The sequence below is a fragment of the Scyliorhinus torazame genome, chromosome 9 (assembly GCF_047496885.1).
Source record: "Scyliorhinus torazame isolate Kashiwa2021f chromosome 9, sScyTor2.1, whole genome shotgun sequence".
Classification (NCBI taxonomy): Eukaryota; Metazoa; Chordata; class Chondrichthyes; order Carcharhiniformes; family Scyliorhinidae; genus Scyliorhinus; species Scyliorhinus torazame.
The window spans coordinates 58960364-59185220 of NC_092715.1; the positions used below are offsets into that span (position 1 = coordinate 58960364).

Here is a 224857-nt window from a genome sequence, read left to right on the forward strand (position 1 = left end):
TCACCCCAGTCCAACGCCGGCATCTCCACATCTTTTTAGTTCGCCCACCGACTCCTCCCCCTCTTCCCTCATCTCTCTATAAATCTCTGACACCTTGCCCTCTCCGACCCACACCCCTGAAAGCACCCTGTCCTGTATCCCCTGTGTCGGGAGCCGCGGAAATTCCCTCACCTGTTGTCTAGTAAACGCCCTCACCTGCATATATCTCAAGAAATTCCCCCGGGGTAACTTATACTTTTCCTCCAGTGCTCCCAAGCTCGCAAAAGTCCCATCTATGAATAAATCTCCCACCTTCCTAATTCCCAACTGGTACCAGCTCTGAAATCCTCCATCCATTCTTCCTGGGGCGAACCTATGGTTGTTCCTGATAGGGGACCCCACCAGGGCTCCCCGCACCCCTCTCTGTCGCCTCCACTGTCCACATATGTTCAGTGTTGCTGCCACCACCGGGTTCGTGGTGTACTTTTTCGGTGAGAACGGTAGCGGCACCGTCACCAGCGCCTCTAGACTCGTCCCTTTACAGGACCTTCTCTCCAGCCTTTTCCACGCCGCTCCCTCACCCTCCATCATCCATCTACGTATCATTGCCACATTGGCGGCCCAATAATAATCTCCCAAGTTCGGTAGTGCCAGTCCTCCTCTGTCCCTACTGCGCTGAAGGAACCCCCTCCTTACTCTCGGAACTTTCCCTGCCCACACAAAGCTCGTAATGCTCCTATCTATTTTATTTAAAAAGGTCCTGGTGATTAAAATAGGGAGACATTGAAATACAAATAAGAACCTCGGGAGGACCATCATCTTAATTGCTTGCACCCTGCCCGCCAGCGATAAAGGCTGCATGTCCCACCTCTTAAAGTCCTCCTCCATTTGTTCTACCAGCCGTGTCAGATTAAGTCTGTGCAAGGTTCCCCAGCTCCTAGCGATCTGAATCCCCAAGTATCGGAAGTTTCTTTCCACTTTCCTTAGTGGTAAGCCTTCTATCTCTCTACTCTGGTCCTCTGGATGTATCACATATAATTCACTCTTCCCCATGTTTAACCTATACCCCGAAAATTCCCCAAACCTCCTCAAGATTCGCATAACCTCTATCATCCCCCCCGCTGGGTCCGACACGTATAGCAATAGGTCATCCGCGTATAACGAGACTCGGTGTTCTTCTCCCCCTCTAGTCACCCCTCTCCATTTCCTGGAGTCTCTCAACGCCATGGCCAGAGGTTCAATTGCCAACGCAAACAACAATGGAGACAGCGGGCATCCCTGTCTTGTTCCCCTATATAATCGGAAATACTCCGATCTATGTCGACCTGTAACTACGCTTGCCGTTGGTGCCCCATAAAGTAGTCTAACCCAGCGAATAAACCCGTTCCCAAACCCAAACCTCCTTAACACTTCCCATAAATACTCCCACTCCACCCTATCAAATGCCTTCTCTGCGTCCATTGCCGCCACTATCTCTGCCTCCCCCTCCACTGAGGGCATCATTATCACCCCTAATAGCCGTCGCACGTTAACATTCAATTGTCTCCCTTTTACGAACCCTGTCTGGTCTTCGTGCACCACCCCTGGGACACAGCCTCTATCCTCGATGCCAGCACCTTTGCTAGCAGTTTGGCGTCCACGTTCAATAGTGAAATAGGTCTATAAGACCCACACTGCATCGGATCTTTGTCCCTCTTCAAAATTAGCGATATCGTCGCCTCCGACATTGTCGGGGGTAGTGTCCCCCCTTCCCTGGCCTCATTGAACGTCCTCGCCAACAACGGGGCCAACAAGTCCACATATTTTCTGTAGAATTCCACCGGGAACCCGTCCGGCCCCAGGGCCTTCCCTGCTTGCATGCTTCCCAGTCCCTTAATAACCTCGTCCACCTCAATCGGCGCCCCCAGGCCTGCCACCGCCTGCTCCTCCACTTTCGGGAACCTCAATTGGTCCAGGAACTGCCGCATCCCCTCCTCTCCCTCTGGGGGCTGAGACCTATACAGTTCTTCATAAAAGGTCTTAAACACCTCATTTATCTTTCCTGCCCTTCGCACAGTGTCTCCCCTTTCATCCCTAATTCCTCCTATCTCCCTCGCTGCTGCCCTCTTTCGCAGTTGGTGCACCAACAGGCGACTAGCCTTTTCCCCATATTCATACCTCCTCCCCTGTGCCTTCCTCCACAGTACCTCCGCCTTTCTGGTGGTCAGAAGGTCAAACTCGGTCTGGAGTCGTCTCCTCTCCCTGTACAGCTCCTCCTCCGGGGTCTCTGCAAATTCCCTGTCCACCCTTAAAATCTCCCCCAGTAATCTATCCCTTTCCTTGGCCTGTTTTCCTTTTGTGGGCCCCAATAGAAATCATCTCTCCTCTGACCACCGCTTTTAGTGCTTCCCAGACCACTCCCACAGGGACCTCGCCGTCGTCATTGACCTCCAGGTATCTCTCGATACATCCCCTCACTCTTGTACACACTCCCTCATCCGCCATCAGTCCCACATCTAATCGCCAGAGTGTTCTCTGCTCCCTGTTCTCTCCTACTTCCAGGTCCACCCAATGCGGGGCATGATCCGAAACCGCTATGGCTGAGTATTCAGCTTCTTCCACCCTAGAGATCAACGACCTTCCTAAAACAAAAAAATCTATCCGGGAGTACACTTTATGGACGTGGGAGAAGAAGGAATACTCCCTAGCCCTGGGTCTAAGAAATCGTCATGGATCCACTCCCCCCATTTGGTCCATAATCCCTTAAGTACCTTGGCCGCTGCCGGCCTTCTTCCAGTCCTTGAGCTGGATCTATCTAGCCCCGGGTCCAGCACCGTATTGAAGTCCCCTCCTAAAATCAAATTTCCTGCCTCCAGGTCCGGATTACGCCCCAGCATCCGTCTCATGAACCCCGCAACGTCCCAATTTGGGGCATACACATTAGCCAACACGACCTCCATTCCCTCCAGCCTACCACTCACCATTACATATCTACCTCCACTATCTGCTACGATGGTTTTTGCTTCAAATGCTACCTGTTTCCCCACCAAAATGGCCACCCCTCTGTTCTTTGCGTCCAGTCCTGAGTGGCACACCTGTCCCACCCATCCTTTCCTTAGCCTAACTTGGTCCGCCACCTTTAGGTGCGTCTCTTGGAGCATAACCACGTCTGCCCTTAGTCCTTTCAAATGCGCGAGCGCTCGGGCCCTTTTTATCGGTCCATCAGGCCTCTCACGTTCCACGTGATCAGCCTCACTGGGGGGCTACCTGCCCCCCTCCCGTGTCGACTAGCCATTACCTTCTCTAGGCCAGTCCCATATCCCGCCTCCGCGCTCCCGCTCGCTCCCCCAGCGTCGCATTCCGCCCCCGACCACCCTCTCTTTAGCCATTTCCTTTTGGATTTCCGCAGCAGCAACCCAGTTGTCCCCTCCCCCCCCCCCCCCCCCCCCCCCGCTAGATCCCTATCTAGCTTGATTGCTCCCCCCATATCACTTCCGTAAGTCAGCTGACTTCAACTGACCCCGGCTACTCCTGCTCGCTCCTCGACCCCCCCGGTGTGAGGGAACTCCCATCCGCCTTGCGCCTGTTTTCCCGCCTTATTCTTTCTGGCGCGGGAACATCCCTTTACCTGACCCGCCTCTTATGGCGCAGCTCCCTTTCCCCTCCCCCTCTCCTTCCCCATTCTCCGACTATGTCCCGCCTCTCCCCCCTCACCGGCACCCACATTTCCCCAGTGTCCCCCCCCCTTCCCTGTTTACTTCCCGATTAACTTTCACCCTCCCATTAACAAAAACAATAATAACAACAATAACAGTTCCCTGCAGCATCAGTCCCTCAGTTCCGGTCCAGTTTCTCTTCATTGATGAAGGACCATGCTTCCTCCGCCGTCTCGAAATAATAGTGTCTCTCCTGATGCGTGACCCATAGTCTTGCCGGCTGCAGCATCCCAAACTTCACCTTCCTTTTGTACAAAACCTCTTTGGCTCGGTTATGTTTTGCTATTTTTAAGAGCGAAACATTTATCCTGAATTCCTTATTTCGCAGAGTTCGATTGTTGTGAACATTGCAGCTATAACGGGCGGCACAGTGCCAGGGACCCAGGTTAGAATGTGGCCTTGGGTGACTGAGCGGAGTTTGCATGTCCTCTCTGTGTCTGCATGGGTTTCCTGTAGGTGCTCCGGTTTCCTCCCACAGTCTAAAGATGTGCAGATTAGGTGGCTTGGCCCTGATCAATGCACCTTACAGGAATAGGGTAGGGGAGTGGGCCTAGCTCTTTGGAGGGTTGGTGCAGACATGATGGGTGCAATGGCCTCCTGCTGCATTTTAGGGATTCTATGGAAATGGTTTCCTGTGCTTTAAAATTCTATGTTTGGTAAACAGCATGGTGAACAATGAAAGACTTGAAGAATTGCTTTTGAAAAATATTTTAATCACATTTTAATAATTAAACATATAAAACACATAGCATTTACAAAATAAAACTAACCCCAAACAAAAATACAAAACCCCAGCACCCCCGACTTTCCTCAGCACCCCCAACTTCACCACCCCCCTCCCCCACTGGCAGTTGGCAGCAACCAGCTCCTCAAAAAGCAATGCAAACAAACCCCATCCCGTGTGGAGCCCCTCACTGGCCCCTCCTCGGAGCAAATTTCACCTTCTCCAAATACAAAAATTCCATTAGGTCCCCCAGTCACACTTAGGCACAGGTGGAGAAGCTGACCTCCATCCCAGAGGACCCGCGTGAGCGATAAACGAGGCGAAGCCTAAAACATCTGCTCCCTTACCTGTCTACAACTCCGGCAAGCCCGACACCCTGAATATGGCTCCCATGGGACGAGGCTCTCAGTCCACATACAAGATTACCAACATGGTGCTGAAGAATGACCCCCAAAACGTCTCCAACTTCGAGCAGGACCAGTATGTGATTGGCTGGACCCCTCCCACACTGCTTACAAATATCCTCTACCCCATCCAACAACCGGCTTATCCTCGACTTTGTCAGGTGCGCTCTGTGTCCTATCTATAATAATCTTTATTGTCACAAGTAGGCTTACATTAACACTGAATGAAGTACTGTGAAAAGCCCCTAGTCGCCACATTCCAGCGCCTGTTCGGGTACATAGCGGGAGAATTTAGAATGCCCAGGTCACCTAACAGCGCGTCTTTCGGGACCTTGGGAGGAAACCGGAACACTCGGAGGAAACCCACGCAAACACGGAGAGAATGTGCAGATTCCACACACTGACCCAAGCGAGAATTGAACCTGGGAGCCTGGCGCTGTGAAGCAACAATGCTAACCACTGTGCTACCGTACCGCCCTTTAGCTGTATCAGTCCCAGCCTCGCGCACAAGTTTGAGGCATTCACACTCCACAGTACCTTACACCACAATCCCTCCTCCAAGTGCCATCCCCAGCTCCTCTTCCCTTGTGGCTTTAACTCCATACAGAGATGCCCTATCCGCCTCCAAAACCCTCCCTTCCAATCCCATCACCGACAACACCCCCTCCAGCAATGAAAAGGGTGGTACCACAGGAAAGGTCGGACAAACCTTTTTCATGAAATCGCGCACCTGCATGTACCTGAAACCCTCCTCTCGTGGCAACACAAGCTTTGCCCAATTTCTCCAGACTTGCTAACCGTCCTTTTAGGAACAGATCCTTTATTTCCACCACCCCTCGCTCCTCCCATCCCTGGAACCTCGCATCCATCCTCCCAGACTCAAACCCACGGTTCCCTCGAATCGGCATCAACTTCGCCCCTGTCCCCAACTTAAAGTGCTGCCGAAACTTATTCTTATTTATTATTAACTGCCTCCATATTTTCAGCGTGGCCACTACCATTGGATTCCCCGAATTCCTGCCCGGGCGAACGGAAGTGGCAGCGTTGCCAATGGCCATAACCCCGACCTCTTATAAAAAGCTGCTTCCATCTTCACCCACAAATCCGCCGTCTCCCTACTCCAGCCCCGTACCTTTAGCGTTCACCGTCCAGTAATAGTATAACAAGGTTGTTGGCGGACCCAAATTTGTGCACCTAAATGGGAAGGCCTCCTGACCGCAAACAAATAACTCCATTCCACACGATCAAACGCCTTCTCTGCATCCAGCGCCACCACCACCTCCAACTCCTTCCCTTCTGCCGGAGAAAGCACCATATTCGACAGACGTCGCACATTAGACCGACAACTGTCTGCCCTTCATGAACCCCGTCTGCTCTTCTCCAATCACCTTCAGGAGGTACTCCTACCATCTGAGCGTCAAAACCTTTGCCAGAACTTGGCATGCACATTCAATCATGATATTGGCATGTATGACCCATACTCTATGGGTCCTTATCCTTGTTCAGCAGCAGAAAATTGGATGCCTGTCCCATTGTCTCTGGCAGTACCCCCTTCATAACCGCATCCTCGAACATCTCCATCAGCAACGGCGCCAAATTATCCAGAAACTTCTTATACAATTCCACTCGGAAACCATCCGGTCCTGGTGCCTTACCCATCTGCATCTTCCCTGTCACTGACCTCACTGCCTCCACCCCCACTGGCTCCTCCAACCCTGCCCACTCCTCCTCTCCCACCTCAGGACACTCCAACCACCACAGAAACTCCCTCATGTCTGACTCATCCTCGGAGGCTTCTACTTGTACAGATTCTTATAAAACTCTTCAAACACTTTATTCACCTGCTCTGGTGTCACCACCAACTCCCCGTCCTATCAGGATCCGAACAATCTCTCTTGCAGCTGCCTGCCGGCGGAGCTGACCCACCAACAAGTGGCTGGCCTTCTCCCCAGACTCATAAACAACCCCCTTCGCCTGCCTTAATTGCCCTTTGCCGTGAACAGAAGGTCAAATCTCGCCTGCAGCTCCTTCTTCCTCACCCAAAGCTGCTTCCATCATAGCTTCGCGTATCTCCGCATATCTTACATCTACCTCCTAAATGTCCTCTACCAACCACTGTCGCTCCTCTCTTGTCTTCCTGTCCACCTGAGCCTTAAATGAGATAACCTCACCCCTCACTACTGCTTTCAACGCTTACCACCCTACTGACAACAATACTACTCCATTCCTATTAAATCTTACATAGTCCTCAATCACCCTTCCCAATTAGGTGCAAAAATTTGGGTCCGCCAACAACCCCACGTGCAACTTCCAGGCAGGCTGTGCCGGCCCCTTCTCCAGGATCATAACATGGTCCGAGATGACAATCGCAAAATATTCCGCCTTCCTCACCCCTGCCAACAGCGCCTTTCCCATAACAAGAAAGTCTATACTTGAATACACACTGTATACTGACGAAAAGAATGAATACTCCCTCTCCCACTGGTGCAGAAACCTCCATGGGTGCAGCCCAATCTCCCATCTAATGGCAACCAACACCTTCATTACCGCTCGAGGGGGTCAGCAATCGCGGCATGGACCTATCTATCTTTAGACTGTGATTGTGGGATGGTGGAATAGTGGTGAGCGCAGCTGCCTTCCAAACAGTTGACTTCGGTTTGATTCCCGGCCATTGCAGTGACGGTTTATTGAGAGATTTTCAGGGAAGTGAATTTAGTGAGTGTTAGCCAAGATATTATTAAATGGCGGAGCAGGCTTGAAGGGCTGAATTTCCAATTTCTTGTGGTCTTTTGACTTAGTTCAGTGTGTTTCTGACTGAGCTGCAGCCAAGACCTAGAGAAATAGATTTGTGACTGGTACCAGCTCCACGCTAAATGAAAAGTATGAGTGAACAACGAAGTGAATGAAACCGACAGGAGGATAAATAAAATTTGCTACGTGAGGCGGCACGATAGCACAGTGGTTAGCACTGTTGCTTGACAGCGCCAGGGACCCGGTTTGATACCCGGCTTGGGTCACTGTCTGTATGAAGTTTGCACGCTCTCTCCGTGTCTGCGTGGGTTTCCTCCCACAAGTACATAGAACATAGAAAATACAGCACAGAACAGGCCCTTCGGCCCACGATGTTGTGCCGAACCTTTGTCCTAGATTAATCATAGATTATCATTGAATTTACAGTGCAGGAGGCCATTCAGCCCTTTGAGTCTGCACCGGCTCTTGGAAAGAGCACCCTACCCAAACTCAACACCTCCACCCAACACCAAGGGCAATTTTGGACACTAAGGGCAATTTATCATGGCCAATCCACCTAACCTGTACATCTTTGGACTGTGGGAGGAAACCGGAGCACCCGGAGAAAACACACGGGGAGAACGTGCAGACTCCACACAGACAGTGACCCAAGTCAGGAGTTATTGGAAAAGCATCAGCTCCAAAAATGCTCTAATTTCCATTCTTCTTTGTGTGCTATGCTCTGCAATGCGGCAGTATGGTATCTAACTTTCATGTTTTTTGATAACAGCCAACATTTTGGTGTTCTGAAATCTTGGACTAGTTTTGCTTCTGAAGCAGTTGGTGTGTTTATTTATTTGCCTCCCAAATTTTCTAGGTTCTCACTCCTAAGTACTTCAAGGAATTGCAATTGTCTCGTGCTGATGATTTGTAGAAGTCTTTTTGTGTCTGCTTTGCTCAAAGCTGCCTCAGGTATTATACGTCTCAGAGATTTCTGTTGCCTTTTATCTTCCATTGTCTGGTTTACATTCCAACTATCGCTTCCATTCGTTAACACTGACCAGACATTGCATTTTAGTTAAGGCAGATGCTAGAGAGCAGAAATAATTCAGAGCTATAGTTTCATAAGACATAGGAGCACAATTAGGCCACTCGGCCCATTGAGTCTGCTCCACCATTCAATCATGGCTGATATTTTCTCATCCCCATTCTCCTGCCTTCTCCCATAACCCCTGATCCCCTTATTAATCAAGAACCTATCTATCTCTGTCTTAAAGAGTCAGTGATTTGTTTTATAAAAGTTGCTGTGTGTTTTAGAATTATGTAATTTCTTTCATGGTTGATATATACAAAAAAATTATTTTTGGTTCTTCAAATGCTGAACATATTTTTCTCGTTGTACCATTGTTATCACTGTGTTGTTACATCTTGAATTTTTACACATGTTAATAGTTTTTCTTGTTTTTGAAATAGGGTTGGTCAGGGAGCCTCCCACCAATAGCTATAGATGAGATTAGCGAAGGGCAGGTACGAAAGTGGGTATATTGCACCTCCTATTTGCAAATACCACGCGAGTGGGCACTTAGATTATAATTTTAATAAGTTTAGTTTTAATATTCTTGGTGGTTGGAAGGGTGGTGGGGGAGGGTGTTAAAGTTGGTTGTTTGATGTTGTCTACTATTGTGTTTGGCTGGTCTTTAGGCCTGGCCTGGCTGGTGTCCTGGCGGGATAAGACCATAAGACATAGGACCAAAATTAGGCCACTTGGCCCATCGAGTGTGCTCTGTCAGTCGATCATGGCTGATATTTTTCTCATCCCCATTCTCCTGCCTTCTCCCCGTAACCCCTGATCTCCTTATTAATCAAGAACCTATCAATCTGTCTTAAAGACACTCAGTGATTTGGCCTCCACAGCCTTCTGCGGCAAAGAGTTCCACAGATTCACCACCCTCTGACAGAAGAAATTCCTCCTCATCTCTGTTTTAAAGGGTCGTCCCTTTAGTCTGAGATGGTGTCCTCTGGTTCAAGTTTTTCCTACAAGTGGAAACATCCTCCATACGTCCACTCTATACAGGCCTCGCAGTATGCTGTAAGTTTCAATAAGATCCCCCCTCATCCTTCTAAACTCCCAACAACTACAAACCCAGATTTTCCAACTGTTCCTCATACGACACGCTCGTCATTCCAGGGATCATTCTTGTGAACCTCCTCTGGAGCCTTTCCAAGGCCAGCACATCCTTCTTTACATACGGTGCCCAAAACTGCTCACAATACTCCAAATGGGGTCTGACCAAAGCCTTATACAACCTCAGAAGTACATATCTGGTCTTGTATTCTGGCCCTCTTGACATGAATGCTAACATTGCATTTGCCTTCTTAACTGCCAGCTGAACTTGCACGTTAATCTTAAGTGAATCGTGAACAAGGACTCCCAAGCCCCTTTGTGCTTCTGATTTCCTAAGCATTTCCCCATTTAGAAAACAGTCTGTCTAAATTCCTCCTTCCAAAGTGCATAACCTCACACTTTTCCACATTGTATTTCATTTGCCACTTCATTGCCCACTCTCCTAGCCTGTCCAAATCCTTCTGCAGCCCCCTTGCTTCCTCTTTTTTTTAATTAAATATTTTATTGAAAATTTTTGGTCAACCAACACAGTACATTGTGCATCCTTTACACAATATTATAACAACACAAATAACAATGACCTATTTTATAAACAAAAAATGAATAAATAATAAATAACAAAAATGAAAACTAGCCCTAATTGGCAACTGCCTTGTCACAAGTAACACTCTCCAAAAATATAATTTAACAGTCCAATATATAATTATCTGTAGCAACGACCTATACATACTATACAGTATATATTAACAACCCTGAGAGTCCTTCTGGTTCCTCCTCCCCCCCCCCCCACCCCTCCCCCCCCCCCCCCCGATCCTGGGCTGCTGCTGCTGCCTTCTTTTTCCCATTCCGTCTATCTTTCTGCGAGGTATTCGACGAACGGTTGCCACCGCCTGGTGAACCCTTGAGCCGACCCCCTTAGGACGAACTTAATCCACTCTAGCTTTATAAACCCCGCCATGTCATTTATCCAGGTCTCCACCCCCGGGGGCTTGGCTTCTTTCCACATTAGCAATATCCTGCGCCGGGCTACTAGGGACGCAAAGGCCAAAACATCGGCCTCTCTCGCCTCCTGCACTCCCGGCTCTTGTGCAACCCCAAATATAGCTAACCCCCAGCTTGGTTCGACCCGGACTCCTACTACTTTTGAAAGCACCTTTGTCACCCCCATCCAAAACCCCTGTAGTGCCGGGCATGACCAAAACATATGGGTATGATTCGCTGGGCTTCTCGAGCACCTCGCACACCTATCCTCCACCCCAAAAAATTTACTGAGCCGTGCTCCAGTCATATGTGCCCTGTGTAATACCTTAAACTGAATCAGGCTTAGCCTGGCACACGAGGACGACGAGTTTACCCTGCTTAGGGCATCTGCCCACAGCCCCTCCTCGATCTCCTCCCCCAGCTCTTCTTCCCATTTCCCTTTTAGTTCATCTACCATAGTCTCCCCTTCGTCCCTCATTTCCCTATATATATCTGACACCTTACCATCCCCCACCCATGTCTTTGAGATCACTCTGTCCTGCACCTCTTGTGTCGGGAGCTGCGGGAATTCCCTCACATGTTGCCTCGCAAAAGCCCTCAGTTGCATATACCTGAATGCATTCCCTTGGGGCAACCCATATTTCTCGGTCAGCGCTCCCAGACTCGCGAACTTCCCATCCATAAACAGATATTTCAGTTGCGTTATTCCTGCTCTTTGCCACATTCCATATCCCCCATCCATTCCCCCCGGGGCAAACCTATGGTTGTTTCTTATCGGGGACCCCCCCAAGGCTCGTCTTTCCCCTATGCCGTCTCCACTGTCCCCAAATCTTCAGTGTAGCCACCACCACCGGGCTTGTGGTGTAGTTCCTCGGTGAGAACGGCAATGGGGCTGTCACCATAGCCTGTAGGCTAGTCCCCCTACAGGACGCCCTCTCTAATCTCTTCCACGCCGCTCCCTCCTCCTCTCCCATCCACTTACTCACCATTGAAATATTAGCGGCCCAATAATACTCACTTAGGCTCGGTAGTGCCAGCCCCCCCCTATCCCTGCTACGCTGTAAGAATCCCTTCCTCACTCTCGGGGTCTTCCCGGCCCACACAAAACCCATGATGCTCTTTTCAATCCTTTTAAAAAAAGCCTTCGTGATCACCACCGGGAGGCACTGAAACACAAAGAGGAATCTCGGGAGGACCACCATCTTAACCGCCTGCACCCTCCCTGCCATTGACAGGGATACCATATCCCATCTCTTGAAATCCTCCTCCATCTGTTCCACCAACCGCGTTAAATTTAACCTATGCAATGTGCCCCAATTCTTAGCTATCTGGATCCCCAGGTAACGAAAGTCCCTTGTTACCTTCCTCAACGGTAGGTCCTCTATTTCTCTACTCTGCTCCCCTGGATGCACCACAAACAACTCACTTTTCCCCATGTTCAATTTATACCCTGAAAAATCCCCAAACTCCCCAAGTATCCGCATTATTTCTGGCATCCCCTCCGCCGGGTCCGCCACGTATAGTAGCAAATCGTCCGCATACAAAGATACCCGGTGCTCTTCTCCTCCCCTAAGTACTCCCCTCCACTTCTTGGAACCCCTCAACGCTATCGCCAGGGGCTCAATCGCCAGTGCAAACAATAATGGGGACAGAGGGCATCCCTGCCTTGTCCCTCTATGGAGCCGAAAATATGCAGATCCCCGTCCATTCGTGACCACGCTCGCCACTGGGGCCCTATACAACAGCTGCACCCATCTAACATACCCCTCTCCAAAACCAAATCTCCTCAACACCTCCCACAAATAATCCCACTCCACTCTATCAAATGCTTTCTCGGCATCCATCGCCACTACTATCTCCGTTTCTCCCTCTGGTGGGGCCATCATCATTACCCCTAACAACCTCCGTATATTCGTGTTCAGCTGTCTCCCCTTCACAAACCCAGTTTGGTCCTCGTGGACCACCCCCGGGACACATTCCTCTATTCTCATTGCCATTACCTTGGCCAGGACCTTGGCATCTACATTTAGGAGGGAAATAGGTCTATAGGACCCGCATTGTAGCGGGTCCTTTTCCTTCTTTAAGAGAAGCGATATCGTTGCTTCAGACATAGTCGGGGGCAGTTGTCCCCTTTCCTTTGCCTCATTAAAGGTCCTCGTCAGTACCGGGGCGAGCAAGTCCACATATTTTCTATAGAATTCGACTGGGAATCCATCCGGTCCCGGGGCCTTTCCCGCCTGCATGCTCCTAATTCCTTTCACCACTTCTTCTACCTTGATCTGTGCTCCCAGTCCCACCCTTTCCTGCTCTTCCACCTTGGGAAATTCCAGCCGATCCAAGAAGCCCATCATTCTCTCCCTCCCATCCGGGGGTTGAGCTTCATATAATTTTTTATAAAATGTCTTGAACACTCCATTCACTCTCTCCGCTCCCCGCTCCATCTCTCCTTCCTCATCCCTCACTCCCCCTATTTCCCTCGCTGCTCCCCTTTTCCTCAATTGGTGTGCCAGCAACCTGCTCGCCTTCTCCCCATATTCGTACTGTACACCCTGTGCCTTCCTCCATTGTGCCTCTGCAGTGCCTGTAGTCAGCAAGTCAAATTCTACATGTAGCCTTTGCCTTTCCCTGTACAGTCCCTCCTCCGGTGCTTCCGCATATTGTCTGTCCACCCTCAAAAGTTCTTGCAGCAACCGCTCCCGTTCCTTACTCTCCTGCTTCCCTTTATGTGCCCTTATTGATATCAGCTCCCCTCTAACCACCGCCTTCAACGCCTCCCAGACCACTCCCACCTGGACCTCCCCATTATCATTGTGTTCCAAGTACTTTTAAATGCACCCCCTCACCCTTAGACACACCCCCTCATCTGCCATTAGTCCCATGTCCATTCTCCAGGGTGGGCGCCCTCCTGTTTCCTCCCCTATCTCCAAGTCCACCCAGTGTGGAGCGTGATCCGAAATGGCTATAGCCGTATACTCCGTTCCCCTCACCTTCGGGATCATTGCCCTACCCAGCACAAAAAAGTCTATTTGCGAGTAGACTTTATGGACATAGGAGAAAAACGAGAACTCCTTACTCCTAGGTCTGCTAAATCTCCACGGGTCTACACCTCCCATCTGCTCCATAAAATCTTTAAGTACCTTGGCTGCTGCCGGCCTCCTTCCAGTCCTGGACTTCGACCTATCCAGCCCTGGTTCCAACACCGTATTAAAATCTCCCCCCATTATCAGCTTTCCCATCTCTAGGTCCGGAATGCGTCCTAGCATCCGCCTCATAAAATTGGCATCATCCCAGTTCGGGGCATATACGTTTACCAAAACCACCGTCTCCCCCTGTAGTTTGCCACTCACCATCACGTATCTGCCCCCGTTATCCGCCACTATAGTCTTTGCCTCGAACATTACCCGCTTCCCCACTAATATAGCCACCCCCCTGTTTTTCGCATCTAGCCCCGAATGGAACACCTGCCCCACTCATCCTTTGCGTAGCCTAACCTGGTCTATCAGTTTCAGGTGCGTTTCCTGTAACATAACCACATCTGCCTTAAGTTTCTTAAGGTGTGCGAGTACCCGTGCCCTCTTTATCGGCCCGTTCAGCCCTCTCACATTCCACGTGATCAGCCGAGTTGGGGGGCTTCCTACCCCCCCCCCACTTGTCGATTAGCCATCACCTTTTTCCAGCTCCTCACCCGGTTCCCACGCAGCTGTATCTCCCCCAGGCGGTGCCCCCCCGCCCATCCTCTCCCATACCAGCTCCCCCCTCTCCCCAGCAGCAGCAACCCAGTAATTCCCCCCTCCCACCCCCCCCCGCTAGATCCCCCGCTAGCGTAATTACTCCCCCCATGTTGCTCCCAGAAGTCAGCAAACTCTGGCTGACCTCGGCTTCCCCCCGTGACCTCGGCTCGCACCGTGCGACGCCCCCTCCTTCCTGCTTCTCTATTCCCGCCATGATTATCATAGCGCGGGAACCAAGCCCGCCCTTCTCCCTTGGCCCCGCCCCCAATGGCCAACGCCCCATCTCCTCCACCTCCCCTCCTCCCCCCATCACCACCTGTGGGAGAGAGAAAAGTTACCACATCGCAGGATTAGTTACATAAAACCCCTCTTTGCCCCCCACATTCGCCCCACCACTTTGTTCGAACGTTCTTTTTAATAACCCGCTCATTCCAGTTTTTCTTCCACAATAAAAGTCCACGCTTCATCCGCCGTCTCAAAGTAGTGGTGCCTCCCTCGATATGTGACCCACAGTCTTGCCGGTTGCAGCATTCCAAATTTTATCTTCTTTTTATGAAGCACCGCCTTGGCCCGATTAAAGCTCGCCCTCCTTCTCGCCACCTCCGCACTCCAGTCTTGATAAACGCGGATCACCGCGTTCTCCCATTTACTGCTCCGAGTTTTCTTCGCCCATCTAAGGACCATTTCTCTATCCTTAAAACGGAGGAATCTCACCACTATGGCTCTGGGAATTTCTCCTGCTCTCGGTCCTCGCGCCATCACTCGGTATGCTCCCTCCACCTCCAACGGACCCGCCGGGGCCTCCGCTCCCATTAACGAGTGCAGCATCGTGCTCACATATGCCCCGACGTCCGCTCCCTCCACACCTTCAGGAAGACCAAGAATCCTCAGGTTGTTCCTCCTTGCGTTGTTTTCCAGTGCCTCCAACCTTTCCACACATCGTTTCTGATGTGCCTCCTGCGTCTCCGTCTTCACCACCAGGCCCTGTATATCGTCCTCATTCTCGGCTGCCTTTGCCTTCACGACCCGAAGCTCCCGCTCCTGGGTCTTTTGTTCCTCCTTTAGCCCTTCGATCGCCTGTAGTATCGGGGCCAACAGCTCTTTCTTCATTTCCTTTTTTATCTCTTCCACACAGCATTTCAAGAACTCTTGTTGTTCAGGGCCCCATGTTAAACTGCCACCTTCCGACGCCATCTTGGTTTTTGCTTGCCTTCCTTGCCGCTGTTCTAAAGGATCCACTGCAATCTGGCCACTCTCTCCTCCTTTTTCCATCCGTATCCAGGGGGGATTCCCTTCTGGTTTACCGCACAGTGTTTTTAGCCGTCAAAATTGCCGTTGGGGCTCCTATCAAGAGCCCAAAAGTCCGTTTCACAGGGAGCTGCCGAAACGTGCGACTCAGCTGGTCATCGCCGCACCCGGAAGTCCCCGCCCCCTTGCTTCCTCAATACTACCTGTCCCTCTACACATCTTTGTATCATCTGCAAACCTAGCAACAGTGTCTTCAGTTCCTTCTTCCAGATCATTAATGTATATTGTGAAAAGTTGTGGTCCCAGCATAGACCCCGGAGGCACACCACTAGTCTGGCTGCCATTCTGAAAAAGACCCCGTTATCTCCACTCTCTGCCTTCTGCCAGTCAGCAGTGATCTCTTCACCTTGACTTAAACCGGCTAGTTTAGCTCAGGGATAAATCGCTGGCTTTTATAGCAGGCCAGCAGCACAGTTCAATTCCCGTGCCAGCCTCCCGGAACAGGCGCCGGAATGTGGCGACGAGGAGCTTTTCACTAGGATAACTTCATTTGAAGCCTACTTGTGACAATAAGCAATTTTCATTTTCATTTTTTCATAAACCCCTTATTAACCAAGTCCAATATATTTCAGTCCACTATAACTTCTTCAGGACATCCACGTAGCATTTTATTCATCTAATTTCTATTGTGTGAAAGTTCTCCCCGCCCCTGTCCGCAATTTGGATGTCCTACCTCACAAGGCTGGCTGCACTGTGAAGGTGTTTAATTAGCCGCAAAACGCTTTGGGCCGGTGGAAAAAAAACTCGCCGATATGATGATTGCAAACGCCTTTTTTTGCAGGCCAAGGAGGGGACCCCGAACCTTTATGAGGTAAAAATCCAACAGTATTTGCTGACGTCATTTGTTCAGACATCACATGGTCCGCCAGGCACAGGTGGCGAAACGCTAGTGTCGAGAGGATGTGCAGATGAAGGCACTGACTGCGCTGTGACCGTTTGAGCTCGCCACACTATGACCCCACCCCTCCTCCTGATTGGACTCTTCCCAGCCTCTTAACCGCCCCGCGCACGCGCGCGCCCCTCCCCTCCCAACCGAGAAGGAACGCACGAGCCGCCGACGATTGGGCGTGCGCTCTCTTGGTGACACGCGGAACTTTGACTCGGAAGTGCATGTCTAATTAGCGTCGCCATGGGCAACTTATGGGGAAGTAAGATGGCGGCTAGCGGTCGAGTCATGCAGGTAAGAGTTGACAGCGCGGTTTCTGCCGGGGGGGCGGTCGCGGTCGCTACTTTCCGCTTCGGTCGCGTTGTACTTGTTTTACAAGGAAAGTTGATCAGGTGCCAGCTGCCGTGAGGATCCCGTGTCCTCCCCAAGGGCAGCGTTTTTATTGAGGTCGTGTCCTTGTCAGTAAAGGGACTCGCTCGTTGCCTAAGATCGCGCAGATCTTCCTGTCCGTCAGCTGTCAGGCCGTTTCCCTTACAATTCACCTAACAAGCATGTCTTTCGGGACTTGTTGGAGGAAACTGGATCACCCGGAGGAAACCCACGCAGACAGTGACCCAAGTCCCTGGTGCTGTGTAGCAACGATGCTAACCACTGTGCTACCGACCCAGGATGGTGGGTGAGGAGGTTTTCACATCCCCGCTGAAGCTAGATCGTGCCCATCGCGCACTGCGGCCGAAACCACGTACTGGGGAACCCCCATGGGCAACATCATAAGGTTCGAAAAAAGAACAGGTCCTTTGATGTGCCAGGGAATACTGGGATGCAAAATGGGGAAGTAATTTGATCCGGCTGTCCCAAGACTTCCGTGCTGACCCAAGACTACCGTGCTGACCTGGCAAAAAAAGAGTGGTTTTCAACAGGATGAATTTGGCTCTATTTAAGAAGTGTATTTGGTTCAGTTTATTGTATCCAGCTCGCCTCCAAGTTTCTGTGAGCGGGAAGAACTACTTCTTTGACTCCAGAAGATGCAAACATGTTTGTTCGGAAGCTCTGCTTAAATCTCACTCTGTTTTATAAAAGTTGCTGTGTGTTTTAGAATAATGTAATTTTTTTCATGGTTGATATATACAAAAAAATTATTTTTTGTTCTTCAAATGCTGGACATATTTTTCTCGTTGTACCATTGTTATCACTGTGTTGTTACATCTTGAATTTTTACACATGTTAATAGTTTTTCTTGTTTTTGAAATAGGGTTGGTCAGGAAGCCTCCCAGCTATAGCTATAGATGAGATTAGCGAAGGGCAGGTACGAAAGTGGGTATATTGCAACTCCTATTCGCAAATACCACGCGAGTGGGAACTTAGATTATAATTTTAATAAGTTTAGGTTCTGTACAGTTTTAATATTCTTAGTGGTTGGAGGGATGGTGGGGGAGGGTGTTAAAGTTGGTTGTTTGATGTTGTCCACTATTATGTTTGGCTGGTCTTTAGGCCTGGCCTGGCTGGTGTCCTGGTGGGATAAGACCATAAGACATAGGACCAAAATTAGGCCACTTGGCCCATCGAGTGTGCTCTGTCAGTCAATCATGGCTGATATTTTTCTCATCCCCATTCTCCTGCCTTCTCCCCATAACCCCTGATCTCCTTATTAATCAAGAACCCATCAATCTGTCTTAAAGACACTCAGTGATTTGGCCTCTACATTCTGGCCCTCTTGACATGAATGCTAACATTGCATTTGTCTTCTTAACTGCCAACTGAACCTGCACATTAATCTTAAGTGAATCGTGAACAAGGACTCCCAAGCCCCTTTGTGCTTCTGATTTCCTAAGCATTTCCCCATTTAGAAAATAGTCTGTCTAAATTTCTCCTTCCAAAGTGCATAACCTCACACTTTTCCACATTGTATTTCATTTGCCACTTCATTGCCCACTCTCCTAGCCTGTCCAAATCCTTCTGCAGCCCCCTTGCTTCCTCAATACTACCTGTCCCTCTACAGTTCTTTGTATCATCTGTAAACTTAGCAACAGTGTCTTCAGTTCCTTCTTCCAGATCATTAATGTATATTGTGAAAAGTTGTGGTCCCAGCACACCACTAGTCTGGCTGCCATCCTGAAAAAGACCCCTTTATCTCCACTCTCTGTATTCTGCCAGTCAGCCGTGATCTCTTCACCTTGACTTAATAGGATTTCTTGCTCGTTAATTCTATGATGAAATGGCTGGCCCTGGTGTGAGAGCCGGTGGGGGATCTCCTTTCCACCTTCCAACTTGGAATATGAGGTGTTTAAATGGACCATTGTAGCGGGCAAGAGTTTTGCTCATATGAAGGGCCTAAATTAGGGTGTTGTGTTCCTACAGGAAACGCGTCTATGGGTAAAGGACCAGAGAAGGCTTCACAAACATTGGGTGGGACAAGTCTTTCACTCAGGCTTTAATGGTCAGGCACAAGGCATGCAATACTAATCCATAGAAGAATACAATTTACTCCCTCCCGGATTATGGATGACCCCAGTGATCATATTATTGTCTGTGGTTCCCCGGAAAACCCACCGATTATTTTAGTAACTATTTATGCTCCCAACTGCGATGACCCGAGTTTTATAAACCCCCTGGCGAACCTCCTCCCTGACTTAGACTCACATCGGATGATCCTACGAGGTGACCTTTCCTGCGCCTTGGACTCTAAATTGAACCGTTCCATGCCAAAATCCCTGACTCAATCTAGGATGCCTAAGGCATTGGTCTTTTCATGGAATAGTCGAGGAGGGGGCGTGGGTCGACCTGTGCCATTTTCTGCATCCAAGCAATTTTTTTTTAAATTTCACACATTCACAGTGCCCACTCCCAACTTGATTTTTTAAATAGTTGACAAATCCCCCCCCCCCCCCCCCCCCGCCCGTACTTTCCATGAGTGCAGCCGAATACTTGGCAACTGTCATCTCTGATCATGCCCCTCAAAGAACATTAAGCACATTTTGGTCCACCAAGCCGGCACTGATCAAGATTCCTTATTTAGACCTACTACCTATTGCCCAAGAGACCTGTAACCCCCATTCCCTGCCATTCGTGTGTCTTATCAAGATACATCTTGAACGTTGCTATCGTGCCTGCCTCCACCACCTCCACTGGCAATGCATTCCAGGCACCTACCACCGTCTGTGTGAATAACGGTCCCGCACATCTCCCCTAAACATTCCCCCTCTTACTTGAACCTGTGCCCCATGAAATTGAGCCTTACAGCCTGGGAAAAAGCTTCTGACTATTCACCCTGTCTATGCCTCTCGTAATTTTGTAGACCTCAATCAGGTCTCCCCTCCGCCTCCGTCTTTCCAACAAAAACAATTCGAGTTTATTCAACCTTTCCCCGTAGCTAACACCCTTCAGATCAGGCAACATCCTGATAAACCTTCTTTGCACTCTCTCCAAAGCATCCACAACCTTCCGGTAGTGTGGCAACCAGAACTGCACGCAATATTCCAAATGTGGCCTTACTAAAGACCTGCCAACTCTTGTACTCAGTGCCTTGGCCGATGAAGGCAAGCACACTAGCACAGTGGTTATCACCGTTGCTTCACAGCTCCAGGGTCCCAGGTTCGATTCCCGGCTTGGGTCTCTGTCTGTGCGGAGTCTGCACGTTCTCCCCGTGTCTGCGTGGGTTTCCTCCGGGTGCTCCGGTTTCTTCCCACAGTCCAAAGATGTCGGCAGGTTATATGGATTTTCTGTGATAAATTGCCCTTGGTGTCCAAAACAGGTTGGGTGGGATTACAGGGATAGTGTGGAGGCATGGGCTTGGGTAGGGTGCTCTTTCCAAGGGCCGATGCAGGCTCGATGTGCCGAATGGCCTCCTTCTGCACTGTAGATTCTATAATTCTATGCCGTATGACTTCTTGTTCCCCTTATCCATCTGCATATCCACTTTCATGGAACTATGGATCTGAATGCCCAGATCCCTCTGTCTGTCAATGCTCCGAAGAGTTCTGCCATTTACTGTATAATTTACACCTGAATTTGATCTTCTAAAATGCACCACCTCGTATTTGTCCAGATTGAACTTCATCTGCCATTTCTCTGCCCAACTCTCCAATCTATCCATATTTTGCTGTATTCTCTTGACAGTCCCCTTCAATGTCTGCAGCTTCACCTATCTTCGTGTCATCTGCAAAGTTGCTAATCAGCCCATCTACATTTTCCTCAAGAGTATTTCTATATAATACAAATAATAGTGGTCCCAGCTCTGATTTCTGTGGAACACCACTAGTAACAGATCTCCATTCTGAAAAACTCCCTTCCACTGTTACTGTCTCCTGTTGCCAAGATAGTTCTTTATCCATCTAGCTAGCATACCCGAATCCCATGCGACTTTACCTTTTTGTACCAGTCTGCCATGAGGGACCTTGTCAAATTACTCAAGTCCATGTAGACGACATCTAGTCTTTCCCTCATCAATCAATTTTGCCGCCACCTCAAAAAAACTCTTATCAAGTTGGTAAGACATGACCTATCCCGAACAAAACCATGTTGCCTGTCACTTGAGTTCATTTGCTTCCAAATGTGAATAAATCTTATCCCTCAGTATCTTGCCAACAGCTTCTCCACCAGTGACGTCAGGCTCACTGGCTGATAAGTACCTGGATTATTCTTGCTTCCCTTCTTAAACAAAGGGACAGCATTGGCTATCCTCCAGTTCTCTGGAACCTCGCCTGTGGTTGAAGATGATGCAAAGATATCTGTTAAGGCCCCAGCTATTTTCTCTCTTGCCACCCATAGTAACCTGGGATATATCCCATCCGACCCAGGGGACTTGTCTGCCTTAATGCGTTTAAGATATCCAAAATGTCTGCCTTAATGCATTTAAGATATCCAACACTTCCTCCTTCGTTATGCTGACATGTCCTAGCGTATTCACACATCCTTCCCTAACCTCATCATCTGTCATGTCACTCTCCTTGGTGCATACTGATGCAAAATACTCATTAAGGATCTCGCCCAGTTCCTCTGACTCCACGCATAACTTCCCTGCTTTGTCCTTTCCCAAGCTACCCTCTTGGTCCTTTATATATGTATAAAAGGCTGTGGGATTTTCCATGACCTGCTTGCAAATGACATTTCATTGCCTCTTTTGACCCTCCTAACTCCCTGTTTGTTTGTTCCTACTTGCCCTATATTCTTCAAAAGCTTTGTCTGTTTCTTGTTGCCTAGACCTTGCTTTCTTTTTCTTTTTGACTAGCTCACTTTCCCCTGTCATCCATGGTTCCCTAATCCTGCCATTTCTGTCCTTCATTTTCACAGGGGCATGCCTGCCCTGCACTCTAATCAACTGGTCTGAAAAAGACTCCCACATATTAAATGTGGATTTGCCCTCAAACAGCCGCTTCTAATCCACATTCTCCATCTCTTCCGAATTCTGTTGTAGTTAGCTTTCCCCCAATTTAGCTTCCTCACTCGAGAAACACTCTTGTCCTTCCTTATCCATGAGTATTTGAAAACGTACGGAATGATGATCACTTCGCAAAATGTTTCCCTACTGAAACATTGGTCACCTGGTCAGGCTCATTCGGCAATACTCGGTCCAGTAAGGCCTAGTCCCTGTTTGGACTATCAACATACTGTTTCAAAAAACCCTCTTGGACATACTAACAAATTGCGCTCCATTCGAACCTCTGGCACTAAAGGACTCCCAGTCAATGTGGGAGAAATTAAAACCACAACAATCCTGCTATTTTCACATATTTCCAGAATCTGACTACATATTTGTTCCTCTGTGGACAATCATAGAATCATTATAAAATCCCTACAGTGCAGAAGGAGTCCATTCAGCCCATCGAGTCTGCACTGACCCTTTGAAAGAGCACCCTAACCTAGGCCCAATCCCCCTTCCCTATCCCCGTAATCCGACCTAGGGGTGATTTAGCATATCCAATCCACTTAACCTGTACATCTTTGGACTGTGGGAGAAAACCGGAGCACCCAGAGGAAACCCATGCAGACACGGGAAAATACCGGTTGGTATTTGCTTTGATTTCGAATGCCCACCCTGAAAACTAGACACCACTTCACTGTCTGATGGCAAAGTTGGTGAGCATTTGTCTGCTGCAGACTTTATCAAGCTCAACAAAACAGAGTCACTTACCTCCTACAACACTGGGAAATTCTAAAGACCATCATAAGGGGGAAGATTATCTCACATAAAGCTCACATCATAAAAAAGGAGAGCGGGGAACCACAAAAGGCTAGTGGACTCCATCTTGGAGGTTGACCGCCAATATTCATTCGCCCTGGCGCCGGGTCTACTGATACATTTTTAAAAATTGAAACCAATTCACGTTGATTTCTACGAACAGTTACGACATTCTAGGGTCATCTTCTAAGAACATGAGAAAAAGGTAGGCCATCTTCTTGCGTATCAACCCAAGAAGCAGACTCCCGAGAAATTCCTCAGATTCAATATAAGGGAGACAACTTGGTGTCAGCCCCACTCCAGGTTAATGCACCTTTCAGTTCGTATTAGCATGTGCTATATGACTCAGAGCCTCCTCCAGACACCAAGGGCATAATGACCCTTCTACATTTCTACAGGTTTATACATCCCGACCATTGAGGAAGGCAAGAAGTGGGAACTAGAGTCCCCCTTCAGCCCAGAAAAAAGGTAGAATTGTATCGGTCAGCTGCCATCTGGCAAAGCCCCCGGTCCTGATGGCTTCCAAACCAAATTGGTTCTCTGAGCTGCTAACGCCTCTATTAGTGGACATGTTCAATAATTCACTGTCTTGGGGTCACGACCCCAGACCCAAGCCACAATCTCAGTGCTCCTCAAAGAGCGTAAGGACCCAGTAGATCATACCGATTCATTTCACTCCTTAACACAGACGTTAAACTAAAGACCAGGCATCCCGAACGAAGCCCTGTCTTCTGATTATAATATTGGAAGATAAGACCGGCTTTGTTAAAGGCAGACGACTAGCAACCAATGTCTTTTTTAAAATGAATTTAGAGTACCCAATTTGTTTTTTCCAATTAAGGTGCCGTTTAGCGTGGCCAGTCCACCTACCCTGCACATTTTTGGGTTGTGGGAGTGAGACCCACGTATATATGGGGAGAATGTGCAAGCTCCACACAGACAGTGACCTGGGGCCGGGATCAGACCCGGGTCCTCAGCGCCGTAGGCAGCAGTGCTAACCAACTGTGCTGCCCTAGCGACCAATGTCTTGCGCCTCTTGAACATTGTCCTTTCCTGCTCTGCTGCTCAGGAACCTGAAGTTATATTATCTTTGGATGCAGAAAAAGCATTTGATATTGTGGAGTGGAACTACCTTTTTGAGATCTTGGGTACATTTGGATTTGGCCCTAAATTCTCCTCCTGGGTGCGTCTGATGTACAGTGCCTGAAAGCCAACATCCATACAAATATGGCTTCCTCAGAATATTTTATCCGTTGCTCTTTGCGCTGGCCATTGAGCTTCTTTCAATAGTGCGGAGGTCATCGGATGGGAAAGAGTGGAGCACCGTGTCTTGCTTTATGCTGATGACCTACTGCTGTAAATTACAGATCAGGCCTCCTCAATGGGCAATATTGGAATTTATGTTAAATGTGGGTAAAAACGAGTGTTTTCAAGTGAACCCGCTAGCCAGAGGGACTCAGCTTGTTTCGCTGCCATTTCGTCTCTCGTCCTCTAATTTCCGACACCTGGGCATCCTGCCTTGCAAATGTAAACAGCATCGTACAATATCAACCAACGTACATTTTTAAATTAGGATTTTACAAAAACAAAACTCAATTTTCATTTTTAAATAAAAAGAAAATCATAACTGGACTTTACTCCACAAACTGAACTCCTCATGCCTCATCGGTAAGTTTTAAATGGACTTGCATACAGAGATGGAATAGTCTTCCTCTGACTCTTGCAGACAGGATCCAAACTGTCAAGATGAATGTGCTCCCAAGGTTTCTATTATTTCAACGTATTCCCACAAAACCTGCTGACGGATACAGTCTGACTCGCTCCAACCTTTGTCTTTTCTTTCAAATTCAGGTTTCTCACGTAAGTTCTTCCATCCCTGCTGGAAAAGGTCTTGACCTTGGCACAACAGAAAAGAGGGTCTATCTCAAACTTGTACAACCGTATTCTATCTTTCGATCCTACCCCTTTGGATAGAATGTTTGAGAAATAGGTGGGGGAGCTAGGCTTTGTGCTTACTGAGGAGGCTTGGAGGAAAGCCCTCTATAGGGTGAATTCCACTTCATCCTGCGCCAGACGAGTTTGATTCAATTCAGAGTTCTACACGGAACACATTGGACAAATGCAAGGATAAGTGGCTTGATGTGGAGAACACGTGTGACTGCTGTTCACTTACACCAGCTCCTGTCATCCCTGTCAGCAAGTCCCTGCTCATGATAAAGAAATCTATTCGGGAATACACCTTGTGGATGTGAGAATAGAACAAAAACTCCTTTGCTGACGGCCGACTAAATCTCACACACATGCGTTTTGGTCTGGATTTCCTTTTTAACACTTTATACAAGATTTTGCAGGTACCCTAGAGCCTTGCATACTGGTTTCAATATTCGGAGTCTCAGACTCTCCATCATTCCATTCAGGAATAGTGGCAGATGCTCTTCTCTTTAAGAGTTAGGAGGTGAATACTACTTGGCTGTAGATCTCCCTCACTACCCAAAGCATCTGCGTGGGTGGAAGATATGGAAAAGATTAAGTATGCCATTAGAGGCTAGGTGCGGAGATTCGATCTGAGATGGCAGCCACTCATTCCATTTTTTAAAGACCTGGACACATTCAAGGGTTAGGGGGGTTGAGTTAGAAGGGGTTAGATTAGACTTCAGGGTTGCTTGCTTGATACATTGTATTTGTTAATCACTTTTAAATTCTTGATTCAGGTTTTATATAATACATATTAAGATGCACACAATTTATATGTTATTGTTTATATTTGATTTTATAAAAATATTGTGGTTTTTTTTTTAAAGTTCAAGACTGAGATACAGATTTTTAATCAGTAAGGGAATCAAAGGGTTACGGGATATGGCGGCAAAATAAGTAGGAGGATTATCACGTCAATCATGATCTAATTTAATGGCGGAGCTTCTGCTCTTGTGTCTTGTGCTCTTATTGTCATCATTGCATGTTTCCAATTCCACTGCCTGAACAGTATTACATACGACATGATGGGACCAATTATTTTGATGCAGCGTAAACCAATATGCAAACATGTGTAGATTAACAAACTCAGCAATTGATTTGTCAGTGGGATTTGGTATTCTTATTAGGACGTGATGTAAAAACAGAAGGTTCTGGAAAATTCAGCAGGTCTGGCACCATCATCTTTGGAAGACGATTCATTTGAGAACTTTTACAAATGGTGCCATGTCTGAGATTTTCCAGCACTTTGTTTTTTTTATTTCATATCTCCAGCATCTGCAGTGTTTTGTTTTTATTTTAATTAGAACTTGTCTGTCTCCTCTCAGCAATAGCTCTCCAGCCTCTGAGTCAGAAAGTCGTGAATTCAAACTCCGCTCCAGAGTCTTGAGGACGTAATTCAGACTGAGACTTCAATGCAGCGTTGGAGTTGCTGTCTTTAAACTGGGCCCTGTCTGCCCCCTCACGTGGATATAATCAATCCCGTGGCGCAATTCAAAAAGGGCAGTCTCCTGGGTGATTCAGCCAATATTTAGCCCGAAACCAGTATCACTAAAACAATTTATTTGGTTACAATATCTGCTGATTGTGAGCTTGCAGTATGTAAGTTGGCTACCATATTATTAGCAACATTACAACAGTGACTGCTCTAAGTACTTAATCGTCTGTAAAATGCTGGCGGTCATGAAAGCCATTTTTAAATGCAAGTTCTTTCCCTCCATTCAGCTCCTTCTACTGAGCTTCACATAAATGTATTTCATGCTGGAAAACTGAAAGTTGTTGTGGTTTTCTGATTAGCTAAGTTGAAAACCATAGCATTAGTTTCTGTGTGTAGGGATCCCGATGTGCTGTACATAACGACCTCAAGAGAAAAGTGGGCCATGTTCCACTTTTATTATGCCACATTTATTCATGAGAATTAAACTAATAATCTTTATTATTGTCACAAATAGGCTTACATTAACACTGCAGTGAAGTTACTGTGAAAATCGGCGCCTATTTGGGTACACTGAGGGAGAATTCAGCTAACAAGTACATCTTTTGGGACTTGTGGGAGGAAACCCACACAGACATGGGGAGAAGCTGCAGACTCTGCACAGCCAGTGACCTGAGCCGGGAATCAAACCCGAGACCCTGGCGCTGTGAAGCAACAGTGCTAACCACTGTGCTACCGTGCCGCCTCAGATAGCAAATTTTATTTATCCTCCTGTCGGTTTCATTCGCTTCGTTGTTCACTCATACTTTTCATTTAGCGTAGAGCTGGTACCAGTCACAAATTTATTTCTCTAGGTCTTGGCTGCAGCTCAGTCAGAAACACACTGAACTAAGTCAAAAGACCACAAGAAATTGGAAATTTAGCCCTTCAAGCCTGCTCCACCATTTAATAATATCTTGGCTAACACTCACTAAATTCACTTCCCTGCCCTATCTCTAACTCTTAAAATGTCCGACTGATTAAAATAACTATCGATCTCAGCTTGGAAATTGTTCAAGGACTCTGCCTCCACCGCTTCCTGGGTTAAAGAATTCCAAAGATTCATCACTCTTTGAGAGAAGCAATTCTTCCTACAATCAGTCTTCAATAAGCACCTCTTTATTCCTTGACTATGTCCTCTGGTACCAACTCCACACATCCTTTTTCTTTTCCCCACCACCCTTGCTCTCTTTCTTGCCCCCCCCTCCCCTCCCCCGTTTGCCGATTTGATGATCTTTCCAAATGCAAAATATTTTAAAGGTACACCAGTGAAGAAAGATGATGCAAGTTCTTAATGTCTGTAGGGACACTAATGAAGATTGAGTTACAAGATTGATCAAGTAAGATATTTTTTTTCTCTCATAATATTTTCTAGATTGTGAAACCACATCAACAATTAATTAGGTTCCCAGATAGAAATATTTCCCCTCGCCCTAATGGTAAGTTGATTTCAACTGCATTTTCAAATCTTTGTTTATTACTAATGGTTACAAAACCGTATTGACTGGTTTTACCCCAAGGAATACTGTTTTGATCTATTGTATTTGCATAACAAAGGTGTCCCAAGGAATCTCATAGGCATGTAAGTGGATATAATGTGACACTGAGCCAAACTGATTTTAAATTAAAGAGATTTTGAGCAGGGTCATAAAGATGGAGAGGTTTAGGAAGGGGATTCCAGAGCTGAGGCACATTATGAACAAAGAAAGGAACAGCACAGGAACAGGCCCTTCGGCCCTCCAAGCCCATGCCGACCATGCTGCCCGTCTAAACTAAAATCTTCTACACTTCCGGGGTCCGTATCCCTCTATTCCCATCCTATTCATTTATTTGTCAAGATGCCCCTTAAATGTCACTATCGTCCCTGCTTCCACCACCTCCTCCGGCAGCACGTTCCAGGCACCCACTACCCTCTGTGTTTAAAAAAAAAAAAAAAAAAAAAACTTGCCTCGTACATCTCTAAACCTTGCCCCTTGCACCTTAAACCTATGCCCCCTACTAATTGACCCCTCTATCCTGGGGAAAAGCCTCTGAGTATCCACTCTGTCTATGCCCCTCATAATTGTGTAGACCTCTTATCAGGTCGCCCCTCAACCTCCGTCGTTCCAGTGAGAACAAACCGAGTTTATTCAACCGCTCCTCATAGCTAATGCCCTCCATACCAGGCAACATCCTGGTACATCTCTTCTGCACCCTCTCTAAAGCCTCCACATCCTTCTGTAGTGTGGCAACCAGAATTGAACACTATACTCCACGTGTGGCCTAACTAAGGTTCTATACAGCTGCAACATGACTTGCCAATTCTTATGCTCAGTGCCCCGGCCAATGAAAGCAAGCATGCCGTATGCCTTCTTGACTACCTTCTCCACCTGTGTTGCCCCTTTCAATGACCTGTGGACCTGTACTCCTAGATCTCTTTGACTTTCAATACTCTTGAGGGTTCTACTATTCACTGTATATTCCCTACCTGCATTAGACCTTCCAAAATGCATTACCTCACATTTGTCCGGATTAAACTCCATCTGCCATCTCTCCGCCCAAGTCTCCAAACGATCTAAATCCTGCTGTATCCTCTGACAGTCCTCATCGCTATCCGCAATTCCACCAACCCAAGGCAAAGGAAGTTGTTTTTTTATTAATTCATGGGCTGGGCCAGCATTTCTTGCCCATCTCTAATTGGCCTTGAAGTGAGTGGCTCCCTAGGCCATTTCAGAGAGCAGCTAAGAGTCAACCACATTGATGTGGCTCTGGAGTCGTATGTATGCCAGACATGGTAAGGACAACAGCTTATCTTCCCTTAAGGACATTGGTGAACAAATGGGTTTTTAAGACAATCAACAATGAGTTCATGCTCATCATTAGACCTTTAATTCTAGATTTCTTATTATTTATCCCACCTTTTGCCATGGTAGGATTTGAATACATGTCCTCGGAGCGATACCCTGGGTCTCTGGATTACTTGTCCAGGGATGATGCCACTACACCATTGCCTCCACCAAGGGAGGGATGCATGAAAGGCCAAAGATTGGAAGAAGAGAGTTTTCAGATGCTTGCTAGGTTGGAGGAGATTACAGAGATGAGAGGGGCTGGGTCATGGTCAAAATGATTTGTGCATGAGGATGAGAACTCTAACCATTGGTGAAATGAGAGGCGAGGTATGTCACTAAGCACGAGTAATGGGTGAGCGAGATTATGCGGGTTAAAATGCGAAAAGCTGAGCTTTTGATGCAATCCAGTTTATGGAGGGTGTATGATGGAATGCTGGCCAAGAGAGCATAAGAATAGTTGGGTCTGGAGCTAACAATAACATGGATGAGTATTTCAGTAGTGGATAAGCTGCACAAAAGGTGGCTGCATCAAAATGGCAGAGGTTGAAGTGCTTAATTTTTGTGTTGGAATTTTACATTAAATTGAACAGTACCATTTATTTATCATTACACTTGGTCATATTCCAAATTGTAATCGAACAACTATTGATGGGAACACACCAGTCAACAAATGTAACTTCAGCAAAGTGCACTGTAGGAAGCTTTATTTGCTGCATTTTGTCATATTACTATTAATGTTTTTTAAAAGAAAAAAAAATTGTATTCTCCTTTTCCACATTTTGATCAAATACACAACAAACAAAAGGTAACCAACAATAACAAATGCAATACCTATCCCCACAACCAGCATCCCCTTCAATATACAAACCCAAACATCACCCCTACATTCCAAATACAAAACAGAAAAGACCAGAAGAGAATCAACGGTCATCCCATACACCGTAAACCATATACAATATACCCACCCCGCCCATGTTCGATAACATCCAATTCTTGAAAGTACAAGATAAATAATGCCCATGAATTGTAGAACACTTCCATCCTCTCCCTCAGCTCAAACTTCACTTCTCAGGGACGGCATGTGGCACAGTGGTTAGCACTGGGATTGCGGTACTTGAGGACCCGGGTTCGAATCCCGCCCTGGGTCACTGTCCATGTGGAGTTTGCACATTCTCCCCATGTCTGCGTGGGTTTCACCCCCACAACCCAAAGATGTGCAGGGTAGGTGGATTGGCCACGCTAAATTGCCCCTTAATTGGAAAATAAAAATCTAAATTTAAAAAAAACTTCACCTTCTCGAGCGTCAAAAATTCCGGCAGGTCCCCCGTCAAGCCGAGGCACAAGGTGGAGAAGCTGACTTCCACCCCGCAGGAACCGCCTCCGGGCAATCAGTGTGGCGAAGGCTAAACCATCTGCCCCCGCACCCGCCTGCATCCTGAGTTGGTCCAACACCCGGAAAATGGCTTCTAGGGGCCCTGGTTCGAAACTTGCATATACCACCCCCATGATAACCATACAAATCGCCCTCCAATACCCCTCCAACTTCAGGCAGAACCAAAACATGTGAACATGATTTGCGAGCTCCTCCCTTAGCGCTCCCATACATCCTCCACCCCCTCAAAGAGTTGGCTCATCCTCGGCCTCGTGAGGTGTGCCCTATCCAGAACCTTCAACTGTATCAGCCCCAACCTCGCGCACAAGACTGAGGCGTTTATCCTCTGGAGCACCTCACAGCACAGCCCGCTACCCAACTCTTTCTCCCACTTGGCTTTAATCCCCTCCAAGGATACCTTGACCTCCCCCAGAATCTTCTCAGAAATCGCCGAAACCACCCCCTTCTCCATTCCTCCTGTTGTCCATACCTCTTCCAATGATGTGGAGGCCGCCGCTATCGGGAAGCTCTGAACCTCCTTCTTGGCAAAATCCCGGAGCTGCAGATATCTAAATACTTCCCCCTTCCCCAGCCCATATTCTGCCCACCACCACTGGACTCCCAGAATATTTACCCGGGGCCATCGGGTGCAGTGCTGTGACCAACGCCCTCGGCTCCAACCCCCTGCGCAGACTCTCCTCCATTCTGACCCACTTGGACTCGTCTCCTCTCTCCCCCCAGCCCCACGCACACACCTCGGACCCAACTCTTCACCTTCTCAGCATTCGCCGCCCAGTAATAATAACAACAAAATCGGGAGGCCAAACCCTCCTGTCTGCTGTCCTTTCTGCAGAAGTACCTTCCTGATCCTAGCCACCTTCCCCCAAATAAATAAGGTAATTAACTTCTCCACCTCCTTGAAAAACACCTTTGGTAAAAAGATCAGCGGGCGCTGAAATATAAATAAAAACCGCAGAAACTCATTAATTTTAATCACCTGCACCAGACCTGCCAGCGACCGAGGAAGTCCATCTCACCTTGCCAAGTCCATATTACTATTATTGGATGTTGAACAAAACTATACATAAATATATTTTGGTTTATTATCTGTATTAATATTTGAAGCTACAAACTTATGCTTGGAAAATTGTTGAGCCCTAATCATGGCTATTAGGATGTTCCGTTATTAGGTATGAACAAGCTACTCTCTCAAGCTACACTGAGGTTCTCAATTCAAAACATAAGCCAGACAGAATGCGAAGTGGTCTGATATGATTATGAAATAAGCATCACTGGCTTATGAGGTGCTGTTGAAGAGGTTTGGTGAGTTGCTGAAGATTATAGGCGGCACACGCTGACATCCTAGCCACCACCTTAAAACATAACTCCCTCTACCACTGCTGCCCTTTGGATTTAAAAAAATTATTTTATGGGATGTTAGTTCACTGACGAGGCCAGCATTTGTTATCCACCCCTGATGGCCCTGGAGAAGGTGGAGCTGAGCTGCTTTCTTGAACTGTTGCAGTCTATCTGTGGAAGTACAGTCGCTGCTATTAGGAATGAAGTCAGTCACATGTTGATCCAGGAACACTGAAGGAACAGCGATATACTTCCAAGTCAGGATGGTGTATGGCTTAGGGAGGAACTTTCCGATGATGGTGTTCCTGTATTTTTGCTGTCCTTGTCCTATATGGTAGAGGTCACAGGTTTGGAAGTTGATGCCTAAGGAGACGTGGCAAGTTGCTATAGTGCATCTTTTATATGGTACACACTACTGCTACCCTTTTTCAGTGGTGGAGGGAGTAATTGTGTAAAGTGCTGGATGGGGTATTGATCAAGTGAGCTGTTGTAAACTGGTTTATGCCAAGCTTCCTGAGTGGTGTGAAGCCATACTCATCCAGGCAAATTGAGAGTATTCCATCATACTCCTGACTTAAGCTTTGTAGGTGACAGACGAGCTTTGGGGAGCCAGGAGTTGGGTTATTTGTGCACCTTTTCCAGTCTTTAGTCTGCTTTTACAAGCACCGTATTTATATGGCTGGACTAGTTCCTATGACGGTCAGCGGTAACCCCCAGGTGTTGATAATGGGGGAATCAGTGATGGTATTGCCATCAAATGTAATGGGAAGTTGGTTAGATTCTCTAGTTGGCGATGTCTAGCTCTTTTGCGGCATGAATGCTATTTACCATCAGTCCAAGACCGGATATTGTCCTGGTCTGGTTAGGGGCTGGTTTAGCTCACTGGGCTAAATCGCTGGCTTTTAAAGCAGACCAAGGCAGGCCAGCAGCACGGTTCAATTCCTGTACCAGCCTCCCCGAACAGGTGCCGGAATGTGGCGACTAGGGGCTTTTCACAGTAACTTCATTGAAGCCTACTCGTGACAAGCGATTTTTATTTCATTTCATTTTCTTGCTGCATTTGGATATGGACTGCTTCAGAATCTGAGGAATGTGAATGGTGCTAAATGGTGTGTAATCATCAGTGAACATCCCTACTTCTGACCTTGTGATGAAAGGAAGGTTACTGATGAAGCAATCTATGAAAGGATAATTTTTAAAAAATGTGTTTGGGCCTCAGACACTACCTGGAGACTCTCCTGCAGCACTGTCCTGGACTGAGATGATTAGCTTCTAACAACCACAACCATCCTCAACCAGCGTAGACACTTCCTTCTGATTCCCTTTCACTCCAGTTTTGCTAGGGAGCCTTGAATGACGCACATTGTCAAATGCTGCCTTGATGTCAAGGGCAGTCACTCTCACCATCCTTCTTCCCTTGCAGTTAAAACGGAGCGGATGCAAAACGGAGCAGAGAGGCTGCCACATCATTCGAAAGCAGAGCGGGTACAAAACCGCACCGGGCAAGCCAGACAGTCAAGAGCAGAGAGGTTACAAATCAGCGCACAGCGAGCTAGAAAATTGAGAACGGAGGGGGTACAAAACAGCACAGAGCGAGGTAGACCACAATTGCGAGCAAAGCGGATACAAAGCAGCATACAGCGAGAGAGACTTTCAATGTCAGCAAAGCGGATACAAAGAAGCATGGTGAGAGAGAGTCTTCCAGTGAGAGCAAGGCAGATACAAAGCAGAGACAGAGAGAATCTTCCAGTGAGAGCAAAGCAGATACAAAACATCACAGAGCGAGAAAGCCATCCAGTGAGAGCAAAGCAGATACAAAGCAGCACAGAGAGAGAGAGACGTCCAGTGAGAGGAAAACAGATACAAAGCACTGAGAGAAAGATACTTCCAGTGCAAGTAAAGCAGATCCACGGCAGCACAAAGAGAGATAGTCCTCCAGTGAGAGCAAAGCGGATACAAAGCAGCACAGAGAGAGATAGACCTCCAGCGAGAGCAAAGTGGGTACCAAGTGGCAGGAAGAGAGAGCGAGTTCCAGAGGGAGCAAAGCGCAAACAAAGTTCAGGAAGAGGGAAACTTTCATTAGGATCAGTGCACATACAAGGCAGTATCGAGAGAGTGAGGCAAGTCAATCAAGAGCCAAACAGGCGAATAAGAGCAAAGAGGGCAACACGTCAACAAAGAGCAGAGAGCACTCGCAATCTACCAAGAGCAGAGGGGAGAAAAGGCAGCAAGACGAGGGCAATGGAGCGAACAGCAGACTGGATACAAAACCACTAGTAAGTCAACAGTGTGGGTTCAGGGCCCCATTCAGAAAGAAAAATCGAGATGTAATATCTCGGGGAAGTAGGTGGGTGATTGTCTGGCGCATATTTCTTTCTTTATCTTATCTCAATGACTGAATTTCAATCAGTAAATAGAAAACTAAAAATTAATTGCAATAATAAGACCATAACCACAAGCAGGACTAGAGCCATTAACTGAAATTAACTTAAAATGCAGGTACTGTATTGTAGCTGCAGTTTGAGTGGACACCAGTGTGATCCACAACAACCATGTTTGCAGTAAGTGTCTGCAACTCAAGAAACTTTGGCTTAAAGTTGATGACCTGGGATGGAGGGCTGTAAATATTCAAGATTTGTGACATTTGGGAATGACTGGATGCTCGGAAAAGATGATGAGGTAGCTCTGTTTATTAAAGATGATAGTGCAGTAGTGAAGATTGACCGTAGAAGATCAAGGTGTAGAATCCGTTTCGGTAGCGGGCAATAAATCACTTGTGGAAGTAATTTACAGGCCCCCCTAGCAGTAGCTACAGTGTGGACAGGTAGTAATGGGGGCCTGTAGTAAAGCTCCTGCAGTTATCATGCGCGATTTTAATTTTTGTATAGATTGAACAAAGAAATTGACAAAAGTAACTGGAAAATGAGTTTGGCCATACAGTCTAATGCTGACCAAGGAATAGGCCATTTTAGACCTGGCAATGTACAATGAAAACGGATTCGTTAATGCACTCTAGGTAATGATCATGACGTTGAATTTCCCTTTCATTTTGAGGATGCTGAATCTTGTACTGATGCCATAAACTTAAGGCAATATCAAGGGTTTGAAGGCAGAGCTGGCTAAGTGAATTGGGAAACTAAGTTAAAGGGTAAGTCAATAGAGATGCAGTGGCAGACATTTAAAGAGATTTCACAACGCTAGCAAAGAAATATTCTATAGAATTCCTATAGTGCAAAAGGAGGCCATTTAGCTAATTGAGTCTGCACTGACCCTTTGTATGAGAGGGATGCACCATCTGTGGCTAACTAAAGAAGTTAAGGGTAGTATTAAGTTGAAAGAAAAAGCGTACAATAATACAAAGATTAGTGGTAGGTCAGAAGATTGGTCAGATTTTAGAAACCAGGAAAGAGTCACTTTTTTTTAAAAAAAAAGGTTGAATTTAATGAGAGAGCCACTGGGATAGGATCCAATCACCATCTGTTACCAGGCAGAGTACAACCCTTTGGGCCAATTCTTTGACCACCAACCAATCAATCAAACTGAGTCTCAACCCACCCATATGCCGACAAGTCTGTGGTCCCCTGTTGAAACCAGCACAGACTAGCCGAGAGATCTCTCCTGTAACTTCTGAATCTTGCTGCTTGTCTTGAAGACACATGTCCATTAATCCTGCTTGACTTAAAGATAGATGTTCATTAAACATCCATGGATCAAAGTACGAATGGCAAAATAAAAGGGAAAATAAGGGAATAAACAGGAAGGAGCCTTGCACATCTCTCTTCCTAAAAGAATGAAACATCAGGGCACGGACATTTTGTTATGAGGTATGCAAGACTGCAATCACAAACACTAGTCTTTTCAATGCATCCCTGTCGTGTAAATGCACTTCCCAGTCTTTACATTGGCAACGAGTCAGCCTGTAATCCTGTGATAAAGCATCCACGATCACGTTATCCTTTCTGAGAATGTGTACATAGAACATAGAAAATACAGCACAGAACAGGCCCTTCGGCCCACGATATTGTGCCGAACCTTTGTCCTAGATTAATCATAGATTATCATAGAATTTACAGTGCAGAAGGAGGCCATTCGGCCCTTTGAGTCTGCACCGGCTCTTGTAAAGAGCACCCTACCCAAACTAAACACCTCCACCCAACACCAAGGGCAATTTTGGACACTAAGGGCAATTTATCATGGCCAATCCACCTAACCTGCACATCTTTGGACTGTGGGAGAAAACCGGAGCACCCGGAGGAAACCCACGCAGACACGGGGAGGATGTGCAGACTCCGCACAGACAGTGACCCAAGCCGGAATCGAACCTGGGACCCTGGAGCTGTGAAGCAATTGTGCTATCCACAATGCTACCGTGCTGCCCTTAAGAACAAATAAATCTACACTATATCATTTTACCGTAATCCATGTACCTATCCAATAGCTGCTTGAAGGTCCCTAATGTTTCCGACTCAACTACTTCCACAGGCAGTGCATTCCATGCCCCCACTACTCTCTGGGTAAAGAACCTACCTCTGACATCCCTCCTATATCTTCCACCTTTCACCTTAAATTTATGTCCCCTTGTAATGGTTTGTTCCACCCGGGGAAAAAGTCTCTGACTGTTTACTCTATCTATTCCCCTGATCATCTTATAAACCTCTATCAAGTCGCCCCTCATCCTTCTCCGTTCTAATGAGAAAAGGCCTAGCACCCTCAACCTTTCCTCGTAAGACCTACTCCATTCCAGGCAACATCCTTGTAAATCTCCTTTGCACCTTTTCCAAAGCTTCCACATCCTTCCTAAAATGAGGCGACCAGAACTGTACACAGTACTCCAAATGTGGCCTTACCAAAGTTTTGTACAGCTGCATCATCACCTCACGGCTCTTAAATTCAATCCCTCTGTTAATGAACGCGAGCACACCATAGGCCTTCTTCACAGCTCTATCCACTTGAGTGGCAACTTTCAAAGATGTATGAACATAGACCCCAAGATCTCTCTGCTCCTCCACATTGCCAAGAGCTCTACCGTTAACCCTGTATTCCGCATTCATATTTGTCCTTCCAAAATGGATAACCTCACACTTTTCAGGGTTAAACTCCATCTGCCACTTCTCAGCCCAGCTCTGCATCCTATCTATGTCTCTTTGCAGCCGACAACAGCCCTCCTTACTATCCACAACTCCACCAATCTTCGTATTGTCTGAAAATTTACTGACCCACCCTTCACCTCCCTCATCCAAGTCATTAATGAAAATCACAAACCGCAGAGGACTCAGGACTGATCCCTACAGTACGCCACTGGTAACTGGGCTCCAGGCTGAATATTTGCCATCCACCACCACTCTCTGACTTCTATTGGTTAGCCAGTTCGTTATCCAACTGGCCAAATTTCCCACTATCCCATGCCTCCTTACTTTCTGCATAAGCCTACCATGGGGAACCTTATCAAATGCCTTACTAAAATCCATGTACACTACATTCACCGCTTTACCTTCATCCATGTGCTTGGTCACCTCATCAAAGAATTCAATAAGACTTGTTAGGCAAGACCTACCCCTCACAAATCCGTGCTGACTATCCCTAATCAAGCAGTGTCTTTCCAGATGCTCAGAAATTCTATCCCTCAGTACCCTTTCCATTACTTTGCCTACCACAGAAGTAAGACTAACTGGCCTGTAATTCCCAGGGTTATCCCTAGTCCCTTTTTTGAACAGGGGCACGACATTCGCCACTCTCCAATCCCCTGGTACCACCCCTGTTAACAGTGAGGACGAAAAGATCATTGCCTACGGCTCTGCAATTTCATCTCTTGCTTCCCATAGAATCCTTGGATATATCCCGCCAGGCCCGGGGGACTTGTCTCTCCTCAGGTTTTTCAAAATGCCCAACACATCTTCCTTCCTAACAAGTATCTCCTCGAGCTACCAGTCTGTTTCACACTGTCCTCTCCAACAATATGGACCCTCTCATTTGTAAATACAGAAGAAAAGTACTCGTTCAAGACCTCTCCTATCTCTTCAGACTCAATACACAATCTCCCGCTACTGTCCTTGATCGGACCTAACCTCGCTCTAGTCATTCTCATATTTCTCACATATGTGTAAAAGGCCTTGGGGTTTTCCTTGATCCCACCCGCCAAAGATTGTTCATGCCCTCTCTTAGCTCTCCTAATCCCTTTCTTCAGTTCCCTCCTGGCTATCTTGTATCCCTCCAATGCCCTGTCTGAACCTTGTTTCCTCAGCCTTACATAAGTCTCCTTTTTCCTCTTAACAAGACATTCAACCTCTCTTGTCAACCATGGTTCCCTCACTCGACCATCTCTTCCCTGCCTGACAGGGACATACATATCAAGGACACGTAGTACCTGTTCCTTGAACAAGTTCCACATTTCACTTGTGTCCTTCCCTGACAGCCTATGTTCCCAACTTATGCACTTCAATTCTTGTCTGACAACATCGTATTTACCCTTCCCCCAATTGTAAACCTTGCCCTGTTGCACGCACCTATCCCTCTCCATTACTAAAGTGAAAGTCACAGAATTGTGGTCACTATCTCCAAAATGCTCCCCCACTAACAAATCGATCACTTGTTCATCACCAAGTACTAAATCCAATATTGCCCCTCCTCTGGTCGGACAATCTACATACTGTGTTAGAAAAGCTTACTGGACACACTGCACAAACACCACCCCATCCAAACTATTTGATCTAAAGAGTTTCCACTCAATATTTGGGAAGTTAAAGTCACCCATGACTACTACCCTGTGACTTCTGCACCTTTCCAAAATCTGTTTCCCAATCTGTTCCTCCACATCTCTGCTACTATTGGGGGGGCCTATAGAAAACTTCTAACAAGGTGACTGCTCCTTTCCTATTTCTGACTTCAACCCATACTACCTCAGTAGGGTGATACTCCTCGAACTGCCTTTCTGCAGCTGTTATACTATCTCTAATTAACAATGCCACCCCCCCCACCTCTTTTACCACCCTCCCTAATCTTATTGAAACATCTATAACCAGGGACCTCCAACAACCATTTCTGCCCCTCTTCTATCCAAGTTTCCGTGATGGCCACCAAATCGTAGTCCCAAGTACCGATCCATGCCTTAAGTTCACCCACCTTATTCCTGATGCTTCTTGCGTTGAAGTATACACACTTCAACCCATCTCCGTGCCTGCAAGTACTCTCCTGTGTCAGTGTTCCCTTCCCCGCTGCCTCATTACACGCTTTGGCGTTCTGAATATCGGCTACCTTAGTTGCTGGACTACAAATCCGGTTCGCATTCCCCTGCTAAATTAGTTTAAACCCTCCCGAAGAGTACTAGAAAACCTCCCTCCCAGGATATTGGTGCCCCTCTGGTTCAGATGCAACCCGTCCTGCTTGTACAGGTCCCACCTTCCCCAGAATGCGCTCCAATTATCCAAATACCTGAAGCCTCCCCTCCTACACCATTCCTGCAGCCACGTGTTCAGCTGCACTCTCTCCCTATTCCTAGCCTCGCTATCACGTGGCACTGGCAACAAACCAGAGATGACAACTCTGTCTGTCCTGGCTTTTAACTTCCAGCCTAACTCCCTAAATTTGTTTATTACCTCCACACCCCTTTTTCTACCTATGTCGTTGGTACCAATGTGCACCACGACTTCTGGCTGCTCCCCCTCCCCCTTAAGGATCCCGAAGACACGATCCGAGACATCCCTGGCCCTGGCACCCGGGAGACAACATACCTTCCGGGAGTCTCGCATGCGACCACAGAATCTCCTATCTATTCCCCTAACCATTGAATCTCCTACTATTGCTTTTCTATTCACCCCCCTTCCCTTCAGAGCCCCAGAGCCAGACTCAGTGCCAGAGACCTGGCCGCTAGGGCCTTCCCCGGGTAGGCCCCCCAACAGCATCCAAAACGGTATACTTGTTTTGAAGGGGAACAGCCACGAGGGATCTCTGCACTGTCTGGCTGTTTGGTTTTTTCCCCCTGACTGTAACCCAGCTATTCTTGTCCTGTACCTTGGGTGTGATTACCTCCCTGTAACTCTTCTCAATCACCCCCTCTGCCTCCCGGATGATCCGAAGTTCATCCAGCTTCAGCTCCAGTTCCCTAACATGGTCTTTGAGGAGCTGAAGTTGGGCGCACTTCCCTCAGGTATAGTCAGCGGGGACACCGGTGGTATCCCTCACCACCCACATCCTACAGGAGGAGCATGCAACTGGCCTAGCCTCCATCCCCTCTTACCTGACAGAATATAGCTGCCCTGTGGACCAACTAGATCTCCGCCCTCCGACTCTGCTCCCAGTCAGCTATACTTTCTGTAAACTCCTGGCTCTCTTCTCACTCTTTGCGGAAATGTCGGAAACAAAATGAAAGGACAGTTTTAACGTTGAACTATTGTAATAATCAACTCCAATGAAATAACCTTGCATCTGGGTTTTAAATGTCTCTATAAATGCAGGCCGATTATGGTCTGTGTAAACTAAACTTTGTTTATTGTCATGGTTGGACATATACTTCAAAATGCTGAAGGGCTAATAGCAAGGCTAAGGATTCCTTTTCAATGAAATGGTGGAATACTTTCTCTGGCACGGACTTAGTTTTTCCCCCAAAATACCACACTGGCTCTCTATTCCTGCATCGTTGTCTTGTTGTACCACTGCTCCTACCCCCAGGTCACTGGCATCTGTGGTAATTTTAAATGGTTGGGAAAAGTCCAGGGCGGCCAGCACCGGTTCCCTTATTAAGATGGCCCTCAATTTCTCAAACGCTACTTGCCGTTCTGTGGACTGAGCGTTTTCGCTTGTTCCTGCAACATGTTCAAAATGCACTGTATTTCAGTCCCTAACGAGCCAGTCACCATGGTTTTAGTCAAGACGGATGTGCCTTTTTTGGTTCAGAGTTTCCTATGTCAACATCATGATCAGGTTAAGAGTGCCCCCTGGTGTTTCTCAACAACTCATTACATCTTCTCTCTGCTCTTCTGTTGATGGGTTTGTATCTTTGGTTTTAGAATTCCCTCTGATATCTTCAAACAGTGCCTTGTTTTCACTCTTGTCTACAAAAATCAAAGACAATGTACATTACTTTCAGGTTTCTGGCTGTCCAAATTAGAAAGGGCCCCTGAATGAATCTCTTCCGCATGCTGCCAATCTTTCCTTTTTAAAAAAAATGTTTTTATTGACATTTTTCAATTTTACAGAATGCTTTTAACAAATGGTGTAGCTAGTATTTTTTTTTGTAATAAATTTAGAGTATCCAAGTCATTTTTTCCAAATTAGAGGCAATTTAATGTGGCCAATCCACCCACCCTGCACATCTTTGTGTTGTGGGGGCGAAACTCACGCAAGCACAGGGGGAATGTGCAAACTCCAAACGGACAGTGATCCAGAGCCGTGATTGAAATTGGGACCTCAGTGCCGTGAGGCAGCAATGCTAACCACTGCACCACCGTGCTGCCCTTTGTATCTGGTATTTACATGTTGTACAGTTTCTTATTTACATACATCTTTCCTAAAGTATATTCATCTCTGTCTCCTCGTTGGTAGCCCCCTCTTCCGCACTGGCGCCCTGCTGCTGAGCTCCGCTCGTCTTTTCTGCGGCTTTTGTTGTTGACCTCATGGGTTCGGGAGAGGGTGGGGTGGCTTCCTGACCCCACCCCCTTTTCCCCCATGTTTTTCTCTGTGGCGCCCTTGGATTTCCTCATCATCTCCTCCCCCCCTTCCCCCTTCGTACCTCCTCGTTGTAGGCATTCTTGTCTGCTCCCTGTCTCTCCTTCTTTCCCTAGTCGCTGGTGTCCTTGAACAGGTCTTGGAACAGGCCAGTGAATGGCCCCTACGCTTCGTGGAAGCCCTCGCCCGACCCTCGGATGTTTTTTTAAATCTTCTCCAGGTGAAGAGCTTCTGCCAGGTCTGCTAGCCAGTCTGCAGCAGTGGGTGATGCTGTTGATCGCTTGCCAAGCAGGATTCTCCGGCATGCGATTGAGGAAGTAAAAGTAAGGGCATTGGCCCCCTTCCCCAAATGTAGCTCTGGCTGTTCTGATACCCTGAAGACTGGCATGACTTCACCCTCACCCCCACAACCTTGGACATCGTCTCGAAGGCTGTCCAGCACCCTACAAGTCTGCCCCACCCACCACCCCCCCCTCCCTTACTGACCATGTTTATCAGTTCCTCTAATGATGTGTCTCTTGGGGCCCTGGGGTATCTTGCCGTCTCTTTGCAGAGAAAGAGTTTGATTTGGAGATGTCGGAGTTCCTGTCCTGTTGGTAGTTCCAGATCTTCTGTCTGTTTTCCCAAGGTCACTAGTCTGTCCCCCTGTCCTGTCTCCATCTTTTTAAAGGTGGTGTCAAGCATGGCTGGTGGGAATTTGTTGTTTCTGCAGATGGAGGACATCTCAGTTAGACTGAAATGCTGCCTCATCTGGATCCATGTCTTTAGTATGGCTACCACCACTGTGCAGATATGTATTTCATTGGGGGGGGGGGGGCGCTGCCGTGGCAAGGGTTGTTCCCTTGCAAGAAGCTTCCTTCATCCTCACCCATTCCATATTGGGTTCACGTATCCATCCCCTGACCATCTCTGCCGTAGCAGCCCAGTGGAGTATTGTAGATTTGGCAGGGCCAGACAGTCCATATTTTTCCTCCTTTGCAGTATCGATTTAGGAATCCTTGGATTCTTACCCCACCCCAAACACACACAAACGCGGGGATCCTTGGATTCATACCCCACCTCTCACACACAAAAAAACCATGATCATTTTGCCTATGTTCTGGAAGAAGGCCTTGGGGATAAGGATCTGTATAGATCTGAACAGGAAGCAGAATCTCAGCAGTACGTTCATTTTGATCATCTGCACTCTCCGCCAGGGAGGGTGGGAGTGTATCCCATCTCTGTAGGTCCTTTTTAACATTCTCCGCCAGACTGGTCAGATTCCACTTGTGGATCCATGTCCAGTCATGGCTATCTGGATCCCCAGGTGGCAGAATTTGTTTTGGGCTAGTTTGAATGGAAGCCCCTCCAGCACGATCCCTCCCCCGTTCGGGTTCACCAGGAAAGCCTTGCTCCAGGAGCTGCATGATTCCTTTCAGGGCATTCTGTAGGTCCGAGGCGTAGAGAAGCAGGTCATCTGTATAGAGTGAAACTCTTGTGCTCCCTGCCTCCCACACAGGGCTAAATAGCTGGCTTTTAAAGCAGACCAAGGCCGGCTAGCAGCGCGGATTCAATTCCCGTACCAGCCTCCCCGAACAAGCACCGGAATGTGGCGACTAGGGGCTTTTCACAGTAACTTCATTTGAAGCTTACTTGTGACAATAAGTGATTTTCATTTCATTTCATTTCCTCTTTGGATGCCCTTCCAGCTTTTCGTGACTCGTAGAACGATCGCAGGGGTTCAATTGCTAGGCCGAACAGGAGCGGGGACTGTGGCCATCCCCGCCATGTGCAGCTGAAAGTATTTAGAGCTGGTGGTGTTAGTCTGAACGCTCGCCTTGGGGGTGTTGTACAGAAGTTTCACTCAGGCGATGAACCTGCTCCTAGCCTAAACCACTCCAGTACCTCAAAGAGGTACTTCCACTCGGCTCTGTCAAAGGCCTTTTCTGCATCCAGGGAGATTATCACGTCTGGTGTTCTCTCCCTGGGTTGGGGGTCATTATTACATTCAGTAGCCGCCTGATGTTTGCAGTTAGCTGCCTACCCTTGACAAAGCCCATCTGATCCTCTGCGATGATGTCTGGTATGCAGTTCTCCACTCTCTTGGCTAGGACTTTCTGAATGCCCAGTTAATCTCTTTTGGATTGGTTATCAGTCTGCCTCTGCTGTTCATTACCTGCGCTGCCTCCCTCGTGGCTGCCTGTTTTCTCAGCTGGTGAGCCAGTAGGCGGCAAGCCATTTCTCCATGCTCGTAGAAGGTCCCCCGGTGTCCGGCGGAGTTGATGCACTGCTTTCCTGGTGGATAGCTAGGTAAAGTCCATGTGGAGCTTTTTCCTCTTTGCCAGAAGCTCTATGGTTGGGGCCTAGAGTACATAGTTGGTGCTTGGCAACGAACCAGGCCAGGTGTCAGATATCTCGGTGGGAGAGCATTTCGGTGACCGTGACCACAACTCCTTGACATTTACCATAGTCATGGAGAGGGATAGGAACAGACAGTATGGGATGGTATTTAATTGGGGGAGGGGAAATTATACTGCTATTAGACAGGAGCTGAGGAGCATAAAGTGGGAACAGTTGTTCTTGGGGAAATGCACAACAGTAATGTGGGGGTTGTTTAAGCAGCACTTGCTGCGAGTGCTGGATAGTTTTGTCCCACTGAGATGAGGAAGGAATGGTAAGGTGAAGGAGCCTTCAATGACCAGAGAAGTGGAGCTTCTAGTCAAGAGGAAGAAGGAAGCTTATGTAAGGTTGAGGAAGCAAGGATCTGGCACGGCTCTAGAGGGTTACAAGTTAGCCAGGAAGGAACTGAAAAATGGACTGAGGAGAGTGAGAAGGCATAAAAAAGCCCTGGCGGGAAGGGTTAGGGAAAACCCCAAGGCGTTCTACACTTAGGTGAGAAATAAGAGGATGGTCAGAGTGAGAGTAGGGCCGATCAGGGATAGTGGAGGGAACTTGTGCCTAGAGACTGAGGGGATAGGGGAGGCCCTAAATGAATATTTTGCTTCAGTATTCACGAGAGAAACGGACTTTGTTGCTCATGAGAACAGCGTAAACCAGGTTAATAGACTCGAACAAGTTGATATTAAGAAGGTGGAGGTGCTGGAAATTTGGAAAAGCACCAGGATAGATAAGTCCCCTGGGCCTAACGGGATATACCCAAGGTTACTACAGGAAGCGAAGGAGGAGATTGCTGCGCCGTTGGCGATGATCTTTGAGTCCTCACTCTCCACTGGAGTAGTACCGGATGATTGGAGGGAGGCGAATGTTGTTCCCCTGTTCAAGAAAGGGAATAGGGAAATCCCTGCGAATTACAGACCAGTCAGTCTTATGTCTGTGGTGAGCAAAATATTGGAAAGGATTCTGAGAGATAGGATTTATGATTATTTTAGACAAACATAGTTTGATTAAAGATAGTCAGCATGGCTTTGTGTGGGGCAGGTCATGCCTCAAAAGCCTCATTAAATTCTTTGAGGATGTGACGAGACACATTGATGAAGGTCGGGCAGTGGATGTGGTGTATATGGATTTCAGTAAGACATTTGATAAGATTCCCCATGGTAGGCTTATTCAGAAAGTTAGGGGGCATGGGATTCAGGGAAATTTGGCTGTCCGGATACAGAATTTGCTGGCCAAAAGAAGACAGCGAGTGGTAGTGGATGGAAAGTATTCCACCTGGAGGTCGGTGACCAGTGGTGTTCTGCAGATTTCTGTTCTGGGACCTCTGCTCTTTGTGGTTTTTATAAATGACTTGGATGAGGAAGTGGAAGGGTGGGTTAGTAAGTTTGCTGATGGCACGAAGGTTGGTGGAGTTGTAGATAGTGTTGAGGGCTGTTGCAGGATACAACAGGACATTGACAGGATGCAGAGCTGGGCTGAGAAATAGCAGATGGAGTTCAACCCAGATAAATGTGAAGTGATTCATTTTGGAAGGTCAAATTTGAATTCTGAATACAGGGTTAAAGGCAGGAATCTTGGAAGTGTGGAGGAACAGAGGGATCTTGGGGTCCACGTATATAGATCCCTCAAAGTTGCTACCCAGGTTGATAGGGTTGTTAAGAAGGCGTATGGTATGTTGGCTTTCATTAACAGAGGGATTGAGTTTCAGAGCCCCGAGCTTTTGCTGCCACTTTATAAAACCCTGATTCGATCACACTTGGAATATTGTGTCCAGTTCTGGTCGCCTCATTATAGGAAGGCTGTGGATGCTTTGGAGAGGAGATTTACCAGGATGCTGCCTGGACTGGAGGGCATGTCTTATGAAGAAAGGTTGAGGGAGCTAGGGCTTTTCTCACTGGAGAGAAGAAGGAAGAGAGGTGACTTGATAGAGGTGTACAAGGTGATGAGAGGCATGGATGGAGTGGATAGCCAGAGACTATTCCCCAGGGCGAACATGGCTGTCACGAGGGGACATAATTTTAAGGTGATTGAAGGAAGATATAGGGGAGATGTCAGAGGTAGGTTCTTTACACAGCAAGTGGTGGGTGCGTGGAATGCACTGCTAGCAGAGGTGGTGGAGTCAGAGTAATTCGGGACATTTAAGCGACTCTTGGACAGGCACATGGACAGCAGTAAATTGAAGGGGTGTAGGTTAGGTTGATCTTGGATTAGGATAAATGGTCGGCACAACATCGTGGACCGAAGGGCCTGTACTGTGCTGTACTGTTCAATGTTCTACTTTCTGTCAACCACCAGGATGGAGCCTGTCAGTTGTTGCCTGTCTGCCCTCTTTTCCCTCGCTCCACTTGCCTTATAAGCTATAATATCTCCCCTAATCACACCCTTCAGTGTTACCCATAACGATGAAGGTGAGACTTCCCGGTTCTGGTTATTGTTAATTTACTTGCCTATGGCTTGTGATGTTTTTTGGCAGAAGGCCTTGTGAGGTCTGTGTCCACCCTCCGTGTGGGGCACTGGGCACAATCCGTCTCCAACCTCACATCCATGTAATGTGGAGCATGGCCGGAGGTGACTGTTGCTGAATATTCCGCCCTTGCTATTTCTGAAAGCACCAATTTCCCCCCTGCAAAGAAGTCGATCCGGGCGTCTACCTAGTGCACCAACGAGAAGAACGAGGATTCCCTCTAAGCGGGTTGCAGAAATCGCCATGGGTCCTCTGCCCCCATCTGCTCCATGACTGCTCCCAGTTCCCTAGCCGTGCCTGTCTTTTTCTCCATTCTGGGGTTTGATTGGTCCCAGAGGATCCTGTATTCAGTTGAAGTGCCCCCCCCCCACCCTGTCCCCCTCCCTGCCCCCCAATGATCAGTTGGTGTGTGTCAATGTCGGGCATTTGCACCATAGTCTTCTTTATAAAGACTGTGTCGTCCCAGTTGGGCATGTACACATTTACCAGAATCACCAGTGCCCCGCCCAGGACACTACTGACCACGTACCGTCTCCCTTGATCCGTAACCACCTTTGTCTCAGTGAACCTCGTCCTCTTGCTAATCAATATGGCTACTCCCCTAGCCCTCGTCCTGTAGCATGAATGGTATGTCTGTCCCACCCAGCCCTTTCTTACCCACAGTCGGTCCTTCTCCCTCGGGTGTGTCTCCTGCAGGAAGATTATGACCGCTTTCAGACTTCTTAAGTGAGCGAAGACACTGGACATTTTCACTGGGCCATCCCCCCCCACCCCTCCCCCAACCGTTCCTGTGGGATCAACCATATTTACCTGGTGCACGCGCCCCTGCATTCCGGAGTTTCCCTTTGTTAGGGGGCCGTCCAAATTGGACGCGGTTGCTGTTCTCACCAGGAGGTGAGGCCCTGCGCTCAGGAGTTTCCCTTTGTCCAGGGTGCATCTATCATGGCCGGCAACTCTGTGTATGCCATGTGGGTGTGTTAGCATCTGGCTGCATTTGAACACCTTTGTTTTCCTTGAACACACTCTCTACAAAACTCTTTGAAGCCAATTTGAGAACCAACTCTTTTTTTTCCCCATCCTGCTTCCTACACGTTCAACAAGACACCCCCCCCCCCCCCCCCCGGGCTTTGTTGAGAGGTGCACCTCTGCCCCCCTTACAGCCTGTCTTCCCGTGCTCGCTATCCCTGCTATTACGGTGGTCTAGCCCTTGCTTATGCCCGCTGATTGTCTGCTTTCTCTGCCTGTGCCCTCACCTGCATCTGCATTTCCCTGTCCTCGCTCTCTCCTGTGACCTGGTCTTCGAGGCAGTACAGCCCCGCACAAACATGGTAACTATTCAATAAGTCTCTGTTTCTTTAGTTATCTTCCTCCGATCCGCCTTCATCACTGTCTTGCCTGACCCTTGTCTAGGCCTTTGGCCTACACAAAAACGTTTGCCCCTGCGGGGGGTACTGAAGTAGTGCTCTTTGTTCTGGTATGTGACCCAGAGCCTGGCTGGGAATAGCATCGCAAATTGCACCCCGTTTATGTATAGGTCCGACTTTGCCTTGTTGAACTCGGCCCTCCGCCAGATCTGCCCCAATGTCCTGGTAAATACGGATTCTGTGTCCTATTGTGCTCGCTCTAGTCCAAGCATTTTCAAAGTAGGGTGGGTGTCAGGAGGGTCGCGGAGCCATCCATCATGGTGTTCCCGATCACGGGAATTCACGCCAGCAGCCGACTTTTAACAACGCTGGCTGCGAGCGGCTTTAAAAATGATGGCCGCGACCAGCTAAAAAATATGGGGGCGCACTGCTCACATGCATGGAGCCCAGCGAGAAGCACCGCCTCCTCCTGACGTCCGTCCACTGACCCAGGATAATGTTTTTTTTAAAATCCATTGCAATCTTCCTGCCTGCAGCGAGGCAGAGAGCAGGTCACGCGCCCTGAACTCTGACGTCACATGCTTTGGGCGCGATTGCGAATCCTCCATTTTGTCAACAGCAAACCAGAAAATGAGAATCAAGCCAGCTCACCTCTCGCATTAAACGAAAGAAAAAATGGTGGGTTGCAAAGGTCGGCTGGCTTGGGTCGCGAAGATAGGTCAATTGGTAAATATGGAACCCCAGAAAAATAGTTTGAAAAACACTGCTCTAAAAATACTCTGTCTGTCCCACCCAGAGTGGGATCCTCTCCCGGTTCTGATATCAGTGCAGCTTCGTGATGATCGCTCTCGGCTGCTCCCTCGCCTTGGGCTTCGGTCTGAGTGACTTGTGTGGCCTGTCAAGTTCGGGGGGGGTTTGAGGCAGCTGTCTCACCTGACTAGGTTGACCAGCATTTGGACGATGTAGCCTGTTGGGTCTCTACCCTCGATGCCTTCTGGCAGGCCCACAATCCGAACATTCTGCCGTCATGACCTGTTCTCCTGGTCCTCGACGTTCCCCTTTAAGCTCCGTTAGGCCGTTACCAACCTTTTGACTTCTGCTTCCAGATCGACAATCCTGTCGCTCTGGTCCGTCGAGGGTCTCTCCAGGTGGTGGATCGTCCTCTCCTGTGCCTCCACTTTCTTTCTCAATCCGACGATTATTTTTGTACGGTGACCATCGCCTCCTTCACCACCACCTTGACTGCCACCTAGATTTCAATTCTGATTGCCTTTCATTGCGGCCAGCTCCTTCTTGTGGAAGGCCTTCCATCCGTCTCTAGATGGCGAAGGGGAGGCTGATGCTTGGGTCGATGGTCTCCCTCTCTCTTGGGTGGCCGGGGCCCACCTCACCTCGTGGGTCTGCCGGTTCCTCCACTTGTTGTTCGTGGCCCTTTCCACCACTTCAGCCATCCCTTTGACCCTTCGAGCTTCCGTTGGCTGGCATTTCTTTTGCAGTCGCTTTCTTTCCTCCGCTGAGGTTACTTTGCTTACGAGGTACAGTGAAAAGTATTGTTCTGCGTACAGTCTAGACAGGTCATTCCATACATGAAAATACAGTGTAAATACATAGACACATGCATCGGGTGAAGCATACGGAGTGCAGTACTACTCAGTGGACAAGATGTGTGAAGAGATCAGATCAGTCCATAAGAAAGTCATTCAGTAGTCTGGTAACACTGAGAATAAGCTGTTTTTGAACCTGTTAGTGCGTGTTTCAGACATTTGTATCTCTGCCCGATGGAAGAAGTTGGAAGAGTGAATAACTCGGGTGGGAGGGGTCTTTGATTATGCTGCCCACTTTCCCAAGACAGGGGGAGGTGCAGACAGTCAATGGATGGGAGGCAGTTTCGCGTGATGGATTGGGCTGTGTTCACGACTCTCTGTAGTTTCTTACGGTCTTGGACCGGGCAGTTGCCATTCCAGACGGTGATGCAGCCAGATAGGATGCTTTCTAAGGTGCATCTGTAAAAATTGGAAAGAGTTAATGTGGACATGCTGAATTCCCTTAGGATCCTGAGAAAGTATAAGCCCTGTTGTGCTTTCTTGGTCGTAGTGTCAACGTGGGTGGACCAGGAGAGATTTGTTGGTGATGTGCACATCTTGGAATATGAAGCTGTCAACCATCTCCACCTCGGCACCATTGAAGCAGACAGGGGTGTGTACGATACTTTGCTTCCTGAAGTCAATGACCAGCTCTTTAGTTTTGCTGACATTGAAGGAGAGATTGTTGCCGTTATACCACGCCACTAGGTTCTCTATCTTCCTCCTGTACTCTGACTGATTGTTACTTGAGATCTGACCCACCATGGTCGTGTCATCAGCAAACGCGTAGAAGGAGTTGGAGCCAAAATTTGCCACAAAGTCATGTGCTTTTTGGGAGTATATTAGGGGGCTAAGTACGCAACCTTGCGGGGCCCCAGTATTGAGGACTATCTTGGAGGAGGTGGTGTTGTTTATCTTTACTGATTGTGGTTTATGGGTCAAGAAGTCGAGGATCCAGTTGCAGAGGGAGGTGCCAGGTCCTAGGTCTTGAAGCTTTGATATGAGCTTTTATATGGGTGGCACAGTGGTTAGCACTGTTGCTTCACAGCACAAGGGTCCCAGGTTAGATTTTGGCTTGGGCCACTGTCTGTGCATAATCTGCTCGTTCTCCCCTTGTCTGTGTGGGTTTCCTCCGGGTGCTCTGGTTTCCTCCCACAACTCCTGAAAGACGTGCTGTTAGGTAATTTGGACATTCTGAATTCTCCCTGCGTGTACCCGAACAGGTGCCGGAATGTGGCGACTTGGTGTTTTTCACAGTAACTTCATTGCAGTGTTAATGTATGCCTACTTGTGACAATAAAGATTTATTATTATTATTATTAAGCTTGTATGGGATTATGGTGTTGAAGGCAGAGATGTAGTCAATGAATAGGAGTCTGACGTAGGAGTCCTTGTTGCCGAGGTGCTCCAGGGATGAGTGTAGGGCCAGGGAGATGGCGTCCACTATGGACCTGTTGTGGTGGCGAATTACAGTGGATCAAGGCATTCTGGGAGTATGGAGTCGATGTGTCTCATGACCAACCTCTCGAAGCACTTCATAATGATTGATGTAATGATTACCGGATGGTAATCATTGAGGCACGTTGCTTGTTGGTTCTTTGGCACCTGTATGATGGTGATCTCCCCTTCCCCCCCCCCCAAAAAAGTCCAAGGAATCCACCCAAGACCCTGGTGAAGGAGGGCGTCGGACTCGTTTTGCCGCAGGCCGGACACCATTTGCATGAGGTGCTGGATCGGGCGGCGTGTAATGAGACGGAGAACGGTGCTTCCGTGATGAACAGCGTAACGGTTGTACATCCACGGCCTGTGGGACCGAGGGCTCCCGCTCTGAGGTGGCCTGTGTCTCCATCTCGGTGTCGGAGTCCACTGCCTCTGTCATCTCGGCGTCCCTATCTCCACGTGGTTCTGCAACGACCTGCCCAGTCTTTGAGTGCGGCGCCAGAGGAAGATAGTGAGGAATACTCTCCACTGTGTCTGGTCTCTGTGGCTGTAGACGTGAGCTCCGGGGGCAGGGAACCTTTGGAAGAAACAGTCTTCTGGACCGAACGTGGTCTACATGCTTGCGCTGGAGGCGACCCTGGGCTCGCACCTGGTAAGAGATAGAGCCCGTTCGGCGAAAGATAACGCCAGGGACCCACTGGGCACCACCAGTAAAATTTTGAACAAACACTAGGTCACCGGGTGCAAACTGCTGAATCAGCCGATGCCGAGAAAGGCCATGTCCCTGTCGTACTTGAGTGCAGCGTACGTTTGTTCAGCAGGGGCTTGGGAACCTGAATTGGAGCTCCAGTATACAGGAGGTTGAGAGCAGTGAGATCATGAGTAAGGCTTCAAAGTTGCAGGAGTGTGCAGGCAGGAAGGTGGCGGAATAAGGTGTGTGAACTTGCGGCATGGGTTGGTACATGGGACTTCGATGTTGTGGCCATTTCGGAGACATGGATGGAGCAGGGACAGGAATGGTTGTTGCAGGTGCCGGGGTTTAGATATTTCAGTAAGCTCAGGGAAGGTGGTAAAAGAGGGGGAGGGTGGCATTGTTAGTCAAGGACAGTATTACGGTGGCAGAAAGGACGTTTGATGAGGACTCATCTACTGATGTAGCATGGGCTGAGGTTAAAAACAGGAATGGAGAGGTCACCCTGTTAGGGATTTGCTATAGGCCTCCAAAAAGTTCCAGAGATGTAGAGGAAAGGATTGCAAAGATGCCTCTGGATAGGAGCGAAAGCAACAGGGTAGTTGTCATGGGGGACTTTAACTTTCCAAGTATTGACTGGCTATAGTTCGAGTACTTTAGATGGGTCCGTTTTTGTCCAATGTGTGCCTGAGTGTTTCCTGACAGTATATAGATAGGCCAACGAGAGGAGAGGCCATTTTGGATTTGGTACTGGGTAATGAACCAGGACAGGTGTTGGATTTGGAGGTAGGTGAGCACTTTGGTGATGTGACCACAATTCAATTACATTTACTTTAGTGATGGAAAGGGATGGGTATATACCGCAGGGCAAGAGTTATATCTGGGGAAAGGCAATTATGATGCGATGAGGCAAGACTTAGGATGCATCGGATGGAGAGGAAAACTGCAGGGGTTGGGCACAATGGAAATGTGGAACTTGTTCAAGGAACAGCTACTACGTGTCCTTGATAAGTATGTACCTGTCAGGCAGGGAGGAAGTGGTCAAGCAAGGGAACTGTGGTTTACTAAAGCAGTCAAAACACTTGTCAAGAGGAAGAAAGAGGCTTATGTAAAGATGAGACTTGAAGGTTCAGTTAGGGCGCTCGAGAGTTACAAGTTAGCTAGGAAGGACCTAAAGAGAGAGCTAAGAAAAGCCAGGAGGGGACATGAGAAGTCTTTGGCAGGTAGGATCAAGGATAACCCTAAAGCTTTCTATAGATATGTCAGGAATAAAAGAATGACTAGGGTAAGAGTAGGGCCAGTCAAACCTATCTATCTCTGTCTTAAAGATTTGACCTCCTCGGCTCTGTTTTAAACGATTGTCCCTTTAGTCTGAGATTATGTCCTCTGCTTCTAGTTTTTCCTACAAGTGGAAACATCCTCTCCACATCCACTTTATCCAGGCCTTCCAGTATCCTGTAAGTTTCAATAAGATCTCCCCTCATCTTTCTAAACTCCAATGAGTACAGACCCAGAATCCTCAACCATTCCTCATACGACAATGTTGGTCCCTTAAGAGGATGAGACTTAATCAAGAATGGAGAAACAAGGAAATGGAGGAATTAGTAAATAGGTATTTTGAGCTTGTCATCACTGTTGACTACGCAAAGAAATCAGCCGATGAATACTTGAAGAGGTAAAAGGGCCCTCGCCACGGCATCACTCCCATCCCCACCCAAAAAACACTCCAGCAGCCCGGTGGTGATAGCCACCTTCCAATCCTGGAACCAACTACGACAGCAATTTGGCCTGACAAAAATGTCGGACAAAGCTCCCATCTGCAACAAACAGGTTCACACCAGCACTGACTGACGCCACCTTCAAAAGGTGGGAGCAGGATGGAGGGACACTGGCAGTCGGGGACCTATATACGGACGGCAGGATCGCAACACTGGACGAACTGACAGAGAAATTCCAGCTAGCCAGGGGGAACGAGCTACGGTATCTACAGCTCCAAAACTTCCTACGAAAGGAGACAAGGTCGTACCCACAACCGCCACGACAGACATTACTGGAAGAACTACTGGATGAAAGCATTCTAGATAAAGGAAACTGTAGTGACATGTATGACCGACTGATAGAAAGGGCCGACACCGTACTGGACTCAACAAGAAAGAAATGGGAGGAGGACCTGGGGATTGAGATAGGGTGGGGACTCAGGAGCGAAGCACTGCATAGGGTCAACTCCACCTCCACGTGCGCAAGGCGCACCCTGACGCAGCTAAAAGTGGTACATAGAGCCCGCTTAACAAGAACCCCTTTGAGTAGGTTCTTCCCAGAGGAGGAGGGCAGACGCCCTTGCCTTTGCCTCCCTGGTCGCACGCCGTAGAATCCTGTTCGGCTTGCGGTCAGCAGCATTATCCAAAGCTGCAGACTGGCTGTCCGACCTCTCGGAATCTCTCCAATTTGAGAAAATCAAATTCGTCATCCGAGGGTCAGACGATGGCTTCCACAGAACGTGGGAGCCATTCACGCAATTGTTCTGGGACCTGTTCGTGATCAACGAACAAGCGGAAGAATAGCCAGGGTAAAGTAGCCAAAGCATGAGAGGGTAAGATAGACCGGGAGATTTGGGGGGGGGGGGGGGGGGGGGCGCGGACACAGCTAAAACTAAGAGGAAGGAAAGGCGAACCACAGGAGGGGGGGGGAGAAGACAGGGAACAAGAGAGGAGAACCAGGGAGGTTGGGGGGGGGGCAGGGAAATGAGAGCCGGAAGGAAGGCATGGGATACAATAAAGAACATGGCACCTCCAGGAGTAGGGAACGAGGAGAATAAATATGAAAGACTGGAGGAACGGCAGAAGCGGAAGGGAGCGCGAGATGGCAGCAAAATCCATCCGGGAGAAGCAAGCGACAACACCAAACCCATTTGAGTATTGCCCACTGTAATTGTCTCTCCGGCACCCGAATGTATATTTACCTCTCCAGTCTCCTCCACCCCCCCCCCCTCTCCCGCTGCCAAACAGTCGCCTACTTATGTGTTATAAATAATTTTGCCAGGTGTACAGAGTTGCTGCTGTTGAGCTGGTGCATAATACCCTACCCGTTATTCTATTTTATTTTTTATTGTTTTTTTAATAATTATTGTTTTCTTTTCTTGGTATGTTTGGGTGTGCCCTTCTCTTCTATATATGTGTGTGTGTATATATGTATATATATATATATATATATGTTTCTTATCCTGTGTACATAACGGTAAATATACTTTGTTCAAAAACCCAATAAAAAACATTTATTAAAAAAAAAGAGGTAAAAGGGAGGGAAAAACTTAAAACAGCCATGATCAGGGAATGGGGACTGGGGAAACTATTAGAACTAAAAGCTGACGAGTCCCCTGGACGTGATGGCCTGCATTCTAGGATCTGAAAAGAAGTGACAGCTGAGATAATAAATGAATTAGTTGTAATCGTCAAAAAATTCTCTAGATTCAGGAAAGGTGCCAGTGGATTGAAAAATGGCACATGTAGCACCAGTTCAAGAAGTTGTGCAGCACGGTAGCACAGTGGCTAGCACAGTTGTTTCACAGCTCCAGGGTCCCACGTTTGATTCCCGGCTTGGGTCACTGTCTGTGTGGAGTCGCATGTTCTCCCTGTGTCTGCGTGGGTTTCCTCCGGGTGCTCTGGTTTCCTCCCACAGTCCAAAGATGTGCAGGTTAGGTGAATTGGCCATTCTAAATTGCCTTTAGTGTCCAAAAGGTTTGGGTGGGGTTACGGGGATAGGGTGGAGGTGTGGGCTTGGGTAGGGTGTTCTTTCCAAGGGCCGGTGCAGACTTGGATGTGCCGAATGTCCTCCTTCTGCACTAGAATTTAATGGATGGAGACCGACAGCAGGAAACAACAGATGTTGGGCGAACTGGTGAGAATGAGGTCAATTAGGTTTTTCTCTCTTGGTTCCCTCACCACCTACCATAGGATCAGACTAGTAGATATGTCCTTTACACTTGGCCACCTCGGACAGTAGCGGTGTTACCGAGCTACAGTTGATGCACATTGAGATCCCCACCCAGAGCACATTCTGTACCTTGCCACCCCCTGTGCTTCATCCAAGTGGTGTTCAGCCCTGATTCATCACCTGAGCCAGGCTGGGAGGAGATGGGTGGTGGTGTAGGTGGTAATCGGCTGGAGGTTTGTTTGACCTTCAGAGTCAATGTTAAGGCCTCCCAGCGAAACTCCCTCCCAACCATTTCCCACTGTGCCACCACTCTGGTGAGTCTGTCCTGCTGGTGAAACAGGACATAACCAAGGACCGTGCAGGAGTTTTGAACAGGGGAGTGGGAACCAGAGCATTAGCTTAGAAGGTGTCATAACTGATGAGGAAATAGAGAACAAAAATAAGAGAACAACATCACCCTCAGGCAGAGCAAAAAAGGTGACAAGTGTGAGAAGGGAATTTCTGTTTTTGTTTTCAATGCCTACCAATTTTCCTGCCAAAGAGAGATTGAAGGGATGATTACCTTGTTCATATGGGGAGGGAAGGTGGCCAGAATTCAAAATGGTGCTACTACAGAGAGGAAGGCAGGCAGGGGGTTTGGTCTTCCGAACCTGATGTATTATTACTGGGCGGTGAATGTGGAGAAGGTACGGAGCTGGGTCAGAGGGGGTTGACTCCCAACGGGTCAGAATGGAGGAGAGTTGGGTAGGGGGTCGGGATTGAAGGCGCAAGCGACAGCGCCGCTCCCGATGGCCCCGGGGAGATACTCGGGGAGTCCGGTAGTAATAGCTTCGTTGAGAATTTGGAGGCAGTTTCGACAGCATTTCGGGTTGGGGTCAGGGTCAAGGGAAATGCCGATTCGGGGGAACCATAGATTTGAGCCAGGGAAGTGGGATGGAAATTTTCAGAGATGGGAGGAGAAAGGAATTGGGACACTAAAAGATTTATTTCTTGGGGGTCGTTTTGCGGGATAGAAGGAGCTGGGAGCGAAGTATTGGCTGGAGCAGGGGAATATATTTAGATACATGCAGGTTCGAGACTTTGCCAGAGAGGAGATAGAGAGCTTCCCATAGAGCCGGCTTCCGCATTGATGGAGGAGGCGTTAAAGTCGGAGCCTGGAGAAGGGGGTAGTATCAGCGGTTTACGGGGCTATTTTGGAGGAGGAGAAGGCGCCGCTAGAAAGGATCAAGGCAAAGTGGGAGGAAGAGTTGGGAGAGGGTATGGAGGAGGGATTCTGGTGTGAGGTGCTCCGGAGGGTGATCGCCTCCACCTCGTGCGAGGTTGGGGCTGATACAGCTTAAGGTGTAGAGCGCACCTTACAAGGGCGAGGATGAGCCGGCTCTTTGATGGGGTAGAAGATGTGTGTGAAGGTTGCCCGGGGGGGGGGGGCGCAAACCACGTTCATATGTTTTGGGCCTGTCCAAAGCTGGAGGATTACTGGAAGGAGGTGTTTAGGTTAATCTCTAAAGTGGTGCACGTAAAACTGGCCCCGGACCCTCTGGAGGCCATATTTGGGGTGTCGGACGAGCCGGTGTTGGAAACGGGTGCGGACGCAGATATTGTAGCCTTTGCCTCATTGATCACCCGAAGACGGATCCTGTTAGAGTGGAGAGCCTGCTGGAATTCTTGATGCTTGAAAAGGTCAAGTTTGAACTGAGGGGAAGGATGGAGGGATTCTGCAATTCACGGGCATTATTCATTATCCACTTTCGAGAATTGGATCACATTGAACATTAGGGGGTTGGGGGCTGGGAGGGTTGGGGGGGGAGGGGGACTGTATGTGTTAATGGTGACTGTGGGTGATTCCTGATTCCTCTTTGTCATTTGTTTATGTTAACATGCGGGCTAATGTTTGGTGGGAGGATGGGATTGTTGTTATTGATATGGAATTGACCTTGCTGATTATTGTTGGATGTAAATTTTGGAGAAAATGTGAAAATGGAGGAAAATTTAAAAATATTTTTAAAATAAGTATGAGAAGGGAGGGGGTCAATGCAGGACTGAGGGAATTGTACCTTAATGTGCGCAGTATATAGAACAAGGTAAATCAGCTTGTTACACATATTGAAATTGGCCGGTACAATGTTGTGGGCATCACAGAGACATGACTGTAAGGGGATCTGGGCTAGGGTCTAAATATACAAGGATATGTGTCCTATCGAAAGGACAGGCAGATGGGCAAAGGGGGCAGGGTTGCATTGTTAGTAAGGAATGAAGTTAAATCGATAGCAAGGACGATATAGGATCAGAAGGCATAGAATCTCTGTGGGTAGAGTTGAGGAATCGCAAAGGTTATAAGACCCTGATTTGAGTTATGTACAGTAGTCCGGATGTGGGGCAGAAAATAAACCAGAAGATTGAGAAAGCATGTAAAAAAGCAATATCACAACAATCATGGGGGACTTGAATATGCAGGTGGACTGGGAAAATCAGGCTGGTAGTGGATCCCAAGAAAAGGAATTTGTGGAATGTCTAAGAGATGTTGTTTGGGAGCAACTTGTGACAGAGCTTACTAGGAAACGGGCAATTCTGGATTTGGTGATTTGTAATGAGTCAAACTTGATTAGGGATCTTGAAGGTGAAGGAACCCTTGGGGAGCAGTGACCACAATATGATAGAATTTACCCTGCAGTTTGAGAGGGAGAAGCTGGAATCAGATGTAATGGTATTACAATTAAATAAGGGTAATAAAGGAGCTGGTCAGAGTTGATTGGAAAAGGAGCCTAGCAGGGAAGACAGTGGAACAGCAATGGCAGATGTTTTTGGGGGTTATTCAGGAGGCATAGCAGAAATTCATCCCAAGGCGGAGGAAACATGCTAAGGGGAGGTCAAGGCATCCATGGTTGACGAGGGAAGTCAAGGACAACATAAAATGAAAAGCATACAAAGTGGCGAGAATCAGTAGGAAGCCAGAGGATTGGGAATCCTTTAAAAGCGAGCAGAGGTCAACTAAAAAAGTAATAATCGTTATTGTCACAAGTAGGCTTGCATGAACACTGCAATGAAGTTACTGTGAAAAGCCCCTAGTCGCCACAGAGGATAGAGGATTGGCTGACTGGCAGAAGGCAGAGTGGGATAAAGGGGTCGTTTTCAGAATGACAGATAACAACAACTTTTCACAATATACATTAATAATCTGGGAGGAGGGACTGTTGCTAAGTTTGCAGATGATTCAAAGATCTGTGGAGGGGCTGGTAGTATTGGGAAGCATGAGGGCTGCAGAAAGATTTGGACAGCCTAGGAGAGTGGGCAATGAAGTGGCAGATGAAATACAATGTGGAAAAGTGTGAGGTTATGCACTTTGGAAGAAGGAATTTAGGCATTGACTATTTTCTAAATGGGGAAATGCTTAGGAAATCAGAAGCACAAAGGAGCTTGGGGGTCCTTGTTCACGATTCACTTGGCGATTAACGTGCAGGTTCAGTTGGCAGTTAAGAAGGCAAATGCAATGTTAGCATTCATGTCGAGGGCTAGAATACAAGAGCAGGGATGTACTTCTGAGGCTATATAAGGCTCTGGTCAGACCCCATTTGGAGTATCATGAGCTGCTTTGGGCCCCATATCTAAGGAAAGATGTGCTGGCCATGGAAAGGATCCAGAGGAGGTTCACAAGAATGATCCCTGGAATGAACAGCTTGTCGTATGAGGAATGGTTAAGGACTCTGGGTCTGTACTCGTTGGAGTTTAGAAGGATGAGGGAGGGATCTTATTGAAACTTACAGGATACTGCGAGGCCTGGATAGAGTGGACGTGGAGAGAATGTTTCCACTTGTAGGAAAAATTAGAACCAGAGAGCACAATCTCAGACTAAAGGGACAATCCTTTAAAACAGAAATGAGGAGGAATTTCTTCAGCCAGAGTGTGGTGAATCTGTGGAACTCTTTGTCACAGAACTATACAATTCACTGACTGTCTTTAAGACAGAGATAGATAGGTTCTTGATTAATAAAGGGATCAGGGGTTATGGGAGAAGGCAGGAGAATGGGGATGAGAAAAATATGAGCCATGATTGAATGGCGGAGCAGACTCGATGGGCTGAGTGGCCTAATTCTGCTCCTATGTCTTATGGTATTACATGACTGTAAGATACGATTTGGTGAATATGAATATGTCAAACTGTTGCTTGACTTGTCTGTGGGGCAGTTCTGCCAATTTTAGCAGAAACCTCCAAACGTTGTAAGGAGGGTTGATCGGGCCTGGTGTGCCATTGTCATTTTAGATGCCTAGGTTGGTGCTGGGTGGTTAATCTAGTTGTTATGGGCCAGGGTTTAGAGAACCCCAAAGTGGATCATGGAGTTTACCTGACCCATAACTTTTACTAGATTGTGGTGTGGGGATCACATGGCCCACTGTACAGGTGTGGTACAGCAGAAATCGAAAAGTATCTTTTAAAGCAAAACAATGTTTATTCTATGAACTCAAGTTAACCTTTTTAAACCATACAGTGAAGTCGATCAAATAACTCAATCAGATATTTTAAATGTTCTTTCCATGTCAGACTGAAAATTACCAGATCATCGATGTATACCGCACAATTGGGTAATCCTGAAATAATTTTGTTAGTTAACCGTTGAAATGTGGCTCGGGCATTTTTCATGCCAAATGGCATAACTTTGAATTGGTATATACCATCTGGAGTCCCAAAAGCTGAAATCGCCTTCACCCTTTCGGATAAAGGTACCTGCTAGTAACCTTTAAGTAAATGCAGTTTGGAAATAAAAGCTGATTGTCCACATTCTCAATGCAATCCTCCAAACGTGGGATAGGATAAGAGTCCGTTATTGTAATGCATTAACCTTTCTATAGTCCACACACAACCGTTGGGTACCATCTGGTTTAGGTACCATCACTATGGGTGAGCTCCATTGGCTGCAATCCATTTCAATTATGCCATTTTTAAGCATACTCTCATTCTCTTTGTTAACCTGTGCCAATTTTAAAGGGTTAAGTCTGTATGATGTTGTTTGATTTGAACAGCATTTTCCACATCTACATCATCTCTAGCCATTTTAGTACTTCCCAATTTATCTCTACAAACTTGCCCATGTGATATCAATAACTCTTTCAGATAAGTCCGTTTTTCCTCTAGAAGGTTAACTCAACAATTTAGCCCAATTTTTAAGAACATCCTCATTTTCCAATTTAATTTGATTCCCGGCTTGGGTCACTGTCTGTGCGGAGTCTGCACGTTCTCTCCATGTGTGCGTGGGGGTTTCCTCCCACAGTCCAAAGATGTGCAGGTTAGGTGGATTGGCCATGCTAAATTCCCCTTAGTGTCCAAAATTGCCCTTCGTGTTGGGTGGGGTTACGGGGTTATGGGGATAGGGTGGCGGTGTGGGCTTTGGTAGGGTGCTCTTTCCAAGAGCTGATGCAGACTCGATGGGCTGAATGGCCTCCTTCTGCACTGTAACTTCTATGACATCTATATCAAATTCACAGTCATCTGGATTTGGTTCGTCACTTTGAGTTAGAATCATTAAAACCTCCTTTTTCTCCTTCCCTTTCAAAGTACCTTTTAAGCATTTTCACTTGACACACTCGGTAAGTCTTCCCTCTATCTGGTGTTTTTACCACACAATTCACCTCACTTAATTTCCTTTCAATCTGATACGGTCCACAAAACCTTGCTTTTAAAGGCTCACCTACCACTGGTAACAACACTAAAACTCTATCTCCACTGGCAAAACTACGAACTTTTGATTTCTTGTCCGCTACCCGTTTCATCACATTTTGTGCAACTTTCAAATGTTGTCTAGCCAATTCACCTGCTCTATTTAATCGTTCCCTAAAATTTGACACGTAATCCAATAATGTAAGTTCTGATTTCTCACTCACCAATTTTCCTTAATCAATTTAAATGATCCTCTTACCTCGTGATCAAAAATTTGTTCAAAAGGACTGAATTTGGTTGACTCATTAGGTGCATCCCTAATTGCAAATGAAATGAAAATCGCTTATTGTCACAAGTAGGCTTCAATGTCGTTACTGTGAAAAGCCCCTAGTTGCCACATTCCGGCGCCTGTTCGGGGAGGCTGGTACGTGAATTGAACCGTGCTGCTGGCCTGCCTGGGTCTGCTTTAAAAGCCAGCTATTTAGCCCAGTGTGCTAAACCAGCCCCTAAACAGTATGAATGGAATTCTTTTATCCCAATCCTCTGGATAATCGTGACAATATGCCCTCAACATTGTTTTTCATGTCTGATGCCACCTTTCTAACGCTCCCTGCGATTCTGGATGGTACGCAGTTGATTTAAATTGTCTTATTCCTAAGCTGTCCACAACATCTTTGAATAACCTTGAGGCCAAATTTGATCCTTGATCCAATTGTATTTCTATGGGTAGTTCATATCTAGTAAAGAATTTAAGTAACTCCTCCACAATCTTTTTGCTGTAATATTACGTACTGGAATGGCCTCTGGAAACCTAGTAGATACATGCATTATAGTCAAAAGATATTGATTCCCACTTTTCGTTTTAGGAAGCGGACCTACGCAATCAATTAAGACCCTTGTAAAAGGTTCCTCAAATGCTGGAATGGGTATTAAGGGCGCTGGTTTTATCACTGCTTGAGGTTTCCCTATCACTTGACAAGTGTGACATGATCGACAAAATTTAACTACATCTTTATGTAGTCCAAGCCAATAAAAATGTTTTGTATTTTAGCTTGAGTTTTCCTTATTCCCAAATGACTTCCCACTGGTACCTCATGTGCAACTCGCAACACCTCTTTTCTATACTCTACCGGCAATACTACTTGATGAACGTCTGCCCACTTTTCATCCGCCTGCATATGTAAAGGTCTCCATTTTCTTATCAAGACATCACTTTTACAGTAATAACACTCTGGTACACTCTGATTCCTCTTCCGTATATGCTTTCTGATACATCCGTTTTATTTCTATATCTTTTTGTTGTAACTCCGCCAATTTTCCTGAACTAAAAGTATCCGCCTCATCCTCCACCTGTTCTTGTTCTTTTTCAACCATGTGGTCAAAAATAATTTCTGATAATTGCACTTCAACTTCATCTTCACTCTGATTTCTCCTCTTGTCTTAACCTGTGACTTTGTTACTACACAATCTGGAAAAACCCCAGGATATTCGTCCTTCAACTCTTCAGTTGACTGATTTTCCACTGGCTTATCAACCACAGTAGGCATCACTCCCACCTGCGATCCAGCTATAACATTACCCAAGATAAAATGTATTTCTGGACAAGATAGTTTCTCTATTTCTCCTACTACCACTTCACCACTCTTCACTGGACTTTCCAACCTTACCTTATATAATGGAACACTACTCCTCTCGACCTGAATTCCACCTATTACCACCTTTTCTGGCAACATTCTTCCCAAACTACATAACTCCTCATCTCTTACCATTAAAGATTGACTAGCTCCCGTATCTCTTAAAATAGTGACTTCTTTACCTGACACATGAGTAAAATTTTCCCACACAAGTAAATTCTTTAAAGACATCTGGCACCTTCTTATCAATCATCTCTTGATCAGGCTGTCCAATCTTTTGTACCTCCTTCGTTTCACTTGGGCTTTCCTTTACCACTTTAACAAACCCCACTGTCTTATTCTGTTTTACCACATCAGCCTTCCCAGTGCTTTTCTTCAACCACCAACACTGTGACTTTACATGGCCTAGTTTATTACAGTGAAAACATTTGAAACTTTTCATGTTTCTTCCACACGCCTGGATTTTATTTTAGTCTGAAGTACACTCCCCTTATTATCTCCCATCAAATCACCTTTACTTTTACCACTTGAGTATTTCTCACGTCCCCCAGTTTCTATCCCCCACAGGCTGAAACTGATGTCAGAAACCAAACTTTGATTTATGAACTAATTCATAATCATCTGCCATTTCTGCTGCTTACCTCGCAGTTTTAACCCTCTGCACTTCCACATGAGTTCTCACTACATCAGGAATTGAATTTTTAAACTCCTCCAAAAGTATAATTTCTCTGAGAGCTTCATACGTTTGGTCTATTTTCAAAGCCCTTATCCACCTATCAAAATTACTCTGTTTGAGCCTTTCAAACTCCATGTATGTTTGACCAAATTCTTAAATTTCTAAACCTTTGTCTGTAGGCTTCAGGCACTAGTTCATATGCACCTAAGATGGATTTTTTTCACCTCTTCATAAGTCTCAGATACCTCCTCCGGTAGTGATGCAAACACTTCACTAGCCCTACCTACCAGCTTTGTTTGAATCAGTAATACCCACATGTCCGGTGGCCATTTTATTTGTTTCGCCACCTTCTCAAATGAAATGAAAAAAGGCTTCTACCTCCTTCCCATCAAACCTTGGCAATGCTTCAACATATTTAACCACCAAGCCTTCGACTATGATGCTCTTTCTCACTATCCTCATCACTATCATCCAACTGTACATTTCCCTTTATGTCTGCCAATTTTAACTGACTGTCATGTTTCATGCTGATTTTCTGAAATTCAAACTCTCTCTCTTATCTTTTTCCCTGATCTGTATCTCACTTTCTCTTTCTTTTTGTTTTGCTAGTGCTATTCTTTCTTTTCTCCTCTCTCTATTTCTTTGCCCTCTCTATCTCTTTCTTTTCCCTCTCTCTCTCTTTCTTTTTGCTCTCTATCTCTTTCGTATTCAAGCTGCTTTAATTCTTTCACATGTTCCATTTGTTCAATTTGTAACTGAATTTCTGCCATTTCCAATGAGTCAAACTGTATCTCAGGCAATTTTAAATGCTTAGCCACCGCCATAATTACCTCACCTTTTCACATTTTGTCAGGTAATGTTAACTGCAATGTTTTTGCCAGACTCAACAGTCTGCGTTTAGTCTCTGTCCGTAAGGTACTGCGTGTGACATTCTCCACCCCCAAAAACTTCAGAGCCTCTGAAAGAGCCATTGTCCACAACACACTCCCCACTTAAAACTGGAATACCACACCTGGAAAACAACCACAATATGCTCACTGTCTTTACGTTCACTAAGCCAATCCAATAGATAGTCTTTTATCCCCCTCCAGCACCCCCAGTTTGTTATGGGCCAGGGTTTAGAGAATCCCAAAGTGTATCATGGAGTTCACCTGACACACAACTTTTAATAGATTGTGGTATGGGGAGCACACGGCTCACTCTACAGGTGTGGTACAGCAGAAATGGAAAAGTGTTATTTAAAGCAAAACAATGTTTATTCTATGAAATCCAGTTAACCTTTTTAAAACATACAGTGAACATCTTGGCAACCATTAATTCAAATATAATCCCCAAATAATACAATGCTAAGTAATCCTTACTTTCCTTTAAACATCCGTAAGATTTATAAAAAAAAAAAAAAAAACTTTTAACAGAAGTACATCAGGTTTAAATTCACTACTGAGAACAGTTATAATTCTGAATTCACCAAATGATCAAGAGATAGTCTTTACATAGCAGAGAGAACAACATTACACATTCTGTGGCTGACTGCAGCTCCAACACTGAAACGAAACCAAAAAAGCGCACACACCCAAGCTTTTCTCAGAGTGAAACTAAAAGCTGACAGACAGCCAAGATCCACCCACACTCTGACAACACTGCTGTAATAAACACCAATTTTTTAAAGGTACACCCACTACAGTTATTCTATTAAAAAAAACCATTTCTTAAAGGTACTCACATGACGGGTTTAATTCCTGTTGGCCTTTCTGTTGTGACTTGATACATCTGAGTGGTTTGCTGGACCATTGCAGAGGGCAGTCAAGAGTAAAACACATTGGGGTAGGTCTGGAGCCACAGGTCAGATGATTGGATTTTATTTATTGTCCCGTGTACCAAGGTACAGTGAGAAGTATTTTTCTGCGAGCAGCTCAGCAGATCATTAAGTACATGAAAAGAAAATTTTTAAAAATACATAATAGGGCGACACAAGGTACACAATGTAACTACATAAACACTGGCATCGGGTGAAGTATACAGGGGTGTAGTGTTAATGAGGTCAATCCATAAGAGGGTCGTTTAGGAGTCTGGTAACAGCGGGGAAGAAGCTGTTTTTGAATCTCTTCCTGCGTGTCCTCAGACTTTTGTATCTCCTGCCCGCTGGAAGAAGTTGGAAGAGTGAGTAAGCCGGGTGAGAGGGATCTTTGATTATTCTGCCTGCTTTCCCCAGGCAGGGAGGTGTAGATGGAGTCAATGGATGGGAGGCAGGTTTGTTTGATGGACTGGGCTGTGTTCACAATTCTCTGACGTTTCTTGCGGTCGCAGGCCGTGCAGTTGCTATACCAGGCTGTGGTGCAGCCAGATAGGATGATTTCTATGGTGCATCTGTAGGTAAGAGTTAATGTAGATCGGCTGAATTTCCTTTGTTTCCTGAGGAAGTGTAGGCACTGTTGTGCTTTCTGGGTGGTAGCATCGACGTGGGTGGACCAGGATAGATTTTTGTACCCCAAGGAATTTGAAACTGCTAACCGTCTCCACCTCGGCCCCGTTGATGCTGACAGGGGTATGTACAATACTTTGCTTCTGAAGTCAATGACCAGCTCTTTAGTTTTGCTGGCATTGAGGGATAGATTGTTGTTGCTGCACCACTCGACTAGGTTCTCTATCTCCCTCCTGTATTCTGACTCGTCGTTATTCACGATCCGGCCCACTATGGTCGTATCGTCAGCAATCTTGTAGATGTAGTTGGAACCAAATTTTGCCACGCAGTCGTGTATGTACATGGAGTATAGTAGGGGGCTAAGTATGCCGCCTTAGGGCAGTACAGTGGCACAGTGGTTAGCATTGCTGCCTACGGTGCTGAGGACCGGGGTTTGAATCCCGGCCCTGGGTCACTGTCCGTGAGGAGTTTGCACATTCTCCCCGTGTCTGCGTGGGTTTCACCCCCACAACCCAAAGATGTGCAGGATAAGTGGATTGGCCACGTTAAATTGCCCCTTAATTGGAAAAAATAATTGGGTACTCGAAAAAAAAAATTTTTTTAATACGCAGCCTTGCGGGGCCCCAGTATTGAGGACTATCGTGGTGTTGTTGTTTATTCTTACTGATTGTGGTCTGTGGGTCAGAAAGTCAAGAATCCAGTTGGAGTGAGGAGCCAAGTCCTAGGTTTTGGAGCTTTGATATGAGCTTGGCTGGGATTATGGTGTTGAAGGCGGAGCTGTAGTCAATAAATAGGAGTCTGATGTCGGAGTCCTTGTTGTTGAGATGCTCTAAGGATGAGTGTAGGGCCAGGGAGATGGCATCTGCTGTGGACTGGTTGCGGCGGTATGCGAATTGCAGTGGATCAAGGCGTTCTGGGAGTATGGAGGTGATGCGCTTCATGACCAACCTCTCGAAGCACTTAATTATGACTGAAGTTAGGTCCGCCGGACGGTTGTCATTGAGGCACGTTGCCTGGTTCTTTGGCACCCGTATGATGGTGGCCTTCTTGAAGCAGGTGGGGACCTCGGAGCAGAGTAGGGACAGATTAAACATGTCCGCGAACACATCTGCCAGCTGGTCCGCGCAGGCTCTGCGTGCATGACCAGAGATCCCATCCGGGCCCGTCGCCTTCCGAGGGTTCACTTTCAGTAAGGCTAATCTGACTTTGGAAGCTGTGATGGTGGGTATGGGTGTGTTATGAGCTGCTGGGGCACTCGACAGCCGATTATCGGTTTCCTGCTCGAACCGAGCATAGAATGCATTGAGGTCATCAGGGAGGGGTGCGCTGCTGCTGGAGATGCTGCTCAGCTCCACTTTGTAGCCCGTTATGTTGTTTAGGCCTTGCCACAACCGCCGAGAGTCTGTAACGCTAGTCTGAGGTCGTACCTGGATTTCTTGTATAGGTCGGGGTCGTCTGACTTGAACGCCTCAGACCTGTCCTTCAGTAGGGAGTCAATCTCGCGATTGAGCTATGGTTTGCGGTTGGGGAATGTACGTACTGCTTTCTTTGGCAGGCATTTGCTAATGGAGTTTGACGGTGGTGGCGTGCTCATTTAGGTTGGTCGCGGAGTTCTTAAATATGGCACACTTCAATGAGCCAAACAATATGGTAATTTCATGATCGTTACGGAGACAGTTTTCAATGAAAGACTTACTAATTAATTGAAAATAAATTCCACCAACTGTCGTGGTGGCATTTGAACTTGTGTCCACAGAACATTGGCCTGGCCCTCTGGTTACTAATCCATGATATTACCATTACACCATCTTCTCAACCAAGTGGGCTGGAGAGCTTATTTGGAGTGGAAGTGGAGAGTGTTTCTTTAGAGTACCCAATTCTTTTTTTCCAATTAAGGGGCAATTTAGCATGGCCAATTCTCTTACCTGCACATCTTTGAATTGTGGAAGTGTGACCCACGCAGACACTGGGAGAATGTGCAAATTCCACACGGATAGTGACCCGGGGCCAGGATCGAACCCGAGTCCTCTGTGCTGTGAGGCAGAAGTGCTAACCACTGTGCCACCATCCGCCCCTGAAGTGGAGAGTGTTCCATCACACTCCTGACCGGAGTCCCATGTGACCGGCATTGGCGATTAGTTGAGAGCAACTCATTGCAGAATGCCCAGCCTCAAACTGACTCTTCTAGTCACTGTTTACATGGCTGGTCAAGTTCCATTTCCAATTATTGAGGGAATTCAATAATGATAATCCTGTTCAGTATCAAAGGGAGGTGATTAGACATTCTCTTGTTGGTAATAGCTGTTGCCTGGCACTTGTGTGGCATGGATATTACTTGACATCAGCCCATATCTGAATGTTGTCCAGATCTTGCTATATGTAGACATGTAGACATAAGTTGTGAATGGCATACGCATGCTGTGCGGTGCGCATTTTTAAATTTATAATGTGGTTTCAGCAATTATTTTTATTCTTATATTCACTTCACAGTACACAAAGCGCTTCAGTTGATGAATCACCCGATACTACCAAATTCAATCCAGGGTCGGCAATCAACAGCACCTAGCTCCGTCTCTGTTCCTATTAGCCAACTGTCTGGTCCACGTGACACTGTAGAAATAATAAGATCGCTACCGCAGAAATACAGAAGGCAACCAATACCAGTAGACGAAATGGAATACATTCAGGTGAGTCTGCACCATTTTAATTAAATGTTTCTTTCCACTCTTGAGTATAAGCCTAGAGCAAATATAAGCCTGGAAAATGTGAGCATGGTTGGAGGAGCAGGCAGGGATTGTGGTGAGAACTAAGGAAATGCTGATGCTGTGCTTTGGACCTGACCTTTAGTAAGCTGCAAAAATACCAGGTAACTCACTGAGAAGCTATCAAAGATCAGGCTTATGCAGAAAGTGTATGACGCAAGTTTTCTGTTTTGTTTAAAAGTGCCCAATTTTTTTCCAATTAAGGGGCAATTTAGCATGGCCAATTCACCTACCCTGCACATCTTTGGGTTTTGGGGGTGAGGCCCATACAGACACGGGGAGAATGTGCAAACTTCACCGACCGGGGCCTCTGCGCCTTGAGGCAGCAGTGCCGCTGTGCCACCTGGTGTAACACAAAGTGAACATTGGTTTAAGACTCCATATTAAAAGAAGTATATAATTGCATTGGAGGCAGAACAGTGAAAGTCACTGGGTTGGTCACTTGGCCCAGAAGGTTGTTTAACGATGAGAGGCTGATTAAATCAGGCCTATGTTCTCTTGTGTTTAGCAGAATTAAAGGTGATCTAAGTGAAACATACACGATTGTCAAGGAACTTGAGAGGGTAATAATCTTTATTGTCACAAGTCGAGCTACATTAACACTGCAATGAAGTTATTGTGAAAAGCCACTAGTCGCCACATTCCAGCGCCTGTTCGGGTACACGAGGGAGAATTCCGAATGTCCAAATTACTAAACAGCGTATCTTTCGGGACTTGTGGGCGAAATCAGGAGCACCTAGAGGAAACCCACACAACACAGGGAGAATGTGCAGAGTCCGCACAGGCAGTGACCCAAACCTGCAGACTCCATACAGACAGTGACCCAAGCCAGGAATTGAACCTGGGACACTGGCACTGTGAAGCAACAGTGCTAACCACTGTGCTATGTGGGGATGCTGTTTCAGGATAAGAGGTTGATCATTTAGGATTGAGATGAGGAGAAAATTCTTCAATCAAAGGGTTGTAAATCTTTGGAATTCTTTTACCCTAGAGAGTTATGGATGCTTCATTTCAGCTTAGATCTACACTTCTTCTATCCTCTTTGCTATGTTCCCTTTATAATCATGTGCTTTAGTCTCCACTGTGCCACTGCGCCCCACCCTGCCGCATCATTAAACAATGCATGTGCTACTTTTATCTTTTCTGATTTAATCACAAGTAGTGATGCCATGAGAATTCATGGGGTTCAGGCCCAATGTTGAGCACTCCCTGGGCAACTCCCTTCCAATTATATATCCGTGTGCTGCCGCCACTTTGCTGGGTCTGTCCTGCTGGTGGGACAGGACATACGCAGGAATGAGGATGATGGTGGTGTTTGGGAGATTGTCTGTAAGGGTGTGATACCATCAGACTGTTGCTTCACTCGTCTGTGGGACAGTTCTTCCAATTCTGGCAGAAACCCCTAGATGTCAGTAAGAAGGACTTCTTACAACAGGGCGAGTTTGCTGTTGTCACCGGTACCCATGTTGATGCCGTGTGGTCTGTCCTTCTTCATCCCTTTTGTGTAGTCTACGGAGTGGTTGAATACAACTGAGTGACTTGATGAGGCATTTAAGAGTCAACTATATTGCTGTAGGTCTGGAGTCACATGTAGGCCAGACCAGGTAAGGATGACAGGATTTCTTCCCTATGGCACATTAGTGAACCAGATACGTTTTTATGACTATCAACAATGGTTTCATGGTCATTCTTTTAATTCCAGATTTTTTTAATTGAATTCAAATTCTACAATCTGCCATGGTGGGATTTGAATGCAGGTTTCCAGAGCATTATCCTTAGTCTCTGGATTGCTAGACAAGTGACAATACTCTTAAATTAACACCTTTAATTTTTTTTTAAATGTTTCAATTCGAAGAGTACCCAATTCATTTTTTCCAATTAATGGGGCAATTTAGCATGGCCAATTAACCTCGCCTGCACATCTTTGGGTTGTGGGGGCGAAACCCACGCAATCACTGTCCACACGGACAGTGATCTAGAGTCAGGATCGAACCTGGGACGTCGGCACTGAGACAGCAGTGCTAACCACTGCGCAACCATGCTGCCCTTCAAATTAACATCTTAAGCAATGCACCTTATTATTTATCCCTTGTTTTAATATTCCGTTGTCTTCCATTTTCTTGCTAACTTGTTTCTAAGTTACTATAAAAACCTATATGACGTATTTTTTATTGTTGACGCAAATCCACATATTACCTTGCTGTTGTTGCATAGAACAAAATTCAATTCACACACAGATGGAAAGAAATTAGTTTTATTGATCCCAGCACTGCTCTTGTGGAAGACCACTTCCCACTTTCTGAATAACTACCCTTTATTACCAGTCCCTGCTTTGTCTTGAAGCCAGCTAACTATCTATTATCACTTGACCCCTGATTCCACCTCCTGATCATTTCTCGTCAGTCTATTATGGGCCACCTTATCAAATACGCCTCAAATTCAGATATCTTGGATCCACTGTATTACAATTGTCTATGATTGGTGATGCAAGATTTTCCTTTTGGAATTCTTGCTGTTTGTTATATTTATCTTTTCTAAATGTTCTTCTATTCTCTAGTAAGGATCCCATTATCCCACCAATGTTAATCTGACTCGTCTATAATTCCTTGGACATGTTCTGTCGTCTTGAATTAGGAATTATATTAGCTATCCACCAGTATCATCTTTTCCTAACAAATTATTAAACATGAGTGTTATCTCGTCTCTACGTTCTATTTGAATATGTGGATACAATCCATCCAGACCAGGGGAATTTTATTCTGTGTTCAGTTTATTCAATACATCTCGTTTTTATTTTAAATGTATTTATCTAATTGAATAATATTTCTGCCATCTCTATTATTGTAACCTGTGGTATTATCTTTTCTGTGCCTTAATGGCCCTAATTCCATCACAGCCTTTCTATATTGATAAGCATGTAAAATATTTTAATATTTTGTTTAACGCACCTTGATAATTTATTTTCATAGTTCCACTTTGCTTTCCTAACTGATTTTTGACTTTTCTTCTAATCTTTCCATTTTCTCTCTCATCCTGCACCCTTGCTATCTCTTTCCCTAATCCTAAATTGCTCCCTTGTGTCTTTATTCATCCATGGTGTCTCCACCTGTGTTTAGTTTGATCTTTCCTTTTGGTGGAATATAATTTACCTACAGTCAGAGTGAATTTTATTGAAATAAATTAATTTTCATCTCAATAATGCAACCAAATGGTGGCCCACCATAACAGTTAATGGCCCTTTGTTTCATAATGGGTATCTTATCCTGCTTTAGTTGAATATATTGCTGGAGCTTTTTAACTTCACACATGTTACCAATTTTTGTTTTGCAGCGTGGAGGACCAGAGTAAAAGCAACTGCTTATTGCTGTCATCCATCACTGGCTGCTTCTACTGTCAAATTTTCAAGCTGTGGATATAATTGCAAACCTTTGTACATTTTATATTGCTGTGCCGATTACATATCCTCTGGCTGAATGGATGTACATACCACAGTTTCAATAAACATTGAAAATTTGTCACCTTTCATAAAAGACGAAACATTTTGACATATTTCCCAAACTAATGTTCATTGGTTTTCATAGGAATAATATGGTGAAATTAAACAGTATTTTATATTTTATCTCCAGCTATTTGTTCCTGAATAAGTCAGTAATGATACAATATCTTGCCCAATTATATAGCAATTTCTTCCATAAAAATCTTCCAAATTATAACTTCAGTCTGTTTGAAGTTTGAACTTCAACTGATATTTAATTACAATATGGAATATAAACCACATGAAAATGTATGGTACTATTCTGATTTTAAAACTTGTTAAAATGATTAGAAAATTCAAAATACATAGTTCCATCATTTATGTAATTCTGTTTTCAAAAAAATGCTGTCAAGTCCACTAATTTTGAGAGCCTATGGAATGATTTAATTCTGGCATATTGTCAATACTCCTTTTAAATGTAAAGTACATTGGCAGATATAGGTGCATTTTTCTGCTTTTTAAAATAAAGATGCTATCCATCTTCATTGCTAAAGATAAGGTTAAGCTGATTGTTGAATTAAGCATTGTGAATTACAGTTTAACTGCAGAATTTAAAAACTGTTTTCAGTTGGGTGCTTTTGTATTTTTAAGTTAACCGTACAGCACTACATTTACCACAAATATTTGAAGATCAGTGGTGTGGCAAATTATGTACATAAGATGCATCAATAAGTGGAATTGTTAAAACTTCCTATCAGCTGAGTGTAGGAATTTTAATGTGCAGGGGGGAACTACTATTGTACAGAATTACACGGACATAAACTGCATTTCCACTTACTGTCATATGCTTTTGTTCAAAATTATGAATAAACATTTAAATAAGGAAGTAAAGGCTTGAAGTGCAGTACTCTAATAATTAAATTTTTATTTTACACCATATTTCCATTGAATTTGGAGTTACTTCTTAACATCACTTTAGATAAATTTTAACCAAAATTTGGTTCCTTGAGTTAAGAACCGAAGAACTCCGAGGAGGCAGCCACTCGACCTGTCAAGCCCACTCCACCATTCAACATAGGCTGATCTGATTGTGGCCTTAACTCCAGTTGCCTGCCTGCCACCAACACCAACCACCTTTTATGGATGTGAAACACTTGCTGTTTCTATGTTAATAGCATTTCATCCACCTGGGGAGTTGAAATAAGTTTTCTAGCACTGGATAAATAAAACTGGCCCCCAGTGTATACAACAGCAGGTTCAGTATCTCACTGAAGGAGATTCAAGGACAGGTTACCTCCCACTCTATATGGATGCAGAGCGGTGGATAATGTCCCAGAGCAGAAAAGGATGCCAGACACTTGTAAAGGTTATCAGTAAGTCTTTAACAGGTCTTGTAACTTCTGTTGAAGTATTGTTTATACTCAGTGATGTGGACACAAATTATATCATTTATCTGGTATGAACTCTAAATTTCATATTTGATTTATGCAGTCTTGTAGTAATGCATTAGATTCTATTTATCTCACGGTCCAAAATCTGAAAAAACTGACTAAACGTTGCTGACCTTTTGTAGGCACAAATTATTTGGTTGGTCTGTTCAGTGGATGTTGATGGTGAAGTATTCAGTGATGGTGATGCTGTTGAATGTCAAAGAGAGATGGTTAGATTTGTTTTTGTTGGAGATGGCAATTGCCTGGAACTTGCATGCCATATACGTTACTGGTAACACATCCATGTTGTCCAGGTTTTGCTGCATGCAGGCGTAGACTCCTTCAGTATCTGAGAAGTCACAAATGTTATTAGACACTGCTTGTCATGACACCAACCAATGGGGAGTTTTCCCGATTACCATTGACTTTGAATTTTGGCAGGGCTTCTTCATACCACACCTGATCATTTTTTTAAAAATTCATGGAACGAGGGTGTCATTGGAAAGGCCAGCATTTGTTGCCCATCCGTAATTTCTCTTTAACTGAGTCGCTAGCTAGGTCATTTAAGGGGACAGTTACATATAGCCAGGCCAGATAAGGATGGTAGATTATCTTCCCTAAAGGACATTAGTGAACCAGATGGATTTTTACAACCATGATAGTTTCATGGTCACCTCTTTATATTCCAGATTTTATAATTGAATTTAAATTTCACCAGAGCGTTAACCTGGATCTCTGGGTTACTAGTCCAGTGGAATTGCCATTGTGCTACCTTGGTAACTATAAGCATTTTCCTTTCTCACGATTTCCATATAGGCTGATTTTCTTTGTTACCACATTCAGTCAAATGTTGGCTTATTATAGAGGGCACGTAGTCTTGCCTCTTTGATTCAACTCTCACAATCATATCTAGATCTAGGAGATACTAGAACAAAGGACTTGGTCAAAGAGATGGGTTTCAAGGGTACGAGGTTAAGGAAGGCAGTTCCACAATGAATGAAGCACCTGAAGGAAAGCAGAGATACAGAATAGTTTATATTTGCTGTAAAACTCTTCAGGAGATCCTGAAGAAGGATGCTATGTAAATACATATACTTTACTCCCCTACAAACCATTTTGAGGAACCCCATCTTTATAACCACAGTCCAATGTTTTCAGACTGGATTTTAAATCTACTGTATGGTCATAATTCTTCCTACCAAACTTTTCCATGAGTCTGGGTGTTCTGGGTCTACGTTTTCTAAACATGACTGTGAGGCAGTCTTGTGGCACAATGGTGGTGTCCCTACCGCTGGGGCAGGAGGTCCAAGTTCCAACCCACTTTAGGATTTGATGGCCATGTAAAGTGTATTCATAAATGTGGCCAAACAGGTTGATTATCAGCCTGCAAATCCTTCCCATATGCCTGATGTATGGCACTAAAGAGGGAGAAGAGAAGATTCCTGATCAGCCATACTGCAGAAGTCAATGCCAACCCATGCAAAGTTTTGCTTAATAATATTCATGGATCAACCCAATAGAGCAGTCATGTTCAAACAATGTTCTGATTGCGGGAAGAAGAGCACAACTGTGTGACCGGCTTTTAAAAACGCTGGCCCCAACTGGCTTTCAGCATACTGGCTGTTCTGCGCATGCGTGCCCCCTCAGCAGTACGCAGGCCTGGAGCCCAGCGGGGCAGAAGGACTCCTCTAGATGTCAGTGTGCTGACCCAGGAGCAGATTGTTTTTTTTTAAATTGCTGGAGTCTTCTTGCCTGGAGTGGTGGCAGGGAGCAGGTCACGTGGGTGCACACTGACGTCCCGTGTTGTGGCCGTGCGCGAGAGATTCCTCCATTTTGCAGCTGCCAGCAGTGCTGGTGTAAACTCCAAGGCCTCTGATGAACAACCCATGAAAACTAAGCTGAAAACGGACACCGCAGCATAAAGATGATTACTTGAAGTATGGGTTATCAATTGTGCCACTGCAAATCCGGATTCAAAGCTCATGGGCGCGATTCTCCGCTCCCGCGCCGGTTTGGAGAATCGCCTGGGTCGCCAAATTTTCCCGCCACGCCGGTCCGACGCCCTCCCGCCATTCACGGAAGTGGCCAGATCGGCACAATCGCGTTTTGCGCAGCACGGTCCAGTGACTCGCCCGAGACAGCCAAAATGGCGATTCACCGGACCCCCACGATTCTCAGTGCCGGATGGGCCGAGCGGCCTGGCCAAAACGGCGGGTTCCCCCCCGGCGCCGTCCACACCTGGTCGCTGCCGGCGGGAACAGCGCGGGATGCTGGAGGGGCGGCCTGTGGAGGGGGGGATCCTGCACCGGAGGGGGGGCCTCAAATGGGGTCTGGCCCGCGATCGGTGCCCACCGATCGTCGGGCCGGCATCTCTGAAGGAGGGCCTCCTTTCTTCCGCAAGATCCGTTAGACATCTTCTTGCGGGGCGGACTCGGAGAGGACGGCAACCACGCATGCGCGGGGTGACGCCAGTTATGCGGCGCTGGCCGTGTCATGTATGCGGCGCCGCCTGGCGCGCGTAAATGAAGCAGCGCTGCTCCTAGCCCATTATCAGGCCCTGAATCGGGTCAGGATAGGGGCCGTTTCGCGCCGTCGTGAACCTCAACGGCGTTCACGACGGTGCGAACACTGCCTCCATTTCGGAGAATCCCGCCCCATGTGTTTTATATGCAGGGCAGCATATTGAAATCTAAGCATGGCGAGTTCCAGGACAAACCTCTTTATTTTTTTCAATGAATGCAGATCTTAAATCATTTGCTGAAGTCTCATTAGAAAACTTTGAGATCATGAGGACCAAGCAGGCTCACCAGTGACATAAAGGTAAGTGAAAATCGTGGGTCTCGAAGGTTGATAAAAATGATCCCGGAAATTTTTTTTTTGAAAAATGCTGCAATAGAGGTCCATGGTCTCCCACAGCTTCTTTAAGGGCATGCTAACGAGAAGAGGAAGGGTGGACCGTACTGAAGAGCAGTGGTAAGAAATCAGAGATTGTCTGAATCGTTTTGAGTGGTGGGGTTTGAGTTGATTGACTGGACCCAGGTTGCTAGGTAACTATGCTGGCTCCCGGTAGCCAGAGACCGGAGGTGACGCGCATACTGCGACGGAAGTCGTGCTGCCAACTGTCTACCGTTTCCAGGAGTGATGGCGATGGACGTTCGCTCCCGGGCCAAGCGCTACGAGAAGCTCGACTTTCTGGGAGAGGGACAGGTGAGGCCTGCCCCGCATCTGCATATATTTAAGCAGTAGAGCCGCCGGGTGCAGTACAGGGCTCGGTCTGGCCGTTTGCTGCTTTTGTATTGGCTGGAGAGGCTGATTATTGTCCGTTGTTGTATTCCCCATGGCTCAGAATGGCATTTTATTTGAGTTAGTCCATCCCCTCCCCCGCCAAATCCGAGCAGAAAACTGTTTCATTCTGCTTCAATCATAGCCAGAGAACAATGCAAGCTGAAAAAGGGCAAGCAATTTTTTTTGGCGCCAGCTGGTAGCACCGTCGCCTCTAAATCGTACGATTTTTGGGTTCGAAGCCTGCACGAGGGGGAGAAAAATGAAATCTCGATAGATAATCCAGTAAATTTCTTGGGGAGGGAGAGGGGTATGGGGGGGGGGGGGGGGGGAGGGCCAACATTCTGCTTAGTTGGGTATAAACGATACCACGATGCTTTGAAGATCAGTGGAGTTGTCCTCAGTGCCCTGGCCAACGTTTGTCCCGTAATCTATATCAGAAAAGGGCTGATTACGTGCTAGCTGTCTCTTATTTGTGGGAGTTTTTCCGACTGCAAATTAGCTGCCATGCTTCCAACATTACAACGTGGACTAAACTTCAAAAAGTACTTCATTTGCTCTGGAGCACTCTGCTTGGACAAGACATTGTTTGTGAAAAGCACTGTATTTCATTACTTTTCTGTAGCCAATTTTTAAATACATAGAATGAAGCAGTTGGAGGGATTTTAAACCACCTGATTTTAAAGCCTAGCCATTGGAGTTTGAAGCATATGTCAACATTAATGTCAATGCTCATTTGGAACACGCATGTCTGCATCAGTGAACAAAGAAATGTACAGCACAGGAACAGACCCTTCGGCCCTCCAAGCCCGTGCCGACCATGCTGCCCGACTAAACTACAATCTTCTACACTTCCTGGGTCCGTATCCCTCTATTCCCATCTTATTCATGTATTTGTCAAGATGCCCCTTAAATGTCACTATTGTCCCTGCTTCCACCACCTCCTCCGGCAACGAGTTCCAGGCACCCACTACCCTCTGTGCAAAAAACTTGCCTCGTACATCTACTCTAAACCTTGCCCCTCTCACCTTAAACCTATGCCCCCTAGTAAGTGACCCCTCTACCCTGGGGAAAAGCCTCTGACTATCCACTGCGGAACACCACTGGTCACAGCCCTCCAATTAGAAAAGCATCCTTCCATTGCTACTCTCTGCCTTCTATGACCTAGCCAGTTCTGTATCCACCTTGCCAGCTCACCCCTGATCCCGTGTGACTTCACCTTTTGTACTAGTCTACCATGAGGGACCTTGTCAAAGGCCTCACTGAAGTCCATATAGACAACATCCACTGCCCTACCTGCATCAATCATCTTTGTGACCTCCTCGAAAAACTCAAGTAAGTGAGACACGACCTCCTCTTCACAAAACCATGCTGCCTCTCACTAATACGTCCATTTGCTTCCAAATGGGAGTAGATCCTGTCTCGAAGAATTCTCTCCAGTAATTTTCCTTACCACTGAAGTAATGCTCACCGGCCTGTAGTTCCCTGGATTATCCTTGCTATCCTTCTTAAACAGAGGAACAATGTTGGGACATCCCCTGAAGTCAGTGAGGATCCAAAGATTTCTGTCAAGGCCTCAGAAATTTCCTCTCCAGTCTCCTTCAGTATTCTGGGGTAGATCCCATCAGGCCCTGGGGACTTGTCTACCGTAATATTTTTTAAGACACCCAACACCTCGTCTTTTTAGATTTCGATGTGACCCAGGCTATCTACACACCCTTCTCCAGACTCAACATCTACCAATTTCTTCTCTTTGGTGAATACTGATGCAAAGTATTCATTTAGTACCTCACCCATTTCCTCTGGCTCCACACATAGGATCCCTTGCCTATCCTTCAGTGGGCTAACACTTTCCCTGGCTACCCTCTTGCTTTTTATGTACGTGTAAAAAGCCTTGGGATTTTCCTTAACCCTATTTGCCAATGACTTTTCGTGACCCCTTCTAGCCCTCCTGACTCCTTGCTTAAGTTCCTTCCTACTTTCCTTATATTCCACACAGGCTTCGTCTGTTCCCAGCCTTTTAGCCCTGACAAATGCCTCCTTTTTCTTTTTGACGAGGCCTACAATATCTCTCGTTATCCAAGGTTCCCGAAAATTGCCGTATTTATCCTTCTTCCTCACAGGAACATGCCGGTCCTGAATTCCTTTCAACTGACACTTGAAAGCCTCCCACATGTCAGATGTTGATTTGCCCTCAAACATCCGCCCCCAATCTAGGTTCTTCAGTTCCCGCCTAATGTTATAATTAGCCTTCCCCCAATTTAGCACATTCACCCTAGGACCACTCTTATCCTTGTCCACCAGCACTTTAAAACTTACTGAATTGTGGTCACTCTTCTCTAAATGCTCCCCTCACCAAGTTGAAGCCTCCCATCACCACAACCCTGTTGTTTTTACTCTTTTCCAAAATCTGTCTACCTATCTGCTCCTCTATTTCCTGCTGGCTGTTGGGAGGCCTGAAGTAAACCCCCAACATTGTGACTGCACCCTTCTTATTCCTGATCTCTACCCATATAGCTTCACTGCCCTCTGAGGTGTCCTCCCGTAGTACAGCTGAGATATCCTCCCTAACCAGTAGCGCAACTCCGCCACCCCTTTTACCTCACCCTCTATCCCGCCTGAAACATCTAAATCCTGGAACGTTTAGCTGCCAATCCTGCCCTTCCCTCAACCAGGTCTCTGTAATGGCAACAACATCATAGTTCCAAGTACTAATCCAAGCTCTAAGTTCATCTGCCTTACCCGTAATACTTCTTGCATTAAAACATATGCACTTCAGGCCACCAGACCCGCTGTGTTCAGCAACTTCTCCCCGTCTGCTCTGCCTCAGAGCCACACTGTCCCTATTCCCTAGTTCTCCCTCAATGCTCTCACTTTCTGACCTATTGCTCCCATGCCCACCCCCCTGCCATACTAGTTTAAACACTCCCGTGTGACACTAGCAAACCTTGCGGCCAGGATATTTATGCCTCTCCAGTTTAGATGCAACCCGTCCTTATCAGTCACACCTGCCCCGGAAGAGCTCCCAGTGGTCCAGATAACGGAAACCCTCCCTCCTACACCAGCTGTTTAGCCATGTGTTTAGCTGCTCAATCTTCCTATTTCTAGCCTCACTGGCACGTGGCACAGGGAGTAATCCCGAGATTACAACCCTCGAGGTCCTGTCTTTTAACTTTCTGCCTAGCTCCCCGAACTCCTGCTGCAGGACCTCATGCCCCTTCCTGCCTATGTCGTTAGTACCAACATGTACAATGACCTCTGCCTGTTTGCCCTCCCCCTTCAGGGTGCCCTCTCCCCATTCGGAGACATCCTGGACCCTGGCACCAGGGAGGCAACATACCATCCTGGAATCTTTTTCACATCCACAGAAGCGCCTATCTGTGCCCCTGACTATAGAGTCCCCTATTACTATTGCTCTTCTGCGCTTTGACCCTCCCTTCTGAACATCAGAGCCAGCCGTGGTGCCACTGCTCTGGCTGCTGCTGTTTTCTCCTGATAAGCTATCCCCCCCGACAGTATCCAAAGGGGTATACCTGTTCGAGAGGGGGACAGCCACAGGGGATTCCTGCACTGACTGCCTGCCCTTTCTGGTGGTCACCCATTTCTCTGCCTGCACCTTGGGTGTGACCACATTTATATAGCTGCTATCTGTGACACTTTCCGCCACCTGCATGCTCCTAAGTGCATCCAATTGCTGCTCCAACCGAACCACGCGGTCTGTGAGGAGCTCCAGTTGGGTGAACTTTCTGCAGATGAAGCCACCCGGGACGCTGGAAGCCTCCCGGACCTGCCACATCTCACAGTCAGAGCACTGCACCCCTCTAACTGACATCAATTAATTAGTAAATTAAAGTTAAAAGTTTTTTTTAAAAATTAAAGTTACTGTTAACTATCTGTTTCCTAGCACTAGATTTCTACTATAAATGTGAAGGCTAAATAAAGTACTCTCCGATCTCTGGCTTAGATACCCCTCTAAATTATAATTAAGTAATGATGTTTAATTCGTTACCAATGCTTAAATGTTTTAATTTAGTGTAGATTCCCACCCAGCCACTCAGGTCACAGCTTTTCTGTGATGTCACTTCAGTTTCCCCCCCCCCCCCCCAAAAAAAAAAAACCACACACACAATTTGAAAAGGTAATAAAAGTAAAAATGAGTAAAAATCACTTACTTACCTTCTGAGGGTCTCAGATGTTCTCGGGTTCTCTCCCTGCTGGTTAAAAGTTACAGGCCAGAAGAAAGAGAGAGAACAAAACAGTAGGGAAAAAGGACCTTCTCCCACTCTTCACCGAATTACCTCACTGCACCAAATCACCAAGTTTCAAATTCTCATTCAGGCTGTGTCTCTTTGACCAGTGCATCGCTGAGTGGTGCTGAGGTTGAGATGATTGACAGCTTAAAATTCCGTGGTGTTGTCCTGATGTACCCACATCGACACTACGACCAGGAAAGTCTATACTTCCTCAGGAAACTAAGGGAATTCAGCATATCCACATTGACCCATACCAATGTTTACAAATGCACCATAGAAAGCATCCTATCTGGCTGCATCACAGCCTGGCATGGCAACTGCTCAGCCCAAGACCGTAAGAAACTACAGAGTCGTGAACATAACCCAATCCATCATGCAAACCTGCCTCCTATCCATTGACTCGGTCTGCAATTCCCGCTGCCTTGGGAAAGCAGGCAGCAGAATCAAAGACCCCTCCCACCCAGGTTAATCTCTCTTCCAGCCTCCTTCCATCGGGCAGAAGATACAAAAGTCTGAGAACACGCACAAATAGATTCGAAAACAGCTTCCCTGCTGTTATCAGACTCCTGAATGACTCTCTTATGGACTAAATTGATCTCTCCACGCATATTCTCTGCTGAGTAGTACTACACTCGATATGCTTCACTCAATGTCTCTGTCTATGTATTTACATTATGTATCTATCGAATGTCCTATGAGTTTATGTATAGAACAATCTCTGGACTGTACGCAGTACAATATTTTTCACTGTACCCCAGTACACGTGACACATCCATTAATATTTGTCAACTCCCCAGCGCTGCTAGTACTTTGCATTCATTTATCAATCAACGGTGTTGGTAAGCTTGAAGTTTTATTTTCCAATTAAGGGGCAATTTAGCATGGCCAAACCACATACTCTGCACATAGAATCATAGAATTCTAGGGGGGGCGGCGGGCGGGGGGGCTTCGAGTCCCTCCACATTAATAAGATTTGTCTCCGGGATACCACAGAGGCAAAGACCAAGACGTCAGCTTCTTTCACCTCCTGAAGTCCTGGCTCTTCCAAAATGCTCCAAAGATTGCCACCTCCGGACTCGGCACCACCCGTGTTTTGAGTACTGTGGACATCGCCTTAGCGAAACCCTGCCACAACCCTCTTAAGCTCCGGACATGACCAAAACATGTGGACATGATTTGCTGGACTTCCCGCGCACCTCGCACACCTGTCCTCTACCCTGAAAAACTTGCTCATCCGGGCCACTGTCGTGTGTGCCCGGTGGTCTACCTTGAATTGTATCAGGCTAAGCCTGGTACATGATGAGGATGTGTTAATCCTGCTTAGGGTATCCGCCACAGACCCACCTCTATCTTTCAACAAAGAACAAAGAAAAGTACAGCACAGGAACATGCCTTTCGGCCCTCCAAGCCTGCACCGACCATGCTGCCCGTCTAAACTAAAATCTTCTACACTTCCGGGGTCCGTATCCCTCTATTCCCATCCTATTCATGATGTGGCGATGCCGGCGTTGGACTGGGGTGAGCACAATAAGAAGTCTTACAACACCTGGTTAAAGTCCAACAGGTTTGTTTCAAATCACTCTCTTTCGGAGCACTGCTCCTTCCTCAGGTGAATGACAAGGTAGGTTCCAGAAACTTTTATATAGACAAAGTCAAAGATGCAAGATGAGCATTTGCAGGTAATTAAGTCTTTATAGATCCAGAGAGGGGTAATCCCAGGTTAAAGAGATGTGAATTGTCTCAAGCCAGGACCGTTGGTAGGATTTCGCAAGCCCAGGCCAGATGGTGGGGGGGGGGGGGGGGTGAACGTAATGCAACATGAATCCAAGGTCCCGGTTGAGGCCATACTGATGTGTGCAGAACTTGGCTATAAGTTTCTGCTCGGCGATTCTGTGTTGTTGCGCGTCCTGAAGGCTGCCTTGAAGAACGCTTACCCGAAGATCAGAGGCTGAATTCCCTTGATTGCTGAAGTGTTCCCCGACTGTAAAAGAACATTCCTGCCTGGCGATTGTCACGCAATATCCGTTCATCTGTTGTCGCATGGTCTCGCCAATGTACCACGCTTCGGGACATGCTTTCCTGCAGCATATGAGGTAGACAACGTTGGTCGAGTCGCACAAATATGTACCGCGTACCTGGTTGGTGGTGTTCTCATGTGTAATGGTGGTACCCATGTCGATGATCTGGTACGTCTTGCACAGATTGCCATGGCAGGGTTGTGTGGTGTTGTAGTCGCTGCTCTGAAGGCTGAGTAGTTTGCTGCAAACATGGTTTGTTTGAGGTTGTGCGGTTGTTTGAAGGCAAGTAGTGGGGGGGTGGTTGATGACCGTGGCAAGATGTTCATCTTCATCAATGATGTGTTGAAGGCTGCGAAGATGTGCCGTTATCAGTGCTCCCAAATTTGTGTTTTTACATGACTCCACCTCCATTCGCTCCCACACCAACCCCTCCCCCAGTACCCACTTCCTAATCATGGTTGTATTTGCTGCCCAGTAGTAATTACAAATGTTCGGTAGTGCCAACCTACCCTCCCCCCGACTGCGCTCTAGCAACACTTTCTTCACTTGTGGGGTTTTACCCGCCCACACACAGCCCGAAAAAGGCCCTCGGGATGAAGGTGGGGAGGCACTGAAAGGCAAACCGAAATCTGCGGAGGACGGTCATTTTCACGATCTGTACCCTCCCCGCCAGTGATGGCTGGAGCATTTCCCATCTCTTAAAGTCCTCTTTCATTTGTTCTACAAGCCGGGATAGGTTTAACTTGTGCAGTGCCTCCCATTCCCAGGCCATCTGGATTCCCAGATGCTGAAAGCTCTTCCCTACCATTCTAAGCAGCAGCTCTCCCAGTCTCTTCTGCCCTCTCGCCTGGATCATGAACATCTCGTTTTCCCCATGTTCAATTTATGCCCTGAAAAATTACCAAATTCCCCTAAGATCAGCATAACTACTCCCATCCTCTCCAACGGGTCGGAGATATAAAGAGCAAGTCATCTGCGTAAAGCAGTCTCCATCTTTTGAAGGTATTGTTGCAGGGGTGAATATATGATTTTGCAGATGGGGGCCATAGTAGACATTGCACCCAGATAGAAATGGTGCTTGAGTTGATTCCACATCCTCAGAGTGGCCACCACCACAGGGCTCCTTAAGCACTTGGTTTGGGAAAAATGGGAATGGCGTTGTGGCCAGTGCTCGGAGGGATTCCCCCCCACACACGCACGCACAAACACCATGATTAGTTTGTCTATTTTGGTGAAGAAGGCCTTGGGAATGAAGTTTTTTTTAAAAAAATAATTTTTATTAAAGGTTTTCATAAAATATCAATAACAAAATGAGAAAGAAAAAAGAACCCAATAGGGTTAAGTACAAAACACAATCTAAAAAAGCAACACCCCCCCCCCCCCCCCGCACATAAATAATAAATTAACATTAACACCCCGACTTAACACAACAGGTGTATACACCCCCTCAGACCCTCCAGTGTAAATAACATAAACAAAAATAAAGTAACCCCCCCCCCCCCCCCGAGCTGCTGCTGCCGTTGACCAATGTCTATCGTTCTGCCAGAAAGTCGAAGAACGGTTACCACCGCCTAAAGAACCCTTGCACCGACCCTGTCAAGGCGAATTTCACCCTCTCCAATTTAATGAACCCTGCCATATCGCTGATCCAGGATTCCACGCTTGGGGGCCTCGCATCTTTCCACTGAAGGAGAATCCTTCGCCGGGCTACCAGGGACGCAAAGGCCAGAATTCCGGCCTCTTTCACCTCCTGCACTCCCGGCTCCTCTGCCACCCCAAATATTGCGAGCCCCCAGCCCGGTCTGACCCTGGATCCTACCACCCTCGACACCGTCCTCGCTACGCCCTTCCAAAATTCCTCCAGCGCTGGGCATGCCCAGAACATATGGGTGTGATTTGCTGGGCTCCCTGAGCACCTAACACACCTGTCCTCACCCCCAAAGAACCGGCTCATCCTTGTCCTGGTCATGTGTGCCCTGTGCAGCACCTTAAACTGTATGAGGCTGAGCCTCGCGCACGAAGAGGAAGAATTCACCCTCCCTAGGGCATCTGCCCACGTCCCCTCTTCGATCTCCTCTCCCAACTCCTCCTCCCACTTACCTTTCAACTCCACCACCGAGGCCTCCTCCTCCTCCTGCATCACCTGGTAAGTTTCCGAGATCTCCCCCCCCCCCCCCCCCCCCCCGAGAGCACCCTGTCCTGTACTGTGTGTGGCAGTAGCTGCGGGAATTCCACCACCTGCCGTCTGGCAAACGCCCGTACCTGAAGGTGTTCCCCGGGGGGAGCCCGTACTTCTCCTCCAGCTCACCCAAGCTCGCGAACTTCCCGTCCACAAACAGGTCCCCCAACTTTCGTATCCCTGCCCTGTGCCACCCCGAAAACCCTCCACCTGTTCTTCCTGGGGCGAACCGGTGGTTCCCCCGTAATGGGGTCCACGCCGAGGCCCCAACTTCCCCCCTATGCCGCCTCCACTGCCCCCAAACATTGAGGGCCGCCACCACCACCGGGCTCGTGGTATATCTCCTTGGAGGGACGCCGTCTCCAGCCTCTTCCATGCAGCCCATCCCCCTCCATCACCCACTTGCGCACCATCGTCGCATTGGCGGCCCAGTAGTGCCCACAGAGGTTGGGCAGCGCCAGCCCCCCCCCTATCTCTACTCCGCTCCAGGAACACCCTTCTCACCCTCCGAGTCCCTCGCGCCCACACAAACCCCATTATACTCCTGTTAACCCGCCTGAAAAAAGCCTTTGGGATAAACACGGGGAGGCACTGGAACAGGAACAAAAACCTTGGGAGCACCGTCATTTTGATTGACTGCACCCTACCCGCCAAGGACAGCGGCAATGCGTCCCACCTCTTGAACTCCTCCTCCATTTGCTCCACCAGCCTTGTAAAGTTAAGCCTATGCAGATCCCCACAGCTCCTGTCCACCTGGACCCCCAAATATCTGAAGCTCCTCTCCGCCCTTTTTAGTGGGAGCTCGCCAATCCCTCTCCTGGTCCCCTGGATGAACTACGAACAGCTCGCTCTTCCCCATATTGAGCTTGTACCCCGAAAAGTCCCCGAATTCCCTAAGGACCCTCATTACCTCTGGCATTCCTACCACCGGGTCCGCCATATACAGCAGCAGGTCGTCCGCATAAAGCAACACCCTATGCTCCTCCCCACCCCGCACCAACCCCCTCCAGTTCCTCTACTCTCTCAGTGCCATAGCCAGGGGTTCAATCGCCAGTGCGAAGAGCAGGGAAGGACAGGGGACACCCCTGTCTCGTCCCTCGGTGCAACCAAAAGTACTCTGACCTCCTCCTATTTGTGGCCACACTCGCCATCGGGACCTCATACAACAGCCTAACCCACCTGACAAACCCCTCCCCAAACCCGAACCTCTGCAGCACCTCCCACAGGTACCCCCACTCTACCCTATCGAAGGCTTTCTCAGCGTCCATCGCCACCACTATCTCCGCCTCCCCCTCCCTCGCCGGCATCATGATAACGTTTAAAAGCCTCCGCACATTCGCGTTCAACTGTCTCCCCTTCACAAACCCCGTCTGGTCTTCATGGATGATCTGCGGCACACAATCCTCAATCCTCGTGGCTAAGACCTTCGCCAGCACCTTGGCACCTACATTTAGCAAGGAAATCGGTCTGTAAGACCCACATTGCAGAGAATCCTTGTCCTGCTTCAGGATCAAGGAGATGAGTGTCCGGGACATCGTCGGGGGTAAAGCCCCCCCTCCCTTGCCTCATTAAAGGTCCTAACTAACAGCGGGCCCAACAGGTCCATATATTTTTTATAGAATTCGACCGGGAAACCGTCCAGCCCCGGTGCCTTCCCCGCCTGCATGCTTCCTATCCCTTTGATCAGCTCCTCCAGCCCAATCGGGGCCCCCAGTCCCGCCACCAGTCCCTCTTCCACCTTTGGAAACCTGAATTAGTCCAGGAAACGGCCCATCCCTCCCTCCCTCCCGTGGGGGCTCGGATCGGTACAATTCCTCGTAGAAGTCCCTGAAGACCCCATTGATGCCAACCCCACTCCGCACCACGCTTCCTCCCTGTCCTTAACTCCCCCGATCTCCCTAGCTGCGTACCGCTTCCGAAGCTGATGCACCTGCATCCGGCTTGCCTTTTCCCCATATACGTAGACCGCCCCCTGGGCCTTCCTCCACTGCACCTCCGCCTTCCTGGTGGTCACCAGGTCGAATTCGGACTGGAGGCTGCGCCTCTTCCTCAACAATCCTTCCTCAGGCTCTTCCGCATACCTCCTGTCTACCCTCACCATCTTCCCACCAGCCTCTCCCTCTCCCTCCTCTCCTTGTGGGCCCTAATGGAGATCAGCTCTCCCCTCACCACCGCCTTCAGTGCCTCCCATACCATCCCCACTCGGACCTCCAGGTTGTCGTTGGTCTCCAAGTACCTCTCTATACTTCCTCGGACCCGCTCACTCACCTCCTCGTCCGCCAACAACCCCACCTCCAAGCGCCACAGCGGGCGCTGGTCCCTCTCCTCCCCATCTCCAAGTCCACCCAATGCAGGGCGTGGTCCGAAATGGCTACTGCCGAATACTCGGTATCCTCTACTTTGGGAATGAAGATTAGGAGTGATCTGAATAGGAAGATTAATTTTGATTGTCTGCACTCACCCTGCCGGAAAGAGCGAGAGCAGGTCCCATCTCCGCAGGTCCCCCCCTAACTTCTTCCACTAGATTTGATAAGTTCCACTTGTTGATCAGTGTCCAGTTGTGGGCCATCTGAATCCCCAGGTATCGAAACTTGGTTTGGGCCAGCTTGAATGCCAGCTCTCCCAACTCTGATTTCCCTCCCCCCTTGGCGGGTTCACAGGGAAGATTGCGCTCTTGCTAAGGTTGAGTTTGTAACCTGAGAAAGGTCTGAACTCCCTTGGAAGTTCCATTATTCCTCCCATGCTGGCAAAGGGGGTTTGAGACATACAGAAGCAAGTCATTTGTATAGAGTCAGACTCTGTCCTCCCTATCTCTCCTCTGGATGCCTCTCCACCCCTTTGTTGCTCCAAAAGCGATAGCCAGTGACTTGATTGCCAGGGCAAATAGCAGGGACAATGGGCATCCCTGCCTTTGCAGCTGCAAGTATTCAGAGTTGGTGGCGTATATCTGTATGCTCGCCATGGGAGTGCTGTATAGTAGTTTCACTCACTAGGTGAACCCTGGCCCAAACCCAAACTGTTCCAGCACCTTCATGGGTGGGGCCATAATCCCGTTCAGCAGGCGTCTGATGTTTGCCGTTAGCTGTCTGCCCTTGACAGCCTGTCTGGTTCTCCGTGGCTATCTCCAGCATGCAACACTCCAGTCGCCTCACCAGGGCCTTCGCCAGGACTTTGACGTCCGTGTTTAGGAGTGAGAAGGGTCTGTACGACCTGCACTCTGTCAGGTCTTTGTCTTTTTCGCAGGATCAGCCATATTGAGGCCTGTACCAGTGTGGGTGGCAGGGTCCCCCTCGACAGCGAGTCATTGAACACCTCTCGCAGGTGTGGGGCCAGTGCTGCTGCAAATTTTTTATCCACTAGGAATCCGTCTGGATCCGGTGCCTTCCCTGACTGCATGGACTGGATGCTGTCCCTGACTTCCTTTGGTTCTTGTGGTGCTTCCAGTCTCTGCCTCTTTTCCTCCCCCACAGCTGGTATGTCCAGCCCATCGAGAAACCGGTTAATCTACGAGCCACCTCTGGGGGCTCAGAGGTGCACATTTCTCGGTAGAACTTCACGCAAGCCTCATTGATTCTGCTTGGCGCCCTGAGTAGTTTGCAGTTCCTGTCCTCACCTGCACCTCTCCCTCGTGGCTGCCTGCTTTCTAAGCTGGTGAACCAGTCGCAGCTGGACTTGTCTCCATGTTCATAGAAGCTGTCTGGCAGAGCTGCTTCACTGCTTTCCTAGTGGAGAGCAGGTCAAATTCTATTTGTAGCTTTTTCCTCTTTGCCAGTAGTTCCATGGTTGGGGCCGTGAAGTACCGCCGATCCACATCCAATCAGCCGTTGCTATTGTTTTCCCCCTTATCACCGCCTTCAATGCCTCCCAGAATGTGGAGGGTGAGATCTCCGCCATTCATTTAAAAGATATATATTTTTAGTAAGGCATTTATTCATATGAAACGCAACCAAAACCAAAAAGAGAACAAACAGGAAATCTCATAACCAATAAATAACACCCCACCCTCCCTGCCGTTCCCCTCCACCCACCCTGCCTCCCCCGATTTTATCCCCTATAATTCCGTGAAGTCGCTCACCCACGCCCCGGCTTCGTCGACCCCGAGTCCCTCCACTCCAGCAAAATCCGACTCCGGGCTACCAGAATGGCAAAGGCAAAAACAATGGCCTCTCTCGCTCCCTGCAATCCCGGGTCTTCCGACACTTCTAGGCTCGGGGAAACGTTCATCTTCAGTACCTCGGACATAATGTCAACGAACCCCTACCAGAATCCCTCAGCTTCTGACAAGCCCAAAACATGTGGATGTGGTTCGTGAGCCTCCCGCACACCACCCACATCTATCCTCCACCCCCTCAAAGAACCTGCTCATTCTGGCCACCGTCATATGCGCCCTGAGGCAGCACGGTAGCACAAATGGATAGCACTGTGGCTTCACAGCGCCAGGGTCCCAGGTTCGATTCACCACTGGGTCACTGTCTGTGCGTAGTCTGCACGTTCTCCCGTGTCTGCGTGGGTTTCCTCCGGGTGCTCCAGTTTCCTCCCACAGTCCAAAGACGTGCAGGTTAGGTGGATTCGCCATGATAAATTGCCCTTGGTGACCAAAAAAGGTTATATTGGGTTATGGGGATAGTACATGGAAGTGAGGGCTGAAGTGGGTTGGTGCAGATTCAATGGGCCAAATGGCCTCCTTCTGCCAATTGAATAAGGCTAAGCCTAGCACACAGAGAATGTGTTCACTCTCCTCAGAGCCTCCTCCCAGAACCTCACTTTGCTGATCTAAGAGTGCTGGCTACTTGCTCAATTGCCAGTGCAAACAGCAGCGGGGACAACAGGCAACCCTGCCTTGTGTCTCTGTGTAGCCGGAAATATTCAGAACAAAGAACAATACAACACAAGAACAGGCCTTTTGGCCCACCAAGCCTATACCGGTCATGATACAACCTTTGCCAAAACCCTGAGCACCTCCTTGTGCCGTATCCCTCGCTACCCATCCTATCCATGTATTTGTCAAGATGCCTTTTGAACACCGTTAATGTATCTGCTTCCACAACCTCCCCTAGCAACGCGCTCCAGGCACTCACTGCCCTCTGTGTAAAAACTCTGCCTCCCACATCTCCTCTAAACTTAAACCTATGCCCCCTGGTGACTGACCCCTCCACCCTGAGAAAGAGTGTCTGTCCATCCACTCTATCCATGCACCTCATAATCTTGTAGACCTCTATCAGGTCACCCCTCAACCTCCATCTTTCTAATGAAAACAGTCTGTGTCTATTCATCCTCTCCGCATAACTAACACCCTCCAGACCAGGCAACATCCTGGTAAACTTCCTCTGCACCCTCTCCAAAGCCTCCATATCCTTCTGGTAGTGTGGCGACCAGAATTGTGCGCAATATTCCAAGTGCAGCCTTACCAAGGTTCTATACAACTGTAGCATGACTTGCCAGTTTTTATACTCGATGCCCTGTCCAATGAAGGCAAGCATTCCGTATGCTTTCTTGACTACCTTGTCCACTTGTGTTGCCACCTTCAATGATCTGTGGATCTGCACGCCCAGATCTCTCTGCCTTTCTATATTCTTAAGAGTTTTACCATTTATGGTATATTTCCCCTATATGCTAGACCTACCAAAATGCATAACGTCACATTTGTCCGGATTAAACTCTACAACCTAACTATCACTATTACTGAAGCCTATACTTTGCTTCGGATGCCCACTCAGTCAGAGGAACTTTGGCCGTTGCTCGGTTCTGAGGCTGCTGGGTTGAGCTGTTTACAGGATAGCAACTAGGAGCGTCTATCTCGTAGCGTGCATTGACTTGGAACTTACTTGGTCTGGCGTAGCTGCTGGGCTGGTCTCTCTTCGCTGAGAGCCAAGGCCAAAGAAGAAAGATCCTCTCTTGGGGAATACTTTTTATACCTGAAAGGGCTTCGCGTGCTTTTGGGCGGGCCTTGAACTTGGCCTCAATTAATTGGGCCTTTCCCAATCATTCTTATCGATCTTCCTCCAATAGAGGGTGGGTTCCCTGGTTGCTGGGTGTGTCCTAGGTTGGTTTGATTTGTTTGTGTCTCCTCTGTCTGCCTTAACATTGTTTATCTAAATGTTTCCCTTTTGTCCCCGGAGATGGCTCATTGGTATGTAGATGGCTTAGCAGTTTCTGTCCTGTATGAGAGCCAAGGCTCTAATCAACAGACAGACCTTGCACCTGCTTCTTTTTCAGTATTGTCCAATTTTCCCTGCATTCTTTGCAAGTGTCCATTTTGTAATCGGGCCGTGGCCATCCCAGATGGCTACACACCCTCCTTGTGATCCTCAACGCATAAGCGTGAAGGATCACACTGCTGCGTCATCCTCATCCTCTAACCAAACGGGGCACCCATACTTAGGCTCTACACTGTCCTATCCTATGCAACACAATTTTACCTAAACCATTTTAAATACATTCATTATCATAAAAACTCTACGGGTCGCTATGACATTAATGCATGCATTACAGAAAAATAAAAACACTGGAACCTCTAACTATTCTCAATAAACTATCCTTATTCAAACAATCCAAAAATAATCTAAACATCTTAACCTGTACAAAATAGCAGCACACAAATGTCTCTGGCCTGGCAGTCAAACACAGAGGTTTACATCTCTTTATTCCACAGAATATATAAAGAAAAATGGATGTACTTTAATCCATCCCAATGGGTTCGGGGGTCTGGTAAAATCTGAAAATGGGGGACCTAAACCTGTATACCGGGGTGTGAGAGCGATATGCTCTCTTTCGCCATTTTCTAACTAAATGTTTGCACGACACTGCAAAGTATCGCCAGCACTAAGAGTGCTTTGACTACATATGAGAGTGAGTACCAGGTGATAAACTTATCACACCAGGTCTAACTAGCTATCGCGGGACTAGTTATCTTGGGTTTCCGTGTATAGCAGGGGTGGGAATCATACACGGCTTGTGTGGTAGGGGTCAGGGGGGTAGCGTCCGCGCGCAACTGAAGGGATCCCGCTAAGATCCATGTGAACACGAAGGCTGTCTTCATCGTTGTCGGTCTTCTTCTTTGTCTTCCTCCGGGGTTCCGGAGTTCTGTGAACACAAGCATAATTTCTGTTATTATCTTGCTTAAGATCTCGTCTGTTTGTCTGTCTGTCCTTTATTGCCAATTTCCCTTTATAATTGGTCACCGTCTGTGACTCCCTCATTTAAAAAAAAAAAACAAATTTTTGGGACAAGACATCCGAGAAAATTACTGACATACTGCGAACTGTTTCGCAGCCTGTGCGACCCACCATCCTAGTGTTTGAGGATGTAAATAACATATGGAAGCAACAAAACCAAACAAAAGAATTTTGACGGTAACGAGCCAAAATGGGGTGCGTATGGGCTGCGGCGGGTAAGAAATGGGTGGAATCCCCGGGTAGGACGGTGATCAATGCCGTATGTGCTCTACCCGAGCGTATCTGACCAGAAGGAGGCCCTCAGGCAGGGCGGGGACCAATGCCGTTTCTCCACTGCCTGAGCAACCGGCAAGAACGGGTAAGAATGTGATCGTCGTGGGGGCTTCCTCTCGAATCAGGAGAGTAGCTATGAGTCGTGTCTGTCGACAAACTAGTTCCTCTGAACAGTTGTCTGGCGACAAACTTGTACCTTTAACAGGCATTGGGCGTCAAAGGAGTGGTGTCCTGGGGCCGTGAAAACTTTCGAGTTTACGAACAACACTTGACGTTAACACTATTGAACAAACATGCAACAAAAATGGTGCAGGTTCCATCAGAAAGGACACCGTATCTCTCCAGCGGTTCCTTTTTTTTTCATCCTTTGGACACTTCACTGCTTAATAGCAAACAGGGTCGCAAAGGGATTTGTTTGGTGGGAGTCAGACTCTAAGTCATCATCTTCTCCCGGCTGCCAAACGCTTGACTGTAGTAACCGTGCTAAAGCTGCTTGGGGCGAATTGGGGTCCATCTCATCATTCCGGCTGAGCCAGAACGAATTGTCTCGGTGCCAGAACTGTGTGTCGAGGTTGGACCTACTATGTTTCAATTGTAATCGTCGGGCGGTGGGTCTGGGTCAGGGGCTTTGATATCTGTAATCTCGAAGGGGTCAGTGGGATCATGCTCTGATTCGCTGGGAGTGGGGCCTGGTGCAGGGGTATAGTCGTAACGTGGTGTGCTGTGGTTATCGTCATCGTGATCGCTATCACTGTCGCTGTCGTTTGAGGGAAGGGAGAGGCGGAGTCGTGCCTCTGGGGGTGGAGTTGAAGTCTTGTCTGAAGGCGGGCTGGACTGGGTGGGGAGGGTAGGAAAACGTCATCTGAGGCGGGGCGTGCTCATCTGCTGCTGCGAGCAAGATGTGTGTGTCGTTATTCTGCGAGCCATAAGCCTTGAGCTGGTTTATGTGAAACGATGTCGACTTACCATTGGGATATGTAATTTTGTATACCAAGGGGCTGACCTTGTCTGAAATGGAATACGGTCCGGAACATTTTGGGGAAAGGAATGAACTGGGGTTGTATCGGCAAAGCATGACTTGTTGCCCTACTGTAAACTGAGTGGCGTGTACTGTTTTGTCGAAACAAACCTTGCTCTGTTTCTTCCTGGTTCCAAGTCTCACAGCTGCTGCGAGCTGGGCTGCCTTTATGTTCTGGAGCAGTTGTTGAACCGTATTTTCATGCGTGAGGGCTATGACTGCAGGGCTGGCCAAATCCAGTCCTAATAAATACTCTGTGCCTTTCGTGGGGCGTCCGGTCATGAGGGTGTGGGGGGTGTATCCTGTGGACGTGGATACCGTGTTTCTTATAAACATTAAAGCAAATGAGAGAACTGAATCCCAGGTGCTGTTATTCTGCTGAACCATTTTCCTGAGGGTGGCTTTTAATGTCCTATTCATCCTCTCTACAATACCACTCGACCTGGGGGAGGGGGGGGGGGGGTATGCAATGTGGACGTTTTTCATTACAGGTCCTGGAAATGGGAGCCTTGATCGGACTCTATACTGCGTGGGAGTCCCCATCTTGTAAAGATGTGGTGTGTTAATATTTTAGCCGTTGTCATGGCCGTATTAGTTCACTTTAGGAAAAGCTTCCACCCATTTTGTGAGACCACCAACACATACTTGTAACCATTTCTGCACGAGGGTAGGGGTCCTATATAATCTATCTGGAGATTTGTCCAGGGTCCATTAATGGGGCAGGTTTGGCTAAGTTGAGCCTTTTTAGCATATCTGTCTGGATTGTTCTGTGCACAGATTAAACAATTCTCTACGTAGTGTGTGACATTGGTTTTAAATCAGGCCACCAGCAAAGCGGTCTGAGGTGGGCGAGGGTGGGTTCAATTCCTTGGTGTCCATGATTGTCATGGAACTGACAAATGATCTGGTTCCTGTCCTGGCTGGGCACTATATAAATGCCTTCCTTTAAAATCACACTGTCGTGTGTGGTGATTGCGTTTTTAAACTTGTCGTACGGGGCTGGGAAGGTTCCCTTTAAAACTTCCGTGAGTTTCTCGTCCTCTTTCTGGGCCTTCGCTAAATCCTGAATGTTGGTCTGTGAGACCTGAACTGCGTGTACTGGGGTGCTTTTGGGGGGGGTTCAAAAATAACCATGCCTGGAGCCTGCCTTTGCCAGGGCGTCTGCTTTAACGTTACCAGCGGGGGAAGAACGGTGATGACTGCGAACCTTAATTATTCCGTATTTTCTATCCTTCGCTGTCTCTAAGATATGGCGGAGTAATGGGGCTGAGGGTAGGGGTTTACCGTCCGCGGAAACAAATCCTCTTGTTTCTCACAGGGGTAGGAATTCCGTCAAACTATTACATACATACAAGCTGTCTGAATAGATGTCTGCTGGGGTCGGGAACGAGTCGGGGTGGTCTACAATATAAGCGATTGCTGCCAGTTCTGCTGCCTGCAAGCCTAAGTGTCTTGGCAACTTTAATGCAATCTCATCTAGGGCGCGTCCCTGCGTGTCCACGTAAATACCGCAACCGGTAATTCTCTTTCCATTTAACACTGGAGGAACCATCCACATAAATCTTCAGGGGTGCGCACGTGTCTGTGGGCTGGGGTCTCTGGGGTGTACTACCTGTTTTTCTGGGAGGTGTTTTAGGAATCAATGGGCCTGTGTTCTGTTTCGTGGTGATGATCTCACACTCATGAGGGCTGCCTGCATACTGCAAATTATCGGCAAGGAAGGTGTGGGTCTTGGTTCGTTTTACTGTGATGTCCCGTCCCTGTAAAAGAAGGGTCCAACGGGCTGCGCAAATTTGGCTGACTGCCATCCTTAAGTCGGCCGTCTAACAGTAGCTGTGTTGGGATTAATTCTGTGAGGATGGTGATGGGGTTGAGTCCTGTAATGTAGGCGAAGTATTGTACTGCCCAAAAAAACGAGAGCAGGTGCCTTTCACAGGCAAAACAAATCCTTGATCTACGGGGTCTAACACGCGTGAGGCGTATCTTACGGGGCGTAATTGGTCATGACGTTCCTGGAGGAGCACGGCCGAAAGGGTTCGGTCGGTGCTTGCAACTTCGATTGCATATGGGGAAAGTGGATCTGCGACCTGTAGTGCGGGGGCTGTGCTGAGTGCTCTTTTTAAAGCGTCCACGGCATCTGTATGCTGTGGAAGCCATTCCCAAGGTGCCTGCTTCTTGAGAAGTTCAGAAAAGGGGCGCTGCTTTAGTGGCGAAACTGTCAATATGGTTTCGGCAGTAGCGAACCAGTCCTAGAAATGACCGGAGGGCTGAGACATTATGGGGAAGGGGCAATTTGACGATCGAGTCAATTCTCTTTTGCTCGATCTCGCGTTTACCATGAGTGATCACTGTTCCCAAGTAAATCACTTTTTCTTTCAAAATCTGGGCCTTCTTCGGGTTGACTTTACAACCAATTTCTTTTAGGAGTGCTAGGAGTTCGGCGAGAAGCGAAATGTGCTCTCCCTTTCTGTCTGTCTGTAGTAACAAGTCGTCTACATACTGGACCAGACAATCAGGGCGGGAAAATTTTGTGAATCCATTTGCCAGCTGTCGGTGGAAAATGGAGAGGGAGTTGTGGAAGGCACGTCCACGTGTATTGTTGCCCTTGGAATGTAAAGGCGAATTTGTAATGGCACGCTTTAGCCAATGGAATGGACCAAAAGCCGTTACTAATGTCCAAAACCGAAAAACATTTTGACTGGAGTCCCTGTTTGAGCATGTTCTCGGGACTTGTGGCTACGGTGGGGGCTGCTGCTGGGGTTACTTTGTTCAGTTCCCGGTAATCAATGGTCAGTCGCCATGATCCATCCGATTTCCTGACGGGCCAAATTGGTGCGTTGTTTGTGGAGGCTACTGATCTAAGTATGCCTTGATCCAACAAACTCTCTATTACTGTGGAGATTTCTCCCTCTGCTTCCTGGGGAAATCCGTACTGCTTCTGGGGTTTAGGGTCAGGACGTGTAATGTTCACAAAGCCAGCCAATTTGCCACAGTCGTGCTCGTGCTGTGCAAATACTGCTTTATGTTCCTGCAGGACTGCCCTAACCTGTTTGTCTGCACTAATGGTTCGAGGGTTGAACCAAAAGTCTCCTACTGAGCTAATCCTGTTTACGTACTCTCCTACTGTGAACGTGGCGGGGGCTCGTGCTGCCTTTGCCATTTTCGAAACACACTTGTTAACTGGGTCAAAAGAAAGGTTATCGGAGCTCATGAAATCGATCCCAAGGATATGTTCTGCTGTCTGGGTAGATCAACCAAAACTACGGGGTGCTTAGGTTGTGATGTTCCCTATTTGTATTGCTACAGGGGCTGTGATGTGTCCCTGGTGTAAATGGCCTGTAAAACCGCTGAGTGTGATGGTGTCTGTTGTGGGCCACGTGTCTCGCTGAAACATCATGGAGGAATTGAGTGTGGTGCGGGACCCTCTTGTGTCCCAAAGAAATTCTACGGGTTGTCCCCGAACTTTGCCTGCCACTACAGGTCTACCGGACTTGTCCCAAAGGGTGTCGCAGACCCAAGTTGGGGAGCCCGAAGACCGTCAGTCGGTGCCGTTCATGTCTGCATTCTCTGAACGGGCGCTAACGCTATGAATCGGCTTTACCCTATTCCAGTTTAAGGTGCCTATATATTGGTTTCTCTGCTGCTTTTGGGTTGCACACTCGTGCAAAGTGTCCTAGCTGTCCACAATTGTAACATTCCTGAGCTTTGGGCTGGGGTGGGCTGTTCCTGCCCTCATTTACCCATGCGGGGTTCTGGTGCGCTTTAACTGGGTTCATCTCTGCCTGCTCTTCATCGGGTGTTACAAATGCGGTTTTGCCTGCAATTGATTGCTCCCAAGTGCGGGACAATCTCTTCAAACCCCAGTTTTTATTGTGGGCCTCATCTGAGGGGTCATAATTTGCGCAAGCTTTTCGTCCTGCTTCTGTGGCGTGGGAGACTAGAATTCAGGTCCATTTGGCCATATTATCTGGGGACTAATGGGTGCGGGCTATCTCTCCAAAAACTGCGGTGAAGTGTACCCACAAGCGTCCAGCAAACGCTGTGGGATGCTCTGCCTTCTTTTGCCTACACTTATTTAAGCCTTCTGCAGGGTCTCTTCTGTTAAAGCCGATCACACCAAGGATCGCCGTGTGCATCTCTTGGAGTGTGCCTCCTCCTACATTCTGTGGGTCGGAAAGGGCTGCCATGAGTGAAGGGTCGAGGCTTAAAACTGTGAGCTTCACTTGCTCCTTTTCGTCCAGGCCGTACATGGTAGCCTGCTGTTTGACTTTCGCGAAAAATTGGTGGGGGTTTGAAGTGGGGAGGAAGTGTGTAATTTTTCCACACGCGTCCCGTAATTGGGTCACGGTTAACGGGATTGTGTAAAGGAAATCTGCTTCTCCTTCTCCTGCCGCCCTGCGGTGTGTGGTTACAGGGTTCATGGGGGGGTGTTCTGCCTGTTCGGTTGGGGGTTGGGGCGCTTTCCTTTTCTGGGTTTTTCCTGCGTACATGTCCCATGTACGTATCTATGGGCAGTCTCGTTCAATTCCTGCCAGTCGGGGCCGTTTTCTTGATCTAATTGAGGTCCGAATGTACTTTGAAATCCATTTTGCATGGACAGCAGAGATTGCAATCCTGCAATTTGCTTCCGGCACTTTGCATGGTCTACTGAGCACTGCCTTTGTTCCGTCGTGGAAGTATGGAGTGCTCGTAGGGCTGCTTTTAAATCATTGCACTGTTTCTGCAATTTCTCCACTTGCTGTTCTGTCTCTTGTCTTACCAAGACCGCACGTTGCGTGTCCTGGTAGGCCTTATCGTATTGCGTCTGAAAACTGTTCAAATGCGCGAGACAAGACTGATGTGCCCTCTTGGCATCATCCACCTTTCTGTCCCTTGCTGCTAACTGCTCTTTTAAATCTCGATTCTCCTTCTCTACCTCACTTGTGTCTACTTCACTGGTTCTGTCTCTCTCCTCTATCTCTCTACGGAGCGTCCTAACGACCTCCTCTGTGCCTCGAAATTGTGCCAAACAGGACACGATTGCCATCGGCTTGCGAGCTTTCCCTAAGCTCTTGTGAATCTCTGACAGGTTCTCCCACCAAGTATGTCCTATACTCCCGGGTCCTGTTTCCTCATTATCACAGAATTCACTCCAAAGGGGCCATCCTTTCCCTTTGAGATATTTCCTGATCTCATCTTCCCAAACGGGACACTGTCCTACTCTACTGGTCGCTGTGACTTCAAATTCCTGGGAATTCATAAGGCGTTCCATTGCCTTCATTGCCATTTTCTCTATCTAGGTTCTCTACTGAGTTTGGAACGGGGGTGATAAAGTGGTGATGTAAACACGGGTACGGCTTACGCTAATTTCCAGCCTACAAAACTCCTGACAGTTTTACACAACAAAATCTCTCAAGTTTACCTTATATCCCTGTTAGTACGCATGCATTAACACACTTCCGAATCTCAGAGTCAGTACTGTTCTTACGCTTGTGGATTTTCTGTTTCCAATTAGATTCTCAATTCAAATTTTGGGTTCTCTCAGAGTGGTTTGGCCATTTCTAAGTCGAGTCCTGTCAGATGTCGCCAGTAAATGTTGCTAACTTTTGGTTGGTTCTTAATTTGGCTCTATTTAATCATGTTTGCTCAAGAGTCGCCAGGTATCTTTCGACACCGCCACAAGGTTCAGAACCGAATACTGATCAAAGACTCGATACACCAGTTAGTAAGTTCAAAAGCAATGCTCATTTATTTACACACAGTCAAATCTACTCATGCATAAAACTCTACAACCGAAACTATCACTATTACTAAAGCTTCAGGTGCCCACTCAGTCAGAGGAACAATGGCCATTGCTTGGTTCTGAGGCTGCTGGGTTGAGCTGTTTACATGATAGCAACTAGGAGCGTCTATCTCGTAGCGTGCGTTGACTTGGAACTTACTTGGTCTGGCGTAGCTGCTAGGCTGGTCTCTCTTCGCTGAGAGCCAAGGCCAAAGAAGAAAGATTCTCTCTTGGGGAACACTTTTTATACCTGAAGGGGCTTTGCGTGCTTTTGGGTGGGCCTTGAACTTGGCCTCAATTAATTGGGCCTTTCCCAATCATTCTTCTCGATCTTCCTCCAATAGAGGGGTGGGTTTCACTGGTTGCTGGGCGTGTCCTAGGTGGCCGTTGGTTTGCTTTGTTTGAGTCTCCTCTGGCGCCGGGGTGTCTGCCTTAACATTGTTTATCTAAATGTTTCCCTTTTGTCCTCGGAGCTGGCTCATTAGTATGTAGATGGCTCAGCTGTTTCTGTCCTGTCTGAGAGCCAAGGCTCTAATCAGCAGACAGACCTTGCACCTGCTTGTTTTTCAGTATTGTCCAATTTTCCCTGCATTCTTTGCAAGTGTCCATTTTGTAATCGGGCCGTGGCCATCCCAGATGGCTACAGTACCTCACCCATTTCCTCTGGCTACACATAGGTTCCCCCCACTGTCCTTAAGTGGTCCAATCCTTTCCCTAGCCACCGTCTTGCTTTTGACAAATGAAAAAAAAGCTTTGGGATTCACCTTAATCCTACTTGCCAAGGACTTTTCATGACCCCCTCCAAATCGTTTATGTACACTGGTGGTGTTCATCCGTACGCTCACCATTGGAGCGCTGAACAGAAATCTCACCCATGAGGTGAACCCTGGTTCAAACCCAAACCTCCATGAAATGAAATGAAAATCGCTTATTGTCACAAGTAGGCTTCAAATGAAGTTAGTGTGAAAAGCCCCTAGTCGCTGGTACCCCCATTCTACTTGATCAAAGGCTTTCTCGGGGACCAGGGCAACGATCAATTCTGGTGTCCTCTCCCTTGGGTCCTTATCATGTTCAGCAGGCGCCTGATCGCCATTAGCTGTCTGCTCTTGACAAACCCTGTCTGGTCTCCGACAATGACTTCTGGCAAGCGGCTCTCCAGTTGCCTCGCCAGAGCTTTCGCCAGACCTTTATCGTCCATGTTCAGGAGTGAAATGGATCTATGCTACTTGCACTCCATCGGATCTTTGTCTTTTTTGGGGATCAGTGAGATTGTGGCCTGTGCCAGAATGGGCGTCAGGGCCCCCCTCACGCCGTTGAACATGTTCCGCAGGTGCGGGGACAGTGTTGCCGCACATTTCTTCTCTAATTCCACTGGGAACCCATCCGATCCCGGTGCCTTTGCTGACTGCATGGAATTAGGGCGGCACAGTAACACAGTGGTTAGCACTGTTGCTTCACAGCTCCAGGGTCCCAGGTTTGATTCCCGGCTTTGGTCACTGTCTGTTCCAAGTCTGCACGTTCTCCCTGTGTCTGTGTGGGTTTCCTCTGGGTGCTCCGGTTTCCTCCCACAGGAAAGATTAGGTAGATTGGCCATGATAAATTGCCCTTAGTGGGGTTGCTGGGTTACGGGGATAGGGTGGAGGTGTGGGCTTGGGTAGGGTCGATGCAGATTCGATGGGCCAAATGGCCTTCTGCACTGTAAATTCCATGATCTCTTCCAGCCCTAGCAGTGTTTCCAATCCCTGTCTCATGTCCTCCTCCACAACTGGTATGTCCAGTTCCTCGAGGAACCGTTTAATCTTCGAATATCCCTCGGGGCTCGGTGTACGGTCGGCAGTCAAAGTTTGCAACGGCCCCATTAATTTCATTTCGGGCTGGGACCATCCTACTGTTCCTGTTCCTATGGAATACAATGTGGAAAAGTGTGAGGTTATGCACTTTGGAAGGAGAAATGGAGGCATAGACTGTTTTCTAAATGGGAAGATGCTTAGGAAATCAGAAGCACAAAGGGACTTGTGAGTCCTTGTTCACGATTCTCTTAAGGTTAACGTGCAGGTTCAGTCGGCAGTTAGGAAGGCAAATGCAATGTTAACATTCATGTCGAGAGGGCTGGAATACAGGAGCAGGGATGTACTTCTGAGGCTATATAAGGCTCTGGTCAGACCCCATTTGGAGTATTGTGACCAGTTTTGGGCCCTATATCTAAGGAAGGATGTGCTGGCCTTGGAAAGGGTCCAGAGGAGGTTCACAAGAATGATCCCTGGAATGAAGAGCTTGTCGTATGAGGAACGGTTGAGGACTCTGGGTCTGTACACGTTGAAGTTTAGAAGGATGAGGGGGGATCTTATTGTAACTTACAGGATACTGCGATGCCTGGATAGAGTGGACATGGAGAGAATGTTTCCACTTGTAGGAAAAACTAGAAGCAGCGGACACAATCTCAAAATAAAGGGACGATCCTTTAAAACAGAGATGAGGAGGAATTTCTTCAGCCAGAGGGTGGTGAATCTCTGGAACTCTTTGCCGCAGAAGGCTGTGGAGGCCAAATCACTGAGTGTCTTTGAGACAGAGATAGATAGGTTTTTGATCAATAAGGGGATCAGGGGTTATGGGGTGAAAGGAGGAGAATGGGGATGAGAAAAATATCAGCCATGAATAAATGACGGAGCAGACTTGATGGGCCGAGTGGCCTAATTCTGCTCCTATGTCTTATGGCCCTTTACCTGTGCTATCTCTCTTGAGGCAGCCTGTTCCCTTAGCTGGTGTGCCAGCAGTTGGCGCTGTGCCCCCCCGATCCACCCGCCGCAAGTCCACCCAATGCGGCGTGCGTTCCGAGACCACGATTGCCGAATATCCCGAGTCCATCACTTCCGCCAGTAACAACTTACCCAGTCAATCCGCGAGTAGACCTTATGCACATGGGAGAAATATGAAAACTCCTTTGCCTTTGGAATCCCAACCCGCCACGGGTCCACGCCACCCATGTGCTCCATAAACCCCTTTCAGCTCCTTCGCCACCGCCGACACTCTCCTCAAACTCAAGGGGTCCACCCCTAGATCAGTGACCGTGTTTCAAGTCCATCTCTCCCCCCCCCCCCCCGCCAAAATAATCAGTCGGTGCAAGTCCAGGTCTGCGATCTTCCCCAATACTCGCCTCATGAACTCCACATCATCCCAATTTGGGGCATAAACATTTACCAGGACTACTGGCATCCCCTCCATCTTCCCACTTGCCATCACAGCTCCCTGCCCTTTCCACGCAATCCACCGGGCCCCCCCCCAACTGATCCAGACATCATCTTTCTCTTCTTTCTTCCCCCCCCCCCCCCAAACTAACTTAACTGTCCTGGAAGAAGTCAAAATAGGGTTTCCATCTTCGGGCAAACCTTTCCGGGGGGATGGGGAGGGGGGCATGGTAGGGAGGACGGGTTGTTTATTTATTTAGTTATTATGGGATCTCCTGTTCTCTTTTTGATCTTGGGTTTTTGCACTTGATGTTTATTTATAAATGCCTTAATAAAAATATTTATTAAAAAATGTAACATGGAGGGTGGTCCAAGATTACTATCGCGGAGTATTCCACCCACACTACCACTGGAAGCACCGGTTTTACCACAATGAAGCAGGCTATACGTGAATAGGCTATACGTGCGAACCCCTCTCTTGGGTAGTTGAATCTCCATGGGTCTGTTTCTTCTCTCTCTCTCTCTCTCTCTCTCTCTCTTCTCCCCCCCCCCCCCCCCCCCCCCGGTTCCGTAGTGTCAACCTTGGTCGGTTCTCGGCTGCCATGGGGGTCTCCTTGTTCAGAGGTCGAGGTTTCCCTCTCCCTGCTCTTAACTGTCTTTGCGGCCTGATTGCTGGCTCGTTGGCATTCTGGTTGATACAGCAATAGATGGTGGGGTTACTTTGGGGAACCTCTTCTTGGTGCCAGTTTGGCAGGGTTGAAACGCCTAATCTGAAGTTCACAGGCGACAGCCAATTTGCATGTGACCGCTCAGCTCATGGCTGCCACCAAAAGTCCCTCTGCCCCCCCCACTCCCCCTCCTTACCCTTCATTCCCACCTGGTTCGTTACCCCCCCTCCCTTCTGCCAGGTCCTTCCCGCCTTTTGGGAGCTGCACATAACATTTAAATTCTTCCAGCAACACACAAACCTGTCATTTGTGAGCTTGTTGACCCAGTGGAGGATTACCTCATTCAAATTTGTTGGTACCATTGAACCATAGAATCTCTACAGTGCAGAATGAGATTATTCTGCCCATCGAGTCTGTACCAACCCTCCTAGGCCCACTCCCCTACCCGCCCCTCCCTATCCCCGTAACCCCACCTAACCATTGAATACTGAGGGGACAATTTAGCATGGCCAATCCACCTAACCCGCACATCTTTGGACTGTGTATATAATGTTCCGAAGAAGATTTACATTGGCTCGAATTTTAAACATTCTTTCTCTCTCCACAGATGCTGCCCAACCTGCTAAGATTTTTCGGCACGTTCTGTTTTTATTTCAAAGATTGTGTACATCTTTTCTGTACCTGTTCGCACTGCTTAAAGTTTTTGAAGATTACTTTCTCCCAAGTACACAAAGCCGTCATGAAAAACTTCAAAATCCAAAACAAATTTAACGAGATACATAAATACAAGGAAGAGATTATCAAATCCGCAGTTTTCAGTTTGGATGCCTTAAACTATAGGCTATTTTTTGGCAGCAGTGCTTTATAGTTTGATATTTTTCCTCAAACTAAATGATACAGTTAATATTTTAATGTTTTCAATTTTTAGTTTGCCACTGTCTATAAGGCAAAAGACAAGAACACAGACCACATTGTTGCAATAAAAAAGGTAAGCACAGCTTTCATCAGGATTTTTTTCTCACCGTTCCTACTAATCTCATGACTTTGTACATAACTATGTTGAATTCCATTTTCCACCTCTCTGACCATTATCTTCCCAGGCTCTTTTTGGATTTTCATATATTGGCTAGTATTATTAATTACTGAACCCAGTTTGGTATTGTTTTTTCCCCCTGAAGTAATTTTATAAAATGACTAAGTAATAGCAGCCCAGTGCTGACTGCTTTGGCCCTCTTGGCAACTGGTTTCCTGTCTGGAACCTCCTCATGCATGTCTCAGCCTTTGCTTTCTACCTTAGAACATAGAACATACAGTGCAGAAGGAGGCCATTTGGCCCATCGAGTCTGCAGCGACCCACTTAAGCCCTCACTCCCACCCTATCCCCGTAACCCAATAATCCCTCCTAATTTTTTTGGTCACTGAGGGCAATTTATCATGGCCAATCCACATAACCTGCACGTCTTTGGACTGTGGGAGGAAAACGGAGCACCCGGAGGTAACCCACGCAGACACGGGGAGAACGTGCAGACTCCGCACAGACAGTGACCCAGCGGGGAATCGAACCTGGGACCCTGGCGCTGTGAAGCCACAGTGCTATCCATTTGTGCTACCGTGCTGCCCATTAGCAGTGTGACCTGGTACTTTACCATCTCTCTCATGAATCAGTCCATCTGCTTCTAGAACATTGTCAAATGCCTTCTTGGAATCTGTCGGCCTCACTCACCAGATCTGCAGCCACCTCCAAGTAAGCCAACTTCAATGGGATGAGAATGGATCTGACCCAGATACATTATGTCTTAAGTCCTGAAAAAAAAGATCATCAATGTTTTATGGTTTCAAGTTCCGACGCATGATACTGCTTTTCAGCCTCGTATGGCAACTGCTCGGCCCAAGACCGTAAGAAACTTCAGAGTCGTGAACACAGCCCAGTCCACCACACGAACCTGCCTCGCATCCACTGACTCCATCTACACCTCCTGCTGTCTGGGGAAAGCGGGCAGCATAATCAAAGACCCCTTCCACCCGACCTACTCACTCTTCCAACCTTTCCCATCGGGCAGGAGATACAAAAGTCTGAGAACACGCATGAACAGACTCAAAAACAGCTTCTTCCCCACTGTTACCAGACTCCTAAACGACCCTCTTATGGACTGACCTGATTAACACTACACCCCTGTATGCTTCATCCAATGCTGGTGTTATCTAGTTACATTGTGTATCTTGTGTTGCCTTATTCTGTATTTTCTTTTATTTCCTTTTCTTTTCATGTACTTAATGATCTGCTGAGCTGCTCGCAGAAAAATACTTTTCACTGTCCCTTGGTACACGTGACAATAAACAAATCCAATCCAATCCAGCCTGCCTTTCATTCCGAACACGTGTTCCTTATAGATTTTTTCCCACTGTTATCAGCTGCACATATGCTCCAAGAGGAATTTTAGCGTACTGTCCCCTTAAAGATTGGTTTGTCTGGGAGCACTGCCTAGAGCAGGGGTGGCAAAACTATTCAGCCTGAGGGCCACAGCTGTGGATTGTACGGAAGGCCATATACCTCCTGATACATTTTAAAAGAAATGTTACCACGTGTGCTTGTAATCTGTTACACATCTGTTAGGGAACACATTCCTAATTTCTCAAAACACAAAATGCGATGCACTTTCTTTTACATTCAGCATTCTTCCTCTAACAATGTACATGTTTGGTGCACCTCTGACAGGAACAGAAGATGCACACAAACATCCGAATTAGGAGCCGGAGTAGGCCACTCGGCCCATCAAGCCGGCTCTGCCATTTAAGAGCATGACTGATCTGACTGTAACCTCAATCCCACATTCCTGCCTACCTCTGATAACCTTTCACCCCCCCCACTTGATAATCAAGAACCTGTCTTAAAAATTATTCAAGTACTCTGCTTCCACCACTGAGGAAGGGTTCCAAAGACTCGTGGCCCTCTAAGAGAAAGAATTTCTCCTCATCTCTGTCACAAATGAGCAACTCCTTATTTTTATTTTTAAAGTGACTCCTAGTTCTAGACTCTAATACAAGAGGAAACATCCTCTCCACCTCCACCCTTTCAAGACCTTTCAGGACCTTGTATGTTTCATGAGACATAGGAGCAGAATTAGGCCACTCAGCCCATCGAGTCTGCTCCTCCATTCAATTATGGATGATATTCCCAATCATGCCCAATCTCCCGCCTTCTCCCATAACCCTTGATCCCCTTATTAATCAAGAACCTATCAATCTCTGTCTTAAAGACACTCAGTGATTTGGCCTCCACAGCCTACTGCATTAAAGAGTTCCACAGATTCACCACCCTCTGGCTGAAGAAATTGCTCCTCATTTCTGTTTTAGAGGATCATTCCTTTAATCTGAGATTGTGACTTCTGCTTCTAGTTTCCCCCACAAGTGGAAACATCTCTGCACGTCCACTCTATCCAAGCCTCGCAGAGGTACAGGATACCTACTATTGTATGTGTCGGACCCGCTGGAGAGCATGGAGAGGATCATGCGCCTTTTCGAGACGTTTGGGGCGTTCTCAGGATATAAGTTGGGAAAAGTAGGAAAAATCGAAGTGTTGGGTCTGCGAGTCAATTTAGGCGGCATGCCATTTAAGGTGGCCAGAGACAAGTGTAGATATCTGAGGATTCACGTGTGACAGATCTTCCAGGTGGATCTTCACTTCTCCGGCATGCGCCGACCTCCGTATTGGTGACCTGTGCCCTTGGTCACCCCGTCACCTCCAGGGCCCGTTCCTCAAAGGTGGTGAGGATTTGTATGTCCAGCACGCCTCTGCCAGTCTTGGCCCTCTCCTGGCGATTGTGGGAGAGCTTCTCCTGCGGAGACACAGCGAGGGCATCATTAGCCGCAAGCGTGGTTCACAGTAGTGGAGGGGGGTGTGAAGGAAGAGTTGGGAGGAGGGAGTGAAGGTAGAGTTGGGGCCGCATGGAGGGTTGTGGAGGTTGGCTCATGGGGTGGGGGGGGGGGGGGGGGGGGGGGGGCACGGCCTTGGTGTCAACTCACCAGTGCTGCCTGGTGTGGGTGGTTGACCTCGCGACATGGAGGCCAGTCCACCTGGTCATAATCCCCGAGCTCACGTCCGCCGCCACTTCGTCCCAGGCAGCACTGGCTGCCCTGTGGCTCACCCTCCAGGACCCTCAGGGGAACAGGTCATCCCTCCTGGCCTCCACCGCATCAAGGAGCCTCCCCAGGTCTGCATCCCCAAATCGTGGGGCCAATCGTCTCTGCGCCATGGCAGCGAGCTGAGTGGGGCTGGCTGTGCAGATGCTGCTCGACCTTGTTAGCGGGGGGCAGGTGAGCAGGTCCCGTCAAATTGGTTGACGAGCCTTCATTTGCGGCGAGTGGTGCCTCTTTAAGTGGACCAATTAATGTTGAATAGCGTTCCTGGCCTCGGCGGTTTGAGCGTCGGAAAGCTCGCAGCAGTTCCCACTCTCTACCGCACTCGGAAATCTTTCTGGAGAATCGTGCCCTTACTATCTGCCTTTATATTTCCAGCTATCTTTCTCTCGTACTCTAATTTTTCCATCCTTATTTTTTTTTCCATTCTTTGCTATTGTTTATAGTCTGTCCAAAATTCTGACCTGCCACCATGTTTGTACAGTTATTTGCTTTTTCTTTAAATTTGTCATTGTCTTTAACTTTTTCAGTTGATCCACTGATGGTGAGTCCTCCCCTTTTTCCTCTCATTGAAATGTTATGAGGTTATCAATTAATCCTATCTCATTGCACAATACCAGGTCTCATATAGCCTGCTCTCTTGCTAACTCCAGAACATGCTGTTTGACAAAACTATTCTGAAACATTTTTTAAAGTCCTCATCGATGCTACAGTTTCCCATCTGATCTTTTCCACAACTATCCCCCTTGATGATCGGTGTACTTTTCTGACAAGCTCCTATTATCTCTTCCTTTACACTCTGCCTTATCATATAGTTATAATTGGGGACCTGCACACCACAAATGACATCTTTTTCATTTCTCATCTCAATCCAAATTGCTTCTACATCCTGTTTTCATGAACTTAGGTCATCCGCCTCTAATATACTAATACAATCAATAATTAATACAACCACCCCTCGATCTTTTCCTAGCTTCTTGTCCTTCCCAAATGTATGCACCATTCAATGTTCAGCCGAAACAAAATTTGATGCTCTGATATAATTCAGTATTAGAAATTATGGGTGTTTAAAAGCTATTTGCTGAAATGGGTATCTAATCATTTGCATTTTTGAAAGTATTGGCAATTATTTGATACTGTAATGCTGCAGTATTTCTAAATAGAGCTCCAAGAGAATCTGCAGAAACGAAAGCTGCTTTGCCTTCCCATTGAAGCTGTAACCCAGAGTACATGATCACAGCTGCTTTGCTAATATAGGGCAGGCCATAATTGGAAGCAGTGAGAGGTTTGTGGGATTGGGTTGGGGCTGCAGCACAAGGTGTACACCCAGTGACTGAAAACAAGAATTAGCCTCTCCTCCATCTCACTTAGGACCTTTGATGGGTAGGCAACACTTGTGCACAGCCTGGATAATAGTCTTTTATTGTCACAAGTATGAAGTTACTGTGAAAAGCCCCTAGTCGCCACATTCCGGCGCCTATTCGGGTAAGCCGGTACGGGAATTGAACCCACGCTGCTGGCCTTGTTCTGCATTGCAAACCAGCCCATTGTAAGCTCATATCTCCTTATTGTCAGAATGCACCCTCACCATTTTCTCTGAGAGTACCTGCCCCAATTCACGGACCTTTTATCATCTCTTCCAACAACATTTGATTCCTGATTAAATGCATTATGAGAATGTTGTCCTCTGAGGGGCTCGGCATTCCAAATTTCTCAACAGCCATTCAATTGTTAATGGACAAAAAGTATCCTAAAATCAGTTTCCGAGAGGAACTGGAAAGCCTTTTCCTGAGTTTCAGAGCTGGAGATAGAAAGATTGCACTTGCCAGAGAAGATCTCAATCTCTAAACTGTGAAGATTTACTGTGATTCTGAATGAAGACATAAGCCCAGGGGGTTGGGCTCTTACACTGCTGGAGAAACACCCAACTCTGGCCTCTGATCATTGGCTAAGATAGCTGAAATTAATTCCTGTGCCTGTAGCTATTGGACCCCCATGAATTGGTCACAGGCCTCTAGCAGAATATAAAGCTTCCTTGAACCTGATGTAACCTGCAGGCTGTAGCTATCCCACACCTGATCTCGAGCCCAGCTAACAACAGTTCACTGGGCTAACATATATATATATATATATTTTAAAATATTGGAGCACCCAATTCTTTTTTTCAATTAAGGGGCAATTTAGCATGGCCAATCTACCTACCCTGCACAGCTTTGGCTTGTGGGGATGAGACCCACGCAGACACAGGGAGAATGTGCAAACTCTACGTGGACTGTGACCTGGGGCTGGGATCGAGCATGGGTCCTTGGTGCCTTGAGGCAGTAGTGCTAACCACTGCCCCACCGTGCCGCTCCTGGGCTAAAATATTTAGTCTGTTTAAGTTCTGTACTTGCCTTTTTTTGCAGATTAAGGTGGGTCACAGATCAGAAGCGAAAGATGGTAAGTAGTGGAGTATCTTAATTGATTAAAAATTCAAAGTGCTCTTAGAATGCGCAGTGACTTTATCCAAATAGTTAAAAATAGATTTTTATTGAATTCAGATTTCACCATCTGCAATGGTGGGATTTGAACACAGGTCCCTAGATCTTTCCCTGGATTACTGGGCCAGTGACAATGCCACTACGCTACGGCCTCCCAGCATAACAGCATAAATATGCTAGCATCATATCAAAGCTCCAAAACCTAGGACTTGGCTCCTCACTCTGCAACTGGATCCTCGACATTCTGACCCACAGACCACAATCAGTAAGAATAAACAACAACACCTCTTCCACAATAGTCCTCAATACTGTCCGCAAGACTGTGTACTTAGCCCCCCCTACTATACTCCCTGCACACACATGACAGCGTGACAACATTTGGTTCCAACTCCCATCTACAAGTTTGCTGACGATTCAACCATAGTGGACCGGATCTCGAATAACGATGAGTCAGAATACAGGAGGGAGATAAGAGAACCTAGTGGAGTAGTGCAATCTGTCCCTCAATGCCAAAACTAAAAAGCTGGTCATTGACTTCAGGAAACAAAGTACTGTACACATCCCTGTAAGCATCAACGGGGCTGAGGTGGAGATGGTTAGCAGCTTCAAATTCCTAGGGGTTCCCACATCGATGCTGCCACCAAAAACGCACAACAGCACTTATTCTTTCTCAGGAAACTAAGGAAATTCGGCATATCCACATTAACCCGTACCAAATTTTACAGATGCACTATAGAAAGCATCCTATCTGGCTGCATCACAGTCTGGTATGGCAACTACTTGGCCCAAGATCTCAAGAAACGTCAGCAAGTCGTGAACACAGCCCAGTCATCACACGAACCTGCCTCCCATCCATTGACTCCATCTACACCTCCCGCTGCCTGGGAAAGCGGGCAGCATAATCACAGACCCTCCCACCCGGCTTACCCACTCTTCCAACGTCTTCAATCCGGCAGGAGATACAAAAGTCTGAGAACACAAACAGACTCAAAAACATTTTTTTCCCCGCTGTTACCAGACTCCTAAACAACCCTCTTATGGACTGACCTGATTAACACTACACCCCTGTATGCATCACCCGATGCCGGTGTTATGTAGTTACATTGTATACCTTGTGTTGCCCTGTTATGTATTTTCTTTTCATGTACTTAATGATCTGTTGAGTTCGCAAAAAAATACTTTTCACTGTACCTCGGTACACGTGACAAACAAATCCAAATTAAAGCAAATTATTGTGGATGTTGGAACCTGAAATAAAAACATTTTCTGTTTTTGCAGCATAAAGCTGCTGCCAGACCTGAGTTTTCCAGCATTTTCTGTCTTATTAAAGTAAGTTTGTTACCATGTTTTGGGAAGACAATGATTGAAAACCACTAGGGATACTTTCTACCTCAGGTCACTGATTTAAAAGTCAATCTCACCTTCATTTTCAGTAGTATTGTAGTCTCCTAACCTCTGCCTTAAAGACAGAAAACTGCCATGGTTTACTAATTAGCCAGAAAAACAAATGTTAATGAATGTGGTTAATGATTGGATGGAATTTAAGCGAGTTAACGAAATTTAGTATGTAACCGTGGTTATATCTTGGTGCATCACAATTCATTTTCTTAACCAGTAATGTTTTGTTGTTGCAGGCATTAATAGAACAGCTCTTCGAGAAATCAAGCTGCTACAGGAACTCAGCCACCCAAATATTATAGGAGTAAGCATGACAGAACAATTTCAAAATTATTTTGTATAAATTTCAAACTGATGGGTGATAAATTGATCTAAAATTGGATTGAACTGTTAATGGTTAAAACGACAGTGAAAGATTTCAAACAAATTATTGAGAACGGTGCAAAGTCAATACGTAGGTTTAAAGGCAATACTCCACTTGTGCAGTTAACCAACTGTGGTCAATAAATGAGGTAAAAAAACACCATTAAGCTAAAAGAAAAGGTTCTCACAAATGCAAAAGCAAGTGTAAATCCAAACAAACAAAGGAATCGAAGAAAGGGGATTGAAACATTTCCAGAGAAATATTAAAGCTACAACAAAAGTGAATATTATTTGTATTAAAGAGAAGGAACATGGTAAAGGGGAATTACACCAATCGTAGGAATCCATGTCTAGGATTTTATGACCCCCTCCCACTTAACGGGATATTACGGTCCCGCCAAAGTAAATGGCAATTTAGAAATTACCCACTTCATCCACTGTGTAGAGACGCACCATGGCAGTACCACACAATCGTGCCCTGTGTCTCTAAGAACTATTCTGCTTTTTAAAAAATTGGAAGGACATTGAATTATTTGGAAACTCTTGAGATTTTTCGGAAACGTTACACGTTTACTTTGACCTGTGAGCAAGCTGCTTTTTTTTTCAAGAAATCATATGACCTCAGCTAAATGACCAGCAAGGCATCTGGGGAGTTGATTTGTTTTGTTGACGTGAGATAAAATATAAACGCTAATGTTGTCAGGCTCTGTCGATTGCTTGCTCTCTCTCGCTGCTTCTCTCTCTCTCTCTCTGCTCCCACCCAGTCCAGAGTGATGCTCAACTTCAGCCAGAAAATTCTCACTTCACTATAACCCACCTGTGGTTTGAAAACCTGCGAAGCTATGACAAGTGAGAGTTAACAAAGACAGTGTTTCACCAAAGATACATTAGAAAGGACTTTGAGACAATTACTGTGATTAGCACTTCATCTTTGCATGCAGGACACCAGATCATCGATGTCAAGACCTTTTCGATCTTCATTTTTCTTAAAGTGATTCCCTTATTCCAACTTCTGCAGAGACCTTATTTGTCTTGTCCTTTATTGTGTATGTGTGTGTGCATGTATTTGTGTGTGGATTTTGAAAGGGATAACTTGTTGCAGAGAGGGGAGTGATATTTGCAGGGGAGAGCTGGAAGGTAAGCTGAGTTTTTGATTTTTAACTTACTTTTTCGGAGCAGGAAACTGGAAGCCTGCCGTGGGGAGACCTGGGAAGGTTTGCATTTTCTTTAAAAAGGCACTTACCTCCGAGGTTTCGGCCTCATTCTTCCAGCGGAGCGGGCAGAGAGGGGAGTGAATTTTGGAGGGGAGAACTGGAGGGAAGCTGAGTTTTTGATTTTTAACTTACTTTTTCGGAGCAGGAAACCGGAAGTCGGGTACTACACGTATAGTGTCTCCCACCCTCCCTCCTCCTCTAACCTAAAAACAAAGACTGTGCTGTGAGCAGGTAAGCTATTTACTTTTTTTTCCTCTTTTTTACTGGGACACTAAGTAGAGGTGATGGTAGCTAGGGCAGTGGAATGTTCCTCCTGCAGAATGTTCGAGGTAAGGGAGACCACCGGTGTCCTTGCTGACTTCACCTGCGGGAAGTGCAGCCATCTCCAGCTCCTCAGACCGTGTTAGGGAGCTGGAGCTGGATGAACTGAGGACCATTCGGGAAACTGAGGGGGTGATAGATAGAAGCTACAGGGACATAGTTACACTTGAGAACAAAGGTAGCTGGGTAACAGCTAGAGGTGGGAAGAGGAGGAAGCAATCAGTGCAGGGATCCCCTGTGGTTGTTCCTCTCAACAATAAGTATACCGCTTTGGATACTGTTGGGGGGATTACCTAACAAGGGTACATAAGAACTAAGAGCAGCAGTCGGCCATCTGGCCCCTCGAGCCTGCTCCACCATTCAATGAGATCATGGCTGATCTTTTGTGGACTCAGCTCCACTTTCCGGCCCGAACACCATAACCCTTAATCCTTTTATTCTTCAAAAAACTATCTATCTTTATCTTAAAAACATTTAATGAAGGAGCCTCTACTGCTTCACTGGGCAAGGAATTCCATAGATTCACAACCCTTTGGGTGAAGAAATTCCTCCTAAACTCAGTCCTAAATCTGCTTCCCCTTATTTTGAGGCAATGCCCCCTAGTTCTGCTTTCACCCCCCAGTGGAAACAACCTGCCCGCATCTATCCTATCTACTCCCTTCTTAATCTTATATGTTTCTATAAGATCCCCCCTCATCCTTCTAAATTCCAACGAGTACAGTCCCAGTCTACTCAACCTCTCCTCGTAATCCAACCCCTTCAGCTCTGGGATTAACCTAGTAAATCTCTTTTGCACACCCTCCAGTGCCAGTACGTCCTTTCTCAAGTAAGGAGACCAAAACTGAACACAATACTCCAGGTGTGGCCTCACTAACACCTTATACAATAGCAGCATAACCTCTTTAGTCTTAAACTCCATCCCTCTAGCAATGAAGGACAAAATTCCATTTGCCTTCTTAATCACCTGTAAACCAACTTTCTGCGACTCATGCACGAGCACACCCAGGTCTCTCTGCACAGCAGCATGTTTTAATATTTTATCATTTAAATAATCCTTTTGCTGTTATTCCTACCAAAATGGATAATCTCACATTTGTCAACATTGTATTCCATCTGCCAGACCCTAGCCCATTCACTTAGCCTATCCAAATCCCTCTGCAGACTTCCAGTATCCTCTGCACTTTTTGCTTTACCACTTATCTTAGTGTCATCTGCAAACTTGGACACCTTGCCCTTGGTCCCCAACTCCAAATTGTGAACAGTTGTGGGCCCAACACTGATCCCTGAGGGACACCACTAGCTACTGATTGCCAACCAGAGAAACACCCATTAATCCCCACTCTTTGCTTTCTATCAATTAACCAATCCTCTATCCATGCTACTACTTTCCCCTTAATGCCATGCATCTTTATTTTATGCAGCAACCTTTTGTGTGGCACCTTGTCAAAGGCTTTCTGGAAATCCAGATATACCACATCCATTGGCTCCCCGTTATCTACCGCACTGTTAATGTCCTCAAAAAATTCCACTAAATTAGTTAGGCACGACCTGCCCTTTATGAACCCATGCTGCGTCTGCCCAATGGGACAATTTCCATCCAGATGCCTCGCTATTTCTTCTTTGATGATAGATTCCAGAAGACCAGAGGGTTTCAACAGCTAGACAGGAAATGGATTATGAGTTGGTCCATAAATCCAAACCCTTTTCCAAGAAAAAGAAGGGACAGCTGGGAATGCATGGATCTCCCCCTCCGACTGGAAAGGAGGTGCTGAGGGTGGAGGCGACATTCAAAGGCCTAAGAGTTTCCTTGTAACAAGGTAGGACACCTTTGTGCACTGCTGGACACTGCATGTAAAATCCATGAGACCTATTGGGGTTCACAGAGTGATTCAGAAAAAAGAGCCCTGATTGAAAATGCAAGAGATAAAGTTGTCACATGAACTATCGCTGTGAACCCGAGGGTGAACACTGCTGAAAATTTAAAGGAGGTGACTGGGTACATGAGGGTTATAAAGATTTTTTGTTTGAGATGAAAAGTAATCCCTTATTCCTCAAATGAGACAGCTAAACGTATAATTATATTAAGAGATACAGGGAATGGCGCTATTGGCAGGGGGTAGGAAGGCAGAATATTCTGCGATTGTCATCTCAGACCATGCTCCACATTGGTTGGATGTGGGCACGGAGAAGGGGCCTGCACGAGGCCTGCCAGGGTTGTTGGCGGACCCGAAACTTTGCACCAAAATGGGACGGGTGATTGAGGACTCTGGTGGGTTTAATAGGAATGGAGAGGTGTCACAGTAAGTAGTGTGGGAAGCATTGAAAGCAGTAGTCCGGCGTAAGGTTATCTCATTTAATGCTCAGGTGGACAGGGAGGCAAGAGAGGAGCGGCAGCAGTTGGTAGAGAGTGACATGGTAGCACAGTGGTTAGCACTGTTGCTTCACAGCACCAGGGACCCGGATCTTTGGGTGAGGAGGAAGGAACTGCAGGCGAGGTTTGACCTTCTGTCCATGGGAAAGGCAATTGGGCAATTAAGGTGGGCAAAGGGGGTTGTACATGAGGATGGGATAAGGCCAGGCGCTTGTTTGCTGGTCAGTTGCGCCAGCAAGAGAGATTGTTCGGGTCCACGGCAGGACAGGGGAGTTGGTGCTCGTGCCGGAGCAGGCGAATAAGATGTTTGAAGTGTTTTATAGAATCTATACAAGTAGGAGCCTCCGGAGGTTGAGTCAGACATGAGGGAGTTTCTTAGGTGGTTGGAGTGTCCTGAGGTGGGGGAGGAGGAGAGTGCAGGGTTGGAGGAGCCTTTGGGGTTGGAGGAAGTGTGGGCGGCGATCGAGAAAATGCAGACGGGTAAGGCACCAGGACCGGATTGCTTCCCAGTGAAGTTTTATAAGATGTTTCCAGATAATTTGGTGCCGCTGCTGGTGGAGATGTTTGAGGATATGGTAGTGAAGGGGATACTGCCGGGGACAATGGGACAGGCATCCATTTCTCTGGTGCTGACAAAGGATAAGGACCCAGTAGAGTTTTGGCTGGACAGGCCAATATCATGATTGAATGTGGATGCCAAGATTCTGACAACGGTGTTGACTCTTCGGTTGAAGGGGTGCCTCCCGAAGATGATTGAGAAAGAGCAGACGGGGTTTGTGAAGGGCAGACAGCTGTCGTCTAATGTGCGGCGTCAGTTGAATGTGGTGCTTTCTCCGGCAGAAGGGAAGGAGGTGGTGGCGGCGCTGGATACAGAGGAGGTGTTTGATCGTGTGGAGTAATAATAATCATAGCATATTGTCAGAAGTAGGCTTCAATGAAGTTACTCTGGAAAAAACCCTAGTCGCCACATTCCGGCGCCTGTTCGGGGAGGCCGGTACGGGAATTGAACCTGCGCTGCTGGACTTGGTTTGCATACAAGCCAGCTGTTTAGCCCACTGTGCTAAACCAGTCCCTAGTGGAGGTATTTGCAGTGTTGGAGAGGTTTGGGATTAGGCATAAGTTTGTGACTTGGGTGAAACTGTTGTATAAGGACCCAAATGGCAAGTGTGCGTACAAACAAGATGAATTCGGGGTACTTTCCTTTGCACAGGGGAACGAGGCAGGTGTGCCCTATGTCCCCCCACTTCTGTTTGCGCTGGCAATAGAGCCCTTGGCCATTGCATTGAGGTGCTCAGATAAATGGAGGGGGATAGGGATAGTGAGGGGGGGCGGTGGAGAATAGAGTTTCCCTGTATGCTGATGATCTGCTGTTGTATATCTCCAATTCAGGCTTTCAGTGGAGGTGTAATACGACCGCTTAGGAGACTTGGGGTGTTTTCAGGCTACAAGTTACATTTTGAGGGGAAAATTAGTGTTCTGTGATCTCTTTCCTGGGGGTAGGAGTTGGGGTTTGGGGGTGGGGGGGCCATTTTGGATGAAGGTTCAAGGAGTGTCTCCCGAAGGTGATTGGGGGCTTGCCATTTCGAGTGGCAACAGCTTTCGGTATCTGGGAGTGCAGGTGGCTTGGGATTGGCCTCGGCTCCGTAAATTGATCTTCACAAGATGTTGAGCAAGGTTAAGACGGATTTGCTGAGGTGGGATAGCCTTTTGCCGCGTTTTTTATTCTTGTTTCACTGCCTGCCAGTCTTTTTTGCCAAAAACATTTTCACGTGGGTGGAGAAGCTGATTTTGTCCTTTGTGTGGGTCGGTAAGTTAGCAAGGATTAGGAGGACTGTGCTCCAGAGAGGGCGACAGTTGGGGGGCTTGGCCCATCCAAACGTGTTATTCTATTACTGGGCAACGAACACTGAGAAGGTGTGGGGCTGGAGGAGAGAGATGAAGGCTTTGTGGGTGAAGATGGAGGCAGGTTTTTGTAAGGGGACAGGGTGCGGGTTTTGGCAATGGCGCCGCTACCGCTTGCCCAGGGGAGTCTGGTGATAGTGGCCACGCTGAAAATATGGAGGCAGTTTCGACAGCACTTTAAGTTGGGGGCAGGGTTGAAGTTGATGCTGATTTGGGGGAACCACTGGTTTGAACGTGGGAGGATGGATGTGAGGTTTCTGGGATGGAGGAGCGAGGGGTGGTGGAAATAAAGGATCTGTTCCTAGAAGAATGGTTTACGAGTCTGGAGGAGTTGGGGTCAAGGTTTGGGGTGCCACGAGGGAAGAGTTTCCGGTACATGCAGGTGTGCTATTTTGTGAAGATGGTCTTTCTGACCTATCCGGTAGCACTGCCCTCTTCGTTGCTGGAGGGTGTGTTGTCGGTGATGGGGTTGGAGGGGAGAGTTTCGGTGATTTATGGAAGGACTTTGGAGGAGAATAGGGCATCTCTGGATAAGGCCAAGTTTGAATAGGAGCTGGGGATGGCACTGGAGGAGGGACTTTGGTGTGAGGTACTCCAATAAAAGGGCAATTTAGTGTGGCCAATCCACCTACCCTGCACATCTTTTTGGATTGTGGGGTGAGACACACGCAGACACAGGGAGAATGTGAAAACACCACACAGACAGCGACCCGGGATCGAACCTGGGTCCTAGGTAAGGCACTGCGCCACTGTCACCCGTGCTGATGCATTTTCAATAATGTAATTTTGTTAGAATTGTCTCGAAATTAAGAAGATCAGAGAAAGCTGTACAGGTTTTGTAAGGAGTGAATAAGAGTGCATATTTGAATTTTTTAATATGTTGTATATATTTTTCCTGTACATTTCGTAATGGAGCACGTTTGGAAAGGATGTTTATCCTTAGGGGTGGAGGCATGTTAGGAATCCATATCTCCAAGACTATGCTTTTGAAAATTTTGAAGGAATTGAATCACTTAAACACTGCTGGGTTTTTTTTTTAATGTTACAAGTTCACTTTGGTCTGTGAACAATTGTTCAAGATATCACATGACCTCAGCTCAATGATCAGTAAAGACACCTGGGGAGATGCGTGTTACTTGAGTTAAACCTTTTAAAATTGCGGCTACAATACCCCTGCTGATTGATTGAAAAACATCTGGCATGGGAGAAGTTCTATCTGAGCATATTTTAAAAACTGTGTCTTGGAGCAAACTGTGAAGGAAGATTCTCTCTCTCTCTCACTCTCTCAAAATACAGACGTATTATACTGCGATGAGAGTTCAAGACAAGTACTGTGATCCGTGCTCCATTTTCACACTCGGGGCCACAGATTGTCAGCGTCAAGCCATTTTCAAACTTTATCAAGTGTTTCCTTCCGCCAACTTCTGCAGAGACCAGGGGCGAAATTCTCCGGTATCGGTGCGATGTCCGCCGACCGGCGCCAAAAACGGCGCAAATCAGTCGGGCATCGCGCCGCCCCAAAGGTGCGGAATCCTCCACATCTTGGGGGTCCGAGCCCTAACCTTGAGGGGCTAGGCCCGCGCTGGACTGATTTCCGCTCCGCCAGCTGGCGGAAGTGCCCCGCCAGTGGCGCGGAAATTACATTGCCGGGCGGCGCATGCGCGGGAGCGTTAGCGGCCGCTCACGGCATCCCCGCGCAAGCGCTGTGGAGGGAGACCATGGAGAAGGCGGAAGGAAAAGAGTGCCCCCACGGCACAGGCGCGCCCGCGGATCGGTGGGCCCCATTCGCGGGCCACGCCACCGTGGGGGCACCCCCCGGGGCCAGATCGCCCCGCGCCGCCTTGTCCCGCCGGTAAGGTAGGTGGTTTAATCCACGCCGGCGGGACAGGCATTCTAGCAGCAGGACTTCGGCCCATCCGGGCCGGAGAATTGTGGGGGGAAGGGGGGGGCGCCAACCGGCGGGGCGCAATTCCCGCCCCCGCCGAATCTCCGGTGCCGAAGAATTCTGCAACCGGCGGGGGCGGGAGTCACGCCAGCCCCCGGCGATTCTCCGATCCGGCAGGGGGTCGGAGAATCTCGCCCCTTATTTTCTTGTCCTTTGTTGTGTGTGTTGGGATTTTAAAAGGGGTAAATCATTATACTTCTAGATTACAGATTATTTTTAACCAATTTTGCAACCTGTTTTTAAAAAAAGGTTTTGAGTCGTAAAAAAATTATTATTCTGACTATTGAAAGAAGTCATGTTAAAGTCTCTTTTATTCTGGGCTTAGCAGTAGCGAACAATTGGCCATTTTGCTGAGGAATTAAACATTTACACTTATGCTGTAACCTGTGGTGTAGTGGGTGAGAGAAACTATACACTCCTTCCAAACTGCTCGTAACACCAATGAAAGAAGGATAAAGGCAAGAATATGATGGATAATAAGGAAATGGCAGACTTGTCGAATGAGTTCCTTGTACCTCCTTTAAAGATGGAAGATGAACACAAAATACCAGTGGTACAAGGGAGCCTTAAGAATATAATTGTAGGTAACCTTTTGACATGGGTTGATAATTGGTTGGGAAGTGAGTGGGGATAAAGACTCAATTCACTGATTGACAGGATGTGATGTTCCCCAAGAATCTCAGCTTTTCATTTGTGTGCTTTTATGTGTGAAGAAGGAATAGAGAGTTGTTTAGTCAACTTTGCAGATGGCACTAAGCTATAAGGTATAATGTGTAGACCGAAGAGAAATTTATAAAGAGGATCAGAGCAGATGAAGTTCAATGTAGAGAATTCTGAGGTCATCAATGTGAATCTGAGAAGGGCAAACTGGTACATGGAAAATGGGAGGTAATAATATGGCAGGTAAATTAAATTGGGATATAGAGGAACAGTGTTGAGTGGCGGTTCTGTGTTCTGCTCTAGATTGTGAAATTATTGAAGTATAGAATAGACATGACAAGTAATTCCGTAGCCACAGCCTTTTCATATCAGAGAAATCTATGGAATACACACTGCCAGATGTTTCATTATCTAGGGAGATTATTACATTTTAATACTACCTGAAAATGGACTATGGGACCATTTGTAATAATATTGTGATCATCTGAGAAATTAGGGATAGGCAATAAATGCTGGCCTAGCCAGTGACATCCACATCACAGAATACTACAATGCAGAAGAAGCCCTTTGGCCCATCGAGTCTGCACTGATGCATGAAAGGCCCTGACCGGCCCACCTAATCCCACTAGCCAGCACTTGGCCCGTAGCCTTGAATGTTATGGTGTGCCAAGTACTCATCCAGGTACTTTTTAAAGGATGTGAGGCATAAAGCCTCTACCACCCAGTGCATTCCAGACCGTCACCACTCTCTGGGTAAAAACGTTTTTCCTTAAATCCCCCCTAAACCTCCCACCCCTCACTTTGAACTTGTCTCCCCTCGTAATTGACCCTTCAACTAAGGGAACAGCTGCTCCCTATCCACCCTGTCCAGGCCCCTCATAATCTTGTACACCTCAATCAGGTCACCCCTCAGTCTTCTCTGCTCCAGAGAAAACAACCCAAGCCTTTCCAACCTCTCTTTATACTTAAATGTTCCTCCTCCAGTGCAATTACATTCTTCCTATAATGTGGCGACCAGAATTGCACACACTACTCCAGCTGTGGCCTCACCAAAGTTCCACACAGCTCCACCATGACCTCCCCGCTTTTGTAATCAATGCCCCAATTGATAAAAGCAAGTGGCCCAGAAGCTTTTAACCTGCCCTTCTGCCTTCAGAGCTCTGTGGACAAACACGCCAAGGTCCCTTTGTTCTTCAGAACTTCCCAGTGTCAGACCTTTCATAGTATACTTCCTTGTTAAATTACTCCTTCCAAAGTGTATCACCTCACACTTTTCAGGGTTAAATTCCATCTGCCACTTATCCGCCGATTTGACCATCCCATTTCTATATTCCTGTAACCCAAGACACTCAATCTCACTTAACCACCTGGCCAATCTTTGTTTCATCCGCAAACTTACTGATCCTACCCCCACATAGTCATCTGTGTCATTTATAGAAATGACAAACAATAGGGGGCCCAGCACGGATCCCTGTGGTACACCACTGTCCACAGGATTCCATACACTAAAGCAGCCATCTATCATCACTCTCTGTCTCCTACCACTAAGCCAACTATGAATTAATCTTATCAAATCACCCTGTATCCCACGTGCATTTGCCTTCTTAATAAGTCTCCCATGTGAGATCTTGTCAAAGACTTTGCTGAAATCCATGTAAACTACATCAACTGCACTACCCTCATCTATACACTTGGTTACATGCTCAAAAATACAGTAAACGTTGTTAGGCATGACGATCTCTGACAAATCCATGCTGACTATCCCTGATCAAACCTTGCCTCTCCAAGTGGAGATAGATTCTCTCATTCAGAATCTTCTCCAGTGGTGTCCCCACCACTGATGTGAGACTCACTGGTTTGTAGTTCCTTGGCTTGTCTCTGCAACCTTTTTTTAAATTTTAGAGTATCCAATTCATTTTCTTTCAATTAAGGGACAATTTAGGGTGGCCAATCCACCTACCCTGCACCTTTGGATTGTGGGGGTGAAACCCACGCAAACACCGGGAGAATGTGCAAACTCCATCTGCAACCTTTCTTAAATAGTGGGACCACATTAACTGTTCTCCAGTCCTCTGGCACCTCCCCCGTGGCCAGACAGAAATTTAAAATGTTGGCCAGAGCCCCGGCAATCTCCTCCCTCGCCTCCCACAGCAGCCTGGGACACAATTCATCCGGACCTGGAGGTTTGTCCACTTTTAAGCTTGCCAAAACCTTGTTACTCTCTGACAATTTTCTAAAGAACCTCATAATCTCACTCCCCGAGTTCCATATTTCCATCGTCATTCTCTTGGGTGACGACAGATGTGAAATATTCATTCAACAACCTACCAAAGTCCTCTGACTCCACATCTCATGCAAGAATTTTTAAAAAATCAATCTTAGGTTATATAATGCATAATTATGCAACAATGCTGTACCTGTTCTTGTCAATATAGGAAGATTGCTTTATAAAGCATTAAAAACATTATCTCCCTATAGTGGAGCATGTCTCATCAGTCACAGTGGATGCATAGATGTAGGATTCTTTTTTAAAATAAATTTACACTATCCAATTATGTTTTTTCCAATTAAGAGGCAATTTAACTTGGCCAATCCACCTATCCTGCACATCTCTTTGAGTAGTGGGGGTGAGACCACGCAGGGAGAATGTGCAAACTCCACACAGTGACACAGGGCCGGGATCGAACCCGGGTCCTCAGCGCCGTGAGGCAGCAGTGCTAACCACTGCGCCCCCATGCCGCCCTAGATGTAGAATTCTTAAGAACCTATTATTGAAACAAAATAGGTTAAAAGTCCTCCCAAGTATTTATTCAAACAATTTATATTAATGAGGAATGCTGAATTTAGTAACTTCTGTAGCCATGTAGCTTTAATCTTAACTATTCTATGCTAATAAGGGTATTTTAATTTGCTTTTGAGAATTTAACATTCTAGATAAAAGCAAAGTGAAATGTTGACGTTTTGTATTTTTTTCCTCTTAGCTTCTTGATGCTTTTGGCTACAAGTCCAACATCAGTCTTGTGTTCGACTTTATGGAGACCGATTTAGAGGTAACATTTAGTATGAGTGTCACTTTCAGGATTACGTTCTGTAAATGTCACAGGTGACAGCAAATCAGGCACTGATAAAGTTTTGTTTTAACTGTTCTTTCACAAAATACAGGTAATAATAAAAGATACCAGTCTGGTGCTGACTCCTGCCAACATAAAAGCATACACGTTAATGACACTCCAGGGTCTCGAATATCTTCATTTACACTGGATTCTACATAGGGTAAGTGTTTTATTTATATATACATATTTTAGCTGTATGTCATGACAAAGAATACGTTCTAAACACATGCCTGTAAAAATCTCATATCTCTTCTAAATTCATCATTTTGTAATTCATTTATGGATGTGGACATCGCTGGCTAGGCCAGAAATCATTCACCAACACTAATTGCCCTTGAGATGGTGACGTTGAGCGGCCTTCTTGAACTGCTGAAGTCCATACGCTATTAGTTACACCCACAGTGCAATTAGGAAGGCAGTTCCAGGATTTTGACCCAGTGATAATGAGGAAACGGCAATAGTTCCAATTCCGCATGGTGTCAGGCTTGGGGGAGAACTTCCATCTGGTGGCGTTCCCCTGCAACTGCTACCCTTGTTCTTTTAGGTGATAGAGGTTGTGGGGATGGAAAGTGCAATTGAAGGAGTCCTAGTGAGTTATTGCAGTGTATCTTGTAGATGGTACACACTGCTACTGTGCATTGACAGTGGAGAGAGTGAATGTTTACAGTAATAAACTAATAATCTTTATTATTGTCACAAGCAGGCTTACATTAACACGGCAATGAAGTTACTGTGAAATCCCCGAGTCGCCACGCTTTGGCGCCTGTTCGGGTACACTGAGGGAGAATTCAGAGTGTCCAAATTACCTAACAGCACATCTTTCAGGACTTGTGAGAGGAAACCAGAGCGCCGGAAGGAAACCCATGCAGACACGGGGAGAACGTGCAGACTCCGCACAGACCGTGACCGAAGCCAGGAATCAAACCTGGGACCCTGGTGCTGTGAAGTGACAGTGCTAACCACTGTGCTACCATGCTGTCAATATGGAGTGCCAATCAAGCAAACTGCTTCATTCTGGAATGAGTCAAGTTTCCTCAGTGTTGTTGGACTTGCACTAATACAAGCAAGTGGGGCATATTCCAATACTCTCCTGACCTGCCTTGTAGGTGGTGGACAGGCTTTGGGGAGTCAAGGTGAGTTACTGGCCACAGAATTCCCCTCTGACCTGCTCTTGTAACCACAGTATTTATAAGGTTGGTCCAGTTCAGGTTTTGGTCAAGTGTAACCCCCTCAGGATGTGATAGTGGAAGATTCAGCGATGGCAATGCCATTGAATGTCAAAGGAAGATGATGAGATTCTTTCTTCTTGGAGATGGTCATTGCCTGGCACTTGTGTGAATGCGGTCAAATGCTGCCTTGCTGTCAAGGGCAATCACTTTTACCTCACCTCTTGAGTTCCGTTTTTTTGTCCATGTTTGGATCAATGCTGTCTGCTCTTGGCAGAACCAAACTGAACGTCAGAAAGCAGGTTATTGCTGAGTAAGCGTTTTGTTATGGGGTTTTGGAGATTGCCTCTTCTCCCAAAGTAAACAGATCAATTCTGTAGTTTCTGAAATCCAGTACTCTTTTTTACAGCAGGTATTCATACATGTGGACTATACATTAGGTTGTTGGGGTTTTTTCCAGATCTCTCCTGCTACTTTGTCATGTTATCTGACTTATTATTATGTTAATATTTATGAGTGCCACTTGCTAACACTGTCAACGATCCCTTCCATCACTTTGCTGATAATCGAGAGTAGACTGATTGTTCAGTAAATGCCTGGGTTGGATTTGTCAAACTTTTTGCGGACAGGACATAGTTGGGCAACTTCCATTGCTAAGTTGATGCCAGTGTCGTAGCTGTACTGGGACAGCTTGTTTCATTCGTTCATGGATGTGGGCATCACTGGCATTTAGGAGTCATTGCTGTGGGTCTGGAGTCGCGTAGGTCAGACCAGGTAAGCACGATAGATTTCCTTCCCTAACGGACATTAGTGAACCAGATGTGTTTTTACGCTAATCGACTGGTTTCAGGGTCTTTTTTTAGACTTTTATTTGCAGATTTGTATTGAATTCAAATTTCACCATTTGCCATGGCGGGATTCAAACTCAGGTCCCCAGAGCATGACTCTAGGTCTCTGGATTACTTGTCCAGCGATTACTGGGGCAGCACGGTAGCATTATGGATAGCACAATTGCTTCACAGCTCCAGGGTCCCAAGTTCGATTCCGGCTTGGGTCACTGTCTGTGCGAAGTCTGCACATCCTCCCCATGTGTGCGTGGGTTTCCTCCGGGTGCTCCGGTTTCCTCCCACAGTCCAAAGATGTGCAGGTTAGGTGGATTGGCCATGATAAATTGCCCTTAGTGTTGAGTGGGGTTACTGGGTTATGGGGATCGGGTGGAGGTGTTGACCTTGGGTAGGGTGCTCTTTCGAAGAGCCGGTGCAGTCTCGATGGGCCGAATGGCCTCCTGCACTGTAAATTCTATGTTATTCTATTCTATGATAGTACCACTATGCCACTGCCTCCCCAGCTTGGCTATGGATGTGGCTAGTTCTGGGGCTCAAGTCTCTACTGTTTCCAGAATGTTGTCGGGACCAATAGCCTTTGCAGTATCAAGTGCCTTCAGACATTTTTAATGTCCAATATTAGCTAACTCTATGAGCTATGAGATTTAAGCTCTGCATTTAGTTCCCACCCACAGGTTATTTTCCAGGTTTGAGAAGACTTTGGTCAGTTCAGTGTAGCAGTTCTTCTTTGTTAGAGTTTTCAACTTGTTTTCGGGAGAGACGGCTTTCTCCAGCTGGGTGTGGCTATGATTGTAGCTGCTTCTCTCCTGCTGCACTCCCGTATCCTCCTTTGGTTATACTGTCCTTTCCTTTTTTTAAATAAATTTAGAGTACCCAATTATTTTTTCCAATTAAGGGGCAATTTAGCATGGCCAATCCACCTACCATGCACATCTTTTGGGTTGTGGGGGTGAAACTCACGCAGACACTGGGAGAATGTACAAACTCCACACGGACAGTGACCCAGGGCCGGGATTCGAATCCAGGTCCTCAGCGCCGTAGGCAGCAATGCTAACCACTGTGCCACCGTGCTGCCCTGTGTCCTTTCCTTTTGATATGCTAACTTAACAACATCTTGGACCAGACTTTTAGCATATAACTTAAAATTATATTCCTTCCTCTCCACTTGGAACTCCCCTCTTCTATACTTCGAACACCTATTTCTATATATTATTGTTTTCCCCATGTCACTTGGGTAAATACTTGTTTTCCTATGGCTACACTAATTCACATATTAAACACATCCCTTCAGACAGTTGCATTCATCAATTCCTCTTTTACAACAATTTCATTTTTAATCTTGATTTTACACAATCTTCCTTTTATCTTAACACAATTACCACCCATCAATCTGTTCTCCATCATCAGTAAATTGATAGAAGGGATCATCAGCAGTGCTATCAAGCAATATCCTGCTCACTGATGCTCAGTTTGGGTTCAACCAGGGCTACTCAATTCCTGACTGCATTACAAGCTCAGTTCAAACATGGACAAAGGAGGTGAACTCCAGAGGTGAGGAAAGAGTGACTGTCCTTGACATTAAGGCAGCATTTGATGGAGTGTGGCCTCAAAGAGTCAATGGGAATTGGGAAAGAAACCTGCTGGTTGGAGTTGTGCCTGGCACAAAGGAAGATGGTTGTGGTTGTTGGAGATCAATCATCTCAGTTCCAGTATATTACTGCGGGGTACCTCAGGGTAGTGTCCTAAGCCCTTCAGCTGCTTCATCAATGACCTTCCATCATAAAGTCAAAAGTGGGGATGTTCGTTGATGATTGTACAATGTTCATCACCGTTCGTAACTCTTCAAATACTGAAGCAGATAATAATAATAATTGCTTATTGTCACAAGTAGGCTTCAATGAAGTTACTGTGAAAAGCCCCTAGTCGCCACATTCACGCCTGTTCGGGGATTGCACCCGCACTGCTGGCCTTGTTCTGCATTGCAAGCCAGCTGTTTAGCCCATTCTGCTAAACCAGCCCCAGATCATGACCAAAGGCAGCAAGACCTGGACATCCTCGAGGCTTGGGCTGACGAATAGCAAGTAACATTCACACCACACAAGTGGAAGGTAATGGTCTTCTCCAACAAGAGAGAATCTAACCATCTTTCCATGACATACAATGGCATTACCAGCACTGAATCGCCCACTATCAGCATCCTAGAGGTTACCATTGACCAGAAGCTGAACTGGACTAGCCGTAGGCTTGGAATCCTGTGGTGAGTAACTCTCCTGCTGAATCCCCAAAGCCTGTCACCATCTGCAAGGCACAAGTCAGGAGTGTGATGGAATACTCTCCCCTTGCCTAGATGAGTGCAGCTCCAACAACACTAAAGAAGCTTGACACCATCCAGGACAAAGCAGCCTGCTTGATTGGCACGCATCACAGACATTCACTCCACCACTGACGCACAGCAGCAGCAGTGTGTACCATCTACACGCACTGCAGGAACTCACCATGGCTCTCAGACAGTGCTGCCAAACACACGACCGCTACTATTTGGAAGGACATGAGTTGGAAGGACAGCCTCCCAGATGGTCTCGATCCATTGCAGTTCGCCTACTGCAGCAGCCGATCCACAGCAGATGCCATCCCTCTGGCCCTACAATCAACTCTTGAACATCTCGACAACAAGGGCACCTACGTCAGACTGCTGTTCATAGACTACAGCTCCGCCTTCAACACCATTATCCCAACAAGACTAATAACCAAACTCTGCAAGTTTGGACTTGACCCCTCCCTGTGCAACTGGATCCTTGACTTCCTCACCAACAGACCGCAATCTGTCAGGATAGTCCTCACACAAGCTTGCCATCCTCTCATTGATTCTGTATACACCTCCCGCTGCCTCAGAAAGGCAGACCACATTGTCAGAGACCCCGCAAACCCAGGCTTTGCCTTCTTCCAGACCCTTCTACCAGGCAGAAGATACAGAAGTCTGAAGACCCGCACATCCAGACATAGGAACAGCTTCTTCCCCACAGCTACTAGACTCCTCAACGACTCTCCCTTGGACTGATCTGTTCCCTGTAAGAACACTATTTATGATTCCCTATGCTGCTCTTGTTTGGCCTTGTTCCACACTGTAACTAATCACTATTTGTTGATGCACCACTGTCAATGTATTCTGTCGCTTATTCTTTTGTCTACTATGTACGTACTGTGTACATTCCCTTGACCGTAGAAAAATACTTTTCACTGTACTTCGGTACATTTGACAATGAATAAATATCAATCAATCAATCAAAGCAGACACATGGGATCACTACTACCTGGAAGTTCTCCAACCCACTCACCATCCTGACTTGGAAATATATCGCTATTACTTCACTGTCTCTGGGTCAAAATCCTGGAACTCTATCCCCAAAAACACTTGCGTATACCTACGTCTCAAGGGCTGCACCAATTCAAGAAGGCAGCTCACCACCGTCTTCTCGGGGGCAATTGGTGATGAGCAATAAATGTTGGCTGAGCTAGTGATGCCCATATCCCATGAATTTTTTTAAAAGCTGGTCTGGAGTCTGTTGAGAATTCCCAGGATAACTCCCTCACTACTGTATACCACTGTGTTGCCGTCTCTCGTGGGTCTGGTGGATGAATGGTGATGGCGGCGTCTGGGCCATTGTCTATAAGATACGATTCGATGAGAATGACTATGTCAGGTTGTTGCTTCATGGTCTGTGAGCAACTCTCCCAATTTTGGCCCATGTTAGTAAGGAGGATGTAGCAGGGTCGACAGGCCAGAGTCCTGGCGAATCGTATAACTAAGGCTGTGGATCGGGTTTTAAACTAAATAGTGGGGGTAGGGTTCGGTTGTATGGCGAATTAGAAAATCAAAGTTAAAGGAGAGGGTAGAAGTGCAGGTTAATGATGAGGACTTTAAACTAGTTAAAGGAACCGAGAGCGCAGGAGAGATCAGCAAAGTTTCCAGGCCACGTAATAGAACAGAGAGTATAGAAGGTGGCAGGAATCTAACATCAGGCAGAGCAAAAAAGGTGACAAGTGGGGGTGGAGATTAATTTGTTCTTAATTTAGGACAAAAGTTCGGCACAACATCGTGGGCTGAAGGGCCTGTTCTGTGCTGTATATTTCTATGTTCTAAGTATGAGAAGGGAGGTGGTCAATGCAGGATTGGCGGTGTTGTACCTAAATGCGCACAGTAGACGGAACAAGATAAATGAGCTTGTTGCGTACATTGAAATTGGCCGATACGATGTTGTGGGCATTACAGAGAAGTGGTTGCAAGGGAATCAGGGCTGGGATATAAATATACAAGGATATGTCCTATCAAAAGGACGGGCAAATGGACAAAGGGGGCGGGGTTAGTAAGGAATGAAGTTAAATCGATAGCAAGGAGCAATATAGGATCAGAAGGCATAGAATCTCTGTGGGTAGAGTTGAGGAATCGCAAAGGTAAAAAGACCCTGATGGGAGTTATGTATAGGCCTCCTAGCAGTAGTCAGGATGTGGGGCAGGAAATAAATCAGGAGATAGAAAAGACATATAAGAAAGACAATATCACAATAATCATGGAGGACTTCAATATGCAGGTGGACTGGGAAAATCAGGTTGGTAGTGGATCCCAAGAAAAGGAATTTGTGGAATATTTAAGAGATGTTTTTTTGGAGCAGCTTGTGACGGAGCCGACTGGGGAACAGGCAATTCTGGATTTGGTGATGTGTAATGAGGCAAACTTGATTATGGAACCTAAGGTGAAGGGCAGCATGGTAGCACAGTGGTTAGCACAGTTGCTGCACAGCTCCAGGGTCCCAGGTTCGATTCCCGCCTTGGGTCACTGTCTGTGCGGAGTTTGCACGTTCTCCCCGTGTCTGCGTGGGTTTCCTCCGGGTGCTCCGGTTTCCTTCCACAGTTCAAAATGTGCGGGTTAGGTGGCTTGGCCATGCTAAATTGCCCTTAGTGTCCAAAAAACATTAAATGGAGGTTACGGGGATACGGTAGATACGTGGTCTTCAGTAGGGTGCTCTTTGTAAGGGCCGGGTGCAGACTCGATGGGCTGAATGGCCTCCTTCTGCACTGTAAATTCTATGAATCCTGAGGGAGCAGTGACGACAATATGATAGAATTTAACCTGCAGCTTGAGAGGGAGACGCTGGAATCAGATGAAGCGGTATTACAATTAAATAAAGGGGAGCTACAAAGACATGGTAAGAAGCCTTACACCAGGTTAAAGTCCAACAGGTTTATTTGGAATCACGAGCTTTAGGAGCGTAGCTCCTTCATCAGGTATCGTCTGGAGTATTGGGTACGATTCGGGACACTACACAAGTAGGATGTTAAGACATTGGAGAGGGCGCAGAGGAGGTTTACCAAGGTGATGACAGGGAGGAGAGACTTCAGTTATTTGGAGAAGCTGTAATTCTTTTCCTTGGAGCAGAGAAGATTAGGGGAAGAACCGACAGAGGTACAGGCATCCCTCGGCTTTACGAAGTTTGAGTTGCAACAATCGGCATTTACAACATTTATTAACTGGCATCCGGTTTCAGTTTGCCATGTTGGTTTTGACCTCCCGGTGCCACGCCACCGCCTACCTCCCGGTGCCACGCCACCGCCTACCTCCCAGCGCCACGCCACCGCCTACCTCCCAGCGCCACGCCACCGCCTACCTCCCAGCGCCACGCCACCGCCTACCTCCCAGCGCCACGCCACCGCCTACCTCCCAGCGCCATGCCACCGCCTACCTCCCAGCGCCATGCCACCGCGTACCTCCCAGCGCCATGCCACCGCGTACCTCCCAGCGCCACGCCACCGCGTACCTCCCAGCACCATGCCACCGCGTACCTCCCAGCGCCACGCCACCGCCTACCTCCCGGTGCCACGCCACCGCCTACCTCCCAGCGCCACGCCACCGTCTACCTCCCGGTGCCACGCCACCGCCTACCTCCCAGCGCCATGCCACCGCGTACCTCCCAGCGCCACGCCACCGCCTACCTCCCAGCGCCACGCCACCGCCTACCTCCCAGCGCCACGCCACCGCGTACCTCCCAGCGCCACGCCACCGCCTACCTCCCAGCGCCATGCCACCGCCTACCTCCCAGCGCCACGCCACCGCTTACCTCCCAGCGCCATGCCACCGCGTACCTCCCAGCGCCACGCCACCGCGTACCTCCCAGCGCCACGCCACCGCCTACCTCCCAGCGCCATGCCACCGCTTACCTCCCAGCGCCATGCCACCGCTTACCTCCCAGCGCCATGCCACCCCCTACCTCCCAGCGCCACGCCACCCCCTACCTCCCAGCGCCATGCCACCGCTTACCTCCCAGCGCCACGCCACCGCCTACCTCCCAGCGCCACGCCACCGCTTACCTCCCAGCGCCATGCCACCGCGTACCTCCCGGTGCCACGCCACCGCCTACCTCCCAGCGCCATGCCACCGCTTACCTCCCAGCGCCATGCCACCGCGTACCTCCCAGCGCCACGCCACCCCCTACCTCCCAGCGCCATGCCACCGCGTACCTCCCAGCGCCACGCCACCCCCTACCTCCCAGCGCCACGCCACAGCCTACCTCCCAGCGCCACGCCACAGCCTACCTCCCAGCGCCACGCCACCGCGTACCTCCCAGCGCCACGCCACAGCCTACCTCCCAGCGCCACGCCACAGCCTACCTCCCAGCGCCACGCCACCGCGTACCTCCCAGCGCCATGCCACAGCCTACCTCCCAGCGCCACGCCACAGCCTACCTCCCAGCGCCACGCCACAGCCTACCTCCCAGCGCCACGCCACCGCCTACCTCCCAGCGCCACGCCACAGCCTACCTCCCAGCGCCACGCCACAGCCTACCTCCCAGCGCCACGCCACCGCCTACCTCCCAGCGCCACGCCACCGCCTACCTCCCAGCACCACGCCACCGCCTACCTCCCAGCACCACGCCACCGCCTACCTCCCGGCGCCACGCCACCGCCTACCTCCCGGCACCACGCCACCGCGTACCTCCCAGCGCCACGCCACCGCGTACCTCCCGGCGCCACGCCACCGCCTACCTCCCAGCGCCATGCCACCGCCTACCTCCCAGCGCCACGCCACCGCGTACCTCCCAGCGCCACGCCACCGCGTACCTCCCAGCGCCACGCCACCGCCTACCTCCCAGCGCCATGCCACCGCCTACCTCCCAGCGCCACGCCACCGCCTACCTCCCAGCGCCACGCCATCGCCTACCTCCCAGCGCCACGCCACCGCCTACCTCCCAGCGCCACGCCACCGCCTACCTCCCAGCGCCACGCCACAGCCTACCTCCCAGCGCCACGCCACCGCGTACCTCCCAGCGCCACGCCACCGCCTACCTCCAAGCGCCACGCCACCGCCTACCTCCCAGCGCCACGCCACCGCCTACCTCCCGGCGCCACGCCACCGCCTACCTCCCGGCACCACGCCACCGCCTGCCTCCCAGCGCCACGCCACCGCCTACCTCCCAGCGCCACGCCACCGCCTACCTCCCGGCGCCACGCCACCGCCGGCCTCCCGGCGCCACGCCACCGCGTACCTCCCAGCGCCACGCCACCGCCTACCTCCCAGCGCCACGCCACCGCCTACCTCCCAGCGCCACGCCACCGCCTACCTCCCAGCGCCACGCCACCGCGTACCTCCCAGCGCCACGCCACCGCCTACCTCCCGGTGCCACGCCACCGCCGGCCTCCCAGCGCCACGCCACCGCGTACCTCCCAGCGCCACGCCACCGCGTACCTCCCAGCGCCACGCCACCGCCTACCTCCCAGCGCCACGCCACCGCCTACCTCCCAGCGCCACGCCACCGCCTACCTCCCGGCGCCACGCCACCGCCTACCTCCCAGCGCCAGCCACCGCCTACCTCCCGGTGCCACGCCACCGCCTACCTCCCAGCGCCACGCCACCGCCTACCTCCCAGTGCCACGCCACCGCCTACCTCCCAGCGCCACGCCACCGCCTACCTCCCAGCGCCACGCCACCGCCTACCTCCCGGCGCCACGCCACCGCCTACCTCCCAGCGCCAGCCACCGCCTACCTCCCGGTGCCACGCCACCGTCTACCTCCCGGCGCCACGCCACTGCCGACCTCCCGCCGCCACTCCACAGCCGACGTCCTGGTGCCACTGCCGACCTCCCGGCGCCACGCCACTGCCGACCTCCCGCCGCCACTCCACAGCCGACGTCCCGCCGCCACTCCACAGCCGACGTCCCGGTGCCACTGCCGACCTCCCGGCGCCACGCCACTGCCGATGTCCCGGCGCCAATGCCGACAGTTGGGCGCCATACCACAGCTGACCTTCTGGCGCTATGCCACTGCCGACCTCCCGGCGCTACGCCAAGGATGGGTTTAGCCATCACTGCGTCAAGCATAAGAAATTATTGCAGCAAAAACAATCCTGTATTTAAACTATTATTGCTCCAGGTCATCCAACCATCCTTGATGACATCCTGATTTTTCTGCCCCCCCAAAACCACCTCACTGTTGCATCCATTGAACCAGAGACAATTGCGTCCTTTAGAGCCTACCATCTTAAGGAACATATTTACCAATGGAACTTGAGAAAAAACTCTAGAAGGTTGAATTGTAGAAGGGCTTCAACATTTACCATGCAGTGAAGAACATGGGTGAGGCGTGTAGTGAAGTCTCACAATCAACTTTGCATGGTGTTTGGAGACAGTTCTGTCCCAAGTTTAAGAATTAACTATTGAGGACCTCGTTGAATTGGAACAGCAAAAAGTGGCAACGGGAGAAGAAGATGCAGCTACTGTTAAAGAGATTCCTCTTCGTTGAGACATAACAGCATAAATGTTGGCTGACGCATTTCAACATTTGAAAGCTGCCACGTCCCTGTTTGAGGAATATGACCCGAACATTGAACGCAGTGCATCAGTTTAGAAATTTACAGAGAAGAGAACATCTTTCCAAACTTCCATGGATACTTTCTTTAAGAAGGCAGGGAAGACTCCAGAAAAACCTGAAGACAAGAAAAGAACAATGCAGCACAGGCCCTTCGGCCTTCCAAGCCTGTAGCGGTCATGATACCACCTTGGCCAAAACCCTCAGCACTTCCATCCGATCCATGTGTTTGTCAAGATGCCTTTTGAAAAACACCTTTAGGTATCTACAGGTAAGGGCGTTTGCCAGGCGGCAAGTTGTGGAATTCCCGCTGCTGCCGCCACACACGGTACAGGACAGGGTGCTCCCGGGGGTGTGGGTTGGAGAGGGGAAGATCTCGGCAACATACCAGGTGATGCAGGAGGAGGAGGAGGCCTCGGTGAAGGAGCTGAAAGGTAAGTGGGAGGAGGAGTTGGGGGAGGAGATCGAGGAGGGGACGTTGGCAGATGCCCTAGGGAGGGTGAACTCTTCCTCTTTGTGCGCGAGGCTCAGCCTCATACAGTTTAAGGTACTGCACAGGGCACACATGACCGGGACAAGGATGAACTTTTTTTAGGGGTGAGGACAGGTCTGTTAGGTGCTCGGGGAGCCCAGCAAACCACACCCATATGTTCTGGGCATGCCCAGTGCTGGAGGAATTTTGGAAGGGCGTAGCGAGGACGGTGTCGAGGGTGGTAGGATCCAGGGTCAAACCGGGCTGGGGGCTCGCAATATTTGGGGTGGCAGAGGAGCCGGGAGTGCACGAGGCGAAAGAGGCCGGTATTCTGGCCTTTGCGTCCCTGGTAGCCCGGCGAAGGATTCTTCTTCAATGGAAAGATGCGAGGCCCCCAAGCGTGGAATCCTGGATCAGCGATATTGCGGGTTTTTTTTAATTGGAGAGGGTGAAATTTGCCTTAAGGGGATCGGTGCAAGGGTTTTTCAGGTGGTGGCAACCGTTCTTAGACTTCCTGGCAGAACGGTAGACAATGGTCAGCAGCAGCCCGGGGGGGGGGGGGGGGGGGGTTCTATTTTATTTTTGTTTGTCTATACTGAGGGATCTGAGGGGGTGTATATATTTGCTATGTGTTTCGGCGGATGTTAATTTGTTATTTATGTATATGGGGGGGAGGGGGGCACTGGGTTGTTTTGTTTTGTATTTAATTCTATTGGGTTCCTTTTACATTTGTTGTTGATATTTTGTGAAAACTTAAATTAAAATTTTTTTTTTTTTAAAGATGCCTTTTGAATGCCGTTAATGTATCTGCTTTCACAACCTCCACTGTCAGCGCTTTCCAGGCACTCACCACTCTCTATGTACAAAAGCAGTGCCTCGCACATCTCCACGGACCTTAAACCTATGCCCCCTAGTGACTGACCCCTCCACCCTGGGAAAGAATTCCTGCCCATCCATTCTATCCATGCCCCTCATAATCTTGTAGACCTCTATCAGGTCACCCCTTGACCTCTGTCGTTCCAATGAAAACATAGAACATAGAACATTACAGCGCAGTACAGGCCCTTCGGTCCTCGATGTTGCGCCGACCTGTGAAACCACTCTAAAGCCCATCTACACTATTCCCTTATCGTCCATATGTCAATCCAATGACCATTTGAATGCCCTTAGTGTTGGCGAGTCCACTACTGTTGCAGGCAGGGCATTCCACGCCCTTACTACTCTCTGACTAAAGAACCTACCTCTGACATCTGTCATATCTATCTCCCCTCAATTTAAAGCTATGTCCCCTCGTGCTAGACATCACCATCCGAGGAAAAAGGCTGTCACTGTCCACCCTATCCAATCCTCTGATCATCTTCTATGCCTCAATTAAGTCACCTCTTAACCTTCTCTCTAACAAAAACAGCCTCAAGTCCCTCAGCCTTTACTCATAAGATCTTCCCTCCATACCAGGCAACATTCTGGTAAATCTCCTCTGCACCCTTTCCAAACCTTCCACATCTGTCCCATAATGCGGCGACCAGAATTACATGCAATACTCCAAATGCGGCTGCACCAGAGTTTTGTACAGCTGCAACATGACCTCATGGCTCCGAAACTCAATCCCTCTACCAATAAAAGCTTACACACCGTACGCCTTCTTAACAACCCTCTCAACCTGGGTGGCAACTTTCAGGGATCTATGGACATGGACACCGAGATCTCTCTGCTCATCCACACTGCCAAGAATCTTACCATTAACCCAGTATTCTGTCTTCCTGTTATTCCTTCCAAAATGAATCACCTCACACTTGTCTACATTAAACTCCATTTGCCACCTCTCAGCCCAGCGCTGCAGCTTATCTATGTCCCTTGTAATATCTGTAATATGTAACATCCTTCTGCACTGTCCACAACTCCACCGACTTTAGTGTCATCTGCAAATTTACTCACCCGTCTTTCTACGCCCTCCTCCAGGTCATTTATAAAAATGACATACAGCAGTGGCCCCAAAACAGATCCAAGTCTATTCAGCCTCTCCACATAACTAACACCCTCCAGACCAGGCAACATCCTGGTGAACCTCCTCTGCACCCTCTCCAAAGCCTCCACATCCTTCTGGTAGTGTAGCGACCAGAATTGTGTGCAATATTCCAAGTGCGGCTTTATCAAGGTTCTATACAACTGTAGCATGACTTGCTAGTTTTCATACTCGACACCACGTCCAATAAAGGCAAGTATTACATATACATCCTTGACTACCTTGTCCACTTGTGTTGCCACTTTCAGAGATCTGTGGACCTGCACACCCAGATCTCTCTGACTTTCTATATTCCTAAGAGTTTGCCATTTACTGTACGTTTCCCCTCTTTATTGGACCTACCAAAATGCATTACCTCACATTTGTCTGGATTAAACGCTGTTTGCCATTTCTCTGCCCAAGTCTCCAACCTATCTATGTCCCGCTGATCCTCTGACAATCCTTAACGCTATCTGCCAGTCCACCAACCTTGGTGTCATCCGCGAACTTACTAATCAGACCGGCTACATTTTCCTCCACATCGTTTATGTATACTACAAACAACAGAGGCCCCAGCACACATCCTTGTGGAATACCGCTAGTCACAACCTTTCATTCAGAAAAACACCCTTCTACTGTTACCCTCTGCCTTCTGTGACCAAACCAGTTCTGTATCTATTTTGCCACCTCACCTCTGATCCTGTGTGACTTCACCTTTTGTACCAGTCTGCTATGAGGCACCTTGTCAAAGGTTTTACTGAAGTCCTGGTAAACAACATCCACCGCCCTCCCCTCATCAATCATAGAATTTACAGTGCAGAAGGAGGCCATTTGGCCCATCGAGTCTGTACCGGCTCCCGGAAAGAGCACCCCACTTAAGCCCATGTCTCCACCCTATCCCTGTAACCCAGTAACCCCACCTTGCGTCTTTTGGACACCAAGGGCAATTTATCATGGCCAATCCACCTAATCTGCACATCTTTGAACTGTGGGAGGAAACTGGAGCACCCGGAGGAAACCCACGCAGACACGGAGAGAACGTGCAGACTCCACGCAGACAGTGACCCAAGCCAGCAATCGAACATGGGACTGGAGCTGTGAAGCAACTGTGCTAACCACTATGCTACTGTGTTGCCCTAATCATCTTTGTCACCTCCTCAAAAAACTCGATCAAATTAGTGAGGCACAACCTCCCCTTCACAAAACCATGCTGTCAATCGCTGATGAGTCCATTTGTTTTCAAATGGGTATAAATCCTGTCCCTGAGAATTCTCTCCCAACAATTTACCGACTACCAACGTGAGGCTCACTGGCCAATAGTTTCACAGATTATTCCAGCTACTTTTCTTAAACAGTGGTACCACATTAGCTATTCTCCAGTCCTTTGGGATCTCACGTGTAATCAGTGAGGAAACAAAGATGTCAGTCAAGGTCCCAGCAATTTCCTCCCTTGCTCCCCTCAGTATTCTGGGGGTAAATCCCAAAATGTTCCCCTACTGAAACCTCACCACCTGTCCAGGCTCATTCCCCAATACCGGGGTCCAGTACTGCCCCTTCCCTAGATGGGCTATCTACATAGTGCATCAAGAAGCTTTCCTGGATACACGTTGCAAACTCTGCCCCATCCTAGCCCCTAGCACTAAGTGAGTCCCAATCAGTATTTGGGAAGTTAAAATCCCCTTCCACAACAGCCCTGTTACTTTTGCACCTATCCAAAATCTATCTGTCCCTCTATCTCTCATTGGCAGTTGGGTGGCCTGTAATAAACCCCCAACATTGTGATTGCCCCCTTCCTGTTCCTGAGCTCTACCCAGATTGCCTCATTTTATGAGCCCTCTGAGGTGTCCTGCAGTATGGCTATAATATTTTCCTTAACCAGTGCTGCTACTCCCCAACCCCTTTTACCTCCCCCTTTATCTCTCCTGAAGCATCCATATCCTCCAATCCTGCCCTTTAACCACGTTTCTGTGATAGCCACAACATCATAGTTCCAAGTACTAATCAGTGTTCTAAGCTCATCTGCCTTACCCGCTAGTCTTCTGGCGTTGAAACAAATACACTTCAGACCACTGCGTTTGAGCAGACAGGGTGATGTTGTTGTTCTCTTATTTTTGTTCTCTATTTCCCCTTCAGTTATTACACCTTCTAAGCTAACGCTCTGGTTCCCACCCCCTGCCATACTAGTTTAAATCCTCCCAAGTGACTCTAGCAAACCACCAGCCAGGATATTGGTGCCCCTCCAGTTTAAATGCAAGCCGTCCTTCTTGTACAGGTCCCACCTGCCCAGAAGAGATCCTAATGGTCCAGAAATCGGAAACCTTCCATCCTACACCACTAGTTTAGCCATGTATTTAGCTGTACTATCCTCCCATTTCTCACCTCACTGGCACGTGGCACAGGGAGTAATCCTGAGATTACAACCCTAGAGGTCCTGCTTTTTAGCTTACTGCCTAACGCCCTGAATTCCTTCTGCAGGACCTCATCACTCTTTCTGCCTATGTCATCAGTACCTATCTGTACAACGACCTCTGGCTGTTCACCTTCCCCCTTCCGGATGTCCTGTGCTCGCCCAGAGACATCCTTGAGCCTGGCACCAGGAAATATTCCATCCTGGAGTCTCTTTCATGTCCACAGAAGTCGCCTATCTGTGCCCCTTACTATAAAGTCCCCTGTTAACTATCGCTTTCCTAAAATTTACCGTCCCCTGCTGAGGAACAAAGACATTTGTGGTGCCACTGTTCTGGCTGCTGTTGTTTTCCCCTAATAGGCTATCCCCCCAACAGTATCCAAAACGGTATACTTGTTAGAGAGGGGGACAGCCACAGGGGATTCTGCACTGACTGCCTGTCCTTTCTAGCAATCACCCATCTGTCTGCCTGCATCTTGGGTGTGACCATGTCTCTATAAATCCTATCTATGATGCTTTCCGCCACCTGCATGCTCCTAAGTGCATCCAAATGCCGCTTCAACCAAACCACGTGGTCTGTGAGGAGTTGCCATTGGTTACACTTCCTGCAGACGTAGTTGACCGGAACGCTGGAAGCGTCACGGATCTCCCACATCTCACAGAGCACTGCACCCCGCTGAGTGACATTTAAGCACTAGTTAATTAATTTAAAATAAATACTTATTAAATTATTAGATTAAGTTACAGTTACCTATATGGTCCTTGGCGCTAGATTTCTACTGTCAAATTAATGCTAATTACTAATTTCTGCCCTCCGGTTTAGTTACTCCTCTACCTATTTAATTAATTAGTTTTTTCAATGTTTTTTTTAAATTTAACACCGATTCCCTACCAGCCAATCAGTTACTTCTCAGTTTTTTCCCTCCCACAATTTGAAGACACAGACACCGAGTACCACGCACCTTCCAGACTGCACTCCGGATTTCTCCCCTCAGCTCTGCTTCCGATGTGAAGGAATTACCTGCCTTTCCCCAATCTGGAGCTGGATTCTCCGCGCCGAAGCAGAGAATGGTCATCAACCCAGAAATCCGGACCGACGCCGCTCCCACGATTCTCCAGTCCCCGGAGAATCGTTCAAGAATTGCGGGCGTCAGGAATGTCGGGTGGCGGCTGTGGTCTCAGTCCGCAGCCGCCCTGATGGGGTGCGGAGGGATTGGCCACCGGGGCGGAGGGGCGCCTCATGGATGGCCAGGGAAGCGATCGGGTGTCACGGACCCGCGGTCGCACGCGCAATCTCGGAGGGGCCTACATTTTTGGTGGCGGTCCGAGTCCGCCATGTTGCATGGGCCCGACCGGAGGTGCGGGGCCCTGTATCAGCAGCCAGAGCTGTGAGAACCACTCGGGCCCTGCCAGCTCCCTGCAGATGGGAGAATCACTCAGGACTTTCTTAAGGAAAGTCCAGAGTGAAACGCCAGCATTCTTACGCTGGCGTGGGGACGTAGCACCATTATTGGAGAACCCAGCCCCAGCTCTCTCCCTTGTAGTCACCTGCAGCAGGCCAAGACCACTCTCTGGAAATTTGAGAGTGACAACCTGAGCAGATTCCAGCCAGCAACCCTTCAAAAAGTCCCGCCAAAGTCCAAATCCACCATGATTCCAGGAACGATGAAGACAAATTACTGGACGGTTTTAAAAATTTGTCTATGTTTTTTAGATAATTTGTAGATAATGAACAGTACTGTACAATACTATACAGCATATACCTGTACATTTCTATGATTTTGTAATGTCAATAAATGTTACTGTTGATATATTACACATCTATAATTGATTGAATACAAAGTTCTGTTTTCTTTTAAAAAGTAGAGTATCGGGCCTTGGTTCAGGAGCCAGTCCCCAATTTATGACATTGTTTCTAAAGAGAAAATCGATTCCAACTTGTAATGTCTCAACTTAAGACGCATTTTTCAGGAACCAATGGTGTTTTAAATCAGAGGACTGGCTATATGCAGAATTGTGAGATATTCTGAGAGAACAAGTAGGGAGGGAAGGTTTCCTTTGGCAAGGAGGTTGGTAACCAGACATGATTGAATTTGAATAATTGGCACCAGAACGAAGGGGAGTGAGGAGAAACTATTTCACACAGAGGATTATTAGGATCGGGATCAAATTACCTGAAAAGGGTGGCTGAATCAGATTCCATAGGAATTTTCAAAAGGTTATTGGTGTGGTGAGCCACGTATGGCTGTTGGATATAGTATTGTATTTACCCACTGTTACTGTTGTTGTGTTGATGTTGTTGTTGGCTCTGCCTGTGGCTCCGCCCCTCTGAGACGGTATATAACCCATCGATCCGGGACAGCCTCTCAGTGCGGGAGGAGCTACTGGTGGGCACATTCTAGCTGATTAAAACCACCTTTCTTGTTAACTACCGTTTCGACTGGATTGATTGGTATCAATTGGATATGTATTTTAAGAGTTTAAGGGAACAAAGCTGGGGTTTGGGACAAAATTGGACAATTCTTTTTCAAAGAGCTGCTACAAACACAACCAGGCCCCTTCTGTTTTGTAAAACTCTAAGATTCCTTTTTCATTTGAACATTCTGTTGAATTTCAAATATACACATCTGTTTATGCTCCTTCCTCTCCGTGTAAACAAGTAATAAGCTTTATTGTAGTGTTCTTCAACAAAGAAAAGTACAGCACAGGAACAGGCACTTCGGCCCTCCAAACCTGCGCCGACCATGCTGCCCGTCTAAACTAAAATCTTCTACGTTTCCAGGGTCTGTATCCCTCTATTCCCATCCTATTCGTGTATTTGTCAAGATGCACCTTAAATGTCACTATCGTCCCTGCTTCCACCACCACCTCCTGCAGCGAGCTCCATTACCCACTATCCTCTGTGTAAAAAGTAAAACAACTTGCCTCGTAAATCTCCTCTAAACCTTGCCCCTCACACCTTAAACCTATACCCCCCTAGTAATTTACCCCTCTAACCTGGGAAAAAGTCTCTGACTATCCACTCTGTCTATGCCCCTCATAATTTTGTAGAACTCTTATCAGGTCGCCCCTCAATCTCCGTCGTTCCAGTGAGAACAAACCGAGTTTATTCAACCTCTCATCATAGCTAATGCCCTCCATACCAAGCAACATCCTAGTCAATCTCTTCTGCACCCTCTCTAAAGTCTCCACATCTTTCTGGCAGTGTGGCGACCAGAATTGAACACTATACTCCAAGTGTGGCCTAACTAAGGTTCTATACAGCTGCAACATGACTCGCCAATTTGTATACTCAATGCCCCGGCCAATGAAGGCAAGCATGCCGTATGCCTTCTTGACTACCTTCTCCACCTGTGTTGCCCCTTTCAGTGACCTGTGGACCTGTACACCTAGATCTCTCTGGCTGTCAATACTCTTGACTCATTCACTGTATATTCCCTACCTGTATTAGACCTTCCAAAATGCATTACCTCACATTTGTCCGGATTAAACTCCATCTGCCATCTCTCCTCCCAAGTCTCCAAACTATCTAAATCCTGCTGTGTCCTCTGACAGTCCTCACCGCTATCCGCAATTCCACCAACCTTTGTGTCGTCCGCAAACTTACTAATCAGACCAGTTACATTTTCCTCCAAATCATTTACATATACTACGAACAGCAAAGGTCCCAGCACTGATCCCTGCGGAACACCACTAGTCACAGCCCTCCAATCAGAAAAGCACCTTTCCATTGCCACACTCTGCCTTCTATGACCTAGCCAGTTCTGTATCCATCTTGCCAGTTCAACTCTGATCCCGTGTGACTTCACCTTTTGTACCAGTCTGCCATGAGGGACCTTGTCAAAAGGCCTTACTGAAGTCCATATAGACAACATCCACGACCCTACCTGCATCAATCATCTTTGTGACCTCTTCGGAAAACTCTTATCAAGTTAGTGAGACAAGACCTTCCCTTCACAAAACCGTGCTGCCTCTCGCTAATACGTCCACTTCCAAATAGGAGTAGACCCTGTCTCGAAGAATTCTCTCCAGTAATTTCCCTACCACTGATGTAAGGCTCACCAGCCTAGTTCCCTGGATTATCCTTGCTACCCTTCTTAAACAAAGGAACAACATTGGCTATTCTCCAGTCCTCCGGACATCACCTGAAGACAGTGAGGATCCAAAGATTTCTGTCAAGGCCTCAGCAATTTCCTCTCTTGCCTCCTTCAGTATTCTGGGGTAGATCCCATCAGGCCCTCGGGACTTATCCACCTTAATATTTTTCAAGACGCCCAACACCTCTTTTTTAGATCTCAATGTGACCCAGGCTATCTACACACCCTTCTCCAGACTCAGCATCCACCAATTCCTTCTCTTTGATGAATACTGATGCAAAGTATTCATTTAGTACCTCGCCCATTTCCTTTGGCTCCACACATTTCCCCCCCCCCCCCGCCCCGTCCTTCAGCGGGCCAACCCTTTCCCTGGCTACCCTCTTGCTTTTCATGTACGTGTAAAAAGCCTTGGGATTTTCCTTAACCCTATTTGCCAATGATTTTTCGCGACCTCTTTTAGCCCTCCTGACTCCTTGCTTAAGTTCCTTCCTACTTTCCTTATATTCCACGCAGGCTTCGTCTGTTCCCAGCCTTCTCCCTGACAAATGCCTCCTTTTTCTTTTTGGTGAGGCCTACAATATCTCTCGTTATCCAAGGTTCCCGAAATTTGCCATATTTATCCTTGTTCCTCACAAGAACATGCCGGTCCTCCATTCCTTTCAACTGACACTTGAAAGCCTTCTATATGTCAGATGTTGATTTACCCTCAAACATCCGCCCCCAATCTATGTTCTTCAGTTCCCGCCTAATATTGTTATAATTAGCCTTCCCCCAATTTAGCACATTATTCATTCGCAATATCTGTCCAGCTTTTAAATAAGTAGTTTTTTGTTCTACACTGCTGACTTTTATAATTTGAATTCTTATGGATGGAATGATAATATATCTATTTTAATTTTTCAGGATATGAAGCCCAACAATTTACTAGTGGATGAGAATGGAATCCTTAAACTTGCTGATTTTGGTTTGGCCAAATCATTTGGAAGTCCCAATAGAGTTTATACACATCAGGTAGTAACAAGGTAATATATACACAGGAAATGTTTGTAAACCTCCTACTTGGGCTGAATAAAATGAAGTAGTTTGCACATTTTCTGAAGGTTGGACTGGCATTGAGTCCATTGATATTTTGTATCAATGTTTGCTGCAGCTTAGAAAATATGCAACAAGTCCTTTCCTCCTCTGTTTAGTGAGGCAACACAACCAAGATGAGAAATAAATTGTCTTCTTTGCTTTACTAGGTGAAATTGGAAACAGTATTGTAATATTTGGAATAGTATAAAGTTTAGAGTGTGTTTGAAATGGGAAATGGACATTCCTTTTGGTATGCAGTCTGTTCCAAAATAATGCTACAGCTTTATATTGTTCCGTTTTGGATAATTATGTGGAGTTTTATGTTAACCAGGACCCTCGCTGCAGTCGATTGAAAGGCACAGCACCTTTAACTTTGAATCAAATCGCTTCTCTATTGAACACAATATAAAATTTCAATGCTTATCACTTACATGAGAGGTTCTATCATACGCTGTTTGAAAACCTTCCTTTACTACCACTATACGTTCACCAGCATAGGTTAAACTGTTAATGCGTATCTAACTTTTAGTAGTGGACTTGTGGAGTTCACTGGACAGACAAAAGTGTGGATCAAACTCCTCCTTCAAGCTGGAGGCTTGAGGCTTCTTCTGCGCTGTTGTTCTTCAAGGTTTCGCTGATGAAATCTTTGTCTCTCCTTTTTATACAGATCTCGCTGGCAATGATCTCAGGCTTCCAGTCATGTGCATACAAGGCAGCAGTAATCAATCACTGTTCTTGAGTCATGAATGTTCAAAGAGTCATGACTCACTCAGGGATCGTAAATTTCTCAGGAGCATGACACATGGGGGGCCTGTGTTTAATTACTGTCTGTCCAAGACATAGTAACAGCCGTTGTCCAATCAGCTCCTGTGCTCACTCCTGGACTGCACATCCTGTTCTTCACTGCAGACCCCACTCTTTATGCTGCTTGTGCTGATACAGAGTTAGCCTTTTTAACACCAGGCTTTACTGGTGTCTTCATTTTGCTGGTGCCCATCAGGCTATAGTGTCTCTTTTACTTGGCCATATTTCCCAGTCGACTTGGGGCCAGGGCTACATTGATCAGTAAAGATCATTATGGAACTCATTTAATAATGCCATCTTTTTTTATCGTTTTGAAATTTGGATAAAATATTTCCCTAAATAGCAGCAGTACAAAGCATTAATCTCTGATCTGCTTATTCGGAACAAATTTTTGAACTTTTAAATTTTGTATTCTCGTTTATGGTGAAAAGACAAACTAGCTGTAATAAATCTGGAGTATATTACATCTATCTCTTAAGTTCTTAAAAGCGTATTTAACCTTAAAGTTAACCTATGTTTGGGTGGGGTAGAGAAAGAGTTCTAGATATGTATCTCTGTCCACTGTTATATTCTGCCCTCTGGTGATTGCATGTTGCAATTTCTAAAAGCACATTTTAATGACATTTCAATGCTTTATTTCAGATGGTACAGGTCACCAGAGCTTTTATTTGGAGCCAGGATATATGGAGTTGGAGTAGACATGTGGGCAGTCGGTTGTATATTAGCTGAGCTACTGCTTCGGGTAAGTGCGCATGAATGAAATAAACAAGGTAAATAAGTCTCTTTTAATATTTAAATTTAGAATATATTTTTTAATTTACCTAATCTGCACATCTTTGGGTTGTGGGGGTGAAACCCACGCAGACAAGGGGGAGAATGTGCAAACTCCACACGGACAATGACCCAGGGCCGGGATCGAACCCGGGTCCTCAACGTCATAGGCAGCAGTGCTAACCACTGCCCTACTGTGCCGCCCTTTAAATTTAGAATAAAAGTTACTTTTCCCCTTGTATGCTTTAAATAATGACTCTTAAATCTTTGTACTATCCTTTACTGACATGATGTATTCAGGAGTAAGAACATAATAAACTGGAGCAGGAGTTGGCCATATGGCCTCTCAAGCCTGCTGTGCATTCAATAACATCATGGCCCATCTTCTGCTTCAACTCCACTTTCCGGCCTGTTGCCTATATCCCTTCAGCCCCTAAGAGATCAAAAATCTATCTCTCCCGCCCTTGCATATACTCAATGCTGAGGCATCAACAACCCTATGAGATAGAGAATTTCAAAGACTCATAACCCTTTGAGGTTTTTAAGATTATTTCTCTGAATGTGGGCGTCGCTATCTCGATCCGCATTTTTGTCATCCATAATTGCCCTTGAGAAGATGGTAGTGGCCTCTTACACCGCTGCAGTCCATCTGGTGTAGGTACACCTACATGACCCTTGACAAGACCCCAGCCTTTGCTAGATCTTGACGATGGTGGAGAGGCTTTGGGGAGTCAGAAAGTGAGTTACTCTCACCAGATGTCCCAGCCTCTGACTTGCTCTTATAGCCACAGTATTTATATGGCTGGTTGTGTTCAGTTTCTGGTCAATGGTAACCCTCAGGATAGTGTGCATTCAGTGATTGACATGCTGTGGAATGTCATGGGGAGATGGTTTGATTCTCTCTTATTGGAGATGGGCACTGCATCAGTATCCTGAGGAGCTGTAAATGGTTCTGACAGTGCGCAATCATCAGCAAACATCCCCACTTCTGACCTTCTGCAGGAGGGAAGCTCATTTGATGAAGCAGTTAGCCTGAGCCACTGCCCCGAAGTGAAGAAATTATAAGCTTGTTTATGGAGGGTGGAAGATCAGACTCTGACCGGGGGAGGGTTGGAATGTTCAAGTCTTATAAAAGCGTCTCCTCACCATCTCTGCCCATTCCATTCCTCCCATCTTTCCTAACGTCAGTGCTTTTTTGAGCTTTTCTGAATTAGTGTAAATACCTCTGACCTTTTCCGCTGGGATATGAAGTGAGGCTGGACATACTTTCTCAGCCTTGAGGCAGTTTGACAAAAAATGGCACCAACTGGCAGATCTAGAAAATGCTTTCACGCTTGTGTTGGGAAATACTGTTCCAATACGTTAAACTTTGCTGCCCAGTTACATTTTAGATATAGCAACTTATGTATGTCTGCACTTGTGAATTGTAATAAATGTGCGTAGTTGGCAGATATTCATTGCTTGTCAGTTTTCTAACTGAAACTGGACAAATTACCTGGTGGTAATAGACTTCAGCTGGCCAATAAGAGGTGTCAGAGACTCGCTTATGGTAATATGCATTGTAACCTCATCTATAATGAGAAGTCTTACAACACCAGGTTAAAGTCCAACAGGTTTGATTTGAATCAATAGCTTTCGGAGCGCAGCTCCTTCCATCAGGTGAGTGAAGAGGTGGGTTCCACAAACTCGTATATAGACAAAGTCAATGATGCAAGATGATACTTTGAAAGCGAGTCTTTGCAAGTAATTAAGTCTTTACAGGTCCAGATGGTGTGACTGGAGAGAGGCATAATCACAGGTTAAAGAGGTGTGAATCGGATTTCACAAGCTCAGGCCAGGTGGTGGGGGTGAATGTAATGAGACATGAATCCAAGATCCCGGTTGAGGCCGTACTCATGCTTGCGGAACTTGGCTGTCAGTTTCTGCTCGGCAATTCTGCCCTGTCGCGCGTCCTGAAGGCAACCTTGGAGAACGCTTACCTGAAGATCAGAGGCTGAATCCCCTTGACTGCTGAAGTGTTTGCCGACTGGAAGGGAACATTTCTGCCTGGTGATTGTTGCACACCTGACTCCAAACAAACCTGTTGGACTTTAACCTGGTGTTGTAAGACTTCTTACTGTGCCCACCACAGTCCAATGCCAGCATCTCGACATCATCTCACCTACAATGAATTCGTTTGGAAAGCAGGATGTGTTTGGTGTAATGAAGTGTTTATTTTACTGAATTACTTAACTTCCTGAATGTAGTTGCAATGCTCTGGCAATCACTTATTACTACTTTGCATATCTATATAATAGACAGAAAATTGTACACTGGTAAGCAGAGAAACTGAAAATACCAACCTTTTATTCTCTACCAGGAATTTACCAAATAACAACGGTAGAAATTTCATAACTCACATGAAGTAACTGATTGTCATCTAGACTTACAACATTTTAAACTTAGTGGCCAGAATAATATTCAACAGACGGCTACCATAGTAGGAAATTAGCTGAAAGTATATTGGGCCCTAACTTCCGAGCTTCCTTGTGTCTGATTGGGGGTACCTCAAAGATGCGCTGAGGAATCCCTCTCAGAACTCCACGGATAAGCGTGGCAATTTCCTAGAAGTGCAATGCTCCCTGGGCAGTTGCCCTGCGTTGTGAACCATCGGAAAATACGAAAATAAACTTCAGATAGTTCTGATCGGGTTTACACCAATAGTTACCAGAAAAAGCTAGAAGAATTAAAACCTCTTAACCTCTGGATAACTATTGTAAAGATTCAAACTGACCCCTTCCACACTACTCCCTCCACACCCCTGACCCCTCAGGGGTCTCTCTTCCCCCTCCCCCACCCTGCTGATGTCCAACCACCGCCCAATTTCCAATATTTCCATGCCCACTCCATCCTCCCAAATCCTATCCACTTGCGTTCTCCCCGGCCTGTCAATTTCAATCAGACCTTTAAACTTAATTGGTTTGCGGCAGCTAGAGCCGTAAAAAAAAGGGGGGGGGGGTTCTCTTTCAATTCACCTCTCTTGCACAACACTGGGCTTCAGGGACAGCTGGGCTACCTGGATCTCGCCTGGCCTGAGTCAGAAGGCAGGCATGGAAGAAATTTGGCGTAAGTAAGCAGGCACACAGCGGCACCACTCTTAAGGGCTTACGGCTCTGACAGTGGTTATCCTGTGTGATTTTCTGAGCTAATTAAAGTCTGTTATAGACCAGCTTTTAGGACTGAAATCTGTAACTTTGAGTGTAGCTCCAGTGATCACGAAACAGATAATGGCATCAATTTATTACAGTGGAGCCATGTTCACACAGTTTCATGCTGTATAGTGCAGATCAAATGGGAACTGTTGTGGAGCTGGTGTTGCGAGTATTGAGCAGGTCTAGGCAGCCGCTATAGTGGAAGACCGATTAGGAGCAAACAAGTCCTTGCTGCAGTCTTTTGCAGTCTGGATGTGGACCGCAGATGCGGTGGAGTGATCAGATGGTGTATACTCTGCATTACTAATGCCCCGCTTTTGTCCATGATAAGCTCATACCCTTCAGAGGGAGCCAGCTTGCACCTGACTATTTGAGTAGCTGGTTGGCTGTTACACTTAGAAAACCGTCTGGATTTCTTTTGAATTCAAACCTGTTTTTTCTAGCCTGGTTATAAAGGGTGCTTACTGCATTTCAATTTCATTCCAGTATGCTTCATAAATTAGTGATTTGAAAGGACAAAAATCTTTTGTTGGCTTAACGGCTCGTTATTTTCTGTTGATACAGACACCATTTTTACCTGGCGATTCCGATCTAGATCAGCTGACAAAAATATTTGAAGCTTTGGGTACTCCAACAGAAGAACAGTGGCCCGTGAGTTACTTTGAATTTGAAAATGGGCATTTAAATGTGATTGAAAACGCATTGTACAAAATGGGAGCATAGGTAGGAGGTCAGTATTGAGATGCAGTACTGATTTAATAGTTGTCTCCTGCCCAGATACCATCAGTCCCTCCTACCCAGATACCATTCAGTTGTTTCAATTTGGATTAGCCCTGCTTTAAGCATTGTACCTTTAAAACCTCTGATACGTTCGACCAGTTTACTTACTCAAAGTTTTACCCAGGTGTCTTTATTTACGAGATGAACAAAGGACAAAACAAGTTCACAGTTTAATACAATTTTATTTTTCAATTCTATTACTCAAGAAAATATGACTCAGACTCACAGCTGAGCTTTGGGTTTTACCCACATTTAGTAAAGGAGGCTGGCAGGCTTCGATCACTCGATGTTGATATCTTCTCTGGGTTCGAAACCCAGGGCCCTTTCTTCTTTCGATGGTTGTGCGTGGGCAACTCCCAGCTTCTCTCTCTCTCAAGATCTGTTCGATGCTGCTTTCTTATACTCAGAAGTTTGTATTGAGTCATCTGTATACGCCCACCACTGGCCTAGCCAGACCCCACTGGTTAACAGGAAATACAGGATACACCTGTTTATCGATGGTGGTTCAATCAAGACTCATGGTCTTTTGAAACTCCCTTTGGCCAGCCATCAGCTCATTAAGGAGTCTGATGGCTTCTTTTGTCTGTCCTTGGTCCTGCTGCAAAGTTGATCACCTGGGTCTGGAAGTTTGTTACATATTCATAGACTTGAAGTGGGTAATCAAAGTCCAGATCGCAATAACAGGTTTATGCTTTGACTTGAGTGCTTTTGCAGCCAGTATAGATTCCAGCCAGGTTTCATGAAGTAGCCTCTGTTCCTGGCCCATGTGCATCCCCTCAGCCTGCCTTCAGTACCACAGCATATTTCTTAATGTTGGAACTGTTTTTCTTTGATGGGTAGAAGATCTTACTATAAAACAATGTAATCTTCTGTAATGATTGTCTCATGCACAGTGGGTGACTAAATTTATGGTGTGGGCTACCGCCTGTTCTTACAATCCAATCCTGAAAAGGAAGATTTACCCTGAAGTTTCTTGTTTGCCAAGTATACAATGTGTTTCAGGAACAAATTAAACTGTTTTCTGGGCCTTTGTGCACAATAAAAAAGATCATTAGTCAAATAAACCTAGTAGTACCATTGATTTAGTTGCTGTGCTTCATTTAGCTCTTGTTTGCTACTATCCCAATTATGTTGGAAAAGTTCAAAGTTCTGGTTATTTTATTGTAATTGTGTGTTATTGGGCACTTATGACCAGATGTGAATGGATAATTTGCATTATTTTCACACCTACCTCCAAACAGATGCTTTAGATTTTGCATGAATATTTTGTAATTGCAGGGAATGACCAGTCTTCCAGACTATATATCATTTAAAAGCTTCCCAGGAACTCCACTTGAGCATATATTCAGTGCTGCTGGGGATGACCTACTGGAATTGCTGCAAGACCTGTTTACATTTAATCCCTGTGCAAGAGTAACAGCTACCCAGGTAAATGGATCCTTATTCATTATTCTGATTTACATAAAAGACAGATTCAGTCAACTAGGTTGGCATTCAGCAGGGGTAAGTGTATAAAGAATGGGACTGGACAGTTGAATAACTTTTACTTGGTAAAAGTGTGTTCTTCTCCCTCTTCCCAGCATTTCCCCGTGCTCCACTCGCCAACAAGTTTACCCAGTACAGATCTGAGTCAGAGAGTTCAGGCCAGCCACAGCCTCTGGCCTGTGCTGAATTTGTTAGTCTCTACTGCTTATTGTCTTGCAATTGACCTCCATGTCCCTGGGCTAGGAGGGGATTCCTTGCCATTGTTATCAACCTGAATGCTAACCCATGAGTCCTGCTGGAGGTGAATGTGTTGATGTCGGATGAGGACAGGATGGGATGAGATGCAGAAGGGTCGCCAAAACTCGTAGAATGTACCCTAGCAAGGAAACATTGTTTTCAAGAGAGATGGGGCAATAAAATAAGCACACAAACTGTCAATAAAAGAAAAAGACTTAATAATAGAAGCTGTGGTTTCATTTTTGTATTCATGGAGAAGCTGTGATGCAGCAAAATCATTCAAACCCTGTTGGAAGGGAATCGATTTGCTGTTTCTTCCAAACCTAAAATTGGAATTAACTGGTGCTCTTTGACTATGTTGCAAAATTATGTTCTCTCAAGGCACTGAAAAAGAGGTATTTTAGCAACCGCCCTGGACCAACAGCAGGGCCTCAACTGCCCCGACCCAACTGCTCAACGGAAGTCTTAAAAGAGCAAGAGGCTAAGGCAGGTTTCAAGCGTAAACGGAATGAAAACGTGGAGCAAGGTAATGGGTAGTCTTTTCTCTCGTTGGATTTTTTTTACTTCTCTTTTTCCCAAGTTGTTTTCTAAGGTGTGTACCCTACACCATTAACTCAATGTGTGTGGCTTATCACGAACAGCATGTTTTCTGTCAGTGGTCTGCTGGCAATTAACAAAGGGCGCTAAAGCACATCCCCTCTATGATTTACCTTCTATTAACATAATTCAGTTCTGTAGAAGCCTGATGGTTTGCCTTTAGCCAGCCACTTCTTTGACTGGACGACAAATTATTGGGATCTTGTCTCGTGCTGTCACAGACTGCAAGATCCAATACTCTTCAATCAACTGGGTACCCTACACTTGCACTATTTCTAACCAACTTGTTTCTTAATGGAGGGAGACAGGGGATCTCGCATAGATTCACTAAGATGTTACCAGGGATTAAAGGCTTTAGTTGGGAGGGTGGATTTTGTTACGACAGAAAAGATTAAGATAGGATATATAAACTGAGACTAAGTACACTGATTTGTGAGCTGATAATTCGAGGGTCAAAATGAACATTGTCACCAAAATTGAAAGAAGAGATTAGGGAGGATATTTTCAAGGTTGTTGTAAGACTATGTAATGTCCTACGAACAACAGCTTGTATTTACATAATACCTTTAATATAAAACACCCAAGGCATTTCAGAGGAGTATTATAAACAAAATTTGGGGCAGAACCATATAAGGAGCTATAGAAGAGATAGATTTAAAGCAGCGTCTTTAAAAGAAAATATGGAGTATGGAGAAGACAGGGTTTAGGGAGGGAATTCCAGAGTTTTGACAACTGAAGATAAAGCCATCAAAGGTAGAGCAATTAAAATTGGGGATATCAAACAACCAAATATCACAGAAAGTTGTGGAGCTAGAGGCAATTACAGAAATAGGGAGGGGTGAAGCCAACTAGAGCAACAGCGGTGGAAATAGAATCCATAAGATCTTTTAAAAATGCACCTAAACAATTACCTAAAAGAAAAATTACAATTGTTACATTCGAGGTGGAGACTGATAAATTTTAAAGAGAAATTAAAACTTGCAGTTATTAGCTGAATGAAGAGTACACGAGAATTAATGTTTTAAAATAACTTTTACTGTATTGGTGACTAAAGACAGAACACTTTTAGCTGGACACTCTTTTCTTTTATAAGCAACTTGTACTTTAAACCGCTGAACAGAGTTTTACTCCTATTTTTAGTGACAACCGAAAACGCAATTTTGTTACATGGCTCTGTCTCTTATGTGAGCATCCAGTGACCTGGAATTAGTGCAAAGTCTTTTGCAGCTCCTGAGGGTTTCCTTCTGTTCTTATGCTCTCCCAATAATATCTTGATGATTCTTCCTTTGACTCCAGCCCTGTTTTAATTCCTCACGAGCTTTGGTCTTCAATTGAATGGGAGCTTCCACTTGTATTCTGCGTGGTGAATGATAAAGTCAACATTTTCTCTGCTTAAGGTGCAAGCCGGGCTAGCATCTATTTATTTTTGCTCTCCATCTCCCAGTTGGCTGTAGACATACAAGGCCAAGAACTGCAATTCCCTACTACCTATGATATCTCTGGGCTTATAAGGAAGCTGATAAGCTGATCTCAATATGGCAACACGGTAGCACAGTGGTTAGCACTCTTGCTTCACAGCACCCGGGTCCCGGGTTCGATTCCTGGTTTGGGTCACTGTCTGTGCAGAGTCTGCACATTCTCTCCGTGTCTACGTGGCTTTCCTCTGGGTGCTCCGGTTTCCTCCCACAGTCTAAAGACGTGCAGGTTAGGTGGATTGGCCATGATAAATTGCCCTTAGTGGCCAAAAGGTTAGGAGGGGTCATTGGGTTACGGGGACAGGGTGGAAGTGAGGGCTTAAGTGGGTCAGTGCAGACTCGATGGGCCGAATGGCCTCCTTCTGCACTGTATGTTCTATATTCTAGGCACCGGAATGTGGCGACTAGGGGATTTTCACAGTAACTTCATTGCAGTTTTTTTTTAAATTTAGAGTACCCAATTCATTTTTTCCAATTAAGGGGCAATTTAGAGTGGTCAATCCACCTTGCTTCCACATTTTTAGGTTGTGGGGGCGAAACCCACGCAAACACGGGGAGAATGTGCAAACTCCACACAGACAGTGACCCAGAGCCGGGATCGAACCTGGGACCTCGGTGACGTGAGGCCGCAGTGCTAACCTGCTGCGCCACCGTGCTGCCCTTCTTCATTGCAGTTTTAATGTAAGCCTACTTGTAACAATAATAAAGATACAGAATGACAATAAATTCTTCCAGCGTCCTTTTTCACGACAATGGCAAATACATTAGTTTTGTATTGAAATAGAAATGTTAATTAGCTATCTCTCATCACCACAGCTTTCATCTTCGAAACAAAGAGACAGGTCCCAACACAATTGTTTACAACCTGATAATAGCACCTTTCTGGGCCTTAGGAGACTTGGGATCTTCTCATTGCGGACTTAGAAACTTCTCCTACACCTCAGTAAAACAATTCACCTTCTTCTGATCTTTAACAATTAACCCACCCAAGTTTATTGTCAGATGCCAGCATAGGTCTCAAGATCCCTTTCATTTAATCTACATTCATAGGTACAGTTCCAAATGATGAGAATTTTATAAACAAAGAATGGAATGGTACCTGCAAACATAATTGTATAAACCTCACAAGTGTTACACAATGGTCACAAGGAAAAGCCACGGTAGCACAGTGGTTAGCACTGTTGCTTCACAACGGCAGTGTCCCAGGTTCGATTCCCGGCTTGGGTCACTGTCTGTGCCGAGTCTGCACATTCTCCCCGTGTCTGCGTGGGTTTCCTCCGGGTGCTCCGGTTTCCTCCCACAAGTCCTGAAAGACGTTCTGTTAGGTGAATTGGACATTCTGAATTCTCTCTCTCGACCCAAACAGACGCCGGCATGGGGCGACTAGGGGCTTTTCACAGTAACTTCATTACAGTGTTAATGTAAGCCTACTTGTGACAATAAAGATTATTATTATTAAATATATAGCTCATTAAGAAAATTGGTATAGGTATAGTAGGCTAAATTCAACGGCCACATCTTTTTCTGTAAATTTCTTAGATCTTTGTGTCTTAGTTTTCTTTTAATTTTGCAGCATGTTCAATTTACTGGGCTTCTTCCTATTTAAAAAAACACCACCAACAACTGGGTATACCTCGATAGGGTTTGAGACCTAACAAAAGTGTTAGTTTTCATAGGCGCCTCCAGAGGCAGCCATGCTTCAATGAGATAGAATGTGGGGAACAGGTAGGGAGGTGGATTTGAGACCAGGAAAAGATCAGCCATGATTTGATTGAATGGCGGAGCAGGCTCAACAGAATGAATTGATTACTTCTCCTAATTCCTATGTCCCTATGGAAGGCGGGATTTCTGTCAGGTGATAGCTTGAATCATAGCATTTACAGTGCAGAAGGAGGCCATTCAGCCCATCGAGTCTGCACCGGCTCTTGGAAAGAGCACCCTACATAGGCCCCACGCCTCCACCCTATCCCCCTTTGTCCCTGTAACCCCACCTAACCTTTTTGGACACTAAGGACAATTTAGAATGACCTGCACATCTTTGGATTGTGGGAGGAAACTGGAGCACCCGAAGGAAACCCACACGCACACGGGGCGAAAGTGCAGACTCCACAGACACAGACCCAAGCCGGGAATCGAACCTCGGACCCTGGAGCTGTGAAGCAATTGTGCTTACCACAATGCTACCGTCCTGCCCTTGAGTGTTCCTCCTTGTCAAGCAGGCTAATAAAATGGTCCAGAGGAAAGAGGAATGAATGAGAAGTACATTTCAGTTTGGAGTGGGGTGAATGTTAGGTTCAATTTCCCGTCAAGAAATTTCCCTTTCTTTACAACATGGGGCGGCACGGTGGCACAGTGGATAGCACTGCTGCCTTACAGCGCCAGGGACCCAGGTTCAAATCCAGCCTTGGGTCACTGTGGAGTTTTTAAAAAACATTTTATTAAGGCATTTATGATTTTATAACAACAAATACAAATGTAAACATAACACCCCCCCCCCCCCCCCCCCAACCCCCAACGCCCAACAACCATACCCAGTCAACATGGCTTATGTACACAATTCCCCAGTCTCTCCTCCTCCTCTCGCTGATCATTGTGTGGAGTTTGCACGTTCACCCTGTGTCTGCATGGGTGTCCTCCAGGTGCTCCAATTTCCTCCCACAGTCCAAAGATGTACAAGTTAGGTGAATTGGCCACCTTTGAACCCTAATTTTGGGCGGTATAACTCCAGTATGCCGTAGTGACATTTCTATCCCTCAAGCTATTTATCCTTGAATCCTCATTGACAGATATGATCAATTCATTCCAAACTGGGATCTCTTTATGCACTCTTTGTACGTAATTGAGACAATTCAAATGACTTTCGCTTAGCGCCTTTTCATAGGGGAAAGGAGAGGCATTGACCTCACTTGTCTGAACTGAAATTAAGCCCTGATTCTTAGTTAAGGTGAAATGAATCTGAAATTCTCCAGTGCATCATCTACTCCCTACAACTAATTTTGAAACAGAATTTGCCAAGTTTAGAAATTTAGACTTGTGTGACAATTCTTGGAGTGATTTATAAAGTTTTTCGGGGGTTTGAGTGCAGTATGGTTATGTAACCAGTTCCCTGCACCTGAATAAATTATTAAACAGAAAATGCTGAAAATACTCTGCAGATTCGGCAGCAACTTTGAAGTGAACAAACAAATTAACATTTTGTCGGCACTGGAATATGTTACAGGTGAACAGCATTTTAAAAGAAATAGGACAAGGGAACATGGAGGGGAAGAAAGATATACAGGAAAATAAATAGAATGACTTGTAACATTTTTGTGTGGAAAAGAGATGATTAAATATCAGAAACAGTATAAATATGAGATATGAGTAGTCATAGTGGGAAAAATTAATGAAACAAAAGACCTGTATGTACAAGAAAGATGAGTGTGTGTGAATAATTCAAACGGTGAAGGAATAGATAGGTTAAAAAATGACATACTGGAACAAATTCCAATGGGCCACATATGCAGACCACCCCGACAACAGTGTTCTAACATGTGTCCCCGCCCCAATCATTAACTAGCTTCCTTCCCACTATCCCCAGAATTATTGGCAAAGACTTCCACATTGGCAGTACCTCCTGCTGAAGTGAAACTGGCAGCTCTTGCTCAAGCCTGAAGGCATGAAAGGCAAAATTAAGGCCAGAGGGCTGCAAATTGCCCGGTAGAAAGATACGGTGCTGTCCCTTGAGATTGCATTGAGTTTCATTGCAGAAGGCCACAGGCAAACAGGGACAGAGAATTGCAATGAAGCAGTGTTTCCACCTGGTTATGTTTGTGGCACGAATGAAGTTGCTTCACAAAGGGGTTTCCTGATCTACAGAAAGTCCCCCTGATGCACCACGAGCCGCAAATGCAGTTTATTGGCTTGAGGAAGAACACATGACTTGTCTCACCTAAAAGGAAACTGGGCACTGGACAGTGGCCTGGGAGAAGGTGCTGCATCTCCTATTCTTTTTCATGGAATGTGTCAAGGGAAAAAGAGCAGGGATGAAAGTAATGCACAAGGATGTCATGGAGAGAAAGATCCCTTCAGAAAGTGGAGGAGGAAGCGGAGGGAAAGATGTGTTTGGTGGGTGGATGTTGTTGGAAACGGCGGAAAATGATCTGTCAAATGAGGAGAGTTCTGGGCAGCACGGTGGCGCAGTGGTCGCACTGCAGTCTCACGGCGGCGAGGTCCCAGATTCGGTCCCGGCTCTGGGTATCTGTCCGTGTGGAGTTTGCACAGTCTCCCCATGTTTGCGTGGGTTTCGCCCCACAACCCAAAGATGTGCAAGGTAGGTGGATTGAACACTTAATGAATTGACCCTTAGGTGAATTGCCCCTTAATTAGAAAAAATGAATTGGGTACTCTAAATCTTTTTTTTTAAATTTTAAATATAAAAATAAAAATAAGGAGGGTTCTATGGTGGAAGGACCCCACACCACAGTTCATTTGGGGACGTGGTTAGACATGGCTGAGGGCTTGGGAATGCAGGTTGCCTACTGCAGTAAAAGAGAATTTTCAGCTGGGAAAAGGGGAAGATATTTTGGAAACTCGTGTAGAAGGGGAGCAGCATCAGATTCAACTGTGAAACTGTGGGATGCAAATTAAGGGTGTGATTCTCCGGCCTTGTTACGCTCTCACTCAAGTGAAGTGAGGCCGGTGAATAGCGGGAGAGGCAGAATTTTTTTAAAAAATCTTTATTGTCACAAGTAGGCTTATATTTTACACTGAAGTGAAATGAAAATCGCTTATTGTCACAAGTAGGTTTCAAATGAAGTTACTGTGAAAGCCCCTAGTCGCCACATTCCGGCACCTGTTCGGGGAGGCTGGTACAGGAATTGAACTGTGCTGCTGGCCTGCTCTGCTTTAAAAGCCAGCTATTTAGCCCAGTGTTCAAAACCTGCAATGAAGTTACTTTGAAAAGCCCCTAGTTGCCAATTCCGGTGCCTGTTCGGGTACACAGAGGGAGAATTCAGAATATCTAATTCACCTGACAGGACGTATTTCGGCACTTGTGGGAGAAAACTGGAGCACCCGGAGGAAACCCACACATACACAGGGAAAATGTGCAGACTCCACACAGACAGTGACCCAAGCCATGAATCGAACCTGGGACCCTGGGGCTGTGAAGCAAGAGTGCTAACCACTGTGCTATCGTGCCACCCGCGCCAGGCGCCAAACAGTTTGCGATGCAACCGGCCCACTCCTGTAGGCAAAATCGAGATCTCGCTGTAGCACATCAACACTTAAGCCCTATTTCCATACATTTAACGAGAGCCACCCCATATCCAACGGCCTTCCCAGAAAGTGGCCACGCTGGCGTCAATTAGTACTCCTTTTGAAAAATGTGAACCTGGTGGAAGGGCTTTTGTGGGGAACCGAGGAGGTGAGTAGCCATCTTTGCTCGCAGGCAAAGAGCCCGGTGGCACTGGACTTGCCACCCCAGTGCTCGGTGGGGGACCCTTGGTTGGGGGTGAGGAACCCTCCGCAGGGGGGGTGGGGAGGGAGGTTAGGTGCATGAGGGGGAGCAACCAGAGGGCAACCACGCACGGCACCACCATTCCAACCCCTGGATCAAGTGTACCCGTTCCTGGGGCAACCCTTGTCCCTGCCTGTGTGCCCCACCGACCACCCAAAACCTCCACAGACCGCCGAGGCCTCTGGCCGTGCGGCTGAAGGCTATTGCTTGTAGGGAATTGGCAATTATGGTTAAGTGAGCACTTCACACAACCCAAGTGGATCCCCATGGGTGGGCAGGCCATGTAATAATAATAATCTTTTATTGTCATAAGTAAGCTTACATTAACACTGCACTGAAGTTACTGTGAAAAGCCCCTAGTCTCCACATTCCGGCACCTGTTCGGGTACACAGAGCGAGAATTCAGAATTCTCTCAGCCGGTACGGGAATTGAACCCGCGCTGCTGGCCTTGTTCTGCATTACAAGCCAGCTGTCTAGTAGCATGCGTGGCTCAATGACTACCGACCAGTGGCCCCGACTTCAGTCGTAATGAAGTGCTTCGAGAGGTTGATCATGAAGCGCATCACCTCCATACTCCCAGAACGCCTTGATCCACTGCAATTCGCATACCGCTGCAACCGGTCCACATCAGACACCATTTCCCTGGCCCTACACTCATCCCTAGAGCATCTCGAAAACAAGGACTCCTACATTAGACTCCTATTTATTGACTACAGCTCCGCCTTCAACACCATAATCCCAGCCAAGCTCATATCAAAGATCCAAAACCTAGGATTTGGCTCCCCACTCTGCAACTGGATCCTTGATTTTCTGACCAACAGACCACAATCAGTAAGAATGAACAACACCTCCTCCACAATAGTCCTCAACACCGGCGCCCCGCAAAGCTGCGTACTTAGCCCCCTACTCTACTCCTTGTACACACACGACTGCATGGCAAAACTTGGTTCCAACTCCATCTACAAGTTTGCTGACGATACGACCATAGTGGTCCGGATCTCGAACAACGATGTCCGAATACAGGAGGGAGATAGAGAACCTAGTGGAGTGGTGTTAGCGACAACAATCTCTCCGTCAATGCCAGCAAAACTAAAGAGCTGGTAATTGACTTCAGGAAGCAAAGTATTGTACATACCCCTGTCAGCATCAACGGGGCCGAGGTGGAGATGGTTCGCAGTTTCAAATTCCTAGTGGTGCACATCTCCAAAAATCTATCCTGGTCCACCCACCTCGACGCTACCACCAAGAAAGCACAACAGCGCCTATACTTCCTCAGGAAACTAAGGAAATTCGGCATGTCCACATTGACTCTTACCAACTTTTACAGATGCACCATAGAAAGCATCCTATCAGGCTGCATCACAGCCTGGTATGGCAACTGCTCGGCCCAGGACCGCAAGAAACTTCAGCGAGTCGTGAACACCGCCCAGTCCATCACACGAACCTGCCTCCCATCCATTGACTCCATCTACACCTCCCGCTGCCTGGGGAAAGAGGGCAGTATAATCAAAGATCCCTCCCACCTGGCTTACTCACTCTTCCAACCTCTTCCATCGGGCAGGAGATACAGAAGTCTGAAAACACGCACGAACAGACTCAAAAACAGCTTCTTCCCCACTGTCACCAGACTCCTCAATGACCCTCTTATGGACTGATTTCATTAACACTACACCCTGTATGCTTCATCCGATGCCAGTGTTTATGTAGTTACATTGTATATGTTGTGTTGCCCTATTATGTATTTTCTTTTATTCCCTTTTCTGCTCAAATCCAATCCAATCCAATCATTGCCTAGCATCCCAATCACAACGTGATGCATGGACACTGTGCTTGAACACTGAGGGAGGCAACACCACACACGCAGCAGCCAACATCCGAACGCCCAGGGTATGGGGCACTGCTCTGGGGACATGTCCACCCTCTTATCAAGCAAGAGGGTGGATGAGTGCCATGGGGGGGGGGGGAAGAGATGCTTGGAGAGATGGGCCAAGGGCTCGGAGGTCAGCCTGCATTACGGAAGAAAGTGACAGAGGCATCATGCTAGTTGAGCCCGAAGGTATTTATTGTGTTTTACAATTCCCCGCCCTCCCGATGGTGCTGTCCCCTCCCCAGCTTCTTCACTCCCTACCTACCACCCCACCCACTTCCCACTGTGCCCTCAGTGATCTTTGTTACACTTGGCCCTCCCAGCTCTACCAATACGTCTAGGTGTGTCCCCAGGGCTCACATCTGTGGTGGAGGCAGCCAGCTGCTTATCATGTCCCATGGACTTCGATGCCCCTAGCGGGCATTCTCTGGGGGCTCAGAGGCCGGAGGGCCCTGTCTCACTTGTCACACATGCACCGCCATGCCGCCCTATCCCGTATGCTGGCTGTGAGACATGGCCTTATCAGAGGGGTGGAACTCAGGGGAGCTGCCAGCCACCGGCAACCCCTCCACCCGCTCAGGGCCCTGGGGCTCACCTTGGAATGGAGGGGCAGCTGGTTCGAGCCACCGCTGCCCCAGCATCATCGGACTCTGCCAGCCCTGGCAGTTCCCCATGGTCCGCACAAGTTCCCCATGTCAACGCCCTCGGCGAAGTTTCATGGTGATCGGGCCATGCTCTGCAGCGCGGGATATGTCCCGCAGAACCTTATCAAGGTCAGCCTGGTATTGGGTGACATCCCCCTGCGAGCTGGACATTCTGCCGAGACCCTCAACTGTGGACGCCACCGACTGCGTCATGCCTTGGACACTTTCACTCATGGTGCCGACGACGTACACCAGGCTCTCTACCGCGGCCTCCACCCTAGCAGTGTTGGCCTCCGTGCCACGCATTGCCGGTGACATCTCCTGCGCACGTAGCCAATGGGACTCCTCCAAGCGGCTATGGATCTGCTGGAGTGATGATGACATCTCCCTCTGAATGTCCTGGCCGCACCTTAACATCTCCATCAGCATCAGGCTGGGACCCAGCTGAGTTCTGGGATCCAGCAGCCTTCCGACTGTTGTCTCGCTTGGGGGTTCCTGCCTCTACTTGATGTGCATCAGCAGCAGTGTGGTGCTCAGCAGATTGTGCCCCAGATGCCTGACCACTAACATTTCCCACCGAGGTGTGCGCGTCTGTGCTGGTGGAGGGTGAGGATGACCGCTGTGACGCGGCTAGTACAGAGGCATCCTCGGCGCTCTTCTCCGAGGTGGTCTCATGGGAGACTGGAGAGGATGCCACCCGGGATGAGCTGGCACCGTCAACTGGAGGACCTGCGGGAGAGTGATCAGTGGGAGGGATGGGTCAGTCAGTAAGGCAATAACAGCTGACTTTGACAGGTCTTCCGGCTGGGGCCTAGTGGTTCCTCACCTCTGCGGCGCCCTGTCCTCGGCCACACTGGTCAGCTCCAGGGCACACTCCTCGAAGATGGTGAGGATCCTGATGTCTGGCACACCACCTCCAGTCTGCGCCCTCCTGACGATTACGGGAGACCTTTTCCTGAGGAGACACAGAGGGGGCATCGTTACCCACAAGCGTGGTTCACAGTAGTGGGAGGGGTGTGTGAAGCACGGGTTGGAGGGGGAGGGGGACTGGAGGAGGGGGTGTGGACCCTCCCGTGGGGGCGGAAAGGACCCCCTCGCTACAACACTTCAAAATCTTTTTGGAGAATCGCACCCTAAGTCTTTACAAGAAGCAGACTGTGACTAATGTGAGTACTTATGCGAGTCTGTGGAATTATAATAAATGTTGATGGAGATTCCATCCCCAGAGGTAAAGAGAAGTCCAGAAGAGAAGCAAAGAGTCAGAATTGGTGATACAAAGGTAAAAAGAAATGGAAATTCATTAACTTTTCTAGTTCACAGTAGGAACACAAACATCAATATAATGGGAAAAGGTGGCAGGTCAGAATAGGGCTGCAACAAAGAAATGTTAAACATATCTTCAAAATTCAGGATACTTTATCTGGGGATGAATGTGGAGCTGGAATCAGATGTAAAGGTATTACAGTTGAATAAAGCTAACTACAAAGACATGAGGGAGGAGCTGGCCAGAGTTGATTGGAAGAGGAGCCTAACAGGAAAGACAGTGGAACAGAAATGGCAGGGGGTTTGGGGGTTATTCGGGAGGCACAACAGAAATTTATCCCAAGGAGCAGGAACCTGCTAAGGGGAGGACAAGGTATCCATGGCTGACAAGGGAAGTCATCAACAGCATAAAAATAAAAGAACAGCATGCAATGTGGTGATGATGATTGGGAAGCCTTTAAAAGCAAGCAAGCAGAAGACAACTAAAAAAGCAATAAGCCAGAGAAGATGAAATATGAATATAAGCTAGCTAGTAATATAAAAAAGAAGATTGCAAGATTTTTTTTTTTTTTTTTGAGTACCCAATTCATTTTTTCCAATTAAGGGGCAATTTAGCGTGGCCAATCCACCTAGCCTGCACATCTTTTGAGTTGATGGGGCGAAACCCACACAAACACTGGGAGAATGTGCAAACTCCACACGGACAGTGACCCAGAGCCGGGATCGAACCTGGGACCTCAGCGCCGTGAGGCTGCAGTGCTAACCACTGTGCCACCGTGCTGCCCCTGCAAGAGTTTTTGATACATAAAAGGTAAGAGAGAGGCAAGAATGGACATTGGACCACTGGAAAATGAGGCTGGAGCAGTAGTAATGGGAAAACAGAGATGGCAGATGAACTGAATAGGTACTTTGCATTAGTCTCCACGGTGGCATACCAAAGCTTCAAGACCATCAGGAGGCAGAGGTGAGTGTAGTGGCCATCACTAAGGAGAAGGTGCTGGGAAGCTGAAAGGTCTGAAGGTTGATGAATTGCCCAGGCAGGATGGCCTACACTCCAGGGCTCTGAAGGAGATAGCTGAGGAGATTGTGGAGGCATCGGTGGTGATCTTTCAGGAATCACTGGAGTCAGGGAGGGTACCAGAGGACTGGAAAATGGCTCATGTAACACTCCTGTATAAGAAGGGACGGAGGTAGAAGCTGGGAAATCATAGGCCGGTTTTGCCTGACTCCGGTCATTAGTAATATTTTAGAGTCCACTATTAGGGATAAGATTGTGAAGTACTTGAAGTGCAAGGTAATATAGGACTGAGTCAGCACAGCTTTGTCAAGGGGAGGTCATGCCGAACAAATCTGTTGGAATTCTTTGAGGAGATAATAAGGAAGTTAGACAAAGGAGATTGGACATGATCTATTTGGATTTCCAGAAGGCCTTTGGCAAGGTGCCGTACAGGCGACAACTAAATAAGATAAAAGCCCATGGTGTAGGGCAACGGTACTGGCATGGATAGTGGATTAACTGACTGGCAGAAGGCCGGCAGCCAGACTGGAGGCCAATTCACTGAGTAGGTTCTTGATTAAGAAGGGGATCAGGGACTATGGGAAAAAGACAGGAGAATGGGGATGAAAATCATATCCGCCATGATCGAAGGGTGGAGCAGACTCGATGGGTCGAATGGCCTATTCTGCCCCTATATCTTATGGTCTTTAAGGAAAATTAGAAACAATTGCAGTCTGCGGGCTAGGAGGATGGTAGTGGATAGTGGTTAGGCTGCAGTTCGAGGACAAAGAAGTGGCCCTGGAGAGGGATTGTGCCTTGAGGGGCCCTGTATATCTGTAGTGAAAAGGAGATGGTTGGGGCTAGAAAACTGGAATTTAACAAAGTGATAGAGGGTAGACTGTTGTAGAGATAGGTGGGTAGAGAATGGATTACAGGGGAAAAGTTACTTAATAAATTAATCTTTTTATTCACAAAGGGACCATGTCCATTGTAAAACATGGTGGTTTAAATTTATTCCTCTCTAGAAACCTTCCACAGCCCTGACCCTTCTCTGAGCAGTGCCCCTCTCCTTTGTGTTGTCAGTATTCAAGTAATAAGATGGGAGGAATAACTAAAGTGGCTGTTCTCTAGATGAAACCTATTTGCCTTTTCCAAAGACCCAAAAGTAAAAACAGGTGGTGCCTTGTGAATGTCTAATTTAGTGTCTTCTTTAACAAAAGTTTTTTCAGATTATCGTCTTATAATGTGGCCTGAAAGCATGGATTTATTTGTTCAAAGCTTCACTGTGTGATTTATCTCTCTGGACAGTTTTTGAATAAAACAGGATGGTCAGTTTTGTCAATCAAACGGTATTCAAAACATACTTCGATAAAGGACGTGTATGTTAACAGAAGGGTACAGATGCCTCAGTGTAGCATCTAATGATTTCGAATTGGGATAACCCCATTGCATCCATCGCAAATGTTTACATTTCAGCTTTATTTAGACCTCTTTCAAGTTTCTTATCCTGCCTAAATGCATATTTATATATGTTTTTAAATATTTTAAATACTTTGATTTAAATTAAGGCACTTGTTGGGAGATCTTAACAGTTCCGCAGCTTATAATTTTTCATATTGAATTGCACAACCCCGAGGAAAGAGAATAAGTAACTGTGAATTGATTTGACAAGAGTCTTTCTCACCTCATTTCCTAAGACAGTGAAACAGTTTTCCGGAATTATTTCATCTTCACTGTGAACCGTCCAAGGAAAAAGAATGAAAACTAGCAAGGAAATAACTTTTGGCACTGAATATTCTTCTATTTACTCCAGCTTTCTCGTTGAAATCATTAATTTATGATAAGTATTATATTAAGAATACCAAGTATTATATTAAGAATACCAAGTCACCATATACAGGGATGTGTTCTGCTCTGTAAAACTGACTTCTCTTCCCCTGAATTGCCCCTATTCTAATACCTACTTGATTCCAAAATAACGACAGCAAATCTGTTTTTAAGCGTGAGTACCATATGAAGATATACAACAAAATCCACAATGAGAAAAGGCCCATCAAGCCCTGTCCCTGATTATTTAGCATGGATTTCCTGGATGTCCATTGTATAAATTAAGATTAATTGTATACCGGTGGAAGGGGGGGGGGGGGGGCACTCATTGGATAATTACATGTGTACATGTAAATGTAAAGAGATCCTTTTTAACATTGTTGTGGGTTGTAGAGTTAGGAATGATAGGTTTGTAGTTTCCCTCTTCATGAATAAATCTAAACCCGAGTAAAAATTGACTGCTGGCGTTCCCCCTTTACCAACTGACTGTCAAATGTTTAACACCTAATAATTCCTGGGTCACTGTCCGTGTGGAGTTTGCACATTCTCCCCGTGTCTACGTGGGTCTCACTCCCACAATCCAAAGATGTGCAGGGTAGGTGGATTGGCCACTCTAAATTGCCCCTTAATTGGAAAAATAAATAATTGGGTACTCTAAATTTATTTTTAAAAACACCTAATACTCGAGGAACACTTGTGTTCTCTCCCCTGCCTACCCAGGGGCTGATAGTAGACTGAATATAAACCGTGTTAATATTACCTCTAAAACCTTCAATCTTCTCTTTTTTTAAATAAATTTAGAGTACCCAATTCATTTTATTTCCAATTAAGGGGCAATTTAGCATGCCCAATCCTCCTACCCTGCACATCTTTTGGGTTGTGAGGGTGAGACTCACGCAGACACGAGGAGAATGTGCAAACTCCACACGGACAGTGACCCGGGGCCGGGATCGAACCTGCATCCTCGACGCCGTGTCAATCTTCTCAATACATCGATCAAGATCCCTTTAAAGTTGTCGATCGGTTCTGGATCAACAATTTTTCCCTGTATCTGTTCCATGTAACATGTGGGAACAAGGTTTGTCTGCTATTGAACGTGACTTGAGACTTGTGTCCTCCAGTTCTAATATCACTGTCCATGCTAAATAGCGTGTCTACTTCAATCCATCTTCTTCAACTTAATCTCAATATTCCAGGCTCTGAATGTTCCTGCTCCAGTCTTTAATTATCAATTTTGTGAGCGTCTCAGTTTCATGTGGCAGCTGTAAACATTTGTCTTGTGCTACTCGTGGTATGTACAATCTGTTGTATTCACTGTTAATTTCCGCTTGAAATTTCTTGAGCGTCTCCTCAGTTTTCAACGCTTTTTATAATTGATTTTGTGGTGTATCTATGGATCCTCGGTTCCGTCTTTATTTCCCTCTGTGTTTAAAGAAAACTTCAATTGTTTCCTGTTCTATAGCTGTCCCTGTGTTGTTTTCTCTCTTCATGCTCTCTCCAACTCAGCTGTTGTTCCCTTATGCTTTGCCTTGGCTCATTTTGATTCCATTTCATTCTGTTATGTCCTGGCAGCTGCTCAGCACTTTCTTTCTCATAGTGATACTTCTGAATTTAAATTGTGACTGTCTTTGCGACTGTCCCATCATGTAAATGGTGCTTCTTGATTGTGGGTGTTGCCAGTGCCCGCAACCCCGACCCCTTAAAAGAACCCGCCTCCAGCTGCAGCCAGAAAGCCTCTGTCGCCCTACTCCAGCCCTGCACCTTCTCCGCATTTGCTGCCCAGTAATAATGTAACGAGTTCGGAAGGGCCAAGCCCCCCAACTGCCACCCCCTTTGAAGCACCGCCTTCCTTAGCTTCCATCCTTTCTTAAACAGGGGTGTCACATTAGCATTTTTCTCTGATCAGGATATAGAGGGAAACACTAAATCTGAGTGAAAATGAAATGGGAATTTGATTCTCCCCACACCAGACACAATATTATTTATCTTTCTACTGTATAAGTATACCGTGCCACTGTACAACTGAAAAGAAGAAATATGGAATGGTTCTTAACAATTAAAGCTCTTTAGTTGTAGTAGACGGTATACACATTGATGAAGTTATTCCTCCATTTTAAAAATTGAAACGTTGTGAGGTAAATTTCAGGCATGGTCACACACAAAAATGGCCTGTGGCTCTATCCGCTGATAATCTTTTATCTGCGTTCTATCTGTTAGGAGGCGCAGAACTCCAAATATACCTTAGCCAAATTCTTAGCCAACTCTCCTTTGAGGTGGCACGGGTCCGCATCATTTGAAAACCTATACTGTACTTGTGATAAACAGTGAAACTCGATTTAATTTGCAGCATTGATGGTTGTAATGAAGTTGTAGATGATCCATTTGATTCATGCAGTCTCTGTCCACCTGGATTTATTATTGAATATACATTTATTTTCATTAATAGCCAGACATAAATGTTGTTGCACTTGTTTTTAGGTGGCCTGGCTAAGAGATTAATTTTCTGACCCTTGTCGACTGCTGCTGATACTGGACAAAAATGGAACCAACATATGTGATAAAAGTTAAAGTTGATAATCCAGTTACTTATTGTAACACAAAGACTTCGCTGCTGTGTATAAAGTAGAGTTACATTCAAAAGAGTCCTGATTGTGTACCTAAATGATGACGTCTCAGTAATTTACTCAATAAACATATAAAAAAAGAATATTTGCTCATCCTGTTGCATATGTTGCAATCAAATACCTTTTTATACAGGTTTTGAATAGAAAACTCTTATTTTGACATCTCCTTAAATGGCACTTGACTGATGTGAATCATGGCTACTGTGGTAATATACTGCAGGATCTGGGGCCTGTAAAACCATTTCTCACCTTCAAGAGAGAACTAAAAAACCTTAACAGGAAATGCCATCAGAGGCGCATGGTGTTTTTGGTGTTTAACTTTATCTTAGAAAGATTAATATACAAGATCCATGGTACACGTGTAGCTTGTAATATTTTCCGGTTTAGATTTCATTCACGTGCAAATCAATCATTAATTGAGTGACAGTTTCTTAATTTGTCTAATTTTTCCAACTCTCCTCTTCCTGGTGCTTTTCATTCCAACTTAACTTTGACTCCCTTTCAGAATTCTTAATAATCTACTTCCCTGTTTCATTATTCCATAACGTCTTTTATTTTCTCATCCAGCTGTTTCTCGTCTGTTCTCGTCATTCCATGGCTCATAACTGGCACTCGCCTGTGAGTCAGAAAGTGGTGAGTTAAGTCCCACTTGAGCACAACATCTAGGCTGGTACTTCAGTGCAATAATGAGGGAATTCTGCACTATGTTTTATATGAGACATCAGCCCACTCAGGTGGGGGTAAAACTCCAATGACGCTATTTGAAGAAAAGAAGATGAAGTCACCTGGTTTCCTGGGGAACATTTATCGCTCAGCCTTTGCTTAATTACCTCATTGCTGCATGTGAGACTTTGCGACCTGGAAATTGGCATATAACAGTGACTACAGTTCACAAGTATTTCAGTGATGATGAAGTGCTTTAGGATGTCTTGAGGACTTGAAAAGTGCAATATTAATGGAGGTTTGTTTCTTATTATTAATCATTCTTTGGCATATGGATATTGCTCGCAAAGCCAATATTTAATGCCCATTTCTAAATGCCAGTCAGAAAGTTGACCGCATCCTTGAACTGCAGTCCCTGCGACAAAGGTGCTCCCATTAGGCTGTTAGGTACTTGGTTGGAGGATTTTTACTCAGTGACAAATGTATGTCCCAATCAGAATACATGTGACTTGAGGGGACCTTGGATGCGATGATATTCCCATGCATCTGCTGCCCTTCACCTAGTTGGTGGAAATCAGATTTGGAAAGTGCTGTTGAGTAGCTTTGGTGACTTGCTACAGTGCAGCCTGTGTGTAGATCGTATATGCTGCAGCCATGATAGGCTGATAGTGGTAGAGTGAATGTTGAACCCTTTTTTCCCCCTGCTGGTGTCAAACTTTGTGCCTGATGCAAGAGCTACTCCTATTCAGACAAGTGTAGAGTATTATTGACTTGAACCTTGTAGATGGTGGGACAGGACGTACTTGTGAATGGCGATGGGGGAGTCGGGGATGTGGGCTGATTTAGCATGGTTTTGTAAGTTTGTCGCTTTCTTGTCTAGCTTGTCCAGTCTGTGGGACAGCTCTCCCAATTTTGGCACAAGTCTCAGCAATGAGCAGGGCTTTGCAGGATCGACTGAGCTGATTCAATGCCAAGATTGAGTGATTCATGTTTACCCCTCTATCTGTTTGATCTTGCTTAGCCACCAGAGGGCAGTTAGGGGTCAAACACTTCTGTGTGGGATTGAAATGATATGTAAGCCGGATGGTTTCCTTCACTGATGCACATCAGTGAACCAGTTGTTTTATCGTCAGCCCAACAATTTGTTCATTAGATTTACTGATCCCAGCATTTTATTTCCAGATTTTTAAAACTGAATTCAAATTCTCAAATTGCCACAATCGTATTTGCTCTCTCACTTCCTGGGTTATTAGTTAGCCTCTTTCTTTTTTCCTAGCTGTCTACTATGGTTGTACTATCTGTGTATTTTAACTTCTCTTTACTTGCAGCTGTCTGTGCCTTTGTCAGAAAATTTTACTTTTGATCTTTCTCTCAACAGTTGGTTACCTCTCATCTATTTCCTTCTCTCCTTATCCTCACTGTAGCTGACAAATGGAAACAGCTCTGATTCTGATTACAGGATTTGTCGACCATTTCACCTGACCTCAGGCCACTATTAAACTGCATCTCGGTCTCTCTCCATTATATCAAATTTCAAACAAACAGCGCAAGTGTTTAAAAAATATTGTTTTACAGAAAAAGAACACAACCTGCTAACTGTAAGGAATTGTGCAACTATGGGCCAAACTACAGATATAGGGCAATGTGACCTGATAGTTCACTACAGTTTTGCTGACTATTCCAAAGCTGTGTCAATACGAAAACATTTTTTCTGAAATGCTGTATGAAATTCCGCTCTTATTTCAGATGGCTCTTAAAATTTTATTTTGTGTTTTTATTTTTGTTGGATTCTTCCAATGTTTTATTTTGTTTCTGTGTTATTTTGTGCTGGGAAATGGTCCTAGCCTTGAAGAGCACGGCAGCATCTCTAAATCTGGATAATTTGTCATGTTACATTCCGTCCAGCTATAGTACACGGCACTTGGAATTGTAGAGGGTTCAAAGATGTGCTGAAACCCCTCCGGACTGAGAAACATTCTTGCCACTGCGGCAGATGGATTTTTGTGACAAAGTTCAAATGTCCAGAACCAAAACGAAATAATTCAAGGAAATGACAAAAAATTAGAATTTTCTTTTCGGGAAAAGCCACAAAGATCGGCATTGGAAAAATGCAAAAAAAAATTCATTCAACTCTAACGTTATATTGATTACAACTGTATTTCTACCTCATGAATAATGCTGTACAAATATTCATAATTTCATGTGGTGCAGTGTTTTAATTGAATAAATGCTATATTGCAATCTTGCCTCTTCATTAAAAACTCGATGAAAATCTCTTATGAATAAACCCCATTGGTTTCTATGGGCACAAAAAGATGGGGGTGGGGAATGGAGGTTGGTGGGAGTTTCCTTGTGGCTTCTGATGCACCACCATGGACCAGTTTGTTTTTTTTTTTTTTTTTTTCTTTACTCTTTCAATGGGATGTGGGTGTTGCTGGCAAGGCCAGTATTTATAGCCCGTCCCTAATTACCCTTGAACTGAATGGCTTGTTAGGCCTTTTCAGAGAGCTGGTAAAAGCCACCCACTGTGTTGTGGACCTGGAGTAAAATGTAGGCCAGACCAGCGGATGGCAGATTTCCTTCCCGAAAGGGAAATTGATGAACCAGATGGGTTTTTACATGCAATGGTCACCATTACACAAGCCGGCTTTATGCTCCAAATTTTCTTACGAACATACGAATAGGTTGCAATGCAACCTGCCCACTCCCATAGGCGAAACCAGGATCTCGCTGTAGCGTGGCGAGAAACCAATTATCACCACTTTAGCCCCATTTCCATACAATTAACGAGAGCAACCCCATAGGGCAGCATGGTAGCATAGTGGTTAGCACAGTTGCTTCACAGCTCCAGGGTCCCAGGTGCGATTCTCAACTTGGGTCACTGTGCGGAGTCTGTACGTTCTCCCCATGTCTGCATGGGTTTCCTCCGGGTGCTCCGATTTCCTCCCACAGTCCAAAGATGTGCAGGTTAGATGGATTGGCCAGGCTAAATTGCCCTTAGAATCCAAAAAGGTTAGTTGGGGTTACTGGGTTAGAAGTGTGGGCTTAAATGTGGTGCTCATTCCAAGAGCCGGTGCAGACTCGATGGGCCGAATGGCCTCCTTCTGCACTGTAAATTCAATGATCCAACAGCCTCCTGTCATTCAGCGGCCTTCCCAGCAAGTGCTCATGCTGGCGCAGATTAGCACTCCTTTTGAAAAATGTGATCCTGGCAGAAGGGCTTCTGTGGGAAGCTGAGGAGATGAGTAGCCACCTTTGCTCACAGGCAAGGGGTGACGGGCTTGCCACCCCAGTGCTCGGCAGGGACCATTGGTTGGGGTTGGTGACCCTCTACAGGGGTGGAAGGGTGTGCTGCGGACATGGGCAAAGGGACCGGGGCAGCCCGCATCGCAGAAGGAAGTGACAGGCATCATAATGGTTTGCGAAAAGTTTAATGTGCTATACAAACCCCACTGCCAATGGTGTTGCCTTCCCCACCGCCTCCCCACACCCATCTCCTGGTGCCCTCAGTGATCCTTGACATGCTTAGCCCTCTGTTTATATTTCTGGTTTTCAGCATCTGCAATATTTTGCTTTTATTACAAAATTGGAATAGTTGAGCTGGGAGTCAATCGAGGTATGGATAATAATCTTTGTTAGTGTCACAAGTACGCTTAACATTAACGCTGCAATGAAGTTACTGTGAAAAACCCTAGTTGCCACACTCCGGTGCATGTTTGGGTACACGGAGAATTCAGAATGTCCAGTTCACCTAACAAGCACGTCTTGCGGGAGGAAACCGGAGAAGCCAGAGGAAACCCATGCAGACACTGGGGGAATGTGCAGGCTCCGCATAGACAGTGACCTGAGCTGGGAATCGAACCTGGGACCCTGGTGCTATGAAGCAACGGTGCTACCCACTGTGCTACAGAGTGATGTTATAGATGGGGACATGGGTGCTGTTTATGATGGAAAGATTATTGGGTTGGATCAAATAAGATACTGAGTTTGTGCATGGGTCTCAGTCAATCTGAAACCATGTCTGCCGAAGGATGGAATTAATGGCATAGGTTTGTAAAAGGGTTGAAAATGATGGCTTTGGTCTTTGTAATTTTCAATGAGAGGATATTCTGGCTTAACCCAGGACTGAATACCAAGCAAGGCATCTGACCGGAGGAAACCTGACTCCACAGTTCCCAAGGGATATTATATACATGTCCCGTGTCTGTTCTTTTCTTGGTCCCGTGTCTGTTCTTTTCTTGGTCCCGTGTCTGTTCTTTTCTTGGTCCCGTGTCTGTTCTTTTCTGGTCCCGTGTCTGTTCTTTTCTGGTCCCGTGTCTGTTCTTTTCTTGGTCCCGTGTCTGTTCTTTTCTTGGTCCCGTGTCTGTTCTTTTCTGGTCCCGTGTCTGTTCTTTTCTTGGTCCCGTGTCTGTTCTTTTCTGGTCCCGTGTCTGTTCTTTTCTTTGGTCCCGTGTCTGTTCTTCTCTGTTTTATTTGTTTTTATATAAGGCGGGAACCGGAAGCTCGACCCGCGGACCTCTGGGAAGTCCCCCCCCCCCCCCCCCCCCCCCCCCAACCAATAAATTCTGGTGGAGAATTTCTCCCACTCGCCCTCCTCCTCTAACCTAATAATAAGACCCATTGGTGTAAGGTAAGTGCCATATTATATTATTATATTATTAGCATTGTGCAGGTCAAGGTTCGGAGGCGGAGGAGCAGTCTCTGTCAGCGAGAGAACCTGAGAACATCTAAGACACTCAGAAGGTAAGAAGCTAAGTAAGTGATTTTTACTTATTTTTACTTTTATACCTTTTTTCAAATTGTGTGTGTCGGGGGGGAAACTGAAGTGACATCACAGAAAAGCTGTGGCCAGAGTGGCTGGTTGAGATTCTACCCTAAATTTTAAAAAAAATTGAGTATTTGGTAACTAATTAAACATAATAACTTAATTATAATTTAGAGGGATATCTAAGCCAGAGATTGGAGAGTACTATAGTTAGCTATCGCATTTCTATTAGAAATCTAGTGCTAGGAAACAGATAGTTAACAGTAACTTTGAAATTTTTAAAAAAATATTTTTAAAAAAGACAAATTTTAATTTTAATTAATTGACGCAATGTCAGTTAGAGGGGTGCTGTGCTCTGACTGTGAGATGTGGCAGGTCCGGGAGGCTTCCAGCGTCCCGGATGGCTTCATCTGCAGAAAGTGCACCCAACTGGAGCTCCTCACAGACCGCATGGTTCGGTTGGAGCAGCAATTGGATGCACTTAGGAGCATGCAGGTGGCGGAAAGCGTCATAGATCGCAGTTATGTAAATGTGGTCACACCCAAGGTGCAGGCAGAGAAATGGGTGACCACCAGAAAGGGCAGGCAGTCAGTGCAGGAATCCCCTGTGGTTGTCCCCCTCTCGAACAGATATACCCCTTTGGATACTGTCGGGGGGGATAGCCTATCAGGGGAAAACAGCAGCAGCCAGAGCAGTGGCACCACGGCTGGCTCTGATGTTAAGAAGGGAGGGTCAAAGCGCAGAAGAGTAATAGTAATAGGGGACTCTATAGTCCGGTGCACAGATAGGCGCTTCTGTGGACGTGAAAGAGACTCCAGGATGGTATGTTGCCTCCCTGGTGCCAGGGTCCAGGATGTCTCCGAACGGGTAGAGGGCATCCTGAAGGGGGAGGGCAAACAGGCAGAGGTCGTTGTACATATTGGTACTAACGACATAGGCAGGAAGGGGCATGAGGTCCTGCAGCAGGAGTTCAGGGAGATAGGCAGAAAGTTAAAAGACAGGACCTCGAGGGTTGTAATCTCGGGATTACTCCCTGTGCCACGTGCCAGTGAGGCTAGAAATAGGAAGATAGAGCAGCTAAACACGTGGCTAAACAGCTGGTGTAGGAGGGAGGGTTTCCATTATCTGGACCACTGGGAGCTCTTCCGGGGCAGATGTGACCTGTATAAGAAGGACGGGTTGCATCTAAACTGGAGAGGCATAAATATCCTGGCCGCGAGGTTTGCTAGTGTCACACGGGAGGGTTTAAACTAGTATGGCAGGGGGGTGGGCACGGGAGCAATAGGTCAGAAGGTGAGAGCATTGAGGGAGAACTAGGGAATAGGGACAGTGTGGCTCTGAGGCAGAGCAGACGGGGAGAAGTTGCTGAACACAGCGGGTCTGGTGGCCTGAAGTGCATATGTTTTAATGCAAGGAGCATTACGGGTAAGGCAGATGAACTTAGAGCTTGGATTAGTACTTGGAACTATGATGTTGTTGCCATTACAGAGACCTGGTTGAGGGAAGGGCAGGATTGGCAGCTAAACGTTCCAGAATTTAGATGTTTCAGGCGGGATAGAGGGGGATGCAAAAGGGGAGGTGGAGTTGCGCTACTTGTTCGGGAGAGTATCACAGCTGTACTGCGAGAGGACACCTCAGAGGGCAGTGAGGCTATATGGGTAGAGATCAGGAATAAGAAGGGTGCAGTCACAATGTTGGGGGGATACTACAGGCCTCCCAACAGCCAGCGGGAGATAGAGGAGCAGATAGGTAGACAGATTTTGGAAAAGAGTAAAAACAACAGGGTTGTGGTGATGGGAGACTTCAACTTCCCCAATATTGACTGGGACTCACTTAGTGCCAGGGGCTTAGACGGGGCGGCGTTTGTAAGGAGCATCCAGGAGGGCTTCTTAAAACAATATGTAGACAGTCCAACTAGGGAAGGGGCGGTACTGGACCTGGTATTGGGGAATGAGCCCGGCCAGGTGGTAGATGTTTCAGTAGGGGAGCATTTCGGTAACAGTGACCACAATTCAGTAAGTTTTAAAGTACTGGTGGACAAGGATAAGAGTGGTCCGAGGATGAATGTGCTAAATTGGGGGAAGGCTAATTATAACAATATTAGGCGGGAACTGAAGAACATAGATTGGGGGCGGATGTTTGAGGGCAAATCGACATCTGACATGTGGGAGGCTTTCAAGTGGCAGTTGAAAGGAATACAGGACCGGCATGTTTCTGTGAGGAAGAAAGATAAATACGGCAATTTTCGGGAACCTTGGATGACGAGTGATATTGTAGGCCTCGTCAAAAAGAAAAAGGAGGCATTTGTCAGGGCTAAAAGGCTGGGAACAGACGAAGCCTGCGTGGAATATAAGGAAAGTAGTAAGGAACTTAAGCAAGGAGTCAGGAGGGCTAGAAGGTGTCACGAAAAGTCATTGGCAAATAGGGTTAAGGAAAATCCCAAGGCTTTTTACACGTACATAAAAAGCAAGAGGGTAGCCAGGGAAAGGGTTGGCCCACTGAAGGATAGGCAAGGGAATCTATGTGTGGAGCCAGAGGAAATGGGCGAGGTACTAAATGAATACTTTGCATCAGTATTCACCAAAGAGAAGGAATTGGTAGATGTTGAGTCTGGAGAAGGGGGTGTAGGTAGCCTGGGTCACATTGTGATCCAAAAAGACGAGGTGTTGGGTGTCTTAAAAAATATTACGGTAGATAAGTCCCCAGGGCCTGATGGGATCTACCCCAGAATACTGAAGGAGGCTGGAGAGGAAATTGCTGAGGCCTTGACAGAAATCTTTGAATCCTCGCTGTCTTCAGGGGATGTCCCGGAGGACTGGAGAATAGCCAATGTTGTTCCTCTGTTTAAGAAGGGTAGCAAGGATAATCCCGGGAACTACAAGCCGGTGAGCCTTACTTCAGTGGTAGGGAAATTACTGGAGAGAATTCTTCGAGACAGGATCTACTCCCATTTGGAAGCAAATGGACGTATTAGTGAGAGGCAGCACGGTTTTGTGAAGGGGAGGTTGTGTCTCACTAACTTGATAGAGTTTTTCGAGGAGGTCACTAAGATGATTGATGCAGGTAGGGCAGTAGATGTTGTCTATATGGACTTCAGTAAGGCCTTTGACAAGGTCCCTCATGGTAGACTAGTACAAAAGGTGAAGTCACATGGGATCAGGGGTGAGCTGGCAAGGTGGATACAGAACTGGCTAGGCCATAGAAGGCAGAGAGTAGCAATGGAGGGATGCTTTTCTAATTGGAGGGCTGTGACCAGTGGTGTTCCACAGGGATCAGTGCTGGGACCTTTGCTCTTTGTAGTATATATAAATGATTTGGAGGAAAATGTAACTGGTCTGATTAGTAAGTTTGCAGACGACACAAAGGTTGGTGGAATTGCGGATAGCGATGAGGACTGTCGGAGGATACAGCAGGATTTCGATTGTCTGGAGACTTGGGCGGAGAGATGGCAGATGGAGTTTAATCCGGACAAATGTGAGGTAGTGCATTTTGGAAGGTCTAATGCAGGTAGGGAATATACAGTGAATGGTAGAACCCTCAAGAGTATTGAAAGTCAAAGAGATCTAGGAGTACAGGTCCACAGGTCATTGAAAGGGGCAACACAGGTGGAGAAGGTAGTCAAGAAGGCATACGGCATGCTTGCCTTCATTGGCCGGGGCATTGAGTGTAAGAATTGGCAAGTCATGTTGCAGCTGTATAGAACCTTAGTTAGGCCACACTTGGAGTATAGTGTTCAATTCTGGTCGCCACACTACCAGAAGAATGTGGAGGCTTTAGAGAGGGTGCAGAAGAGATTTACCAGAATGTTGCCTGGTATGGAGGGCATTAGCTATGAGGAGCGATTGAATAAACTCGGTTTGTTCTCACTGGAACGAAGGAGGCTGACGGGAGACCTGATAGAGGTATATAAAATTATGAGGGGCATAGACAGAGTGGATAGTCAGAGGCTTTTCCCCAGGGTAGAGGGGTCAATTACTAGGGGGCATAGGTTTAAGGTGAGAGGGGCAAGGTTTAGAGTAGATGTACGAGGCAAGTTTTTTACGCAGAGGGTAGTGGGTGCCTGGAACTCGCTACCGGAGGAGGTAGTGGAAGCAGGGACGATAGGGACATTTAAGGGGCGTCTAGACAAATATATGAATAGGATGGGAATAGAAGTATACGGACCCAGGAAGTGTAGAAGATTGTAGTTTAGTCGGGCAGCATGGTCGGCACGGGCTTGGAGGGCCGAAGGGCCTGTTCCTGTGCTGTACATTTCTTTGTTCTTTGTTCTTTGTATGTGGAAAAGTGGGGGGACGGAGGGGTGCAAGGATAGATCTTTTATAGACCCCAAAGGTAATTGCTTGCACAGGAAGATAAGCCATTGTTGGGAAGACACAGAACCACCCCCCACTCCATACATGGCAGCCCGGGGAGGTGAATTATTCTAACCTCCCTTGAGAACACAATAGGGGAACAGGAGTCTCTTCCCCCCGCCCCCCATCAGATTGAGTGCACATATAAAGAAGTCAAGAGTTCTGACATGGACTGTAAATATGAATGTGAGCACGGGAACCTCAGTCACAGGCAAAGTGACAACCATTTGTACAGATGTATATGCATCTATTGCCTAGTTTTTTTGTTTATGTATTTGCCAATCAAAGAATTTACAGTCTGCACCGGCCTTGGAAAGAGTACCCTACCTCAGCCCACACCTTCACCCTATCCCAGTAACCCTACCTAACCTTTCTGCTAACCAGCACGTCTTTGGATTGTGGGAGGATACCGGAGCACCCGAAGGAAATCCACGCAGACACTGGGAGAACGTGCAGACTCCGCACAGACTGTGACCCAAGCCGGGCATCGAACCTGGGACCCTGGAGGAGCTGTGAAGCAGCTGTGTTAACCACTGTGCTACCATACTGCCCTTGGCACTTTTGTTATACGTAAATCTTTTTACTAAATGTTAAAATGGCAATGAAAATATTTTTCCAAAAAAGAAAGGCAGGAGACCAAAGATGGTAATCTCTGGACTCTGAAATGATAATCACTGAATTGCTTCTGTATTGAACCGGCCTGAGGTCAACAGGCCAAATGTCCTCTTTCTGTGCAGTAACCATCCTTTGATTCTGTAAGACAAGCAATACAACCATCCCCTTCATGCAACTAATGGAAATAGGCCTGTGGTTTAAAAGAAAGGTATTAGGGGTAGGCCAGGAAAAGTACCCTCGCCACACTGTAACCTGCCTCAGCTTCTTGGAGGAACTTATCTTTAGACTTTTTAAATTAATTTGCAGGATGTGGGGGTTGCTGGCTAGGTCAGCATTTATACCCAGTTGCCCATGAGAAGGTGGCGGTGAGCTGTCTTCTTGAACTGCTGCAATCCCAGAGGTGTAGGTATACCCACTGTGCTGTTAGGGAGAGAATTCTAAGATTTTGATCCAGTGACAGTGAAGAAACGGCGATATATTTCCAAGTGAGGATGCTGAGTGACTTGGAAAGGAACCTCCAGGTGGTGGAGTTCCCAGGTACCTGCTGCTCTTGTCCTTCTAAATGGTAATGGTTGTGGGTGTGGAAGGTGCTGCCTAAGGAGCCTTGGTGAGTTCCTGCAGTGCATCTTGTAGATGGTTCACACGGCTGCCACTGTTCGTCGGTGGTGGAGGGATTGAATGTTTGTGGAAGGGGTGCCAATCTAGTGGGCTGCTTTGTCTTGGATGGTGTTGAGCTTCTTGATTGTTATTGGAGCTGCATTTGGACTAGGAAGTGAAGATTATTCATCACACTTCTGACTTACGGACAGGCTTTTGGGAGTCAGGAGGTGAGTTACTTGCCGCAGGTTTCCTAGTTTTTGACCTGTTCTGGTAGCTAGAGTGGGCAGAATTCTCCCAAGAAAATTCTAAGCGTTGACCTCAGCAGGAAAGCATTGACCCCAGCGGGAAGACCGATGAGATTCCCACTGGGAGGTTTGGGGCAAATCAGCTTGCGATTCAACCAGACTTAGAAACATTTTTGGAGCCAGGGGAGATCTCACAGATTTCACCCACACTTGGAATTTTCTTTGGAGTGGGGACCTAACCTCGACGGCAAGACTGGCTTCTCAAGTTAAGTTGAAGGACTCACGCTTGATTTGATTTATTGTCACATGTACTGAAGTACAGTGAAAAGTATTTTTTAGCGGCCGAGGGAACGTACACAGTACGTACATAGTCGACAATAAAAAAAAATAATCACAGAGTTCATTGACAAATGGTACATTGACAAACAGTGATTGGTTACAGTGTGTAACAAGGGGCCAAACAAAACAAATACATGAGCAAGAGCAGCATAGGACGTCGTGAATAGTGTTCTTACAGGGAACAGATCAGTCCGAGGGAGAGTTGTTGAGGAGTCTAGTAGCTGTGGGGAATAAGCTGGTCCTATGTCTGGATGTGCGGGTCTTCAGACTTCTGTACTTTCTGGAGACAGCCAGCTACTTAGCTCGTCCCATGGCCCTTGATGCCCCGGATGGGCGTCCTCTGAGGCTCACTTGTCGGCAACACATGCACAACTGTGCTGCCCTGTCCTGTGTGCAGCCTGCGAGATGCGGCCTCATCAGAGGGGTGGAATTCGGGGGAGCTAGTGCCATGGGATCGTTCCGGCCTGGCACCCAGCGCCCCATCCTCCTGATCAGTGCCTGTAGGGCCCTGGGGTTCACCCGGGGCTGATGGAGACATTTGGGTACAGCTGTGATGTTCAGAGGGAGATGTCAGTGTCAGTCCAGCAGATCCATAGCTGATTGGAGGAGTCCCAGAGGCTACGGGCTCAAGAGATGTCGCCGACAATGAGTGGCAGTGAGGGCAACACTGCTAGGGTGGTGACCGCAGTGGAGGGCCTGGTGCACGTGGTCAGCAGCATGAGTGAAGGTGTCCAGGAGTCGCTCAGGTGGTGACGGCCATGGCTGAGGGTCTCGGTAGAATGACCGCCTCTCAGAAGGATGTCACCCAGTACCAGGTTAACCTTGATGAGGTTCTGCGGAACATGTCCCGCTCTCAGATGGGCAATGCCGAGGCGCTGGAGAGCATGTTCCAGTCACTGAGGAGCATCGCCGAGGGCATCGGCACGATTGTGCGGACCATGGGGAACCACCATTGCTGGCAGAGCCAGACGATGCTGGAGCAGATGGAGCTGTTGAGTGTGTGGTGTTGACACCCTGGAGCTTGAGTCCGATGTTGACACAGCTGTCTCCAACACTCTCCACCATCCCAGAGACACTCAGCTCGGTTGGGCACTTTAGTGAAGAGGCTCCTGGGACATTCTCTGCTGCGCACCACACAGCCAGTCCGGTACAGCAGGTGGAGGTAGGAACTCCCGAGGGGGCAGGCGGTCGGAGGGCAGGCCGACTCCAGGGACTAGCTGCCGTCCAGATGGGTTTCGGGCCTCTTTGTTTGCGTGGGCGAGGGTGAGGTCAGCAGGGAACCTTCTTCACAGAACAGAGAGGTGAGGCAGCAGTGCTAACCATAGATCATAGAATTTACAGTGCAGAAGGAGGACATTCGGCCCATCGGGTCTGCACCGGCTCTTTGAAAGAGCACCCTACCCAAGCCCACACCTCCACCCTATCCCCATAACCCCGTAACCCCACCTAACACTAAGGGCAATTTGAGACACTAAGGGCAATTTAACATGGCCAATCCACCTAACCTGCACATCTTTGGACTGTGGGAGGAAAGCCGGGATGACCCAGAGCCAGGATCGAACCTGGGACCTCGGCGCCGTGAGACAGCAGGGCTAACCCTCTGCGCCACCGTGCTGCCCTCATTGCCATGCAATCCTTACCTGGGAACCTCTGAGTGGGGATCCCCAGCACTACTTTGGGGTAACCCCTCAGATACATTGCTCTGGAGCTCAGAGGTTAAGGTCTTATGGAATTGTGGGGGTGGGGGTGAGACCTGCTGGGGGGAGACCCAGTGTTGGTGGAGGGGGGGGGGAGCAGAAGAGAGGGGACAGTCGAACTGGGAGAGAGGTTGGGGGGGGGGGGGTTCAGACCAGGAGACGGTGGGGGTTCCGTGAAGGGGGGGGGGAGTTCAGACAGGGAAAGGGGGATGGGTCAGGTTTCAGATTGGCTGAGATTTGGGGGGAGGTCGGGAGAGGGTGTCAGGGGTCGGATTGGGTGAGAGTTTGGAGGTTCGGGGGGCTTGAGCCAGGCGAGGGGGTTGGACCAGCTTCTCGCACATCGGGGTTTGGGAGGTGGGGATTGGACCGGGTGAGACTTGAGAGTCGGGTTGGATTGGGGAAGGAGTTTTCCGTTGTCAGGTCAGGCTGAGGTTTGTGCTTGGTTGGGATGGTGAGGGGTTCCACGGGGGGGGGGGGGGGGGGGGGGGGGGCCTTGCGAGGCCTTACAGAGTAACTATGAGGGTAAAACTGGCAGAATCATCTGAAGTTAAAGATGTAAATCTCGTCGTCGGGTGCTTTCCAGCCCAGTGCAATTGTCCAAGGGAAGTTTACCCTTTTGGATAATTGCTGGGTAAACCCTTATGTGGGAACTTCCGAGAGGGATTCCCCAACGCATCATTGGAGTACCCCAAATCCGATGCTGCGGAACCAGGAAATTATATATGATCCTTAACCATTTGTTGGGTAAACAGATTCTTCTTCATGTTGCCTCTGGATTTTTCCCTTAAATCTATATTTTCTAGTTACTGACTCTTCACTCATTGCAGCCTAGTTTCCTTTTACTCTATCTACACCCTTCATGATTTTAAATGTCATTTATTTCACTTCCCTATGGAAAGCCCTCAGTAAGGCTGTCAAATAGTTTCAACACTATTTTCTGCCTCTCTGAGGACTGCAGAATAAAAATCTTCCTTGTCGTCTGGTCACTTACGTCACATGGATACATTTCTTTTCACTTGAAACAGCAACTCTTGATCCTCGTGCTTCGAGTATTCAGCCCCCTGCAGGCGAGTGGCCTGAATGCTGACTGCTGAAGGCTGACTGATCTGAGTTGTGTGGCCTACTCTAACAGCACAATTTGGAGGATTATCCCTTGCATTGCCTTTCACAATTTGCCAATTTTGCCAAAATGACAGCTTGAGGCAGAAATAAACCGGGGCAACTACAATTATCCTGCAATCTTCAAGAGTATGAATTGATGACGATAAACCAGAAGGATAATTTTGGGTGGATACTGCTTAAGAAAGTGTCAGATTGTGTTCACAAGCGTGCAGCTTTCGAATGATGATTCACTGAGACAATGGGATTCAACAGACTGAGGTTAAAATCCGCTGAATGGTACGTTTAGCGGGAGTTTCTTAGCAGCTGCAGAGCCGAGAAACATCCCAGGAACCTTGTTTGGCTTTGAGGAGTTTCTCCCTGCCGTGGCCCCACTGAGAGGGATTTCATGCTGGCAAATTTCATTTCATCTCCATTTTAAATGGGTGACCCCCTTTTAAACAGTGGCTCCTGGGGCGGGATTCTCCAATAATGGGGCTATGTCCCCACTCTAGCGTCAAAACGCGGGCGTTTCACTCTGGACTTTCCTGAAGAAAGTCCAGACTGAAATCTCCAATTTGCAGATGGCCAGCAGGGCCTCGGAGTGCTGCTCCCAGACCTGGCTGCCGATACGGGGCCCTGCACGTCTGGTCAGGGGTCTGCGGGGACATGGCGGACTCGCACCACGCCGTCGGGAACTCGGCCAGTTTTAGTCGGAGAATCGCGGGGGAGATCCGCTACCCGCGATTCCGAGAACCGGAGAATCACGGGAGAGGCGTCGCACCGGATTCCGGCGGCAAGGCCCATTCTAGGAGAATCCCGCCCCTTGTTCTAGACTATCCCACGAGAGGAAACATCCTCTCCACATCCATCCTGTCAAGATCCCTTTTGCAGGGCGACCTGGACGGGAATGTCCTGTAATTTTGTTGATTGTCACGCATTGTTTCTCCTGGGGATGGCATGTGACGTGTATTTCTAAAGCAATGGGGCAGGATTCTCCGGTCCGCCAGCCGCGTCTTCCGGCATGCTGCCCGCTGGCAGCGTGATTCACCGTTCCCACAGCTGGCCAATGGGGATCCCCATTCTGGCCACCCCAGGCCGTTGGAAAACTCGCAGGCGTGGGTGCGCTGCCAGTGGACTGCATAATCCCATCGATGGAGAATTCCACTGAAGATGTCAGGGCTCTGGGAGTCTTCCCGCCTCTTTGTTATTGGTGCCTTTGGCCACAAGGTGGCAGTGGAGCCCCTGGAGAAGCAGCTGAACCTGAAGATTGCAGTTTTCAATTCTTCGGTTTCTTGTTAACCAATGTCTGAGCCCTTCAGCCTCCCACTCTCACATTGACCAACACCTCCGAGTCTCCATCCTCGCAAACCCCCACCACTCTCACAGCTGTCACCGACCTCCACACTACATATCAGGTGGCTCGCCTCCAGAATACAATAAAATAGGCACTTTTGGATGAATTTCGCCTGAAAATTCAGACTTATTTTACTGGCAAACAAGAAAGGAAGAGAAAGGGTGCAGAATGCCAGCGAATGGGAGCTCTAGAGCTCGCAGAGAAGGTAGAAGCGGGAAAAAAGGTCAGGAAGAGCGAGTGAGTCGGCAGACCCACAAGGGGAGGAGTCTCTGGCCAACTCCGAGAGAGACTGATGGACTCGAACAACACGAACAACTATTGATCGGGCTCAGGGAAGGGGTACGATCAGCCCCAGAAGGGGGGGCCACCTCACTAGCGGGGATAGCTAGCGCTAGGAAGCATGAAAGCAAGGCGGAGGGGGGGGGGGAGGCCACAGCGCATCTCTCAGCGGGGAGGGAGAGTCTGGCAAGGGAGGGACCACAGGGGCAGGGATGGGGAATGTAAGGGAGGAAATAGGGAGGTGGGGACACAAGGGGGTAGAAATGTGAACAGAGGGGGGAAGGGGGGACCACAAGGGGAACACAATGTGAAGGAAGGGAGGGGTTCTAGATTGGCTTCAGCAGGTAAGGTTTGGGTTGAAGGAACAACATGGCGCCACAAGCAGTTACTTTCGAGGGTCCCTAAACAAAGAGAAACTCCAGAGGGCAAGGGCCCAGCCTCCTGGTGAGATCGGCGACCGTGGCCATTTTGGACAGCCCCCTAACAAAGGGAAACCCCAGAGTTCAGGGGCGCGTACACTCGGGACAAAAATCCCCCCGCTGGGATTATCACCTGTAATGTTAGAGGACTTAACGGCCCAGTGATAAGACCCAAAAGTAGGAAAGCCAACATAGTCTTCCTCCAAGAGACCCACCTGAGGGAATAGGACCGATTGCAGGTATGGGTGGGACAGATCTACCATTCCTGCTAATGGACAAGGGTTAGGGGGGTAGCTATTCTGATAAGCAAGAGGACAGTGTTTACGGTGACAAAGACAGTTACGTAAGGACCAGGGAGGACGGTACATCATGGTCAGCAGTGTCCTGGACGGGCACCACTAGTCCAGGTGAACATGTACGCGCCCAACTGGGATGACACGGATTTCATAAAGAGGACCATGCTGGAAATCCCCAACATCGACACACAACATCTGATCGGTGCTGGGACCCCAGCTATTCACAATATATATTAATAATTTGAATGAGGGAACAAAATGTAACATCTCAAAGTTTGCAGATGATACCAAGTTAGGTGGGAGGGTGAATTGTGATGAGGATGCAGGGATCCTACAGCATGATCTGGACAGGTTGGGCGAGTGGGCAAATCAATGGCAGATGCAGTATAATTTGGTAAGTGTGAAATTATTCACTTTGGAAGCAAAAACAGGAAGGCTGTTGTAAATTGGGAGAGGGGAGTGTGCAGCGGGACCTGGGTGTCCTTGTACACCAGTCACTGAAGGTAAGCATGCAGGTGCAGCAGGAGGTAAAGAAGGCTAATGGTATGTTGGCCTTCATATGTTGGGAGAATGGGATCAAAGGCTCTGGGGAGAAAGCAGGATTAGGATATTGAGTTGGATGATCATTAACCTTTTCACTTCCCTCTGGTCCTATATTTGGCCTGATCCTCCATTGTATTTGCTACCTGACACCTTTCATACACACTTTCTTTTCATCTTCACATCTCTCCCTATCATCATCCAGGACGCTCTGGATTTATTTGTCCCAGCTTTCCCGTTCAACGGAATACACCTTGACATTGCTTGCAATACATTTTCTTTGAAGGTGTTCCATTGTTCAGCTACCGTCTTTTCTGCCAACATTTGATTCCAACCCACTCTACTCAGATGCATCCTCATCCCATCGAAGAAGGCTTTTCGTCAATTAATTATTCCTGCTCTGGATTGCTCCTTGTTCTTTTCCATGGCCAACCTAAACCTAATGACATAATGGTCACTGCCCCCGAAATGCTCTCCCACTGATATTTGACCCACTTGGGCCAATCCATTCCACAGAACCAGGTCCAGCAGTACTTGCTCTCTCATTGGACCGGAAGCATACTGCTGCAGAAAATGATCTTGGACACATTCAAGGCACTCTCACCCCTCTTTTCTCTACACTATTCCTGTATCAATCCATATTTGATTAAGTGAAATCCCCCATTAGAATTACTCTACAATTCTTGCGCCTCACTGTAATTTCTTTGTAAATTTGTGTCTCTACATCTTGTTAGGATCCCAACCAAGAACCCAACTATTTTCAAGCAGTATATCTTTGAGGCAATGTTATAGCAGCACAGTGATGACACTGACTCATCGGTATCTTTTATGTTAAAACTAACTTTAATTTAAAAACAGAATTAACCACATAAGCAACAAAGAAATAGTTTTGCAGTTAGCAGTTACAACATTTCTTAAGTAAAAGGAGAGACTTTGACTTACTTCTTAAACCTGCCTCTATATTTCAATTAAGCAAACCAATATATTTCAAATACCACTCATGAATAAAGTTAATAAGCAGGTTTCTACTTGTTTTTCTCTGGGTGGAAACCGTGGAAACTGTGTCACGTGTTAGTGAGCAAATCTGAAATTACTAGTCTTGCTATTCTACTTTTTAATTCCCTATCGTCCTAAATCATCCTAACTCCCTACAATGTGCCTTCAGACCTCATCCCTTTTTATAACTGTGTTATTGGTCCCAATGTGGACCACAACTTCTGGCTGTTCACCTTCCCCCAAAACAATGTCCTGCAGCCGCTCTGTGACATCCTCAGCCTTGCGGATGCACAACAATGGTTCCAGCCTCTGCTTGAGTTCCGCAACCTGGTTTCTGCATGTTTCTGCTGCTGGTGATGCTTCCTGCACATAAAGCTATCGAGGGCACTTTGTTCCTGCATGTCATCCCACATCCCGCAGGATGCACTTCCACAAGCTGCACTGGCAACACCTTAAACTTTACATGAAGTGTTCCTGCAGTACGGTATCACATAATAACTTGCCTGTCACTCACCAATCACCTCCTCTGTGCCAAGTCCAGAATGGCCTATATTTACCAACCAATCAACACTCTTAGCAGTTAGAGGTCTTAAACATTAGGGGTGAGATTTTCCAGCTGTTCACGCCGGTGGGATCTTCCCCTCCTGCCGATACGTACCCCTGTCACGGGTTTCCCGGACGTGAGGGGTGTGTTCAGTGGGAAACCCCATTGACACTGGCAGGACCAGACGATCCTGCCGGCGGCCAATGATAAACATGTGTTGGGTTGCATGGTAAATCCCACCCTATGTTTTTTTACAATATCAGTAATTTAAGTCTCTTTTTTAAAATAAATTTAGAGTGCCCAATTCATTTTTTTCCAATTAAGGGGCAATTTAGCATGGCCAATCCACCTAACCTGCGCATCTTTTGGGTTGTGGGGCAAAACTCACGCAAACACGGGGAGAATGTGCAAACTCCACTTGGACAGTGACCCAGGGCCGGGATCGAACTTGGGACCTCGGCGCTGTGAGGCAGCAGCTCGCTGCGCCACCGTGCTGTCCCAGTAATTTAAGCCTCTTGAATGTTTCAAGCTAGGTAATCAGAGGATGTTTACATTTTTTATGTTATACTCAATTTCAGCACTTTACTCCTGGCCCCCATTGCGATAACTCACCAACCAATAAATTTGCAGCTTTCCTGTCACAAAAAACCAAAAAAACCCTTTTTTTTTTCTCCTCACACCTTGTGTTCTACAGCTGAAACAGCGGCAGTGACTCTGCCTTTCTCTCAGGTGAAATGTAGGTCATGAGCCTCACACTCCCACAGTGAGTTCTCCAACCGGGCCTCTCTCCCAGGTAAACCTGCATAGTACCCAGTCTCTCCCCTTATTTTGTAAACCATGTCTTGATCCTGGTAACCTCAATGACGGCTGGTTACTGATGAAGATGGTTAGGCCAATGACACCTCTTTGGTAAAACTCCGGCAGTCGTGTCCCGAGGGTTCCTGACCAACCTAACTGTTCTTATCATAGAATTATCAGAATTTACAGTACAGCAGGAGGCAATTCAGCCCATCAACCTGCACCGGTCCTTGGAAAGAGCACCCTACTGAAGCCCCCGCCTCCACCCTATCCCCATAACTCAGGTACCCCACCTAACCTTTTGGACACTCAGGGGCAATTTAGCAAGGCCAATCCACGTAACCTGCACATCTTTGGACTGTGGGAGGAAACCGGAGCACCCGGAGGAAACCCACACAGACACGGGGAGAAAGTGCAAACTTCACACAGACAGTCACCCGAGGCCGGAATTGAACCTGGGACCCTGGAGCTGTGAGGCATCAGTGCTAACCACTGTGCCACCGTGCTGCCCCAATTTAAATTAACAACCTGGTACTTCCTTGCACAAGCATTTCTTCCATGTGATACATTGAAAGTACCCCGCTTGCTATCCTGTTCATACTGAAAAGCCTTTTTTTCAACATACAAGAAAGTTGGATTATTAAACCTTTATTCCCCAGGATGTTTATCTGCAAATCAGTTATGGCTTGGCATTCTACCTCATTCCAGCACCTCCATAACACAAACTATTCATCCCAAATCAGCTCACTGTAATCACTTTACAAAAAATAAATTTAGAGTACCCAATTCTTTTTTTCCCAATTAAGGGGCAATTTAGCGAGGCCAATTCACCTACCCTGCACATCTTTGGGTTGTGGGGATGAGACCCACGCAGCTATGGGGAGAATGTGCAAACTCCACACGGACAATGACCCAGAGCCTGGATCGAACGCGGATCCTCGGCGCTGTGAGGCAGCAGTGCTAACCACTGTGCCACCATGCCACCCTGCCTCTCTGCAATCACCCGGCTGATTTACTATATCTTCTTATGGAAGGTTAATGAGGTGATGTCTCCACTGGCCCAAGGCCTGGAAGTAGCTGCAGGATAAATATTGCTACATGCATTTTTTAATATGTATTAAATAAATATATATATATATATTTAACCGGGTTTGCCAATATTACACACTTCCAACCGCATTCTGCGGGTTTTTTTTCCATTAATTTAAATGGAACTAAAATTGAGCAGCCTGTGTTACAGCTTCATGGTCCTCGCCATGTAGTTTTCCTCTCAACTCTGCATGAGTGTGTGGCCTGTTGATGTAAACCGATCAAATCCTGTTCCATATGTCCTGAATTGAGTGACCTCGGGAATTTTAGCTCAGACCTTCGGCATCAAGAGCTACAATTATTTTTACTTTCAGTAATGCTCCCTGGAGCACTAACACCACTTGTGTTGTGTAGCAGTGCTTGGAAAATTATGAAATTTAGTTGGCTGCCCGACCATCAACTACATATTTTATTTTAGATCAGGAAAAATATACATTTCTATGGTCAACAAACAGTAATAGCATACACGTGTCCACAGTGTACATTATAGAACTCGTGAAAAATAAAGAGGCTGAATGCTGAACACAATCTGACTGCCACAGGTTCTTCCTGTCGACACGTTTCAATGCAAATGATACAGAATTTGGAAATGTAGTAAACTGTGCGGGGGTAGGAACAGACTTCAGTAGAATAAAAACAGACTGGTGGAGTGGGCAAACACATGCCAAGTGAAATTTGATGAGAGGTGTGAAGTTACGCATTTTGGTCGGAAGAATGAAGAAAGGCAATGTGAACCGAATGGTGCAATTGAAGGGAGGCGCAGAAACAGAGACCTGGGGCAAAATTCTCCCGAAACGGCGCGATGTCCGCCGACCGGCGCCAAAAACGGCGCCAATCAGACGGGCATCGCGCCGCCCCAAAGGTGCGGAATGCTCCGCATCTTTGGGGGCCGAGCCCCAACATTGAGGGGCTAGGCCGACGGCGGAGGAATTTCCGCCCCGCCAGCTGGCGGAAACGGCCTTTGTTGCCCCACCAGCTGGCGCGGAAATGATATCTCGGGGCGGCGCATGCGCGGGAGCGTCAGCGGCCGCTGACAGTTTCCCACGCATGCGCAGTGGAGGGAGTCTCTTCCGCCTCCGCCATGGTGGAGACCGTGGCGGAGGCGGAAGGGAAGGAGTGCCCCCACGGCACAGGCCCGCCCACGTGGGGGCACCCCCCGGGGCCAGATCACCCCGCGCCCCCCCCAGGACCCCAGAGCCCACCCACGCCGCCTTGTCCCGCCGGTAAGGTAGGTGATTTAATTTACGCCGGCGGGACAGGCAATTTATCGGCGGGACTTTGGCCCATACGGGCCGGAGAATCGAGCAGGGGGGCCCGCCAACCGGCGCGGCGCGATTCCCGCCCCCGCCGAATATCCGGTGCCGGAGACTTCGGCAACCAGCGGGGGCGGGATTCACGCCAGCCCCCGGCGATTCTCCGACCCGGCGGGGGTTCGGAGAATGTCGCCCCAGGCCTTGTACACACCTGAATCATCAACAGTGCTATCAAGCGGCACTTACTCAGCAATAACCTGCTCACGGACGCTCAGGTTGGATTCCGCCAGGGTCACTCAGCTCCTGACCGCGTTACAGCCTTGGTCAAACATGGACAAAAGAGCTGAATGCCAGAGGTGAGGTGAGAGTTACGGTCCTTGACATCAAGGCAGCATTTGACCGAGTATGGCATCAAGGAACCCTAGCAAAACTGGAGTCGATGGGAATTAGGGGAAAATTCTCCATTGGTTGGAGTCATACCTGGCACAAAGGAAGATGGTTGTGGTGGTTGGAGGTCAATCATCTCAACTCCAGGACATCACTGCAGGAGTTCCTCAGAATGTCCTAGGTCCAACCATCTTCAGCTGCTTCATCAACGGCTTCCCTTCCATCATAAGGTCAGAAGTGGGTATGTTTGTGGATAACCGCACAATGTTCAGCACCATTCAAGACTCAGATAATGAAGCAGTCCATGTCCAAATGCAGCAGGACCTGGATAATATCCAGACTTGGGCTGACAAGTGGCAAGTTACATTTGTACCGCACAAGTGGCCAGGCAATGACCATCTCCTACAGGAGAGGAGGATCTAACAATCGCCCCTTGACAGCCAATCCTCCACAATCAACATTCTGGGAGTTACCATTTATCAGAAACTGAACTGGACTAGCCATATAAATACTGTGGCTACCAGGGCAGGTCAAAGGCTAGGAATCCTACGGCGAGTAACTCACCTCCTGACCCTCCAAAGCCGGTCCACCATCTACAAAGCACAAGTCAGGAGTGTAATGGAATACTCTCCACTTGCCTGGATGAGTGCAGCTCCAACAACACTCAAGAAGCTCAACACCATCCAGGATAAAGCAGCCCGCTTGATTGCTCACCCTTCCACAAACAGAGAGTAGTAAGGGCCTGCCTGCAACAGTAGTGGACTCACCAACACTAAGGGCATTCAAATGGTCATTGGATAGACATATGGACAATAAGGGAATAGTGTAGATGGGCTTTAGTGGTTTCACAGGGCGGCGCAACATCAAGGGCCGAAGGGACTGTACTGCGCTGTAATGTTCTATGTTTTTCTATGTTCTATTTAAACCCTCCACCACCAATGAACAGTGGCAGGCGTGTGTACCATTTACAAGATGCACTGCAGTAACTCACCAAGGTTCCTTAGACAGCACTTTCCAAACCCAAGGCCACTATCATCTAGAAGGACAAGAGCAGCAGATACCTGGGAACCCCATCACCTGGAAGTTCTCTTCCAAGTCACTCACCAGCCTGACTCGGAAATATGTTTTCGTTCCTTCACTGTCGCTGGGTCAACGTCCTGGAACTCCCTCCCTAACAGTACAGTGGGTGTACCTACACCTCAGGAACTGCAGCGGTTCAAGAAGGCAACTCACCACCATCTTCTGAAGGGCAACTAGGGATGGGCAATAAATGCCGACATCCTGTAAATGAATTTTTAAAATTGTTGAAGGTAGCGGGACAAGTTGAAAATATTTTATAAAGTAAAAGGAATGCTTGGTTTTATAGTGGAAACACGTTTTGTTGAACCTTTATAAAAGTCTCAATGTGTCCCAGCCAAATTGTGATTTGCCGGAACCGTGATTGATACTCGGGAGGCTGACAAGCTGCAGTTCCAGAAACACACTTCACTCCCCACACGCACGCAATCCAGCCAACAAGATGGCACTTGTTGTGCTGGAGCGCACCCATCCCGCTGATGGGTCGGCTGGGACCAGAGGACAGGAATCAGGAATCACCCATAGTCACCATCAACACACACTGCCCCCTTCCCCCCAACGCCCCCCCCCCCCCCCCCGCCCCCCCACTAATGTTCGATGTTATCCAATTCTTGAAAGTGCATGATGAATAATGCCCATGAATTGTAGAACCCCTCCATCCCTCCCCTCAGTTCAAACTTAACCTTCTCAAGAGTCAAGAATTCCAACAAGTCCCCCCGCCATGCCAGGGCACAGGGTGGAGAGGCTGCTCTCCAACCCATCAGGATCCGCCTTCGGAAGATCAACGAGGCGAAGGCTACAACATCTGCCTCCGCACCCATTTCCAACCCTGGCTGGTCTGACACCCCGAATACGGCCACCTGGGGGCCCGGGTCCAGTTTCACATGCACCACTTTAGAAAGTACCCTAAAAACCTCCTTCCAGTAATCCGCTAGCTTTGGACAGGACCAAAACATATGAAAATGAATAGCGCCCCCCCCCCCCCCCCCCCCACCCCGCAACATTCACACACATCTCCTACTCCTTCAAAGAATCGGCTCATCCTCGACCTCGTGAGGTGTGCTCTGTATCAGCCCCAACCTCGCGCACGAGGTGGAGGCATTCATTCTCCGGAGCACCACACACCAGAACCCCTCCTCCATATCCTCTCCCAACTCTTCCTCCCACCTTGCTTTCATCCCTTCCAGTGGTGCCTTCTCCTCTTCCAAAATAGCTCCGTAAACCATGGACACTACCCGCTTCTCCAGTCCCCCTGTCGTCAGCACCTCCTCCAGCAATGTGGAGGCCGGCTCCACCGGGAAGCTCTGTATCTCCTTTCTGGCAAAATCTCGAACCTGCATGCATCTAAACATTTCCCCCTGCTCCAGCCCAGACTTCGCTTCCAGCTCCTTCAGCTCTGCAAACCGACCCCTAAGAAACAAATCTTTTAATGTCTTAATCCCCTTCTCCTTCCATTTCCGAAAATTTCCATCCCACCTCCCTGGCTCAAATCTGTGTGACCCTGCTCCCATCCTGAAGTGTTGGCGAAACTGCCTCCAAATTCTCAATTAAGCTATTATTACCGGACTCCCTGAGTACTTTCCCGGGGCTATCGGGAGCGGCGCTGTTGCTAATGCTTTCAATCCCAACCCTCTGCACAAACTCTCCTCCATTCTGACCCACTGGGAATCAACCCCTCTGACCCAGCACCGCACCTTCTCCACATTCGCCACCCAGTAGTAGTACATCAGGTTCGGAAGACCCAAACCCCCTGCCTGCCTTCCCCTCTGTAACAGCACCTTTCTAACTCTGGCCACCTTCCCTCCCCATATGAAAGAAGTAATCCTTCCCTCAATTTCTCTGAAAAAAGCCTTTGGCAGGAAAATCGAATTGGGTCCCATTCTTAATGGTGAGGTGTGGAGTGAGGCCCTTCACGGGGTCAACTCCACGTCTTCATGTGCTCAGGTGAGTCTGATTCAATTCAAGGTTTTTGCATGGGACACACTTGACGGGGGTTAAGATGAGCATTTATTTTCCTTGGGGTTGAGGATAAGTGTGAGCGCTGCTCTTGTGGACTGACTAACCAGACACATATGTCCTGGACCTGTCCCAGGTTGATAGACTTCTGGGCCTCTTTCTTTAATACCTTGTTGAAGACAGTCTGTGTTGATCTGGACCCATGACCACAGTGGCCATATTTGGCGTGTCAGATTCGCCGATGGTTCAGTCTGGGGTGAAGGCGGATTTCCTCGCCTTTGCCTCATTGTTAGGCCAGAGGAAAATTGTGCTTGGGTGGAGGTCTCCCACTCTGCCCAGTGCCTCTGCTTGGCTGGGTGATCTCATGTCATTTCTGCATTTGGAGAAGGTCAAGTTCACTATTGGGGGTCAGTGGAGGGGGTTCTGCCTAAGATGGCAACCATCCATTTCTGTTTTTCAGAAGTTAAGTCACTGTCAGCTGTTCGGGGGTTTAGGTTAGTTTTTGTGTTGAAGTTAATTAGGTGTGTATGTTTTTGCTTTGATGTTTTTCTTTTCTATTCTGTATATCTGTTTGATTGTTTTGGCTTGTTTGATTAATATGAAACATTTTCAATAAAAATATCAGTTACAATCACCAGGGAAAGGGTGCTGAGAAATTTATTAGAATTAAAACTTTAAGTCCCCAGGACTTCATCCGTGAGTCTTAAAATAAGTGGTTGTTGAGATAGTAGATGTATTTGTTTTAATTTTCTAAAATTCCCTAGGTTCTGGAAATGTCCCATCTGATTGGAAAACAGTGAATGTGACTCCTCTGTTCAAGAAAGGAGGGAGACAGAACGCAGGAAACTTCAGGCCAGTTTGCTTAACATCCAGCAAGGTGAAATTGCTGATATCTATTATTAAGTAAGTTAAAGTGAGCACTTAGAAAATCTCAACGCAATCAGGCAAAATCAACATGGTTTCATGAAAGGGAAATCATGTTTGACTAATTTATTGGAATTCTTCGAGGGAGCAATGTAGATAAAGGGGAAGCTGTGGATGTGCTGTACTTGGATTTCCAGAAGGCATTTGACATGGTGTCACATCAAATGTCACTACACAAAATAAGAGCTCATGGTGTTGGGGATAACGTATTAATGTAGATAAAGGATTGGTTACCTAACAGGAAACAACAAGTAGGCATAAATGGGCCATTTTTAGGTTGGCTAGATGTGATGAGTGGAGCGCCACAGGAATCAGTGATGAGGCCTCAACTATTTATGATTTATCTCAATGACTTGGGTGAAGGGGCCGAATGTATGGTTGCTAAATTTGTTGATGACACAAAAATAGGTTGGATAGTAAACTGTGGAGAGATCATAAGGAGTCTCCAAAGGCAAAGGCATTTGTGGGAAATTTGTGGGCAATAAGTGTGTGGCAGATGGAGTATTATGTGGGAAAGGCAGAGGTAGATCGATACTTGACTTACCAGGAAATCCCAGGTTATCGGGGGTAGGTGGAATGTGGAGCCCAGGTCACAATCAGATCAGCCGTGATCTTATTGAATAGCAGAGCAGGCTCCAGGGGTCGAGTGGCTTACTCCTGCTCCTAATTTGTATGTTTGTATGTATGTTGATCACTGGTGATCACTGGTGTCTTTAGTTCAAGCCTCCACACAAGCCACAAGAATGTCATAACTTTTATTCTCATAACTGACTGTGTCACCTGACACATTCTCACCATGTTTGTTTCCTATCTGTATTTCCCAAGGTTTTCTTCTTTGGTATGCAGGCAAGCTCAACTCCTCCCCTCCAGTATTTCATCATTCCTAAGATATTGTATCATTTGTGAATGGTATTAAAGTATCAAAATTATATGTAACAAAATCCTGTTGTAATCCGATCCATTCTATTATTCATTCACGATTTAGGTTACTTCATGATGAACCATAGACATCTTCATATTCCAGCTTCAATATCCTTGCTTTTTTGTTCTAATGTTATCTGTTCCAGATGGTTACAGTTCCTTGTCTCAAGGTCTCTCTCCAGTCTGTTTTCTCAGAGAATTAATTGAAATACTTTCAAACTAAGGAAGACTTCAGCAAAGAAGGGTCGTCAATTCAGAAAAAGAGCTTGGCATTGACTCAAAGGTAAACCTGAAATTAAAACAGGATTTGGCAATGAAAATAGAGTCATGGTATGCAGCCAGACCAGATGATCATGTGCTTAAACATTTAAAGACTTCAACATATATATTGTAAAAGGGTGGTCAAGGAAAGGATGGGGTTGATTAAGTAAGAAAAAGATCTTCTTGAGGAGGTAGTTGACATGCCTGGGGTAATAAATGAAAACTTTTTGCCTATATTCACTGAAGAAAATACAGCCAATGTCATTGTAAAGGAGGGGATAGCAGAGAAATTGGATAGTGTCATAAGAGAGAAAGCAACACTGGAACTAGGAAAATCAGCCTCTCTGCATGGGATGCATCCTGTGTTGCTGAGGGAGTAAGGCTGCGGATATCAGAGGTTCTGGCCACAATCCTCCATACATATGGGAGTCGGGCCAGAACACTGAAGAATCTCAAACGTTACACTTCTGTTCAACAAAGAGAGAGGCATAAACTCAGTAACTTCGAGGCCAGTCAGGCTCTAAGAAAACCTTCTTGAGACAATTGCCCCCACTTGGAGTATGGATTAATAAATAATAGCCAGCATAATTTGGCAAAGGCAAATGATATTTAAAGAACAAAGAAAACTACAGCACAAGAACAGGGCCTTCGGCCCTCCAAGCCTGCACCGACCATGCTGCCCATCTAAACTAAAATCTTCTTCACTTCCGGGGTCCGTATCCCTCTATTCCCATCCTATTCATGTATTTGTCAAGATGACCCTTAAACGTCACTATCGTCCCTGCTTCCACCATCTCCTCCGGCAGCGAGGTCCAGGCACCCACTATCCTCTGTGTAAAAAATTTGCCTCGCACATCTCCTCTAAACCTTCCCCTCGCACCTTAAACCTATGCCCCCTAGCAATTGACCCCTCTACCCTGGGAAAAAGTCTCTGACTATCCACTCTGTCTATGCCCCTCATAATTTTGTAGACCTCTATCAGGTCGCCCCTCAATCTTCTTCGTCCAGTAAGAACAAACCAAGTTTATTCAACCGCTCCTCATAGCTAATGCCCTCCATACCAGGCAACATCCTGGTAAATCTCTTCTGCACCCTCTCTAAAGCCTCCACATCCTTCTGGTAGTGTGGCGACCAGAATTGAACACTATACTCCAAGTGTGGCCTAACTAAGATTCTATACAGCTGCAACATGACTTGCCAATTTTTATACTCAATGCCCCGGCCAATGAAGGCAAGCATGCCGGATGCCTTCTTGACTACCTTCTCCACCTGTGTTGCCCCTTTCAGTGACCTGTGGACCTGTACACCAAGATATCTCTGACTGTCAATACTCTTGAGGGTTCTACCATTAACTGTATATTCCCTACCTGTATTAGACCTTCCAAAATGCATCACCTCAAATTTGTCCGAATTAAACTCCATCTGCCATCTCGCCACCCAAGTCTCCAAACGATCTAAATCCTGCTGTATCCTCTGACAGTACTCATCGCTATCCGCAATTCCACCAACCTTTGTGTCAACCGCAAACTTACTAATCAGACCAGTTACATTTTCCTCCAAATCATTTATATATACTACGAACAGCAAAGGTCCCAGCACTAATCCCTGCAGAACACCACTAGTCACAGCCCTCCAATCAGAAAAGCACCCTTCCATTGCTACTCTCTGCCTTCTATGACCTAGCCAGTTCTGTATCCATCTTGCCAGCTCACCTCTGATGCCGTGTGACTTCACCTTTTGTACCTGTCTGCCATGAGGGACCTTGTCAAAGGCCTTACTGAAGTCCATATAGACAACATCCACTGTCCTACCTTCATCAATCATCTTTGTGACCTCCTCGAAAAACGCAATCAAGTTAATGAGACACGACCTCCCCTTGACAAAACCGTGCTGCCTCTTGCTAATACGACCCCTTGCTTCCAAATGGGAGTAGATCCTGTCTCGAAGAATTCTCTCCAGTAATTTCCCTACCACTGAAGTAAGGCTCACTGGCCTGTAGTTCCCTGGATTACCCTTGCTACCCTTCTTAAACAAAGGAACAACATTGGCTATTCTCCAGTCCTGCGGGACATCACCTGAAGACAGTGAGGATCCAAAGATTTCTGTCAAGGCCTCAGCAATTTCCTCTCTTGCCTCCTTCAGTATTCTGGGGTAGATCCCATCAGGCCCTGGGGACTTACCACCTTAATATTTTTCAAGACGCACAACACCTCGTCTTTTTGGATCTCAATGTGACCCAGGCTATCTACACATCCTTCGCCAGACTCAACATCCACCAATTCCTTCTCTTTGGTGAATACTGATGCAAAGTATTCATTTCGTACTTTGCCCATTTCCTCTGGCTCTACACATAGATTCCCTCCTCCGTCCTTCAATGGGCCAACCCTTTCCCTGGCTACCCTCTTGCTTTTTATGTACATGTAAAAAGCCTTGGGATTTTCCTTAACCCTATTTGCCAATGGCTTTTTGTGACCCCTTACTTAAGTTCCTTCCTACTTTCCTTATATTCCACACAGGCTTCGTCTGTTCCCAGCCTTCTAGCCCTGACAAATGCCTCCTTTTTCTTTTTGACGAGGCCTACAATATCCCTCGTTATCCAAGGTTCCCGAAATTTGCCGTATTTATCCTTCTTCCTCACTGGAACATGCCGGTCCTGAATTCCTTTCAACTGACATTTCAAAGCCTCCCACATGTCAGATGTCAATTTACCCTCAAACATCCGCCCCCAATCTATGTTCTTCAGTTCCCGCCTGATATTGTTATAATTAGCCTTCCCCCAATTTAGCACATCTTATCCTTGTCCACCAGCACTTTAAAACTTACTGAATTGTGGTCACTGTTCCCGAAATGCGCCCTTACTGAAACTTCTACCTTCTGGCCGGGCTCATTCCCCAATACCAGGTCCAATACAGCCCCTTCCCTAGTTGGACTATCTACATATTGTTTTAAGAAGCCCTCCTGGATGCTCCTTACAAACTCTGCCCCGTCCAAGCCCCTAGCACTAAGTGAGTCCCAGTCAATATTGGGGAAGTTAAAGTCTCCCATCACAACAACCCTGTTGCATTTACTCTTTTCCAAAATCTGTCTACCTGTCTGCTCCTCTATCTCCCGCTGGCTGTTGGGAGGCCTGTAGTAAACCCCCAACATTGTGACTGCACCCTTCTTATTCCTGATCTCTACCCATAAAGCCTTGCTGCCCTCTGAGGTCTCCTCCCTCAGTACAGCTGTGATATTCCCGTACCAGCCTCCCCAAACAGGCGCTGGAATGTGGCGACTAGGAACTTTTCACAGTAACTTCATTGAAGCCTACTTATGACAATAAGTGATTATTATAGGGGCTGGTTTAGCACACTGGGCTAAATAGCTGGCTTTTAAAGCAGACCAAGGCAGGCCAACAGCACGGTTCAATTCCCGTACCAGCCTCCCCAAACAGGCGCCGGAATGTGGCAACTAGGGGCTTTTCACAGTAACTTCATTGAAGTGACAATAAGTGATTTTCATTTCATTTTCCCTCAACCAGGTCTCTGTAATGGCAACACCATCATAGTTCCAAGTACTAATCCAAGCTCTAAATTCATCTGCCTTACCTGTTATACTTCTTGCATTAAAACATATGCACTTCTGGCCACTAGTTCTGCTGTTTTCAGCAACATCTCCCTGTCTGCTCTTCCTCAGAGCCATAGTGGCTCTATTTCCTAGTTCTGCCTCAATTTTCTCACCTTCTGACCTATTGCACCTGTGACCACCCCCTGCCATACTAGTTTAAACCCTCCCGTGTGACACTAGCAAACCTCGCGGCCAGGATGTTTATGCCTCTCCAGTTCAGATGCAACCCGTCCTTCTTATACAGGTCACACCTGCCCCGGAAGAGCTCCCAGTGGTCCAGATAACTGAAACCCTCCCTCCTACACCAGCTGTTTAGCCACGTGTTTAGCTGCTCTACCTTCCTATTTCTAGCCTCACTGGCACGTGGCACAGGGAGTAATCCCGAGATTACAACCCTTGAGGTCCTGTCTTTTAACTTTCTGCCTAGCTCCCTGAACTCCTGCTGCAGGAACTCATCCCCCTTCCTGCCTATGTCGTTAGTACCAATATGTATCATGACCTCTGCCTGTTTGCCCTCCCCTTCAGGATGCCCGCTACCTGTTCTGAGACATCCTGGACCCTGGCACCAGGGAGGCAACATACCATCCTGGAGTCTCTTTCACGTCCACAGAAGCGCCTATCTGTGCCCCTGACTATAGAGTCCCCTATTACTATTGCTCTTCTGCGCTTTGACCGTCCCTGCTGAACATCAGAGCCAGCCGTGGTGCCACTGCTCTGGCTGCTGCTGTTTTCCCATGATAGGCTATTCCCCCCGACAGTGTATACCTGTTCTTTATTGAGTAACTTTATTAAGATCTTAGATGATGAATGGGCGGACTGGTGGCAGATGAAGATCAATGTGGAGAAATGTGAAGTGATTCATTTTGGTATGAAGAACATGGAGAGACAATGTAAAATAAAGTGTATAACTCTAAAGGGGGTGCAGGAGCAGAGGGGCCTGGGTATATATGCATGCAAGTCTTTTAAGGTGGCAGGACAGGTTGAGAGAGCAGTTAATGCAGAGTATCCCAGACTTTATTAATAGAGCATAAAGCACAAGGTTTTGTTAAACTTGTATAGAACACAGGTTTGGCCTTAGCTGGAATATTGCATCCAGTTCTAGGTGTCAGGCCTTAGGAAGGATCTGAAATTGGTAAGATCACATCTTTAATACTGTGTGCTGTTTTGCTCTTAGGTAAGGAAGGTTGTAAATGCGATTGAGGCAGTTCAGAGGAGGTTTACTAGATTGATACCTGGAATGAATGGGTTGTCTTATGAGGTAATGCTGGACTGACTGGGCTTGGTGGCACTGGAGTTTAGAAGAGTGAGAGGTGACTTGAGTAACGTATATAAATCTTGAACGTTAGGGCAGTACGGTGGCGCAGTGGATAGCACTGATGCCTCACGGCGCTGAGGTCCCAGGTGCGATCCCGGCTCTGGGTCACCGTCCGTGTGGAGTTTCCACGTTCTCCCCGTGTTTGCGTGGGTTTTGCCCCCACAACCCAAAGATGTGCAGGGTAGGTGGATTGGCCACGCTAAATTGCCCCTTAATGGGAAAAAATGAATTGGGACATTCTAAATTAAAAATAAATAAATAAATCTTGAATGTTCTTGACAAGGTGGATGTGGAAAGAATGGGCGGGATTCTCTCAGCCCGGGGCCGGGCCGCAGACTCCCCGCGACAGGCGCGAATCGCGCCACGCCACCCCGAAGCTGGGACGCGATTCTCCGCAGTGGAGAATCGCCGCCCTTGGCGCCAGCGTGGTCGGAGCGGCGCCGTTCGGGGGCCACTCTACGTGGCCCCCCCGCCAATTCTCGGCCCGGGATGGGCCGAGCAGCCGTCGCAAAAAACCCGAGTCCCGCCGGCGCCGTTCTAACCGGCTCTCAGCCGACAGGACCACACCATGGAAGGGTCCGGGAGCGGCCTGGGGAGGGGGCAATCAACCCCAGGGAGGGCCTTCGTTGTGGCCTGGCCTGCGATCGGGGCCCACCGATTGGCGGGCTGGGAGCCACCTTTCTTCCGTGCCGGCCTCTTTAGCCCTGCGCCATGTTGAATCGGGGCCGGCGCCGGTGCCACTGCGCATGCGCGGACTCCGGGATGCCCTGTTGACGCCAGGATCAGTAGCTGGAACGGTGTGGGTCGCTCCAGTGCCGTGCTGACCCTCTGTAGGGGCCAGAATCGCTGATTCTGAGGCCATGTTGACGCCGTCGAGAAACGCGACGGAGTCAACACTTAGCCCCAGGATCAGAGAATCCCGCCCAATGTTTCCTCTTGTGGGTGAGTACAGAACTAGGGAACACTGTTTTGAAATGGGGGGACCCTTGTATGATTCAGATGAGGAAAAATATTTTTGAGGGTTTTGCGACTTTGGAATTCTCTGTCTCAGAAGACGGTGGAGGCAAGGTCATTGAATATAATAATCTTTATTAATAATGGTAATAATTGTCACAAGTGGGCTTACATTAACACTGCAATGAAGTTACTGTGAAAAGCCCCTAGTCACCACACTCCGGCACCTGTTTGGGTACACAGAGGGAGAATTCAGAATGTCCAATTTACTTAACAAGTACATCTTTCAGAACTTGCGGGAGGAAACCGGTAACCCAGAGGAAACCCACGCAGACACAGGGAGGATGTGCAGACTCCGCACAGACAATGACCCAAGCGGGAATCGAACCTGGGATCCTGCCGCTGTGAAGCAACCACTGTGCTACCGTGCCACCCTATTTTTTAGGTTGAGGTAGATAGATTATTGTTAGACAAGAGGATCAGACGTTTTCAGGTGTAGATGGGAAAGTGGAATTAGAAACACAAACACATCAGTCATGATCTTATTGGATGGGCAGCATGGTGGCATAGTGGTTAACACTACTGCCTACGGCACTGAGGACCCAGGTTCGATCCTGGCCCCGGGTCACTGCCTGTGTGGAAATTGCACATTCTCCTCATGTCTGTGTTGGTCTCACCCCCACAACCCAAAGATGTGCAGGGTAGATGGATTGCACACGCTAAAATTGCCCCTTAATTGGAAAACAACTAATTGGGTACTCTAAATTTTGATAAAGAAATGGGGTGGGATTCTGTGGGAACTCCGGCGGGAAGGAGTGGCCTGAACCACTCCAGCGTCGGGCGGCTCCAAAGGTGCGGAATCCTCCACACCTTCATGGGCTAGGCTGGCGCCGGAGTGGTTTGCACCGGCCGGCGGGGAAGGGGCTTGGCGCCACGCCAACCGGCGCAGAAGGGCCTCCGCCGGCCGGCGCGAGTTGGCGCATGTGTGGGATCGCCAGCGTCTGCTGGCGTCATCCCAGCGCATGCGCAGGGGTGGTTCATCTCCGAGTCGGCCATGGCGGAGGACCACAGCAGCCGACGCAGAGGAATAGAGTGCCCCCACGGCACAGGCCCACCCGCGGATCGGTGGGCCCCGATCGCGGGCCAGGCCACCGTGGGGGCACCTCCCGGGGCTAGATCCCCCCCCGAGGATCCTGGAGGCCGCCCGCGCCGCCAGGTCCCGCCGGTAAGGACCTACTCTCATTTACGTCGGTGGGAGAGGCAAAAAAACGGGCGGCCACTCGGCTCATCGTGGGCCGGAGAATCGCCGGGGGGGGGGCGCTACTAGCGGCCGCCGACCAGCGCGATTCACGCCCCCGCCAAATCCCCCGCGCCGGAGAATTCGGCAGCTGGCGGGGGCGGGATTCACGCTGCCCCCCCCCCCCCCCCCCCCCGGCGATTCTCCAACCCAGCAGGGGATCGGAGAACCCTGCCCATGATCTTATTAGATAGCGGAGCAGGCTCGAGTGGCCGAATGGCCTACTTCTGCTCCTGTTTTGTACGTTTGTACAAGAACCAGAGGGCACAGATTAAAAGTAATTTGCAAAAGAAACAAAATCTAAATGAGAAAAAACATTTTGATGCAGTGGGTGTTTAGGGTCTGCAATGCATTGCCTGAGAGTGTGGGGAAGACAGATTCAATGGAGGCATTCAAAGGGAATTTATTTGAAAAGAAAGACTGTTCAGGGTTACAGGGAGAATGGTTACAGGACAACTGTTCAGGGTTACAGTGAATTGCTCATTCAGAGAACTGGTGCTGACATGATGGGCCGAATGGCTTTCTGCGCTGCAACAAGTGGATGGCTTTAGAAAAGCCTTTGATTGATGGGGCAGTGAAATTGTCTAAGAGGCAGAAAGTAGAGAGTAGTGGTGAATGTTTGTTTTCTCACTGAAAGGAGGTATACAGGCGTGTCCCCAGAGGTCAATAGTGAGACCACTTCTCTTTCTTTTTAAAGTGTATTTACTGGGATTTTATATTTTTGTAAACAACGCAACAAAATAACAAGATAAATATATTACAGTAAGCAAGGAGAAAAACAGCTCAACATACATGAATACAGAAGGGAACAGGAGAGCGATATTATAACTGGCTCGATGCAATTGTCAGACACAGCTAGAAGCTTCAACAAGCCCCACCAGAGACCATGGGAGAAACCGGAGGAAGCTATGGAAACATAGTAAAATGGTGCACACCCTCCCACAACCCATCTGCTCACAATTACCACGAGAGTTCAGATTTACTGAGCCATCGTGCACCAATATATATCTCCCTCAACTCTAGCAGTACCAAAGGCACCAATGACACACCACACCCGCCTCTCCTGCCCTCCAAAAAATAGAACAGGAAAAAGTCCAGCCTTAAGGAAGAGCCAGAAAGAACCCAGTCCTCCCCAGGATACATAATCTGCCCAGGCCATCGAAGGAGAAAGATACAGATTCTTAAATTTAAAATAACAAGAAACCTAAATAAAAATCTGATACGGTTTGCTCTAACTGGGGGGCTGTCCTCAATCTCAGTGAGAACTGAACTAAACCTATCATCAAACACCACACACCCAACACCCCATCCTGGCTCTACTCACCTTCAATATAAACGAGATAAGGGTGTAAAAAAGGCACTCCCCTCCCATAACCAGAAGCTACATAAGTCACATAATGTCAAAAAGGAGTAAAACTGTGCACAGACCACTTTTTACATAATCGATTCAATATGATTTTTGCTAGAACAGGATAACGCAACTCTCGCCCTAGTGCTCACCCTCGCCGCCCTTCGAAGAAAAGACAACAATAAATAACATCATAATCACAAGGGAGTAATGTCCAGGATTATGGACGAATTGCAGGATAATAAGACCATCCATGTTACTCGAGAAGGTTGACGCCAAGACAGGACCAATGAACACTCCTCAGGGTCTCTCAAGGATTGCAAAGAACGAAGCACCTTCACTTCCTCCGTGCTGCCGCTCCAGTGCCCAAGCCACCCATGACCTAGTCCCCAGCTAGGGGGATGGCTCGACCTACTTGGCCACCTCCAACCCTTCATCACAAGCACCAAGGATAGGATAATAAAGGGCCAGTGGACCTATCCCTTCTACTGATGACATGTTCATTCTCCCACAGGATCTCAGTCCGATGATACCGGCCCATTCAGGGTTGTCCTTCCCCCTCCCATGCCTCCCAAGAGAACACCGCAGAGAGGACTTCCGAGGAAACCATCCCCTCCCTCCACCAACGCAGAGACACACACCTTGAGCAACGGCAGTGGTCATGCTTCTAGCGCACATTCTGGTGAGCAACACACAGTTGCTGATGCACATCAGGTGGAGGCAGGAACCCTCCAGGTGAGACAGCAGTCGGAGGTCTGCTGGATCCCAGGACCCAGCTTGGTCCCAGTCAGATGCTGAGCCTCTGGACCAAGTTTACCCGGAGCTGATGGAGTCGTTAGGGCGTGGGCTTGAGATTCAGAGGGGGATGTCAACGACACACCAGCAGGTCCATAGCCGATTGGAGGAGTCCCAAAGGCTACAGGCGCAGGAGATAGCACCGACAATGCGTGGCACCGAGGCCAACACTGCTAGGGTGCTGACTGCAGTGGAGAGCCTGGTGCACGTCGTCAGCAGCATTAGTGAATGTGTCCAAGACGTGGCTCAGTCAGTGACAATGCGGAGGTAGGGCGGATGGGGGGGGGGGGGGGGGGGGAATGCAGGGGTGCAAGCGTGGGCAGAACTGCTGGACATGGCTGGACCAGGGCACGGTATGGTGCTGGACAGGGTGGTGCCAGGCTTATGGCCGTGGGTGGAGCACGCGGGGGGCGGAGGGGCAGGCAGGGCCAGTGCCACGGGGCCAGTGCCAACCCACCCGTGCAGCCTCATGGAGGTCATTGATCTTCGTACAGCACTGGGTGCCGGTCCTCCTCATGACACTCTCCGAGCTGACAGCCCATGTCACCTCCTCCCAGGCGACACTGGCTGCCCTCTGGCTGACACTCTGAGTTCTTCGGGGGAACAGGACATCCCATCTGCACTTGACCGCATCCAACAAGTTGGCCAGGTCGGCATCCCCGTTTTGTGGACTGGTCTCCTCGGTGGCATGGCTGCGAGTTGTGTGTACAAAAGCCAGGATATTATGTTAAACCTTTATAAAACTCTACTTATGTGATAGCTGGAGTATTGAATGAAAAATGAAAATGAAATGAATGAAAATCGCTTATTGTCACAAGTAGGCTTCAATGAAGTTACTGTGAAAAGCCCCTAATCGCCACATTCTGGCGCCTGTTCGGGGAGGCTGGTACGGGAATTGAACCGTGCTGCTGGCCTGCCTTGGTCCGCTTTAAAAGCCAGCTATTTAGCCCAGTGTGCTAAACCAGCCCCTGCGTTCATGTTTGCATAAAACACTTCAGGATAGATGTCGGGGCCTCAGTGAGGGTATGGGGAGATTTACCAGAAAGGTACCAGGGATGTGACACTTCAGTTACAGGGAGAGACTAGCAAAGCTGGAATTGTTCTTCTTTGAGCAGAGAACATTAAAGGGAGATTTAATACAGCTGTTCATCTTCATGAAGGGTTATGATAGATTAAATATGAAGTAATGATTTCCAATGGCAGATAGGTTGGTATTGGAGGACGCAGACTTATTGACAGAAGACCCAAGGGCGTTATGAGAATTGTTTTTATGAAATGAGTTATGAACTGGAATGCACTGCTTGAAAGAGTGATGGAATCAGATTCTATAATAACTTTCCAAAGGGAATTGGACAATGCTATAAGAGGAAACATTTCAAGAGTGATGGGGAAAGGTCAGGGGAATGGTATTAATTGGATAGACCATAAGACCATGAGACGTAGGAGCAGAAGTAGCCATCCAGGCCATCGAGTCTGTTCCGCCATTCAATGAGACCATGGCTGATCTGATAATCCTCAACTCCACTTTCCTGCCGTATCCCCATAACCCTTGATTCTCTTACTTATTAAAAATCTGTCTATCTCAGCCTTGAACATACTTAATGATCCAGCCTCAACAGCTCTCTGCGGTAAAGAATTCCACAGATTCGCCACCCTCTGAGAGAAGAAATTCCTCCTCACCTCTGTTTTAAATGGACCACCCCTTATTCTGAGATTAGGCCCTCTGGTTCTAGGCCGTCCACAAGAGGTAACATCCTCTCAGCATCTACCCTGTCAAGCCCCCTGACAATCCTATATGGCTCAATAAGGTCACCTCTTCTAAACTGCAACGAATACAGACCTAACCTACCCAACCTCTCCTCATTAAAAAATCCTTCCATACCTGAGATCAAGCTAGTGAACTTTCTCTGGACTGCCTCCAATGCCAGTATATCTTTCCTTGAATAAAAGGACCAAAACTGTTCACAGTATTCCAGGTGTGGTCTAACTAGTACCTTATATAGTTTGAGCAAGAGAATTCCATTCTCTTTGAAAAAAAGGCCAACATTCCATTTGCCTTCCCAATTACCTACTGAACTTGCATCCTAGCTTTTTGTGATTTATGCACAAAGACCCCCAAATCCTGCATGTTGTAGCTTCCTGCAACCTTTTGCCATTTAAATAATAATCAGCTCCTTTATTCTTCCTACCAAAGTGCATATCTTCACATTTTCCAACATTATATTCCATCTGCCAAGTTATTGCCCACTCCCCTAACCTGTCTATTTCCCTCTGTTGACTCTTTGTGACATCCTCACCACTTGCCTTCCCACCTATTTTTGTGTCATTCATAACCTGGCAACAGTGCATTCCCTTCACTCAATAATTAATCCAAGTCATTAATATATACTGTGAATAATTTTGACGCAAGCACGGATCGCTGCAGCTCTCCACTAGTTACAGTTTGCCATCCTGAAATAGCCCCTTTTTCAAAGAGCCAGGGCAGGCACGAGGGTATCCCTTTCATGTTGTATCATTCTATGATCTGTGAAAGATACTGAGGATGGAATTGTAATGGACTTTAGGGGGGGGGAAGGCGAGTATCAAAGATAGAAGCAAGGGGACTAAGTAACAAGAGTGACAACGTAGCACCTGTAGAACTAGAGAAATTGATAAACATACAATGATAGGGGAGAGAGACAAGGTCACGACAGGAGGCGCCATGGGGGGCGGGGCAGGCTTTGGAAAGCGCGGGGTTTTCTTTACCGCATGCGGCAAGAAAGGCGGGAAGGGGAACAATGGAATGTATATTGATTGGGAGATTCCCACACGGCCGGTGAAGAGGGCTCGAGTGTTCGCGCACTTGAAGGGACTAAAGGCAGACGTGGCAATGCACCAAGAGACACACCTGAAGGTGGCGGACCAGGTCAGGTTAAGAAAGGGATGGGTAGGACAGGTATTTCACTCGGGATTAGACGCGAAAAATAGAGGTGTGGCAATTCTGGTGGGAAAACATGTGTCATTTGAGGCCAAGACTATCGTAGCGGATAATGGAGGGAGATATGTGATGGTGAGTGGTAGGCTGCAAGGGACGAGGGTGGTGTTGGTAAATGTATGCGCCCCGAACTGGGATGATGCTGGATTTATGAAGCGCATGTTGGGGCGCATTCCGGACCTGGAGGTAGGAGGACTGATAATGGGAGGGGACTTTAATACAGTGCTGGACCCAGCACTGGACCGCTCCAGATCAAGGACGGGAAGGAGGCCGGCGGCGGCCCAGGTGCTCAGGGGTTTTATGGATCAGATGGGGGGAGTGGACCCATGGAGGTTTGCAAGACCGCAGGCCAGGGAATTTTCTTTTTTCTCCCACGTACATAAGGTTTACTCCCGGATAGATTTCTTTGTTCTGAGTAGGGCGCTTATTCCGAGAGTGGAGGGGACAGAGTATTCGGCCATAGCCGTGTCGGACCATGCCCCGCACTGGGTGGAACTGGAGCTGGGAGAGGAGAGGGACCAACGCCCGCTGTGGCGGCTGGATGTGGGACTGCTGGCTGATGAGGTGGTGTGTGGGAAGGTGAGGGGGTGCATTGAAAGGTACTTGGAGGCCAACGACAACGGGGAGGTGCGAGTGGGGGTGGTATGGGAGGCATTGAAGGCGGTGGTCAGGGGAGAGCTGATCTCCATTAGGGCTCATAGGGAGAAGGCAGAGGGCATGGAAAGGGAGAGGTTAGTGGGGGAGATCTTGCAAGTGGACAGGAGATACGCAGAGGCCCCGGAGGAAAGAGTACTCAGGGAACGGCGACGGCTCCAGACGGAGTTTGACCTACTGACCACGGGCAAGGCACAAGGTGCAAGGGCAAGGTGCACAATGGAGGAAGGTGCAGGGGGCAACCTATGAGTATAGGGAAAAGGCTAGTCGGATGCTGGCGCACCAGCTCCGTAAGAGGGCGGCAGCGAGGGAAATAGGGGGAATCAAAGATGGAAGGGGAGCCACGGTTCGAAGTGCCACGAAAATAAATAAGGTATTCAAGGCCTTCTATGAAGAGCTGTACAGGTCCCAGCCCCCAGGGGGGGAAGGGGGGATGAGGCAATTTCTGGACCAGCTGGGGTTCCCGACGGTGGAGGAGCAGGAGGCGGTTGGTTTGGGAGCACCAATTGGGTTGGAGGAGTTGAGTAAGGGTTTGGGGAGCATGCAGGCGGGAAGGCCCCGGGGCCGGACGGGTTCCCGGTGGAGCTCTATAGAAAATATGTGGACCTGCTGGCCCCGCTGCTAGTGAGGACCTTTAACGAGGCAAGAGAGGAGGGAACCCTGCCCCAAACAATGTCGGAGGCGACAATCAGGGGTGCAATGGGAGCATCGGTGTGGTCCCCGATCAGGGGTAACCACCGGGTTGTCCCGGGGAAGATGGACGGAGGGTTCCAAGGCTGGCATCGGGCGGGATTAGAAGAATGGGGGACCTGTTCATTGATGGGACATTTGCGAGCCATGGGGCACTGGAGGAGAAACTTGAGTTACCCCCGGGAAACGCATTTAGATATATGCAGGTGAGGGCTTTTGCGAGGCAACAGGTGAGGGAATTTCCATTGCTCCCGGCACAAGAAGTTCAAGATAGGGTGATCTTGGGGGTATCGGTCGGGGAGGGCAAGGTGGCGGAAATATACCAAGAGGGGGAAGCGCTAGTAGAAGAATTGAAAGGTAAATGGGAGGAGGAGCTGGGGGAGGAGATTGAGGAAGGGCTATGGGCTGATGCCCTTGGCAGGGTTAATACCTCCTCCTCGTGTGCCAGGCTTAGTCTGATACAATTTAAGGTGGTTCACAGAGCGCATTTGACGAGGGCGAGGCTGAGTAGGTTCTTTGGAGTAGAGGATAGATGTGAAAGATGTTCAGGGAGCCCGGCGGACCATGTCCATATGTTTTGGTCATGCCCGGCATTGGAGGGGTTCTGGAGAGGAGTGGCGGGAGTAATATCTCAGGTGGTGAAAGTCCGGGTCAAGCCAAGCTGGGGGCTAGCAATATTTGGAGTCGTGGATGAGCCGGGAGTACAGGAGGCCGGAATTCTGGCCTTTGCGTCCCTAGTAGCCCGGCGAAGGGTCTTGCTATTGTGGAAGGAGGCGAAGCCCCCTAGCCTGAAGGCCTGGATAAACGACATAGATTCACAACCCTTTGGACAACTCAGTCCTAAATCTACTTCCCCTTATTTTGAGGCTATGCCCCTTGGTTCTGCTTTCACCCACCAGTGGAAACAACCTCCCCGCATCTATCCTATCTATTCCCTTCATAATTTTATATGTTGCTATAAGATCCCCTCACATCCTTCTAAATTCCAACGTACAGTCCCAGTCTACTGAACCTCTCCTCAGAATCCAACCCCCTCAACTCTGGGATTAACCTAGCGAATCTCCTCTGCACACCCTCCAGCGCCAGTATGTCCTTTCTCAGGTAAGGAGACCAAAACTGAACACAATACTCCAGGTGTGGCCTCACTAACATTTTATACAGTTGCAGCATAGCCTCCCTAGTCTTAAACTCCATCCCTCTAGCAATGAAGGATAAAACTCTATTTGCCTTCTTAATCACCTGTTGCACCTGTAAACCAACTTTTTGCGATCCATGCACTGGCACACCCAGGTCTCTCTGGACAGCAGCATGTTTTAATATTTTATTATTTAGATAATAATCCCTTTTGTTGTTATTCCTACCAAAATGGATAACCTCACATTTGTCAACATTGTATTCCATCTGCTAGATCCTAGCCCATTCACTTAAACTATCCAAATCCCTCTGCAGACTTCCAGTATCCTCTGCACTTTTTGCTTTACCACTCATCTTAGTGTCGTCTGCAAACTTGGACACATTGCCCTTGGTCCCCAACTCCAAACCATCTATATAAATTGTGAACAATTGTGGGCCCAACACTGATCCCTGAGGGACACTAGCTACTGATTGCCAACCAGAGAAACACCCATTAATCCCCACTCTTTGCTTTCTATTAATTAACCAACCCTTTACCCATGCTAATACTTTACCCTTAACGCTATGCATCTTTATCTCATGCAACAACCTCTCATGTGTGGCATCTTGTCAAAAGCTTTCTGGAAATCCAGATATACCACATCCATTGGGGTAAAATGGACGAGGGAGGTCATTGAAACATGCCAGCTCCACACAGAGGCAGCTGTTCTACTGCGTCATAGCCCTTCAAGAGGCGGTTCCCTGAAAGGGTCATGTGACCTTCTGGTCTACTGGGTCGTCCAGTTGGAGACTCACTCAGACTTGCCTGGACTTGCCCCAGCAGTCAAGAGTTAGGTGAGGAAGGAGCAGTGCTCCGAAAGCTAGTGTTTGAAACAAACCTGTTGGACTTTAACCTGATACTATATGGTGATGAGGATAAATTGGGAGACCTCCATGGCCAGCTTCCGTTCAAACCAGACTTCTACCGGACCTTGGCGGCAACAGCAAAATGTGAGTTAAGTATGCCTTTGATCGGGAAACTCGAATCTCCTGGTCCCAATTTGGAGCAGTGGGGTCCATACATCGAGTGCTCTAAATTATTCTCTAGAGCCAACGAAATAGAGGGGAAGAGAAATAATGAATTATCCTGTTGTCAGTATGCGGAGCCTGAACATGCAAGGCACAGTAGCACAGTGGTTACTACTGTTGCTTCACAGCGCCAGGGTCCCAGGTTTGATTCCTGGCTTGGGTCACTGTCTGTGCGGAGTCTGCACGTTCTCCTTGTGTTTATGTGGGTTTCTTCTGGGTGCTCTGGTTTCCTCCCACAATTCCCGAAAGACAGTGCTGTTAGATGAACTGGACATTCTGAATTCTCCCTCAGTGTAGCCGAACAGGCGCCGGAATGTGGCGACTAGGGGCTTTTCACAGTAACTTCATTGCAGTGTTAATGTAAGCTGTAAGCCTACTTGCGACAATAAAGATTATTTTAAAAAATACTTGTTCCAGAGATCAACTTCTCTGGAGGCCCCGATACTAAACCTAATGAGCAGCTGGTGGCATCAGTAAAGGTGCACCTTCATCCAAAACCGTCTGTAATCATGCTAGGATATAAATTTAACTCAACTAACAGGAACCCGGGAGAGTCTACTGTAGGATTTACTGTGGCCAGATTGAGACAGCTGGCTTGACCACACTCCAAGATATGCTCAGAGACAGACTAGTCTGTGGGGTGAACAATTTGACCATTCAGAAAAAGCAGCTGGCTGAAACTAATGTTACGTTGGTCAAAGCCATGGCGATTGCACAGGAAATGGAGACTGCTGAGAAGAGTGCTGTGGAACTACAGAGTATGCAGCATCGTAAGGTGAATAGGCTTGGTGAAGGAACCCTGAGTGATTTAGGCACCAAAGACAAGGGCACAGAGGACCGTGAACAAAAACGGTGACGAAGGGACAGAAGATGGGGTCAGTCGACCCGGAGAGAGGAAGAGTGTTACCTGTGTGGGAGAGAGAGCACCATTAAGAAGTATGTAGATTTAAGAGTGTAGTGTGTTTCGAATGCAACCAGCGAAAGGAAGAACCGACTGGGGGCGAACAGACTCAGATATGTAAAGGGTGACATGCAGAGCTACTCTGAAACCAGACACGTGGTGTTACTGTTAAAGAATATATGTGCGTTTGTGTAAATCAGCCCCCATGGTAATTGAGTTGTTGGTCAATGGCCTTCAACCCTGCATGGAAGTAGACACTACAGCTTCTGTCACTGTGATGGGATAACATATGTCTAAATATTTGAACGATGGTACCCAAGAAATGAAGTTGAAAGACACTTCAGTGAGGTTAGCTACATATATGGGAGAATCTTTAAAAATATTTGGATCTACATCCGTGCCTGTGATGTAGCGGCATCAATTGGCTCAATTACCTATCATCATTGTGAAGGGCCAAGGGACAACCCTATTGGGATGAGATTGGTTGAGACAAATAAAATTAAATTGGCCGGAGATCTTCAACATAACTGACTATAGTGTCCAAGAGGTTTTAAGGAAATACCAAGAGATCTTTTGTATCGAACCGGGGAAAATACGGTGTGTCAAAGCCAAGATTTATGTTAATTCAGACTTCACTCCTAAATGTTTTAGAGCTTGGGCAGAGCCCTACGCTTTGCATGAATGAGCCAGATGGAGCTGAAGCGATTGGAAGAGTTGGGTATAAGGCCAGTATGATTCTCAGAATGGGCAGCCCCTATTGTTCCCGTGGTGAAGCCAGACATCTGCAGGGACTACAAATTAACTGCAAACCAAGTGGCCAAGTTGGATGGGTATCCAATTCCAAAGATTGAAGACCTATTTACAAGGTTGGCAGGAGAACAAAGATTTACCAAACTCAACATGAACCACACGTACCAGCAGTTGGGGCAAAAGGGTGTATGTGGCGGGACTTCCGGTTGTGGCCATGGAGTGAATGGTCACATGCAGGGCTGCTCCTGTTTAAAGTCACAGAAAAGACCTGTTTATACACAAAACCGGGTGGAATTTTGATGAAAAAGCGTAGGTGAATGTTAGAGGAGTAGTTTACCCCTGGAATGGTATGTCTTCTGGTCACCAGGCTCGGCAGCAAACAGTGAGAGATTTGGCTGGAAAGTTGAAACAGTCGTGTGCTTCACAGATAGTCTATTCCAGCATGCAGGCGGAGGAGGGGCAAGCTGGAAAGCCCCAGATAAAGGAACTGATGAATTTTATCAAGGAGGAATTTCATAAACAGAGGAAAGAAATGTGTGAGGATCATGCAAAGGCCATTGCAGAAGCTGTGGCACCCCTGAAGAGTACTTTGGAGCGGATGGAGAGGTGTTTGGAGGTACAGGGGTCACAGATTCGGGAGATTGAAGGAGTGATCTCGGACCACAGCGATCTGTGGTGGCTCTGGAGGCAGAGGTGAGGCTTCTAGGAGACCTTTGTAAAACGTTAAGGGCAAAGGTGAAGGAGCAGGACAATGCCTCGAAGGCAGAACCTACGAATAGCGGGCCTGCCTGAAGGAGTGGAAGGCGTGAGTGCCACGAGGTACATCTCAAAGATGCTGGCGGGGCTGGTGGCAGAAGGGGTGCTAGATAAGGCGCCTGAAGTGGACCAAGCGCATAGGTCTCTGAGGCAGAAGCCTAGAGCTGGAGCGCCGCCACGGGCGGTGATCGTGAGACTCCATAAATTTGTGGAGAAAGAGAAAATTCTACGGTGGGCCAGGGAGACGCGTAGCTGCGACTGGGAGGGAAATAATGTCTGGATTTATCAGGACATCGGAGCAGAGTTGGCAAAACGGCGGGCAGGTTTCAACAAGGCCAAGGCGGTGCTGTACCGGCGGCAGATCAGGTTTGGGGTGCTCTACCCGGCGAAATTATGGGTGACGTTCGGAGGCCGGGAGTATTATTTCGACACCCCAGAAATCATCAAGCAGCATAAACTGGGAGAGAACTGAGTGGACAATGCTTGGGAACCGGGGTGCTGGCACTATGTAACCGTCGGGAGCATGTTTGAAGTGGGTGTAGGGATTGGGGGATTTGCACCTTTTTTGTGCTTTCTGTTCAATGTTGAGATTGTAAGGAGTTGTAGGGGTGGAAGGTTTATGTGGGGATGGATGTTCCTCCTGTTTTAATAGACTGTTTGTGCTTAACATTTGTTTGTTTGCTTTTGGAGAAGGCTACCTGGAGTTCAGGAGAAGTCCTTGTTTGGGTGGGGGAGGGTAAGGCCAGCAGGAGGCCTTCTTCCTTGAGCTGAGGAGTGGGGGGGCAGAGGGAGGGGGAGGTCATTAGGATGTGCCTTTGGGCAGAGGCAGCCGTGCTAGCAGGTTATGCTGGTGAACGGAAGTGAGATGGTGGGGGAGAAGGCCAAGAGGGGTGGCTGGGGGGAGAGGGGAAAGGGGAAGTGGGGGGGAGAAGGGGAAGGGGAAAAGCAGGGGGGGGGGGGTATCTGCGACGTGGCAGGGGGTGAGCGATGACATGGTCAACGGCGAAGAAAGGGGCCATCAGGAATGGGCTAGGTACAGAGTGGAATTAAAGGGCAGGAGTTAAGTGGGGAAGATGATGATTGGTAGAGGGGATTGGAGGCGCAAGCCTCCAGTAAGGTTGGTAATGTGGAACGCCGGGGACTGAATGGGCCGGTTAAAAGGTCGCGGGTGTTTGCGCACCCCAGGAGCTTGAAAGCGGGTGTGGTCTTTCCGCAGGAGACGCGCCACCATGTGAAGGACTAGGTTAGGCTAAGGAAGAGGTGTGTTGGGCAGATTTTCCATTCGGGGTTTGATTTGAAATCGACGGGAGTGGTGATTTTAATGAGCAAAAAAATGGGATTCGTGAGTGCGAAGGAGGTGAGTGATCCGGGTGGGAGATATGTGATTGTGAGTGGGGTATTGGAAGGGGCACCGGTAGAGTTAGTAAATGTGTATGCCCCAAATTGGGATGATGTGGGTTTATGAGGGGCTTGCTGGCAGCAATCCTGGATTTGGTCACTCACCAGTTGATCATGGGAGGAGATTTAAAAAAATATATATATATTTTGTATTCTCCTTTTTCACATTTTCTCCCAAATTTACACCCACCAACAATAAACTATAATCAGTAACAAATATGTCAATCCCCAAATCAATAACAACGATCCCATCCTCCCACCAAACACCAAACATTAGCCCGTATGTTCACATAAACAAATGACAAAAAGGAATCAGGAATCACCCATAGTCACCATGAAAAAAATTCATGGTTACACCATTAACACACACCGCCCCCTCCCCCCAACCCTCCCACCCCCCCCCCCCCCCCAACTAATGTTCGATGTTATCCAGTTCTTGTGCATAATGAATAATGCCCATGAATTGTAGAACCCCTCTGTCCTTCCCCTCAGTTCAAACTTAACCTTCTCAAGAGTCAAGTATTCCAACAGGTCCCCCAGCCACGCCAGGGCACAGGGTGGAGAGGCTGCTCTCCAACCCAGCAGGATCCACCTTCGGGCGATCAACGAGGCGAAGGCTACAACATCTGCCTCCGCACCCGTTTCCAACCCTGGCTGGTCCGACACCCCGAATATGGCCTCCTGGGGGCCCGCGTCCAGTTTCATGTGCACCACTTTAGAAATTACCCTTAAAACCTCCTTCCAGTAATCCTCTAGCTTTGGACAAGACCAAAACATATGAACGTGATTAGCGGGGTCCCCCCTGCAACGTTCACACACATCTTCTACTCCTTCAAAGAATCGGCTCATCCTCGCCCTCGTGAGGTGTGCTCTGTATACCACCTTCAGCTGTATCAGCCCCAACCTCGCGCACGAGGTGGAGGCATTCACTCTCCGGAGCACCTCACACCAGAACCCCTCCTCCATATCCTCTCCCAACTCTTCCTCCCACTTTGCTTTGATCCCTTCCAGTGGTACCTTTTCCTCTTCCAAAATAGATGGGAGGAGATTTTAACTGTGTCCTGGAGCCGAGGGTGAATAGATTGAGCCCCAGGTCGATGGGTAGGGTACGAATGGCAAGGGAGCTGGAGGGTTTATGGAGAGGATGGGTATGGTGGACCCATGGCGTTTTCAGAACCCAGGGGGAAGCAAATATTCCTTCTTTTCTCACGTCTATGAGGTGTGTTCGAGGATTGACTACTTTGTAGTGAGTCAGGAGATTTTGGTTGGGGTGGAGGGGGCAGAGTATGCAGGATAGTTATCTCGGACCATGCACCTCACTGGCTGGATATTTGGTTCAGTACAGGACGAGAGCAGAGGCCGGGGTGGAGGATTGACTCGGGGTTGTTGGCGGATGGAGGTTCTTGTGATAAGGTGCGGTTGCCGATCAAGGATTATGTGGAGTTGAATCAGACTGGGGAGGTTTAGGCGGGCATTTTTTGGGAATCACTGAAGGCAGTGGTCCGGGGAGAAATTATTTTGTTTACGGTTCGTGCGAATAAGGAAAGGCGGGCGGACCATGACCGTCTAGTGAGCGAGATAGTGTAAGTGGACAGGGAATATTCGAGGGTGCACAGAGTGGAGGGATTTGCGAGGAGGAAAAAGTCGCAGGTGCAATTTGACAGGCTGACAACAGGGAGGGCAGTAGGGCAACTGCATAGGGCAAGAGGGGTACAATACATGTATGGGGAGAAGGCGCGCCGCATGTTGGTGCACCAGCTGCGGAGGCAGGCTGCGTCCAGGGAAATATTGAAGATTTGGACTGGGGCTGATGATGTGGGGCGGGATTCTCCGACCCCCTGCCGGGTTGGACAATCGCCGGGGGCGGCATGAATCCCGTCCCGCCGCTCCGATGCCGGCTGCTGAATTCTCCTGCACCGTTTTTTGGGCGGGGGTGGGAATCACGTCGCGCCGGTCGGGGGCCGTTAGCAGCGGTCTCCCGGCGATTCCCCGGGTCCCAATGGGCCGAGCGACCGCCTGTTTTCGGCCAGTCCCGCTGCCGTGGATTAGACATGGTCCATCCCGGCGGTTCCTGGCTTTGAGGGCGGCTTGCGGAGTCCTCAGGGAGGCGCGGGGAGGAAATGGCCCCGGGGGGAGGGCCACGGTGGCCTGGCCCGCGATCAGGCCTCACTGATCTGTGGGCGGGCCTGTGCCGTGGGGGCACTCTGTCCCTCCGCACCGGCCTCGGTAAAGCTCCGCGATGGCCGGCGCGGAGAAGACACCCCCTGCGCATGCGCCAGAACACGCTGGCGCTCCCGCGCATGCGCCAACTCGTGCCGGCCGGCAGAGGCCCTTCGGCACCGGCCTACCACTCCAGCGCCGGCCTAGCCCCCGGAAGTGCGGAGGATTTCGGGTGGCCCGACGCCGGAGTGGTTCACACCAGTCTTTGGCACCGGTACCGCCCGCCCGCCGGTTGGGGGAGAATCCCGGCCGTGGTGTCAGAGCCAGGGAAGATAAATGAGGCATTTAGAGAATATTTCCAGGGATTTTAGGAGGCAGACCCAGGAGGAGGGGGACATGGGGAGGTTTCTGGACAAGCTGGAATTTCCCCAGGTGGGGGAAGCACAGAGGCAGGCGTTGGAGGAGCCCCTGGGGCTGAGGGAGATGCTGGATAGTATCAGAGGTATGAAGTCGGGGAAGGCCCTGGGCTGGATGGGTACCCGGTGGAATTTTATAAGCAATTTGCGGCGGACCTGGCACCACATCTGTTGGGGGCGTTTAATGAAGCAGGCAGTCATCACACTAATCCCCCAAAAAGGGAAGGATCCGGTGGAATGTGGGTCGTATAGGCCCACATCACTATTGAACACGGATGTGAAAGTATTGGCTAAGTTGTTGGTGGGGAGGATGGAGGACTGTGTCCCGGGGGTGGTTACAGAAGATCAAACAGGCTTTGTGAAGAGCAGGCAGCACGTGATTAATATACGACGGCTGTTGAATGTGGTGATGAATCCGTCGAGGGCTCTGGTACTGGAGGTGGTGGCGTGCATGGACGCGGAGAAAGCATTTGATCGGGTGGCGTGGCGGTACTTGTTCGAAGTTTTGGGAAGGTTTGGGTTTGGGCTGAGACTTGTGGCATGGGTACGGTTGCTGTATGTGGCGCCAAGGACAAGGGTGAGGACGAATGATATGAGCTCACAAAGCTTTGTCTTACACAGGGGTACGATGCAGGGGTGCCCGCTGTCGCCACTGCTGTTTGCGCTGGCCATAGAGCCCATTGGCGATGGCTCTCAGGGGGTCGGCAGAGTGGCAGGGGATAATGAGGGGACAGAGGGAGCATTTGGTGTCGCTCTATGCCGATGGCCCCTTGCTGTATGTTTCAGATTTGTTGGAGAGTATGGGAAGGGTTAAGGGCCTGTTGGGGAGGTTTGGAGGGTTCGCGGGGTATAAGCTGAATGTAGGGAAAAGCGAGGTATTCCCGGTGAATGAGCTGGCACAGCGGGCTAATTTAGGGGGGATGCCATTTACGGTAGCAAGGGATAGGTTTAGGTACTTGGGGATTCAGGTAGCGAGGGAATGGACGGGCCTCTATAAGTGGAACTTAACGAAGCTGGTGGAGGAGGCCAGGGAGGATCTTAAGAGGTGGGATACACTGCACTTAACATTGGCGGGGGAATGAATATTCTGCCGAGGTTCTTGTTTATCTTTCAGGCTCTCCCGATATTTATACCAAGGGACTTTTTCGGAAAGTGGACACAATCATCTCTGACATTGTATGGGCGTGGAAGGTGCCGAGCGTTGGGAGGACCCTGCTACAGAGGCAGAGGCAGCAGGGGGGGTTGGCGTTGCCAAACTTCCTTCATTATTATTGGGCGGCGAATGTGGACAAGGTGCGGCGGTGGCGGGAAGGAGAAGGGGTAGAGTGGGTTAGGATGGAGGAAGAATCTGGTAAGGGGTCTAGTTTAAGGGCTATGCTGACGGCAGCATTGCCAATGGCTCCCAATGGTATTCAGGGAGCCCGGTGGTGCAGTCCACGGTGAAGATGTGGAATCAGTTGAGGAAGCATTTTCGGGTGGAAGGGACGTCGGTGTTAACGCCGCTGTGCGAGAATCATGGGTTTGAGCCGGGGGGATGGATAGTGTATACAGGAGGTGGAGGGACATGGGGCTGGTCAAGGTGAGGGATTTGTATTTGGAGGAAGGGTTCACCCGTCTGGAGGAGCTCAGGGAGAGGGTAGAGTTGCCGAGGGGTAGTGAGTTCAGGTATCTGCAGGTTAGGAACTTTGCACGAAAGGTCTGGAAGGGTTCCCTAGGTTGCCGGGATACACCCTGCTGGAGCGACTGCTGCTTCCAGATATGGAAGGGGAGGGGAGAATTGGGGATATATATAAGTGGCTGGGGAGCAGGGAGGCGAGCGAGTGGTGAAGATCAAGGAGAAACGGGAAGCAGAGTTGGGAATGGAGATCAATTGCGGAATATGGAGTGAGGCACTGCGAAGGGTAAACGGGACCTCCTCTTGTGCAGGGATGAGCCTAATACAGTTTAAGGTGGTGCACAGGGTGCATATGACTCAGGCGAGAATGAGTGGGTTCTTTCAGGGGGTAGCAGATGAGTGTGAGAGGTGTGGGTGGGTGCCAGCGAATCACGTGCACATGTTTTGGGGTTGCAAAGTATTGGGAAGATTCTGGGCGGGAGTGTTTGCGGTCTTAGCCAGAATAGTGGAGGAGGAGATGGACCCGGACCCTTTGGTGGCGATATTTGGGGTTTCGGAGAAGCCGGAGCTCATGGAGAGGAGGAAGGCTGATGTCGTGGCCTTCGTCTCTCTGATTGCACGGCGACAAATTTTGCTGGATTGGCGGTCGGCATCGCCACCGGGGGTCGCAGCATGGTTGGGTGACCTGTGTGACTTCCTGCGGTTAGAGAAGATAAAGTATGACTTAAGGGGCTCAGCAGGGGAGTTTGAGAAAAGGTGGGGGGTGTTTGTGACCATGTTTGAGGAGCTGTTCGTCGCAAGGGTGGGGGGGGGGGGGGTGATGATGGGGAGAGGGGGGGGTGAAAAAGGAGAAAAACCTTTACAAACTGTATAGCTGATTGTTGGGAAGTATGTTTCCCGGGGTGTTTGTTTGCTGTAACCTACTTTGATACAAGTTTGTAATAAAATGCGTTTAAAAAACAAAGGGTGTCTGTGATGATAAATACTCAGAAGGGTCTGTACCCGGTTGCCTTTTGGATTTTCATCAGCCTGTGCCATTTTCCAAAGGACCATGGAGAGTTTGCTGCAGGGTATACCTACGATTTGGATCTGGACAATGTTGGTCACAGGGGTGTTCCCTGAGGAACATTGAGCAAACCACAAGGAGATACTGAAGAGATTTAAGAATGCAGGAGTAAGGTTCAAATGAGAGAAGTGTAACTTTCAGGCCTCCGAGGTCACGTACTTGGGTTTCAAAGTCGATGTTCAAGGATTACGCCCATTAGCGGAGAAGGTCATGATTATTCCCGAATCGACGTTTTCATTTTGAGTAGGGCGCTGATAGCGAGAGTAGAGGATACTGAGTATTCGGCAATAGTCATTTCGGACCACGCCCCACATTGGGTGGACTTGGAGATGGGGGAGGAGAGGGACCAGCGCCCGCTGTGGCGCTTGGAGGTGGGGCTGCTGACGGACGAGGAGGTGAATGAGCGGGTGCGAGGAAGTATAAAGAGGTACTTGGAGACCAACGACAACGGGGAGGTCCGAGTGGGGATGGTATGGGAGGCACTGAAGGCAGTGGTGAGGGGAGAGCTGATCTCCATTAGGGCCCACAAGGAGCAGAGGGAACGGGGGGAGAGGGAGAGGCTGGTGGGGGAGATGGTGAGGGTAGACAGGAGGTATGCAGAGGAGCCCGAGGAAGGATTGTTGAGGAAGAGGCGTAGCCTCCAGGCTGAATTCGACCTGGTGACCACCAGGAAGGCGGAGGTGCAGTGGAGGAAGGCCCGGGGGGCGATTTACGAGTGTGGGGAAAAGGCAAGCCGGATGCTGGCGCATCAGCTTTGGAAGCGGGACGCAGCTAGGGAGATCGGGGGAGTTAACGACAGGGGAGGGAGCGTGGTGCGGAGTGGGGTTGGCATCAATGGGGTCTTCAGGGACTTTTACAAGGAATTGTACCGATCCGAGCCCCCACGGGAGGAGGGAGGGATGGGCCACTTCCTGGACCAATTGAGGTTTCCAAAGGTGGAAGAGGGACTGGTGGCGGGATTGGGGGCCCCAATTGGGCTGGAGGAGCTGATCAAAGGGGTAGGAAGCATGCAGGCGGGGAAGGCACCGGGGCCGGACAGTTTCCCGGTCGAATTCTATAAAAAATATATGGATCTGTTGGACCCGCTGTTAGCCAGGACCTTTAATGAGCTAAGGGAGGGGGGGGGGCTCTGCCCCTGATGATGTCCCGGGCACTGATCTCCTTGATCCTGAAGCGGGACAAGGATCCCCTGCAATATGGGTCTTACAGACTGATTTCCTTGCTAAGTGTAGGTGCCAAGGTGCTGGTGAAGGTCTTAGCCACGAGGATTGAGGATTGTGTGCTGCAGATCATCCATGAAGACCAGACGGGGTTTGTGAAGGGGAGACAGTTGAACGCGAATGTGCGGAAGCTTTTGAACGTTATCATGATGCCGGCGAGGGAGGGGGAGGCCGAGGTAGTGGTGACGATGGACGCTGAGAAAGCCTTCGATAGGGTAGTGTGGGGGTACCTGTGGGAGGTGCTGAAGAGGTTCGGATTTGGGGAGGGGTATGTCAGGTGGGTTAGACTGTTGTATGAGGTCCTGATGGCGAGTGTGGCCACAAACAGGAGGAGGTCCGAGTACTTTTGGTTGCACCGAGGGACGAGACAGGGATGTCCCTTGTCCCCCCTGCTCTTCCTACTGGCGATTGAACCCCTGGCTATGGCACTAAGGGAGTCAAGGAACTGGAGGGGGTTGGTGCGGGGTGGGGAGGAGCATAGGGTGTCACTTTATGCGGATGACCTGCTGCTGTATGTGGCGGACCCGGTGGGAGGAATGCCGGAAGTAATGAGGATTCTTAGGGAATTCGGGGACTTTTCGGGGTACAAGCTCAACATGGGGCAGAGCGAGCTGTTCGTAGTTCATCCAGGGGACCAGGAGAGGGGGAGCTCCCAGTAAAATAGGCGGAGAGGAGCTTCAAGTATTTGGGGGTCCAGGTGGCCAGGAGCTGGGGGGCCCTGCATAGGCTTAATTTTACAAGGCTGGTGGAGGAAATGGAGGAGGAGTTCAAGAGGTGGGATGTGTTGCCGCTGTCCTTGGCGGGTAGGGTGCAGTCAGTCAAAATGACGGTGCTCCCAAGGTTTTTGTTCCTGTTCCAGTGCCTCGCCGTGTTTATCCCGAAAGCTTTTTTCAGGCAGGTTAACAGGAGTATAATGGGGTTTGTGTGGGCACGAGGGACACCGAGGGTGAGAAGGGTGTTCCTGGAGCGGAGTAGAGATATGGGGGGGACTGGTGCTGCCCAACCTCTGTGGGTACTACTGGGCCGCCAATGCGACGATGGTGCGCAAGTGGGTGATGGAGGGGGAGGGGACTGCATGGAAGAGGCTGGAGACGACGTCTTGTGTGGGTACGAGTCTGGGCGCCGCTGCCACTCCCTCCAAGGAAGTATACCACGAGCCCGGTGGTGGTGGCTGCCCTCAAAATTTGGGGGCAGTGGAGGCAGCACAGGGGAGAAGTTGGGGCCTCGGCGTGGACCCCATTACGGGGGAACCACCGGTTTGCCCCAGGAAGAACAGGTGGAGGGTATTCGGGGTGGCACAGGGCACGGATACGAAAGTTGGGAGACCTGTTTGTGGACGGGAAGTTTGCGAGCCTGGGTGAGCTGGAGGAGAAGTACAGGCTCCCCCCAGGGAACACCTTCAGGTACTTACAGGTAAGGGCGTTTGCCAGACGGCAGCTGGTGGAATTCCTGCGGCTACTGACACACACAGTACAGGACAGGGTCCTCTCGGGGGGGGGGGGGGGGGGGGGGGGGGGGGGGAGTGGGAAAGATCTCGGAAACTTATCAGGTGATGTAGGAGGAGGAGGAGGCCTCGGTGGTGGAGGTGAAAGGTAAGTGGGTGGAGGAGTTGGGAGAGGAGATTGAGGAAGGGACGTGGGCAGATGCCCTAGGGAGGGTGAATTCTTCCTCATCGTGCGCGAGGCTCAGCCTCATACAGTTTAAGGTGCTGCACAGGGCAGACAGGTGTGTTAGGTGCTCCACAGGGCAGACAGGTGTGTTAGGTGCTCAGGGTGCCCAGCAAATCACACCCATATGTTCTGGGCATGCCCAACGCTGGAGGAATTTTGGAAGGGCGTAGCGAGGACGGTGTCGAGGGTGGTAGGATCCAGGGTCAAACCGGGCTGGGGGCTCTCAATATTTGGGGTGGCAGAGGAGCCGGGAGTGCAGGAGGCGAAAGAGGCCGGAATTCTGGCCTTTGCGTCCCTGGTAGCCCGGCGAAGGATTCTTCTTCAGTGGAAGGATGCGAGGCCCCCAAGCGTGGAATCCTGGATCAGCGATATGGCAGGGTTCATTAAATTGGAGAGGGTGAAATTCGCCTTGAGAGGGTCGGTACAAGGGTTCTTTAGGTGGTGGCAACCGTTCTTAGACTTCCTGGCAGAACGATAGACATTGGTCAATGGCAGCAGCAGATCGGGGGGGGTTACTTTATTATTGTTTTTGTTATTTACACTGAAGGGTCTGAGGGGGTGTATATCCTGTTGTGTTAAGTCGGGGTGTTAATGTTAATTTATTAATTATGTACGGGGGGGGGGGGTGGGGGGGGGGGGGGGGGGAGGTGGTATGGGGGGTTGCTTTTCTGGATTGTGTTTTGTACTTAACCCTGTTGGGTTCCTTTTTTCATCTTGTTATTGATATTTTATGAAAACCTTTAATACATTTAAAAAAAAAACGATTCAAGCAAACCGAAGTGACCTTTCAGGTGGGCGACTTAATTTTTGCAAGGAATTTTGGGAGAGGTCCAGTGTGGATCCCAGGGGGAGTCAAGGAAAAGATTGGGTCGGTGTCAACTGTCATTGACGTTCAAGAAATAGGATGCAGAAATATGCAGATCATATGGGCAGCATTGTAGCACAGTGGTTAGCACAGCTACCTCACAGCACCAAGGACCCGAGTTTGATTCTGGCCTTGGGGGAACTGTGTGTGGATTTTATACGTTCTCTCTATGTCTGTGGAGTTTTCTCCCACAGTGCAAAGTTGAGCAGGTTAGCCGGATTGGCCATGATCAATGTACGGGGTTATGAGGATAGGGCGGGGGAGTACGTCTAGGTAGAGTGCTTTTTCCGAGCGTCGGTATAGATTTGATTGACTGAATGGCCTTCTCTGCGCTCTAGGGATTCTATGGATTCCATGTAAGGTGGAGACAACCGAGCATTGCTCCGGAGGAGCGGTCAAATGGGGTGCTGCTGGTAACGCTGGAGCCATTTGAGGCGAGTGGGGGTGAAGTGTCTCCCCCCCCCCACACACTTGGGGCGTGAAGTGTCCCCACCCCCCCTGCTGCCTCTGCCTTTGTAACAGGGTCCTCCCCACCCTTGGCACCTTCCCCGCCCACACACTCGGTCAATTACGAGGGGGCATAGATTTAAGGTGCGAGGGGCAAGGTTTAGAGGAGATGTACGAGGTAAGTTGTTTACACAGAGGGTAGTGGGTGCCTGGAACTCGCTGCTGGAGGAGGTGGTGGAAGCAGGGACGATAGTGACGTTTAAGGGGCATCTTGACAAATACATGA

General features: G+C 47.8%; 1 protein-coding gene and 1 long non-coding RNA gene across 9 annotated transcripts; one reads left to right on the forward strand and one right to left on the reverse strand.

Moving 5' to 3' along the window:
• The first annotated feature begins 16588 nt into the window (after nt 1–16588).
• On the forward strand, nt 16589–170905 carry cdk7 (cyclin-dependent kinase 7). Of its 8 annotated transcripts, none has more exons than XM_072515970.1 (15): nt 16589–16857; nt 17816–17869; nt 27562–27625; nt 68126–68322; nt 104043–104102; nt 109657–109690; nt 111366–111433; nt 122887–122955; nt 123068–123178; nt 143768–143886; nt 145385–145484; nt 149269–149355; nt 150763–150912; nt 151588–151732; nt 162517–162674. In XM_072515970.1, the coding sequence occupies exons 1-15, from the start codon at nt 16807–16809 to the stop codon at nt 162657–162659; spliced, it is 1452 nt and encodes a 483-aa protein (XP_072372071.1). In that variant the 5' UTR covers nt 16589–16806; the 3' UTR covers nt 162660–162674. The 8 variants fall into 8 exon arrangements, with proteins under 8 accessions (XP_072372071.1, XP_072372075.1, XP_072372072.1 ...); XM_072515973.1 differs by lacking the exon at nt 162517–162674 and adding an exon at nt 170089–170905 and having other exon boundaries at nt 16593–16857; XM_072515972.1 differs by lacking the exon at nt 162517–162674 and adding an exon at nt 167856–168084 and having other exon boundaries at nt 16596–16857.
• Nucleotides 91520–111185, reverse strand: LOC140429230 (uncharacterized). Its single transcript, XR_011949016.1, has 3 exons — nt 111153–111185; nt 104838–104917; nt 91520–92117 (listed from the first exon to the last, which is right to left on the reverse strand). It is a non-coding gene; the product is annotated as an uncharacterized lncRNA (long non-coding RNA).
• Nucleotides 170906–224857: the final 53952 nt, after the last annotated feature.

Bases quoted from the DNA above. Each gene is read 5' to 3' on its own strand.
- cdk7 (XM_072515970.1), top strand. From the start codon at position 16,807: ATGGGCAACTTATGGGGAAGTAAGATGGCGGCTAGCGGTCGAGTCATG. The intron at 27,626-68,125 runs GTAAGTTGATTT...TTCACTTCACAG, and splicing joins TATTTCCCCTCGCCCTAATG to TACACAAAGCGCTTCAGTTG. The intron at 150,913-151,587 runs GTAAATGGATCC...TGTTCTCTCAAG, and splicing joins CAAGAGTAACAGCTACCCAG to GCACTGAAAAAGAGGTATTT.